The 288,358-nt window shown below is 44.5% G+C and overlaps 3 protein-coding genes across 3 annotated transcripts; 2 read left to right on the forward strand and 1 right to left on the reverse strand.

Annotated features, from left to right (window-relative positions):
* Nucleotides 1-41,955: 41,955 nt before the first annotated feature.
* Nucleotides 41,956-178,411, forward strand: TMEFF2 (transmembrane protein with EGF like and two follistatin like domains 2; the record flags this gene model as incomplete). The annotated part of the gene is made up of 11 exons (XM_082484203.1): nucleotides 41,956-42,139; nucleotides 43,568-43,677; nucleotides 49,817-49,946; nucleotides 52,862-52,888; nucleotides 123,239-123,335; nucleotides 143,395-143,543; nucleotides 145,133-145,192; nucleotides 170,311-170,434; nucleotides 171,975-172,133; nucleotides 177,822-177,908; nucleotides 178,315-178,411. The coding sequence occupies 11 exons, from the start codon at nucleotides 41,956-41,958 to the stop codon at nucleotides 178,409-178,411; spliced, it is 1,224 nt and encodes a 407-aa protein (XP_082340329.1).
* Nucleotides 178,412-210,031: 31,620 nt separating this feature from the next.
* Nucleotides 210,032-220,730, forward strand: CAVIN2 (caveolae associated protein 2). The gene is made up of 2 exons (XM_082483832.1): nucleotides 210,032-210,584; nucleotides 218,111-220,730. Exons 1-2 carry the CDS (start codon nucleotides 210,192-210,194, stop codon nucleotides 218,903-218,905), a joined length of 1,188 nt encoding a protein of 395 aa, XP_082339958.1. The 5' UTR covers nucleotides 210,032-210,191; the 3' UTR covers nucleotides 218,906-220,730.
* Nucleotides 220,731-270,010: 49,280 nt separating this feature from the next.
* NABP1 (nucleic acid binding protein 1) lies at nucleotides 270,011-277,294 on the reverse strand (the record flags this gene model as incomplete). The annotated part of the gene is made up of 6 exons (XM_082484144.1): nucleotides 270,011-270,389; nucleotides 271,927-271,993; nucleotides 272,266-272,338; nucleotides 273,764-273,835; nucleotides 276,916-277,054; nucleotides 277,204-277,294. The coding sequence occupies 6 exons, from the start codon at nucleotides 277,292-277,294 to the stop codon at nucleotides 270,205-270,207; spliced, it is 627 nt and encodes a 208-aa protein (XP_082340270.1). The 3' UTR covers nucleotides 270,011-270,204.
* Between the last annotated feature and the right edge of the window lie 11,064 nt (nucleotides 277,295-288,358).

Genomic DNA, 288,358 nt, shown 5'->3' on the forward strand with positions numbered 1-288,358 from the left:
ATCTTGCAGTTGGCTTACGTTTTAAAGCCGTGCAACATTTAATTGTAGGGTACCATTTAGAAGGGAAACTCTCTTCAAAGACCACACACGCATTACTGGAAAGGATATTGTGGTATGAGAGAGATCCAATGGTAGGCATCCAATGGTTTGCTTCTACCTGGACTTAATGGATGGTAATGCATCTTTTATGTCATGTATAATGATAAATTTACTACACTAATAGGTCCAAATGCCATAACAATAGACCACTGCTCCAGTAAGTTCCTCTTTTATATGAAAAATTGCTTGTGTATTGAGAAGAGGTTGACAAGTAAATTGCTGGATGCTACCATCTTTGGTACAGTGATGAACTATGACTCCAACAAAAACTATTAAATCAAAGTCTGTTAAGGAAAGCAAGAGGGGAAAACGAGAAATTAGGTAAGGCAGAGAATAATTTCAATTCTTTTTAAAGTAAACATACAGAGAATAGGGACCACTATAACGAATTGCTCTGTTGGACTGATGATCTGTAAAAGAACTTTTAATCTCTTTTGCAAAAGATAAATATTCAAATAATTATTTCAAATAATTTGTGTGCAGGTAATACACCTCCCGGGCATTCTGTTGGTAGTAGGCAGATGCTATTCCTTTAGTTTTCTTAATACCTCAGCAATCAAAATATATGTGCAACTACATATTCAAAATATATCGAGCTATAATCAAACAAGATATTCAAATAGTCTGGTTTTTTTTACAAATTCAGCATTAACTGGAAGAGATCTATCACAAACATAAGATTTTTGTCAGTCCCTCCTTTCTCAGCCCTTCCTGCCTTCCTCCCTCCTACTGCTATCCTTCCTCTTGTCTCCATCCCCAGTGTGCAGTTTGGTCTTAGGTTGGTGGTGGCAGGGAAATATGTTCCAGAAGCAGCTAAACAACCTCTTTAGACCCTAGATGCAGATGGTCTTCTGTCCTTTTTGAAAAGAAACTATTATTTTACAAAAAAAAAATGGTGTGATTCTGTTGTTTTACAGCATGTTAGAAATTCTTCTTATACATACAGGTTTAGAGGGAATTTATTTTTTTTAAGGATCATAAAGATTACCTGTCCTATACATGCAGAGCTGAAAGCAATCCAGTTTTCAGGGCTGCTGGAAAAATTAACTCACTGAATATTTCCGTTGCATTTTGTCCAGGTAATTCATCTGGCAAATTGTAGAGATGGTAGACAGAAAGTGGTGGTTGGATTTTTCAGTTGCATTAAACAATTGGTGGAAGAACCACCTTTACTAAAAAAAAAAAAATAAAAAAAAAAGGTTTTTTTCTCAGTGGGAATAGAAATTGGTTTTGATTCATTATGGCAAAGAGGGATCTAAAATTAATTGTCAAGTGCTTGCAATACCAGCCCAGTGCACTGGAGAAGACATTTCATGGCAGTAGTGACCAAAATGGATTTTAAGTCAGCTGGTGAGGTCTTGAGGTGTTACTCTTGTCTAACATTTAATCACACTAATATCTTTATTTGAAATGTAGATGTGACATCTACAGGACCATGTTGTTCAGAGGTAGTAGCATCTATTCATCTCAAAGAGGAAAAAAAAGAAAGAAAGAAAAAGTGTATATATTGATCATCACTGCACGCTGACTGTTTGAGAATGTATTGTGAGAGCAAATCTTATGACATCTTCTGTTAGTGTTAGTGAAGGTAAAGTGACCACAGGCAGGGCATAGTGAGGGTAGGGAAATGAGTGAAGTAATATGGAGTATTCTAAAATGCTCATTTCTGAATGTATATTTATTGTTTGCATTTCTCCTGTGCCTGTAAATTGTCTTTGAAACCTATACCTAGCTGCTGCAGTCTGTGTATAATACATACATACGTAGCTCTTCCAGAAACATTCTTTTTTTTTTTTTTTTTTTTTCTTTTGGTATTAAAATGGTGTAAAATTCCTAGAAGAATTTTGTGGATAGATGTCCAACCACTCAAAGAAGTGGTAAGAAAACCATCTCTTTAAACTGATTTGTTTTGTATCCTTGAGCACCAGGCACACACTTGCCAGGCATAAATAGTGGCCATCTGCACTTTGCAAGAAGTTTAAAAGAAAGGAATAATAATTTTAAAAACCCATTTCTCTCACTGCTAGATATTTTTTATTTTCTTCTGAGAAATTACTTACTGACAGATCATTTGGCACATTCCTAAGTAATTTTTCTAACCTACTTCATTGGTTACAATGAATTTCAGTGGAAAAAACTCCCGAAAATAGGTAGTTCACTGAATTTCTGTAGCAGGGCACTTGCATATAAGGTGTTGGCATACAAGAATCTCCAACCAGTTCTGGAGATCCCCTTTTCCTACCATACATTTACGCACGAGGTAGCTGCTGCCCTACACAACTCATGATCTGAACATTAAACACTTCTTGAGTGAACCAGAGGGATTAAGTAACATGATGGAAATTGATCATCAATTTCTTGAGCTTAAATCAGTGCCTGAGCCCTAGGGTTGTCTAACCAGTTCTTGATAATTCAACGGTCCAGTCTTGTTTCATGTTTGTCAAGAATAGACAATGGGTCACTATGAGTGACCATTTGGGCCATAAGGAGTTCACAAACCTAGACGTAACTTCCCACATAGGGTTAGTCATAGAAGAACAAAGCTTTCTGAAAGAGCATCACAAAGGCATGTTCACGTGTGCTGTTAAATTGCAAAATGCAAACCCTGAAAAGTTGCTATTTAAGCAAGAACATCTTCTAAACCCTCAACAATTAAAATAAAAAAAATATCTGATTACAGTCGCAAGAATTGCATGGGGCACTTCCTTAAAATGTGACGGTAGGGCAGATGGAGGAGGGAAAGGTGCTGGCAAACAAAGGTGTGTTTACTTTTTGAAGGTAATTCTCCATCAGGTAGGTGAAGGACCTCTGTAACAGACACGAGGTGATCCTGGGCAGCAGGGGGATCTTAAATGCATCATTAGCATCCATTATTTCAGCTTATCTTTAGCTGAAGTATTTTAACATAAATTAAAGGTAATGGTTCTTACAGGAGATCTATTCAGCAGTGAGAAAAGCATAGGAAAAAAATGCCACATTTCAGCAGATTTTTTGTGAATTTGGGCCAGGTGGAACTGTGCCGGCTGATCCTCATGGAGGCCATGGCTCAGGCCCACTGCACAAGGGGGCTGGATGGAGAATGGATGACATTTGCCCAGAAGCAAAAATAAACACAGTTATTATCATCATTTCAGTCTCATTGTTTGCTGCACTAAAGAATGAATGTCACAACTGTTTTTTTGTACGGGCTATTATTAGAAGTTGACCCTGGAAACATGTGCCAGAACTCTGCTAAAAAGACCATTTCATTTGAAAGAAATTGGTTGTCTTTAAGCAAAATAAAAGCATGAATTTAAAACTCAGCTATCATCTTTGAAAAGGCACTGTAGAATTTCTTCTCGGTGAATGACAACAGAGAAAATGGACAATTGCGAGCCAACTTCTGCTCTAGGGGCTTAAAATCATCTCTGCTAGTGTCATGGAAGAAAAGTCCGATTAACTTCAGTAAGCGCTGGGTCAGGCCCATATTTTGTAGGGTATCTGACTAGTAGAGACTATCCCAACACTTCTAAACACAAGCGGCAAAACAATTATCAGTGGCAGTCTGTAAGGGCTGCGTTATGCTTGCATCAAAGCTAAATATGATCCCTTCTATACCAGTGCAGAAACAGATGTCAGCCTTCATTGTGCTTCTTTCCTACACATTTCATTAAAGAATTACAGAAAGTGAAGCTGTTTGGAGAGGGGGAAAAAAAAAAAAAACCAAACAAAAACCCGCCAAACTAAAATAACGCGTATGGTACTTGAAATATTTCAAATCTTTAATTATTAGCTTGTCACACCTTATAACTAACAGAGGAAAAAGTTAAGGTCAGAGCTGTAAGTGTCTTGTTTTTCCTTTCTGATCAACTTCAGACGGTGCTATTGCACCGCCTTAGCATGGATTTATTCTCTTCTGGGGCCAATGAAGTGAAACCTTAAATTAGCTCAAGGACTGCGAGACCAGTAACCCACATGTCTTCATCGAGTGAAAACCTGTGTAAGCAGAGTGACTAGATTTATTCTTTTTACATTGCTATTGCTATTACGGTCATAGTAAGGCTACAACACATCGGATCCTGGGCAAACAGATGCTTGGAAGCAGACCCAGCTCGTAGCGACGATGAGTAAACGCTTTTTCTCTTGCAGAGTGCACTGCAGCGTTGAGGATCCTGAGTAAGCTCTAAGCTAGATAACCTGGGTACCGAAAAAAATGGTTTAGTGACCATAGTGTGAAGTCGCTTAGCATTTTCTCTTTGGGTTTGAAGCCTAGCTTATTAGCCTATTTTCCAGTGACTCTGACAGTAGAATAAACGTGTAAGGAAGAAAGCAAATAGAAAAATTAATATAAGACTTTTATGCTACACAGCTTGCACCCAGGTCATTATGAAGAGTAGAGTCCTGCTAGAGGCTGTTTAAGCACTGGACATCCTCTGGAGTCCACTTCTGATCTCGGTAGCCAATTCTTTTAGTGCTCAGGCTACACTACGTATTTATTCTTTGCTCTTCTGTCTATTTCCACAGCCTTTTGGTGACCAAAATGGCTGGAGCCCTACCCTTCACAATCCAGGCAAACTTAGCCATTTCACCTGTTATTGGGTTCTCATTCTGATATGCTATTTAACATTTGGAATAGTAGAAAAGCCAGGCATTCATTTCTTGTTTTTCAGCCACGTTCATGTAACGAGGCCACAGTTCCCAAACGTTACTACTGTTTTATGCTTATTGTGTCTATCCACCCCTACGGAGTGCTGGAACAGTAGCCAATGCACGTATTATTAAATGCACAGCCATTTTCCAAACATTTTTTGGCAAATCCCACTAAAATACTCTTGAGAATAAAAAGCTTAATTAATTACACTAAACGTTCAGGCACTGGATCCAAAATACCACAATAGAGAATTTAAGGGAGGAAAAATATTTGAAAAGAAATCTTGTCGTCTTCCCGTTTATGCCAAAAGCCACATAATTGTTCAGCTTTATTTGTGAATATAAAAATGGAAATTTTATCCCCATGATCATTTTTGCAAGGAAAATACAGATAATATTTGTCAACCATAAACAACTAATTCTAATGGGAAGTAAAGACTTTAAATTGATGAAGACATGAGCATGAGATAGGAGTTTATCGAGGAATTGTAGGGGATTCTGCCTTGGAGAACATAGAGAAATAATTAATTTCACAGTATCATTGCCAGCTAGAACAAAGTGATGATTTAAGGAAAGGAAAAAAAAAACAACAAACCCAACAAAAAATCCTCTTACATCAAAGTGTCTTAGTAGTATTTCCTTGGCTGTCTTGCTTTCATGAAAATACTGTCTTCCTTTTGCTTGCACTCAGTTTCAGGAATTTTCTCGTGGCGGTCTCTTTTAGTTGTCTGCCTGTGGCCTGATGTTTATGGAGCTGATGGTCACCAATATTCAGAATGCCCCGACAAGAGTTTTTTGGGTTCAGATAGCCATTGCCTCTAAAAAGATGCTTTTCATGTAATCAAAGAAATGCAGCTGAGGTACAGGGGATCCCATTTTATGCTGCCTTATTTATCTAGAAGTTTTACAAGCTGCTTGAGAAACTTAATAGCCATTTAGTAGTTGTTCATATTCTATTTGAAAATATTTAAATGTTACACCAGAATGGAAGCTTATGTATCTATTGGTTTGACTCTGGTGTGAATCAAGTCTCTACTGTTGCCCACTGATTTTCTTTGGAAAGAACGCAGATTGCATGTAGCTACTACACTGCAGCTAGAGCAGACCTGGGTGCTACGTCTATAGGTAGACGTAGCACCCATATGACTACCTATATGATCCAAGCATCCAAACTTGGAGATGTGGAGAGAAAAAAAAAAAAAAAAACAAACAGTGAAACTTCCTATTAAAAATAGACTGATTTTGTATTTCTTGGCCTTAGCTAGGGAACAAAGATGTCGTGGAACTGCAGAATTGCGAGATGCAATTTTTGTGTGAGTTAAAGTTCAATCCCATTCTTGAAAACAAACAGCTTCTAAATTTAGCATGCTTTATCTACTCTTTTTCAAGCTCCCTCGCCACCACTTTTCACCCATTAGGCTGTGACATCCATCATACCCTCAGCGCAAAGAAGTGAGCTATCTGATCGCTTCAGCTGGAGGTGGGGAGGGAGAGCCTGACATCATCAGTGAGCGCCCACCCAGGCAGAGCGCTCTGATCTCACTCAGCTTTGAAATATTCAATTAAAATAGGTGTAAAGGATTGACAAGACTCCCTGAAAGTGGCTGAATGTTTCAAAGAAAAGGACTTGTCATGCTGGGCTGCAGGGTGTGGGAATCTACATAGGAGGGCAACGAGAAAAAGATTTTTAGTTATGAAATATTCAGGACTATCTTGGCTCAGCTGGGGAAGGAGGGTAGGAATCTGCTGCTGCTGGAAGAGAAAGCTCACAAGAAGAATATTTCAAATTTAAACATATCTGTATTATTCATCCTAGCTTGAAAGAGATCAGACAGACCCTGTGCTTGGAGAAGTTGAATTTTGGGTTAGAAAATCCTGGGTTTAAATGATGGCTGCTGCGGCCAGCTTGCCACGGCTGGGTGGGGTGTTGTGAAGCGGGTGCAAATCATCTTCAGTTTAAAATGGTGAATTTGGAACCATGGGTACAGAAACCACAATCAGCCTTTGCACTGTTTATTTGGGCTAGTGGCTGGCTTCTGAACTGCATGGTTTTCCAAGTTGCTTTTGAAGGCTGGTCTACTAAGGCAAAAGGAGGAAAATTTTCCTCTTCCCTTCTCAGCAGACTGACTCCAGGCTGATGGTTGCTTTCATGCTCCCCTGACTCCTTCCACTAGGAGTTAAACTGGGATGAGAGCCGGCCTTTAGTTACTCTTGTCACAAAATTATAATTCATAATTCCCTCCATGCCCGCTAAGAAAGCATTTGAAGACTTTCAGCTTTTGAGTATGTGACGACATTTTCCCGAAATGACAAGATTTGTGAATTTACAATCAACTTGTTATTCAAATGAACAGCCATGAGCTGCACTTGCTCTTGTGAAATGTAAGCAACAGCGTTGCATGGATTCCCTTCGAATCTCAGTTCTCCTGGTGGTACTTGGTCATCCTTAAATAGTTATGTGTCAGTTACTTCCAGCAGGAGCTGCTCTTTTCTTACATACAGTAAGGGATGTGGAGCAATTTATTATGAGAGAAGAATGAGGAATAACTGGAGAATCCTCCTGGATCCATGAGTAAGGGGATCCAGGCACACAGCTCAGAAATATCTAGGGAGAGATCAGTGAGGACGTGCTGAGGCTCCTGTAGCTGCAGCATGTTCTTTCACCGCTGGCACGACTCAAATTTGACATAGACACAGACCCGGGCAGCTGCCTGGAGAGAAATCTCAGCAAATGCTAGCACCTCTTCCTCAAATTCCCAGTAAATGCACATGCAAGTCTTGTTTCCTCCATAATTCTCCTGTCTAGTTTTATCTGGCGAACTCTCCTATATTTGCAAGATGTTTGAGTTCCCTTTTCTCCACCTTACTGTATTTCAGGCCCCACCTCAAATGCCATCTCAGGGATGTGAGATGTTGTTTCCTGATTAATTGCTCACAGCCAGCATGTACGTGTCCTGCTGTATAAATGATTTGCGGGAATTTTTTTAAAATGACACGCACACATAAATCTTGAGATGATTCCTACTCGTGCTGGTTTGTGGGGGCTTGTCTTCACGAATTTACAGTTTACAGGAAACCAAATGTGCGCCCTACTAGAAATTACTGGAAGATGCTAGTCTTACTTAACTGGAATGAGGGAAGCAGTTTTTCTAGCACCTTTGCAGATCTCCTAAAAAAAGCAGTAGAAAAATTATTGATACTGCAGTTCTCTCTTCCTCTCTGTATGTGGAGCACACAGCCTGCAGCCTCTACGTGGTTGGAAGTCTGTGATTTCTGACTTCTCCTGTAAGCAGTACTGTTCATCTCCAGCTTGAGTATCTGTCTGTGGGCTTGCATTTTAGGGGCTCCAGTCTTCTACATTGGGGGATTCAGACACCCTCCTTGGTCCAGTGGTGGGAAGTGTCAGGAAATCCAATGCCTCTGGGTGTTCCTGTCACTTTTCAAGGTCTTTGTGGCTGTCCAGGAGCAGCTCTCAAAGGCATTGCCTCTTGAGACGCCCATCAGATGCTGTATGTGGGGCAGTGGGACAGACAAGCTCCTGGATAAGAGAACGTAGGTCTCTTCGTCGCACCTGGTCACATGCAAAGCATCCGTGGCCCTCAGGCTCGCCATTGCAACCTGAAAGAGCTAAGAGGTTTCTCTTACCCAGTGCCTGCTCTGGGTTGGAGCTTGTATCGTGGAGAAGAGAGGGGAGTCAGGGAGAAGTGCCACCCGTAAGCGTGACTGAGCCCTACCTGCAAGTGGACAGGAGCTCATCCAGCCCCGTGCTGTGCCAGAGACCTGGCAAGCAGGCAGGAGTCCCCGCTGGGAGGTTGCTTTGTAGCCCTGGTTGTAACTGCCAAAGCTTGGTATGATTCTTCTGAGATTTCTCAGTAAATTCTCATTAGCGGGGAAGCACGTGGTGATTCATTGTGTTACCGTATGCACCAAGAGCAGTTTGCCAAAACCACACTGGCTGCGAGCCACCACCTCCTCCAGGAGGGCTGCGCCCTTGTTGTTGGGCCCAGCAGTGCTCCCATATTTCCATCGACACCTCCAGCTTCAGAAGGTGCCTCTTAGGGTTGTGCAGTTCAAGTTTCAATGTGGGAACGTGGGGAGGGATCTGCTCGACGTGTTCACTCAAGAGGACTATTAGGGATGCGCTGGTCTGAACTTTCTCCCTAGCTACTTTTCTGGCTGTGCTCCACATCAGGCTTAGCTGAGCTCGACTGAGTCATTTGTGATAGCTCTCCAGTGCTCTCCTTCCTTTTATCCTGGCGTGACGGTCAAAGGTGGCTCTCTTCCTTGTGTTGGGAAGAACAGGCTAAGAGATCAGTTGGTAAAATGCTGCAGCCCCTTCAACTCTGGGAACAAGTAACAGTTCAAGAAAGGGTTGAGAGAAGACTCGAGGGGACTGTTTGGAGGGGAGAAGGTCAGACAAGTTCATGGATATTGTCTCCCTCTATGAGTCTGAGCCCGTGTTTGTATCCAGATCACAAACCATCAAGGAACGGCATCTTTCCTTTAAATAAATGCTTTTGTCCTTCAAAAACACGTACTGTTTTACAGTTGAAATACTCACTTGAAGAATGTGTTCCTGCTATTTCTTCAGCAGTCATTTTTGGCACCCCAATAGTCTATAGGATGTCACTGCCACTGTGCTGGGTGGGTCTGAGTGGTTTGGTGTTTATACGCAGATCGGTGCCTGGCTCCATCCCTCTGGTTCCTTCATATAGTAGATACAAAGCAGATCTAAAGCTCTTCTTTTCTACGAGACTTCAGAATAGCTTTATTCTTGACTATCCATTGGAATTTACAAATAAAGGAGTCTTACCCAGCTTTACAATCAAAACCTTCTGTATCTTCCAACATTAAGTAGAAGGCTTTGTTTTGTTTTGTTATTTCAAGAACAGATGGGGTCTGGCATTCTGTTAAGTGACAGCTGAAGTCATCCTGGACATGTTTCCTTGTGTTTCAGCACGGAAACCAAGCAGTGTGAATTGAACTGTGCGCTCGTCTTCTCTCTCTTGTGCGCACAACCCAAAATGAATGCAATGCCAGTATTGTCTCTCTCAGCTTGGCAGTAGGGTTGTGGCTACCACAGGGCTTCGGGTCTAGACCCTTTGTTGTTGTGAGGGAAAGCAGATCCTGGTATTCTGAAAACATTGGTAAAACCTGACATAGTGGGAAAAGCAATTGTGTCATGGCAACTTCTTTGTCCAATAATCAAGAGCAGGAGTTCACACTCCTCAGCTTGTCGCTGTCTCCCGGGAAGGGACGGGAGTAGATGAAAGCTGTTTGTGTTCTGAAGTTCAAGATGGAATTTATTGGAAACTACTGTTATTAGCTCTGGTATTTCTGTTGACAAACAGGCGTGAGAAAGTCTCTCTTGTCACTTCACTCTGTTGTAGGAGAGCATTAAGCATAATTAAGTCTTGGAGAAGATAATCATTAAATAGAGTTCTGCCATATCTCAGAAACTCCTGGTTACTCATCTGCCATGGAGCTGGTCTGTGCTCTGAACACGCTGCCTGATTGCCTGAGATGAATAAGGCTATATTCTGAGCTGATGTAGCTGGCTTAGCTCCACCAAAATGAGTAGAATACTGTGTTATACATCCACCAATGTTCTGACTTTTAGACAGGTCATTACCAGTCTGCTCCCGAATCCTCCAGCTTCGGTGGACTTCGGCTTAGGCTGTATGTCTACAAGAACGTGGTTCTGTAACACATAGTAATTTCCATAACAGCAGATTCCCGGGGAAGAAACAAGTTGTTCTATTTTCATTACATCCACCGTTGCGTTTCAGTTCTAACAGCAAACTAGAAAGGTCTCTGAAATATTCCAGTCAATCTCGTAACATCTTAAAATGTCTCTCCCTAATTAAAGAATATCCAATTTGCTCCTTGTGTAGAAACAGAGAGAAGCAATTCATCTGTGTCATGGTTTTGAGCCCACTTTGGACAGTGTTTTTTACTGTGTGGATTGAATAAAGTAATTTCAAATAAATTATTTCAAATTCTTCAACCTTAACCCTGGCTTGCCTCTCAAAATACAAAAGATGCTTTTGAATACAGTATTGACTACCAAACACTTGTTTAAACTGTTGTATTTGCTATCGGGCTGGTTTATTTTGATAGCTTTTGATATAATTCTGTGTAACTTTGTCAGAAATTTTTAATATTGTCACACATGTGATCTAATGTGACCCAGCTGATACATATTCAACAATATAAATTCCACCAGGAAGATCAGTATAATGGTACCAAATAGGGTTTGATCAGTGTATTGCTATCAAATCTGAGGACGTTCTCTAGAATTAAATGAAGTTGCCAACATGAAGTATTCAGCTGAAGCTACACGCAAATACACCAGAATGTATTACTGGTGTAACATTCTGTGTTGTAATATTAATTATTTAGCTTATTTTACAATTGTTGGAAAGAATCAAAAATCAGGAAATTGTGACCGGAAGTAGTGGAATTCCACATATCTGCCTTATCCTAACTTTTCTTCGAGGTCTTTCTCCATCCTACTTAGTTCTGCAAGCAGTGTCTTAAAATGAGTTTACGTTGCTACTAAACTCGCAGCGCTCCCCGGCTTTTATTGAAGCCGAATTTATAATCTTATTTTTTAAATGTGTTCCATAGTGTGCAATTACTTCAGGCAGGACAATGGTGTTAAATTAAGCAATACATAATATTTGGAAAGGCTTATTAGGCACGTACGACTGCTCGAAGAAATGCCAGGTGCAAGGATGCAGTCTGGAGAAATTGCCACCGACGTTCACCTGTGATGTGAGCAGCGAAGGTCATGAACAGAGCAGGGAAGAGGCACTGAAGTTAAAGTTACTCCGTAACTCTACCATCCTTCAAAACTTCAGCTCTCCAGCAACATTCAATTGAGCAGTTCTGTTAAATATAGCGCTCGGCTTTAGCCTTTCGTTTTGGCTGCGACTGAATTCTCTTCCAGCCTCCTCCACTCTGTCTGTCTTGGTAGTTTTCCTGCTTCCTTTTCCCTGCTCTTGGCTCTCTGCTCCCTGGCTCCTTTGCCAGCCTTCCCCCGTACCCGCTCTGCCACGGAGCGCGAGAAGGGACTGGATCACCGCAGCGGTCCTGTGAAATGGGATGCTTCCTCCTGCGAGGGGTCCGTCATGGCATAGGCGGCATCAGGCGCTTTCTCTTCAGATGGCTGAAGAGCAGCTATTTTGCAGCCCTGTTTCATAGCTTTGGGAAAGAGATCAGAGAATGATAAGGGCGTTTTGTTGGTTTTGTGGTTTTGTTGTTTTTTTTTTTTTCTTTCATTCTTCATCTCACAATGCACCCGCCTCCTATTTCTTTAAATCTGCTGCAGGAAGATAGGCAGGAGGCTGGAAAAAAAAGTTTTAAAACCGTAACAACAACAGGTCTCTAGGAAAAGGGCAAGTTTTACCTGCTTCAGCTGAGGCAGCCTGTGAATTGAATTCTGCCAAATTCTTTGTTCGTCTCACTTTCCAGCAATGCCCCTGTCTGCCCTGAGCACAATCCTCAACTTCTCTGTTCTTTGACTATCCCCACATGTTGGAGGAATTCGCATTCTCATTTAAAATGTGAGTATTGCTGGCTCCGACTTCTTGTATTTTCTTTTCTTCCAACACTTACAGTACTTGGATGGCTTTTTCTAGCCAAAGCTCAAGAATCCCAGGGTTATATGAAAAGCTGTTTTTATTGAAAGACAGTATTTTGCTGGACTTTTTGAATATGCAGAAAAGTTTGCAAAATAACTTAAATGATCTCTACAGGCTCAAGAGGCAGCAAGGGGACAATTCTCTGCTTATTAATATCTTGGGGTTTGATCAGCCTTGTGGTTTTAGGCAACGTGACGCATACCGTTTTACATCTGGAGCTCAGTAAAGCTGAGTGCAGGGGCCGTTCTCTACATCTACAAAGAGCAAAATCAAGACCTGGCATCCAAACACCCTGGAGTTAGATGTGGATTCCACTTTCCTGTGTGGAGTCACCTCCCACCTTGGTAGCCATGTGATCTGAGGTACCGCACTGGTGTCCCTTAGAAAATACTCATCTAGCTAAGGCTTCAGCGAAGTGATCCCCCGTGAAGCATCCTGGTCTGATGAACGGATCTGTGTGGCAAGGCTCACGCTTTCTCCCTTAATGCAGCTGGGGACTGACGATGAGGATGACCCTTGCAGGTGGAGGAGCGGCGCTCTCCTGTCTCACAAGGATCGTGGGAAGTGTAAGCAGCGCACCCCGCTGCCGTAGACAGACTCCCCGGTTGATGCTGTTGCTGATGAATGCGGAATAGCGGAGCTTTGCAAAGCCCGGGCTCTCCTGGGCATCAGCAGCTTTCACTGTGCTTGAACAGCTGAAGGAGGTGCCCGTGCCAGCGCCAGGAAAGGGAGACTGCTCCCTATGGGGAATAATCGCCCGCCTGGGGAGCAAGGGGCAGGAACTCCTTTCTCTAAGTCTCATCAGCCCCAGGTGGAATGAGGGACAGCACATGTTCACTTACCTGTGCCAACGCCCAGAAGAGGCCAAAAATAAAATATTCCCACTAGCGATATTCCCTTCCCCTAGCAACGCGTTAACTCTGTAGTAACACAGACTGAGAGAAGCTGACCGTCCTGATATAATAATTATCTTTCTCTGGTAGGAAACAAAAGCTTTGCTCACCTAGAAACAACCACCTTTCTGCTATTTGAGAGAAGCAGGCATATGATGGGTCATGACACTTGTGCTGGGGAGACTTTGGAAAGGGTAAAGACTGTATTCTTTTTTTTATTGCCCTGACAGTTCTCTGTCAGTGGACTACGTAAGTACGTATTAAGCAGTGTTATCATATACTCCAGCAGTTTCTCTCCAAAGAGAGCTCACTGATGGTGCTGTGTTTATGGATTCTAACCTGTATTTATTTCTTCAGAGGTCACGTAACTTCATCCTGAAGTCTTGTGTGTCTCTGCCCTGTTTGTAACAGGTGAGAAATGGAAACCTCTGGGCAAAGTCTGTTCCGTGCACCTAAGCTCAGGGGAAAAAAAAAAATAAAATCTGAATTTACTATCCCATTGCACCAGCGGAGAGACCGGAGTCACCACCGCTCTGCCTGAGCAATGACAGTCACAGTCACAGTCACAGAGTTTTCAGAGTTGGAAGGGACCTCTAGAGATCATCTAGTCCAACTCCCCTGCCAAAGCAGGATTGCCCAGAGCACATTACTCAGCACGGCATCCAGGCGGGTCTTGAAAATCTCCAGGGAAGGGGACTCCACAACCTCCCTGGGCAGCCTGTTCCAGTGCTCTGTCACCCTCACCGTAAAGAAGTGTTTTCGTGTATTTGAATGGAACTTCCTGTGTTCTAACTTGTGCCCATTGCCCCTCGTCCTGTCACTGGGAACCATTGAAAAGAGCCTGGCTCCATCCTCCTTCAACCCACCCTTTGGATACTTGTATGCATTAATAAGGTCTCCCCTCAGCCTTCTCTTCTCCAGGCTAAAGAGTCCCAGCTCTCTCAGCCTTTCCTCATAAGGGAGATGCTCCAATCCTGCAATCATCTTAGTTGCCCTTCGCTGGACTCGCTCCAGCAGTTCCCTGTCCCTCTTGAACTGGGGAGCCCAAAACTGGACACAGTATTCCAGTTGTGGCCTCACCAGTGCAGAGTAGAGGGGGAGAATGACCTCCTTCGACCTACTGGCCACACTCTTCCCTATGCTGCCCAGGATTCTATTGGCCTTTTTGGCAACAAGGGCACATTGCTGGGCCATGGATAATTTACTGTCTACTAGGACCCCCAGATCCTTCTCCTCAGAACTGCTTCCCAGCAGGTCCGCCCCTAACCTATACTGGTGCCTAGCATTCTTCCTCCCCAGGTGCAGGACCTTGCACTTGCTTTTGTTGAACCTCATTAGGTTCTTCTCTGCCCAGCTCTCCAGCCTGTCCAGGTCACGCTGGCAGCACGGCCCTCTGGGGTGTCAGCCACCCCACCCGGTTTGGTATCATCGGCAAACTTGTTGAGGATACACTCTGTCCCCTCATCCAGGTCATTAATGAATATATTAAACAAAATTGGACCAGTAGTCCATAGTCTCAGTCCACTTGTAGCTAAAATACAGTTTGTTCCCAAGTCATTCAGGTGGAGAGGGGACTGGATATTTTACCTTCATGTGCTCCAGCAGTTGCTCGCAGAATTACAAAAGCACAGTACAGCACTCTAGACCTGCACAGGTCCCTTCATGTCACCAGGATCTTCACCCTAGAAGTGAAGCTCAGCAACGTTTCAGCCAGCACCATGGAAAGGTTGAGGAGGGCAGCCTGTTTTGTTCTGGTTTATATGGTTTATGCTGTTCTTGGACCTATAATATTCAGCACTTTCCACCAACATATCAGGCAATCTGACTAATGATTGGTGTTGAAACAGTTACCCAATATTTTTGCCTGAAAGCAGAGGCTGTGTATTACTTTTTTATACCAGATTGGTGTAGTCCCTATAAAATGGAGCCCAGATCCTTACGTGCACTAATTCAGTGACTGATGTGAATAGTTTCTTTTAAATTATGAGTACTCATGTGGTGGTTTGTTGTACTAAGTCAGTCCTATGTTTATTAATAGCTTTCATTTTATATTTGCTTCCTTATCTTTTTAATAAAGTGAGCATATTACTGACTAAATGTGCTACAGTTTCTCTGATACCACCAAAAATGGATGTGATGACTGAATCATGGCCGCAATTAAAATAGAACAGATAAATCCGGAGACTCAACCGAGCAAATCACAAGATTAATATGGCAGATACCTTTTGCATAACCCTTGACAAGTTATTTGCTTTGTGGTGCTTTGGCATGAGGGAAAGTTGAAGGAGACTCTTTCATTTCAATCCAGGGCTCAGGCCTGTTTTAGGCAGCGTGGTGCGGTGACCCAGACAGCAAAGATAGACCAGTCCCTTCTGGTCTTAGACCCTTGCCAAGTGAGACCGCCCAAAACAGATGGCAGTCCATCCTGGTTGGTTTCATTTGCCCTCAGCAGCTCTATGTGAATGCTCTCTCGTTAAATCTCACTGTTGTTGCAAGTTCCTAATTTATTGTTGTTTTTTGTTACTTCCCCCTTCCGCATAGTAATACGGAATCTGTCAACACGAGGATGCTATTTAAATCCTACACATTAGCAGTTTTTAAATAACGTCCCTTGCTAACTGCAGACTATAGGCAGCTGATAGTGGCAGACGCAGAAAGCCGGGGGGGGGGGGGATGGAGGGGTGTTCTCTTTTGCGAAAAGAGAGTAGCTAACAAGTAACTAAATTCAAATTTCCCTAAAATCCTTGTGTTTGCCTTCACCACTGAAACATAAAGACTTTTTTTTTCATCATGATAAAAATAAAATGTCTTTGAATTTTCTCTGCTGCTTTTTTTTTTTTTTTTTTTTTTTTTTTTTTTGGCGTATTAATGTCCTGTGGTTCCCAGGATCCACGCGATGAGCGCCGAGCCGGAGGTGGCAGCACAGCAGCCTGTCGCTGCTGGAAGGTGTCTGTCAGGTTTTCGGGTGGTCTGACCAGGCAGGAGAGAAGAGGCGGTTACTCGGGAGACATTGATGCTGGCCAGAGAACTGGTGCTTTCCTTCCTTCTGGCCTGCAGTTTCAAACAGTCATTTCCCAATGCAGTGGCTTTGGGATCCTTAGTGTCCGAAGCAGTCTGGGTAGAAAGGAGGGGGACCCGCTCCCTTTTACCTTGCACTGGTCACCAGCGGACTCCAGGTGACGGTGGAAAATCCCACAGCCAAACAAGTGCGGTTGCCGTTTTCCTGCTTATTTTTTTCCTGGAATTGGCTCACTCTGCTGTCGCCAGGTGTTCTTACAGAAACGCAGATTACAGGGAGGCGGTGGGTCCGTGCCAGGAAGAAGGGTGTTAATGCCACCACTTAGGTTAATGGACATTAGTTCTGCTGACTGTGGGTCTAATGATCTAATCTGCACAGTCACTGCCTTTTCCTTACAGTTGTTATTCCTCGATCTAAATTAGGAAACTAATAGTTGTAAGATCATAACTTGCTCTAATGACTTTTAACCTAGAATCAGAAGCTGCTTTTGCATGTCTCAGAATAGATTGCTCTTCTAACTAAACAATTAAAATTTTCCCAGCTCAGCTGGAAGCTGAGCCTACGTCCCTCATGTGTAGTCTAAACTGTATGTAATTAGCTCTTTAATTTCTATTAGAATATGAAACGGCAGCCTAAGGTTCGTCAAAGACAAGACAAATCCCGTAACCTTTACAACAGCGGTAGTAGTTCAGTGTTTGTGCGGTATCAGGTTGTGGTCACAGTGGCAATTTATTCAAAAGCAGTTTTTCTGTTCTTTGCAAGGACTCCAGCTTCTGCTTTTCCCCTAAACTAAATCCCTGTTTAGGAGATTTGATCCTTGGTGATAATGTAGATTAAAAAAAAAAACAAAAACAGTACGTGTCAGAGAGTAGAAACCAATCTGAAAGAAGGCAGGAGCGGAGCGTGCACCGGTCTGCAATACGTGGGTTTCTGTCATTGGAAAAACCTTTTCCCCTTAAGAAAAAAACCTTCCTTCTGAGCAGCGCTTTAAAGTGCCACACCAGGGGAGGACGGAGGGACAGGCAGGCAGGTTGCAAGGACAGCCGGTCGCCAGCCCGTCTCTCGTTTGCGGAGGCTGAGCCCAGGAAAGGGCCAGACCTGTCCACGAGGCCACGTAAAACTTCTTGGAAATACTTTCCTGTTTAACATCTGTCGTCAAGAGTAGCTGACTTTCAGTGTCCTGGGAAAAGCGTCAATCTAGCTCTAGTACGTGTTGTTCTCGCCCTATGTTCTTCTAATATTTGTCCCTCTCCTTGAGAGAGGGGGATTGAGGAACGGTACATGTGTTGGCTTCTGTATGCAGCTTCTTACTGCAATTAAATGTTTAAAATGTCTTCTCATCCCTTGGTACTATAAATATTTAGAAAGCTTATTGTATGATTATATTTTTGCATGCCTCTTGTGGTACAAGCTGATGAGGATTTTGGAAAAAATCCATACTGCCAAGAAATTGGGGAAAACTGAAGAGGTCCATAGGGTTTTGTACTTTTCTAGGCATATTTGCTTGTGTTGCGTGTAGCACGCTGTGCCATTTACTATACAGCTAGAACATTTCACAGTTTTCCCTTCCTGCAACAATTACCCTACTAATCGTCATTTTTCGTTATTTAGACTGCAGCAGCCCAGGTGTGCTATCTACATTCCAGAGACAGAAGGTTATAGTCTCCGAGTCGGATAAAATCTAGAAAGGATGTAGACACAGAAACACAAAAGTGGGGCGGGGAGCATGTAGAATCAAATGATCACAGTAAAGGCTGGGACAAATCTCATCATTTTAGATGCATGCTTGGTTTTCTGTGTTAAATACGGTTATTTCCCTTTTCCCCATCATAGAAAATCAAATCAGATAAATATACTGCCATTGTATGCTGTGCGAATTCATGAAGATTTATTAAACAGGCCTTCAACTAATGTGAGCAAAGGTACCTCTTCATCTGTCATAGGAAAAAATCTTGGTAAAATTTTATTTTAAAAAATATTGATGGATTTTATTTTTTTTTTCCATTCACTATTGTAGGGCCAAGAACTCAAGTTATCCCTTCTACTTCACAGTAGGTCAGGAAAGGTAAATAGCATCCTTATTTTTCTCTAAAAATGTCCTTTATTAGTAAGCATTGATACTGTATGTCTTGTATATTTTGAAAGGATCCATCCTAATAGCCCATGGTATGCTATTTCAAGATGTTGGCCTTTGTTTTGTCCCATCCTTCAGGGTAAATCCAGAGTCATTTGACTGAGGTCAGGGGACTTACACTGCTACCAAGCCAGTCTAAATGACAGATGAATCAAACCACATAGCTAACTCAGACAAAGTTTATGCATTGCTTGAGTTGGGTATGGATTTTTTTCTGATCTCTCTGCACACAGATGAATTTTGTTTCCAACAGTCGTCTGCTGGGAAAATAGAGATGCCGTATTTAGCACAATCTAACTCAAAGTGCAATCAAGCGTGTAGAGACATTCCTGTTGATAACTGTGAGTTTTAGGTTGGACCCGTACAGTTGTGAACAAAATTCACATTATATTGATTAATCAAACTCTCAAAAGCAGGAACATTGTAACACCTTCCAAATCGCGTGACAGCTGCTTGCAGAGGTGGCCTTCCAGCATATGGGTAAAGCACTATCTGTCCAGCAATCTCCTGCAAATGAACCTGTCTCACAAAGCCAAAAACTGCCTCTAGTGAGTGCCCTCTGACCGAGGAGAAGGTAGCTAACTAACAGCTGTTTTCCAGCTGACTCAGAAAAAACAGCTGCTACCAAAACAGTTGCGTGGCACTCAGCATAACCGCAGCCAGGTTTTTTGAAGTGCCTTCTAGATGCAAAGCCAGAACTTAGCAACACAGCATCTGTAATTTGCAGGCATAGGTTTATGTGTAAGGAAATTGAGCCAGCAGGAAAGAAAAAAAGAAACAAAACCCACAAAACCCAACAAAACCAAAAAGTCAAACTCTGCTTGCACAGTAGATGCAAAGAAGTGACTTGATCTTCCAAGATGGGGGAGAAACAGAATGCCGCTTCTCGCTTTTGGGTGACCATCTATACAACAGCTGTTGTATCTGCATAACTTCGTGAAAGATGTGGCTACCTTTCAGAAAGCAACTTATACCAGATGTCCTCAAGGAATGAGCAATTCAGAGGTGTAATTGGAACCAAACTCTGTGAGCAGATGAACGGTAATTCAGTGGTCCATCTAGAGCTGGCAGATAGACCTTGTTTTGCTACCCAGAATTTTTTGCTGGTTTGGGCTTCATTAGTTTGGCAGTGCAATAGACAATGTTACCCAGGTATAACACCAGGACCATTCTGCTCTTTTTAAGATCCACTTAGCTATTTGCAAGCTGTGTAATCTGTTGGTCCGCTTAGATATGAAAAATCATGGATAATGATATGATTAAGTGTGCCTTTTAAGCGGAAGACAAGTGATCTGGCAATATGGGAGTGTCTTTGTTACTTTTCATTATCCTCTGCACAACAGTAAGATGATCTATGACAAGATATAAAGGGTTCTGTGGGGAGCCACTTCGTTTCCCTCTTTGTCCCGGACTGACTACTGTATATGAAATGGGTAATTCTTTAATTTCATCTAGATGAAATAAATAGAAGTCACCTTACTTAAGCATTTGACATTTCAGATTTATCCTTTTTTCAGCAAGGGAGACGGTTTGAGAATAGCAAAAGGTGAAGAGAAAATTAAAAAGATGATCCTAAACAGAGCAGAATTTCCATCAATTAACAAATACTGAACTTCAAAGAAAAATTAATTGGGGGGTGGGGGGGAAGCTATACACTATACATTTGAGGATATATTTGTAGTGTGTGTGCCTGATCAGAGAATCTACCTCTGTTCTGCTATTACATCTGATCCCTGTTGTACGTGAAAAGTGAGTGTCGCTATGAAAGGACACCGGGGCTTAGGAAGATCTGTGCTTGTCTACAAGTAATGACTTTTCTCTAGCTGTTGGGGATTACTGGATTAGATGTCATGCCCTACGTTTATAGCTCTTAATAGGTGATTGCCACATATATACTTTTTTCCTACTTGCGATGATTTTGTGTGGAGACCCGTTCAAATTTTTAAAATTTGCTAAATTAATGTGAAAAAGTCTCTTGACTCTTACTCGTTATACCCATCAACAGTGGATATAAATCAAACTGTAGGCAGAGTAGTGGTTCTCTGGAATACAGGTTGCCTCCGCAAGTATATCAGCCGTGTCGCCTCTTCAGATGCTTCAGACTGGTTTCCTAAAGTCTCATTCTGCAGCTACAAGCTGTTCCTCTAGTGCTTCCCAGGCCTAGTACATATATTGAATCACCCGGAAGGTAATAACTGGTGGCAGAGGATATCAGGTCAAAAAAAGATGAGAAATGAGATATATAAAAATAAGACAGCTAAAATATGGAAGACGAGTTATGCAAAAGTGGGAGAAGAGGTGGCCTGTATGATAATTCCCCAGTTTTCTCCAGGCGTAAGCATCTTATTTTTGTCTTTGAGATGCCCCCTTTATGTCCCCACACTGTGTGAGTACCTTACTATTTGTAACATGTTTCTTTATACAGGCAAATGCTGTCGTCCTTATTTTATGAATGAGGATTCGTACGATGATGCTAAGATCACCCAGAAGTGTGTGGTAGAGAGCTAATGTCTCTCCAAATCTTAGGACAGTGTCCTAACTTTGGACCACCCTTTCAACGTATCAAGCATTCATGCAAAACGCAAAGTCTATGCAACAGCTGATACAGATTCACCAGAGCAAATCTCTTCTGTGACTTCCTGATGCTTCAGGGCACTCATGAGGAACAGCGGAACTTGCATGGCTGGAGGACATTATGCCTTTACCATTTCTGTGCTGCTGACTGAATCCAGTTCAGAGCAGTTGGGTAGTATGTCTTGGACTCAGAAGATGCCAAATATAGCTCAACTTTCTGTGTACGAGAAGCTCTAAGTGCATCAGTACTAGATTTGTGTCTAGTGGTGTCGAATTTGTGTCTAATGACCTTTGACAAAGGTCAAAGTTTCACATGGATTTTACCTGTAGTTGGGATCGTTCAAGGATCTCCTCTTGAGGTATCTATTAAAAATGAGCTTAGCTCAGAGCATGTCTAGGGCCTCTGTCCTTTTCCTATTTGTCTACTTCAATAAAACTTGTAGGAATTTAATTACTTTTGAGAAATCTGTGATTCTCTAGTTTGGTTGAAAGCCGCCAGTGGAATAAATAATGGATGAGGGAGGAAAGAGTTGCATGCTCATAATCAATGTGATCATGTGTTTCCACTGCAAACAAGGCTGAGACCTGACCTCCTCACTGTACCGTGAAGCTGTTTGACATTTCTGATTTCAGCAGTGGGGGATGTGGCAGTAGTTATCTGTGCAAAAAATGAGCAATAACTGAAAATGATTAATGCCTCTACAGAGAACACACATAAGAACTTAATACCTGTTATTTCTTTGAAGTCCTGGATGAAGCTTTTTCCCCCTAAAGTTTTTACAGTGCACTTTTATGAAATTCTTTAGCCCAAACGGGCACAGACACTCAAAGCAGTCTAAAGTTGCAGATCTGTATGTGTGTTGTAACAAGGATAATAATTTCTCACGACAAGTTAGTTTTCTTGTGGTTATTCCTCAAGTTAGGGGCAAACCAACAGTGATTTCATTAATAGCTTGCAGTGTTCTAGTACTAGTGGAAGTCCCAATTTGAGTGACTTCGCTTTTCTAGCAATAGAGAAACGATCTCATTATCATTCAACGAGCCAAGCAACTTCTGCTGGTTTGAACTGCTCAAATTGATGGGACAATGATTGTCATCGTTTTGAGTGCTCCTGCGATTACTTCCTGAGGGTATTACCTGGGAAGACTCTCTTAACATCAAACACCGGTTACTATTTTGTCCGCTGTTGCATGATAAATAACAACAAAGAAAAGTCTGTAATCTTGCTAATCTGCTCTTTCTCAAGCTGCCCATTTTATAAATAGGGCAAGGGGAAGACAAACCACTCCCTCCCATTTCTCAGCATAGATCAAGTGACAAAGGGTGAAGTGATTTCCTCTGTATTCCTAAGGTTTCTTTACTTTTTATAAAATACAGCGTAGCCTGTTGAGAGGAATGATAAATTATTAAACCTAAATTACGATTCTCTGAATCAATAAACAATATATAAATTTTGGTCACCGTATTTTTTTCTCTCTTTCTTCACTTACTTAGTAATTAACAAAATTCTGTAATGTGCTATGGGTCTCCTAGGTATCACAAACAGAGAATGTGGTAATTGCAATTGAAAACCCCAAGCTAGCTATTTACTTAATGCTGATGTATCTTCATGCTTTGTCACCATCTACAGCAGTGCTGTAATTTTGCTTTCATTTTGTACGTTTTCCAGAAATCTCACTTCTAAGCTGTTTGATGGTCTTTAACAAAACAGAATGCAATACAGCGTCTGCCGCTGGAGCACCATCTCTCATGGGTAGGGGTTGTTTAGATAAGTAGTCTTGGCTCTGTCACTCCTCCACAGGCTCGTGCACGCCCTTGGTCGCTGCTGATCTGGGCTGGGAACCCAGCCAGACCTCACCACTAGCCTCCGTGGCCTTCACGCCATGCTTGCTGCAGAACCGCCTGGCACAGGGGAGGGACAGGCCACATGCTCAAGTCTTCCCCCGCTGTGAAGTCAGAAAGTACATTTGAACTCAGATTTGTGAAGCGTTCCTGAGTTTAGATCCATCCACAGCTTCCCACCTCTTTGGGTCAGCAGATAGGACTTGGGTGAGTGACAGCGGGCAGCTCGGTTCTGTCTTGTGCAGCTTTTCTAACGAGGCAGGGAGACATTGTCTTTTAAATCTGAACCGGGACTGCTTTCTAGCACAGAACAAATTTCTGCAATAAAGTGCTTGTATGGTGTCTTCAGGTACCATGTAGAAATGTAGTGGTGCAGACATTGCTGCTTTTAAAAAAAGTGTTTTCTTTTATTTGAAGGTGCCAAGTTGATTAAAAGTGCTCTTGAAGATCAAACGAGAAAATAGTTAATTTGGGTTCGGCAAAAGAACCCAAATGTGCTCATAACAGTACTAAAGAGGATCCAACCAGGCAGTCCAGACCTCACTCCTGACGTTTTTTGGGCCATTTTACCCTCTCTGAATGATACATGCAAAAGTAATGGATATATGTAGAACAGATGAATATGATAGGGAAGAAGGTTTGGACTGGATCGTCTTCATTACTATTACAAAACAGTACACTGTTATGGCAATGCAAACTCTTCACAATGGTTAAGCCTAAGAAAAAAGAAACTAGTATTTTATTATATTCAAATAATCTTTACTTGAGATAAGTATTATTGACACAAAAAAGGGCAACTTTCTTACTCTGAAAAAAGAAGTGAATAGTTCTAAATGAAAAAAGAAGTGAATAGTTCTAAATGAAAAAAAGAAGTGAATAGTTCTAAATAAAACTTGCTGCTTGAAGTGTGGAAGATCCCCAGCGCTGACAGAAGGTCTGTTGTACATCATCTAGTACAAGGGTCACCTGTCCCTGCACAGAGTCAGTGACCAGTACTGCAAGACTACAGAAAAGATATCCCATCTGGGTTCGTGAGCTTTTGAGGATTCATGTTATGACACTGCATTTAACGAGTGGTGTAAGAACAGTACTGCTGTTACCAACAGTTCTGCCTTTCGCACTCTTGAAAGCCTTGAATGTGATTATTTTGCTTCATTTGAAGCCAATGGCACTAACTTCAACTCTAAAGACGCGTGATGCTACAGAATTTTGTATGCAATGTTCATATCCCACCCGTATTGTTTTAGCTTTCTATTTGGATAGAGCTTAGAAGGTGCTAATCACCTTTCTCTCTCCCAAATACGGTTTGTGCCAGCACACAGCCTTAACAGGCCCCTTACATTTGATTGTGCACAGTTGGAAAGCGTTATGCCTCAGTATCAAAGAACATTTCAGGCGGTAAGCTATTAAGGCAGCCATCATTTAAATTAGAAAAAGACGCTTTGGCTTAAGTGTGGGTAATCGGCAGCGTTCTCAAAAGAAGGGCTGAAGCTTCCTGATGCCCCCCCTGCAACTGAGAGAGGGTCCATGTGCTCACACAGTGAGCGCTTCCTACCGTTTACATTTCCCTGGCGTAACCTTGGTGTCGGGTGTAACTGGGATGCACTGACTTTGAGAGGGTCAGCAGACTGAAGAGGGCGGGCACTGAACAGTGTCGGGGAGTTCAAACCACTTACATCCCTAAACATTGCTCGGACGATCTTTTTCAAGTAGTTTTGTGTGCAGAATTTCTCCTTTCTGGTCACTCAGACATACTTTTATTTTTTATTTTTTCCTTGTGGTCGGTCTCATATCTGTTCAGAGCTGGATTCGAGAAGTACCAAGATAAATGAAAGGGTTTTACTTGACTGCTAAGTAGGCTTTTCTAAATCTCCTATGCTGTACAGTTTGCATTAGTTTTAGATTAAGTTTATTTTTTAGATTATCCACACTGGTTCAGCAATCCCTTCTAAAGCCCAAATGATGCAATAAATAATAGCTGAGGATATCAGGAACCAGGCTTCTTGTGGAAGAATCTTCTTTTTAAGGCACACCAGATGTTCAGAATGGGAGACTGAATCAGGGCACGAATCCATAAAATGAAAAGCATAATAAGTGAAACCCTGTTTCCTTTTTATCAAATTTCTGTTCAAAAATTCCCATCATCCCTCACCGCTACCAGAACAGTTCTGTAAGGGAAGTCATGAATTCATTAGATAGCCCATATTTGCAGAACCACCACCTTGTCTTCTACACTTCAAGGTGAGCTTTTCTTTAATAGTTTGTAGTGCTGTAATAAAAAGAAATGAGCATGAGATTCTCCAAAGTTCATAGGGAGATAATAGTATGTAAATCAAGGAGTAACTGTATTAGTCATGAAACCCGATGGAAAAAAATCCTGGTTAACTAAAATAACTAACTCACATTGATTTCAGTGGGCTCAGAACACCATCCAACTTTCTACCGATGATAATACCAGTCTCTACCTCCTTATATGGGAGGCATTTTGGGAAAAAAAAAAAAAAAAAAAAAAGAGAAATTATGACCTTGTGGAAGAATGGAAGCTTTGTTACATGACTCCCAAAGCTTATGGTACCCCTATTAATATGTTAAAGGCTGCAGTTCAGGAATATAATTTCCATTTATGTAGTTTAAGTTCAACAGTTCTGTCTTAAACCTGGGAGCAGAGTTTCATGCAAGGTTTTGACGAGTATCATGGGTCGAGTGACATTCTTCTGTAAAAAGCACAAGTGCAGAAACCAAAATAAAGCAATTTGATCCTAACCCAACACAGCCCAACTTCTCAGCTCAAGTTCGTCCTTTTTTTAAAATAGGCTGAAATACGAGAAGTACCTTCATGCAAAACAGGCAGGACACCTAACTTAGCTAACATAACTAACCCAACTACTTTCTTTAAATTCCCTCTGTAGCCTGTGGTAGGAGAGGAGTAGGAGGGAGCAAGAGGAAAGATATACACACACACACACAGACTTAGGAGCAGGACCTGAAATTAGGAAGCGTTGTCCCTCTGGAGGACACAGAAGGGAAGGCAAGGTCGCTCAGGGAACTCCTAAGGTTGGACAGTTGCACAGTACATGCACTGTGCCTTCACACTTACATGGCTTGTGGCTGTGTACGTGGTTTTGGCACACTGTGTATGACAATAATAGCATCTTATTTTATTATATGATTCTACTATATTATATAATACTGTAATGTTCTGTGTGCTCCCACTATTGCTTGATGGGGGGGAAATACTACAAGCTTGCGCTTCTCCTTCCTATTATAATGGAAAGCAGTGGCTCTACACCTTCACTTCTATAGCTGCGGTTTATCAGGCAAGATTGAGAGGAAAAGGTATCATTAGTCTAATAACGAGTGTGCGAGCTTTTAGCAATTACATTTTCTCCCTACTTTGCTCGCAGAAAGTGCCAGGTACCTATAGGGAAAGGGATTATGAAAGTAAGTCACATTTTTCTCACTAGCCTAATCAGTACAGATACATACAGAGAAAGTGTTCCTTTGGCTAATTATTTAGCCAGCAGTCACTCCAGTTGTCCCTACCATGAAACCAAGAAACAGGAGGAGTATAATACAGACTGGGGTCGCTGACCAGGAAAATGCATCACAGTTGGGTGGTGCAGGCCTCAGGACATGCTATATGAAAAAACTGCATTTAAAGCATCGACAGAAACAAATTTAATTAAAATTTGAATAATTTTGCAAGCCGAATTTCTGGTTCATACACTCCATGGTCAGCTGTCTGAATAAAGTTACGTTGTACAAATCCTCTCCCTTGCTTTAGGAGTGATTAAATAGCTGGAAGAATTTGATTGGTTTTGCTTTTGTTGTCTATCTTTGCTCAATTCACAAAATTTTGGCTCGGAATATAAATCACTGCCTGGATTGAGAATGAGATCTTCTCTTCTCTTCTTTGCTCCTTTTAAAAGAAAGCAAGAATGGCAATTAAATGTTATCTACTTCACTCATACAGTACTAAAAATTAATTTCAGTCCTCTGTAGAATTGCTAACTGTGAGCTTCCCTCCTGGATCCCCTCCCCTTAGGGGTGTTAGTTCATATGGTTGAGAAAATCAACTCTAAATAGACATAGCTCAACTGTTTAGTTAAGAAAATCTAACTTATTAACTATATAACTCTGCTGGGACTGGCAATACCTCTTCTTGCACAGAAACAGGGGTACTGCAGAAGTATTCTCTCAGCTTTTTCCAGTCTGTTTAAACAGCCCTTAAATCTCACTTGAAGAATTAAAGGGGAATTTCAAGCATGCTTTACTGAAAGGGGGTTGCATTTTTGCTTCGAATTATCAAAAATAACTAAGCTAAGAACTTTGATATTTTGGGGCAGGTCTGGAGAGAAGATGCCTCAGTTTCATGCAATCTTTGTCCTCTGACCTTCCCAAAATACAGTTTGAGTGGTTATTTGCTTCCCGGCATGCAGCAAAAGCAACAATTACTCAATAACCGAGAAGTTGCTCAGTCCTGTGAAAGCCATAGGCCTCATATCTTGAGAGCCATCTACTGGCACCTTATCTATTATCCACATATTATATATCCACAAATGCTTCTCAGTTACAGAGCTGACATGTAGCACATTTTATGTCTTGCTGCCATGATATGAGTAAGAACTATTTACAGCAGTCTAAGCTCATAAATCATCTGCAGGGTATGTCTCGGAGACCTTATACCACCAGACTCCATGCCCTGTCCGCAGCCACACAGCGAGGCAGTGGCTAATGCAGGATATAGGACTGCAGAGAACTTTTTGTAACTGTCGTGTGTTTCTCCTGCGCAGCAATTAATAGTAAGAGTAGCTACCTTGTTCTGAAGTCATAGCATGTTTTATGAAGCAAAGGAAAAACAAGTGGCAAGGCTGTATTTTGGGCAGACAGCGTGCCATTTCCATAGGAAGCAAAAGCCTTTGCTGCTTCTTCCTAGCCCACCCAGTTGGGGTTGAGACTCTCTCCTAGGGCTGCAGCAGGAGGGTGGACGCTCAACCAAGCCAGCTTGTTGTGCCAGAAGATCCCAGTTCTTCCAGAAGCGCGGGGCCTTTGGATAACAGGGTGCATGCTGTGCCTCAAAACCTCATAGGACAGGGGCTGGGAGTGGAGTGGGGTCAGCAAAGACACAGATCATCAGCAGAGGGAAAAAAACAGTTGAGAGGTTATGGAGAGGGATGAGGAACTTTGCAGATCATAGAATAGTTTGGGTTGGAGGGGACCGTTAAAGGTCACCTAGTCCAATTCCCCTGCAATAAGCAGGGACATCTTCAACTAAATCAGATTGCTCAGAGCCCCATCCAACCTGACCTTGAATGTTTCCAAGGATGGGGCATCTACCAGCTCTCTGGGCAACCTGTTCCTGAGTGTTTCGCCACCCTCATTTTAAAAAATTTCTTCCTTATATCTAGTTTAAATCTACCCTCTTTTAGTTTAAAACCATGACCCCTTGTCCTATCGCAACAGGCCCTGCCAAAAAGTTTGTCCCTGTCTTTCTTATAAGCCCACTTTAAGTACTGAAATGCCAAAATAAGGTCTCCCCAGAGCCTTCTCTTCTCCATACTGAACAACCCCAACTCTCTCAGCCTGTCCTCACAGGAGACGTGTTCCATCCCTCTGATCATTTTTGTGGCCCTCCTCTGGACCTGCTCCAACAGGTCCGGGTCTTTCCTGTGCTGAGGACTTCAGAGCTGGAATCAGTACTCCAGGTGGGGTCTCACAAGAGCGGAGTAGAGGGGCAGAATCACCACCATCAACTTGCTGGCCACGCTTTTTTTGATGTAGCCCAGGATGCAGTTGGCCTTCTGGGCTGCGAGCACACATTGTCGGTTCATGTCTAGCTTTTCATCCACCAGTACCCCCAAGTCCTTCTCCTCGGGGCTGCTCTCAATCTCTTCATCCCCCAGCCTATATTGATACCAGGGGTTGCCCCGGTCCAGGTGCAGGACCCTGTGCTTGGCCTTGTTGAACCTCAGGAGGTTCACACAGGCCCACTTCTCAAGCTTGTCCAGGTCTCTCTAGATGGCATCCCATCCCTCATGCGTGTCAACCGCACCACACAGCTTGGTGTCATCTGCAAACTTGCTGAGGGCGCACTCAATCCCACTGTCTATGTCATTGATGAAGATATTAAACAGTACTGGTCCCAATACAGACCCCTGAGGGACATCACTTGTCACTGATCTCCATCTGGACATTGAGCTGTTGACCACTACCCTCTGGATGTGACCATCCAACCAATTCCTCATCCATCGAACAGTCCACCCATCAAATCCATGTCTCCAATTTAGAGAGAAGGATGTTGTGGGGAGACCATGTCAAAGGCCTTACAGAAGTCCAGATAGACAATGTCTGTAGTTCTTCCTTTGTCTGCTGATGTAGTCACTCCATCATAGAAGGCCACTAGGTTGGTCAGGCAGGACTTGCCCTTGGTGAAGCTATGCTGGCTGTCTCAAATCACCTCCCTGCCCTCCATGTGCCTTCTGGGAAGATCTGTTTCATGGTCTTCCCAGGCACAGAGTTGAGACTGATGGGTCAGTAGTTCCCAGGGTCCTCCTTTCTGCTCTTTTTAAAAATGGGTGCAATGTTTCCCTTTTTCCAGTCATTGGGGACTTCGCCTGACTGCCATGACTTTTCAAATATCACAGAGAGTGGCTTGGCAACTACATCAGCCAATTCCCACAGGACTCTGGTGCCCGAGTTATCTTTTCCTCCAGGGAAAAGGAGGAGCCAGAAATGGACAAACAATGCATATAAACTCCTGGCTATGTGGCTGGTGCCATTGTGAAGGTTTTCACAAATGGGACATTCTTTGATGAATATAACCTGTTAGAGAGGGATGGAATCCACCTGTCTAGAAGAGGCATGGGAATCTTTGGCAGCAGGCTGGCCAACTTGGTGAGGGGGGCTTTAAACCGAAGGGCTCAGGGGATGGGGTCCAAAATGGCAATGCTCATACCATCGCTTCCAACTGGGGAACAAGCCAGGCCAACCAGAGCAGTGACAAATGTTCCTTAGCTGACTTTCAAGATGAGAACCAGAAGGCCAACAACCTCAAGGGTGTGTATGGCTGTGGTGGGTCCTCTTGCACCCCTCCAGGGAAACCTGCATGCTCAATTACCTCTCTGAAATGCCTGTACACCAACACATGCAGCATGGGAAATAAGCAGGAAGATCTAGAGATCTGCGTGTGGTCACAGGGCCATGATCTCATTGCAGTTACAGAGTCATGGTGGGATAGCTTGCATGACTGGAATGCTGTCACGGATAGCTTTAGGAAAGACTGGCCAGCGGGGCAAGATGATGTAGTTGGTCTTTACATAATACACCAGCTGGAATGTATTGAGCTCTGCCTAGGGGTGAATGAAGAACATATTGAGAGCTTATGGATAAGAATTAAGTATGAGCTAATATGGGTGACACGGTTCTGGGTGTTTACTGCAGACCACCGGATGAGGAAGAAGAAGTCGATGAGGCCTTCTACAGACAGCTGAAAAAAGCCTCATGATCACAGGCCCTGGTTCTCACAGGCGACTTCAAACACCCTGATATTTGCTGGAAAGGCAACACAGCCAGGCACACACAGTCCAGGAGATTTCTGCAGAGCACTGATGTTAACTTTTTGGCACAGGTGGTGGAAGATCCAATGAGGAGAGGTGCACTGCTGCACCGTGTGCTGACAAAGGACTAGTTGAGGGTGTGTAGGTTGGGGGTAACCTTGGCTGCAGCGACCATGAGATGGTGGAGTTCAGGATCCTGTGTGGAAGAAGCAGGGCAAAAAGTAGAATTACAGCCCTGGACTTCAGGAGAGCTGATTTTGGCCTCTTCAAAGACCTACTTGGATGAATCCCATGAGTTAAAGCTCTAGAAGGTAGGGCGGTCCAAGAGAGCTGATTAATATTCAAGCACCACTTCCTCCAAGTTCAAGATCGGTACATCCCTATGAGTTAGAAATCAAGCAAAGAAGGCAAGAGACCTGCCTGAAGGAGGCTGGTCCTCAGGAGTCCCAGACCCTAGAGGTAAGAGAGAGAGAGTCTGGAGAAAGGAAGACTTTCCCTTAGTTGAGGATGATCAGGTTAGAAAACACTTAGGCAAACTTGACACCCACAAATCCATGGGCCCTGATGGGATGCACCCATGAGAGCTGAGGGAGGTGGCTGATGTTATTGTGAAGGCACTCTCCATCATCTTTGAAAGGTCATGGAGAACAGAAGAGGTGCCTGAGGACTGGAGGAAAGACAATGTCACTCCAATCTTCAAAAAGGGCTAGAAGTAGGACCCAGGAAACTACAGGCCAGTCAGCTTCATTTACATCCTTGGAAAGGTGATGGAACAGCTCGTTCTGGATGTCATCTCTAAGCACGTAGAGGAAACTAAGACCATCGGGAGGGGTAAACATGGATTCACCAAGGGGAAATCATGCTTGACCAATCTGATAGCCTTCTATGATGGTGTGACTGGCTGGGTAGATGAAGGGAGAGCAGTGGACATTGTCTACCTTGACTTCAGCAAGGCTTCTGACACTGTCTCCCATAACATCCTCATAGGTAAGCTTCGAAAGTGTGGGTTAGATGAGTGGACAGTGAGGTGGATTGAGAACTGACTGAATGGCAGAGCTCAGAGGGTTGAGATCAGCAGCGCAGAGTCTAATTGGAGGCCTGTAACTAGCAGTGTTCCCCAGGGGTCAGTACTGGGTGCAGTCTTGTTTGACGTATTCATTAACGATCTGGATGAGGGGACAGAGTGTCCGCTCAGCAAGTTTGCTGATGACACAAAACTGGGAAGAGTGGCTGACACACCAGAAGGCTGTGCTGCTATTCAGCAAGACCTGAACAGGCTAAATAGTTGGGCAGAGAGGAACCTAATGAAGTTCAACGAGGGCAAGTGTAGGGTCCTGCACCTGGGGAGGAATAACCCCATGCACCAGTACAGGTTAGGGTCTGAGCTGCTGGAAAGCAGCTCTGCAGAGAGGGACCTGGGAGTCCTGGTGGACAACAAGTTGACCATGAGGCAGCAATGTGCCCTGGTGGCCAAGAGGGCCAATGGTATCCCGGGGTGCATTAAAAAGAGTATGGCCAGCAGGTCGAGAGAGGTCATCCTCCCTCTCTACTCTGCTCTGGTGAGGCCACATCTGGACTACTGTGTTCAGTTCTGGGTTCCCCAGTTCAAGAAAGGCAAGGAACTACTGGAGAGAGTCCAGCGGAGGACTACGAAGATGATCAAGGGACTGGAGCACCTCTGTTATGAGGAAAGGCTGAGAAACCTGGGTCTGTGTAGCCTGGAGAAGGACTGAGAGGGGATCTCATCCATTTGTAAAATATCTAAAGGGTGGGTGTCAATAGGATGTGGCTAGGCTCTTTTCAGTGGTGCCCAGTGATAGGACAAGGGGCAACAGGCACAAACTGGAACACAAGAAATTCCATCTCAACATGAGGAAAAACTTCTTTACTTTGAGGGTGACAGAGCACTGGAACAGGTTGCCTGGAGAGGTTGTAGAGTCTCCTTCTTTGGAGATATTAAAAACCCACCTGGATGCATTCCTGTCCAATGTGCTATAGGTGAACCTGCTTTGGCAGAAGGGTTGGCCTAGATGATCTCCAGAGGTCTTTTCCAAACCCTACCATTCTGTGATTCTCTGTGATTCTGGGATGCATCTTGTCAGGTCCCATAGACCTTTGTATGTTCACAAGACACCACAAGCTCAAAGACATCTCGCTCACCTTCAGTTTGGGTCTTCCAATATTAGTAGATGCAAAAGCTAGTTTTATTTTCATGTGTTGGTCAGTGACTACCTGGGATACTTTCTTTATGCACGTCACAGACCTATGAAAAATTATTCTGTGCCACCATTTTCAGAGTAGATAGGAGCGGTATTTAGGACTGTGCTCTGACTTTAGTTCCTCTTTCTTTAAATTGAAGATATTAAACTTTCAATTTAAGGCAGAAAGGGTCTCTTTATTATTACAGAGCTTTCCTTGCTGTACTTTTCAAGTCCTTGATTTTGGTTTTGTGGTTTTGGTTTTGAGGTTGTTTTTGGTTTTTTTTTAGTTACCATTTATATGTATCATTTAACATCAACTTTTTATCTAGTGAAGCATCTTCATTTGTATTTTTTACTGTTTTGCATTGGTATGTTTTCAAATAATTTCTACATAATAGTAACTTTTGCCTTGACTGATCATAAAAATGTTTCTATCACACACAAGCAATGACAATTTGAATAAAAAATTAATTACATGATAGGGAGTGAAATGTTTTCAGGTTTCAACAGTGCTTCTCTGTATTGCTGTTTTGTGTCATTTAAGGTAAAGTTAAATATATGTATGATAGCTTGCAAATCAGATCGGAGATTATTGTGGCTTGATAAAACACTATACCTGGCTAAGTATTGGTGCTATATACGTTAAATGTGAAACAGTTTTGCTTAGAAGGTCATCTCTGTGCTAGCTGTTGGTAGTCTGTTGTGTACAATGTCAGTATTGACAAAACATGCCTTTCAGATCCTTAGATAGAAAATGCCAAATGATCTGGTTTTCAGAACTGTAGCTCTTCTGGGCCTCTCCCTTCTCAGATGTAGAATCTGACTTCATAACACCTAAATAGTGAATTTTTATGCACGTGTGTGTGTAAAAAAATTCTAAGGAAATTGACTTCTGATCTTTGTGAGAATCCGTCTTATGCAAATCCTTCAAGAGCCTTAGCACTTTTTCTGTTATACTTCATTTTCATTCATGCCCCATTCCCAAGAACAATCAGAAATGCTCCCATGACCCTTCGTTTTCTTACCTGAGACAGGTCAGATGAAGGCTCCCCATCAGCCCTTCACTGCTTCGTGCACGGGACCACACCACCACTCTGGCGCAATCACTTTGGCACGATACCACGACAGAGTAGCTGAACTGAAGTCCACATTCATGCATATCTTCATATTCACCTGGGGCACACAAGTGCCCTTTGTTCCCAAAAGCCTCATGTGTGACAGGTAACAATGTTTTTGGGTGCACACTCTGGTACCCGCACCATGTGCTCGGTTACTGCGGCAGGGATGCTCATACCAGCAGTGCACACAATGGTCAGACGTTGCCCGTTGATGCTTCTCTTAAGAAGGGACGCTGATGCTAGGTCTCCATCCATACGCCACAGGAAAGCATGGGCAGCCTGTTATCTGTTAGAATGATTTAGCAATATATCAGGAGACGTGTAGCAGGGCTTACAGATACGGGCTGGCACAAGGTGCTGAATACAAAATGATTGTTTATTGTTTCATAATGCATGAAGTAGGAGTATCAAATGATGTTAGCAGGTGCCAAGTTTAAGAAAGCTATCTTCTCACACAGTATGGGAAGCTCATGACCACAGGTCCTCCTGGCTGCCATATGGTTGTGTGGTTCATGGGAAATTCATGGAAAGAAAATCTATCAGGAGCTATTAACCACAGAGGCACTAGCTCTTGTCCCTGAGCAGTCCCAGCCTCCAGCTGCCTGTGAGAGTACAAGGAAAACACCGCTGTAACCTTGCTCTGATCTCCTACTCTTAGTTACGCATCAGAGGACCCGTATGAGGTACTTCAGCACAGTGTGTAGTGTCTTCTGTAGGCCTTCAGCTATGTTGCCTCTCTCGCACGAAACGGCACTCCTCCTTTACTGCATCTGTTAAACAGCTGAGTGGTACTATCTACCTGTCCTCAAGGATCTACTGAAAACAAGCAGAAATGGCTCATACATCTGTATGTTGAGCAGTACTGCATCTGTCTGCGGTTGGGCCCTCTTGCCTCTACAGATAGACACAGTTCAGGTGTTTCTGTTGACATCATTGGCACATGGAGACAGGAGTGGGTAAGCAAGCCAGACTGCTTGGGATATGTTCAGTTAAACCATTAGTTCCCCTTGGTGGTCTGCAGGAATCGCATCTAGGTAGAAGGATCCCATGTGGTCAGTTGGGGTGAGATGAATGTAACTTCTGCAAGATCCACCTTCATAGAAGGCGAACCTAAAAGTTGACTGAGAAATGCCATTTGAAAATGCTGGTTTATGTCTCCGGGTTGTTTTTCTTTTTCATTGAAACAGTTTTATTCCTTGCTAGGAAAAAAAAGCAACCACTACGATTCCAATGAGGTAAAGTAGCTAGAAAGAGTAGCTAGAAAGACCAATGGTATGCTTAGGCTGCACTTCCTCTTTCACATTATCACACTTTCATGCTCTTTGTCTTAAAAACAACTCTGGGCAAAAAAGCCCAAAGATAGAGAAGGAAAATAATGGGAAATAGGAGAGGGATGTTACGCTGTATCAGATAGAAGAAAGTTTGCATGGTCAAGAAACTGCTGTCACACAGAAATTATCAGGGAAGAGCTGCCATGGGTTTTCTCCTTGCAGGCCCCAGTTCCGCATCTCCATTCAGTACTCTGCTGGGAAGAGAGCTGCAAAAATAAAGCTCAAGTATCTCCACAACATGGAGGTCACCACCACCACCTCTTTCAGTACGTGACTCTGAAGAGCTGTCAAGCCAATTAATCCATTGTAGTGCTGTCTGTCCTGGGAGATGGAGGTGATTTCTACTGCCGGTAGCAAAATGTCCAGTCCTACAAAGGTGCTTGTAGGAGCAAAGCTCTATGTAAATCAGTCAAGAAATTAGACTGTTAAGTTGGCTAACCCTGGTAGGAAACCAGAGTTATGAATTTCTTCTTCTCCCTTGAAGACGTTTTGTTGCTCTTCAGGAATAAACACTGCTGAATAACCATGACTTTATATAAATAATACACTCCCTCCTACAAGCTGCATGAAATGTTAAAACTCCAGAATGGACTATAAACGGATGCATAAATCTTTAGGATCCGTACATTTCAATCCATCTATTTAAAACTGAAGGTAAAAGGATCACAGTATTTACTCGCATTTTCCATGCCCTTTGTGCAATATTTTCTGACATCAATTTCATGTGTGGAGCAGCACAAAACAGTGTTCCAGTATATATTATAATACTTTGTTCTGTTTCTTGGCATGTGCCAGCACATTCCGTTGAAAGTAAAGCGTAACATAAGACAGCTTTTTTGGCATAACAGGTCACCGAAGTAGTGGAATGTTTCAGTCAAAACTCAAAGTGTGAGACACTGCTGAAAGGCAAGTTGTCTTTCAGGAAAAGCTGAGACCTTTCTTCATCTTTATACATGAGGAGTCTTGCTCTGAAGCAGTTGATTACAATGAAAAATATGGCACGCTTTTTTCATAACTGGCCATGAATTGTACTTGGATTACACACTAGTTCAAGTGAAGAATAAGAGCCATTATTTGTCTCACAAGTAAGGGGAAAAAAAAGTCTGACAGTATGTAGACGAATGTAATCTACTTGTTGTTTATAGACCTAAAGGATCCCTCAGAGCATTAAAAATCCATGTGATATCCAAGAGTGGTATACTTTGCATTGAGATATGTGATTTAGCTGAAAGCTGTATAAAATCTGTAAAATTGCATGTAGGCAAAGAGTACCCTACTGCCTGTGTGTTTGAGTGAAGCCACATGTACTTTTCCTGTGCACATGAAAAATAGATGATCATAAAATCTGCTTGAGATTCACAAACTTCTGACAGGAACACGTGTGTAGGTTAAGTCTGCCAACTTTTGGTCAAACCAGGCCTGAAAATAGACAGACCTGAAATAAGCATTGTTCTTCCACTGGGGGAGAAACTCCAGCTTCATACACAGCAAGTCCACACAGGTCATGTGTCCTCTACTGGTTTTCCACTGGAATAGGCAACATCCTTTCCTTCTGGGTTGGGTCTTCTAACTGGCAACTGGGCTCCCAAGGCTTTTCTGGTGCGGTCTTTGGAATCAGACCTGTTTTTTTTGTCAAGAGGAGTTGATGTTGAAAATACGTGAGCCCTACATTCCATTCTTTTTAGTACTGGCTAGGACCAGTACTTATTTGGTCAACTCTCCTGTAGATTAAATAGATTTTTTCACTTTTTTTTTCCCTAGGAGATAACACGGCTGATGGTATCTTGCCATAGCTCACGCACATGGTGTGGCTCTCATTCTCTCAAGAATTGTGCAGAGTAGATTTTTTTTTAATTCTGTACACGTGTGTTACATCAACGTGGCAACATGGTGAAGAGGTTAACTCAAATGTTCCTTGTACATGTGGTGAGATTTGTTCTTAGCAGCTGTGGAACCTCATACCATGCTTTTGGTGCTGGCCGGAGGAAAATATTGTTGATGAATATTAGCTGGGCTGTAAGAAGCCTTTTTTTCATCGGTATTCTTGACCAAGGTCACCTTCCTAGGGCCTTTAGAGACACCAGACACAAGCCAGAAAGTGTTTTAAAGATAAGGATCCACAAACTCAGCTTTATAGTTTTTGAGTAGACAGAGCAGAAAGAGAAACGGGTGTTGTGTACCTGTGGCTTGTATTGCTGAGGAGGCTTTGCTACGCTCATCTGTACCAGTTGGCTTCTCCCAAGTTCTGGGAAACTTTTGGGAAACTGCAGGCTTCCAAGAGCAGCACAGCCAAGATATAATACAAGTGTGAATAACCGAGGTTGCATAATTCGTCGCTAGTACACCATCTCCTAGCCAAGCACAGTGACAGAAGGCATTACTCACAGACGTGGCTACGTGGGACTGGGATCAGGTGCAGCCTGGCCCCAGGGCTCAGCTGCTGGCTACTGCTGCCCAGTCCTAGCTAAAGAAGTGCAGAGCACAGCCAGGGCAGACCTGCCCTCGCTTTGAGATCGTCGGAGCACCTGTGAAACATCTCAACCAGCTGTTTTTCATCTGGGAGCTGATCTCCTCCGAGTGCTGGTACATGTGGCATGACCATGTGTATTGGATAAAGCTGTGTCAGTTATCCACTGCCCTTGAGACCGTTCATCTGCCTGTTTCTTGTACTATAAGCATCTAAAAGCTACACAGGTGTCAGAAAAGCTCCACAGGTAATGGCTTTAATGCTCAAGATGTAGTCTCCCCCCATCACGTACTGGAAGGGCCCTTCCGAGAAGGATTCAGATTGCTTTTGCTGCTTACGTGGCACTGGAGCCAAACACGTAACCACAAGGAACTGTACCAATGGCTCTTGGTCTTTGGTATTTGGTTTGGAAATGGAGAATGGGGAGCCAGGGCACACCTCTTGTGACCTCAAGATCTGATTAAGAAAACGCTGGTCGCCATTTGTACATCACACTAGCATAACGCTGCCTGCGTGGTTGTGAACCCGTCACATGGTTTACAAGTAGTAGTTTTTGTGTAGCGGTGAGATGGGATGGGAACATCAGGGAGTACAAGAACGCAGGTGTCAACTAGCCTAAGTGTTGAAGTATAGCTGGGAATAACGTGTTACTGAGAGATTGTGTGTGCAGGGTTGGATTAATAGGGCAGAAGAATGTATACTTTGGAGCTAGGAACTACATGAAAAAATCATTGCATCTCAGTCTCTAAAATTCAAAAGAAATTGCTAGAGAGAGTAATGGAGAAATGGGGCTCGTGGGTCTAGCTGTCCCTTTTGGAACACTGACAGATCTATTTTTATCATAAAAAAATGGTCTTATAAGTAAAATTTTCATATCAACAAGGAAAATATTTTTAAAGAAAATACCAGTGCTAGTCACAGCTAAAACCATAATACTGTTCCTTAAGCAGATTGCCCTTCAGACAGTTTCAGGTTCATAGTTCAAGCATCATGTTGTGACAATTATGGGACCTCTGGTGGAGCTTCCATATTCCAAAGTCAGAAAACAAGTACAAAAATAGAGGGGCTCCTTTGTCTCCCCAGGCAGTGCCTGTTGTCTGAGTGGCTGAAAATAAAGCAGGGTAAATGTAAATCAGAACCGTGTGCCTGAGACTCAGTCGCTGCAGTGTTATATGGCACTCTGGGGAGAACACGGGCCATAGCCGGGCTTCTGCTGCTGTATTTAATGATACTCTGTGAATGCCGGATACACTTGTGGTATCATCTTGGATGTGAGTTACAGTAACAGGAGAGACGGATCAGAGAGGACCTGGCTGAGCGACTGGGAAAGACTGGCCTAGCAGTTTCATTCCCTGTATGGTCTGGTTAAACTGGTCTCTAAATAAGGAAGCCAGTGGTGCCTTTATGATCTGTAGCTGTGTGGCAATGAAGGGGGTTTGGGGTGGAGGAAAGGAGGAGGGTGGAGGAAAAGAAGGAAAAGAGAATAAGAATAGAAACTGTGGGCTGTAGTAATTTCAACCAGGAGAAAACAGAGCAATGAGACCACATAGAAGAATCAGGGAAGTGGGAAGAAGAAACGAGGTGGGAGCAAGAAGAAAGGAAGAGAGAGCAGGACGTTGCCCTGGTGAGGCTTGTGTCACTGTGGTACCTGGCCAGCCAGGACATTCTTTGCTTTTAAGCACCTCAGTGATCAGCCAAGCAGAGAGCTGAGTTTCAGCAAGCAACAGATAACGAATATGAGAAAGAAGAAACAAGTTAAAAACAAAAAGGAAGAGGTGAGAGGGGAAATAGAAAGAATATGATAGTAAATGGAATAATGGAATGGCACAAAAAATGAAGAGCTAAAGGGAAAGAAAAAAATTGATCTGGCACCAGGTGCTCAGCTGGCAGATGCTTTGTAAGCCCATGAAAGATGAAGGATAAGATTCAGTGCAGCCACTAGCAGGCAGTAAAAATTACTATTTCCTTTCTGCTAGGTGCTGCTCAGGGCTCGATCAGTCAATAGGAAACAGTAGGCACAGGGTTTTGTGTGGAGCTTCCTCAAAGCTTTAGCACATATTGGAATGTGCAAATTGATACCCTTTTAATCATAGCAAAGGCTTTTGGACCACGGGTAGGTAGATGAGGTCAATGCAAGCAGCAGCAGGTGGGCAGAGCAGGGAGGAGACATAGATGTATGGGGGAGAAAGGAGGTAGAAGGAAACCTGTCTTATAGCTGATGGGGAAGCTAGATAGGAATTATATGAGCATAAAATATTCCTTGGGTCCCACGTACCAGGCCCTCACGTGAAGGGATACTAAGCAGTAGTACTGTTACATAGATTTCTATAGCCCCTTCAAAAGCGTGGTTTCATCAAATATGTCAGTGTTTTTAAAGAGCCACTCCTAAATCTTTAACTTAGGGGTCGAAAAGGAGGTCATACTTCCAGGAAAAGCAAACTTCCAGCAGAGCCTCTTCGCACTGATTCGGGGCTCTCCGGGCCCGCGGGGATAACGGTGCCTATTCCCGCCCGCAGCCGCTGCCCTCGGGGCTCCCCCCTACCCGCCCGGGGGGAGCTGCTGCCCCGCGGCGGCGCCGGAGCCCTCGGGGCTGCCGAGCTGCGCCCCGCGGGGAGAGGAGGGAGCAGAGGAGAGGACGGGCAGAGGCAACCTGCGTGATGACCGGCGGGCGCCCGCCCGACGGGACGGCACGGGGACGGGACGGGTCCGGCTGTTCCGCGGGCGGCTCCCGCCTCCCCCAGCAGCGGCCCGGACGCATGGGCATCCCGCGTCCGCGGGGACTGAAGGCCCGCGTCTAGTAAAGCGCTTCCCTGCTGCCGTCTGGACGAATCGATCTGATTTTTTTGTTGTTGTTGTTGCTGTTTTGTTTATTTATTTTCGGGTCTAACGCATCCTTGCCGCCACAACCGCCGGCCTCCCCATCCCGCCGCCAGCACGGCCGCACGTTAAGTACCGGGCGAGGGGTTGGGGGGGGTCCCGTTTACCTGGCAGGTGTCTGTGGGCTTGGCTACGCCCGGGCGCCGGCGGCGAGCGGCCGCGGGCCCGGAGACGCGCGGAGGAGAAGGGGGCGAAGCTGAGCCGCCCCCACCCCCGCGGCGGGGCCGGGGCCAGCGGCTCTGAGCATTGGCCGTAAAGCGGAAAGCACCGACCGGGGCAGAAGGGGAAACACACACACTGCTGCTATGCTCCCGCCACCCTGGGAGCGTGCGGGAGTCCTCACCGCCTCCTCCCAAAACTAAAGCCCCGGAGGGGGGGAGGATGCGCGGCGAAGGGCGCAGCGGGGAGAGGCGGCGCCCCCGCAGCCCCGTGGCACAGCGGCGGCGGGAGGCTGCTGCGGGGCTTCCTAGCTCCGCGGTCTCGGAGCGCGTTAGGCGTTGGGGGGCAGAGCAGCCCTCCGCGCCGCCGTGATGGTGCATTTTTCCTCCGGCTCCGTCGCGGGGGGTGGTGCTGCAGCCCCACAAGCCCTTGGCCGCTGCCTGCCGAGGCCGGGCAGGGTCTCCCCCTCTCCCTCTTCTGCTTCCCCCCCTGTGCCCGTTTCTTTCCCTCGCCACCTCGGCGGCCGTGTGCCCGCTCCAGACCCCACGGCCGTTGATGGTGTTTTATTTTCCTAACGTCGCATCCGCGCGTGATTCGATACGGGCACCCGGGTGCGCGGCCACCGGCAACTTCAGCATCGCCCGGGCGTGTGTGCGATGGGGGGAGATATGTGTGGGGGGCTGTCACGTACGTGCATACCAGCGCACCCAGGTGTGACTGCCACCCGCGGCTCTGCGCCGACCGGGGGGGGCGATGCGCGCACATGCGTGGGCGCGCACGGAGCGGCGCAGCGTAGCGCTGTCCGGCCCCCGCCCCGTCGGGGGTACCCGCATCCCTGCAGCCAGCGCCGCGGCGCGGGGGTCGCCCCGGGCCCGGGGGTGCCGAGCGCGGTCGCGGCGGTGGCGGACCCCTCTCCTACCACGCCCGGTGGCGGAGGCGGCGGCGACGGCCCGGCCCGGCCCCGGGCGCTGCCGCGGGGCGCAGCAGCACCGCCGGCCCCGCCCGCCGGGCCCCGCATCCCGCTCGGCCAATGGGGGCGGCGCGGCGGCGGCACGTGACGCGGCGGGCCGGGACCTGCTGCTTCCCCCGCGCAGAGGGATGCGGGCGGCAGAGCGGGGCAGGCGGCGGCGGCGGCGGCTGCGCGGCGGCGGCCCCTCCGCGCCCTCCCCCCGCTCCCCGCCGCCCGGCCCCTATGGCAGCCGCTCCCCGCCCCGCCGCCGCCCGCACCCCCGCGCCGCCCCGCCGGGCTCCGCCGCTCGCCCCAGCGTCGCGCTCGGCCGCCGCTCGCTGACCCGCTGCCGCCGCCGGCCGGGGCCCCGGGATGCCCAGCGGCCCCGCCGCCCGTCCTTGCCGCCCGCCGCGCCGCCCGGGGGGTACGCCGCCGCCGCCGGAGAGTTGAGTTAGGAAGTCATGGTGCCCTGGGAGCCCTCCCCGCCCCGGCAGTGCGGCGGCGGCGGCGGCTGGACGCTCTGCGACTGCTGCTGCTGGCTGCTGCTGCCCGCCGTGCTGCTCGTCCTCGCCCGCCCCGACAAGCTGGCGGCCTTCCCTACCTCCTTAAGCGACTGCCAGACGCCCACCGGCTGGAACTGCTCCGGTAAGCACCGGAGCACCCCGCGCCCGGCCCCGCCGTTGCCCCGCCGGGCGCTCAAAGTTGCGCGGGCGAGCTCGGGGAAGGCAACTTCAGAGGGCGACGCCGCGTCCCGGTGAAAACACGGGAACGGAGAAGGCGAAAAAGTCTCGGCCGTTGGGGATCGCCGCCGTTCCCGGCGCCCCCCCCTCACCCCCCCGGGCGCCCCCGCTGCCCTCCTTCGCTCCGCGGGGCCGGGCGCGACAGCCGCGCCCTCCGCCGGTGCGCAGCGCCGCGGCCGCGGGCGGCTCCCCGCGGCGGGGCTCGCCGGCCCCGCCGGAGCGCAACTCCGCACTTAAACGGGGCAACTCGGCGTGTGTCCGCGGGAGCGGGGAAGCCGGGCCGGGCGTGCGCATCCTGCGGGCGGCTGTTTCCCTGCGCACCGCATTGAGAGCAAATCGGGGTACGGAAACCGCGACACCGGGAACCCGGTGGCTGTCCCTTAAAGCCGGGCTGACCTTTGTAATGAGTTTTTTATGTAGGTCATCAGCCGGCCCTTCTCCGATCCGTAAAGTCTTTCTGAAATTAGACTGTAATAGCCTTCGAAGGGAAAGAGTGTTATTTGGGGTAATGCGTGCATCGCGCATAGTATGTTAGGTCGGGGTGAATTTCCACTGTAAGATCTTAATTTTAAACGTGCAGTGATATGCTTAAGAGCGCTGGGATGTTTTTTTTTTAAAAAAAAAAAAAACTGATGGATTTGGCTCTTAATGGGTTTGGAGTCTGATATAGCTGTTTTGCTTAATACCTTGCTGCACGCCGTTGGAGTGGGAAGTCAGCTAGCGAAATCTGAAATTCATGCTTGTATTCGTGAACTGAATCTTCAGTCAGATCTGTTGGTTCCTGGAGAAAATGAAGGCAAAGGGCTAGGTTCACTCAGCGGCTTGTGGGGAACCTGGCGCTTCTCCTGTTAACTTAGAGGCGATCAATCTTCATTGGGATCAGACAGACCATCGTAGAAAACACACAGCCTGTTTGTCTTTATTATTGGGGGCTTTGTTGCATCATGGGCTGGAGGAGTTCCAATTTGGACTTTTGTCCAACAGATTTGCGATCGGATGGGGATAAGTTGATGGTATTTCCAACCCGGAGCCATGAAATAGCGTAATTATCGGGTGACTTGTGAGGAAACAGTCTGTGAAATAGGGGGAAAAAGAAAGTGTGTGAGGTTGTGGGGAATAACGACTAATAGGAAGACTAAGGGAGAAACGAGAAAAAGTGGAAGACTGAGGACAGGGAAGGACAAAAGAAAATCTGGACTGTATCATTTCATCAACAAGGTTATTGTGCTGCGTGCATTAAAATGCAATCATCCCGTATTGTTCCTCCAGCTAGACCAAAGCTGACATCTTTTTTTTTTTTTTTTTTTTTTCTCTTCCCCTCTTTATATTTGAGGTTACGATGACAGAGAAAATGATCTCTTTCTCTGCGACACCAATACCTGTAAATTTGATGGGGAATGTTTGAGGATTGGAGACAGTGTGACTTGTGTCTGTCAGTTCAAGGTAAGAAGATTGATATTTCGTTCTCTAATTCACTAATAAGAATACAAATCAAGGATCTCCCTTTATAACCTATCACTTGGCAATTTATTTCTCTACGTGCAGAGAAGTTACAGGGAAAACCTGGTAGCATGTATGAAAGCTGGCAGGAGAACCAACTGGTGTCAAGAAGACATAAGTTTCTCTGGGAAAATGCAGATGCTGTGGCTTTAAATGTCCCTTCAGGTCTGCAGTTTCAGGTTGTGCGCTTCTGATTTTGCGTCTCTGCCCTTTTAACAAGGATTTAGAGTCCTTTCTAAATTCATTTCTGATACAGATCATGGCTTATTGTATTCGGAGTTCTGATCTAGTTAAAGAAATGGATCTGTAATGTGCTTATGCGATATTTTCAGGAAGGGCTGCATAGTGACAATGCTTCTGCCTGTTTATCTGCCCAGCTGATCAGATTAAAGAGCAATCCCTCTGTTCCAAAATCATGAACTTCCTTTAGGTTTTATATAGTTTTAGGGGGGGGCTATCACTCAGTAGTAGGGGGTTTTCCTTCTGTTTCTTCTCTCTCCCTCTTGCAGCTACATCTAAACCTCAGGCATTCTCAAAGTCAGACGATTTCATTATGAAGGATTCCATTTAATGTGTTTTAGGCAACTCGCGAAACAGCTGTGCTTTACATAATGACCGGAATAAAAACTGAACAAATTAAAGGAGTTTTAAGCATGTACCAGCACGTGTTGTATATACATTTATGCCCCTGTGGTTTCTTGCATTTTAATGTGGATCTGTGAAGTTGTGGAACTTGTGACGCTGATTTGAGTGTTTACAGTAGAGCAGGCCAAATAGTGCACAGTTCAAGATCGTGCACATCTGTAATGATTAATTTATTATTGAGCTTTGATAGACTATTCGCTTTGAAGCATGACAAGTATTGTTTATATTTCTAGAGCCAAACGTGTCTTTGGAGAAAAACCCCAAGTGATAAATCCCTTCATTTAAAACAAAGAAGGAATTTTCTGTAATAAGAACAAGACAGTTGTTTGCTGAAGTGCTTGCGTTTCCCATGTTGGGAGAGAATTCATATTGACCATGTTTGGTTTTTTTATTCCGTTTCTAGTTTGCATGCAATCAAAAATCCATGCGAGAAGGCTGTTTTGTGCATTTGCTTTGGCTCAGCACGTGCAGCGATTTAAGGGTTGGTCTGTTTTCTCTTTCTAAGGAAAAGGTTTCACTGCGTTACAGGTCTGTGACTTGTCCCATTGCTTGGTGGCAAGCTAGGACAGATGTTGTGCCGTGAGCACTGGGGACTTAGAGCAGCCACAGAGAGTGCTTGGGTCTTGTCTTTGGTCCCAGGTTAGTGTTGCCATTTGGCATAAAGCAGTGGACTCATAGCCTAGAAGGAGCAAACTCAGATGCTGCTTTCCACAGGGAAGAAGGCACTGGGAGCACTGTTTTCCCAAGACGGGATGCTGGTCCCCAGTGGTTCAGGGTAAATGAAGCTAAGTGAACCTCTCTGGGCTGTGTTGTCTCTTCTTTGAGAGGTGAACACTGTCTATTTGCTGAGTTGAGCGGTTCTCTAGGGGGCAGTTGAAACAGATTTAAGGAAATCGGGTAATTGGTGTATGAATATGTAAATGAGATCAAAAGAAGGAGTTGGGCAGTTAAGCACCTGATTGCTAGTAAATGGGTTGAAATCAGCAGTAGTCTTTGGTTTCGGTGGCCTCTGGATCAGGCCCTGTAAGCACTCAGAGCTCTTTGTCTTGATTTGAGCCCTCTGTGGAGCCGCAGGGCTGACTGTGACCTTGGAGGGCAAATTACCTGTGGCTGATCCTGTGCTGGCGCTGCGCAGGGCGGTGCGGTGCCGGGGGCTTCTGTTGTCAAACGTGTCGGCTTTGATACAGGCAGAGCTGGGGGGATGCTAGCTTCTCTCGTAACATCAGTGGACAATGTGACAAGCCAAAAAAGATGTGCCACCAGAGTAGAAAATTAATTTCTAGCGTGGCGTTTGAGACCGGCCAAGTAAGGCAGAGCCGGCCAGGTAATTTATGCCGTGAGTAAGGGGGTCCTCCATCAGAATTCAGGTTCCCCGTTTCAGTGACAGCTCTCTGGGGTGATAGTGAGCAAATCAATAGCAGACTCCTCATCGCTATAATTACTTTTTATGTTTTCTCCAGAATTTGCCAGGGGCTTTAACTGCAGCTTGAGAGAATAGACAAGGATGGAAAGCTAATTTTGCTTCCATGCTGTTGAAAAGTCCTGGGCTGGCCAGCCTGTGTCTTGAGGGGCTGAGGGAGGCAGAAGTGGGAAGCAGGGCTGCTGCGATTTGGGTTTGGGTTTTTTCAGAATCACAGATCCATCGTGTCTGTCCAAGTGGAGTTAAAATTAATTTACTGTTATTTGAAAGGGTGGATATGATCAGACTGCTCTGGAACACCTGAGGTAGGCTTCCATCCCTGGAGAGCTGGCAGGCATGTGCTAAGGAAAGGATTCATATTGGTTGGCTCTTCTCATACTCTGCTGCAAAAGGATAGCCCGTTCAGTGACTCCTCACGATGAGACATGTATTGCATTGGAAAACACCACGTCCCACTCCGATCAGTAAATGCAGACCCGTAAGGGCAAGCCCAGACCTTGGTGCTGGCAGGGAGGGAAGGCACTGGGGCTGAGCATGGGGGAAGCCACCACCCCTTCCCTCCCTACACGAAGCAAACTCAACAGGTTCACCAGAAGGTGCAGAGCTGTGCCAGGAGGTGTGTGGTTGGAGACATGGCTTGCTGGGGTCTGTACCTCAGTCTGCCCAAAGCCATAGGTCCGGCAGCCTGGGGTCTCTTCCCTCTTAGATTTCACGAACATATCCAAAAATATACCAGAGTATTTCTGTCACTGTGGCGTGTCTTTTCTCTTTAGTCATCACGACTGTGGACACTCACTGTTTTATGTGAGGAAGGAGTCCTGTTTTCATACGTGTTCAATCTCTCACATGCTCCAGTGTTTGTGGAGCTGGAACATCACCTGGCCAACTTGCAGCTTTAGATTATATTTCCAGAATATATTTTCACGCTACTTTGGTTCAAGACGTAAGTGGCCTTTTGGGAGTAGTTAATCCATGAGAGTAGGAGGAGGTCAAACTTCTAACAGTGTTAGTAGGATGAGAGGTTATACAAGTTATCCTTTTATTTGGCAAAGAAACCTTAACGCTTTCAGCGCACAGCGCTGACCCCAACACTTGCAAAGCTGGTTTGTCTCTGGCTGTGACAGTGGGCACTCGCTGCTGCTGGTGCTGAGGAAGGCAGCCTTTTGACACTGCTTGAATTGGGTATGTCCATTTCCCTTCTCTGCAGCCGTATTTTACAAACCTGCATGCATAACAAGTGGACGGTACGGCGCTATGCTGCTGGGTTTAGTGGGAGTTTTGACATGGATTTCCCCAAGTGCTCGTTCAGGCCTTATTTTAGGGAGGGCGAGTCATTCTCTCATCTAGGGCTGGGTCGATTGACCCCTAAAGCAATGCCAGAAATGTGTCAGTAGACTGAGGAAACTGACAGTCAAGGTTTAATACCCTCCAGTACTAGCCAGAAGGATGTTAAGACAGTGAAGAGCTGTGAGTACTGGATTCAGCGTGGTCAAGCACAAGAGTCCAGCTCTAGCGGGTTACGAGTAACCTGGGGTGACTAATGTCACAACCTTCTCATTGGTCATCTTGTTTTCTTTCCTGGGTGACTTCCGCTACGGTTTCCTGGTGGCTTTTAGGGCCATCCCAGCTCAAAGCCAAGGCAGGATCTATCTGGAAGCTCTCACTTCTTTTGTTCCGTGTGGCTCAGCAGCAGCTCCTAGGTTCCTGCCTTCTCCATCTGAATATCGTTTGTCTGAAGGCAGTGGTGGGAAGAATGGGCAGCAGATGAAGACATGCATCTTGGGTCCAGCACAGTTTGAGAAAGAAAAGGCTGCATCACGCGTGCTCATCGTGGAGTACCCTCCACCCTCCTTGGCTGAAGCCACGCTGGAGCATGGCAGGAGCCAGAGGAGAGAGAGATGGGCGAACTTCTTCCATGAGAGTTAATCCTTCCTGGAGCCACGGTGTCTTTCAAATGCGTTTTAAAATTGCCAAGCTTTGGGAGAAACTTCAGCCTAGCTCGTAGCAGCTCTGGCACTCGTTTCTGTGGGTCAGGAGTTCACTCTTGGTGCTGTATGCCGTTAGTGCGGGGCCGAGTGGCCTTCCACATTCCCAAAGGTCGCCTCTCGCTCTGGGCGAAACCAGCAGAGAGTTTGCCGCCGTGTTTCTTGGGAACAGGATCCAACATTGTTTCTACATGTAACAGAGCCTGTTGAGATACTTTGGGCCAAATTCTGCGCAGATTGCTCTGGCAGAAAGTCCAGTGGGTGACAAGCAGAGAGCATGTCGAAAGCAAGCGTGATTTGATCCTTCATGCTTTAGAAAATTCGCATGATTGTGTTCATTGTCCTGGTTGAGTATTCCAGATCAGCCTCCAGCAATTGCTGTTGAGCTTCTGGATGAAGTTGGCATTTTCTGCTCGAAACACTGCTCAGATTTGGAATGTAATGGTGAAAATAGCATAGAAACGCTATTTAATCAATCTTTGCACGGAGGAGCCCTTCGTTAGGAGCGGAAGGAGAGGATTTCTACTGTTGTGGCTGCTGGTATTCTTTCTTGTTCCAAGGGAAGAGAGTGCTGGGGGTGGGCAGCAGCTCGGGAAGATTTAAGAAAGTACAATGCATAAGGAAAATGTCATTTGATTTGGCCCAATCAAAATGTCACTCTGACCAACTATGAATAATTTCTTGGCAGCTGCTCTGCACGGAGGCCTGCAATTAATGCAATCTCTGCAATTGTTTGTGTTAATCACTTCTGTAGTCATTCATTTTGAAGCGTATCTGGTGTTTATATCCCTGGAATTTCAGTTCTGCGTTTTACGTTGTGCCTGACGAACACACCTCAGACACTTTGTGGCATAATACAGCTAAATAGGAAGTATGATTTCTTTTTAATTTTTACTTGGATTTAAGCAGAGGTGAGCATTCGTAAATAATAATTGTGATCATTCCATTTGTTATAATTAAACAATGAGGCATACCAGGAGTACAGTAATCATGAGATAATCATATCCCTGATATAATTACCACGTACAGGGTACATCCAAGTATTTCTAAGCCTCGGAGTGTGATTATCTTATGATAACTGCACCCGGTAGGTTGCCCAATTTTCAATATAAAATGGAATTATTTTTATTAAAACGAACAAGAGAGGGCAAAGCCGTCTTTCAGCGATGAAGGGAATAAAGCAGGTAGTTAGCAGAGCTGAGCAGGAGTTTGAGCCGCCGGGGGTGGGGGGGGGGGGTACGTGGTGCGAGCGAGTCCCACACTCTTCAGCGCGGTGGCTGAGCGGGCTGCGCTGCTGCTGCTGCGCTGCTGCTGCTCCCGCTCCTGCCCGCTGGCCGCTGCGGGGAGAGCTTGGACCTTCGCTGAGCATCCCAGCCCCGGCTCGCCGGGAGCAGAAATGTCCCTGCGGGAAGAGGGATGGGGTTTTGATCATAGGTCTCTCAGAAATAATTTCCCTCGGTCTGACCAGTTCTAATTGCGGCTCAGTACTTAAATAGAGAGTTATGCACACACGCGGGGACGCCTCTGCGTGTGCAAAGGACTTTCTCTGTAGCAGTGAGGGTGTGTATGTGCAGGAGGAGGAGGGGAGAAGTGAGCCTGTTCATGGCAATTTGTCTGTTGCCATCCAATGGAGACACACGAGCCGCTATTGCAGATGAGAGGAGATGTTTGCCTTGTCCATATTCCTTCCTGGGGAATGCTCCGCTCCCCCCCCCCCCCCCCCCCCCCCTCGTTCTCGCAGGGAGAGGCCCCTCTGGGGGCAGCAATTGAACACTTTGCCCATTCAGATAATCTTTTCCCTAACCCGTTCACATCTGGTTTACGCTCTTCTGCCTTTTGCCTTTTTAAAAATGTCCCCTCCCTCTCCCCTGGTAGCTGGAAATGTGAAGAGGAGGGGCAGCATCTCCCTCTCTGTTGTTTTCCCGGGGTTTTAATACTGGAAGGAGGCTGGGGGGCGGGGGGACACCCAAATGGATGCTGTGCCACCCCACTTGTGTGACTAACGCCGCTGCTCTCTGTCCGTTGCCGTCAGTGTAACAATGACTACGTGCCCGTGTGCGGCTCCAACGGCGACACCTACCAGAACGAATGCTACTTGAAACAGGCTGCCTGCAAGCAACAGAGCGAAATACTTCTGGTGTCCGAAGGATCATGTGCAACTGGTATGTATAACGCACTCCGGGCTGCCTGCAGACCTTGCCGTGCCCCTGAATAAAATAACCCGTGGATGCCAAAAGCCATTTGAATCCCTGCTTTGAATTTCTTATGGGTCAATTCTTTGCAGTCTTAGGCATGAGACATTGCTGCCGTCCTTCCCTTTTAAGTAAATAACTTGGTATAGGCTCACGATCTATGCTACAGTATACTCTCGATGCTGTTTTGAAGAGTGCAGCACAGAAGTTGATTTTCTTTTTTTAATACGTATCTTGTGCTCCTGATCATCCTGTGTGATGCGTACACTTCTAAGCTGTTAGGACAAGTAACTGGAAGCAGATTAAAGGAGCAGATGTCTGATAAATGGGCATCTGGATTACCACAAACCTCTCCATAATCTGGAGAGAGAGAACTGGAGCGTTATTGCCTGCAATCCAGTTTCTTAGGTTTTTCCTTAGGCCTGTAGGGCCAGATTCCTAGCTGGTATGATTCAACAGACCACTGGTTGTAATGAGCCCCGCCGATTTATACCAGCTGAAGATTTGGCCCAAAACACACTTAATGAACGAGTCTGTGCAACAGGTTGTTTTGTCTTCTGGATTTGTTGGAAGAGTTCATTAAAGACCACATGTGAAAACTGACTGGCATTTGCGCCGTCTTGGCTTAACTCTGAGCATCATGTGCTATTTGTATCTCTGCTTTTGTGAAACAGCCAGAAAGGTGAATGAGCCAAACCAGTCAGGAGAACCAAGTTGCTTACGTGCGGGAGTTCTTGATGTTTTTCTTTTGTGCGCGGTGTCTGTTAGAGGTGGGCAGTGAAGTTAACTTGAAAAGAGCAGGGGGAGTTAGTCTTTGTTCTTGAGAGAGTTCTTTAAACCTAAAGCAGAATCTTTTCTTTGCTGAGGATGGAGGAGTCAATAAAAAGTGCATTAGAGAAACTTTTTGCAGTGCCGTAATTTTGTGTTTCATACACCTGAGAGAAAATAAACTTCTTTCCCTGGAAATGTTGTTCTTCTCTGAAGCTGTTCCCTGGCAATTTTCAAGAGGGGGAAAAAAAAAAACATACACTGCAATTTTTTTGTCTATAAATTGGTATTAAACGGAGCTCAGGCTGACAAAGCCTATTGCGGCATAGGATTTGTTCAACTTAATAAATTCTCTCAGCACAGCAACTGGTCTTTTTTGGTTCAAGCTTTTTAATTAAAGGGATAACTTTAGTGCATTGCTACATCTTTTCTTGAACTTGCTTGCCTACTGGCAATGGCCGTGTTGGAAGCATTCTCTCTGAAACACATTGTGAATTTCAGAAACACAGAAGAAGGGAAAAAAACCAGAAAGGGCTTTCCTGGCTTCTTGATCATTTGGCCTCCGATTCCTTCTCCCAAGGAGAAGGCTCGGTGGAGAAGGGAATAGCTGTGTACCTCAGGTTCTCCCTGCAGGATGGGGCAGAGAGAGGGTGCGCGGGACCATCGGAGACGTGGGCTGCTGGGAGTATTCTGGCAGTGGGCATCCCTCCTGGCTGTGACCAGCGCGGGTCTGGGCATCGAAGGGTAGGGGCAGGAGGAAAGACGTGAGATGAGGTCCTTTTCTTCCAAAGAGGCAGAGAATATGGTAGTTCATTGCAGGAGGCAGGTGATAGCAGGCATCCATCTTCAAGGTCCTTTCCAACCTAAACCATTCTATGATTCTATGATTTCTTTTTGCTGGGGAGACCTGGTACCCCTGGAAAAGCAGTGCTTCTGAGGGCCATGAGGGCATTGTGATGAAGACACCTTCCTTTCCTCAGTAGCTCATTTGGGAAAGACCATCGGGACAGAAGATTGGATGAGGAAAATGCAGGAAATGGTCACTGGGGAGCACACTATTGTTTTCTGTTCTCTTTTACAGCCCCTTTTTGCACCTGTCCCATGCAGTCTTGCTGTGTTAATCTACTGTTTCAAGCCATTCTGGTGACAGGTTTATTTAAATAAAGGTTTTCTTTTTTTTTTTTTCTTTTTTAAACTTTGAGCAGTGATGGTATGTACAAGCCAGTTCAGATCCCCCAGAGCTTGCTGTCACTAAACTAGATCTAACAGTCCATAGAGTAATGGAATCCCAAAGCAGCCTTTCCACACTCCTCCTCCTAATCTTGATGCTTTGATAAATGGATAACCCCTCCACTGAGGGGGAGGATGGGATGACAAACTCCCTCCTTCCTTTCCCTTCAAAACGAACTCCTCTTATGGATTATTTTTGGTAACCCAAAATGTGTATGCATTTCTGCACTTTGCCTTACTTAAAAAGTTTCGTAATGAAGCTCTGGGCTTGGCAGTGTTGTGATGTTTCACTTTCTAAATTTGTGACTCTTGTCATTCCACCCAACAAAACACCAAGCAGAGGAAAATAATGGACTCAATTTTGAAACTCAGCAACAACCTTGAGAAAAATAGTATTTTAATCATTTATCTAAAGTCTTTTGAATAATACTAATTTCAATGGTTTATTCCAACTAGTTATGATCTGATGAGAAGTCACTGTTTTGTAAAGATAATGACATGAATTTCCAATTGGTCCGGCCTCGAACAAATGGGTTTAAAAAAATTATCTTTGCTGGGGAGGGTTTAGTAGTGGCCAAGTGAAGTAATTTTGCACAACTGTTGGGAACAAAGCTTTATCAGTCTCAGTACAACAAAACGAGGCAGAGGCTTATGAAGATGCTGCAGCACTCCGGGGCTTATGTTATTTTAGTCTGATACAGAGACTTTAAAGAACGAGAGTTGAGACTAAGATGGCTTGAGTCAACTGTATTCAGATTAGATCTCTATAATTTAGCCAGGGATGACATCAAACATAAGGTACACTGTAATACACTTAACTGAACAGTCTTGCTTTGCGTGCTCACAGGACATACGTGAATATAAATTTCTTTCTGTTCTTTTCTCAGATGCCGGCTCAGGATCTGGCGATGGAGGTAAGAGCCATCTTTTAATATCTCTGTGCCTATATGTACGCCCATTGTCTTTCACAATTTCAGAGTGTAAGTGGATATGCTTTTTGGTTTAGTTGTTGCACTACATATTGTCTTTTGTTTAGCTGCGTCTCTGAAAAAAGTGACATTTTGCATTTTAGTCAAGCTGGAACCTAATAATGACATGCTGTTTTCTAGGGAAACTCGGAAAGCTGTGTTACTTCTAATATAACTTGGAATTATTCATAGGTTGTGCTAGGAGCTCTATCTCCATCTACTGTTAAAGTTGCACTCATTTGTTTTATGTTTAGAGTAATACTGCTTTTGTTTTTAAAACATGAGCCAAACCCTTGGCTCCTCCTCACTGGAGGATTCAAGCCAAATATTTTGCAGTAAGGGAGAGCATTCTTTCAAATATATGAAGAAATGTCGCAGGGAAAGAACAGTGTGTTTTTTATAAGAACAGCAGCAGAAACGAACATGGAAATAGTCCAAACCCTTTGCTGCATACAGGGGATACTGTAAAACAAAGGCAAACTTGCATTGAAGTTGTTTGATTGTTGTTTTTTTTATTTCTTAGGCACAGGCATTTATGGGTTTGCTTGTTTAACACCGGTCCTAGGGTTTGTGACCGATCCTTCTTGGAAGTATTAAGTGATGGGTCTGGGTAGTGCCCTGCCTTGGGGCAGGGGACATGATTTTTGGGAGCTACTTGCACGGTGGGGCTGATGGATCAGGCTTCTCTGGGGGCTGGGAGGGCCAGGGCTAGTTTGGGTGGCTATGGAAGGTTGTCCTTAAGAGTTACCCTCATTTCTGCCCAAGTTCCCCGAGTAAGCACTCAGAGCCCCGTGGCAGGGGAAGGGCAAGGCCAGCATCAGGCTGGGATGCTGTTGGGCTCCTCTGGCTGTGGCAGCCACCAGGAGCTGAGCCAGATTGCTGCATAAGACACAGACAGCAGGTCTGGGCTCTTACACAGTTTTATGGCTGCTCCTGGCTGGATTCAGTTGTTTTTTTTCAAATACAGTCCCATTATTTGGCAAAGTATCACCTAGTCCTCCTGTAGTTTTGGTAAGCAGCATATTAGAGAGCGCAATGTGTAGGTAAAGTATTATTTTTACCTATAAAGTGGTCAACAACATGAGTATGAAGCAATTGCAAGGAACTTAATTTTCCAATATTAGACTCGGACTGTTTTCTGGAAATCAGGACACTTTAAGACGCTTCAAATCTGTCTCCCCAAAAAACCGCAACCTAAAATATTGCTACTCGTTTTCAAAAGTTTTGTCCAGCTATTCCTATTCTAGTCTGACGTCCTTTTAAATTGTCTTTTTAAACTGTTAGACCAAAGGCATTCCTTATTCAGTGCTTAACAGAAATCTAAAATTTGGTTTATATTTATGATAGGGGTTTTCACCCATGTGGTCATTAAATAAGTTTTCAAATTAAAAAAGTCATGCAAAATTCATCACGTATGTACCAAGGAAAACAGATAAGACTTCCAGTTTGTTTTATAACTGGGGGAGGTGGGAAAACAAACTTTGCTGCTTTCTAAAAGTAATGAATTCCATACTGGAAGAGCATAGGAATTTAAAAACATGATTTCCAAACGGTTTCACTTTAAAAGCTGAGGTTGACAAATGATGAGCAGAAGAGGACCTTGGGGACTGACTGGGCACATAGTAAGGAAGCAGATTTTTGAAGGAGACAGAACCAAGTTGGTGCGTGTGTTTAAAGGTCTACAAAGCTGCCTTGTATTATTCAAGATTTAGTAGGCAGCCACGGCTGTTCTTAAAGTACAAAAGTATATTTATGTGCCCTAAGAAGCTAAATCCAGCCAAGTGAATGTTGTCACTACATCACTCTTTACTAGACACGGTCTTGTTGTAAAAGCTGTAATAAATTTTGGATGTCATCACAGTAAGTCTTGTAAAATCCACTTCAACAATCGTGAGTGGGATGGTTTTCTATGAGAAGTCTGAGATCTTAGGCAATTTTGTGTGTTTTCTGTTTTCATGAAAATTTTCCTTTCTTGTGTTTCTTCAAGCAATTTTGGTTAACAAACGGCTAACCGATGCAGCGTGTTTGTTTTTTGTTGGTTTTTTTTTTTTTTTTTTTTCAAAACTACAGCCATAGGGACCCTCCCAGCTGGCTATACCTCTGCCTAAATCAGCAGAATGGTGCTGTGCTGGATGCTATAGGTGTCGGAGGCGCTGGGTATGTCTGTGGTGAGGTACGTGAGATATCTCGGATGCTGGGAGCCCTTAGGAACAGCCATTCCCGTGCTAATTTGCCCCGTTTCTTCTTGCCGTCGCGGTGCCGGTAGGATGCGGGCTAGTGCAACGCTTGGGCATCGCTGTTTACTCTGCGTTGAGTCTATCTGTGTTGTGTTTTTTCAGAGCTGTCAGGCTTTCGGGCAAGGTTCAGGTTTGTGTGACTGCTGCGGTGTCTTGGGGAGGTTTGTCGCAGCCAGGGAGACCCAGGCTGGAAGGCCTGGGGGACTGCTGGGGGCACAGACGGGCTGAGCCCCACCTTCTGGGCAGGGTGGATTAGGAAGCTCTGGTTTGAAAAGACTTCAAAAAGGGAAAGGATGGATGGGCTTCTATTTGAAGGCACCTCTAAGGGCTGATCCTTTAGCCTGAGTTGCTGAGGAGTGTCCTTAGCAGCAGGAATCTCTGCCTCTCACCACTTGCAGCTTCTTACCAGAGCCCCTCCGTATTATTCCCGGGGGTTCCCTTAGGTTTTTTTGTGTGTCGCTCCACAAGCTGTGAGACGAGGAAACTGGCTTTTCAACAGAGTTTTATCTTGTTGGATTGCTGGTCTGGACTGGATTTCTTTGGTCTGATAAGGTACACGCATCCAATAGGGAATGAACTCAAATTGCGAAGTAGTGGAGGACGTGGTGCTTCTCCAGTTCTTGGAACATAGCAAGTTTCTTGCTCTGCGGTGGTTTCCCCCATGACTGAGAGCTGACCTGCTATCAGTACTGCTTCTCCCTCAACGGAGCTGTGGTCAAGTGAAATTATAACTGGTTGAGGCTTCAGAATTTGCTGCAAAGGGGGTGGCACAACGGACAGAGGTACACAAACACACAGTGTGGTCACACAGGCCGCCTTTTCTCAGGAAATTGGGCAGAGCCAAAACACTAGTGGCTGGCAAAACACAGCTTCCGGCTAGTTTCCCTTTTGCGCGTTGCTACCCATGTGTGCAGAGAAGTCTTCTCAATTTATTATTTAGGATTTGGGGTTTTCTGCTTTACTGTCAAGGATGCTGGGATCGGAGGGGTCCCAGCTTCTTAGCACTTTAATGATCTTGAGGGCTTTCCAGAGGTGATTTAATCCTGCTTTACACAGGACTAGCATACAGAAGTCCCCTTATTTGTAAAGTAATGGGGGAATCTTAATCTCATTTGATTACTGAGCCTTCAGCATGCACTTTTGAGGATATCCAGTAAATGGGTAAGAACAGTAGGTGTTCAGGTTTTTTACTGCAGAAGACATTTTTCCCTGTAAATGAAGACTAAAAATGCAGAATTGAGAGCCGTTTCTGTTTTGATTGCAGAAGCTGTGACTATGGATTGGAATTATTTAAAAACCCATATCCATACTAATCAATGGCAGAAAGAATGAATGTGAAAGAGTTTATACAGAGAGTAATTTAAAGAGATTCCATTCATTTTCATCTACGCTGTTCTCTAGACAACTGGGTTTTTTTAGAACCCAATGATTCATGTTTTAGTCTTGAGCAGCTTCATAATGAATTCTTGCTCGTTTCTTAGCTTCCTTCAAACAGCAACAAACTCAAGATGCGCTATTTCATTACAGCTCTTAATGCGCGAAGAACACTTGGTTTCTTTTTTTACTTTGAAACTCCCTGGTTTCTCTTTTACATTGAGCGCTTCTTTCCTCTCCCCGCATTATCTCTATTCTTCGCTCTGTTGATTGGCTCGCATTCGTAGTCCGATGGATTTACTGTGGGTGACTGTCGCACGAGGTGTTGCTGTGATCCCCAGCACAGTGGCGCATAAGCATCTATGTTGAATTAGTTGGAGGCCCATTCAATTTCCGTTCAAGTCCTCCTGACTTCAGTGGGGATTGTATGGGGCCCCTGGGTACACAGATCTTCTCCTAGTTTGATTTTTTACATTAATTCTTTATGATGTAGGCTAAAGCAGAATGAAAATATACTTTCCTTGATATATGTAAATATATTTTATGATGATATGAATTATTTTGTGATATAATATGATATATAAAAAAATATTTTCCTGTTCACTATATTCATCAATGACCTGGATGAAGGGATAGAGTGTTCACTCGGCAAGTTTGCTGGTGACATAAAACTGGGAGGAGTGGCTGACACACCAGAAGGCTGTGCTGCCATACCGCGTGACCTGGACAGGCTAAATAGTTGGGAAGAGAGGAACCTTATGAAATTCAATAAGGGCAAGTGTAAGGTCCTGCACCTGGGGAAGAATAACCCCATGCACAAGTACAGGTTAGGGGTTGACCTGCTGGAAAGCAGCTCTGCAGAGAGGGACCTGGGAGTCCTGGTGGACAACAGGATGACCATGAGGCAGCAATGTGCCCTGGTGGCCAAGAGGGCCAATGGTATCCTGAGGTGCATTAAAAAGAGTATGGCCAGCAGGTCGAGGGAGGTCATCCTTCCCCTCTACTTTGCCCTGGTGAGGCCACACCTGGAGTGTACTGTGTCCAGTTCTGGGCACCCCAGTTCAAGAAGGACAGGGAACTGTTGGAGAGGGTCCAGAAAAGGGCTACTAAGATGATTAGGGGACTAGACCATCTTGCTTATGAGGAAACACTGTGGCACTTGGGTCTTTTTAGTCTAGAGAAAAGAAGACTGAGGGGGGATCTTATCAATACTTATAAATACTTAAAGGGAGGGTGCCGGGCAGATGGGAACAGCCTTTTTTTTGGTGGTGCACAGTGATAGGACAAGAGGTAACAGACACAAACCTGAGCATAGGAAGTTCTATCTAAACATGAGGAGGAACTTCTTTACTTTGAGGGTGGCAGAGCACTGGAACAGGCTGCCCAGAGATACTGTGGAGTCTCCCACACTGGAGACATTCAAAACCTGTCTGGAGACTGTCCTGTGCGACCTGCTGTAGGTGACCCTGCTCTGGCAGGGGGGTTGGCCTAGATGATCTCCATTGGTCCCTTCCAACCCTGACTATTTTGTGATTCTGTGAAAAAAAAAGTCATAATTTGTCGATATCATCGTCACCATTTATTTTACAGTAGCATCTAGAGGTGCTAATTATAAAATTAGGACTCCACTGTGGTACACCCTGATACTGTGAGGCGCTTCTTCACAGTGAGGGAGAGAATACAATCTGTGAAGCAGAGTCTGGACATCCAAGATGGGCAAAGGCTGGAAGTAGCATCCCATTTCAGCGGCTGAATTGGGAATAACACATGCCCCTTCAGAGCCAAACCAGTGCTGTGTCTTTGGAACCATGTTGTTTATCAGCAGACCGTATGTAATCAAAAAAGAATGGCAGATTATACTGTTCTTAAAATTATTCCTAATTTGTTAGACAAATCTGGAAATTAACAACCTTATAAGCCATCTTCTTTTCCCCCCTCTGTCTGTGTGTCTCATTTTGTGCATGTATTTTAAGAATGAGAATGGCTTGCTTGTTTGTTCATTCTTTCAATTTATCCCTTCAATCTTATCCAGAAAATTTAAAGTCCTGCAGCTCTTTGTAGGTGCCAACATGGAGATTTAATGATAGATTTGGAATTCTGGTCTGCCTTTCCTGTTTGCTTAGAGACGTGTGAGTAAACACATACGTATTATAAATCTGCATGGAGCAGCAGTCATCTTCAAACACTAACCCAGAGAAAATAGGGAGGAAAAAATTAACGCTTTGAAACCCATATTACTTTTTAAGGCAAACTGCGATGCAGCACGTGTATCTTTTTTTTTTCTTTCATCAACAGGCGAGTGGCTACTTTGACCCAATTGCGTTTGTACTTGTCTCCATGCTGGTTTTGTAGGACTAACTTGAATTCAACAGCTCTGCTGCGTTTCCACCGATTTCCCTTTCTGCTTTATTGCAAGGTTGATTGGTGGGCAGGGCTATGCGGAACACAATGACTATTGCTGTAAACGCTATCCTAGCAGTAACGCTTGAGCCAAAATACGCCATAAAACCTGGAGTGTATATGGCTTGAATGAAGCAGCGCATAAAATGCAATGCTGACAGTCACACACATACACACATGTCATCAATATATGGGAAAATACTGGGAGTGTTCTTGTTTAACCTCTGAAAGAAAGGGAAATCGTATCTTGAACTGCAGATCCTGTCCCTTCTTTCCCTGGCTGTAGCGGGTGGTACAGACTTCTCTTGTGAATTTAGAATATCTGCTGACCCCACGTGCTATCATCAACTGCAGTGAGGCAATAGGAAAGCTTCTTCTACTGTAATTTCATTTGGGATATATAATTTAAAGCAGCGTCAGAAGGTACAGCATCAACTATAAGCAATGTGCACTGACTGGGTAAATACCTCTGGAGGGAATGTTTAAATCTTAAATGATTGACCTGACTGTGGATGGTCAAATATACGTCTCTTTTGTTAAACAGGTTTTTACCTCGTTAACCTCAGCATGGCACCGAGCCCAAACCAATAAGCTCTTTGAAAGGCTGGGTTTATTAGCTCAGGCTCTTCACTGTCCTAACGTGATTACGCGACTTCCAGTTCAGGGCTGGTGCACATCTGACCTATATAAGAGTTAGGTCGGGAAAAGGCAGTAAATGTCTCGTCGTGGCCTTTAAAAATTAGGAAAGGATGAAGTTCCTATGTTTTTGTTGACTGTATGAGAAGCACTCGGGCATTCAGAAGTGCTGAATTTTTAGGTGCCCGCCGCAGATGTTTTGTGCTGGGCGGGAGGCATTAGCAGTTTTGGAAATCCTAGGAAGGTATGGGAACAACAGGAATACCAGCTTTTTGATTCCTCTCTCAGGCTCTCGTTTGAGCTCAGCGCTGAGCTAATTGACCCTGCCTGACAGATGTTCCAGCAAATCCCCACAGCTCCTATGGACTTGAAGCACTCCGGGGCTATATATAAAGTACCAGTCTGGGAGGCACTGGTTTTGGATTTAGTTGCCTGGGTTCTGCCTGTGTTTTGCTTGCTGCTTCTGAAGTTAGAATAGAAAAGTCCCATGAAAAGTCATGCGTTTTATCCCTGCGCTTGCTTTGTTATTAATGGGCCAAAGTCCTTTCTGCGTTCTTGGTGTGAACGCGCAGCTCCCCTCAAGCGGTCTGTCAACACGGAGAAATACCATGGGAATGATCTGTGGCCCACTTTCAGCCATTCATGCAAAACCCAACAAAATGAATAGAAGATGCCATAAAGTTCCCCAGGCTTTTGTAGGCGAGAGGTAGTAATGACGTCCGTTCGTAGCCTCTTTCCTAAATTATGCAGTCCTTTATGGTTTTTAGCACTTCTTTTAAGTAGTTCAGAGCTACACAAGGAAAGTGTGAATGGAAGATGCTCACCTACATAAAAAAATACTGAGGATGCTCTGGTTTTGCTTTAAAAGTCAAAATTGCCTGTTCACATCAAAACAGAAAAAAAAATCCCAAATATGCTGCCTAATCATGTGCAATCTGTAAATCCACAAATGACTAAGTCATCAAATCAGTAAACAAATCTTATGATACTCCAGCAAACAGATTAAAAGGGGGTCATCTGATCACAAATACTTATTTATTGGTCTGCTATTGTAAACACAGCAAAAGAGACGTAGTGGGCTATATTTGTCTGCTCCTTCTCCGTAAACCTGGATTAATTTTCCCTGTGACAACTGTGGAGTCACTGGAGATTAGCCATGACGACAGCGAGAGGCGAATTTAGCCCACCATTCCACTTCCCTGTGCAGGGAGTCCTTCCATAGGGAAGAAAAATGCTTCTCAAGCTTTCAAATGGCTCTATCACGCGTACTATGAACACGTTACTTCATGGCGTAAGAGCATGTGTTCAAGCACATGCTTAATGCTTATCACATGCTTAAATGCCATTGACTTTAAAGTTTTCTTCTGACTGTAGATGTCTTGCACAAGTGGGGCCTGAGGCGGCCTTGGAGTGGCCACAACTTCTTCAGATCTTCGTGCATCTCTTGGTTGTGTATTCTGTGGTTTACTGATTGAAGAAACTGATTCGCTATGTGCTTGCTTTGAACTGGTTTTGGCGTGACATAGGATTTTATTAGATGCTCTCATGAGATCTTAAAAAGAACAAATGGGATGAAAACTGCCAAGTCTCTCTCAGGGTTCATGTGCTCGCTTTTCTTTAACTCCTGCGTTTCAGACCTCAGCTGCATCTGGCAAATTTAATATATTCTGCATTGGATGTTTAAATTCCCTTTTGTCTAAGAGGCTTTCTTTCCTTTTGGAGATTGGGAAACAAAACGAGAAATTTTGTCTGCTGTCTTTGAAATCAGTGGGAGTTTATCTTCAGGAAGGGCATCACTGATTCCCAGATGTTTAGCAAACTGGAGATTGCCGCTGACTTTATGTAAGTGCACGTATAAGACAAATTTAATGAGTGTGGTGCAAGCCCAAGAATCAATCCAGAACAATTCATAATCAAATCCAGACAAGTTAAAATTTTATGGTACAGCGCTACCAGTTCTTAAGATGTTGTCACAAGTCTTTAAGCCCAGGTTTTTGTAATAGTCTTATAGAAGATGATTAGTTTTTTTGTGTGAAACATACACGTAAAATGTTTTTAGCCCTCTGCTCAGGAGACTACTTGAATAGAAGCCCAAAATGCTCAACAATAGTTAAACTCCAAATTGCATTTTGAAAATGCCATGATTCGGGGAAGAAGAGGTCAAAAATCTGCCATGATATTTCATGTGATTTTTTTTTTTTTTAATACCTTGGACTTCTTGATCTCGTTTGTTCTAGCTGCATGTGAGTTAGATAACAATGGTGCCTATTTAAACCCATTAAAAAAGCAGCTACTGAAGCAGGACCCTTTTTACCTCAGCAGCTCCAAATACCTTGCAGGCAGGAGTTTAAAGAGAGCTAGTTAACGGTCTTTAATGTTGGTTTTCGATAAGTCTGTGAACATGGGAAGGTTCCAAAGGTCTGAGAGAATGTAGGTGTGTGGGTATTAAAAAGGGTAGGGGGAAGAAAAATCCACATATTTATAGGCCTGTCAATCTGACGTTGATTGAGGTAAAGCAGGACGTGCAGACACGGGCCTGCTTAATAAAGAAATAAATGAGAACTAATGCTGAGCAATATGGGCTGATGTAATAGATTTTGTCAACTAATTGAAATGTTATTTATGAAGCTACAAGTTTGCTTGATAAAGACGACAATATTGATGTAGTGTACGTGGATGTCAGTGAAGTATTTGGCATGCCACTACATGACACTATGATTAAGGAACAAGAATCATGCAAAATTAACGTGGTACACAATTAGTGGAGTAAAAACTGCCTTTCACAATGTAATTATAAGTGGATTTATCATTATTAGACGGACAGCACAGGGATCAGCCTCGTGCTGTTTATTTGGTTGTTTGCTTTAGCAGTGACCCAGGTGGGCACATTCTTTCCTGCTTTGATCGAGTTCTCAGCAGATATAACTGGGGAGGTAAGAAATGAACGGTTCAGTGACGCAACCCAAACTGGTTTATTAGGTACGGTGGTGCACGAGCGGGCCTTCTGATGGGGCCAAACGTAAAAGCCACAACCGCAGAACAAAGACGGGAAACCAGAGGAGCGAGGGAGGGAAAGCCCCGTGGAAACAGTGATGCTACAAAGAAAGTTGGAGCCTTGGTAGGTAGCGGGCTCGTCGTGAGAGTCCTCTGCGAACACAGCGGGCCAAAGGGCCACCGTTATCCCGGTATATTTAAGAAGCAGACCCTTGAGCAGGGGTAAGGATGTCAAAGTACCTTTAGCGGAGGTGGTGCCTGCAGCTCCAAAGGTCCTGAGGAGCAGGGGAGAAGGCTCTGCGTGGCCAAGGGCGGTGGCTGGCAAACAAGCTTTGCCATGAAAGCTTGGATGCCCTTAGCTTTGTCCAGGCAAAGGAAAGGGGTACGTTGGTCATGATCATAAGTACCAGCGTGGGGAATGCAAATGAGCAGCGGGGCTCTTTATGTGCCGACAGGCAAAGGTCTAATGAGATTCCAGGCTGGCAATTAAAGCTAGACAAACTCAGAGTAAACTTCAGATGCATGTTTGTAAACGAAGGCAATAGCGCGTAGAGGTGAGTGATTGAAAGTTACGTAGGATTCTGTGTCACTCGAGGTTTTGGCACTTTGGCACTAGGTTGCTCTGCTCAAACAAGGATGAATTTGAAAGTCTAGGGCTGCCGACACATGGGAGGTCATAACAGATGCTCGGTGGACCCTTAATTCTAGGTACCATAAATTAGTTGTCACGTGAAATAGGCTGAGATTAGCTGATTTTGTTCAGCAAGATTTCTGTGTTAAGCAGTCTGGAAAGGGATTGATTATGTGGATATGTTTGCTCATTTCAAAATCCACACAAGTGTTTTTCTCTCTGCCCTCTCCCATCTCGTTGGGTTCATTTACATATACAGGTAATGGAAGAGATGTGGGCTTTAGTAGCAAGTGGCAAACCTCATGCATAATGCTCTGCTAATTGCTCTGTATTTAAAAATAGGCCACACTGCACTGCTTTTCATCCTGACTTCTTTATGTTCTCTGGCACTGGGTAACTTCAGCAGCTCCCAATCTCGTCTGGGTCATGACAGGCTCCTTTGGGCTTCTCTGTGTCCTGCAGTGCTGCTCTGATTCCCAGTGTAATTAGTGGCCTACCCCCAGCTGGTGCTTGGAGGGAGTCCTGAGGAGGAGAATCACCAGCTATCTCTGGAGGATCTGTCCGGGATCCTTTTCCTTTCTATTTCTCCTGACGCAAGGGGGTGAGAGCGAAGGGGAGGTTCATTCCCAAAAAGCTCTAAAGGTGGAACCTGTATTGATTATGATTAGATCTAATTTGTTTTTTATCTGTTATTACAAAGCCTTCCCGGCTTTGATGTATTAATATATGTGATGGGTTTGGGAGGTGAGCGAGAAGGTACCAGAGCAGGCTGTAATTGCTTTGGCTCATGTACGTCGTCCACTAGACTCAGACAGAGTCACAGCTTCATCTTTGTTATAATAGAGCCTTTATAAACAACTTATTTTTTTTTGTACGTTGCCTATGATTTTCATCAAAAGAGGAGGGAGCCAGTTACATGAATCACAAGGCCAGTGCAGGACAAGTCTATGCTGTAATTCATTTAGACAAATGTTGAAGTAAATTGATGAACTCAGGTTTGTTTAGATTAGTGGCCTTTTGAAAAATGAGTTGTCCTGTGTGTACAATTTTTCAATCTGTTTACATCTAATTAGCTGTTCAGATTGGCTAAAATTAAGCGATGTCACTTGTAATGCATTCAGAGGTGAAGATATGAGAAAATAGGCTCTTTTATAATCTCTTCAGTGAGTGGCTTGGAGCACTGGCATTGTGTGAACTGAGGGCGTATGGAAGATCAATCTGTAACGTGGAATCAAATAAAATCAAGCTGCAATCTCACAACTGTAGTGAATAGTCCATAGCATCTCTCTCGTACCGATTCAAAGAGGGGGCAAGTTTTTCCGTCATCCTCTCCCACCACTCCTTTTCAGCAGATTTGTTTGGCTGGCTGGGGCATGGCGTTGGGGTGGCTGCCCCTGTACATGAGCATCTTTACCTGTTTTGATATTGATTCCTGCACGCTGGATACTCCTCCCTGGAGACAAGTCATTTGAACAGCTTGAAGTCTAAAAACTGACTGCTGCAATGTCAGGTTTCTAATTCTGCAGCTCAGCTGACAGCTCTGGAAAGTCCCTATCAAAGGCAGAAAATACAACACTCTTCAGCAGACTTTGTTCTGCCACCATACGGCTCCAATTCTATTTTACTGCTCTAAAGCCTACAGGCTTTTGCATGTTTCTGACTGAAAATTCTGCTATTAATATGTAAGCTTCTCAGCAATTAAGCTGCCCTTACTGCTGCATCAGTGCTTTTAGACCGTGACCAGCAAAGCAGCACCCTCGGTGCAGCAGCAGCAATTTAGTTCTCATGCTTAGTCACAGATACGCATCTAAGGAGATTTTTGGCACAGGTTTCCTCAAATGTGTTTAAAAGTTTTTGTTAGTCTTTCCTTTTTTCCTTGGCTCTCGGAAGGCTTTTGCTAGCAATGTGCAGAGGGCTCGCCTGCCCTTGTGTGACAATCCCTGAGACTTACAGGATTTGAGTATTTGCCAAACCGTGAGCTTTTCCCCTGGTGAGTATAAGGTGCTGTCACCTGGGTCCTGCCTCCAGTTCCCTACTGCATGGCACAGCAGTGCTGTCCCCTCTCAGCTGGCCATTCGACCCCGCAGCACGTGGCATCGTGGAGTATGGGCAGGTTCCCCTGCCCCGTTTGTGCAAGGAGCTTCAGTGAGGGCTTCAGTGGAGCCGTGGCCCTCCTCCTTGGTGTCCCATCTCTCCTCCAGTGACCTGATGTGCCAGGATCAGTGGTGATGCCCCTGAGTATACGTGCTGGAAATGAAAGTACAGCTCAATGGCTCAGGATTTCAGGGGCAGGGTCCTGCCGTTTACTCAGGTGCCACAGAGGCAGCAGAAGGGGAGCTTTAAAAGCTGGGAGGACCTTCAAAAGCTGGCAGGAGGATTGCCCTGTGAAGCCTTTGCAGGCGTCACTGGAGAGGCTCAGCAGGTGACTTGGTGACAGCGCAGCTCATGGCGAAGATGGCCTGGCCGAGCTGTCCACGTGCGGGAATCAGGCTGGGAGCTTCCACCTAGAGAACAGCAGCGAAAAGGCCAGGTGACACCTGCCCTGTCTCCTTTGTCACCGTAACCCCTTCTCACCCAGCTCCCTCAGATACTGCCCGTAGCTGGTTTCTGGCTCGTTACATTTCCCAAAAAGAACTGAGGGTGCCCAGTGAGTTACGAGGTCAAACGGTGAGATCTCAGGTGCTGGACCCGCGCCAGGCTTGGCTCCATCCTCGCTGTCGGAGCTCCTTCTTGGCTTCATCTCGGGCTTTCTCCCCTCCTGCCCCAGTGGTGGTGACTGTCCCCTTGCTGTGGCCGTGGTGGCTGGGCCAGGCAGGGTTCCCTGGTGTCAGCAGGGGGAGCTCGCATCTTGCCTGTGCTGTGGGTCCCGGAAAAATATGCTTGGGTATTTTCCTTTGATTTTTTTTTTTTTTTTTTTTTTTTTTTTTCCCCCCTCTCTCCCCACTTACCGTTCACATGGTGTACTCTGTCAGGCTGTGCCCTGTGGAGTGGATCAAATCTGAGGCCCTCGATCTCAACACTTCAGCGTTCTCCTAAAGACGAGGGATGCCAAATGCCTGAGCGGTTTCTACAGGCAGCAGCAGCAATAACGTTTGTTTCCCAAAGCAAGCATTTTACATGGAGGGGAACTCTTCTTACCGGTAGAGTAAATGCATATCTGAACCCATCAGTGTTCCTTACGGATTCGGGTTGGAAAGCCGCAGCGCGCTGTAGCTCCTCTGCTGTAAGGTACTCTTTCCTGGATGTCTTTAGCTGGATGACAGGTGCTTTGCAGCTGAAACTTCCCTTATATTGTTCAGGGGGATTTTCTTGGATTCTTTTTTTTTTTTTATTTGAAGACGATACCGTGAGCCATTTTTGAATTGACAATAGTATGTATGAAGTGAAAGGTTTTGTTTTCAAGACATCCGTTCTTACTACTTGAAAACAGCAGTTATCAGGCACGAGCTAGTGCTGGGCAGTCTTCAAAAGGTTTTTTCTATGTTTTCTTTGCGCCTATCCATCTATCCTCTACTTGAGGTTTAAGTACCTCCTTTCCCTCTCAGCTCCTGTGCTACGACATTTTTTTGGTTAAAATTGATGCTCTTGATTTCACTGGGCAGTCGGGCAGCTGTGTTAAACTAAGCCTGTTTTTACAGGGGTCAGCTAGATTAAGAATAATCTAAGTTTTGTTACGGTCTCAAGCCAGTGCCAGGGCAGACAAAAAAGTACCATTAATTTGGAAGTAATGTGAGAAAATCTTTTCAGTAATTTATGTTTTGGAAGGAATATTTGAAGTCATTTTCTAGGTCATTGTAGTTATTTGAAAACAATTATAAAGGTATAACACGAGAAAGTTCAAAGTTGATAAACTAATGGGAAGAAGCCTCTACACATAGTAACCTGGAAATTCACCGGGCTACTTCACCGTATTTTCCCGTCTTCATCTTTAGGTCTTCCTGCTTCATTCCTTTTCAACTTAATTCATAGGAAGAAGAGATTTTGCTTTGTCTTAACTAAAGAATTGAACAGCTACTAGGGGCAGGAAAGATGGTGGCACAATCAATCTTTCATCTCATTTCATGAGGCATTCCAGAATTCTCTTCTTTTTTGAAGAGACTGCTTGTGCAATCTATGTAATTAGGAATGCACCCCCCCATTTGTTTTAGGTGGTACATGGTGGTGAGGATATAATCTGCATTTTCCCCCATCCCATACACTATTAATTTTTAAAGGGATGTAGAAGGAAGGTAAGATCCTGAGCAGACTCTAATCTGACAGCAGGTGAACAGCATCGGGAGCTGTCAGATTGCACAAGTTGCTAAAGTTAGGTTAAAATAGCGCCCGCCTACTTGTATAGTGGTAGTAGGTGCTAGCATGTATGATACAGGTGTCACTGCAAATCCCTGCAAATTCCAGTCTCTTAAATTAATGGCCCCGAGAAGTCATTTAGCCATGCCACTTGTCAAATGGCAGTGTCTCGGAATGGGGCCAGCAATGAAAATGCTTCGTGTTTTTTTTGGACTTGGTGTCACTTTTAGTGTAATTTGTAAGGGGTTAGACTGGTTCAGCTTGATGTCTCAGCTGGGTTTATAAACATGCTGAAAGATCCAGTAACCCTCAGCTTCGTTACCTCTCATGAGGATAAATTGTGAGTAAGGTGCCATCACCTCATGGAGACGCAAGTAAGCGTACTCTCATGATTGCAAGTGTATGTAAAGAAGAGAGGGAGAAGACATCACAGGGCACCCTGGCCTGGTGATCAGCTTTTGGGAACACTGCTCAGCGATGCATGTTGGCTGTGTCCAAGAGAGGCAGTGAAGGAATACGCTGAAGCAGAGGAGACAGAACCAGTAGAGAGAAGGGAAAACTCTTCCCCCTTACTATGGTTGCAGTGTTATTGTCTGGAAAGCTCTAGTGCCAGAGGGCTTCATAAAAGACAGCAATCCTGAAAATGTAGTGGAGAAGGTTGTGTTACAGAACTTCTCTTCCTTTAAGGTGAGCTGTCGCACAAGGCTGCTGTAACACAGCTCTTAGCAGCGGCAGCCAGTTATGCCATAAACACAGTCGAGGCAAATGTAGTGTTTTACCAGAGGCAGCCAGCAGATGCTCTGTGTAGGCCGTAGTCTGCTGCTGGCCAGATTAATTTTTTTGGTATATCTTACATTGCATCGTCTTCAAACAAATACGTTTAGGATAATAATCCTGTGCTAGCTTGGGTTTCTTCAAAGCGCACAACAAAGACTCCCCTCTGTTGATGGAAGGGTGAAATGTGTGCTTTTTAAGAGCTCCTGTTGTAATCACCGATTCGCCATATAGTTTACAGGCATTGTAGAGGATTAGCTACAGAGTACTCCAGAGGTGCTCTTCACATGTCATCCTACAGCTGCCAATGTCAATTGAGGGAGAAGAGTGTGGGTAAGAAATGCAAATAAGCCAAAGAGAGTGAAAATGTTGCTTTCTCCTTTGCCTTGTCTTTCAAAAACACAAAGACGCGATTTCTGATCTTTTAAAGCTACCCGTGAATGAAAGCATGTCAGTGAGTGCTGCAAAACATTTGGCTACTAGTGTCTCCAACGCAGAACCCATTCTGCTTATTAAAAGCTGCGCCTCTGCTTTTACGCTCAGAATGGTAATACTGTAAAAAAATTCAAGCTTTCAAGCCAACCACAGTATCCTTGTGATGAAAAGAAGAGAAAGGTCAGTGAGGCTTGTCCTTGATGAGAAACTATCCCAACTGATGCTCAGAAAACTGAAATGGTAAACTTAGCTGTGCTCACGTGTGGCAAACACGATCAAGCTTTTCACTCGTTTCAACTGCTTCTGGACAATTCTTTTCAACTAGATCTAGTCTTCAGCTGGTCTTAATTGAGAAGCTGGTCTTGCTGATGAATTTGTATGAGTTTACTGGCCCTGGCAGTTTTCACTGTAATGCGCTCAGTATATTGTATTAAAAATGTATATCACAGCTGAAGCAGTTTTGTTAAACAAGCTTTAATGCAGCATCTGCTTATTTGTGCCTTGGGGATGCGAGACAAGAGGAAACTGCTTACTGCTTGAGAAATCAGCGCACCACCACAGGCGTTGCTCTGGTGTTAGAAGTCAGGGCATTGCCTTAATCTGGATGCGGATCAAATTGTTGTGTTGATAATTAGAAGACAATAAGCCTGCATGAAATTGAACCAAGATGTATTAAAATCAGGCAGTAATTTTCCTTAATGCTGACTGGAAGTAAGCCATGTCAGAAGGTAACTGGAATGCATTATTGTTTGCCATTATAAAAGGTCCATTTAAATAGCTCTCTGTCACCTAGGGCTAGTTAACCTTTTGTAGGCATGAGCGTTACAAGGGACCCTAATGCATATTTTGTGAGCGTTATTGTGCATAAATGCATGCCCGCAATCTTTATCTTCCTATGTGCATATTCATCGTGAATCAGACCGGGGTCAACGTATTTCCAAATCATGTCACTGGTGATAGCCAGGAGCAGCTGTTTCCGAAGAAGGTGAAAGAAGTTTCATCCTTGAGCTACCCTAGTGGGAAATCGCTTGCTAAAACCTGCCAGCAAATGCTTGGCTTCTGCGTCGAGGTGGGAGCGTAAATGTGAACATGAATGGTCTCATATAAGAAAATGTGTTTGTGAGAATCAGCTGTGAGTACGCCTAAATGCTGGGGTCTGGTCATATGATAACGAGCTTAATAGCGACCCCTTTGCCGGAATGAAACCCGGATGTCCTCTTTTCCTGGGATTCTGAAAGCTGAACGCAAGACCCTTCAGGACGCAGAGGACCCTTCTGTGTGCTGGTCTGTATTTTGTTTGCCTCTGTCTGCTCCTTTCAGCTTCAACTCCCTTGTAAAAGATAACGTGTCATTTTGGGGAAGCGCTTCCGCCCATGAGAACATTTTCTTTCTCAGCATTTCAACTTCTCCATTTCTTCCCTGTGCTTTTTGTACACTATTTTCTATGCTAACTGGACATTATTAGTTTTATTTATAAGGAGTACTAACTGTTAGGTGATTGACTGTGGTGCGTCCCCTTAACCTGACATAACTGGCTGCAGTTTGCTGGGTTTTTTTAATAATGCTTCCTTCAAAACAGATGACCTCACATGCTTGTGTTGGTCAGTAACTAAAAGGGAGAAACTAAGGCAGCGTTTGAAAGCTAATAGATACAGCATGCCTCTGAGCTCTCTTTTGGTCTCATCGGCAGCCTTATGGTGGGTTTAATTTGGAAATCGTTATTTGGACTAAACTGGGGCAGAGATGAATCTCAGCTGGTCCTGAATAACTTCACAAACATCAGCCTTTCGGTGTCTGGGCAGCTCTGACAGCAGATGTGCTGTTAATTTACAGACAGGTGTAACTGCAATATCAGACCTACCCCTAATTTTGCACAACTACAATGAACAGTTTAAAAAAACAAACAAACAAACAAAAAAAAAACAACAAAACCAAAACCCAAACAGCCTGTGTGAGCACCTTAGCATCACTCAGGCAGCAAGACAGGAGACGCGTCCTGCGGCACTTGGCCTCCCTTGGCCCGTGGTGCCAAAGTAATGGAAAGAAAAGAAGAAACTTGTAGACAGTAAATTATCCATGAGCCAGCAATGTGCCCTTGTTGCCAAAAAGGCCAATGGAATCCTGGGCTGCATAGGGAAGAGTGTGGCCAGTAGGTCGAAGGAGGTCATTCTTCCCCTCTACTCTGCACTGGTGAGGCCGCAACTGGAATACTGTGTCCAGTTTTGGGCTCCCCGGTTCAAGAGGGACAGGGAACTGCTGGAGCAAGGCCAGTGAAGGGCAACTAAGATGATTAAGGGCTTGGAGCATCTGCCTTATGAGGAAAGGCTGAGAGAGCTGGGACTCTTTAGCCTGGAGAAGAGAAGGCTGAGGGGAGACCTTATTATGGCGTACAAGTATCTAAAGGGTGGGTTGAAGGAGGATGGAGCCAGGCTCTTTTCAATGGTTCCCAGTGACAGGACGAGGGGCAATGGGCACAAGTTAGAACACAGGAAGTTCCGTTCAAATACATGGAAACACTTCTTTACAGTGAGGGTGACAGAGCACTGGCACAGGCTGCCCAGGGAGGTTGTGGAGTCCCCTTCCCTGGAGATTTTCAAGACGCGCCTGGATGCAGTCCTGAGTAATGTGCTCTGGGCAATCCTGCTTTGGCAGGGGAGTTGGACTAGATGATCTCTAGAGGTCCCTTCCAACTCTGAAAACTCCGTGATTCCGTGAACTTCCCATTGACCTCTCTCCTGTTCTCAGCTCCATACCACCACTTGAAGTGGTGGCAGCAATATGGGGCAGAGTATTAAGAGAAAGTGTCGTTTCTGTTTGCCTTTATGCTGTTTATTCGGCTATCAAAAACATCAGTAGAAGCCCTTGCTGAAACTAAAGGTGTTACTGTGCTGTTCACCTTAGCGGAAGAATAGGGAATCTTCTCAATAATCTTCACCCACTCCATACCGGAGTGTTTTGGGTGCAGGCTAATAAATAGGCACGGTGACACTGGTTGGAGATTTATAACTTCCAAGGCTGCAGCCGAATCCAGTCGTGCAGCTCTGCCTGATACCCGAGACCCTAAATTAATCCAGCCGCAGGGGTGTGTAGGCATTTAATGCTTCCCCTAAGCATGTAGTAGTGCAAAAGGCAGTACATGCAGTCTGAAACTTGGATCCCTGAAGTCCGATGGTGCCTCAGGAAATGCCTTTGTTTCCGAGTTGTGTGCCTCTGAGCACTTATTCAGGTGATTACAGACCATTTGGTCAAGTGTTCAGTTGTTGTGTGAATTCCTGAATATATGCTGAATGGTTTTTCATCCATAATGTCTTGGAAAAAAAATTGCGAGATAGCCTCATCAGATACAACGGCTCGTGCCATTCCTCAGCAGGTTCTGGATTCAAAGGCGATGAGCGCTCAGTGCCTTCTCTGTAAGGGCATTTAAATGGTTGATCCTTTTCCCGCTCTGTTCTTCCAGAAGCTCTCGTTCTTTAAATTTAAGGGTAAAGATTTGAGGCACTTTGTGGCTATTGCTTAGGTCAGTAACAGGAGGAAAGAAGAGCTGTGTGAGAGTGTTTGTATACGTAGCACATAATGTATGGACATGCAATATACAAGATTGGGTTACTTATATTTTAAAAAAAAATAATCAAAATAATTGGTTAATTTATTTTAAAGCCATGGAAAGAAGGATTGTTCGTTCATTCTTTCTTTTTTTTTTTATTTTAAGGCTTGCAGTGTGCACTGTCTATGAAAACCCGCATTATTAAAATTGACAATCACAATAATGCTCTAAAATCCATGGAAGAGGCTCTGATGATTGAAAAGCCAAGGAAATCATCAGTAGTCAAGGGCAGACAGGGATCCTAAAGGGATTCCAGCTTGTAGAGAAGAAATAATACACCAGGAAGTAACAAATGGAATTAATTGGGTCTTCAAGTAGAACAGTTACAGGAGGAAGGAGGATTATACATATGTATTATTATTTAAATAATGCGAATGAATAGAGGACTTCAGACCTGCGGGTAGCACACAAACACTACCAAGAGACCTTGGGCTGCTGAAATAAATCTGCATTACAGCTGGGCAAGGAAGGAGGAGAATAAGGTACAGCAGCTCCACTTGAACTTATTTTGGCTGCTGATGAATTTGTTAAAACGTTAAACCTTCAGGTTTTAAAATCACATTTCTTAACACCGAAAAGTTCCATTTGTTTTTCATTTGTTTGTTTATTCAGGGGTCCTTGGTTGCTCTGAAATCAGCAGCTTCAGAGTTGGAATCCTGCAAGCCTGACATTTAAATGGCAGTTCCAGTTGTATGCAATTTTCTTCTTCAGTTCTTTTGGGAGTAGTTTAGTGTCCTATTATATGCAGTGACTGTACTACAAACGAAAGTTGTCTGCGTACCGTGGATTGCGTTTCGTCCCTGGCTCTTGGCAGGAATTCTGCGTGGGAAGCTTGTAAGATTTGTGAGATGTTGTCATTTGTAGTTTGGCTGTGTGCTCTTTAAGTACGAAGGTATTGGATAAACATAAAATGCTGTTCTAATTGTGAAGTGGAAAATCTTCAGAAAAATTTAAGTCAGAAAGTTGTCATAGCAGCTATACTATTTCCATTAGAGGAAATCCCTCTAGCATCTTCCAAATAGACTCCATGTGTTTCTCCTAAAAGGCATAAACCGACTTTTTGCTTTTCTCAGCTCTTATAATTAGCAGGCATAAAAATGTTCAAGATTTCAAGGAGCCATTCTGCTGGAGTACAGATGTGGTTCTTGGTGACTCAAACGTTTCCCAGAACTTAGTTAGCCTCTATGTAATTATTCCAAAGAATTATCCTTCCAAAATTAGAAGAAAAAAAACATGTAATTACGACTGCAATATTAACATACTTAATGTCTGCCTAATGTCTGAGCATCAAGTCAGAGGCTGTATTTTCAAGCAATATACACACTGTAAGCAAAATGAATTGATCCACGCAATTCCTTGAACAAAGATGCTAAATATGTGAGCTCCGCATCATTTGTGCCATGATTGGCCATGGAACTTGAAGAGAAACTGGGGAAAGTAGCATTTCTTTCTAATTACTCTTTCTCTCCCCTCTTTCTCCTTTACATATTGATCCGGCTGTTTTGTCAAGCGCAGCAATCTCGGCTCCTCTCACCCTGGGCTGCCGAGGTTCTGCCCTGCGTTTTGCTGGCCTTGCTGTTTTCCCGGCCCCTCGCCGCGCGGTTTCAGTACACCACCCGGCCGAAAAACACCTTCTGCGTCCGTAGCTTCGTCCTCTGCTGACTGTTGCAGTGAAGCGGGTCGGCACGGGGCTGGGCACGGGCCAAAAGCGCCTCAGGGAAGGGGCTGAGGAAGGGCAGCTGCCCACTTTTCCCAGAAGGGTGCCAGCAGAGCTGGAGAAGATAGGGGAACCTGTGTCTGATGCTACGCTGCATGGTTGAAGAGTGGTCTGCAGCCATTGTGGATGTCGGTCCCGCTTCTCTCTTCTTTACAGAGGAATCTGCTTTTTAGCCGGAGCAAGTGTTGCACCCACCAGCCCTGAACTGGTGTGGAAAATGGGGAGCAGGAGACGGATCAGGCCCAGGGTGTATGTATTAGCAACAGCGTTGTGGAAGACTGTTGAAAGCCCTAGAGACAAATTTTGTTTAAGGGGTTAGTTAAACATAATCACTAGAGCCTTAGATAAAGTCAGGTTGCATAAAATGTGCATCGTTTGAGAGTTTTGTTTTGGGTTTTGTTTTTTGTGTTTTTTTGTTGTTGTTTTTTGTTTTTGGTGGTTTTTTTTGTTTGTTTGTTTGTTGTTTTTTTTTTTAAATATAGCACCTGGTTCAACTCCTCCTTTTCTCCAGAGAACTTTTTGTGCTTTATACTTTGTAGTATGTAATTTGACTTCACCTATTTAAAAAATGGGTTTTCAGATTGTTCAGCCTGATTAAATCTTGCTGTATTTTTTTTTTTTTTTTTTTTTTTTTTTTTTTTTGCAAGGGGCCGTGAGAGCTGGAGTGAGTGGAAAGGAAGGCAGGACGTTCATATACCTGGTAGAAAATGTAACTTGCAGCGTGGTGTTACATTTATGTGCTATGACATGCTCACGTGAATCAAATGCGCTATTTTTACGGCACGTATTAAATGTGAAATTGTGACTGGTGTTAGTCAGAGCAGTGCCAGAACTCCTGCCAACGTTCCATGTAATTTTATTTTAAGAATGAAAGGTCTTGAATGAGAACCCTGTATTTCCAGCAAATTTATTCCATTTGTCTAGGGTCAGCTATGCCCATAGGTCGTTGCCCCCTTTCTGTTTGATTTCTTCCTTACATGACATTTGATTTCATCTCACAATATGAGCAGAGAAACCTAGATGGCTTCTGCAGCTGTAAAATCATGTGCAGCACAAGGGAATGTCCCATAGCGTGCTCCGCATCTTCAGCCAATGTTGACAAGTTGCTGGAGCTGTGTTGATGTACATAAGCCGAGGAAGAGTCTAACCCAAGAAGCGCAGTTGGTCGGTGGCACCCTTGGCTGTGAAATAATCCCTCCCTAAAGCAAAGTGTGAGTTGGGTTGGAATTCGTGCCCAAAATCATGGTACTATCTACATTGTAGATGTGGGCCATAGGTGCGTTATTAATATGGGGATTAGTCCCAGAGTGTGGTAAGTAGTTTGTGGCCGCCTAACTTGAGCCATTGTGAAGGGACTTGTTTTGCCAGAAAAACTTGAGATTTCAGGGGAATCTGTTCCTTAAAGTCATGTTATGCTGTGCCAGGGAAAATGCCTGTCCGCTTTTAAAACATAGGCATGGCTTTGATCCTCCTTGGTCAGAAGAAGGTGATTAACACCAGGGACAGACTGACACTTGAGGAAAGGAGAGTCATGATGGCCATCAAAGTGCTGCGGGCCCCCACCAGCTGCCACCGCACGCTGCAGCATGGGCCAGGTCAAGGCGGCAGAGGAGCAGCAATGAATCACCCTTTCGGCTAATTGGGGTCTGTCAAGTCCGAGCACAAGATGGGATCACTGGGGACAAAAGGAGGCAATACACAGACGAGCTCAGTGAAAATAAAAGAGAGGGGGTTTTAATATTTACCTCTGAAGTGTTTCTCACCTTTCGTATGTTCACCTCACGTTTATATCTCTCTAAAAATCAGAAAGAAAAAAAAAACAACCCAGAAATAAAACTTATGATTTCAGGGAATTATTTTACTGTAATTATAACTAATCCAATTAAAGGTGATTTGTAATGACTGCAAATTAATTACAGAAATACTGGATTTAATGAGTGGATTACTATTTGTTTTGATAAAAGAGAAAATGCAAATACTAAGGTAGAATATTTAGTTCACTTAGATCATGTTGAGCTCGATACTGCTGGATTTACAGAGCTATTTGTTTCCAAAACGAGGGAGGGCATAGTCCCAGCTGAACACATCAAGACAAATATCAAGCTCTCTTCCTTTCAAAAAGTGTATCTGTACGACAGGGTCAGACTTTCTTGATTTTCTTATAATGGAAATCAGACGTGAGGTCTGAGGTCGGAACTTGGTGTGATACATTGGGAAGTAGAGAATTCTCTCTTTTTTTTTTTTTTTTTTTTATCGTTTTTCATCTAATTCTCAGTAAAAGCTTGCTAGCTTGTGCATAGGGCTCTGCTCGACGAGAAGCTTGTCTGCACACCATGTGTCTTTTCTCCCGTTTAATAAGAAGCTGAATCATTCCAGCTCTGGAGCCACCCACACAGGAAAGACATGGACCTGTTGGAGTGGGTCCAGAGGAGGGCCATGAGAATGATCCGAGGGCTGGAGCACCTCTCCTATGAGGACAGGGGTCCTCAGAGTTGGGGTTGTTCAGCCTGGAGAAGAGAAGGCCCCGGGGAGACCTTATTGTGGTCTTCCAGTACCTAAAGGGAGCCTACAAGAGAGCTGGGGAAGGACTTTTTACAAGGGCATGTAGTGATAGGTTGAGGGGGAATGGCTTCAAACTGGAAGATGGTAGATTTAGATTAGGTATTAGGAAGAAATTTTTCACTCTGAGGGTGGTAAGGCACTGGAACATGTTGCCCAGAGAAGTTGTGGAAGCTCCATCCCTGGAAGTGTTCAAGGCCAGGCTGGACATGGCCTTGAGCAACCTGGTCTAGTGGGAGGTGTCCCTGCCCATGGCAGGGGGGTTGGAACTCGATGATCTTTAAGGTCCCTTCCAACCTAAACCATTCTATAATTGCTGGCTTGACTGATCCAGTTGTGGCCTGATCCTGCAGATGGTAGGATTCATGGAGAAATGAAGAAGTCTGTGTACGTGATCAGGCCGGACAGCTGACAATCCAGCAAAACCAAGGCTCGAGGCAGCGGTCACTGGCTCTGCAGCAGGCGTGGTGGTGAGCAGTCAGGGGTAAAGGCCTTATGCTGACATAGCAAGATGGTAAAATACATGGGTGCACCGCATCCCTCAGCCCTGAAGCAAAGGTGAGTGCAGGACTAAGCTGTCCAGGGCTTTGCTGGATAGTGTTTTGTGGAAAGGTGTTGGCTGGGGGGCACAAAGCAGACACCACAACTCTGCTTCTGCTCCTTCCTTATCAGAGGTAGCATGAAGCTATCCTGCTTCCTACGGGATGGAAACATGGGAGAATCAAAAGGCTAACACTGACCACTGAATGTGCGTAGTGAAGGTGGGAGAAGCTCTTCTTGATAAGGTTCAAGTCTTGGGAAGTCAACAGGTTTATAAAGCCAAGAGGACATTAGAAAATACAGGGGTCTTGCACAAGAAGAAATGGAGAGTCTGGTTCCAGAGACGTGCACAGATGTTGGCCAGATGGTTTCCGTAGCGGGCATGGCATCTTCATTGCTTTACATAACTCTTCCCCTGCCTTTTTCTCCTGTCATCAAACCTGTCGCTTCATTTTGACTGTCCATCTGCTTCTCACGTCAGTGCCACCACCTCACCATCCATATGCTCCCCTGCCCGTGACTCAGCCTCCCTTTGTCCTCAAAGTGTTTGCAGGTCTAAGTCGGTCTCTAAGTCTGGGTCGTGCTATTGTATTAGTAGCTTTTTTTTTTATTATTATTCAAGCAGCTAACTGTTTTGGTTATGTTATCACAGGTGATTGACTAAGTAAATGGAAATGAGCTTCCTTCCCAGCACCTCCTGCAGCAAATTAGGTATGGAACAAACTCTGGTTCCTAAGGAAGTCAGAAACTACTGAGCAACCTGTAATCAAGGTTCTCCTAATGTTGTGTTTTAAGTAGACCCATTATCATAGCAATGTCTTCCTGAAAGCATTTAGACTTCATTACCCCATTAGAGAAATTAACATATTTTAGCTGATAAGCTTCTGGCACATTCAAAGACGTGCAATAATGCTGGGTGTTGAAGCTACTCTAAAACGTGCTTTCATTAAAGGGGTCTTGTGCCACATAGGAAATATATAAATAGAAAAACCGTAATTAAAATGCCACATTATCTTGTTCTAATCTTAGTGTGTCTTGAAATTTAAATATATGGTGCTATCATCAGAACTTTCCAGGAGGATTTTTCCAATTTTATTAGCATAGCAGAAAAGAAACTAGGTTTGGTTTGGGTTTTTTTTTTGTGTTTTTTTTTTGTTTTTTTTTTTTTTTTAAAAAGACTGAATTTCAAATGTGGCTGTAATAACTGTCTTTAATTAAAGTTGGGATAAATCTTTTTCAACCAGTCACTGATTCTAAGAGGTAGCTGACCATCGTTGCCGTATTCAGAGCAGAGATTGTACAGGAGCAAGTCAGGAAGAAATAACAAGGCTCAATGTGGAGCCGGTGTAAGCGTTGTGTGTAGTTGCAAGGTCAACAGAGAAGAGCCGGTTTATGCCAGGACTTGATCCTGAACAAAAATCAGAAGTAATGAAGTCCATAAATACAGATGTAAGGAGGTCTTCTTTGTTGCTTTTTGCAAAAATAGCCAAAATTCGGATTTCCAAATGCTTTCATGGCCGGAAGAATGTATAAAGCTGGTTCCTGGGGTTTGGATTCACAGCATCTCTCTCTTCCAAAGCTCCTTAATGTTGTAAGTACAGCACAATTTCTAGTACAGCCGTTCCATCAGTGGGAGCTCCAGTTGGGGTATCTCACCTGAATGAAGCCGCTTATTCTTATGAGGCTTGTAGGGAATTAGTATTCTTTCAAAATCTGATCCAAAAGTTGTGGGAGTCATGCAGAGACTGAGGGGAAAGAGAAAAATCAAAAAGTTATTGTGCTTCTCTAACAGTGATAGAAATGGCATGTGATCTCTTGAGGGCAAATTTAACTATTGAACAGCTAAAACATTTTTGTATTTGTAGGTATCTGTGCTATTTGTGGTGCAGGGCTGCCTCACTGTGTCCCAAATCGAATTCAGTGCCTTGCTGTAATGGAGTTGTGAAAGCTCAAGCTACAACCCGTACGGAGGGCACCACGCGGGCCCCGGGGTAAAAGGGAAAGCATCCAAGGAGAGGTGATCAATACAGCGACTTGATTAGCAAAAGGGTGATGCAGAGCGTGAGGCTGCATCGTTGGACAACTCGGATTGTAATTACTGTCGCCTCTTCAGGTCGTTTCACGCAAAGAGAGAGATTTTACAAGTTTTGCCCTTTGAAATATTCTGCAAGTGTTGAAAATTTAAACAAACAAACAAACAAGCCACCCACCTTCATTCCTGGTTCATGCACAGAAATCTTTGACTCGTTATTCTCTGTGCATTTGCATAAGTTAAATGCCATTCTGCTTTTTAAGAGGGACTGCAAAAGGCGGGGGGGGGGAGGGTGTGTGTGCACACACTCCTGTTGGCGTGGGGCACTGAGAAACCTTACGGGTGCGGGTGGAGGGGTGAGGGCTCATACTACTTAATGGACCCTAGCTAATTGGCTGCCTTATTAGTCAACAAATGACCTTCTGTATGCTTCTGGAAAATTACACCTTGATGGATTGTAGGCACGTTGTGTATTTTTGTGTGTGCGTTTGTGCTGGTAGGGACCACCCCAGAAGCGTGGTCAGAGGCAATCTATATGCCGTTCCCTGGGCACAGCTTTCTGATGTATTGGCCGAGCTGAGCACAAAAGGAGCAAGTTCCCATTCATCAGACGGAGCTTCAAAAGCATGGCAGGGAGAGAGGGTTGTCTCCGTACTAATGATCTAATACACACTGTTTGTACCAAAACTGTCATAGCAAGGACACTGGTGGGAGTAAGAATGCAGTCAACTCAAAGCTGCGCTTCTGGCGTTATCTGGCATGTTTGCAAAATACATTCTCAAAAACGTAATTATACTGAATTCACAGAGGTCTCGTGAAAAATGTGTCGAGCTGGATGTTTATTCTGATGGTAACTGAACTCTGACATTCCTCTTTATGTTGAAATGTGATCGTGTGTGGGTGTGTAATGATATGTATGCATATGCGCATAGGTATCTCTGCATATTATACACAGACAGAATGTGTATGTCAGTGTCTGGGTGCGTATTTATATATTTGCTTTCACACAGATGCAGCAAAGTGGTGATTAGATGCCCAGGATGGTAAATTTTCACAGTAACTTTGGTAAGGCCAATCTGTAGTTAACTGATACTGTAACCTTATATAAAAGTTACCGTGTGGCTTAGGCCTAAATCCTTCCTCCCTCCTCTGCTCTAAAAAGTTGGTGAATTCTGTATTTCAATTGGGGTTTTGATGTCGTGGGAAGTGCCTCGCCAATGCGCCGCCACTGGGTTATCTGCAGTGGGCATCAGGGTGTCATCTCCCATCTCTGCAGGCGGCGCTGCCCCTTCCAGCTCTGTGCTGGGCACAGGGCAGCCTGGGGACCTGGTGCCAGCCTGGACCAAAGACCCAGGTACAGGTAGCGCGAGAACCAGGGAGTGGCTTCCGAAGGCTGTCTTTGGCCTCTCCGTGCTTGACTTGTAGCACAGCGCTTGACCTACGTGGCCTCTGCTAAATTTATAGATGTGGTTATGCCAGGAAGCTCTCTGCTCCGAAAACGCTTACGGGCTCCGTAGAGAAGGCAGGCAAGTGAGCAAGGGAAAAAGTAGTAGCTCTCCTTCTGTTTTACTGCTAAAGAACTGAGATGCAAGAGATTAATGGGTGTGCCCAAGGTCATATTGGAAATCTGCAGCAGAGCCAGGCACTGAATCCAGATACTCCGCATCCCAGCGCAGTGCTGTAGCCATATTTTTCTTTCCTGCTAGTATTTAAAAGAAATACTGTTCCTGGAGAGTGAAACAAATCAGAAAAATAAGCTGGGAGTGTGCAAATGAGAAAAGGTCATTCATCCCGTTTCAGCACTTTGTTGTCCAAAGATCTAATTACTTCTAGAATTACCTCAATGGCTTTCAATCAGTGCCTATCTGTCTTAGGTCACTCCACACACCTCACCTTGTCAGCTTAAGATGCTTTCTAAAGATTTTTTTTTTTTCCCCCCTCTTAATTAAAAAATAATGCTCCTGGCCAAATCTTCTGCACATGTTTTTCAAACCTGCGCATGAGGCTGAATACCGGTAGAACCAAGCACTTGTACTCCTGACATCTGATGATCGCTGACTAAGAAGCGAGGCACTTTTACCTGTAATATACCAGAGTTTTCCACAGATGGGAGATGACTTATAAATTACACCGTGGAACTTCTTCACCTGCAATTGAAATGTAATCGCCACACTGTTAGAGGTGCCAGGCCATTTAAAAACACAGGATTTCTGCACCTCACCTTCCCTCATGGCACGTTTCAAAATCAGGAATGACTCTAAATCAGCTTGCTTTAAAATAATGTGTTTCTGTTATTCCCTTTCGGTTTCAGGATCTTTAAGGGTGCGTTTATATTTTTGAGTTTTTTCTCTGCAGTCATAGAGTTGGGCAGGACTCCTCCTCGCTCCTTCCCCACTCGCTCCATGAAATCACTTACGTGTTTTTCTGGTTCCAGCACTTGAGGTCCACACAAAGCCATCAGGTATCATAGGTGTCGCAACAGAACCACGACAATAAACGGCTCTCTGTGTATGGCAGGTTAGGCAGACAGCTGACCTGGAAGAAATAAAAAATCAAAAGGAACATGCTCATTCTTGGTAAATAGCACTTTCAGCCTGAAAGATAGTTGGGATCATTCCCCAAGAGGTCCACTCCCCCTCAACTTTGTAACTCTTCCAATTTTTTTTTTTTTTTTTTTTTTTTTACACTGACCCAGATTCCGGATGACTGATTTTGGGTGGGATCATATGTATACTAAGGAGTTCTGGGGAAAAGCTTTTCCTGGCCTGGCTCTTGACTCATGCTGATCTCTGCAGAGAGAGGATGGTTACCTGTTCTAACGCCAGAGATACCGGGATTTCATGGAAGGACCGATTATTAAGCTAAGCAGTTTAATTCTTGCCATTATACCTCATAAATCACAAACCATGTTCTGCCTTGCCAACTGTTAATGCCAGATGAGAGCTTCAGAGGTCATCCAGCAGTAGGGACAGCTGCTGACACGTGGCTAGCCCAGGCTTGGACCTTGGTGGTGTGGTGCGTTAATATACCAGGGCCCATGAACTCTAATGAGGGACACGGACCGCATTTTGCAAGACGTGCAAGTACAGAGAAGAACAAGTCTATGCCCCCAGAAGTTTACAATCTAAGTAGGCCAAATCTCAGTTAATGGCTTGAAAATAATTTTTACAAAGCCATAATTAGGTTAGATTGTACCTTACCCTCCTTTCTTTCCCCCTTCTATGAATGGAGTCAGTGACCTAAAAGCTCTGTTAGACTCCATCCCTTTGTTTCTATTATTAACACTGTTTACTTAGTATTTTCCTTACTGCTGAGAGGGACAAAAGATTTTTTTGTTCCTCTTAGATGCAATTTGTATGATACTGCATTTATTTAGAATTAAATGACAATAACCGTGTTCATTCTAGGCCTTTTTGCAATTAATCAATCTCCCTCGAATTCTGCATGCAATAATGAGCTCACTTGGGCGGCAAAGAGAACTGCCTCGTTTCACAGCTTCCCCCAAAACGTACCCTCATTTTCTCTTCTCTGCTTCCTCCTCTCCCTGCCTTCGCTGGTTTGCGGAGCAGCTTCCCTTGCTCTTTGTCTCTGCAGTCTGCTGAACCTGATTAGTCTGCTGAACTCATCTGTACCTAAGAGTGTAATTGCAAGTTTAACCGAGAATAAGCTTGAAGAGGCTTCTAGAAGAAAAGTGGAGAGTAAGGCACTTTCAGCTATACCTTACAGCATTTGTACAGTCAGGGGCATAGAGGAATAGACTTCTCAAAGGAAAAAGTTTGGCTGTTTTCTCAGACTTTTTGCTTAGTTAGTGTTAGGACATCAGCTTTCATCAAAGACCTTAAAAACAATGGACAAGCCAGTTCAGTGGGGACTGAGTAGAAAGAGGCAGCAGGTGAAGTCCAGCAATTCTGTACCGGTCTCTGTTGGTGTGAGAGATGGCAGACTTTTATTGCTGTTATTGTAGAGGAAAGCACCATGGGCTGGGTTTTATATGACGGCACCCAGCTTACCTGAGCAAAGCAAACACTGAAAAAACATCAGCCAGTGAAACAAAAGAGATCCACTCTTTGGCAGAGCTCTGCAAAGAGTGCCAAACACCGGTTGGCAACCCAATGGGAGTGACAGGGAAATGCTAAAAATGTTGAGGATGAAAGGTGTAAGCCAAGGATTACGGTAGTGCTCTGCTGAGGTGCTCTTATTTTATGGGCAATTCTGTATCAGATTTACATCAAGTCTTAAACTAGCAAGTCCCAAATTGAATAAAGCTGTGTTATTCTGCATTTCTTTATTCATGTCAGCAGCTAATTCAAGTTGCTGTTGACCAAAGGTCCTTTCACAGTCACCTGGCAACTTCTACTGTATCACTCTAATAATCCTCATAAAAATATGCAGAGGTGAAGGAGCTTTTACCGGTTTCAGGCTGAAAGTGTATTTTGAAAGAATAAATGGAATGATTTTGTGGCATTTACAATACCACAGTACCACACTTCAGCCTGCACATCCTTGGGTGAGTTTGGAATTGTCCTTGCATTAAGCACAGTTAATGGGTCTCTTTAATGTGCCTGTAACGGTCTGCTGCAATACATACAAAGGATCGCTTTCGCCCCCCCCCCAATGGGACAAGAGCAGCAATATCAGTTTTGGAACTTTTGGACTGATCTGTCAGCTTAGTCCTTTACTCAGCATGACCTTTATCAACCCATATCTCATTAAAGCCAGAGATTAGTGATTTGTCTCTTGAAAGATCAAAATCATCATTTTTAGATGCTGTTTCATATCTGTATATTTATATCATACTCTTTTCCTTGGCATTTCAGTACATGGTATGAAGCATTGGTTTTTAGCTCTACCAATTCTGAGAGGGGAAGAGCGAAACACTAGTAAAATGTCAGCTTTATTATGGCTTGAAGAAGAATATTGCAGTGTTAGTAGTCAGAGTGTACGTTGTCTTGCGATGAAGTTAAGTTCCTCTATCAGAAGAGTACAGTTATTTTCATTTTACAAATAAGCAATTGAGATATAGGTAACTATAATAGATTGAACGAGATCATCTTTTTGGTCCCTTCCAACCTAATCCATTCTGTGGTTTCCTGAGATCATAGAAGGAGCCCTGAGAGACTCGGTTCAACCCTCATAAATCTGACCCTGACTAAATGAGCTAATGCAGGAAAAGGATTTATGCAAGAATAGAGAAAATGGAAATCATTGGATATGTGTAAGAACACATCTATAACTTTGTCCCGGGTTGGTGCTTTCAGAAGCATAATTTTTTGTACCTGGAATTTGGTTTCTAAGCGTTTCCTACAGTGGAGTAGAAAGTGTTTGCGTTTATTGATACTATTACTTGATCAGAATTCTGTAGTAAGAAGTATTATTGGTTTGTGATCACCATAAGCGCTGGTACGTATGTATAGGCATAGTGGAAGAAATATATTTTGCCTTCTGAAAGGATGGTGTACTGTTAAATGGATGGTGTACTGTTAACCAAAAAGCACACAGAACCACAGCTCCTTACCTTGCTTCTCCCTTCGTAATGTATTACTTTTGATATAATTACTCGTGCAAAGGAGACGATTAGCAAGGCTTTTGACACTGTTTCCCATAACATCCTCATTAGGAAGCTGAGGAAGTATGGGCTAGACGAGGTGACAGTGAGGTGGATTGAGAGTTGGCTGTGGGACAGAACTCAGAGAGTTGTGATCAGCGGCACAGAGTCTCGTTGGAGGCCTGTAACCAGTGGTGTCCCCCAGGGGTCAATACTCGGTCCAATTTTGTTTAATATATTCATTAATGACCTGGATGAGGGGACAGAGTGTATCCTCAGCAAGTTTGCTGATGATACCAAACTGGGTGGGGTGGCTGACACCCCAGAGGGCCGTGCTGCCAGCGTGACCTGGACAGACTGGAGAGCTGGGCAGAGAAGAACCTAATGAGGTTCAACAAAAGCAAGTGCAAGGTCCTGCACCTGGGGAGGAAGAATGCTAGGCACCAGTATAGGTTAGGGGCGGACCTGCTGGGAGATAGCTTGGAGGAGAAGGATCTGGGGGTTGTGGTAGACAGTAAATTATCCATGGCCCAGCAATGTGCCCTTGTTGCCAAAAAGGCCAATGGAATCTTGGGCTGCATAGGGAAGAGTGTGGCCAGTGGGTCGAGGGAGGTCATTCTCCCCCTCTACCTGCACTGGTGAGGCCACAACTGGAATACTGTGTCCAGTTTTGGGCTCCCCAGTTCAAGAGGGACAGGGAACTGCTGGAGCGAGTCCAGCGAAGGGCAACTAAGATGATGAAGGGCTTGGAGCATCTGCCTTATGAGGAAAGGCTGAGAGAGCTCGGACTCTTTAGCCTGGAGAAGAGAAGGCTGAGGGGAGACCTTATTATGGCATACAAGTATCTAAAGGGTGGGTTGAAGGAGGACGGAGCCAGGCTCTTTTCAGTGGTTCCCAGTGACAGGACGAGGGGCAATGGGCACAAGTTAGAACACAGGAAGTTCCGTTCAAATACACGGAAACACTTCTTTACAGTGAGGGTGACAGAGCACTGGCACAGGCTGCCCAGGGAGGTTGTGGAGTCCCCTTCTCTGGAGATTTTCAAGACGCGCCTGGATGCAGTGCTGAGTAATGTGCTCTGGGCAATCCTGCTTTGGCAGGGGAGTTGGACTAGATGATCTCTAGAGGTCCCTTCCAACTCTGAAAATTCCGTGATTCCGTGATTTGTTGGGATCCCTACCTCCTTTGCTTATGGCATGGCAAAGGGAGGCAGTCGCATTGTCCACTTGCCTTTGAACGTAGGTGCCTGTGGGGGAGGCTCAGTCTCTGCGGTTACCCCTGTGCACAACGAACGGCAAGTGGGGCATGCTGGGCCAGAGGACGTTTAGAGCACTCAAATTAAGCTATTCCTCTGAATTGTTATATGCCTTCCAGGGTCTCTTTCTCTGCTTGTTGGTGTATATATGGACCTTAAAGACAACAGGCTCCAAAGCTAGGATGCCTGGAGGAGAGAAGTGTTTGTGAGCACCTAGTGCTTCATCTCTGCTGGCAGCCCCATGGGGAGATGGCGCCAAGGCCTGGCCCCTCTCTGCCATGCTGGACTTACCTGCCCAGAAGAAGCATTGCCCTCTCCTCCCCTGTGCAGAAAGCCATAATCTGGGATGGGCAGAAGGGGTGGTTTGTCCTACATTGGTCTACCGTGTGATGGTGTGGGGAAAGTTGCAACCTTCTCGCTGCTGTTATCAGAAGGTCCATGTGGAAACGATGCGTAAGGACTTTGTGATGTGTCAGGGGTTACCCATGGGATATGATGGGCGGGCAAATATGCACTATATGTGGATTAAAGTCAATTTACCATATCCTGTAAGAATTACTGCATATCAGTAGTACCCATGGAAATTGAATATAACTGCAATAGTTAGAGTATATTTGTACGGTGCCTCGCACAACCAAGCTGTGGACCATCCTCAAAGCACAACAACCTTCCACATCACCGATGCCTCTCTTATGCCTGTGGAGGTCATGTTTCAGGCTTATTTAGTGGTGAAGTATCAGCCCGTAAATCAGATTCACCAATATTGGGTTGTGTATGTAGCAGTCCCTTTTTCTTGCAACTGATCGTAACTAACATTGGACAGAAAATAACGCAGTTCATGTATTAAGTATGGTATTTTATGAATGTTCAACAGAGTAGTTCTCATAGTATAGAGGGGCAATATTTAGGCCAAGTGATAAACCTAAAGACTGATATGAAAGATCTTTTTCTTTTCCTTTTAGAAGTTCCATTTTTTTAAACAAGAACCAAACTTTGTATTTTTTTGTTGAACAAAAAGCATGAGAATTTATTAATCAAAATAAATAAAGGAAAATCAAAAGAATTAATCACACAATTATGAAAGGAGGAATGAAACAGCTTGGCAAATCGCATTTGCAGCACAGTAAAATGTGTACTGCATCTGCATAAATAGTAAATCAGTATTTTTATAGCAATACTCTGTGAAGCCACAAACTAGATATAAGTAAATATTACGAAATTTGTATATATTTGAATATAAGAAGGTAAATACACCAAACCAAAGTCCAAAATTGGGCAATCAACTCCTAATAATTATTTGTAAACATTCTGTTAATCTTAGAACTCTTTATTTGATGGTTTAATACTCTGTTCAGTGATGATACATTACCTGTAAGGCTGCATTCAAATAATCATTAGTTTGGAAGTTTCCGTTGTTAGCAGGATACCGAGAAGATAAATGATGAATTGTGGCTTCCTGATTCCATCTTTTCTTTGCTCCCCTTAGGTCTCATACTGTCGCCTCTTGATTTATGCCAGAATCAGAGCTTGCTTTCGGTCTCGCTGGTCTAGTCTGAGTACAGGTTCACTTTTGGGTCCGTGTCAGGGAAATCAAGCCTTTTGGGAGCTGCCACACATACTGCCTCTGGTGTGTGAGAAAACCTCCATCTCAACACCGCTGGTTTTCTCTTCCGTGGCTCAGAGACTGGCTGTCTCCAGGGGCCCGCTCCGGAGATCATTAAAAGCATTGGGAATGCTGATATTGGCTTAATGGGTTCAGGTGTAGGTATATATTGTCAAGAGAGCTGTAAATAAGTGCTTTGGGAGGATGGCTTCTTTCCCAAATGTGCGTAGCAAGGGGTGGCGCTTGCTGCCAAGTTTTGTGGTTTCACCATGGGCTCCATGGTACTTTGAATTTATTCACAAGCTTAGGATCCTCTACATGTGATTCACTGAAGTGTTCTTTAATTTTATCTGAGCTTACTTTAATTGTTTTTAAGGGATTCTCTTGCCCCTCTGTGGTAGAAATCAAGCTGGCAATGCAATCTAGAGACCCAGGGGGAAAAGGTGGGCCTCAGATTTATTATTTCTGATAAAAGACTTTTTTTAAGCCGGTCTCACGGTTCCCGGGTCTTCCCTCATCAGTCTTGAATTCTTGTCCTTGTTTGCTGAATCATTGCTCTGCAGCCACGCTGCTTTGCTTTCTCACTGCTCTTAGCAGTGCTGGATATTAGCGTATTTTATCCTGTGTTAACCCAGTTTGCGGTCATCCAAGGTAACTACAAAGAGTGGAAACACAGAAAGGCCTACACAACTCCTGCGTTTAAAATGCAGAAAGGTAGCTGTGGAAGGGCAGCTTCAGGGATTCAGTCCAAATGTCCGGCTCGACAGAAGTCTTTTAACTGCGGATCAGACCCTGAGTGCAGATGTCCTGTTCTCTTTCGTTGAGTCTGAACCTTGATCAAGTACTTTGACATGAATGCATTTCGGGAAATAAACAGCAAGTTCCCAGTACAAAGCAGTTGTTACAGCTCTGCCCGGGTAGTGGAGGAGCTGCTTATCGCTCGTGGCCTCTGCCAGTGCTTCGACTGCAAGAGTACAAAGAAGATGAAGAGCCAGAGGAGGGTGGAACCTGAACAGGAACTTGCTCCAATTAGCAGAAGGCATCTCGTCAGGCTGAGCTGAGCGCGCACGGGGTTAGCTCCAGTCTCGCCTTTCCCGTCGAACACTTACATAATAAGTATTTGGAAACATAACTTTGCTTGGCAGAACACGGTGTATGGAAAATGAACTCGTTTCTCATGATGATTTAGATGCCACGGAGATTATGATGCTAAGGCTCTTGTTCTAAAGGGTTGCAGACTTTTAACAGAGATCACAAGGAACATCTTGCTTTGGGAGTTAACATTTATTCATTCAGTTCATCAAGTACTGATGTGCACGTAGTACTTTGTTGCAGGCATCACAGCGCTGATAGTAGCCCGAGGTTATGAACAAGGGATCTCTAGACAGTATAGAAAAGGTTGGCCTTGCATAGTTCCAACCCAGTCGTCATGTAATACTTCCTTAGATCTGACTTGCACATTTTGTACTTTGAACAAATACACGTAGTGCTTTTGCTCACCTCCCCTGCGTTCTGTTTATAAAGGGCTTTACCAATTGATTCTCAAAGCCGCTGTGAAATGGGTGTTTTTTTTTCTTTCCAGTGAGTTTCAGGCATACTGGGACTGTGATAAAATCACCGGAACCCATCTGTTCTGAACACCGAAGCAATCAAAATAAATATACTACTAATTTTAGCAGCCGTCTTTGAGTTGAAATTATTAAACACCTTCCATTCCTTTGAAAACATGCACCCAGCTTGGATCTCATTATTGCTGAGATCGTACAGTAACCAGAGCAGGGTTTCAGCTGAGTTCATAATATCAGAATTTCACTGGCCCCATTCAGGGTGGGGAAGGGGACGTGGCAAATACAGTGTAATGTTATCAGAACCAATATCCATTGATTTCACCAAGGAATAACATTTCCATGTGCATTTCCTTCTCTCGTGCCCTCTTTTTTTCCCACTTTCGAAAATTCTGTAGCAGGTTTTAAAACCTTACAGAAATGCTGTAAATTTTTCCAGAGGGTTGAAAAGTTTAATGTAAAAAGTTGAATCTCGTTGGAATTCCTGGGTGTGGATCTTCTATCAGGAAAGAAGTTGGCCAAGGTCACCCTCCAGATCTCCTCTGATAAGAGCCAGCTGAGTAGCTACATCCAGAGATGGGCAGATGCCAAATGGCTCATTGATCCCAGTTCTTTCCACTTCCTGACGCATCTCTCTCCACTCCCACAATATCCCATGATAGCCATCATACTTCTCAACCTCTGTCTTAGGTCAAACAGCCCACAGTCTCCTGGAATTTCTCCATTTCCCCTTATCCATAATCAGTTAGATTCAGAAATTGGGATTCCTTGAGCATGGCTAACTAGGGCTTAGCACAGCACTCCAACAGTAGTATTAATACCTCTCTGTTTCTCCTGATGGTGAAAATACATCTTCTCAGAAATCCTAAGATTCTGTTGCCTTTCTCACAGTGGCAGCACTGCCAGATGGCTCATGGTCTGTCCATCACTGCCTCGTTACTGCTGTGGTGTTGCTATGTCCGCAGTGTTTCTCATGACGAGGGGAGTTGTGGTCATTACTGCCACCATTTAAATTTGACTCGATTCTGGATGCTTGGGTATCACTGGAGGTTACTTGATGCTGGAAGTAACTTTCCTGTTGACTTCATGGGGAGGTTTTGTGCCCAGACGATGTGTAGCAAATTTGTTACTGTCTGTCTACCACGGTGGCTGGTGGCAAGATGTTTTCCTGTGTCACACATCTCCAAGGGCAGAAGGTATACAGGTCAGGCATAGGATCACACATGGAGGTGTCTTAATTTTTTCGTAATACTTCCTGATTGATAATGTGAACAGTGGGCCGTGATTTGATACACACTGTGGCTGTTGCTTATAGAAGCTTTCTCGGCATTTTGCTGAGTTGGGGGAGCAGGATCAAGATGATGCTGGTTTTTCTAGTCAAGAAATTGATGATAGTTAATGAGCTGGGTGGCATCAGGCTTGTTCTCCATTAATGCTCTTTGTAACTGTACTGCACAGTGTCAGGATCTGCTGTTTGCAATGTGTTTTCATTTGTGCTAAGCGGTTTGGTTTGGGTTTTTTTCGCAGAACTCAGCTCTCTATATATTCACAGTAACTATTACCCTAAAAATCTTCGTGAAAGGTTATTGCAGTTGTAAGTTAATTTGATGAAACAACACTCTTAATGCAATTATTCATGATAACAATGATCACAGACATGAAGAACGTACATGTTGAAAAAATTTATTTTATAACTCGTAAAAGCAATATTGCTCGCATTGTTGCTTAACAGCATTCAATTGCTTTGCGTTGCTTGTTACATTGAAATCAATGGCCTTGTTCACTATTGTCTTTTTTTCTGTTTGTGTAAATACAAGCTATGTTAATGAATATGCTATTTGAGCACACCCAAACTGGTTTGTCTTGGAGACCACGAGTAACAGTCTATTTATAACCTCACCAGAAGCAGATCAACATCCAGACCAAGCTTTTTTTCTCTCCCTTTATTAAGAGAATGGAATAACTTTCTTGCAGTAATATTTATGTTGGTAGAATAGAAATCACGTAGTGCTGGGACGCTCATAGCACTGGATTATTTGCCGTGTCACTAATGTTTTCAGCGGTGCTGCAAGCTAGCCCTTTAGAAATCAGTCAAAGCTTTTACTAAATGGTAACATTTAATTTTTGAGTGCTTTTACAAAATCCACACAGTTGATGAAAGCAGATTAAAGGAGCATGAAATTAGTGGGGCTTACATATCTTTATGGTTTGTGAGCTGAACTATTATTGGTCTCCAGACCTGATTCTGAATCCCAATAAAGGAAGGCCAAAGTTTCTTATATTTAGATTTTCTAAATAAAAGAGCTTTTAAATTACCTTCTTCACACCAGATGAACACCAAATCTCTTGTAAATTTGTGTATGAAATTACCCTCTGTCCTTTTCTTTAAGCTGTAACAAAAAAGAGCAAAATGTTGAATGAATTAACACTTTGGCATGAAATTTAAGGGCCAATAGTGATTACTAGGGCCTAGGGGGAAGCGTTCCCTGAGGCCATATTATTGCCTTGATGTCTAATGATGGGCTGGCGCTGACTGCTTTTGGAAATCAAATAATGCATCAGACTGTTAAACTCCCATTAAAACCGCGGTGTCTGATAGGTCTGTGGATCGGAGCTTGTGTTACTACATAAATCCCAGGTCAGGGTTAAAGAAGAAATGCTCTGTAGGAGCACCTAGAAAAGATCCGTGCTTGTCTACTGATCCAGATGACCGTATTACACAACTATTTTATTATTTATTACGATAATATCCATACTGCGTTAAGCTCCTTCTGGCTGAAAAAGAAGACCCAGAGAGTTCAAACCGTTAAAACAGAAAGGTGAGTAAGTGGAGACTGTCGCTGCAGAAAGGCTGTAGGACGTAAGCAAAGCTGTAAAAATGCTTTGTGGTCACACCTCAGTGTAGTAACTTCCCTCTTACTCCATTGCTGATCTTGTTTCTCTTTTCAAGTACGAATCACACCAGAAAATGGTGTTCACGAGAGGTGTGTATTGACTTTATAGGTCTTCAAGGAAAGGAACAAAGCAATGGATGTATGGGTTTATGATGTTTGAAAGAGTCAGAGAGATGAGAAGGGAATGGGACAGACACGAGAGGACCAGGAAGGTGCTGGGGATTCAAACACATGGGGAGAGCAGGGTTTCATGCTGCTGAAGGAGTTGTGACTGAGCACCCTGGAAAAGAGCTGGACAAAACACTGGTTCGAGGGTGTTTTCACTGGCAAGGAATCTTGTTTGTGTTTTTAGTGTTTGAGAGCTAGGCTGTAAGACTATGTGGAAAATAATGAGGTTCCAAATCAGGTAGACTTCTAGTAGGACGAAATGGCAGAAAATGGTGGAAAATCCCCTGTTGAGTGATGCAAGACAGGAGGAGCTCCAAAAAGTTCTTATCAGTGGTGGATTTGGGCAGGTGGTTTCTCTCCTCCTGAGGAAGTGAGAGGTCTCTGGGGTTTGTTCCATTCTCTTCTTTTCCTGAAGTTGATGTCTGAAGGGCTGTTTAAGAGTCTAACAGCTCTTTTTTGCATGGTCCTTATGTATATGGAAGCTCTGTTGACATTTTAGCATGTTGCTCTCACTTTATACACAAGAATATATGGTGCACAGACTTCACCCTCTTCAAATGACTGTTCAGAGATGTGAGGGGAAGGACCACATCAATTCCAGCCACATGTCAAAAAGGAGGTACAGCGACAAAAATGTTTTGTTTGCTATAAGGTTTAAAACTCGTGCTGCCAAAACCACCTCAGTGTTTAGATCATCTGCTTTCATGCCAAAATTAAAAAAAAAAAAAATGTCTTCAATGCAATCAGAAGCAGAACAATCTGTGATTCCTAGAAAGCTCAGCTAAGCAAGGTTTCCACAAACATGAGAGGCTATTGCTTAGAAAAAAAGAGAGAAAAGGAATGACATTTTCCAGATGTGAAGTTACACTTACACTTTGACTTCTGTTATTGTTTTCATTTTTTAAAAATTCTTCCAGTGGCTTGATCACAAAAAATCTGGTTTTAAGTTTGAGGCTCTTAATGAATGTGGATTCTCAGTCACCTCCAGATAGTTTTAGGTTTTGAATATGAAGACCTTTGTTCTTCTGCCCTGCTCTAGTTACAGTTCTGTAATTATTGTCTTTTAAGAGAATCAATACTTTTTCATCTTTGTTGTCTGAGATACACAAGTGCAAGGCCTACTGGCATCACCACACTAAGAAAATATGTAGCACAGATTTGGATCCCCAGATATTTCTAATATAAGAAAAACGCCAACTGAATTGCTGCTTATGCCTTTTCACTTACCCTTAGCACAGGGGTAGAATTAATATGTTGTAATGGGTGGGGATTTCAGGGGGTGTTGTCATTAAGAAGAAACCCTGAAACCGTCAGTTATTTGCAATGAGCCTGACACCATTTTAAAAATATACGGTTAGAGCCACATAAATAAGAAAATAAGTTTGAGTTCTTGCATAAAAAAAATCTAAATGTTTTCATTTAAAGCAGAAACTTTTGCATTGAAAGCCCCATTTTGGTTAAAAGGGACATTTTTTTTATTGAAGAAACATGTTAAATTTTCAGTCAAATTTAGTTTCTTATGCTTTCATTTTTCATCCATCCATCCATCCATCTATTCATCAAGCACATTGTCTGCGTCTATGCTGCCTTAGGTTGCTGTGTTCAAGTTTGGGTTTGAGTATAGAGACCCAAATGTCTGAAGACAGCTGTCAGTGCTGCTTTTAATGGGCAGAGCCTGAGTGTGATCCGTTCCATCTCCCGGGCCTAAAACAGCCTTTGCAGAGAGCTGGAGGGTGAACCAGCAAAGCAGACAAGCAATCCGCACAGCAGAGTGTTTCACCTGAAGCCTTTTCTGTGTTCCTTTTTTTATGTGCTGGGTTATTGCTGAGTTACTGCACTCATAACAAGGTACATAAACTTTGTGGGGTTTTCTTTCCTTCTCCAAATGCGCAGCTGTGAAACCCTCCTTTGCTGTGAGAAAAGGCAGTCCTCACAACTACGTTTTATTCAATCTCCTTTTGTTTCTGTTTGGTCCCGTTTAGCTGAAAAATATTTCAGTCATCAGAGGTCTGATCCAAACTAAGAGAATATGCACATCCCTCCGTTTTCAGTGGGAACGTACATTCGTGAACCGTTTTTGATTAATATTAACATCAGGTTTTAGATTCTCAGTTCAGATGACAGAAGAAACCTTTGAATATAGCTTGGCTGCACTGCCTGCATACTTAAACATCTTCACATATTTCAAGACCGTGAGCAAAATCGGTTGTGTGCCCACAGTGGTACTTTTGAGGTGGGGGACTCGGAGGAGGGCCCCAGAAGTGACCTCTGAAGAGATCTCACAGAACAGACGGGGCACTGTGATATTATGCAATATCACAAGGAAATAAATCTGAGTGAATCCTTTTAATCAAATAAAGATCAGAGTATTAGGACCAGAAGATAGCTTTTTCATCTGCAGGAAATGAATTGCGAGATGAAAAATTCTTGACAGATGCTCACAAATGTGTGCTCACTTCCAGCTAACATAAGAGCAAAGATCAGATTTACCATTTCACCTGTAAACAATTAAACAAGTGAAAACTCAAAGAACCATCTACCGGTGACCTTAAAATCTGTCAAAACCTGAATTTTCTGGCAAACTTGATGTCAATCTCACTCCCATTAAGTTCTCATTAGGGCTGCAAGTTTAATGTTGGCACCAAGAAAAAGTAATTGTTGGCAAATGATGGTATAATGTGCTAAGTGTTAAAAGTAACAGTGAACCTATTGTACGGTTTGCTTAGGATTTAATGAATTAACACAAGATAGATCCTGTAGGCTAGGTGCTCGGTTCATTGATGGCAGTCAAGATCTTCATGGCTGACAGAGGACCTCTCTGATTTATTCCACCTGAGATATTGCCCCAACTTCTCTGAGCCCGATTTATTTTGCCTTTGTTTGTTTTAGAATACTAGATTTTCTGAGCTGAGGCTACCACAGGCTGTTGTGATTTCTTTATCTTAATATCCTGCACAAGAAAAGCGTAAAACGAAACTTTCTAAAAGGTCAGTCATAATATCTCATTTACCTAATCAGATCAACACTCATCAAAGGGATATGAGACAATGAACTGTGCAAATGCCGTGCCGTGGATGGTAAACCGTTATAATCTGGTACGTGAGGGTCAAAGCACACAGAGAGCAACATAAAAACCTGTGTTGATTTTGGTAGATCATTCCCTTGCTTTCCAAGGCTTACTGACACATTCAGGTTTTGTATCTGGTAGCAAAGAATGTTATATATGTTCACCAGCAAGTAATACCTGATGGTTTGGTCTATGTGAGTAATACTCAAGATCTGAATGGAAGGATTATAAAGGTCTCTGGGATTTCCAGTTTTTCTATTCCTCTTTCTATAAAAGTACCATTTGTTACAAAAATTAAAGTCGGCATTGTATTTGTAGTGATTTGTCTAGCAAACAATTGAAAACACAAGTCACCACTTGTCTGAGTGAATGACCTGGAAGTTCCTTTAAAAGAAACGGATTGGCCAAGATAAATGCAAAGGCATGCATGGCAAACTAAAAATTGTACGTCAGTTATTTGTCATCTTTTCAGCTGAAGATTCGTACCCCAGTATTTATATCTGAAGATAGGAAAACAGGTGCAAAGAACATACAGTATCTGTTTTGTTAATGACTGTATTAAAGTTGGCTCGCCAGGCATGATTTTCCAATAGTCCTGTTTCACTTAGAAGAGACTTTTTTCATTGTGTCACACAGGGGTATATTCTTACTAATTATAATTATTAATAGTATCTCTGATTTGATGGATTAATAAAGAATAGGTTGCCAGAGTCCCTTTATTACTTAAGTAATGCATGTAGCAATTCCCACTATAGTCCATAGCGGTCTGATGTGGTAATTGTGTATTTAGTTTTAGATCCTTCTATTGCACAGTCCAAGAATATATTGCAAGTTACCACAAAATGTATGATACGTGCTATACTTTAAAGTATTCAGCTCCTAAGCTGAATTTATCACAGGTCTGTGTAGCTCATTTTGTGAAAGGTACTAAGTTTATGGTGTTCATAACTTTGAAGTCAGTCTCGAAGAAGGTGTATCGAGCTTTCTAGACTCGATATCAGTGATGTGATTATACGTGTGATCTTTCTTGTGATTCTAGAGAACTGGACCTAGCGATTCACCTGGTCCCTTCCATACTCGTTTTTGTAAGAGAAGCAAATTTCTGAGGTGGTGGGAATGGTGATTTGGGATTTTCTCATTGGATCTAGTATGGGGCCGTTGCTATCAAATGATTGTAAAGGCCACTGTAAGGGGAGAGGTGCTGACTTTCAGACACAACATCATTAACTTGTGGTCATTAGAAAAATCCCATGATACTTTTTGAAAAAGTAGAGTAGTTAACCTTGGTGGCTTGGCCAGACTCCAGCTTTTGTAATTGCATCCTGCCTAACTAAAATTGCATTGCACGCATTCACTTGGATGGCGTATTCTTCACCTTTTACCCTGAGCTGCTGAGTAGTTCCGTTCAATATTTTCTGTATTTCAACCCAGAAATGTCTGCATTCAGTGTTGTTTTGAATGATAGTTCATAAAATGCTTTGAAATCCTCCTTGCTGAAAGTTGCTGTCTACTATAAATGTAAATTTTCTTTGTTGCCAGCTGTAAAATCATACGGGATTTGACATTGAAAGATCTATGCCTTGCACCATGATGATCTGGTGCAAAGAGCTCCCGAAAACCTAGGCAGAGCATGCATTAAACACAGCCGTTTTCTGCAAGGATGCTGGAGAGAGACCGTGTATCTCCCAAAGCCAAGCAACTAACATAATCTACCTATGGATCAATAGTATGCCCTTCAGGGAAACTGATACTCTGAGGCAGTTGGGGAATTAGCTATGTGGTGTGCAAATAGGATGCCGGCGATGGTGGTGTTAGCTTTGAGAGACCGTGGCCATGCTCGAAATAGCGCAAGAGGTTAAAATTCATCACCCTGGTAGACTACTGGCTTGTCTTAAATACAACTCTTGCAGTCAGCCAAGGGAAGCCTTTGCTTGTTTGCGCTGAAACCTGTCAGGGGAGTTTGGAGTGGACTGTGGTCTAAATATAGCGGCGATTGTTTTCTAAGCAAATCTTACATTTTTTTGACAGAAGTCTTCCATCCATGCATCAAAGCAAGTGCACTTCAAGGGGCTTTATCTGTGTAGATAAGGCTATGTGATACAGGAATTAGGAAAGGAATAAAGCTGGAATTAGTGCTAAATCCACAGTAATATTCTGCCGTGAGATACTTCAACCCGCAGTTCTTTTCAAGTTGCACTGTGTGTGCTGCGAGCCAGCTGTATGTGCTTGTAATGAAACATTAAGGAAAGTTTCAGGCACCTGAAGGAGAAAATCACCTGTTTAATGTTCTCTGAGTAACATCTACCGTGAGAGTCAAAACCTGCCCGCATCCCCAGAAAACAAACAGAGGATTCGAGGGCGAGTGTGAAAGAGGAAAGATCTGCCTGGGGAGAGGAGTAGTAAAGACAAAGCTTTGTGCTTTGCCCGAGTGTAAATTCAGGATTATTTTCCCTTCAGATAATGCTCTGTACTTCTCCTTGATTTTTTCCGTGTGAGCAGACTGCACCAGCACAGGCAATGCTGTTCTTGGGATGGCTTTTGCTGGCGTCTGTGGCTTGATCCAAAGCTGACCAAAAGCAGTGTGGTGCTCCCTGTGGACCTTGGGGAGTTTGAGAGTAGAAAGCCGAAGTGCTCCTACAGTGTCTTTATTCTGCCAGTCTCTTCAGAGGGAAGACGCTTAAAAAGGCCTTTCATCCAAAAAGTCTGAAAGTTTTCAGACTTTCGTGTGCGCAGACTGGGGAAGTTTTCTTACCTTTTTCTACCATGAGCCTGTGGCCCCTCTTCATAGGCACATAACTCGTTCGGTATTTGATGTGTCCAAGCGGTGTACCTTTCTGTAGGGCTCACGTGGAGCCCGGCAGATCTGCTGCCTGCAGAAGGGGTACAGACATTTTCCAGGCAGTGCTGTCACCTGTCTTGCAGAGCATTGCCACTCAACAGGCTCTATTATGTTATCTGAGACACAGCTTATAAACGCCTTTAGAGGACCGTCGGGTGTGACAATCATGGCCCAAGGAGCAAGGATAACGATGGCTTTGTGGTGAATGCTGGGCTAATTAGGGACCCTTGGCACAGAGGGTATTTTGGAGTGCCTTGCCCTGGCAGGAGCGACAGGCAGAGGTGACAGCCTGCCTCTGTTCTCCATCGCAGGGGGAGCAGGGAGACCTTCTCCCATCCATCATGCTGCTTTCTGGTGAGACTGGAGCAGGCAGGGAGAGGGGAAAACATCGGAGGTTTATAAAACAAAGAGCCGACCTCTTTGGTCTCCTGGCAGCACGACTGCAAATCTGATTTCAGATCATGTTCCAATATATGCAGTGGCAGCCGGGTTTTATTCACACACAGCCAAACCCCCTTCCTTAATGCGATGACTTTCCTTCCCTGCCCAAGGAAATATGGTACCAACCTTTCGTCATTTCTACAAATGGTTCAAATTTAGCCCACAAGGCTTACTTACTCAACTACGTGCCTAGCGTCATGAAATGCTGAAGTCTGTGAAAAGAAGTATAGGCAGAGGTGGGGTTTTTTTAAATACCATAATTAACTCTGGCTCTTGGCTCTCTTAATAGCCGCTTGTATTAAGAGCATGCAAAACTGCTACCCAGACAATGTTGCTACACTAGGCCTGGATGTATGTGCTATAAATTTATTAAATTGCTGGAAGTATCCTGGGTTACCTTAGAAATGCAAAATTCGTAGAAATATGAACTTTATAGTTGAACTTAGTGTGTTGGTAGTTGTAACAGGTGAAGATACATGGTCTTATTAACAGGTGAAGATACATGGCCTTATTTAGGTGGGCAAGGCACAAATCTTGGTGTAGCTAGCATTGTTCCTCCAAAACCTGATGATGGAGGCTGTAATATTCTTTGTCCTTTTATACTGTGCTTTCGGTGTGCTCTGGCAGTATACGCCAATTTTCTAGTTATCTATATACACCCACCTATTTTTCTCAGACATTCTCCCAACTGTAGCCGTGAAGATAAGTTTGCATTAGGCCTTATAGAACATGCCGCTCTCCTGAAAAGAGCTCTTCCACCACTAACAAAGTTGCGTGGCGTTGCCGTAGTAATTTCTTCTTACCTGTCTGTGAAACGTCTACCCTGTTTCATCACCGCAAGCCATGTCTTCTACAAAGCCTTCTGCTCCACGCTGGGATACTAATCTTCAAGAGGAATGCTGGCCAGTGGTGAGAGCATTAGCATAGACTTTTGCAAAGTTGAGTTCAGAGTCTTGCTCCCAAAGACTGTGCTGAAAGTGGCTGTGTCCTGTCCCTATGTAAGGATGTCAAATGGTGCATAATCTGAGCCCCTACCCTTGGTATGTGCAAAGTGAGAAAATCCAGGTTTGTGGCCCCAGGAAGAAGCTAAGTCTGTCAGGCCACAGCTGGGCAGTGGGAACACACAGCTTGGCAGTGCCCACACAGCGGGCAGCCTCAGCATAGCCTCCCTGCTTAGGTCTCATCATGTGAAATGTGGACAATGATACTCTTCTCTCCGGGGGATGTTCCATGTAGATAGATACAAATATTTAAGATGCTCGGTGGGACCATACAGCTACAAGATATGTTGCAATAGAAGGCGAGAAACCAAGAAGGCAACTAAGAGCCAGAGAGACACTGTGAATGGCCATCAAAACCATCCTCTGTCCCTTTCCATTGCCTTCAGCATCCAGCAACTGCTTTTCTCCTGTGCAAACCCCTTTCCTCTAGCTCAGGAGTCACCTGGTTGGCCCTGGTGGTAAACCCGTGCATGGGAGTAGGTGTTTCCATGATGCTATTGCTGAGTTCTCCTCTGGCGTTCAACGGCTTTGAGAGTAGATGACAGGTAAATGAGAATGTGGTAGCTATGTTTTGGTTACCATAGTCATCCTGCCGGAATAAATGTCCTTGGGCTCAAGGAACACCTCTAGTGTCACCCCTTCAGTGGATAAGCTCTTTGATGTGGGTCCATGGCACTTAGTCCTTGTGTGATAATGGGGGGATCTGCTACCACGTATCGACAGATGGCATCATTATTTTTCTTTTGAGATTTTCTAGAAGATTCTTCATCTGGTAGTAGAAGGGTTACCTTTAAAGCTTACCAATGGCTGCCTAGTCCTAGGAACAATAATCTCTGCACCAAAGATCCCAAACCCAATTAAGGCGTGGGGATGGGTACTAGAATACACAGAGAGAAGAAAAATATATTAGCAATAGCATGAAAGCATTATCTGCACCTCTTAGCCTGTTCTGTGCAGGCAGGGTACAAAATTGCCATGAATTACAAGTGTACTTAAGAGGTCTGAAAAAAATAGATCTGCTACAAATACTGTGTTCTGAGTAGTCGGTGGAGGTTGTGGTTCACTCCTTCCCATCTAACTCAAAAGTAAGAGGCAATAGCGATGTTTAAAATTTGTGGAAGCAATTAAGGAAGAAGCCATGGTGTCACGAGGCCTATTCAGGGTTGTGGGACTGGTTTATGGGCTTGCTGGAGAGTGCAAGCAGACAGGGAGGCTGGCGGCTGCTCAGCCAGGGCGGCACGGAAAGGGGGAACATCAATAAGGTTTGGCCTCTCGCACAGTGCGCAGCAGTGAGCGGTGTGCTGAATCGTTATATAGGTGCTGGGGAGTGTTTGCTGGTGTAAGGCCAGTTGCAAAAGATAAATTAAAAAAATGGAACAGTGTGGCCACAGACTCTCTGGGAATAAATCACTGAACTCTGGTCAAGTCTCTGGGCTCTCAAGCCAAAATACTGCAAAGAAAGAGTGTGGATAGGCTACAGGAAATTGAATGTCTCCTAGAAGGACCTGTATCATTTTTTTCCATTTGTTAATGATACCTTAGGTGTGATTTAGAGCTCAGCTGGTTGGACTATTTAGATCCATCCATTTGGATACTGGTAGCAAGAGGGAAGAGTAGCTCACAAAGACATGGTGTTTATGGCCTGGCAAGGATGTTTGCAGCTGATGATAACATTTTTCAACTGCTTAATGTCCTTGTTGGCTTTGATAGGTTTCTGAACCAAATATTAGACAAGCAAGTGTAAAGCAGGTGCACTGTTTTACTTTGGCAATGGTGAAAGAGCAGAAATTATTTGGGATGTCATTTACTCAGATACTTAGGTTTTCCACTGTTTTAGAAGGATCAGAAATAATGCGATTCAAAGCAAAAGTTAAAGTAATAGTACTACTGGGTAAGCAGTGATAGATTTCAGCATCAGATCCTGTATTTGAATATGGATCAGTTCAGAGCAAGAATAACCTATTCTGGACCTGTCAGAGAGGCGGTAATGATCCATAGGTATAGATGGTGCTGTATGAAATGGGGAAAAGATAGGTACCTATCCCGCAAGCACACGTGACCCAAAGCTGAGATGAAGTTTTGTGATACTGCATAACTTCTGTTAATCTATTTACATTGTAAATAAAAAATAACCATTAAAAAACTTTAGGCTTCCAGAGGGAAAATAGGTACTCTGTAAAGGTTAATATCAGAAATCAAGTCTAAATATGGACCTTTGTTTGCAAATAAATTGTGTAAAGGGCAAGAATAAAATAAGTAAGAAAAAGAAATGTAGAAGCCAATAGAAAACATAATGCTGGATTTTTTAAATTTTTTTTTTTTACTTGTTCTAAGTAATGGTAGTGTGGTAGAATAACTTTATGGATGTTTTTCCTTTGATCAGATGCAAATCCAACAGCAAAATGGAATGCACTTAAGTAGGATATGCATATATGTCTTATAGGACACATAATGAAGGGGGTATTTTAGCAAACCTGACCACAAGACCCTATACACTATTTCCGATAGCAGAGAGTGTCTAATGCACACTCTTCTTGAGGATAATTACCAGGAAATGCAGAGGGATCAATCATGCTTGATGCACTGAGCAATTATATTTTTATCCCCTGAAAAGTCTTTTACTGTTCAGGGGTTGCAAAGTGTGTGAATTTCATTTTAGCACAGAAATATTGTTGGGAAAACAGCAGCATTAACAAAGCAGACAGGCACAGTGTAAGACCATGAAGGCGCTCAGATGTTAGGGAGACGGTCCTCATAAAATAATCTTGTTTTAGAAATATGAACAAAGAAAGAAATACCTCTGTGGGAATTTGCAAGTTAGGTGGAGGTCTTTGAGAAGAACCATCCCCTGCCTTCCCTTGCTACATGCAGAGCCAGCCCCTGCAGGGGCAGGTGTTGTGCCTCTGTCAGCACAGACCCCGAGATGGGAACAGTGAAGAAAGTGAACTCAGATCCAGGCAAGAAGGTGGGATGTGGCGAAAACAGGATGTGGCTAATTTAAGAGTGGTAAATACTAGGTTCTTTGAGAGAAGAGAGAACCACATTTTGTGGTCTGCTATGGGGTTTTGAATGCACTAGTGGGGACTTGGAGCTCCTTGCGGGCTTAGGACCTGGAACCAGCCCCTGGCGTTGGCAGAGTCGGGTCAGCCATTTTGCAGCCAGCTCAACCACCAACTGTTGAGGCGCTGGAGATTTCTATTCCTCTAAAGCATCTTTCTTGGAACCAGCACAACGCATGGCTGTGTTTTCACTGCTTTGTTAGCTCTTTGATTAAACTACCTTGTGATAGTAAGGCTGGAAGAGACGATTTCTGTTTTCATTAATAAAGCGGTAACGCGGAGCTTGGCAGAGCATCTGGTAGATGCTGGTTGTGTGGTGCAGCTGGGATCCTCTCAGATGGCCTCCTGCTGCCCACCAGTCCTCTCCTGACTTCTGCAGCCATCCATGGCATGTTATTGATGCTCTCACCAAAACACTGGAGGGTAGAGGAAGAGTTCTGCGCTACCGAAATCAAGGCCATCTGCAAACTTCATACATCTGCGGTTATCTTAGAGATGGGCTGTCAGCTCTGGTTTGGGTGGCTGAAATTTTGTGGCCTGTCCAGATCTCAAGCAGCAATGCAAAAAAAAAAAACTGTGCCGTCCTCCTTGAACAGGTCCCCCATGGGCGTTCAGGCTGAAAAGAAACATGAAAAATCAAAAACTAGTAATTGTTTCTGGTTTGTTTGTCCAACGTGGTCAGAGAGGTGACACTACCTGGAGCCGAGACCGCAGCCCGAGCCGCTGGCGGGCGGTCGAGGTGTGCTGCTGCCTTCCTGTGGTGCTGCCGCCGCAAAACAGAAAGGCAGGAGGAGCCCGCACCGAGGGGTTTTTATTTGAAATCCATGAACGAGAGGTGTGACACAAGATGCCGAGTTCTGTAAAGCTGGAAAGAAGCCTTTTCAGGTGGTGGGTCGGAGATTCAGGGGGGTTTGATTAATCGCCTCTGTCTGGAAGTGATTAACTCCTTCCAGGGACGGGCCCACCCCTCAGGAAGGGACTGACGCGGTCCCTGCCTCTCCAAACAAAGCTTGAACGAACCGTGTCTGTTCAGTGTCACCCTCTCGTCATTTTTTATTATCCGCATCTGAAGTTGGTGGTATTTAACCAACATTTCTTATCCCTTTTTTTCTTCCTTTTGTTTTTCTCCCATTTTTGCTCTTTGAAGTTTGTCTTTCTGAGGTTTGCAATGGGGCCTCCTGAAAGTTCCTCCTCCCACGCAGCCCAGCGATGCTGGGGGGGCTCATGTGGCCCTTCCTGCTTCAAAATGATCAAAAAGGATCCGCAACTCACACAGCAAGAATTCATTGCAAGTATATCTGCAAAGATGCAGGTGCTAAGAAATTGGGCGGGCACAGAGCCCGTGTGAGTACTATTAAGCAAACAGCCATGCCTCAGGGCGGGGAGGGTGAGGGGGGGGTGTATAAACCAGGTAACATACTCCACACAAAGTCTGAGCCTGCACTGAACATAGGAAGTTCCATCTTAACATGAGGAGGAACTTCTTTACTTTGAGGGTGGCAGAGCACTGGAACAGGCTGCCCAGGGATGTTGTGGAGTCTCCCACTCTGGAGACATTCAAAACCTGCCTGGACGCCGTCCTGTGCAACTTGCTGTAGGTGACCCTGCTCTGGCGAGGGGGTTGGACTAGATGATCTCCAGAGGTCCCCTCCAACCCTGACCATTCTGTGATTTACTCTTCACGCCATCAGTCCGTTAATGTGATTCTACTTGCACTCAAAATGGAAAAGCGATGTAAAAGAATTTTGGAACATAAAGCAGGTGAAAAAGCAGGTGAATAATCAGACTATAAAGAAGATGCGTCTGGTTTGTTTTGTTTTGTTTTTTTTTTTAAAGTGTATTCGCAAGTTAATTCAGGTAGGAAATTATTCTGACAGGTGGAGAGAAAAGTTGACTCCCGTGAGCTATTTGTGCTTTATTTGGGGCTTAAATGAAGCGCAAAAGCTCATGAAAGACAGAAAATCCTTCAACGTGGAAGGCAATCCTCTGGAGGTGAAATACGGCTAATCTGACACCACCACCACCCCACCACCCCCCAAAACGTTTGCAATTTTTGCCTGACAGCAGCGTGAGGGGTCGGCAGCCCCCGTTCATCCCAGCCCATGGCACGCCGGGGGACTGCAGTCAGAAACGCGGTTTCTTTCGTCCCTCTCTCTGCACGTAAACGGTCTCTTTTAAGCTCACCAGGGCAAGCTTCGGCGTTGCCAGGCTCCCAGGGAGGATAAACACCCTTTGGAGACACGGGCAGTTGTTTTTAAAATCACGCATTGCTGTCAGCAGAGTTACAAGCAGTGGCAGGCCCCCAGCCTAAATTGCGACAGCCCCGGACCCCTGGTAGCTGGCAGAGAGCTTTTTAATGTGTGGGTTTCCCCTCAAATGAGTAGTCTTCTGTTCTTCCTATGGTTAAAACATGGACACGAGCTACGCACCTTGCACTTACATTTTAATGTGGAAATGTTATTGCGGAGTCTGAGGTAATTACCCGGTTGTTCTTTTACTGCATGTAATTACAACAAAATACTACGGGGATAGTTTATAGCAACTCAGTGTAAAATAAGGTACATGAAAGCAGTGGTTAGATTAGGTGGTGTTTACACCTCTTCCATTCTGAACAGGCTTTTGCAAAGAAACGCACCCACATGTATCATATGCTAATTAATGCTTCCTGAGAAATTTTCGTGGTGAACACCCGGGGCTTGGTCCCACTTTGTTAGGAGTCAGCTCTGCTTCACTGAAGTCCAAGTGGGCACCCACCGGAGAGGAGCTGAAAGCTGACCTTCCCTCCCTGAGCTAGGAGGCATCTCCTCCCCCCTCACCATGCTGTACATCTAAGGCCGCAACACTTCTTGCGTTTTAGACCGGCACATGCCAGATGGAATTTATCCGGGGGGGGGGAGGGGTCCTGAAGTCAAATTTACACAGTGTTTTGAGCAAAAACAACTGTGTAGTTCTATTCTATTGCAAATACTTAATATGTGATAATGTTAAGACTTTTCCCCACTGCACTGGGCCACGTCCTTTGTTTCTATCTCTGTGCATGTAGATACGGGATTACCCTGCTTAACTATGTTTATAGTGCTTGGTTACACTTACAGGGTCTGGCCGCCTTCTGTGGGGGGTTTTTGTTTTGTTTTGGGTGTCTTTTTTTTTCCCACATCCCCTCTTAACATGTTTGGGGGGAAGACACAAGGGGTTTGCTCTCTGCTGAAATAGCATCCATACCATCTGTATGCATTCTATATGTATTCATGCATACAGATCTACTGCATCAGGCAGGATGAGATCAGGTGGCTTACCTGATGCTTAGCTGCCGTTTCAGGGACGAGGCTTTCTTGCTTCTTATCTCTCTGCTCTATCTACTCAACCAAACATAAAGGGTTTAATGTGATTGTTAGCAGAGGTAACGGAGAGAGTTCCGTTGATGAGAACAGGGCCTGAATCAGACTCTTCATTTTTCCCGGCTGTCACATGGGACACATTTATTATTATGGCCTGCCTTTCTTTTTTTCATCAGAATTCACTGCAGACAATTTTTCCATCATTTTCTAAGAGATTTTGGAAGGAAAAGTTGCATTTTTAAAAAGAGCCTGCCTTGCTGCGATTTATTCAGCTCACCATTTCCAGCCTCCAGCTGTGCCCTCTTGCTCTAATAGGGTTAAAGAGGTTGAGTTCCCCCAATGCTAAGTAGAGAGAAAACCTCAAGGTGATCAGGAACTGTGCATGTAATAGTATTAATTGTTCTGTACATCATTAAAACGTTCATGCATTTCATGCACTTCTGGCTGAAAATTGCCCATTCAGCTTTAACGGCTGATTACAAGAGTGACCAGGCATTCACATGGCACACGCGTGCTTATTAGATGTGACAGATGGGTATGTCCGGACCTCTGATTCATCGTTTCAGATTTCTTTTCTGAAAGGCTCTGTTATCACTATGCAAATAAACTGTAATTCTGCCCCGAGCCCGACTGCTCACAAAGGAAAAAGGAGGAGAGAAAAAGCACCTCCCGTGTGCACCTAGGCAGCTACATCGCATGGGCGCTAGCTGCAGACACCGGAGGCTGAGGAACCTCTGAAGAGTGGCTTTGCTGTAAAAGGGCTGCTCGCTCCTTGGAAACGGCAACAGAGGGGACAGATTTTGCGCTGCGCCTCCGGCAGATGCGACGCAGAAAGCGCAGCTCCAGGGGATGCAGAACAAAGGTGGCTGCAAGCCCTCTGCGCCGTGTGGCTCACTGTCACTGTTGCACGGGCCACTGAGACTTCTGACACATATTTGGGCAATCGCAGTATGCTGTGGCTGAAATTAGGGCTCCTTGAGATGCCCAGCTTTGCTGGCCACAGATTTGGAGCTGGCACGAGGAGCTTTGTTCCCTCAGCCACCTTCTGCCCTTCGCATCAGGGGTGCAGCCGCCGCAGGGTCTGTGATGGGTAGCATGGGTTTGGCATGAAGGTGGCAGGCGGCTGGGCATTACCTCCATTCCGAGCAGGACTGGTCTCCCTGGGTTTCACCTATGTAGAGACGAGCTGAGTGATAACACTGGAAACTCATTGCTAACTGCTCTGGGAAATGCAACGCATTGCTGGTATTCCTGTATTAACGTGGATTTTGCAACCCATTTAACAAATTTTTTTTAAAATGTTTTCCCTTTAAAGAAACATATGCCTTTTCTCTAAAAGGTATTTTATTGTAATGGAACAAAAACTTGGTCAACTGGAACAAATATTTTCAAACCACCGTGTCTAAAAGAAGAAACTTCTCTCCTGAAGGAGGAAGAAGATGCAGTTGGTTCCTCTACCTCTTCAGGATCAGAAGAAGAGCTGAAGTCTTGTCCACAAGGTCCTAGGTGTAACCAAATCCTCTAAATGGAACTTTTGAAGATTATGTAAAAACGTATACTGGCCCCATACATGGGCAGACATCACACACCTACCCAACATAAAGACATTTTAATTACGTTACCAAAAAACGCCCCTTGATTTCAATGGGAATTTGTACAAGAGATCTTATTATTGCTCATAAATGTCTAAAGGGTGGGTTGAAGGAGGATGGAGCCAGGCTCTTTTCAGTGGTTCCCAGTGACAGGACGAGGGGCAGCGGGCACAAGTTGGAACATAGGAAGTTCCATTCAAATACAAGAAAAAACTTCTTTACAGTGAGGGTGACAAAGCACTGGCACAGGCTGCCCAGGGAGGTTGTGGAGTCCCCTTCTCTGGAGATTTTCAAGACCCACCTGGATGCAGTCCTAAGTAATGTGCTCTGGGCAATCCTGCTTTGGCAGGGGAGTTGGACTAGATGATCTCTAGAGGTCCCTTCCAACTCTGAAGATTCCGTGATTCCCTGAAGTAAAGACCAAATCATTTGTAAGTATGGAGGCCCAGCCATTGCCTAACCTGCAGAAAAGGGATGATACAGTCATAGGAACATTGTTCTGGAAGTAGCTTCAACTGATTATCTCATCCATCCTTCTCAAGTCTGATGGGAACAACTATAGTTAGACTGTCCCTTGCTGAGATTTGCATGGACCAGTCTCAGAAGCCACTTCTGAGCACGAGCTTCATTCTGGTGCAGCCTGTTCCAGCATATGGTAATTCTTAGAAGTTGGGGAAAAAAAAATGCCTAATATCTAACTTAAATCTCCTTTGCTGTAAATTATATCAATTATTTCTTGTCTCTGAAATAGTGGATGTGGAGAACAATTGATTATCCTTCTTTTTATAGCAGCCTTTTTAACATTCCTTTTTATATCAGACGACTAGTCTCTTTTCAATCTTCTCTTTTCCAAAGTAAAAAATTTCCATTCCCCTAAGCTCACCACGGAAGTCATGTTTTCTGAATCATGTCACACTTGCAGCTTTCCCTTGGACTCTGCGAAGGTGGCTGCCCTTTCTTAAATGCTCTGCTGGAGCATTTCTCTACATGAAACCAGAGAAACATCAAGCAGAGTGGGATAAGAATGTCTTACAAATATACCAAAATGGGGGGGGGGGGGATAAATAGGCATCGGAATAGCCAAAATAGTGATTTATTTTTTTAAGCCCAGAATAAAATTGGGAGTGAAATTTCTTCTGCATTACACATTTTTTTTCTGCCAGTTGTCCTGGTTTGACCTTTCCTGTACCCAGGAGGTATGTAGTGACAACTTCTATTGTATTAAAACAATCTGGTCCTAGTTAATCAATGCACAAGGCTCTCGGTCTCTACTAGCCTGTGTTTCCTCCTCTAAATCATTGATGCTTTTTCTGTTTTGATATTCAGCCACTCTATTAGTAAAACTTCTGAGAAAATTGTTTACCCTCTCTGTCAAAGAAGTATCTGGCATGTTCCAGTATCTTGTAGGTCTGAGTTTCTCCTAAATAATTGTTCTTATTCTGGATTGGATTTCAATTTAAAAAAGCATTAACCCGATATTTACTCAGCGTTGGTAGCAATATACCATTCATAGGTTTTTATGTCCTGAGGGTAAATGGCTCGTTCCCTTCATTGTTCATTAAAAACGAATACAGTTTGCGCCCTTAAAAAAAAAACAAAACCCAAAAAAAAACCTTTACTATATTGCCCACCAGCGAACATTTCATTATTTATTGTTTAATTGCTGTTTCATACTTGGCGTAAAAGATGTAAAATAGGATGTGACTACTAGAGGAATAATTATTAGTGCTGAACAGGAGAAAAAGACCCAAACCATCAGTGGTTGTGGAAACGCTATTTCTCACTCGGCGGCGTCTGGTATCATTAGCTGTGATAGCGAACCCTCTCAGCCGGCATGGTGAACCCTCGCACCATGAAGCACTTGTAATCGTTCCTCTGTGGCGCTGCGCCACGGAGAGATACCATTTTCTAACTCGTTTCTATTGTTTTGAAATGAGATCTACAGTCTGCGGACGCGACCTCTTGAAAGGAGCTCCGTGCTTGATCATCCTTGTCGTATTTAACTGGGGTTTATAGTGTCCACTTGAGTCTACTGACACAGTGGGTGAGGAAATAGAGAATTAATCTTCTATCACATTCCCTTCTGTAGAGAAACTTCCTAATTAAACACAGCAGAAAATTACTTTAAAAGTAGCAGAAGGAGGGGAAAATAAAGTCTTTCCTTTATTGTGGGCATGGGCAATATTAATTGAAAAATTGTAACTTATTCATGCAAAGCTTCTAAATGCACTTCATGTCTGCAGTGATTTTCCTGACATGGAACTAACTTTGCCCCTAACAAGGACTTGTGTTAGGAAAATAGAAGAACATCCTATAATTACTGTTTTGCTTCTCGTTGGTTTGCTTCAGCTTTTCTGTTCATATTTATCTGTGTTTCCAAATTTGAGAAAAATCCTTTGATAATTGCCTCTTCTCTAAGATCTTCTCACTGTGGCAGTTGTCACACACAGTGAGAATTTTCCATTTTAATATTCTAGTCTATTAGCCGCTAAGAGCACAGATAAGATAACGAGCAATGAAAGTCCCCTTTTTAAGCATTTTTGTTTTAAAATGACAACTTTAAATGTATTACTCTATTTAGAAAGAAAAATCTGAGCGGATGGCATGACGGGTAATGATATGTAAATGACCATTCATGCATGAAAATCAGGGCCACAGTTGAATGTATTAAGCAATGACTGATATAATCATTATTTTGGATTTTGCATCTGAAGAGGGGGGATTGCAGATATCAAGTGAATTGCATATTTAAAGAAAACATTCGTGTGTGTTTGGAATAAAGAATGTTTTTGACATTTTTGCGTTAAGTATCCTAGTGTTATGCTGTTTGGACTTAAATAAGGTCAATGTGTTGGGTTCGTGCTTTTCGTATTATCTCTGGCTCTCACTCCGGCAGATCCTCCCTTTCCCTGTTTGTGCAGCATGCCATCGGAGTGCCAAGTTTGTAATGTCAACTCTTTTCAGCTCCCCGTAATGCTTTTATCTACAGAAAGCTGCCTACTGCTCACATGGCGGGGGAGAGCTCAGGGAAAGCCAGTCGCTGGCATTTAAAAAAAAAAAAAAAAGAAAAACATGTAAGAATTCATCATCGCTGCGATCCCTTTGTCGCTCTCGCGCTTACACGTGCTTCCCGCGCCAGCAGGGTGGTGCGGGAAAGTTAATGCTGTGGGTCCTGTGGAGCTGTGAGGTCGAGCTGGCAACCCCCAGCATGGGTTGACACCGGTCCCTGTCTCCACACGTCACAGCCGTGACCGGGGTGGTGGCTTAACTGGAGGTTTCTCTTTCACGGGTCAGGGCGGCTGCTGGGGAGTTTGGGGCCGTGGCACTGGGGTCGCAGGTCGGGAAGGTGATGGGCAGCGTGCACCAACGCCTCGTGTGGCTGTTCCTTCATCCCCCAGCCCGCACGTTGGTGGTGCTTCTGCTGTTGGTGTTACAAACAGAGACGCTGGATGTTAAGATGGGCTCAGAGTGCAGCGGCTATTCCGTCATCTCTGGAAATTCATAGAATTTGTAAATATAAGTATATCTATATTCTGAGTAGTGCTGTCCAAGTGTAAACTACAGGTTCTTTGTTCTGGTGGCAGATGGGGGGGGGGGGGGTAGGCTGTCTGAAGCTGACCCCAAAAAAATGAGGAAAGTGTTCCTAGGGATTATTGTCCGGGAGGTGACAGTATAACTCACTTATTTGCTTCCGAGCCAGAGCTCTGTGGCTGCTCTGTTTTTAAAGCACCGCTTTCATCAGAAGGCTGGTAGTCAAGACTGAAATAGGAAAAGGACGTGGTATCGGTAGATACTTGAGACCTGATGTTTTCTTTTCTCATTTTGTTTATTATTATGAATTTAAAAAAAAATAATAAAGTTCCATTTTGGAATAGGAGGAAAATAAACTTCTGTTCTACAATATCTACATTAATGGATTCCTTCCATCAAAGGCAGAAAATAGCTGTGTTACTAAATATAATTAATGCATCTCGGGTTTGGAGAACATTATGCTAAATGTCCATGATACATTCTCTGTCCCCTTCGGCAGTAGCATATGATCAATTTTGCTACTCTGTCCTTACCTAATTATTGCTGTCGCTAATGAAGGGAAGTAGAGAAAAACATGTCTTAGTAGGTTAATAAGCCATCCAGAAAATTATATTAGCATGATCAATCCTTAATGATTATGGTTTCTCATAATATTAGATCACCTGAAAGGTGTTATTCATAGGAGATGGGAGGGGAAGTAGATACCATTTTGCAGCCATTCTTCCAGGTGGGCTGAGTTGGTTTTTGGAGAGAAAAGCAGTCAAAGTTTGGCTCGGGAGTTTTGAACGCTCTTGCAAACATTGGTTTACTTAGTGGACCTGGTTTATTTTATCATACAAGCATCGGGAAGGGCAGCAAGTATGGGAGATTTTCTGCCTTACCTCCTTCCACAAATGTTTGTGGCATTGACTTTCTCCTGGGCTGATGGTGTGTGTGTTCTCTGTTGCTTTTCATAAGTTTTTATGAACAAGCTGGCACGCTTAGATCAGTCTGAGCAGCTTCCAACTGGCATTTTCCCCCCTTCCTCGCCCCATGATGATACACCTTCATTTGCAATCTAGTATCTTGTTTAGCATCTGTCAGGATTTCTTTCATTTGTTTTTTTTTTTTTCCTCGTTGACGCTTCTGCGGGTACCTGTGTATGCCAGTACTGCAGCATCCTCAGGACATGTTTATTTTGATGAAAGCATTTCTCTTAGAGCATGTCCAAGGAAGGCATTAAAATGAATAGCAGAGGGGAATGATCCTCAAACATCAGACTTTTTTTTTTTTTTTTTTATTTAAAGATTTTCCCCAAATTAAACTGAATCACAATCCTCCCTTTTAATTTGTTAATTACACTTCTGCAATGGTAATGCAATCAGTGAATATAGCTAAAGTGTTTGTGTGTGGGAATCAATATTAATGAGAAAGAGCATATTTGCAAAGCGAGATATGTATCAGCTATTTGCTTTGCATTTGTCTGCCAGTGTGCGGCTGCTCTAAACTTGACCCACCTGAGTTGTGCAAAGAAGCACAGTTGGAGGAGGAGAAGGGGGAGGGTCCCTCCGGGTCATTCACTTCCCGTACGCGGGGGAAAGTATGAAATAGGGTGCGCTGACATTCAGCTGGGAGAGACCCACATTTCGGGCAGCGTAATCCTCGGAGAGCTCGAGCTCAGGGACTGCGGTGCCTTGGCCAGAGCAGAAAGTCAGGGCTTTCACAGCCTGCCTGCCCTGGCTGCCTGCGCAGGTGACAAAACTCTGAGCGAGCTCATAAAGGTTAATCACGACTAAGTGAGAATGAAATCTGGCATTTTCCTGCTGGGCTTCCAATTTTCTGTATATGCAGTGTATTGAAGCTAAGTGAGATTAAATGTTTAAACCTTTGGTGCCATATGGCTCCCCCTATATCATAAACACATCTGTAAAATTATGCTCAGAAGGGCAACATTGTTCTGGTGTAAACGGATTCAAATCCATGCTTCTCCGCCACTCGTATCAAGGCTGAGTTTGACGTGTGGCGCTCAACCTGTTTGTCCCATTAGTGGAGGTCTGGGAGGTTTTTCCTTACACAGTCACATAAATTCCGAGTGACAGCACAAAAATAGATCTCCAGTTTATCCTCAGACGTGGAGGCTGCTTCTCCTAAATCTTTGCCACCCTTCCAGGAGCGGCTGTGCTGCTCGGGAACTCCCTTGCCTTTCTGCTCAGGCTGTCAGCAGCGCTTCCAGTATTTGTCATGGATTTCGGGCTGTGGACACGACTATTCCACCGCATAAGCCATAAGCCAAGGGGTACAATAAGCCTGTAATGGTGCTACTCACGCAATGCCTCAACCTGCCCACTAATAATGGAAAGAAAAAGGAAAAACACGGTTCGACTGCTTTTTTCCCGTTTGTCCAGAAAGGTCATCTTACTGCTGAATGTTTTCATGCCATTAACTGACACTGCATGTTTTCATGCTTGTAAAAGAATGGGGTTCTGTAAAAGACAGAATCTATGTTGCGTAAATACTGTATCTCCTCCTGCAGGATTTAGAAACTTTGTGGTTGCCCTTATCGTAGCTTCTAGCAAGTTCCTTAGGTGTCCACAGTCCTGTGCACCCTGAGCTCCAGCAGAGGCCCACGGGCTGGCTAACTACAGGCTTGGGAAGGCAGAAATACCTTTACACATGTCAGGAGGGATATTTTTACAACTAGCTCTGAGACAGCTTTTCTTTTTTCTTTAAATGGAAATTCTCACTTACGAGAGAAAGAAGCAAACACAGCGGTGAGCCCGGGGTTCTGCAAGTTTTAAGCATCAGCTCAGCTGTGAAAATTTGCAGATCAGGGAGTGCTACTGTGGAAATTTTAAATTCTTCTTGAGCGGGAGCTGTGAAGGGGGATTGGGGATCCCTTTGCATACAGGCTGACCCCTGAGCTGGTGGAGGAAGAAGCAGATAAGGAGCCATCTATCGTGGCTCCCAACCACAAGGGTACAGCCTGGCTGGACATGGGGTTTGACTGCCCATTTTGGCACCTGACTGAGCTGCCTCTTTCTGAGACCCCATTCCAGAGCATGAGCTTGGCACATGTCTTCTCGACTTCTGAGCTGTGGGGCTGCCCCTCCTCTCCGATACCTGTGTGTAACCTGCGTTAGCACCACAGAAATATACAGAAAGGAGTATAACATGGGAAAAAAGCGGAGTGGGAGAAGAAAACTGCGCTTCTTTTGTTGAATTCGGTGAAAGGTAGACCCAAGTCATTTTTACAGTAGAGCCACTTTACACCAACCTGATTATGTAAATGGGACATAAAGTAAATTGGACTTTCACTCGCTCTGACAGTCCCTTCCCTTGCCAGAGTGATTTACAGAAGCCTTAGTGTAAATTAGAACCAGGACCAGTGTCTGCGGTCCGTGTTCTAGGATTTAAACCCAGTCATTTCCCAAGATAATTGTGGTGAAGTCAAGACTAGGAGCAGCTTCCTAAAATTGGTTAATACCCAGATTTGAGTTTCTTCAGTGGCTTAAATGGAGTGGCATATTATCTCCTCTATAGTCTGCCGAAAAGATAGATTTGATGTCTGCGAGTAAAGACATGAAATTGCTATAGGCTTCCACTCTTATAGCCTGCCACCTATTTGATTTATGTGATAAGTGATCTCAGATGACCCTCCAAGGCACTGAACCATTAGAGAGTTATGTTGCACAGCGATAAGAAATCTTCAGAGATACCTAAATCTTCTTTTACCACTGGGAGTTTCATCTGTTCTGGAATAAAGAACATTTTTATGTATGATGTTGCTATCTTGCTAGCCATACTAATATTCAAAAGGATACACAGACTTAAATCAATAGCAAAAGTGACAAAGACCTTAAAACTGAAGTAGTCACCAAGTGGATGCTAGACAGCTCTTTTAGGTTTTATCTTTGTTCCTTTCATTCTGTTTCTTGAAAGATGAGTAGCTGTAAGGGCTCACATTCAAGTCTTCTTTTAATCTTTCCACCAGGTAGGAAGCTGGCAAATGTGCTCTTTCAGTGCAGAAAGTATCTGGAAAGTCACATCACCCATTTGGGACTTGCTTATTGTAGGCTTTGTGAAACAATGGGTTGGATCCTTTCTTATTTTTTTCTCTGAATTTTGCTAAATGCGATGATCCAGGTTCCTCTCTGCCTAGAAAGAATAAAACCTCAGGTGGCATGTGAATTCTTGACAGAGGTCAGGGAAAGCACAGACGGGTCATTTCTGTGGTTTACGTCCAACTGTAGCATCTTCCCCTGCAGAGGAAGGCACTGCCGACTCATATTCCTACAACTGAACCTGTATCTAATGCAGTATTTGCTCAATGGAGTTTGCTGGAGTGCAACGTTACGGCATGTATATAGTCCATATGTTCCGTCTGCCAGATTATCGTTGCATCATGTGTGTTTAGTGCATCAAGAATAAGGTATCAAGCAGTAAGCTCCTGTTTCAGGCCGTATGGGATGCAGCTTCTGCCCAGGCATACAAGAGGAAGAGGAAGGGCCAGAACCAGTCCCAGCTTTTCAGCAGAGCCTGAAGATGCCGGGGTTCTTTGCAGGTCCTCAGGGAGAGGGTGTTTGGCAGTCCACAGAAGGGGGGACGAGGGTTTCAAGCCTGGACTGATCCCCTCCCTTCTGCCACATAGGGCCAGCCGGCCACAAGCGGCTCACACTTGAGTCTCCGAGTAACCTTTGATGGCCATTTTTCTGACAAATAAGAAAAGCTTTATGATATTGGGTACTTTCCTGGATTGCAGCTTCCCATCTCCCCTGACGCAGCGCTGAGGTTTAATGATGTGCGTGGCCAGGCAAGTCAACCTGAGGGAAGAATCAGACATCATCTTTTTCTGTTTCTCCTTGATCCTAAAAAATCTTCTGGTCCTTGCAATTAGGACTACAGTAACCTCCTTCCAGGCTCTGTAATAATGGCCTTAATTGGTGACCCGTCGCATTGCATCCATCCAGCTGTGGGCATGTCCACTTGGTTGTTTTGTTCATGCTGTTGGGCATATTTGAAATACATGAGAGCAGGGACTGATGCCACAAAAGCTTTGGCAGCATCGCAGACGTGTTTTTACAACAAGCTGTATCTATTCCTCGAAAATTCTCCTGCAAGGAAGTGATTTCTCTTTAAAATTAAATTAATGCAAGGCAGAGATGAATAGTCCCCACGTGCTATTTGGCTTTTTACTCAAAGCTGTTTATGAGGGGAAGCTCTTGGCAAAATTAAATGAGCCTCCTCTTCCTCAAGCTGGCAAATATTGTCGATGCTGGTCATCATACGCCTTCATAAATCTGCGATGTTGGCATCCCACACACACCAGGCAAACATCAAATTTTGTAGGGGGACTGCACAAGGGTGCAGTAATCACAGCTGTTTCATGTCAGCATTCAGAAAGCTTACAATAGGGTTTTATTCAATGAGCCATCCCTTTTGAAATGCCATTAGAGATATTTGCTAGGAGAAACTGGCCTCGACTAATCGCATTTAATTTTTTATCAAATGCACTGTGGGAGCGGGAGGGATATGCATGAGACAGAAACAAGCAAATGGTGTTTATTTAGAATAAATAAACTTTGAGTAAGAATTTAATCCCTTCCCTCCTGGCCACAGTTGTACAAATACAGGCAAGTCCCCACAGAGGTCTGTAGTGGGTCATGTCCTGACTTCAGACCTGGGTGCTCTTGGGTCTTCCCAAGACTTCCAGGTGCACCCGCTGGAAAGAGGGAACTGCAATCGGATAGAAGCAGAAGAGCAATGCTGTTACTGTGAAACCATTCCCATCCCATCCACTTTCAGCCTCCATAAATGAGGTGCAGAGGGTGTGAAGCTTACCCATCTCGCCAGGGGAGGCCTCCACGCGCCCGGACGGGATGACAGCTGGAGAAGGCTGGTTTTGGAGACGTTGAGCTGTGCAGAGTGAGCGGCACGGGGCTCTGCATGGGCACACTCCTGTCCTCGCAGCAGTAGCACCTCATCTGCAGGGCTGCCAGAGCTGCTCCATGCGGGGCCCTGCGTTAGGGTAATTGCGGCTGAATAATTGGGGGTGGTGAGGAAAGGAAAGAAGCCAAAAGAAGACGGGAAGGAAGGCACGACAGGAAGCAAGACGGGAGGTAAAAACCAAAGATGGAACTAGAGGGAGCAGCAGCACTTAGTAATAATGTGAAACGGGTTTTAAACTAGTTATTTACTGAACTCAGGGCACTTCCCAGACAGTTTCCTTGCGCTAATGAGACTGTATGCAGGGCAGGATCGAGGCCTTCGGCTCAGCACAGGGCCTTGCACAAGAGTGAGCTGTTTCAGAAGTGCTTCTTTCCTGTCCAAGGTAAACTCAGCATTGCACAGGACTGAAAAATCATGAATCAGCCCTACAAAAATAGTTTTTGAAAACTACAAACTTGATAGCTTCTGGTACTTATTATATTCACGAGCTTTTCTCCACATTCCTAAATCTTAGACATCCCGTTCAGAACAAATATACGTAGAAACCGAGATCCTTATACCGTCGGGTAATCCACCTGAGATTCCTTAAATGTGATTTTAAGGTAAAATATAACCTGAGAGTCACAGTAGAAGTAAGAGAGCTGGAAAACACTGCAAATTGAGTCTGTCTGCCATCAAAGCAGTGCCAGGTTGTATCTACGTGGTCTTTAGCGAGAAGATAAGAGCACATTTTATCATCAATCTGAGTTGGCTGGATACATCTAGTTCCTCCCCAAAAACCCTGTTAGGTATTTGCATCATTCTGAACGTCTCCCTTTGACCTTTTCCAGCATTTGGCTGACTATGGCAATGTGGAGGTACCCAAGACAGGGCCTGAAGCAATATGAACACTGGGAAAGGTGGTCTGGTTCCCAGACCAGCAGCCAGCTCAGGTATCGCACAGCTCTGGCGCTGTTTAAGTAACCTGCCCATCGACAGCAGAGAGGTGGTTTCAAGGACCGACCCCTTGGTGGTATGGAGAAACCAATCAAAGGCCCCTTGGCATGAAGGAGAATATTTCAGGTCTCCTTGCAAAGTTCTGAGTTGCGTCCTGAGCTGGGTAGAGACACCGTTTTCTTGGGCAGTAAGTAATTTCCCCAGCGTGTTTGTGTGTGTGAGAGAGAGCAAATTTGTATTTATTGAGATGGTGCCAGATGGCAGGAGTAAAGCAGAACAAGGCATGTCAGAGTTTGGATTTATTACCGATACAGTAGGGCATTTTCTTTTCATTTTGACCATAGTGCCGTTCTGAGCCTCTGCCAGACTTCGAGACCGGAGTCATTCGTGAGTCGATCCCCTGTTTCACACCCTTCATTTTTCTCACTTTGCAGGTTTTGACTGAGCTAATGCTTTCAGGAAAAAAAGACTTATTGATTAGAGTGAAGTCACTTGCAGTATGTGGGCTTTTATTGGTCAAGTTTGTGAGGTGTTTTTAGCCATTTGGTAGAGCTGCAGGTAGTGTTTGTTCTAACATATTTAGTAAATTCGTCTGGCTTCTCTGCCCCAGTTTCTCAGAGCTTTCTCACTTCATCCACTCGCCTTGTCGCCTGCCCAGAGCAGTCCTGTTAGAACTGAAGCATGTGGCGAGATCACCTCAGCTGCTCTGAAGAGCATTCTTCTCCTCCTCCTCCACATTTTAATTTGCCCATTGTCTTTCATTCCAAAATACAAAAATGGCCATCGACCCTCATCTCCACGCGATTTTTGTTGTTACCTAGATTTTATAGCTAAAAACTAGTGGATATCCTGTTAGGATAAGCTAGAGCAAGCTTTGTTTGAAGTTCTTCTTTCAACAATAGCAAAAGTGTCCTACCATCAGGAGTCAAGTCAGAATCAGGGATTGTGATGAGCATGCATCTAATCACGTCAGTCAAAGGAAGACTGCATAATACAAAAAACAATCATAATAATTCATAATCGTCTTATTTCTGTATATTCAAGTTTGTGGTGGTGATGTTTGATGCTGTTTTTCTGTTGTGTTCTCCAGGATAGTTAAAATATACTGAATAAGGATTATTATAATGGTGTTAGTAGTCCTACAAAGCTCCATGAAAACTGAACTGAGACTTTCCTGAGTCTGCCCTGTTGCCTTCAGAGGCGTGTTAGCAAAGAGAGATGGAAAGATTTGCATTTAGCCTGTGTTGCCACCTAATTGTCTCTCACCCTCATGGCTCACCAGCTACTCTTTACACTTCCATTTACTCCTCTCACTATGGTCCATCAGGCAAGTTATGTGCATGTCCCTTGTGTCACTTAGGAAATAGACGACGCTTTGTATCTCAGATCAAGACTGTGAGCTGCTGTGCATGTTCCTAACCATCCCACTGGAGCTGCTTTTCTGGAAATTGAAGAGAGTTTATTTCCATCCTGCCTTTGACACTTGTGGAATATCTTGGGAAGGCTGAGCAAGGGTTATCCAGAAGCTCAAGCACAGAGATTTTGGTGTCCGTTTGTTAGAACAGCTAAACCACCAGTCCTCAACTCTTAGAGCATGAGTCTGGGAAGCTGTGCGTATAAAGTCGTAGCATGATTTGTTGGGGTTGTAGCACCTACAGAAGACTCTTGACTCAAAGAGACTGAAGTGTAAAGAGAAAGTAGAGGTGTCTACAGCAGGGGGACAGTTTGAGGCTTTGAGTTTACTCCTGATATTACATGAGATAAGCACAGAGTCAGATTGATCTACTGATGACACTTTCAGTCTAGTTCTTCAGCTATGAAACAAAGTAAAATGTCTCAAAACCAGTTTCTTTCTGGTAGGGCTTGCAAGCAATACAGGTATTCTTGAAATCACGACTGTCTGATCTGAGTGTAGTGAGAATGCCAGAAAAGGACCAAGTGATTAAAACAGGAGCTGTTGTGGTTACCACAGTCCATTGACTCTGTAAATTGTGTGTAGTGCCTTCCCAGCTAAAGAATTTATATTGCTTAGGAGATTGAGATAGTCTCTGAAGTGACTTTCAGATAATGGTAGTGAACTTCTAACTCACGTTAGTGCATTTCCTTGACCTCTTGAAGTTGCTAATCTCGCTAATACAAATAGAAACTTGCAGCTTAACATTTCTCAGTTGTATGAGTAATAAGCGGTGGGCTTCAGCGGTTAGCCTCCCTGGAGCCCTGCTATGTTCCTACATGTTCTTGGTGTTAAACCTCAACCGTTGCTAATATGAGAGCTACGTAGCATGCGTGAGAAAAAGACACTCATACTCCTTTTGTTTTTAGAAGAGGAATCCAGAAACTAATTATTTTTGCTATTTTTTTTTTTTAATTGGGATGTGAAAGCAAGTGCAAATCAGCAAGTGCAGTGAGGAAAAAAAAAAGGAAAAAGAGTCACCTTAGCAAATGAGCATCCACTTGTCCTCAAGCTAAAAAGCAGCAGGAAATATTGGGAAAATAACTCTTTCTAAGATGTCCAGCTTTATCAAAGCACTTATCTGCACAGCGTGGAGAAAGCAAACCCCTGTGTGTGTCAGCCCTGGGTGTGGGTTCACATCCCACTGTGTATGTTTGCGTAGGGAGACAAAACACACCTTAACAAAATGTAAAGAATAATATTATCTGTGGTTACTGAAAACAGGAAAAAAAAAGAGAGAGATAAATAGCTGTCTTTTTTTAATCAGGACTGCTGCATGCTTGGACATTTAATGACAACATGCACATTGACTGTGAAATGCTGGATGCAGAGCTTCTTCAGAAAAATATGAAGGACTGACCTATTATTTTCTAGTAGAAATTAAGAACTGCATTGTGCTTTAGTGGATGATCCTCTCTAAATCAGTTACTTCTCTTCAGTGTGCTCAATCTTTCAAATGCCTTCCTTTAATAACTGAAGTAGCTATTTTACTCAGCTTGTGATGTGGAACCACGTGAAGTGCCTGATCAAACCACACCTGCTGGACAGTTATAAATGGAAACATTACAGGGAGGGGGGGAATAGGACATATCGGCATATGTTTTTAATTAAAATGAAATATAAGGGAAATGATTTGCAGAATAACAAAATAAAGCAGTTTTAGCTCTTTGCCATAAAGAATGTATTCTCAGCCTCCTGAACCGGAGCAATTGTCAGATTCCTGCGTAGTGAGGAGTGCTTGGCTGTCATAAGAAGTCTTCTGCCCATGGGTCCCCTTGTCCTTTGCATGCAGTCATTCGTTATGTGTCCCGTCTAATATCTTAACCACGGGAAATACCCTGCCAAGACTGGCTGTCAAAGTTATCTCCTCAGTAAAAGAGTTTTCAATATTTAAAATGTAAATAAAACTTAGTTAAAAAATGCAGGCCTGGATGCGGGTGCAGAGGAGTGGGGAGGAGCTGTACAGCAGCATGAGCCTCCTGGTGACATTGGGTCAGGATCGCACACACGGCACACGGAGATGCTAATGGTGTTCAGACATGCTGCTTGGACACCTTGTCCACCCTCATACCTTGGCTGTTATAAAATGTGAGCCTAAAAAGTTCCTCAGTCATTTAAGGAAACCGAAAAACCACAGCTCAGACCCTCCCTGCAAAGCCTGACAATGCAGTAGAACAAAAATCCAGTGTATGTTTTCTGAGTTTCCCCTTTGTTTTTTTGTACGTGAATTTTATGGATATAAAGGTGAGACAACTACAAGTAGGGCAAAACCCTCTTTTTTTCCTTGTAGGATAATCAGAATGCTCATCATAGGAGAATTTTTTCAATTTACTATCCTGTAAATTCAAGCACGACTGATAAGAAATTGCTGCAGCTTAGCTCATACCCAAACATACCAACCCTTCCTTTGACTATATTAAGCCTCAGGAAAAAGCTTCTTGAGACAAACTGTCTACCTCAGGTACTTCTGTGGTCTATATCACTGTAGTACCTAAGCATATAATGATCTTTTAATATACTTTTTTCCATATTCTCTGATGGTAGAAAGTGGTATCATTCCCATTTTACACAGTGGGAAACATGACAGAGGTTAAATAACTTGTCCAGGGTAAGAAAGCGAGTTTGAAAAACAGACATTGGGGTCACACTTGCTCTTCTAGGGGCAAAAGCCCTTTCTCCTCCAACAGCTTTGTAGCTTGGGACTTTTGTCCTGTCTTGAGTAAATGGCAAAAGCAGCCTGTTCAAAGTTGGAGCACTCTGACATAAAAACCTCTGGTAATAACCTGGTTAAAAGGCAACACCTGGGTTAACAGTCTCGTGCCGTGGATACACAACATCAGACAAGTCATTTGTTCCATCAGCATCAGTGGGGGGTACACACACACTTCAGAGTGTCCACCAGCTTTGGTAGGTTGGACCCAAGTGTGCAGTAAGCCTGCACCACGGTGCTCATTTCAAACGAAACAGAGAAATGAAAGGATGACGCTGCAGAGGCTGTTTACGCAGATAACAACATCAGTCAAAGCTGATTGATACCGAACGTCTGGGTGGGTTTAATTATTCTGTAACTGACAGAAGGATATCGCTAGGTACAGTGTCTTGCTAGAAAGCAGCATCTTTCGAAAGATATCAAAAGGTGCTCATATACTTTAATACAAATGTAGATAATGTTTCTTTTGGATCTTTTAACAAACCCTCTTCTTGGTGTATACCTTTGTGGTCTCTTTCTGTCTTTCAGTACTCAGGCGTCAGTATTTTTCCGCAGTCCTCCTACACCCCTTTTTTTTTTCCCCCTTAGTCCCTTCATCTTTGGGTCTTAAGGGCCAGGTACAAACCTTACACAATTGCGTTGACTTTCCTGGGTTTCAAATTTAACCTATGCTGCAGATTGTCCCCTCCTCTGGACAGCCCTAAATCTTTCCTGCCAGAGATAACTAGTCCTTGGGGCTCATAGCTGTACTTGTGACGAGAAAAATGTTTTGCCTTTGGAATGGGCTAGGCAGCATGTGATGCTATCGATATTCCTCCGTTATTTTCCCAGGGAACAAAGCAGCAAGGCTCGGGGGTGATGCGACCTTCCCAGGCTGCACCTTGAAGGGGTCATTGTTTAAGTGGAAAAGGAAGAGGAAGGGTCTTTCTTCAGTTTCCCTTTTAACTCCATAATTCAGGGAATTTATCGCAGACCAACATGGAAATCTCTGTGTTGGCTCCATTGAAAAACGCTGTCTGTTGGCCAGGCATTGGCTCTGTGAGCAACGCGTTAAGCTGACGCAGTGAATAGATTTTTCTAGAGAGAGAGAGACGTGCTTTGCTACAGTGCTGTCTTTACTAATGTATATTCTTCTGCTTTCCATCAAACAGTCAATGAAGGCTCAGGTGAAACCAATCAAAAAGAGACATCGACCTGTGACATTTGCCAGTTTGGGGCAGAGTGTGACGAAGATGCAGAGGATGTTTGGTACAGTAATTTGCTCTACTCTTCTATTTTAATGAATGTTGTATTATTTAAAGGTACTATGGTTTAGAAAGGCATTACGAATATTAGATATTCAATTTTCGGCACCCAGAGATTCATCGCACAGTGATTGAGGTGGTTATTACAGAAAAAAATGTATAAAAAAGTCTGGTTTATAATTTTGGAACGCACACAATTTAGACAAAGTCTAGAAAAGCAGTTATCCATTTTGTTGCTGTTATAACTTATGTTATTCCATCTGGGGTTTTACGGCTTTATACTTTGGTAAAAATAGAATTGGGAAAAATAATTGACCTAAAGCTTTTCTGGTTAAAAAGTATCATTAGTATTATCATCATGTTAATTCATGTGTGGCATTAGAAACGCTGGGAAATCTGTCTCACTTTTTCCTACGTGCTGAAGACCTAACGCACAAATGTTTGAAATAATTAGAGTGTAAGTTTAGACATTTTCTCAATGGAATTTTTTTTATTTTATTTTTTAAAAGAGGTTTCAAAATTATGCAGGTGGTTTTATTCTTTTAAACCTTAACTACATAAACTAAAGGGAAATAATTCTGTCTATTCAGAATTTTTTTTTCTTTTTGCCTAGAAACTATGCAAACATATATTAAGCCAACTTTAAACTAATCATTTCATTGTGATTTTTGAAACAGCTAATAGATAAAAAAAGTCGCTGTTCACAGAGCTGTGCTTGTAACGCTGTCTTTATGCCAAGCCTCATATTTCTATCAAAGTAACTAATACAAATTTAGAGAAAGACAACAAAATAATCATGCAGATAGAGCTGTTGTCTGGATGATGCTTCTGAAGCTGTGGAGTGGTGGTAGCTAAAGGATGGATACAGAGACTGGGCAGTGGAATGTCAACAAAGCAATATTGCCCAAACTCTTAACTTGGATGGTAGGAATGGAGCCAGAGAAGAGTCAATGAATGAATGAATGGTCAACATGATAATTGGGCCCAGTGTCGGGGAGCTGACCTCATCCAGGCAAGGCATCCATGCGCTGTTGGTCAGGCATGAAATTAGGTACATTTCTGCTATTCAGCGAAGAAGCTTAGGAATATGGTCATGGTCATCCATTTGTGCTCATTTTGATTTTGTTTTGCCAGGCTTTTAATAATCTCCAGTTCTAGTCTTTTAAAAACAGCAAGTAAACAAACCACAGAGGCATTGTCCTGGCTTCAGTCATCAAAAGAAATTGTGGTGTTGAAAAACAGGAGCAAAATGCATCACGGTTATAGGTTTGCAGTAATGTAATGAGATTTGTGTGGAAGAAATTGCTTAATTTTGACTTTGCGTAAGAAAATTACGCCAGGTGTCAGGATTTTCATTGTCTCCTTGCCCGGTTGTCCTTGAGAGTTTTGGTAGTGCAGTGTAGAAACAAAACCATGGCAAAATTAATATATCAAAATTCACAGTCTAGTGCTCATGTTTTCATAATTAAGTGCACTTCCAAATTGGAAGGCAGGCTAAAAGAGGGGCGAGGAATAAAATTAGCTGCAAGATAACATTATTAATCATAAGCACTGAGTAGCAGTGTTTATTTTTTTCCAGAAATAGCTTGGTAAAATAGCCTGATCCAACTTACCCCAGTAATGTTCCCACTGCAGCTTTTGCACTATCTAATTCCTCCCCTTTGAAACAACTTGGCTTATACAGAGCAGCGTAATGACTGCCGGAGCTGAAGTTCTCAATCTTTATTGACAGGCGGTCTTTCTGCAGGGGAAGATGCTTCTCAGGGCGGGAAGCAGGGAAGGGCATTTCCTGGGAAGATGCTAGCAGACAAACTGTTAAAAGGCAGGAAAGCAGATTTCCAACCAGAAGTACAAAGACCGTGTAAAGCCCGTTAAAGGTCTGCTTTGAAGTAAACAACTTCATATGCCGTAACAGAGCCCTGTTTTCCTGTCCCTGCCCCCTGATTAGTCTTGGATAAACGTCTTTCTAAAAAATGAGCCTTCTGGGTGTTAGCTCTTTGTTATTCTTATTTCTAGAATAAAAGCGGGCTATGTATGGGGGACCTAGATCCCTCTTTCAAATGTACGTTAATTGAATTTCCATGTTTGGCACCAGATAGACATATTCCCCCCACTCCCCCTGCCAAGATTCGGTGTGCAGAAAATATTCTTAGATTAAGTGGGAAAAGAAATTTCAGTTTATTATTTGATCACTGGTTTTATGTGGATCAAATTTCAGATGTAAGCAGGGCTCCTTCAGCTATCTCATCTGACTGATGAGGTTTGTAAAATCCAAATGGGGTCAGTGGGTCCCAGCAGCCCCGGGACCTGTTGTTACAGGGTGACGAGCCCAGCGCTGGCAGTGTCCTCTATCAATCAGAAACAGTTTGAGAGTGCAGGGTCAGTGCTTGATCCATTCCAGGTAAGAAGGATGCAAGCTGGCAGAAGAGCCAGACCGCAGAGTGCTGGAGATGCGAGGCTGGCTATTCGCCTAATATTTCTAGGGTGCCACAGTAGATCAGAGAAGAGAGCACAGGTGTGATAGCAGATGTGGTTGGGCTGCTGCTGATTTAAAGCGACAATTAACATTATTCTGCATTGCCACAGTCTGTTATTTTGCAGTCCCTTGTCTGTGGTTTAACTCTTTCTTTCTTTTTCTTTTTCTTTTTTTTTTTTTGGTTATTCATTGCCAGTTGTCACTCAGCTAAATTGTGCAATTGTACTGTGTCACCATTATTTTTAAATCTTCTTATTTGCGTAAAACCAATCTGTTAATGGCTAGACTCCTGGGATTCTGCTAGAGGGTTTGTCACATAGAAGACTACTTGAAGCGGTAAGATATGTGTGTGAACATTTTCTGGAAAGTACAAAGAAAAGGCAGAAAAGAACCCACTGTAATAACAGGTTTTCAGTGGCATGGTAAAGCACACATGTATTATTATCCTATTCTCCGGTCTAATATCATGAGAGTGAATGCAATTTGGCATTCCATTAGTGAATCTCTTTCTCTAGGTTAAAAACAAAGACTCTTCAGTTGAAAGTCTTTAACATCTTGCTACTTTAATATGTGAAAGCTTCTTGTCACTAAGAGGATCGTGTATTACTGGCATTATTCCCACCTTTAATGCATTTTGCACCAGTGGGCTTCATGAATATTTAAAGCGGGGCAGTGGCTACGCTCTTTAGCACTGGATTGCAATCTATTGGTAAATCAGACATTTGGTGTTGCTTACTTTGGGTTTTATTTCTGAGCTGGCTAAGGAATAATTGATTTTGTAAGACAGGGCTACTCAACATAACACCCCGAGAGATATACTTAAAAGGAAATGAAGAATGAAGCGTAACATTCTGAACCGTGGTGTATTTCTAAGATCTTCCAAAAAGCATCTATGAAATACTCACTCGCTGTGTATAAATAGTACTCACCAAATGGAGTGCCTGCTCATCTGCTGAAGTGGCTTAGTGTCAGTGCATAACCACGTCAGAAACCTGGTTTCCAGTATTAATCTCCTCCTTATGGCCCACTAAGGAAATAAGAGCACTCTCTACACTGGACACGCCATGGTTTGAATAGGTACTGGGCAGCTATTTCAGAGGTCCGCGATGTGTCCAAGTAAGTGGAAGGAGATAAATAATAGGAAAAACCCTTCTGTTGTATTTCCCGTTGGAAAATGCCGAGAAGAGAGGACAGGAGTATTTTCTTAAAACAAGATTAAAGCCTGCAAACCTCTGACTTGTAGAGTTAATCAAAATCAAAATGATGAATTGGGGTTAAATATGCATGCTTTTCCTTTGCATTTTAATACCAGCGGGTCAGCCAGCAGCAGTCTCAAAGTGCAGCATTGCCCAGAATAAGATTGCCATTTGCTAGCTCTGAGACAGACATGCGGAGATGTATAATGTGCTCGGGAGAGGGTGCTTTCCCTGCAGCGTGGCAGTGTCCAAGGAGGTGAGGAGGCCATCTCTGCAGATTGCTCCTCTGCCTTCTCCTTCCTCCCTCCTGGAGGTTGCAGATGGAGGAGAGAAGCAGCAGTATCCCCGGCAGGAGGCGCCCGACCTTGAAATGGGCCACTCAGGGGTTTGCACCAGTGATAAAAAGGGGCGTAAATACTCCTGCTGCTTCCCACAACTTGGTCCCACATACCCCAGTGACTCCTCCTTGGCTGAGCGAAGGGTTTTGTGCTCTGCCACAGGCACCGTGCTTGTGGTAGGGAAGTTTCCTCCCTCCGCACAGGCCTGGCCCACGCTGGAGGGGCCTTTTCCATTTCTCACAAGCGGACAAGGATCCCAGCAGGCAGGTTCAGCTCAGGAGTAGATGCTGAAGCCTTTCTGTGGGGACACTTTGTACGTGACGACCCAAAGCTGAGAGCCTGGAGGAAGGCATGCAGGCCTGAATGAAGGGGCTTGGCATGTTCGGTGTCTAGGTCAGTGGGTGAAGGAAGGAGCATCGGTCTCAGGCGTGCTCTGCAGCTGGGTGGTATTCCCAAGCGAGGTGTTGACGTTGCAGCATAATTACAGCAGGTCCCTTGTGTCCTGCGCTTCTTTCCGCATGGCTGGGGCAATAAACTCTGCTTGCCCCCAGCAAAGAGACAGACAGACACACACACGCGCAAAATGTATTAAGAATATGAACTGTTCCAGTCCCTTGTTTCATATTTTACTGCTAATCACTGTTTGGGTAAATGCGCTTATAAGGCAAGTGGACAGTCTGCAACATATGAGGATGGTGAAACTGCATTCTCATGCAAATAAGCGGCGCTGTACATGGGAGATATTTGTGCAAATCATGCAGCTGCCATCTGCAGTGACCCCTACAATCAATATTGCTCTAGCAATCAATATTTATCTTTATTATAGTATGGCAAGAAAACATATAAAAGAAACTAATGATTTTGCCAGCTTCTCAATCCACACAGCAATTGGGTCAGTCAGCTTTGGATCCCTTCCCCCTTCCATCAGTTGCTCTCAACCAGAGCATCTGCAAACAAGATGCTGTACTACTATAAAGTACTAAAAGGTAGTTTGAAAGCTCACATACATTACACGGGTATTGGCTGCTTCATGTTCAGCAGTGTGTGTAATAACTATGTGTGACCTACTTGTTCCAGATGCAGAAACAACGAGCTTCTTTAATGTCTGCAATGTCCCGTGCATTATATAGTAGATATGTTGCTGTTTTCTGCTGCTTTCCTTTCTCTTTTAGAGAAAAAGTAGATCTTCGTTCTTGGCTACATATAACACCTAAACATACTCATTGGACTTGTGGTTCGAATAAACAGAGAAATGGAATAAAATCATTTTAAAAACCCACAATCCTGCAAAGACATAAATTTCTGCTTAACTTGAGATCATACCTAAGGCATGAAGTGGAGCTGCTGCTGCATAAATCTTCACGTGGAGCTTAGCAGTCATGTCTAATAACAGTCCAGGCAAGGGCTTACAGGGGGAAGTAAAGGCACTGCAGCACGCAATCTCTGCATTGCACAGCAGGAGATGACCAAGCAGCTTACACCCTCTTACACCTGTGTCACTTATCTTAGCCCCCGCCTAATAACACAGCTGCCTCCAGTGCCTGCCCAGAAATTAGCCCAATTCTGGCTCTGTTGACTGTTAATGTTTCATTTGGGGTGTGTTCTGTGCTTAAAAGATTTTTGAAATATAAAGAAAGCAGCTGATTTCCAGTGTAAAATGTTGAGACACCACATTGAGATAACTGTAGAGGTACTGTGCACTGGGCTGAATCTGCAATATTATAAAAAAGTAGCCTAAGCAACTGGGAATTGGTCAATGAAGGATTTGCAACAAAAGACAAAACATCAGGAACATTAAAAAAAAGCAAGATGATGCTTACCTGTCTATATGTTATATTTTAATTATTAAGCCTGCACTGAGAAAAGGGCCAGGTCGGTGGATTTTATAGGAGACTGGTCAGCCAGATCTGCGGCGTGGGGCGTGAGAGCTGAATAGAGAACCCGGCCATTTGGGCTGTGGAAAGAAATGCCATGTGAACGGGCAAAAAAGTGGGGAAACTAGCAAAATGCAAAATTGTAGCTTGAATTGCCATCCACAGCACAAACCAGAACAAAGTTGCAGCAGTTCCATCTTAGGTGAAAGCTTCAGGCTTATTAGCAACCAGTGTCTAGGCATCATGTAAGAGTCAGAAAATAAGGTCCCCAGGTAAGCATTGCATAAATGCCACGGTTCCTGTCAGGTTTCTCACTGGCAAGCTAGTGAGGTATTGTAGGACCCGTTTAGTGGGCGGTTTCAACTTTAAACTACCCCAGGTGAAAAAGTGACTTTGTGCCCAACCATAGCCAGAAGATCCCCACTGACTTCTAAAAGACCTTAAACCAAGCTAAAAATATGTGGGTTTCCTCTTTCTCAGCAATGAATCCGCAGAAAGAGCAAGGGAAGACAGGAGAACAAGAACTTCTTCAGAGGGTGTTTCTCTAAGAGCAGCTTATGGTCCAGTCTTTTTGAGGAGTGGGCTGCAGGAATGAGCACATTGTATTTGTAAACTGAATGCCCTGCTAAGGTGCTTAGCTAGAACGTTAATGTCTGGAAAAATGATGGCTTGTTTGGCCATCTGGTGAAATTGTTTTACTCTACATCCATTTTATTTGGTTTTAGTTAAAAACAGCCATTTTTCCCGGTCAGGTAAGTTTCGCAAAATCACCTTACCATCTTTGCATCCTTCATCCTGTGCCAAAATAGCCTATTCAATTTTGAAGTGAGACTGATTCCAAACTCCCTTATGGTGGTGGTTTGGAGAATTTGACCTTTCCATCCATTGAGTCAACACAATCCTTTTGAGGCTTAGGTTCATTTGACAAACTTCTGCCTTTCCAGATTCTCAGGATTTATTTCCTTAATAACATTCTTTAAAAAAAAAAAAATGATTTTAACATAAGCCAAGGTTGTCTGGAGTTACTTATACTTCGTAGTGTTTTATTACCAATACACTTTGGAACACTCTGGTAAATAATTCAGCCTACACAAAGAAATAGGCTATATTTTCTCTATACATCGAGGAAGTCTGTTATGTAGACTATATATCATGGCTCTAAATGTTCTCAGATAAATGCAAACCCACATTGTGTTCCATCTGTACTACTCACCCAAGTAGGTCTTTTAGGGACCCTATACGACACATACATCTCTTATCCAAAAACTAGAATCCCTAACGTTTGGGTTTGTAATAAAAAAGACATTTTTTATCTTTTGCAATTACAGCAAAACTTGCTCTGTGCCCAGGGGATAATACCCTGCACAGTCATAAAGCTTATAGATTTTTTTTTTTTTCCTTGTGCTCCTCTTTTCAGATGCTGATCCAAACTTGGTTTTCAGTTTCAGAAAGTGAACTTCCAGCTTATGGAAGTCAATGAAAGTTATTCCAATGACTTCAGTGAAACAAAAGTTCTCTCCCAGTATAACTATGGAGTAACTTCTCAGTAGCCAGTGGAGCCTTTCGCTGGCAGGAAGGAAAGTAGACTATCGGAGTGTAAATGTACAGTTGTTCACAGAGTGCAAAGGAATAACTTGGAAATGGTGATGATGAGAGCAGAAATTGGCGTACTGAGTACTTCAGTTGCTTCAGAGGAAATATTGATTTGTGAAAAGCCAAAAATAACTTCTGAGATTTTTGGAGGATTTCTTGTCTTATCATGGTGCCATGTTCCTGTAGGAGCAAGACACACATCCTTCTGAAATTTAAGGGGAGGAAGGCTTGTAAGACATGTAGAGCTGTCATTTGTCTTCACAATTATTAGTCTGTCAGCATTAGAGTTGACAAACTATGCTGCAATAATTTTAAAAGTGTGGCTCAAAATAGCCAAATTTTCCTGTTAGATTTCTGTGGCCAAGATGCCCACCCCTACGTTCAGCATGTGGAGTGTGGACAGGAGGCATGGAGGCATACAGGGATGGGTGGTCATGGCAGAAAAGGCTGGAGGGATGGACCGGGAAAGGACAGAGGACTGGAAGCAGGGAGAAAACCTAAAGCTGACTTGCAGCTAGTCCATTTTGCTGTTTGCTGGGGAGCGGGGAGGAGCCGCAGTGGCTGCCCACACATGGGGACTCGGGGAGGGTTTTCGGGGCACTACCTGAAGGTGGCAGGGAGGTCCTCCTCCCCTGCCTTCCGTCTGCCTGGCTTGGAGGCTGAAATGGCACACCCAGCGTGGTGCAGGTGAATTAAACATATATATGGCAGGAACAGCTGGAGGTTGCGTGGTGTGGAAGCTCGGGTGCGTGGCTGGGCATTGTGTGAGACAGCAACAGCATCCCTCTCTCTTTTCAGGAATTTTCCATGCACGGATCAACATATACATGTGACAGCATGGCAGAGAGCAACCATTTTATGCGCCCACTTTAATGGGGGTGCAAATGAACCCGGACTTTTGTTTTTTCACTCCTGCCACCAGCTGTGACTACGGTTTTCAGTCCTAGGTGGGAAAATGTAGCAGCATTCCGAACGCACACCCTTATTTGCATTTGAAGCAATGGTTTTTGCAGTCTTTTTTGTACTGTTGCGGTAAGACGGGGTGTTGTACAGATCGTGCCCGGCTCCTGCTGCTTTGTGGGAGGTACACAAAAGGAACCCTTTTGGCTCTGCAAGGGCAGAGCTGCGCGCAGGTGCTCCAAGGCGAAGCCACCATTTAGTTGTGTAACCCCGTGGCAGGGAGAGCCTGGGCTCACCAGGTTGTGAAAGTGCACGTAAGGGATAATATGATAATGCACATCAAATATTAATGTGCATTGACACATCATCGTCGGCGTACATGAGGGCATTACAGCATGAAGGAGCGAGCGCAGAGACCTTGGAGAGCAACGCGCTTTTGCAACCTCTTTTTCTCCTGTTTTCTTTTCCCCTCTTGTTATTTAAAAATAAGCTTTCCTCCCTCCCTGGCCCCCCATTTAGCCAAAGTCATACCCTAGTAGTAACTGAGCGGTGCCTTCATGACGGCCTATTTAGTTGCAATAAAAAGCCAATTGGCCTAATGCGCAATCAAGAAAGGAGTGACATTTATTGCTTCGGTTTTATGATGCTGTGAACTGAGCAAGATTTGGAGCCTTACAGTGCCTTCAGGGGGCAGGAGATCACCAGCAATGAATTGTATTTATACCTTTTCCAATTTCCTACTAGCATTTTAGCAATAAATAGACTGTGTTGTTATTGAGTTTTATGTAAGTATGTTTACGAAAGCAGGAATACAACTTTGTAGCTCAGAATTACATGTGTTGGCTAAATAGATCAGCAGAGAGAATAACTATGTAAAGCACTGGGAAAGCACTTTCCAATTTATTATAAAATGTCTTAATAGAATGCTTCATCTCTTCCATCTCACTTTATGTTAACTATTAAATTAAACCTGCATCCGTTGCGGAAGGTCGGAGGCTCCTTCACACATCCATGTTGGAACATCAAGGCCACGATTTGTTCACACATCTAAGCCATTAAAAATACATCCCATGTATTAAATATGAGCCAGAGAAAAACTCAATAGGAGCTGACGCGCAGGGCTGACCTCGGCTCCCACAGCCCCTGCGGGGTGGCAGGGGTTCCTTCCCCACAGCATCCATCTCCTGCCCCAGTCCTTTCCCACGTGCAGGTCACAGCTAAAAGCCTGCGTGAGATGTGCCCAGAGGTACAGACTTAATTGCCGTGTCTCAGCCTGCCCGTTTTGTAACGAAGCTCTCCCAAGCGGAGGAGCAGGGGTGCTCCAGGGACAGCCATCCTGGCCAGGGTGCAGTGCGTGCAGTGCATCCCTTTTGGGAGCTGCAGGTGGATTCCACTGATCTGTGTCCCAGACACGAAAAGGGTTACTCTCATTTCGTTAGTTTGCTGGCAAGGACGTGTTCTTGAGATGGCACATTTCATTCATTCATTCATTCATCTTCCTTTTGCTGGCAGCAGTACTTTCCCCTGGGGCTTGCTCCCACCGGCAGCCGCTGTGGTCATTCTGAGACAGCAAGAGGTGAGGCAGCGTCCCCAGCCAGGAAAGTACAGTGACTTTCACCTACAGACCTGAAAGCTCTGAGGAAAAAGAGGGTTGCTGCTGCTGTCTCCTTCTTGCACGTGCAGCGATTTGCTTGGGGTTGCGTTGGTCCCAGTCTCATACCTACGGCCGAGATCTCATTTCATCACTGTGTGGGATGACATGAGGTTATCTTGCCTTATTTCTGTCTGTGCAGGAGGTGCAAACAAAGCCTGAAGGAAAGCCTAGCGTATCCTCCTAAAATTTCATTAAATAGCTAGACTGGATTTTGTTTCGTAATTTAAGTCATCCCACCAAGCAGGGTAGCCTGGAGGATGCAGCCAATTTAGGTGGCGCTGCCTCAGGCAGGTGTGTCTTCTCGGAAGCAGCAGCAGTTTATGGTGAGAGTTGGTCTGATTTTGCATGCGTGGAGGGAGTCTTTACGTGGGGGAATTATTTTACCAGGGTTATCTTCTTAATAGTTTTAGGAAGTTCGCTCCTAAGCCTTACTGTTCCACCGGCAGTGAATGGCTCACGTGCTGCACGGGACGGGGTTTGCAATGCACTGGTCTCTGCTAGGAGGAAGGCATTCATCTCTTTAATCTCGCTGGTAAATCAGAGTCCGCTTTCAGAAGTAACTTCTGGTGTTGTTAACAAAGCTGTTACCGGCAATTTGCCGTTGGTCCCGTCCCAGCTGGTCCTCAGTTCCAGCAGACCGAGCCTTGCTGCACAGCAAGGCCCACGCCAGGACCTGCAGCTAGATGGTGTCCCGTGCTTCAAACCAGACCTTGGAACATTCCCTCTGGCTGTTGCAGGCTGAGGTGAAACGCTGGGATTCTTGGGAATAATTCTCGTTATTCTGCTGGCTTCAAGATAGGAGCGAACAATATCAGCAGTCTGAGGCACACGGCGATAAGACGTTTGTGAAGGACGGCCTCAAATGTTTACAGAGGGAGAGAAACAGTCAGCAAAGCTTTGTTTTGACACAGACTATAGAGACGTGAAGGACACGGAGTGTAGGCAAACCATAAAAAGGCATTTATTTTATTCTATGTGCTTTAAATAAACTTCACACGTTAGATACCTGCAGACACTTGAATTGACATGTGAACAGAATTAGAATTTTCTTCTCTAGTCACACAGCTACCGTGAGGATTTTTCCATCACTCTTTAAACCCAGTTATCACCCTTGTAATTCTTTAGTTTCTCCATTTGTGTTTATAACATCTGGTCTAGCAAAGACTGCTTTACACAACTTAGTTCCTTTTAAATAGGAATGATATTTAAGAAAAAAAAAAAATAAAACGAGACATACATTTTGCCCTAAAGGTGTTAGCATACGATTCAGTGTACTGTTGAGGGCACTAGAGGCATCAGGAAGCAAGATGAAGGTCGTATAATAATTGGTGCTTTGAAATGTAAGAGGGAAGCAAAGGTGAAGTTTGTGATGTTTTTTGTCGAAAACTTAGTAAAGAAAGTTATGGGGAACGAAACGAAAGGAGAATTGGGAATCTAGCTGCAGTGTCTTGCACAGCAGATTAAAGCAGTTTTCACGAACTGCAGTCTCCGGGATGAAGCCATGAAGACTGGTGGAGCACGGGACCTCACCAAACTGGTCCAGCTCCAGAAGGGCAGCTCTCCTCACCGCTGTAAGGTGAGGTGCCTCTGGAAGCGGTCCGTTAAAACCGTTTTGAAACGACCTCCGTGAGCTGTCATAACAAATGTGCTCTGAAAAATCCATACAGATTTTTAAGCATTGCCAGTCACTCTCCGCTATTAAGCAGCAGCAGCAGCAGCAGCAGCGTGGCAGCTGTACGGCAATTGCCCTAGCTCCTGGCTCTGCGCTCCAGCTAAGCTCAGGGCCTGTGTTGCATTTGGTATGCAAGGAAGGGCAGCAATAAATATATTCACCACTTTAGTGCATTTTAGCTTGACATATGTCCAGTAAACAATATTTTGGTCTCTTGCAGTCCAAAAAACCCAATAACAAACACCTGATTATTCTGCGCTTCCTTCTGTTATGATGCTTTGGGGTCCTTCAAATCATTTTCATTATGCACTGCATAATAATAAAAATCTCTATGCAGTATGCTGATAATTCTGTGCATGGTCTCTGTGATTTCTAATTGTTTGAATAACAGGATGCTATTGAAATGCCATGCAGAAACATTGTGTCACCCTGAGGGAATCAAGCTTTTCTCCTTTTACTCCTGGTGAAGATAAACATTTGAACAGTCGAAATAGGTAAAATATCCCAGGGAAGCCTTTGTGAAAAGTAGACTTGCTAAAGCCCTTAGTGCAGAAGCTGGGCTGCAAAGGACAAAAAGGAAAAATAAATTAGATAAATGAATAAATAACATTGAATGGAAGGCACTCAAAATAAGCCGTGCTTTTTCTTCTCTTGTGATCTTAAAGCAGAAGAGAAGCACTAGCAGACCCAGGAAAGAAATATCGCATGCTATTTTTGTGCTGCCATTATAAAATATGTATTGTTTATTGTTCTGCAGTGCAGCTGAAGTTTTGCATCAGCCTCAAAAATAAGGCAAAGTTTGTTTTGAAGGAGACACGCAGCATCTCTATTCTTTAAGCCTCTTAATGGTGTTCTTACGATTGCGGTGATAGGTTTTCAATCTCCTGGCAAGCACAGGCAGGTTGTAGGGTATGATTCATAGGAAGTGTAAAAAATTGGGTGGCTGTGTGCATTATGAACATATTTTTTATATACTATTTTATATATTTGTATGTCTGTGCACCTGATGTTCAGCCATATGCAAAACCAGGCAATGATGCCAGGCAGTCTTGTCTTCTTGCTGGAGAGACCATTGAGTGCCATCATCTTGGGCTGTGCTCCAGATGCTGCAGAGACCACTGTAGCGTACCTGAGCTTGGCCAAGCTGCCTAAAGTCCCTGTTGACTCTGTATTGAGCATGCCTGGACTTTACGTTGAAGTTTACCTCTCTGTAAAATGGGTATAATAGTACTAAGTCATTGCTGCTATAGGGCTGTATGAGATTACTGTAAAGCTTTGTGGCGTACTTATAAATGGGCTGAGGGTCAGAGAAAGAAGCTGGTATTTATGTGGTCCTTTTGAGACTGATGTCGAAACGGAGGTGCATGCAAGCCCTCCCGGAGCAATCCAGTTTAGCTGCGTGTGTGTGGGGGCAGCTTTGAGGATGACTGATGTGGTGCCAGGGTGGGTAGCAGAGGTGACCTGTCGCTGCTGCCCAGTAAATGGGTATCGCAGGCAGTGTGTTTTAACAAGGCGTGATGCAGCAGTCCACAGCTGATCTGAACGGGCTAGCCGAGCTCCCGGAGTCGGTGGATGTGTGTGAGCGCAGGTCTGCCCAGCCCGGTTAACCTTGCCAGTCCCTGCTTAGAGCTAGTTCAAGTATCTCTCCGTGACGTTGTGTTGAGACATATTAAATATACCCAAAGGTGCCTGGGTAAATGAGTGCTCCCCACCAGCCTCCTGACACACGGCTGAACAGCGGTACAATGCGTGTTTGAACGTTGAGGCGTAATGTTAAGCCTGGCTTCATTTCAACTTGCCTGCTGGTAATGTCAACAAAGATGCCCCGTATACCAGAAAGAAAAACCTTGCAGGAATCCAAATGATGGAGAAGGCATTTGGGACTGATTGCCAGGCTCTTTATGCAGGCGTATACTGCCAGGTTTGCTTTAAAAGGGCATTTAGTGCCCTACTCGGAGGGGCAGGGGGCTTGGAGAGGACCACACTGACATACAACCAGAAATCTGAGTTTCTGATCATTGTTTTCTAGTCAGAAGAGAGGAAGATAAGAAACGTCTCTGGTGGAAATACCATAAATGTACAACAACCTTGTTTTTATTTATACACTGTTTTATAGCAAAGGCAAGGCTTTGGGCTTTTTTATGCTGCAAAATGTTGTTGGTTTTTTTCCTTGCTTTTTTATTTTTGCCTGGAGAAAATATACGACATGTTTAAAATGATTGCAGAATGGAACATCACTTTCCCTGTAAAATAGTGCTCACTGAGACATGGTGGGATCTCACACTTGACCAAATTAGCATATGCGCTCAAATATCAGAGCTCTGACTAGTAAAAATAACACTAGATTTGCATTTTCACATTTTTAGCTCTCGCTTCCCTGTCTGTTTGGTTTTATGCCTTTTTTCTTGACTGACAATTCTCTTTGTGGCAGATTTATTGCTGTTCTGCTGTTTGGACCCTGTAATCAACTAGACACTTGGCTGAAGACGTTAGTCATTTCATTAAGTACTTTTTTGCAGATATCTCAGACACAATTTTCTGTTGCTCTGGTTCCAAAAAGCAAATGACCCACGGCCAGCAAAGTCTGCATATGAATCTTTAATAAACAGAGGTAGTACCAACAGTGCTCTCTGGTTTCCAAACTGCAGAGGGCTAATTAAAAGATGTTGAATAGGGAAGAACTGCCGTTGCCATCTCGCTCTGACAAAAATGTGCCTGCATCTGTTCCCAGTAAAACCGCTCTTTTAGAAGCATTGTCTCATTTAGCCTCCTTCCTTCCCATCAGAGCTACATACGAAACCTTCCTCATGCTACGTGCAGATATCGCGTAGTAATTTTTTTAAAATTATTTTTCAGGAATACATTGCTGAAAACAAAGACTGAATAGTTGTCTTAGGAGTAAAGATAAAGCATGGAGTGGGGTTCTTTTTATCATCACTGTGTCACTAATGATTATACTTTATTCATGAATGAAGGAAATATAATTCTAGCATTCCCCTACACTTTATGGGCAAAGAGCCATTCTCTCCTTTTATTGAGACGCCTCCTTAAAACGCAGTTCCTCCCTTCAGGGACGGTCCTTCATAGCAGTGAATCCTCTCTTCAGTGGCAGGCTCTCTGCAGGCACAGATACTCTCTGTGCTGAGAAAATAATCCCATATGTTATTTGCAGAAGAGTGGGGGGTTAGGAGCCTGTGTGCTCACCGGTGTATTCACCCAGGCCTGGTTTATTGACCCCATTAATTTTTACAGAGACTAATTCAACAGGAAGCCAAGTTGGCTGCTTCAGCTTGGCCAAGCAGCCTGGTACAGCACATTGCCGTCGCTGCTGGGACACAGACCTCTCCGAGCAGATTTTTTTTTTTTTTCATGGCCAAGATCTGTACAGGAAAAAACGAGTCGTCTTCTGCGCTCTTCTCTCGCTTCCCCGGGAAGGGGAGGAAGCACGTTACGCAGGTGAAATAGTGACAACCGCTCCCAAAATGCGCATGGGTTCCCCTGTGCCGTTTAGTACATTAATTGAAGTGACTGCCTCAACAGAAGCTCAGAGACAGAAGCGCAGTGGCTTGCACCCCACAAGTGAGGCACAAGGAGGTGCCCTTCAGCATCTTACCTGTCACAGGCTTAGTTCAGCTGTTGCCAGCCCTCCCATCGGCAGCCTCGTGGGCTTCTCCATCGCATTGGTTAATACTGCCTCTGTCTCTGCGGAGACCTCCCAGTTCTGCCTTGACGTGATATTTTCATCAGTGGGTCCAGCAATGTCGCCAAGCTGTGCTGTAGGATGCGCTTGGGGGAGTTAGGCCAAAATCCCCCGAGGAAAGTGCCGGGGTTTGCCCATTGGTCAGGTTTTTTTAGTTTGGTTTAATTTTTTTTTTTGCTTTCGTGATCACCAGAATAACAAAGTGGGTTGCTGGATGTTCAGCTCCTCCAAGATTTTTATCATATGAAATGAAATGGAATAAAATAAAGCATATAAAAGAAGTGGAATTCATCAGAGACTATCATAATGACCTGGAAGAATAGACATAAGAAAGTGAGCCTTGTTTAATGATTGTTTACAGTGACAGCCCAAATTTTAATCGATTAGCATATGAGCCCATTACTTGAAAGATGCGATGGGCCTGTGGGACAGTGTTCAGTATTTCTGCCTTTCTCAGGGGGGCTGCAGGGTATCGGCTGACATCTTGGAAGCACTCTTTCCTCACAGATGCTTTTAAAGCTGCTTTTCTGACTGCAGAAGGCATAGTTAAGCCTTACACGTGTATTTTGTGTATGCTCTTGGGTACAGTTTCATCCTGTGACCCCCTAGGAGACCTCATTGACCTTCTCACAGCTTCTTGAGCACGAGGAAAGCTCAGTCAGCCTTTATATTGCCAAGCTTTCTTCAGCGCTACACTTAGGAACACAGAAACCAAATAGATTTATTGATATAACTATAATCATAAGTCATAGCTAGGATGATAAAATGGTCAAATGATCAAATTACTTAAAATTAGAGGCATACTGAAGTGCCTCAGGGACCGGGAAGCTGCAGGCAGGCAGCCGGCCTGATGGTCAGCCCCGTAGCAGCGGGATGTGAGTTTCCAACCCCACACAGGCAGAGGGATCTGGGGGAACCCCAGGACTAGTATGGCCAAGCACCAAAAGAGATGAGGCCACTCCGATTTTGTCGCTTGTGAAAGAACGAGAAGGTGACGGGGCAGAGCTGGCACGTGGCCAGATTGCAGGTTGAGTGTGAGAGGGGACGCACCAGCACTGGGTGCTAGCTGGGAGCAGGGCAGGATTTCTGGGCATGACAAGTTTTGGGGTGAGGCTCTCTTTGGGGTAGGGGATTCCTGTGTCCCACAGGATCTGAAATTGGGAACGCCATTAGGGCTTTCACCAAATGTACGCCCTGGGGGCCAAGCGGGGATGTCACAGTTTGATTCTGCTTGTTTCATAGGAGACAGTCCCACTTCTGCATGCTATAATGCTTCAAGAAGTGAAGGCACCTTTACCTATGGCTGTAAGATTTCATTCAATCAAATATGTTCAGTGCCATTCATTTTGTATTTATTACATCGCCCGTGGATCCCGCTTAAGGATGATGTGCACTCTGTGGCCACAGGTGCCTGGGCATGTACATTTGGAGTAAATGCCCCACCTTTTTCTCTGTAATTTACTCCCCTGGACTTACAGGGGCACGGTTGAAATGACAGCCTGCTTGTTCCTCTAGTTTAAAAAAATGCGTTTGAATATACTGTCATTTTCCCTGATAAGATGAGCACTATAAATTAAACAGAGTCGGTAACCCAGGCACATTAATCTTCCTGATGCAATCCTACCTTTATTTCCAGACATATATTTGATATTGACTTAATTGTACAGCCTTAAAGTAGGATTTGAGTATATAAGCGCAAAAGCAGTAAAAAACTGCAGATGCAAGCGAGAAGCTGTCCGCTGAAAACTGTGCAAGGGGTGGATGATGCACAGATCCTTGCAGCAAGGAAATTGGGGTGACAAGTTTATTGTAGTAGGGTTTTACTGCCTATCTAGCCAACCTTGAAAATCAGGCTTCACACAGGAGATCCTGTAAGATTTGAGCATATAGTGTTATCCAGAGGTTGTCCGTTTCTGCTCTCCTCTCACACGAGCAATCTGACATCAACACAAGTAGCGCGTGGTTCGTGGTGCTCATCTGGTGTGTCCTCTTAATGCAGCGTGTGGCTGCAGAGATCTTGCTTGGAAAGAAAGGCTGGTCTCACAGTTAAGATTTTAAGAACGGAGTTGAGAAAAACCTTGGCTCTCTTCTTACTTTTACTGAAGGAGGTCAGAAAAGTCATTTTGGAACTTTGTTTTTTGGAAGGTATCAAAAGATGCAAATAAATGCCTAATGGGCTCTGAAACGGTCTTTGAAATCAGTGGGAGATAAGTCTCTGAGATTTCAGAAATCCCACACAAAGTGTTTGCATGCATCTTTAAGCATCTAAACACCTTTAAAAATATGTCTCTTAAGTGCCTGACTCTGAGCATGGGTTTGTACGTCCCCTAGGCATTATTGAAATTGCATCCAAAGTTGCTTAGATTTCCCCTAAAGAGCATCCTTTTGTTTTAATTTTCTCATTGACTTAATTTTCTCTTGACTTCAGACATAATATATATTAACCTATGCTCATTTTTTGTAGCAAAATGTAGAGAAGTGAAGCTGTTTCTGAGCTGGTTTATTACAAAAAAAAAAAGGAGCATATGGCTGATTGTGTCCCATCTGAAATGCAAATGGTGGAGCTACGTGGAAAGAATTACTATTACTTGAGCAGTAAATGTTTCTTAGTGAAGTGAGTTTGACTAAGGTGGGAAGCTGAAAACGGCTGCGGGAAGAAATGACGATGGATAATATTTCGGTGGAGCAAAACATTCTTATTCCTCTGATAAGGAGGTTCTTAGGAAATGAGCTGGATTTTTTTCTTATATTCTATATGTTCATCAGTGTGGGGAACCTGCTGCACAGGGAGACAGACTCTTTTATTCCACTAGTTATGAAATCATGTAATTTAATTTATAACCACAGCTTTTCACCTTTGGCTTCTTTTTGAGCTGAAGTTTTCTGCATTTTGTGAACATTTGGGGAAAATAGACCTACCCAATGTAAAGAAAGTCTAAAAGAAGACAAGTACTGGTTCCGCTGATTTTCATCACCCCGTCCACGTTTGCAGAGGCCAGAGGCCAAACGGGGTGACGGAGAAATCTGACCCATGCTGTCTAATTTCCTATGCTTCATCTTTCCGCCCAAGTTTTTCTCTTGCGTATATCCCTCTACACTTTCAGTGGTTGAAGGTGTCCAGATGTCTGCTGCAAATGGGAGGTGAACTGACTTTTAAACACTTTCTCAAACCAAGCAGCAAGGCTAGAGGCTGACATTTCCATTACTTAACTTTCCAAAGGGAGAGCTGCGGAGTCAGTGCTGTGAGGTTCCGCGCAACCAGTGGGCTGGAGATAGAACATCGGTCGCATTTCTTTGCCTTAAATGTCAGAAGGAGCTGGGAAGAGTTTAGATAGCAGCATGGGCACAATTACGTGCTCAGAAGAGGCGAAGCAGCTGCCAGGTTAGACCTCTGGCTTTGTCCCCAAGCAGGATTACAGCGGTGTTAACGCAGGCGTTGCTGAGGCTGAGCTGTCTGTTACATGGCACGGTCGGGGGGATGGAAGATTAGCATGCCTTTCCCTTGAGGACGCCCAAGGGTGTACAACATCGCTAATGATAATGAAGTAGGAGAAACCTAAAGAAAAAAGGCTGCAGCCTGCTCTTGGTGAAAGTAATTGGGTTTCTCCACCTTATAAGCAATGGCAAGGCTTGCTGGGGTCAGGATGTGTCCACGCTGGTGTGTTAGTTCAGATCCAGAACTGGTTTTCGAAGCGAATCCAGCGCTGTGCTTTCAGTTCATGTCTCAGGGCAGCCCAGGAACTCATGAGCTGGGTCGCTGTGGCTCTGGAGATGCACCTAATGCAAGCCAGGCCCTGAAGGAATTAGCTCCATGAGGGATGGGGCCACCACTGCCCGTCCCGTGCTTGCCCACGCTCTGCTCTTGCCCTCAGGATCTTTTGCCCCGCACAGAGCACATCGCCGGGTTGGGAGCGGACACTGACCTTCCCGGGTGACACCTGGGTAAAGCTTTTTGCTCGCTGAGTTATTCAAATGCTTCAGAAAGTGCTTGTACACAAAGTCTCTCCTAAAACCAGCTTTTCCTGGGTTTTAATACACATAGGCCCACCGCGTCCGGGAGCCAGGAGAGATCCTACCAGCCCTAGGCACAGAGTACAGTCACTTTGCTAGTGTCAGTCTCAGTCTTGGCAGGTGGTTTTGTCCCAGTAGGATGAGTTGAGGCTTCAGTATCACATCTTTTATTATGATCAGAGTGCCTATAGCTGCTGTAATTATTATAAAATTAAATCTTAAATCAATATAAAACCACATTTATACAGTGTTACATACAATGGGCAGCACCTCGACAGAGGTGAATTTTGTGGCTTCCTTAAGTGCAAGAGGGCACAGCAGGATGAATTATCTGCATATCTGCTCAGGTGTTCTTTGATTTACAAGAAATTACAAGTGGTAATGCTGTGGCATAGTTTTCCGTATACAACACTCTCTTATCTTTCCTTTTGCTTGCTTTTCTTTTCTATGTCTCTTCCCTCTCCTCACATTTCATTTCCATTCAGAAATACAAATGACCTCTTGACAGAACGTTCCACTTTCACTGTGTTGATTTGCATTGTGCAGTCAAGAAAACACAAACAGTTTTATTTCTGAGATGTATTTATAATATCATGAAAAAACTTTCTCATATTAGCCTCTTCTTTTTTCTCTTTCTATATCTTTTCAGGTGTGTGTGCAACATTGACTGTTCTCAAACCAACTTCAATCCTCTTTGTGCTTCCGATGGGAAATCTTATGATAATGCATGTCAAATCAAAGAGGCATCATGCCAGAAACAGGAGAAAATTGAAGTCATGTCTTTGGGTCGATGTCAAGGTAACTCTCATAACAAAACTCATTTCAAAGAATGTTTTCAATTTTTGTTCGGGCAAAAAAAGAACCAGGGCTGCCTTCTTATTTGGCACTTCTTACATTTCCATTAGACTCTTGCAATTTATATTGTAGAGCGCAGGCTGCGGGAGGGGGCAGAGCCCACCGCGGTACAGATGCCAAGTGAGGCACGAGGAGTGGTGTGCGTAACCCTTCCCACACCCTGCCCACGGTGGCCGGGGGCTGTCCACCCCTCATAAGAACAAGTCTTATGAGGAGCGGCTGAGGGAACTGGGGTTGTTTAGCCTGGAGAAAAGGAGGCTTAGGGGAGACCTTATCACTCTCTACAGCTACCTGAAAGAAGGTTGTAGCAAGGTGTGGGCTGACCTCTTCTCACTATTAACAAGCAATAGGACAAGCAGAAATGGCCTTAAGTTACACCAGGGTAGGTTTAGGATGGACATTAGAAAAAAGTTCTTTGCAGAAAGGGTTGTTAAGCATTGGAACAGGCTGCCCAGAAAAGTGATTGAGTCGCTATCCCGGGAAATATTTAAAAGACAGGTATACGTGGTGCTTAGGGGCATAGTTTAGTGGTGGTTTTGGCAGTGTTAAGTTGATGGTTGCACTTGATGATCTTCAAGGTCCCTTCCAACCTAGACAGTTCTATGATTCTATGACTGGTTTCAAAATCAGGCATCTGGATTTTGCCCATAGCAGCTCTGCCCTCCAGGTAGGAGTCGGAGCAGGACAGCAGGAGAACCCCTCAGATACATTTTGCCACCCACTCTGTTGCTCCCTTAACTGGACAAGCACAAAGCAATCTCAGGAGGCCACAGATGTGCTCCCAGATGTGGTGCTGGTGCTTGTTTCTCATGTGACCTGCAGGGGACCCACAAGATGCCGAACATGCCTGAAAGGAAATTTTGCCAATAGCAGTTTCAAGACTCGTGATGTTTCTCCATAAACGCCATGCTTCTCTGTGCCCACCTTATGGGCTACTACATCACCTGTTACACTTGAAATGACTTTAAATACTCTATTTTGCTCTAAAATAAAAATGAAGAAAATTTGCCTTTAAATAGCTCCTGTAAATAAAGTGTCTGCGGAGACTCAGACTCTTAATAGCTTTTTTCCCCTTACCTTCTGACCTATAAATCCTTAGTACACCTACTTACAAGGCTGTACTATACAGGTGTATTAAACACATTCTAGTTTATTCCTATCTCTTTAAATTTAACCGCCCTATGTGGCAGTTCATTTCAGGGTATATATTAAAACTCCCCAATTACTTCAAATAGAGCAGAAATGACAATCAGTATATCATACTGATATATTTATCCCAGCTGCAATCTGTTATCACATATTGTTAGAGAAAAAAAAAAAAAAAAAGTGTGTTCTTAATGGAAGATGTTTCATGTTTCGTTCCAAAAAGCCCGATCCTGCTGTTTTCACCTGGCAGGCGCGGGGGTGCCTCGCAGGCAGCACCAATGCTGTACGCGCAAGCAGAGCTACATTGCCTGGGCACTGGCGGCTGGGGCATAGCCTGTATCAAGTACAGGCTCCCCAACCAACTCACCATATTTCTTTTCACGCAGATAATACCACAACAACTACAAAATCGGAAGATGGGCATTACGCAAGAACAGATTATGCAGGTACGGTTCCTATTCTGTGAGAATCACAATTCACGGGAACTGTGTAAGTCTCTTTTCTCCTCTGTTTGCTAAGGTGGGGTGTCCTCATCTTCTAGTATGGTTTTGTTGGTTTACTTTAAGAAAACACTGTCTTTGCGTTACTTTCTTTTGCTAGAAACTGTGTTCCTTCTTGACAAATGGGCTTCTTCCATTTTATCAATGTGCGGATATTCTGACCATAAAACACCTGTTCTGACAGGGGAAATAAATGTTATAAATTATTTGCCAGGAATAGCAGACATTATTGAAAGTTACTGAATCTGTGCACTAGTTTACACACATTTTTGTCGTGATCTAAAGGTTTAAGAAAGTGAAAATCCAGAGCATAGCACAGCTTTGATACCACGAAACATTGCCGTAATAGATAATATTACCTGCCTGTGTTTGACTATGAAGTTAATAAGGTTCTTAAGATATTTTTTTAAGTGATAAATGGTTTTAATTTATTTAGAAGCTACAGTAAAATATAATGGCTGAATAGCCTTATATGGCATTTGAAATTAAAAACGTGTAAATGCTAGCAAGGTTTGGGAGACATTTTTGACACCCTTTGCCTGGGAGGATTGATTTAGAAATTGAATGTGTGTGTGCGCGCACACGTGCATGCAGCTATTCACAGCTCGCGCTAAGGATTCAAGCCTTCGGGGAGGTAGTGTGAAAATAGGTCAGGTGATGCATTCGTTGCTTCGGTTTGTGATATTTTTGTGTTTTGAAAGTAGGTATTTAGAGAGAGTAGGTGCTGATCGCTGGGTTCACCCGAGCAGCTGGCTGCATGGCTTAGGTGAAATCCAGCTGATGGTTTCGCAGGTCTTAACTTTTCTTAGCAGGAGAGTCCCCTGGCGTTAGTTGATTTGGCTGGTCATCTCTTGTGAGGGTGCTTTGTGCACGATGTCCCTGTGTTAATAAGGTACCCAGCCGTTCAAAGTGATTGTTCTGTTCCTACTTAAAAATGGTGCCTGATGATTAAAACATAGAGCTATGAATAAGTGATGGCTCGGTGAGGCAGAGGAGTGCTAGGTGTCGGGGGTGGCTGCAGCACGAAGCAGTGAGGGTAGAAATACTTTTCTATGGAAGCGGAAGTGGAAAAGCATTGCACTTTTCTATGGAAGGTGAATGCTGGGATTTATTTCCAAAAGATCAAAGGTGAACCACGGTCCGGGTAATTCCTACTGCCAAGGAGCCCTTCCATGAGTGAGGAGTCATGCAAAGAGAGAAAAGTCTTCAGTCTCATTCCCCCAAACACTTGATTACTCTCGCCTTTTTCCTGGGAGGCAGCTGTCAGTTTTCTTAAAAGGCTGGAAGGGCTGAGGTTGTATCCTATGATGGGCAGGAGATACAGCCAAGTAGGCCAAAAGGATTTATTTTAAATTAAGCATAAGGGCAAGTAATATTGTTGTGTTAAATCCTTTATCTTTCTTGCTGGAGAACCGAGGAGAGCACTGGCATCCCCAAGTCAAGATGAAGGCCTGCAGCCCCTTTTAAAAGGTGTGCTGCCTGTCCTACTCTGCTACTGGTTTAGCTTTAGGATGGCAGTGACCCACATCACCTAGAGAGGATACAGCACATTTAAGCATGAAGCAATTGTGTTGGAACAAAAAGAGAGGAAACGTAGCTTGAGGATTTAGGGAAGAGGAGGAGACCACAGCAATGACAAGAGAAAGCCAAGTCACAGGGCTTTCTCCAAGTCACGGAGAAAGAAGGACACAGAAGGCACCTTCAGCTCAAGTGGGCAGGAGGAAGAGAACAGCTTTTGCTTAGGAGAGAGATGATATTTCAGCCCACACTTGAGAGGAGAGATGGTGGGTAGAAGAAAATTGATTGCAACAAAGCATTGTCAGGGGCTGGGAGTCGAGCAAGGAACACAGGAGGAAACTGGGTTACTGGGCAGGGAGGAGGGCAGAGCTACGGCACGGAGGAGTGGGTCTGTAGTGGAGATGGTCTCTGAGAGCCAAGAGGTCAGAAGGAGTGTGGGAATAGATGGTCCAGCAAGAGGTGATGGGGGCCTGTGGAGGGGCATCTCACTCCCTCAGAGCCACGGGAGGGACGGAGACATTCCGAATCAGCAGTTGGGTCCAGCAAATACCTGTTTTGCACTGAGAGGCACCATCATTGCACCTTAGCAAGCAGCTCCTCTGGGCTTCTGGTATGGCTCAGGCCCAATGGGCTTCTCGAGGGCAGCGACTCTGTAACCTGGGTGGGTGTCAGCAGGTACCATCCATTGATTTAACCTGAACCACAGCTGCTTACACCAGCTGATGATACGTCTTCTCTTAATGCACCTAAGTACTATTCTTGCTTCATTTTTCCGTTTTTATATATGGTGACAGTTTGTAGGTTGAAAGTTACAAGTTCATGCAGGACAATCCACATGCCTCCAGTGTCCCCAAATGTTTGTGGCATAACCCTGCTGGGAGACCCTAGGGGAAAGGGTCAGCTGTATCAAAAAGCTGTAACAACTCCAGCCTTTCGGAAATAGGCGGTGAAAAGAAAGACAGCAGCATAAAGTTGAGGCTCAGTGGACATTCAGGCTTCAGCGTTTGCCAGGCAGGAAGCTCCATGTCGTCCTCGTGTTCTTTCAAGTGCAGAAGTGTTTGATTCTGGCTATTATAGGATTGTGGTATGTGCTACTTTTTTCCCACCTTCATATTTCCTCAGAAGGGAAATGCTGCCCTGACTATGGGGCGCTTTGTGTAAAAAAGCAGCAGTTCCTCAGCCGTTGTGCCTCTGAAGCAATATCCCCAAGCCTGTGCCTTTCCAGAGAATACCTTTGTTCTCTACTATTTAATGGCACTAAAAATCGCCGAGACCGTGAGCACTACACGCTTTTAAAACCACTGACTCGTATGGACTGACTTTCCCAGGGGAGAAAATAGCAGTGGGCATAATTGATGTTGTCAATTATGCTAATGCAGCAGTGCCAAATGCTCTTTGCAGAGATTGCGGTAGCTGAGTGGTGCGGGTTTTTCCATGAACACCCCCGCACGCTCAACGTGGGGTCCCAGGAAGGCAGCAGCTTTGCAAACAACCACAAGTCCCAACACCCAGCTGATTTTTTTCATATTGAGCTATTCAAACCGTCTGTTCAATCAGTGTCTTTGCTCCCTCCTGTTCTTTCAAGCCCACTGATCCTTGCAAATAATGCACAAATCTTTCAGTTTGCGAAACCAAGAGTACTTGTTCCTTTGAAGCCTAATTCGTTGCATTAAGTTTGCGTTGCCTCGGTTTTTTAAGGGCTCTTACTTTACACAGGCAAGATTTACTCTGCTATTGCAAATGCCCGACTAATGTCAGAGACGCCCAAAAAGCAGCGTCCCCTTTTTCAGCACGGCAAACAGGTTCACCAGTCCACTCTTGCCATGGCTGTGTGTGCAATACATGTCAGCAAAGCTTCTGTGCATGCGTGTGTTTATGTCTGTCTATGCAATTCTGGCCTCTCATTTTTCTGAAACCCCAGCCAAAGTGTTTATCAGACTTGGGGGCATTTTCACTCTTTTCAACAAATGGCAGATTGTTGACGTTGATTAAGTTTGTGAAATAAGATTTGGTTTTAGTCAATAAATGAATGGGTGGGATTTTACCCTCAAATCCAATAGAAATACACTTTATCTTGCAATTTCCATGAAAGAGCATTTTTAAACATTTTAAGTGTAATGTATGTTTTGGAATGTAGTGTCTGAGCTGGAAGTCCTGTGATTGATGTTTTCTTGAATTGCCCCATTATATGTGTAAAGAAGTTGGCTGCTGGTTTGGTGGCATTTTTGCACTCAGACACTAGGCAATCAAGGAATTTTCATCTTGTTTATTCATTTGCCTATTTATTTTTATTCTTCAATATTTATATATCCTACTTAAGATCTGGCTATTAGCAGTTATCCCTCTAACTGATTTTACCCTTTCTCATTATCAAATTAGAGATTTTTATCAAGTAATTTTGAGCATTATGAAGAATAAGTCAGTATGGATGAGCCATATTTCAATGTTATATATTCATGAAGATTGTCAGCGAAGACACTGACAAATTTGATAGACCTATTCAAGAATATCATCTTCCAGGCCAGACAAACCTCCCTATATGAGCATTGATTAGATCAATCGCAGCAGCCAAAGACCAGCAGCACAGCAAAGCTGATGGAAAGGGGAAGAAGGCATTTTCAGCCCCAATAGTCTCCTGTGGTGAAAAATGTGAATCCACTTATGGTCAGTTTGAGCCATAGTTTTGGGTTGCAGCAGTAAACTCTCCCTTGGCAGCAGCCTCAGATGGTGCCTTCAGGTGGTCTTGGCTTGTCCGGGACTCTCTTGCAGGTGGTGCTGTGGCTGCTTTTCCTGATGCTGTTGCTGTGCCCGGGAAATGCTAACGAGCACAAAATGCTGCGCGTCTGCTCATGGCTGCTCTGTTCCCTGCTCTCCCCCCTAGTTTCCCATGGGATTTCAAATCTACACGACAGTCTTGGATCTTGTTCAGACCGCTTTCTGGCACTGGGACCTTCCTGGCACTGCCGGAGGCGCTCAGGCAAGTAATCTGGCAGATGTCTGTGTTGCCCAAGCAAACTGAATGCTCCACCAAAAAGGGCAAAATTCATCTGTGTCAACACATCGTCTTCCCTTGGCTGGGCCAGGGCTGTGGGATGAAGGCCACGGAAGCCACCGCAGATGCAGATTCCCCACTCAAAGGATAAAGAAGAGTCTTGGACTCTTGAAAGAGTCTCTTTGAAAGTCCAAGAGTCTTGGATTCCAAAATAAATACAACGTAATATTTATGTTTGAGAAAACTATCCTAAAGCTTTACCAAAACCCGCCACTCTGCATCATTAATTTCTAATCCCTTTGAACAGGAGAGCAAGCCATGCCTGTCAAACAAAATGTGGAGAACTGGCAGCAGTGCACTGGCCCAGCCCATGTGAGAAGCACTGGGGTGTGATGCATCCCTTTCTTCACAGGCTCGATCCAGAGCCCGCCAAATTCAGTCACAGTCATCTTCATTGTCTGTAATAGGCCTGGAGAGCAGCCAGGAATCAGAACAGCAGCACTGGATTTCTATAGAGTGAATGTTTCCCCCCCCCCAAAGAATAAAATATGAGAACTCAGACTAGATTCCGTCTCCAGATTATAACGTTTTCAAAGTAGGTTAACTTTTGAGTGTAAACCATTTGACATTGTCCCTTAAAATTAAATTTTGTGTTTACTGCCATGTCAGCCATTTCCTAAACTGTTGAAGAATAATAAAACCCCAGAGCTTAGCTATGGGATATAAACTATCATGCAGTTTTGCTCTGCCTTTGTGAACCAGGCTTTCCTTTCTTCTTAATGGAATTAGCAAGTGAGACGTAGAGCTGAGCACCGCGTATCCATGACAGCTAGAGAGAAACCATTCCTCACCTGCAGCTTTGTAAAAATGCTGGGGAAATTGCATCCTTGCATATGCAGATGTGCTTGGCTTTCGATTCCGCAGAAACGTTGATGTCTACAAATAGCTGAAGTCTGGGGCACATAAACTCAAGATGATATAAGAAGAGAGCCAGTCTCCACTTATAAAGTAATTCAAAGGTAATTTACTAATAAAGCAGGTGGAGAAGGCATTTTGGTCTTGTTTTGGCTACCGAATCCAGGTACTTCTGATAGAAAAGTTTTCAAAAAGTAGAAGAGAGGAAGCGTCTCGGCTCATTGCATGGAACTTGGATGTTTCCAAAATCAAGCTCAAATTTATCATCATGGAAAGTAGTATAGCATTTACTCGGAAATAACAACTGTGTGTAACTTAGTTTAATTTATGCAGTACTATAAAACACAGATAAGAAAATATTCCTTTTCTGAGGTTCTTCTGAGTCATTTTCAAAGGCGAGAGAGAGATCACCATATTCTGATAGCACGGTGGTCTCCAGCCCTTCTGCTGCCTTGCAGCTCCTCCCCTGCTGCTGAGGAAGAAGAAGAAACATTTTCCAGAAGAAAATTTAAAAAGTAGCGATAGAGGCCAGCTGGTAGGTTAATAAATCTTACTGTCAGCTACTTCTGAACTAAAGTCTGAGTAGCCAGTGCTCTCAGCCCCAGCCATGCACTTGGCCCCCAAACCTTCACTTGTCTTGGGTGCTTTTATAAATGAAAAATTGCAGCTGCTGCTTTTTGTAATATAACTCCTGGTATTCAAAAGGCGGAGTGCGGAAAGTCCCACGCCAGCATTTTTCTGTCTCACCAGGAGGACCGGATGCTTTGTTTCTAAAATGCGAAAAACCAGGGCATTAATGCAATTGTCTAGCGGTGGGCGCTGCAGCGTAAGCTACCCTAGATATTTTTCTTCTTTAGGACGTTCTCAAATGTATCTTTAGATCCTGCTAGGCTCCATCTTACTAAAATCTACATAGATTCTGGGGGGACATGAGACAGGCACACTGAGGTGGAGGTCACGTAGGAGCCTCACAAACAAGTCCCATGTCAGGAAGGAAGCTGCAGCACTCCGGAGTGCCGCGCCGTGTGATTTAACAGCACTTACTCCTAACAGTCTTTTCCTGAGGAGTATGCAAAATGAAAACAGGCTTATGGAGATTTTGAAAACAAGCATTAGGGAGAGAGAAATATTGCTCATTTAATCTGCTCGCCTCAAGAGAATACCTCACTTTTTATGAGAGTTCTCCTTTAACTTTGAATTGCATATGCTAGGCTTGGTAAAATGTGCCTTGGTTTTTTGGGGTTTCTGGGTTTTTTTTGTGGTTTTATAATGAGAGAAATTGTGCCTTTTCATTACTTACGATTTCCCAGTGTCATGCTCATGGAACCTGTAATTGTTAGCATTAAAACTTAAATTAGGTCTCAGGTGAACTGCTAGACATCTCTTTACCTAGACTGATGTAGCTCAAGGAAAAAGAGCATTTCCATTTGTGCCTTTAAAGCTTAGCCCTTAATTTAGTCACTAATGAATGTGAATCAAAAGTTGCAGAATTCATTTGTGCTTTCGTCCCATAATAGACAAATTCAGTAATGTTGTGAGTGAACATTATAAAGAAAGCTACCTGATTTGCGTAGAAGCTCAGTAGCCTGAAAGTTGAGCGTGTCCAGGCTAAGAATTTGATCTGTAGGAAATAAACAGGGAAAGCAAGTACCAACTTGTAACACCAGTATTGGCATGGGCAGCCTAAAAAATACAAAATCAGACCAGGCTATTTTACTGTTGTCAGCATCCCTGAAGTATTTAAGTCCTGGAAATTAATTCAGGCGTAAAGCTTCATCAAGATTTGGGGTGAGGGTGGAGTTTGTAATGCGAGTATATATTTCCATCTGGGCTTTCCATCAGAACTGTGCAAAATTCATAAGCTTGCTCCAAATGCTGGCTTCTTCTGCTTTCCCAAGACTATGTACCTTACTGGTTGTTTTTTTCCTTATACTAGCATGTAAGCGGTCTTATGTAACATTTTGTTCTGTTAAAGGTGATGGATAAAACCAGAAATTGTATGTACAGTAGAGATGAGCAGACCTGAGTTCACGCAGGCATTCCTACAGATTCTTCTGTTTGCATCCCAGTCCTTAAACACATCATGTATCGTTTACATATGTTTTGTCTTATTTGGAGCATGGGAACCCACCTTCCTGAGGAAATCTAAGCCTTTCAGTACCCACTGATCTTTTTGTCCTCTGCTCAGTATCTGTGTTTTGATCAGAAAAATGAATAAGCTGAAAGGGAGGTAGAGCTTGCAGAGAAAAAAAAAAAAAAAAAGACACTTTTCTGCTTACACATAAAAATGTGATCCCTAAAACTCAACACAACTTGAAATGTGCCTGATTTCTCAAGTTGTCTTTAACCAGATACCTTCTTTCTAAATAGGACCTCTAATGGCAAGGGATAGCCAGCAGAAACGAATGTGGGAAGGGATCCTCAGAAAAACACTTTCATGGTTTGCAGTCATGCTAGTTGTTATGCTGTAGTTAAAACCACTCCTAGAATTTGTTTTCAGAGGTTTCTGGAAATGAAGATCCAGCAACATGGTCTACAGCTGCTGTCCAGCACCTTGAACATACAGAATATGCACCATAATACTTGGCCCTGCAGAGCATGCGGGCTCCGCTGTTGTGAAAGGATTTAACAGTTATCAAAAAAAGGTCATTTTATATCTGACTAAATCACATCGTGGCATCTATTTAATTCTGTATCTTTGCCACTTCTTAGATGAGATACCCACCACTTGTAGGCCCCTCCTTTAAATTATACCAGGATTAAATAACAGGGCTCTATATTAACTCCGTCTAACGATGCAGAAAGAGCCCGGCCACAAAGTGGCTTTCACAGATTTGTACTTAAATTTACTGCAGACATCTCCAAACCCATTTCATATCAGGGTAGCTTAGATTCTTCTCCCCTTGGGGTCTACAGATCCATGCAGCCTGATTGTCCCTTAGGACCAGCGAAAGTGTGTAGGTACTGTCTGAGATTTACTGTGACGCAGGGTGGTGGCTCGTGTGACTCTTCCAATACTCTGCTACGATGGCTGGGTTTCAACCTTTGTCAGCTGTGGTGCTGTTTTAGGTATTGGTCTGTAACTCCTCACACTTTATCCACATGCCAGGAAGGTGGTAGATCCCAACTGTCTTTAGCTTTTTGATATCTTAATGAAGGCATTTCCCTCTTGATAGCATCTTATTTCCCTTCTCAACTCCCTTGCTTCCCCTACAAGAAAGGAAAGTAAAAAAAAGTATTTGAGACAAGACTGTCAATCTTCCCCAAGGAATAGGCTGGGAAAATTAATCCTGTTGTATGGATTTGGGGAGGAATTTCCACCCTTCCTCTGGGTTCCAGGCGCTTTGATTAACTCGGGTGTCATCCTTGAAGGATGCTGTTTGAGATGGTGCACAGCAGCTGTTTGCCATCCACGACACTAGTTTGGTTTGGTTAATGGATATTAAGGAGTACCACAGTGTATTTTTATGCCTAGCAGCTCTATTTTAGGTCTAATTTCTGTAAATCTGCTGTTAGGAATTACAGAGCCTTCACAAGGATTTGAGAGTTAAAGTTATAATGAGATGCTTGAATATCCATTTTCAGGAAACATCAACATTTAAATATTTGTGTTTGATCTAGTCTGAAATGTAAAAAAAAAATATTTTGAAATATTCATAGAACTGAATTTCTTCAGAATTTTGTTTCATGGGATGTTTTGGCATTCTTTATGAAATGTTAGATATCAAAATATCATGAGATGAAAGCATATGACAGTTGTAATAAATAAGTTGTATGGTAAGGAAAGTTGCTACTTAGAACTGACTGAAATATCATCTTTTCTAGAAGGAGTATCATCATGTCAAATTACAATACAAACACAAGATAATTTGATCATTTAGACACGTGAAATGGTAACCTGAGCCTTAAGATAACAAAAGCTTTCACCTATACTCAGGAAGTATAAATGCATCTGGTAGAATGAAAAGAAGTATGGTTGGGGAAGAAAAAAAGGAGCTGGTTTATTTATTTTTAATAGACCTTCAGAATTAGACTACATGGAGACAAGTAGCAATTTTTGCCTAGTTGAATGGATTTGAGTAAAGAAAGTAGAGACAGACAAATGTCTTGCTGCATCATTTTCACTTCACTGATGGTTCCACTTCTTTTCATCAAAGGCATCAGCTAGAGCCCAGATCTTGCACTGATTGTTGGAGCGATGCGATGTACCTATTCTTTTTGTATTTCTTAACATTTAGTGTATGAGACAGTGAAACCACTAGTGACAGAAAATTGTTACTTAAGAAAAATGGAAATGGTTTATAGGCAGTAGGAAATGCTGTGGGAGATGCAGCATTTTGAATATCAGCTGTACCATCTCCACTGCTTCTTTCCATAGAAGCGTTTCTCTGCATTTGGGAGAAACCCAGCCTCGGCAGTTTGAGGCACACGGCTGTACGACTGAGCAAGTGGAAGCCCTCTTAAAAAGCTCAGATTTGAAACACAGCATTTACCTGCTTAGCAAGGTGACTTCTTACACACGTGGACTGTCATTTTACCATGTACCTATGAGCATTAAGTTAGCATGAAACTCTCTTCCCGTAAATACAACAGCTGTAAACGAAATGTGCTATTTCAGAACCAGTGGCAGCGCATTTCAGAATGTTATCAGCACTGAATCGAAATGCACTTCTTTGCCCACTGCTGCTATCGCCTCTCTTAGCCGTTTTAGACAGCATTACATAATGGCGAAATATTTTTCAGGAGGGAAAAAAAAAAATTTAAACCCTCCCTATGGTTTTAATCTCCCTCTTTTATTTTGTCTATGGTTTAAAGCTGCGTCAGGTATACATCAAAAGCACCCCCTCCCCAGGGTATTTCATTTACAATTTCATTTGATAATGGAAGTGTACTTCCATCTAGCTAGGATGGGAAAGAATTAAATAAAAAACACTGTTCTAAAATCAAGTAGCATAAGTCTAGCCTCTCTGTGCTCTGCAAATGAAGTAGCCATGGAAGGGCTTGTTATTAGTCTATAATATCAAAACTGATGAACTATTAGTATTTTGTCAGACATAATGTGTGCTTAACATTTTCCCCCGCAGATTGCCTCAACAAGAACCGTGACTGTTTTTAGACACATCTGGCACTGCGGATTTTTTTCCATCCTGCATTTCAGTGATTTAAAGGGCCGTGGCTGGTCAGAAGGATGTCAGCTGTTTGGTTTAAAATACTGTGATAAGAGTGAATAAGATTTAAAGAGGCAGTAGGTAAAATTCTGGCCTCGCTGAAGCTAGTGGGAGAATGGCCATTGAGTTTAATGGTTTTGTGATTTCTCTGTACAGCTTTCTCATCCGTTTTTATTCTTAGTAAATTTTCCATTTCCTGAAATTGCCCTTTCTTTTCCATTCAGCTTCTCCCACTTTGAATATTAGCTCTAGGAGTGCACGCTGAGATAAAATACCAAACCCTTTATTTACACAAATGCCATCTCTACAGCTCACTTCTGTGGCACTTCTGTAAGACAATAATAATGTGTGCGGGTGTCTAAAAATAGTAAATGTGGGTATTCATTTGTAGAAAAGATGTTCTTAATAGACTTTTCTGGCTGTGCGTCAAAATGGGCTGCGTGACTGTTGACGAATCTCAGGACCTCTTTGGTGTAGAGAAACTATTCTGCTCTTAATGGAAAGAAATAGCAGGGCAAGCTCTGCGCTCGCGTTGTGTCCTGTCACACCAAAATACATCAACGTGCTGAGGCCGGGGGGAGCCGGGGGGTCTGAAGAGGAGCATTTGATGGGAGATGGACATCACAAGGCAACCAGACCCCATCTGCAGCTGGCTTATTTCAGGAGTCAGAGTCTGAGCTGGGTCCATGGAGAAGTCACTTCAAGGACATTGTGCTTCTGGAAGAGTTTGCAGTCATCAGACAAGGAGAGGTGATGGCTCTGTAACAGTGTCTTCAGTTTGATGTGTGCCCTGGAGCGGTCTCTTTCATCTCCTGAGGCTGCTGATAACCACAAAGTATGTTCTGCAGCATTGGGTGGTCTCCTCTCTGCATCTCAGAGACCAGTTATTGCCTGATAGACATTTGGCATTTGAGTAATAGAGAAAAAGCTTAAATTTGTATGGCAGGATTGGTCCCTTTTGTTGTAAAATCAAGAACATGCAGAGGTTTCGGCTTTGTCCTGCTATTGCACAATTTCATGACAGATGGGAAACAAAGTGTGTCTTTGGTAAATTAGGTAAAAGGATACAGCAGGTTTTGCTGCAGTGGCATTTTATATCATTTCACGTTTTTCTCCTACACTTAAATTTGGGAATAATAAGGGATGTCTTTCCAGCTTTAGGCATGGAAACTCCTGATTACCGAGTAGGAGTTTCTAATGTACAGTCTTAATTTCTAACATGTAGTCTGCTAAAAAGTGATCCTCAGAGCAGCCACAAAAGATTTTAACAATAGAACAGATACAGAAGGCAAAGTTGTAGACTGTGTGGACCGATTACCATCACAGTTTTACAGTGCAGGACTCAGGGGAGACAGGTGAGTAAAAATAGAGGCAAACTGAGCAGGATCCATCCCTCAGCAAGTGTAGTGCTTTGCTTTGTACAGAGGGGTGATCACAGTTTTGCAACATGCCAATAAAATGTATTTACTTTTCTGAATAGCCTGAACAAAAGCAGTGAAAAGCATGGCTCAAACTATGCTTTTAGCCAACAACAGACATATCTCTGAGTAGTCACAGGCCATTCGGGGTCATCTTCTGGCAACTAAAATAACCCAGATATGCGCAAGGGATTTGCCAGGCATGGGATTCAGGAAGCATTCAAAAATACGATATATAGGAGTTACATATTTTTATTTCAATCTCCTATTTTCTCATACACACATCCCCCGAATTCTGCAGCTCTTTCTTCAGTTTCCTGGATGAATTCTCTTGGGCAGCATGTTTTTACAAGCACAGATGCTACCTTGGAAAAAAAGAAAGGAGGGAAGGGAGCCAAATGGGTGTCACACTCCAGCTTGGCAGAACCTTACTGACATGAGCCCCCCCCCCCAAAAAAGGAAAAAAAAAAAAAAGACTGCTTTTAGTAATCAAAACTGAATATAAAATTAGTGCAAAACTAGGGCTGTAAAACCTTCGGGTTGTCATAAGGACTGCCTTGTGGCAGAAATGGCAGAAATGCCTTGTGGCCAAAATTCTGTCCCTGACCTACTTATCTGCGCTGTCACGTACCTGAGTAACCTTTCCATCTCTGTGCCTTCCATCAAACCTCTCTGACAGTTTTGCCATTCATACTTGCTTTCAGTTGTAATTTTTTGAGTTTGTTTGAAGCACGCAACCAAAAGGTAAATTCTCATAACGTCATGCTGGCAGTCCTAAAAATAAATCAGAGACCTTTTCCAATACTGCTTTTTGCCATCCATTGATCTCCGCAGAAAACAATCCGTTCAGACCCGGAGTTCCTATTGGAAATTAGGGGACAGCCTGGTAATTAGATTAGGGTGGGCTTTTATTTGCAGCAGTTTCTCAAAACGAAGCTCCTGTTTTGTTTCATTGATCGCCTGCCCAATCTTTCTGCCACTAAAAGCCACTCACATAGCTGAAGAGACAGGGCGAGGATTGATGGAGAAGGCAGCTTCGCGTTACGTAAGATGTGCATGTTCCTCTTTATATAGTCAGTTAGATACAGGTGATAAGTGCATCTCCATACAAACATGAAAATGTGCTTTCTTAATCCACAGTTAAATTGCTTCAAAGCAGTTTTTATCGATGTAGTCCTTAAAAGCTGGAAGAGCCACCATCAATACTAAAATTCCTGCCAACCACCTGCGCAGGTGCCAAAGAGGGAGTAACTTCAGGACACTGGGATTGTGTGTGTGAATTTGAGACCTTTGGAGCCTACATTATTGTAGGGATTGGAGGGGAGAGGAAAAATTGGAGAGGAGAGGAAAAATCTGGGTTTGACTTCCACATTTCCAGAGATGGTTCAGAAATCCTAAATTAAATTTGCAGGGTGTACCCCCAGAAACCCACCAGGCTTGATCACGTACGGAGCACAAGTTAGCCTGGCAGCAATTGCGAGGCCATAACTTAGGGCACTGTGATGCCCTGTTTTACTAGTCCTCCAGAACAAATCTGCACCAAAATTATTGTTTATAACTCTTACCCAATCTAGCATTTTCTTCCACCGGAACCATGCCATATGTTTTATCCCATTATGTTTATGAAATAAGCCCTTAGGCAGTTTAACTCCTATATAGTCCTTCAGAGCCATACAGCGGTCACAGCCTGCCCTAGTGGGACCCTTGTGCCGGCCAGACGTGCAGAGTTCTACCAGACACCGAGAGCACTTGCACCCTGTTTCTCCCATTTCATCATCATTCCCACAGAGGAAGAGGCACGTCCTAGGTGGGCAGACCTGAATCCTTTTTTTTCTGGATGGGCACCAAAGGCACAGCCCTCCCCGAGCTGCCTCCCCGCGCACCCGCAGCTGGGAGACGGGAAACATCGTTAGTCATGCCACCGTCCCCCGGGGCGGTGCCAGTGAAACGATCTTGCTCCCTCCACACATCAATATTCTTGACACCCGTCTTAAAACTTAGGTCATGCATATCCATCTACTCTTGGAGAAGTGTCAGAAGGGTACAGATATCCCTTGACTATTTTTAGGGCGCTATCAAAAGTATTTATCAGCTTTCTGGCACCTCATCCCATTTGTCATGTTTGATGCTATCTACCAGTCGGTGGGTGGAGGAGGATGAAGTCCTTTAGAAATGCAGTGGCAGATGGGTGAAACTCTATAAGCTAAGACCGCAGTGATGGTTAAAGGTGACTCCCGAGGGTTGTTGTGCCTGTTGTCACAGTCGGGAAGCGCCTGTCGCAGTCCCCTAACAGCAGGCGGAGCAGGGGCTCGAGGGAGCGTCTCGTCTTCACCTCCGTGTCTGCCCACCCACGGGATAGGCAGGGATGTGGAGGAGGTCTGCTCACAGCCATGGCACAGGGCTGAGCTATGAGAGAAGGGGACAGCTGATTCCTGGTGACTCCACCATCCATCCGCTCTGCATGCCATCAGCACTCCCACGCCGCCCGGTGATGCCGAAGGACCGCTTCCTTCAGCTTACACCCTTGGCTGCGCATCCCAGTGCAAATGTGTACGAGGACGGGGCTCAATCTGTGTATCATACATAATTCACACTACTCTCGCTAGGTGGTACATGAGAGGTGTTGAGACACTGTTTTCCATACACCCGTTGCCAACGGGAAGCTCTTCCAGCTCCTCCGTATCACGTACCTCGAGGCGCTGCATCAGGCGGCTCTTTAATGTGCAGGTAACGTGTTCGTCCACCTCGTGCCACAAAATTGGGATGTTTTCCTAGCGCTGTTGGTTTTTAGAAGGCAATGTATTCAGGTTGAAACTTTGCCCACATACCATCTGCTTCAGCCTTATCTTTCTTTGACAAGAAAGCTGAATATATAATGTCCACTTGGCTTTCCTGACGTTACATAAGGTTATGGTTTCGTGTTCGCTTTGCAGTTTCGGAGCTCCCCAGCAGCTCTTGCAACAAGCTCCTGCTCTTGTTTTCAAGTGAAAGAGCAGTGACAAAAATCAATACCGTCTTCATAGCTATAATGAACGTGACCCACAGCCTTTCTTAGGATGACCACAAGCTTCCATCATATGTCTGAGGCCTATTTGCAAATATTGATTTGTATTGCAGATTATCTGTAGCCATTTCACATGAAATCTTAAGGTCTCGCAGTTTTGTTCTCTGCGCTCAGTTTGCTTTCAAAAGTACAGCTATAAATCAAAAGACCTGCCTATAGACACTATTGATAGCCAAGGTTGCCAAGTTATGAAAATGAGACGTTTGAGGGTTTTTTAAGCTTCTTAAGGAGGATGGAGAAAGCTCCAATTGAGTGAAAGCACTGCTTTGGAGTCACAGCAGACTCTGTTTACTCGAAGGGGGGGAAAAAAGTAGAACCTTCATATGCAAATGTATGGCATTTGGAAATGTCATATAGCTGCATCTACATATAAATAAGCCGCTCTCGAAATGCTGCACTAGCAAGGATGCTTTGATATAGAAATTGCATAGTAGCACACAAAGCAGAAACAGCAGGACACCACTCGGTCAAGTTCAGGGAGTATTGTTCCTTAATCACCACTTAACTAAGTTAACTAATACTGCTGTGTCGCTGTGTGTTAGGCTGGGAGTGGTTGTGAATAGCTGCTGTTTGGTTTTGGTGCTAGGGAGAAGCGTGCGTTTGTATGTGCTGCGCGGTAGGGATGATGCTCTGGCTCCTGTGCCCCACAAGATAGTGCTTGAACGTAGCAAGGCTTCCTATGTCGGCATCCATCCTAGCCACTCTCTGCCTCGTTCTGTAGATCCATGCCTGCCTGCTCTGCAGGAGACACGATTTGGTCATATAAAGAAGCATCTGCTGCTGCTAAGATCCATATATTGGAATGGTATCTCCATCTCTGTTTAATGTGGTATTAAAGAATACATTGAAACTTTCAGGCGTACTTTTTCAGAGGAGAGGTCACAGAGAGGAGCCTGATTCCCAGTGTCTGTTTTTGACCACCTGGCACGAGCGAGGAGCTCAAGGAGAGGCAGATGGGTGGGAAAGTGAGCCATCGGCCGAGTCGTTGGGAGGAATTTCTCACAGAGGGGTGACACTCGCTCCGCTCGTGCCATGTCACCTGTGACGGATACAGCATTCGCCCCTCTGCCTTCGGGCATGGAGGGAACCTCACAAATCTCTAAATTGACACCAACTTCTTTTCAACACAGAGCTGAAATAATAATAAGGTTAACTCATTCTCTAAGGGCTCTGTCATGAGCTGCCTAAGGAGATCACACACGAGGAGAAAAACTACAACTTTATTCCTTTACATGGCTGGTTTCCAAAGGAGGGGGAAGCCACTCCTACGGGGCCGGCAGCGTCTCTCTTAGATGGGGGGATCTGAGTGAAGGGAACGTCAGCGACCTGCCAAAAACAAAGACTAGCTGAGTTAGCACAAAGAAGTGTTTAATCTATTCTAGGAATGGGGTTAACGCAGATTTATTCAGTCCTGGAACAAAAGAAGGAGGCACAAACTGTAAGGGCCCCTTTACCCAGGGCTTTGATAAATCCACAGTATGGCCCCACACCATTAAATCACGTCTGTAGCAATGATCGCAGGCCTCCGGACCTGCCCCTGCAGCGGCAGTCGTAAAGAGCTCCGTCTGTGTAGTTTATCCACAAAAGTATTGAGAGGTGAACTGGTGACAGCTACCACAGAGATGATACAGGGAGCTGAAGACCTTTCCAGTCTACCGGACTGGGAAGCAGACAGGTACCCATCGCAGGCAGCGATGAACCACTCCATGAAGCTGCTGAAGGAAGAGGTCAGGGCCTCTCCTCTTGATGTCTTCAAATCAAGTGTGCGGCGTCTGCTTTAAACAACAGCAGTGACCGCTGCTTTTACCGACGGCCTCGGTAGGGGTCAGTGGATGAAATGTGGTGGTGAGGAAGAAGAGGTCAGACAAGGCGAGACAACAGCCTGCACTGGGCTTTACCTCCCTGAATGAAACGGGCACTCCAGGTAGGACTTGTGCCTAATGTGGTCACCTGAACGCTCAGAAAATGTCGGTTTGAAGTAACACGTTAGCCCACATGGCGGTTTTTTCTTCTCTCTTTCAGCCCAGCTAATATTGCAGGGTGTTCCTGTTGAGACACGCAAGCAATGGTTGCTAGTGTGTACTTGTATCGCTGTCCTATTTTTGGAGGAGCTTTGGCTGCTCGGGGTCTGCCAGTCCATAGGGTAAGGCATCTGTGCCTAGCCAATGAGTAGAGGTGGACTATGGCCACTGAAAAAAACAATAGAGGGCAAAAAAAAAACCCCAAGGTTACATTTAGTTTTGAGTAGACAAATGGTCTTGTTATATGCAGGAAAATGATTAACAAGTTGCCTAGTTTCTCAAATGAGGAAGATGTATTCACAGATGTTGTAAATAAAAGCGCTTCTCGATTTCAAAAGTTCAGAGATAGCTTTAACATATATAGCATAGCCCACATATATATGCTGACAAGCTGAAAGTATTTTGTTCTCCATTTGAACATCTGGGGATTATTAGTGTCTTAATTCATTGGTTTCTATTATTAATTATGGCAGCAGGCTGAATAATTACAATACATTGCTGCAAAAGACAGAGCACAGTATTTTTTTTTCCAAGTGCACTAGGACATCTTGCCATCATTTCAAACATAAAAAGCATTAGATTATTTTTAAAAAAGGAAAGTGGATGTTATCTTATTCCAGGGAACTCATTTGCATAGGGGCATTTAAAATTAATAAATTACCATGTTGAGCAAGCCTATTTTGTGCTTGAGAAAAGAAGTGAATGTAATTTAATTCACAAAGTTCCATTTCTTTTTTTCTCCTCTTGGTAAAGTAGCTGATATGGGGATGGTATTTTTTTTTTTTTTTGTGCAGTTTATGTAGAAAGACTGGCTTGAAGTTTGTACTCGGAGCGGCTGCAAGACGAATTTAGGCTAGGGCTGCGGCATAGCGGTGCCAGACGTTTTCAGCTGACATTTGGTGTCTCACTTTCCACGGGCTCTCAGGGAGAGTGGGCTGTTGAGCTCCCCCTGGAGCGGCAGCAAGCGCTTCCTTCTGAAGCTTCACTCCGACACCCACCCAAACAGGGATTTTCAGGCGAGTTGCTTGCGCACGTATTCTTCATTGGGAAGAGACACACTGTGAGATCAGGAGCGAGATATGAAAGGTTTTAAAAGGAGGGAACATACTGTGTCATGATAATTAATAGGTCAGATCTGAGCAGCTGATGGTATGCTGTGGTGGTGGATGGCAGCGTGGCTGCTGGCAGCTTTGTCAAGGGCAAGGTGTCTGGAGCTGTGGGGCAGAGACTCGGGAGAAATCTCTTTTCTCTCATCAGAGCCAGGTCTGAGCTGGGATTTATCAGCACAGTTCTTCATTGGTAGGAAGCTTGCTTAAGGACTTCATCCTCCTAAGTTGCTGTGAGACCTTAATTCTCGATAGATGCTATTAGAGAGGGGAAAGTACCAGAAAACCTGCTCAAGCAATTCTGTACTTTCAGAGGGAGTAACACCATTACTGCCCATTCCTCCTGACTTTGCAGAGGGACCTTCGAACCTCTGAAGATGCTGCAAACGTTGCTGGGCTGAGGAGGCTTTCTCTTCCCCCACTATGAGGAATGGTGTGGTGAGCAGGACCAGGGGAGTGATCATCCCCCTGTACTCGGCACTGGTGAGGCCTCACCTCGAGTACGGTGTTCAGTTTTAGGTCCCTCGCTACAGGAAGGACATTGAGGTGTTGGAGCATGTCCAGAGAAGGGCAACGAAGCTGGTGAGGAGTCTGGAGGACAAGTCTTATGAGGAGCGACTGAGGGAACTGGGGTTGTTTAGCCTGGAGAAGAGGAGGCTGAGGGGAGACCTTATCACTCTCTACAACTACCTGAAAGGAGGTTGTAGAGAGGTGGGGGCTGACCTCTTCTCCCCGGTGACAAGTGATAGGACGAGAGGAAATGAGTTCAAGTTATGCCAGGCAAGGTTCAGATTGGATATTAGGAAAAGTTTTTTCACTGAAAGGGTTATCAAACATTGGAATAGGCTGCCCAGGGAGGTGGTGGATTCGCCATCCCTGGAGGTGTTTAAAAAAAGGGCAGACGTGGTACTTGGGGACATGGTTTAGAAGTGGTTTTGTCAGGTTAGGTTAATGGTTGGACTTGATGATCTTAAAGGTCCCTTCCAACCTCAGCAATTCTATGATTCTATGAAAAGACTAGCAGTTGCTGACTCTGTGAAGACTGCAGATGAGTAACGTAGACTGTCCCTAGGCTCACCCACAGGATTTAGATTCCCACTCCTAAACAATCACTGAAGTTCTTCCACAGAACTCAGAGCATCCTCTGCCTTTGTTCCACAGCTTGATACTCTCTGAACCTTTATTTTGATTTCAAGTACGAATTGCCGCACCAGGTCTCTGTCATGCAGAGCAGAAGAGCTTTGTTAAGTTCCCAATGCTATGTGCTCTGCAGCGTAGCTTTGGGAGAGCTGCCAAGGAGGTAAAAGGAGGGGGGGGAACACACTTCCAAAAGGGGTTGAGAAGGTTAAGGATATACATTTGACCAAAGAATCCCTTTCCCTCTTCATAAATCCTCTGAAAATGTGATGTGTAAGGAGTCGCTGCCTCAATATCAGTGAGAGCTTTCGGCTGCAAAGTTGACTGACTTCAGCAGTATTAAAAGATTAAATTATTATGTAAGTCAATTCTCTTTAACCACTGTTTCCAATGAGATAGGTGTCAAAATAGCTTTTGCTGCACGTGATTCGGCATCCCATCCCTTACTTGATGAGATATATGTGTATATATATATATATGTATTTGCAGGACCTCCCTCAGTCCACTGGTGACTGTACACAAGGTTTTAACACTGTAGGTGAGCCAATATTTTCTCCTATGGGCAGTTATTATTTACATAAGCTCCAACATTACGCACTGTGCAACAGTGAAAATGCTACCATGCAAATTTACAGGCTGTGGCCCTCGACTTTGCTTGCCTGAAATCACCTAGAATGTCTCACTGCTTCAAATGTAAAGAATGACAGAATTATCGGCCCTGCAGAACTGATTGTTAAGTGCCTGGCAGTCAATTTTTGGACATAAGAATCCTATTTTTGCCTGGATTTTTATTGAATTTCTCCAAAGTGGATTGCAGGAACTTATGTCTGCAAAGAATTTTCTGGGCACTCCAGGCAGTACTTCATGTAATCCTCATCAAGGGCACTAATGGGTTTATTTGTTCGTCAGTGGCGCTACTCCACATGTTCAGTTGTGTAACAGAAGCTCCACGCTGGCTCAGATGGGAGCTGGGAAGCGGCGAGGGCTGCCGGGAGAAGAATCTGGCTGCCTTGTTCTCATCCCTTGCAGAGTCGGGTCCTGCAACCAGGCAGGCTGTTTCGGCTTTTGAATTTCAGTCTTCACTGAGATATTTACCTGAGTATCCTAAAGGTGCACATTCAGCTTCCAAAAACTTAGAAGTAAAGGCATAGCTGGTCCAAAAATGAAAATAAAAAGAATACAACGTATATTTGAAATAATTCTTCCACTGCTTCTTAACGGAGGACAGAAACAGCCATAGATATTAAGGAATTTAGACAAGACAGCTTTAAATAATTTATTTATCATTTCAGAAGATAATCCATCAGGAAGAGCGAGATCACTGAGTGGGTGGGTAGTCACACAGGATAACTTTTCAGGATCCAACCTCTTACCCCAGTGAAAGAGCTCATCGCCTCGGCGTCTCCCAGCCATCCACAGAAAGACTAGAGAGCAAGTGTTCAACTGGGAGACTCTCCCAGTAAGCAAGACGATAAACTGTTTCAGTCTACACAAAGTAGCATCTGGCCTCAATGCATTTAAAAATAATCTGTTTTGACTAGTGTATCTTACATGATAGGCTATCATGTCATGTTCTGGCACCAACAAAAGATGTGAACAATATGAAATGTCATGTTAGGCTAAAGATGCAAAAAATGTTGCAGAAATGCAAACAATGTTGGCTTCATCAAAGTGATGTTTTCTATCAGGAAAAATGCTTCAAGAAAAAGGTTTCTGAATACAGTTGATCTGGAGGGTGAAGGTATATTTCTTTTTAAAATGAAAAGGGGAAGCATTTTGAGAAATGTGGCAGGAATTACATTTATCCAGAGATAGGAGAGACTGACCCGGTCATTCCGGTTTTTATCTTTAGGCTTTACAGCTTCTGTCTCAAATTCTAGACATCACAAAAAGGTACAAATCTGTCTTTTTGGTGCAAATAAAACTTTCACACATAGTTGCCAAGAACAGTGCAGCAAGTCTTGTGTCTGAAGAGGGGCTACTGAATTTAACTTTACTGAAACCTGACTAACTTTGAATTTAGTCTGTATTGTTGCTCTATGAATACTTATTTGCTGTGCTTGGAAAAAAAGCAGGTAACTTTGTATTTAAGCTTTGCTCTCTGTAGGTGCAAGGTTGGTGTGGTAGAGGGGCTCCCTAGTTTGGTGATGCTATAATCTGATGAGTGAGGATTGCCTCCAGTACTGAACTGATAAATAATCCAAAGTTATAATAAGAGAGGAAGTCTTGATTTATTTCATTTAGCTTTACTTTTTTTTGAACTTTGTACAGTTCTTACTTGATTCATGATTTAAACATGGTTTTTATTCATATCCTCTCTTTTTAGAAATTATTTATAGTTCTCGTTTTATACTGATGTAAACCCTGTGATGCATTCATGATAGTATCTCACTGATGGCTGGATTACTGAAAAGTGCTCAGATCCTTCAGGAATGAGAGCAGTCAGTTTTAACATGAAGGAACTTTCAAAGCATATCTTGGTGTTTGGGTCTCTATTTTGAATCTGAAAAGATGTTTTGTGTAATGAGAAAAATAACCTGTTTTTTTTTAGGCAGGGCAATTTGGGGGGTAAATTCAAAATGTGCCAGAAGAGGAGGGGGACTTCTTTGTCTGAAGTAAATGATGCTTTCATTGTGGTCTTTCAAACGACCAAAATGGCACATCAAAACAAATAAAAGTTTTTTCCACGTTTCTGCCTTTTTTTTCAATCCGTAACTCTTTCAGAGGAGTCATCAGTCAAAATGAGGGACTACAGACAATTCGTGTCTAAGTTACGTGTTTTCTTCCAAACCAGATGACAAGTGTTCCCGTATGAAGTGTTTATCCTATGAAGTGCTAGCAAAACTTGGGCCATCTCATTTTTGATTCAGTAAAGTATTTTCCATCATAACATTACATTTAGAGGTGTAATTGCAAGTTCTGCGGGATCCTGGATTCACTGTAAAGTATGCTAGAGACCTTTTTAAAGCAAACACGGTTTCTACCCACATGATTGCAGGAAGAGGAAAAATCATTCCTCTTTTTACCAGCCCTACAGCCTACACACAGTTGAGAGCATCTGCAAGTCTGGGAGAGGTCCTGGTCCTCCTTTCAAGTCTTAGCGGATTAGTCTGTCCTGAAAGTAACAATTTCCCTCACCATCTTGAAGCACGCCTTTTTTTTTTAAAAAAAAAAAAAAGAAACCAAATGGTATCCTACCGTTTTAGCAACACTGGTGGCTCATCTGAAAGAAGAGGGATTCTCACGCTGGTTGTTGGTGGCGCACGGACATCGCAGAGATGTCTGGGTACCTGAGAAGGAAGGATCAGAGATAGACACACAGACATGCAGAGCAGTCTACTGTTCTTCAGAAAGGAAGCAAACTTCCGCTTGATAATGGAAAATTTGAAGGAAATGGCATAATATTTTCCACAGTATAAAAAACGTGTATTAATAAGGATCCCATATTTCTTGCTGCAGTTTCCTGCACAGAAATATATTTGAATATGGACCATAGCAGAGGTCCAGCACACCCAGAAGCCATCAGGCATGGTGCACAGATGATAACCACATGTGTATGGAGTCCAACGAGTCCTGAGCACATCAGGATCTACCTGTGTGCATGGGGCAAGTCCATTGGTAGCTGGCATATGTCACACACAATTTTTCTGTTCCGGGAAGATTTCCAGGTAGATAAAAGGAACGTACATGAAGTCCTGATGGGATAATAACTCTCTGTGTAATATTTCATGTGCTGGTAGCCAGTGTCTTCCCTAGAGGGTGATAAGTCACCAAAAATGTTTAGTGTCAGACCAAATGGATCTTCCGCTATCATCTCTTTCCAGTAGCAGGAATTCCTGGGGAAGGTCTTGAAGGAGGTTACACCATGCCTACCACATGCCTCCTGTGAACCTGTCCTATCTGTGCCATCCCAGAAACAGCTGGCAACCCCAAGCCCAGCAATTGTCACTGCACCGTGACACCCGCTCCTGTGCTCTGCGTTGTCATTAACAGCCTTCATGGCAGCCTCGCAGAAGTGTCCCAATGTAAGCAGGGAACCAGGAGAGGCAGACAAATTTGTGTTCAACATAGACGCATTTAAAAACACGCAATAGCAGTCCATAGTGCAGAGGTAGCCTCGCAGAAAACTGACTACATGGCAAGTAGTCCAGGCGGCCAGTGCCACTTGTACCTCTCTGGGGACCTACAGGCTGGAGTATCTCATGGAAGCACATGAATGAAATTTCCTCTCTTTAATAAAAAACACGAACCTTAAGTACTGTTCATTAGGTTTATGACTTCACGGGCTGTGCTTTCACGTTTGCTGCAATTTTTTTCCTGAGTTAAAGGCAAACCAGAGCTGGGGCTGTGTCATAAGTCTAGCATGGCTGCTTCCCATCTCTTCATCCCTGTTCTCTTCATCTTTCCCAAAAAGAGAATTCAGCGCTCATGCTGAAGTATCCTGAAAGTCGTAACGACGGAAGAGAAGTTAGTGCTGTCTAAAGGGATGTAGAGGTTGCCTTGACATTCTTATTTGCTGGGAGCTTGTCCTCGCCTGTTTTAACATAAGGACAATATAACCAACTTTATTAGTGCAAGTTGTCAGAGACTCTTAAAACTCTCCCTGGACAGCAGCGGCAGGAAAGAAATTCATTATGAAAATCTGAATCTTGGATCTGCCGCACACGCTTTTCCCAAAGGTGGGATAATACCTAAGCATACCTACTGCCGGCATGACTGGCTTGGAGGCAGAACACAAATTGCAATTGTTTCATAACACTCCGGGACTCCCTTTGGAGGATACAAATGCTTCAACTTATTTGTGTGCAAACTACATTTCCTCAGACATCTATCATGAGATTTTATTCTTCTGTTTTTAATTAATGGTGGCGAGATGATACTGTCAAAGAAAAAGGATTTTTACCATTTGAGATATCGTACGTATTGTTAAAATGGAGGAATTTGCCGAAATTACCCAGATTCATTAACAATTTGGTGGCCTACAAAATTTATGTGAGTCTATCGCAAGTAAGACTCTGCATTTCAGCCCATGGTTTAAACGTTGAGCACATACCTGTTTCAAAACTAAATGAAGCCTCCCATTTTCCTGGCTACAGGGAGGGAAGTATTTTCCAGGATTTGCAGTCTCAGTGGCTATTTAACAGCTGCAGAAGTAAGCACAAGAAAAGTCAAATTAGTTTAAAGGTACCCATGCTGTGAGGCGGGGAGGAGGCCGGCGGACTCTGGGGCACGGGCGTGCAGAACTGATGATCGCTTCTGGACTCCTGTTCCTCTACTTCAGCCATAAAGCTATCTTTCTGAATACGTTGTATTGAATGATCAAATACACTGTAATGTTATATTACATGCAAATGTTCCGAGTCTTCCTCCTAGCCTTGCCTGGGTGTGAGGAGACAGTCCATAGAGGATAACAGAAATGATCAGGCATTTTTCCTGTGCTGTTCTGTAATAAGTTTTTGAATAGTAAATTATTTTTTCTGGTGTTTCATTTGTTGTAACTTGACAGGAGTTAGATATGCAAAAGAACAACAGAAAACTTTGCCAAGCATTGCATCTACATCGGCCTGCCTGTTTCAGGCTGCAAACCCTTGCTCTTGCTTGCCATAAACAACATCTTTCACATCTTGTTCTTCTGATTTTCCGTTCTTTTATACGTTGAGTTCTTTCCATCGTTTCACCTTTTCCTGCATTGTCAGGTTAACGTTCCCTTCCCCTGTGTTCACAGAGAATGCAAATAAACTGGAAGAAAGTGCGAGAGGGATCTACATCCCTTGTCCAGAGCATTACAATGGCTTCTGCATGCACGGCAAGTGTGAGCACTCCACTAACATGCTGGAACCGTCTTGCAGGTAACCCTTCTGCTACCGAGAAGGAAAGGCTGCACACATGAAAATACTGACTTAAAAAAACTCTTAATGTAGGTAAACTATGGCAAATAATGGTATCTGTGGCCCTTTGTGCTACAAAACCCATTAGACCTAAATTATTCAACAAAGTCCCCATTTTCTGTGACAAAAGTGTATTTGGTTATGCACAATGTTAATTGATTGTAAAAACATTCAGTAACCTTCAGCTATATTTAGCTATATTTTAAAAAGCACTTCACAAAGTGCTTAGACAGCCGCTAGGTAGCCTCCTCAGCCTGAAGAGGAGGAGTGCCACCAGGGACATTGCCCTGCTGTGGCAGAAGTGATGCTCATGGGGCAGCGAGCTGGGGTGAAGGTGGCTCCTTCGTGCGGGAGGTGGCTTTGGAGGAGATTAGGGCAGGGAGGAGGAGTAATAGCAAAAGCATGTGTTTCTGCAGTGAATGCCTCCCTCCAGAAATGGGGGTTTTAATTCCATAGTCCAACCAGCAGCCTGATGGCAAAGAAAAGGACTATTACATGTGAAGCACCATTTTGCTGGGACATGGGACTGGGAGAGCAAAGATATGGACTAGACTTACTCCCGGGCCCAATCCTCAAGCCAGCTTCTCCCAGCTCCTGCAAACAGCCAGGGCACGTTTTGCTCTTTGCAGCTGCTGCATTCTCCATTCCACTGGAAAATGTCCTTTCCTCAAGCTGCTGGCTGCTGTGGGAATGCGAGAGAAGAAGAGGGTGGAAGCTCAAGGCTTTACCCATCAGGGTTAGTGCCCCACTAATATTTCTGAGAGGAGCCCAGGCAATCTGGCTCCGTCTGGTATGGTTGCTGCCACCACTGACCTGGATTTTCCCATCTTCTTGCTTGGGCGTTTTAGGGGAAAGAGGGCAAGAGCTAAAATGGGGAAACCACTGTTTGTTCCCCAAAATCACAGAAGGGAGATGTCAGGCTGCAGGATGGGAACTGGTGAGCAGCGCAGCAGGCGGCATTGGGGTGGATGGTTGCAGCATCAACAGAGGGTTTTTTATAGCAACCAGACAAAATGTAAATGATGTATCCACTTGCAGGAACATCTAATCACATTTCATATGGAGCTTGGGTGATTGCTTATCACCTCCTTAGGGGTAATCTGCATAAGGAGCCACAACTACGTGGCTTTTCACCCTCCCCCACCTCCCCGAAGAAAGGTAGAAATCTAAAATATGTTGTGCAAGGAACTAAATGGATTCTCATCACAACGTGGAAGTAGTTCCACTTGATGTTAGACAAGTCCCAGACCCTGGGCACCTTGTGTCACTGTTGCAGTGTTGTTCAATCTCGCAGACCTTGATGATGCTGAGGACCCCAGGTCTTCCCTCTGAGGGGTCGAGGAGGTACCAGTGCTCTCTTGGGGGGGAGCCATCCTGAAAAAAAACACATAAGCTTAAGTTAGGCCACTGATATATATTTTTTTTTTTTTCAGATTTAATTTTTTTTTTTGCATTCTGTGGAAGCAGAAGGTGTAACTGGAAAAAATATTTTTTGTTTCAGATGTGATGCCGGCTATACTGGACAACACTGTGAAAAAAAGGACTACAGCGTTTTATATGTGGTTCCAGGTCCAGTACGATTTCAGTACGTCTTAATAGCAGCTGTGATTGGAACCATCCAGATCGCTATCATCTGTGTTGTAGTCCTCTGTATTACAAGGTCAGTATCTCTGGTACTTCGCAATAGAAGAAGAAAAGACTTTTGTTTTTCCTACTTTGTGCTCTGATTATACAGATTTCTGCAGTGACAGTGCTGATAACAAATGTTGTTTAATTCACCGACAAACAGAAGATATTGTCTGGTCCAGCCAGCCAGTGCTGCTTCATTATTATCACTGAGTTTTTACTTCTATCTTAATCAAACTTAGGTAGCAACAGTGCCTACAGCAAATGAAGTTTCCTGGTTTGTATTCAGATGCTTGGACAAATATCGTTCATATAAATAAGAGGAATGTAAATACAGCAGCTGGATCAACACTTAATAAAACTAATCATATCTCCATCTGGTTTCCTCAAGGGCCCATTCCCTTAGTCCTAATCAGGCAAAGCATACAAACTTTTAAGCCTGTTTGCAATCCCATTGATTAAATGATTTCATTAGGCTTGTATACATGTTCAAAGGTACCGCACATGTTTAAGGCCTTCAATAGGTAGTGGCACACCAAGCCGTATATGATTTTTTTTTTCTTTAACGAGGAGGAAAGTGTTTTTTGAATGGAAATGACAGCTCTGGGGTAGTTGAGAACAAGAGGGGTGAATGCAATGCTTCCCCTCATACACGTGCTGCTTTGCTTCCCAACCGAACTGTGTTCTGCATCTGGGAGGGCTTGGGGTAAGCTCTGCACTCCAGGAGTCTTTAGGCTTCTTTCGGAAATTATGAGGTCAGATTTGCTCAGCTAGCAACACTGATAAATCACTCTTCTAGAAATAAATGTCTTTTTAAAAGACAAAAAAAAATAAAAGTCGGGTAGTATACCTCTGTAGAAAATAAAATCTTTAATATATCTCAGTCCCTGTGTTGCACTACCTGGCTGGAAGACAACTGTAACATTTGTTCTAGAAAAGACACCCCCAAAAAAAATCGTGAGTCCTTCTCTGGCCTAAACGCATAAAACAAAATCATCTGATGAAACGTAGCTACTTTTTTGACCAAACTGAGTCCGTCAGCTCCCTGGTAAATGCTGAATGAGGCAATAGATTATATTGTGGTGATATTCACAGAAGTAATTCAAACAACCAAAAATGTAGTGTGTAGTAACAAAAAAAAAAGGTGGTGTAGTAACTGTTAATGGAAGAAATGCTGTGTATCATTTTGTGGAGTGACTCTAGTTTTGTCACCTTGACGCAGTAACGCAGAATACTTTCTATTGAAGAATGAAGACAGTGTGCGCTGGGTGATCTGGTACTGTAATGCAAATTACCCGTCGCACTGCTTTATACATAGATGGTACCTTTTCCCCGCACACTTTGTAACCAAGTTAATTCATGATCTTTTGACTTCTTTCTGTAATGCATGTAATTACTGCAGAGCATCCTCCATCCCAGCATAATGATTCGAGATACATTTGCAAAAGTGCACTCTTAAGTGGCCTAAGAGAAATCCACATGACAAGAGAGCGTTGTGGCAGCATATGCATAAGTAATTGAGTTTTTGAAGTCATCTGCTTTGGAGAACCTGACTGTACTGGTTTGAGCTCCACACCTTGAACTCTTGAAAGCGCTAAAAGCACCCTACCAGATTCCTGGGAGAAAGGAAGGGAAGCTTCACTCACTCAGAGGCTGCTGCGGCCAAATTCTTTGCCCCTCATTTCGGTGCAGCTTCACCTAATTAATTTATCAAATGAGTTTGGTACGCTGTGTCTAAACCCTACATGTGAGCCGCATAAGACTACCGTTGTAAATCTTTTAGCTGCCGTTAGTCTTGTTGCTTTTGAAATCATACCTATGCAGTGGTGCAAATCTACGGGGTGTCCTTAATTGCTGGAAGGCTCTGAGCAGTTCCCGACATACTTTTCGGGCCATTGTTGCACAGACACTTTAATCTGGATAAATGAGCTGTGCTGCCGACAGGGGCGGTCTGCCCTTGCCCCTTCCCCTGGCTCTTGGGCACTTAGTCCTACCAATGCTCTTGTGCCACCATTAGCGTTTAGAGTCATCTGGGTTGGAATGGACCTTCAAAATCATCGAGTCCACCATTTGTGTGGCCACACAACGAAACGGGTCTGGGGACAGATGCAGCTGAAAACTCAACCAACAAAACCAATGATTTGTTTTTAAGCGGCTCGATTCCTTGATGAGGTTGGCCTCCTGGCTACTTGTCGCTAGTGCCAGCAATGGGAATAAGCGGCTGGGGTGGAGGAGTAGGGGACAGGAGGCCAAGGGGTAAAGAGGGAAGGAGATGCAGCAGTGAGGCACAGTCCCTACGCCCGAGGACTTTTAGCTCAGAGGTAAGGCAAAAGAGAAGCAATGATAAAAGTGAAGGAGGATGGTAAATAATATAGGTATGGCCTGGTGTCATAATGATTCTCAGCAGTTTTCTTTACAGCTTTGCATTTTTAGTGCTTCCCTAATGTTTAGTCACAGCAGCTTATTTATGTGAAGAAATAACTTGATTAAAAATGAATGCATAATGTGTTTTACCTGCTATGAATCACATTGTATGTAACTCAAGCTTGCAAGCAAGCTTCAATGGAGGGAGGGCAGGCAGCCTGTGCTCCAGTACCTAGTTTACATTGATATAACTGCTGTGTTCATAAATGAAAGCATCCCCCACACAGAGCACTACAAAGAAGTTTTGATTAAAGAGTTAAGGACCAAGGAAAAGCTGTCACTCAATTTTAGCAGATGATTAAGTATAAAAAGCTGGTTAAATGCCAACACCCCTTTTAGGAAACCCAGATGTGCTTCAGACACCACGTACCTGTAAATGCAATAGCATTGCATTTAAGCAGTTGTGGTGTCCGTACGTGGCCCTGGGGCCTTCCCGGGCTTCCATCAGTCAGTGGCGTAGTGTATTATGCAATTAAAACATGGGCATTTTTGTTTAGGAGCTGCTTTTTCATAGTCTTAATTGGAGTAATCTCTAAGTTTGAATCGATTTCTCTTGACCTTGGACTAAGTGACCGTATAGACACTGTCAGTGTCGGTTTGGGGAAAGCACCTGTGAGATGCACGTCTCCTTGCTTCCAGCTGGAGCAGTCAGTATCCACCGTTCTCTGGGAATGCACGGCTGCATCCCCTGGATTGCTGGCCATCCTGGTCATCCCCCAGCCAGCTGGTACCTCCACGTTTCTTACTAAACCAGTCCAGTTGTGCCCACTGTGGCTTCCCACCCCTGGTTCCCCAACCCTGCTTCGCACGGATGGGCTCTGGGGCAAAGCAGGGCTGCGCCTTCTGGTGTAAGTCCTCATCACTGTCTACAGCTATTTGAAAGGACACTGTAGAGAGGTTGGTGCTGGTCTCTTCTCACAGGTAATTAATGACAGAACAAGAGGGAATGGCTTCAAGCTCCAACAGGGTAGATTTAGACTGAACATGAGGAAAGAATTTTTCACAGAAAGAGTGGTTGGACATTGGAATAGACTGCCCAGGGAGGTGGTTGAGTCATCATCCCTGGATGTGTTTAAGAGATGTTTAGATGTGGTGTTGGGGGATATGGTGTAGGGGAGAACTTTGTAGAGTAGGGTAGATGGTTGGGCCCGATGATCCCAAGGGTCTCTTCCAACCTAGACAATTCTATGATTCTATGATTCTATCCTCTGGGACTCAGAGGGGACACCCCAGCATCTTGGTCAACCTGTGTGGCTGCCGGCCACTGCGGCAGGATTTAGCAGTGCTGCCTCGCAGCGCATCGAGGTGGTGTCGGTGCTGTCTCCCGTGGAGCACCGCTAGGTTCTGCTGCTGCGCAGTCTCCGGCTGAATGGGCAGGAGAGGCCGCCTGGGGACAGTCGGGGCTGGGAGGCTGTCAGCGGGCACATGACACGCGGCTCAGTGAATCAGCCCTGTGTTTGCTAACAACGGCTCCCTGACTCACTCAGAAAGTTTGATCGCCTTTTGAGGAACACGCAGTGAATAATGAGTTTGTCATGAAATCGCAAACCAGCTAAAGTCTGCATTAGTTTCATAATGAAAGCTCTGCCGCGACCTCCGAGAGCGCTGGAGACGCAGGCTTATTTTTCCTGGAGTAATGATAGCAGCCTACTTTACTGCTTCCAAGAAAGGAACGAGGCAAAATATAGCGCACAGCCATACAGTTTCTCATGAGGGGGTGGTCCCGTTGGCTTAAAAGTGAGGCAAGTCAGGACAATCTGACCCATATTTTGTTCGACACTTACGTAATTGTATTTCTACATTTTGAAATGCTTCATAAGTCCTTGTGGTCCTGTTTAACCTTTCGGTTGGCATCACTAAAGTATAGCATCGCTCCCATTCAACAGGGGCAAGAAAATGGCCTTTTTGATTTTAAGGGGTCAGTAAAAATCTATTTCACTCCATTTTGCTGTTAGTTATTTGACACAGAGCTGAAGGCAAATGCTATGAGCTCTCACTGCCCTGAGAGCGTGGGCTCTCCCCGGTGCATAACCCATAGGGTTTCACAAGGTGCCGCTGAAAGCCTCCCTATAACAGAAAAACAAGTTAGCCCAATACAAAGGGATTTATTTTTTTTTTTCCGTGTCAGTATGGTCTGGGGTGTTGTGGGGCTTTCTGTCATGCCACTCCCAAGCGGGTGTTTCAGTCTTTCTTGTGCAGCTGCCCACGCGGAGGGCAGAATGAGGCACACACAGGCTAAAAACTCATACCGAGCTTCAGCTGAAGAAAGAGGACAAACACGTGGCCAAGTTAGGAATAGGTTCTTCCTCCTTCTGGGCAAAAAAGTTAACTAGGCCACCCTGGCTAAAGGACCGTTTTTATTGCTGGTTGGTTTTCTGTAGCTCATCATTTTCCTGCCGGTACCACAAATGCAAATAGTACGAGCATCTTTAGAGGGTGTTGGTCGCCCTCCTGCCGTTCTGCTTGCCTTAACCCCCTGGGGCTAAACTTCTCCGTGCTTTCTGTCTAAGGGTGCCTTTCCATGGGAGGAAACCAGAAACGCGCTATTATCTTTCCCCTGGGGGGAGACGCTTCGTAGCAGCCCCCATAGCCGACGCTGCTGCAGGTAAAAGGTTGAAACGTGCCCTTCCTTGCCGAGGAGCGCTGTGAGGTCCTGAGGCAGAAGAGATTTGCTTTTGCAGCCATCCGAAGGAAAATCAGATTTTGTCTTTGCGGTGCGATTGCTTTCCGTGCTAAGCCAAGCAGCCATGTGAGGAGCATAGTGCGGTGCAGGCACCCGTAAGTAAAGTAGCTGCTCGCTAATGACCTGAGCATGGAGCATTTCCATGGAGACTAATAGGGATTGCGGACGCTTAGGTCCTCAGAAAGGCAGCCCCCGCATCCACTTTGTAAATACTTCACAGACCTGGGACATGCCGAGCAGGTGAGCGTGAGACTGTCCTAAACCTTCCGCCTGCGCCTCGCTGAAAATAATTCTGTTCCTTAAAGATGAGCCAAACGGCGACTGAGAGATTGGGCGCGGTGGGATCTGTTGCAACACAGCAGAGTCGCCAGTGCTGCCCAGTAAGGACCAGGAATCTTAAAATTTCCCTTGCCGTACTTTTGTTTACAGTATGTTTTGGGGTTTGTTGTGGGTTTTTTCGTGGTACCGTTGCCATTAGCCAGCCCTTTTCATTTCACTGAAGAGGAGATGCGCTGAGGACCAGCGCATCCCTCTCGCGCCCTCACATCCCCTGAGGGAGACCTTTGAGCAGACGCGATGTTAAGAGCCCTGTATTCTCACAACTCTCTTTTGCAGGAAATGTCCCAGGAGCAACAGAATCCACAGACAGAAGCAAAACACAGGGCACTACAGTTCAGACAACACAACAAGAGCATCGACAAGGTTAATTTAAAGAGCGCATGTTTCCACAATGGCAAAACTAACTGCAGAGAGCTTGGACTACAAAATACAGTATTATAGACAAAAGATTAAGACAAGATCTACACATGTTGCCTTGCATTTGTGGTAATCTACACCAATGAGAACATGTACTACAGCTATATTTGATTATGTATGGATATATTTGAAATAGTATACATTGTCTTGATGTTTTTCTGTAATGTAAATAAACTATTTATATCACACAATATAGTTTTTTCTTTTTCATGTATTTGTTATATATAATAAATACTCAGTGATGAGAAAAAAATTGCCTTTCTTAAATTTGCTGTATCTCATAGCTGTGTATAGTCTTGGGATATTGTATATGGACACTAACAAATCTCTTCTTTTTTTCTTCTTTTTCCAGTTCTAGTGGCAATTTTGAGTCTACTGAACTCAGTAGTAGGGTTTTGAGTTGGTCCAAGATCAGCGACAATTATGGATGTGGGAAAGGTGAAGAATAATTTAACCTACATTGAGGAGGGATAAAATATTTCAGATCCGGAGTCAACTACATTTCATCAGCCTTCTTCTCCCATACCATCTATCTTTACTCTCCCATAGCTTAGGAAGTCTTTGCCTTCTAAATTAAATCCTAACCGAAGGGGAAATGGAAATTCTCGGTAACCACAATGGGAGTGTCAGGGGTAATGTTTCGATTTGGGAGGGAATTAGGAGTCTGTCAAGGTGAACCCTACGAGAACGCTTTGCAGCATCTCCAACTCTGGTCACTGGAGTGAGTGAAAATTGCTTCTTACTGTTGATTGAAAATTATTAGGTTAAAAAAGTTAATAACATAATAACAGCTGAAATGCCAGCACCATTTGTACTTCGCGAACATGCTGATATAATTTATTTTTTCAAAGAGAAGGTGAAAACCACTCAGAAAATACCTTATGGATAACTTTATGGGTGACCCTACTCCATTAAGTGTAATGAACTCAAATGTTGGCTATACCTCAGGAAAATAAGGGCATGTGTTTTGTCACATCCGCATGATGGACAAGATGCAAAGTTATTTCCATGGTAGCTGAAACTCCAAAACACATTCTTTCTAGAAGCTAATGTTACTCTAGTTTGTGCTATGAATTTTGAAGACAACAGAGTAAGACTGAAGGGCAGAGTGCGGTAACTTCACTCCTGCTGGATAACATCCACTCCACTAATTGACTGCCAGAGTACTAGTCACACTAAATAACATAATTGGACTAAAAAACCCTCGTAACAGTATTCGTTGTGCTGCTCCTTTCCAAAGAGACTTTGCCTAGGCAGAAAATACCCGTGGTGAGAGTTAGGAGTACTTCTCGCTGTCATCACTATGTAAGAAACCGCATTTGAGCCAGAATCAGATCTGGGGTCACTCGGGATGATGGCTCATGAGTGTGTTTCCATTTCCTGCTTCAGCATCGGTCCGATCACTCACAACAGTCGCCACCACCCCCAGCAGTGACAGCCCACCCGATTTGGCCTTCAGACATGGGTGAAGCGATACTTTAACACGGCTTTTGGTTGTCCCCTCCCCGCAGCCTGCTTTAAAGTGAATCCATTGCATGATGTTCACACGGTCTCAGTTTTTGTCTTGTTCTGGGTTTCTTGGCTTTTTAAAGGTAATAAAAGGTGATTGGCAAGAGATGCTTCCAGGGACCTGGTCTGTGCTGATTGATGGGAGTGGGAGTGCGGTGGTGCTTCTGCAGGCAGTGGGGCAGGCGGCGGCGCGTGGCAGCTCTCCGGCGCTGGGCTGCCGGCCCCGCGGGGACCATCTGCTTCCCAGAGCCGTGGGCTGGGGCGAGGCGGAGGGAGAGGGGGGGCTGTACAGCCCTGCTCCTCATCCCTCACCCCCAGCTCTCCGATCATCCAGGCTTCTTTTTAATTGCGAAGAAGAGTGATGGTGTGGGGTAGGAGTGACGGCAGAGAGGCAGCAAGCAGGCGTGATCCTGACTAGCTGGACCACAGGGACGCTTCCGTGCAATGCTCCTCGTTGTCCCAGTCCTTACTGGTTTTGTCTCCCACAGACAGGCTCAGCAGGGCTGGTACGGCATGGAAGGGGAACACGGGCACAGCAGCGTGGGGCTGTCCAGGTTTGGTGGCACAATATTTCTTCTTAGGGAGACTTTGCAAGCTCTGCTAATTAAATTGATACCTAAGTGGCATTGTAACGCCCCTCTTCAGATCCCTCCATCAACTAAACCCGAGGTAGCGATGGCAGCGATCACCTCGGAGGAGCACTTCAGCGTGAGGTTGAGGATTAGGTTGCAGGTGGCACACGCAGCTCTGCCCCGCAGCCTCCCCCCACTCAGGCGCTTTGTGCTTTCTAAGTGGGGTGTTGGAGTCTAACAAGCATCAAAAGCACAGATTTTGAGCCGAATCCAAATGTCAGTCCCCCCACTGGGGCTATCAGATCTGGATTGTTTATTTCAGTCACTTACATTCAATACAAAAAAAAAAAAAAATCAAAATGTTAACACATACACACAGCCTTGTAGCTGTAGCAATAAACCTGATTAAAAAAAAAAAAAAAAAGAAAAAAGGCAAGGCTTGGCCTGGCCTGAAATAGCGTAGCGTCGCTTAGACGTGAAAATAGGAGTCTGACAGACTACCTCGAAACTTCCCAAAGTTATTTCCCTTGCTTTTTTGCCGTGCAATGCCACGTTTAATCCCTAAGCATCCTGCGTCGGCGAGCTGTTATTAGCTGCATCTGCAGCCGCAGTGCCTGTCACGGAGCCTTCCCACCGCCGAGAACACGGCCCGTTTTTAAGTACTTGCAGCAGAGCAGAGGGCAGAAAGGGGAAAGTGATTTCGGTTTTAACGCACAGAGGACAGGTCCCAGCGAACAGCAGACCTCTTTGGGCCATTCAAACTTAACCTTCAACGTGCTGGTGTGGGCACGCAGCCTGAAAATAACAGCGTCTCGGGGTTGTGCATACAGGAGTGGAGATCTCTACTGAAGACATTTGCCAGACTTGTACCAAACACAGCAGCAAATTTGGAGACGTGGATTTTGGGTTGCTTTTTCCTTTTCTGAAGGGACTGGAAACTGCATTTGTTAGAGCCGTATGGCGGCCAGAACTCGAGATGCGAAAACCTTTGTGCCGTTTAACGTCACAACACGGAGGAGGACTGGGCACATAAGGATGTGGCCGGGTGAAGCCGTGCGTGGGGACAGTCCACAGGCAGAGGCACAGCCCAACTCCTCGGCCCGGAGCGGCGTGGAGGGGTGCCGGTGTGTTGCCGTTTGTCCGCTTCACAGTGCCCTCTCACACCAGCCAGAACAAAGCCCCTCCAATGCCAATGGGTGTCATCTCACTCCTTATCCGGGGGAAGGGGGCAGTAATTAATTCATTTCGGGTGTTTCATAGGCTTTTTTTTTTTTTTTTTTTTTGTCATGGTGTTGTGGCATCTGTAAATAACCTCCAATACCAGGACACGCTTTGCAGACCACACGAGAGAAGACCTAGATGTACAAAACCACTGACAAGACCAGTAGCACCACGCTCAGCAGGACAGCTTAGGGGCAACGCGTGCTGCCGACATCCCAGCAGCCGGCAGTCACTTGCCAGCCTGGCTGTTGTTTTACTGAGGCCAAACCACTTAGTAAAAACAGGTAAAAATGGGGCTGCTGGCACACCTTCCCCAAGGCGTTTCCTCTCAGCCGGTGACACTTTTGGAGCAAGAAGCCGTGTGCTTATTTTGTACATGATGCACTTAACAACTCCCTGACCTCGGTCCTCAAAATAAAGCCAGGGGCGCTCTCGGCACGCGCCGAGTGCTGGCGAGCAGAGCCTGGGATGTTCAGATGATGTTCAGATGATGTTCAGATGATGTTCAATCCCTCCGTGCCGTCAGATGCAGGCCAACAAGCCCGCTGTGCCGGATCCCAGCTCGTAAAGAAGCCGCCTGTGTAGGTACCACACAGCCTGACTGCAGCGGGTGGGTGACACACCGCTCGCACCTTCTCCCGCCCAAAATGCTGCACGCCAGGACGGGCACGATTTCCACGCCTCTCCATCATGATGCTTTTCCTTAAAATAAAGTCTGATCGGGCGTTCGTTATCGTTCCCTTTCATCCGATGGTAGTAAGACACCATTTGCAGAACATTATCATTACAAAAATACTACTATTATTAAAAGGAGGAGGAGGGACATCCTATTCTAGCCGCTGGTCCCTTTACCTGACTGCCTCTGCACGCTGAGGACCGGCGAGTGCCTCAAATGAAAAGACACGGAGTCAGTTTTTCCTCGCTGGTGTAGCCATCAGGGTCTCACCTCTCCGGGCAGCGGGAGACCGGCTCAGCTTTGCCAAATTTTGCCAGGTGCCAGCCTGGAGGGCCGTGTGCCGAAAGGCAAGGAAGCCTGCGTGGGTGATGCACATCCCGCGCACAGGTTAACGGAGGGGGCGGGCGGGTGGACGTGGGCAGAAGGTGGGCGCCGGGTACCGCTGCCTCCTGTTTTCCAGAAGCGGCTCTCAAAAAAAGCCTCGTCTTCAAAGCGCTCTCTAAAGCTTCTTTGAAAACAAAATGATTAAAGGCTATCTTCCCTCTCATCCAACATCAGACACATCTCGCGCCGCATCCTTGCTTTCACCCCTTATTACGCATGCAGCTTTTCCGCAGCTCCCAGTTTTGCGTCGGGGATGGAAGTTACAACCCCGAATTAAAAGCGAAGTTCATTACCGCACATCAAAGCAGGCGCCGGGCCTCGGCCAGGCCTGCCCCTTTCTTTTATTTATAGGTATGTGGCTGGGCCGGGCTGGGGGGGAGGGGGCAGCTGGGGGGGTGGGTTGGAAGGTATTTACAGACATCAGCCCCCACAGGTCCGTAAGGCAAACCGGGGGTGGGAATGCCCACCTCTGGTGGGACTGGTGGGTGGTTTTCCCTCCAGAATAACCAGTAACCTCAGCCGGGCTTAAAGGTAGATGGAGATGCGTGGCCATTACGATTAGGTCTTTAGAGCCATTTTATTAATGATAATGATATTTTGTCTATAGTTGTGGTCTGGACGGGCCACAGCTTGGCTGACTGAGGGTGTTAAATTGTGCTCTGTTTGACACGGAAGCCAAAAAATCTCGTTTTTCGCCCCGGGATGCTGCGACCTGCCAGTGCCACCAAAGCAGCTTCTGCTGGCACCCGTGGGCAGAAGCGGGCAGGAGTGGGCAGGAGAGGCAGGAGCGGGCAGGAGCGGGCAGGAGAGGCAGGAGTGGGCAGGAGGAGCAGGACAGGAGAGGCAGACACAGCCGGCTTTTAGGCTTTTTAGGCTGACGCTTTGCCTTCAAACGCTCTTCATTTCAGGTGGGCTTCATTTATTTTAGTTTCAGTTTAATTAACGGTTTTGTCGCAGACGGAGGGCTGTTGAAAACAAAGACATATTTTTTAAAAAAAAAAAAAAAAACAACAAAAAAGAGCAGGATTTTTGTCAACTTTTCCTTTTTTTTTTTTTTTCTGCCGTATTGAATGCGAGCCCACAAAAGCAGTAAAATATTCCGCAGTCTCCCACAGCAGCCGCCAAGCTGCATAATCAAAATGCATGTGAGGAATCTGCTCTATAACGGTAACTAGGTGGCATCAGGCATGGCTTTGTAAATAAAAACGTGAGGCCCCTTTCGCTCAGCTTAGGAGGAGCAGACCCCCAGGTAGGAGCCTTGATGTCAGGGCTCTCTCCCATCCCAGTTTCTCCGGGCCGTGGGAGCCATCAGCCCCGCGTGGCTGGTCCTCGTGGGGGCGAGGGGGACAGGGCTGCAGCCCACCAGTGACCAAACCCCACAGACACAGACATGACCCCGGACACCGCCGTCCTCCAGCTCGCTTTTCTGGGGTCACAGCACCTTCGCCTGTCACCACCCCAACATGAAATAAAAACGATTGGAGGGTGAAAAGTGTTAAGACAATGTAGTAACAGCTTATAAAATTGCCATGAGAGAGGCTTTAAAATGGGCCTGCTTTACACCGGGTCGCTCAGAAATGAAGCGTAATTATTCAGGATGAAATCCGGCTTCTAAATGCAAATGGGCGCCACAGCCCGTCACCCCCCGACGGGGAAGAGGGGCAGCGGCGGGTTTGACGGCCAGGAGCTTTCAGCAGAACAGGGACGAGCTGAGAGGTGAGGAAGAGCCGTTTAATGTGACCTGAATTAGCGGCTATAGATAGTGCTTCCTGCATGTTTCACATTTTCAAATAAAAAGGATCTTCTTGTTTAATGGTTAATAAAAATGATTAGTGCTCCCAGGGCAGGGATCCTGACAGATGCGGGCTGTGCTGGAGGGACCGGCTACAAGACACAAGAGAAGATGAAACCGATTTTTTTCTATTTTTTTTTTTTTTTTTCCTCCTGTGGAGCACATCTCTACCAGCATTTGCAAGTTAATTTGTAATATAATTATATGTTGCTTCTGTCACAGAAGCGCAGCACGTGTGATGGGCCGGCGGCCCGCCACTGCCACCGGCAGCCTGCGACAGCCCCAGCAAACACTCCTGCAGCGAAGAAAAGCCGACAGCTAAGAGGTGGGGTGCATGTATACATATATACACACGCACATTTATAGGTACATATATACATACATACGTATTATACATACACATACTTATATATACACATGTATGCACATATATACACACCCCTACAGATGATGCACATACATATAAAAATATTTTATATATGTATATATACACATATATGTATTGTATATACACATTCTTATATATACACATGTATGTACATATATACACACCCCTACATATAATAGTTACACACATATATAAAAATATGATTTTATATATGTGTATATATACACATATATGCATTGTATATACACATACTTATATATACACATGTATGCACATATATACACACCCCTACATATGATACACACACATATAAAAATATCATTTTATATATGTATATATACACATATATGTATTGTATATACACACATGTATGCACATATATACACACCCCTACATATAATCGATACACACATATATAAAAATATCATTTTATATATGTGTGTATATACAGATAGATGTATTGTATATACACATACTTATATATACACATGTATATACATATATACACACACCTGTGTATAATAGATACACACATATATAAAAATATCATTTTATATATGTATATATACACATACTTATATATACACGTATATACATATATACACACCTGCATATAATAGATACACACATATATAAAAATATCATTTTATATATGTATATATACACTTATATGTATTATATATACACATACTTACGTATATATACACACCTCTACATAAAATAGGTACACACATAGATAAAAATATCATTTTTTATACATATATAGGTATCTGTATATATATTTGTGTGACACATACTGTACGGAAGAGCAAGCTGATTGCCTTGGAGCACGCACTGCTTTAAAGCCACCCGGGCTTACTGGGCGGGAAGGCTCTGCCCTGCCTGGCTCCCCAGTGCAGCACCAGCATCACCACCCTCCCAACAAAACCAAAACCCTCCGTGCCCGCCTTTTGGCAGCTCTACAACCTCGCGCTGAAAGCTGGGGTGGGTTTTCCTTTGTGATTTTTTTTTTTTTTTAATTTTTTTTTATTGTCAGGGCCTGCCATGCGGAGGATTATGGTCAGTAATAGTTTTCTAAGAAATAAAGTCTGTGAAAGTAATTGTTAGAAGCGAGCAGCGATAGCAAATGCTCACTGAGCGGTTGCCATAGCGCAGGAGCACAATTTGAGATTTAATATCATTACTAATGATATTTACTCGGCCTGCGGGAGGGAGGGAGACTTGTGCTCCCTAAATGTCATTTGACTGCTAATATGTCAGCGAGCGCACCCAGCCCGGCCCCGGGAAGGGACCTGGCGTCACCCGGGGCACCGCTGCCCCCGGGAAGGCGCTGCTGCTGCTGCTCCTCCTGGTGTCCCCCTCCACAGCCCGTGCCTACCTGCCACCCCAAGGAGCCCACATTTGGCAGGAGAACGAGCCCCCCACACGTGTAGCCGCAGCGCTGGGGCTCAGCTCCTCCCTGGCAGCCACGGGGCATCGCTGCCCCGGGCCTCCCGGTGACACATCTTTTTCGGCTGAGCTTTACACAGGCCGCAAGTCGAGGCTTCCTCTCCTGTTGGGCTTCTCCGTGGGAGGGGGAGACATATTGCGTTGCTGTAAAGTGAGCCATTTAGTTTATTAAACGCCGTTAAGGGTGCCCCGAGGTCTCTGCACATGTGGGACCATCAAGGCGGAATCGTTATTATTATGGTTCTTATTAGTCATCGTCATTTTCCCAGCGATACGTCCAGATGTCTTCCCATCTATCTCTTAAATTTTGCGATGCCGACACAAAACTGTCGTGCATACGGACTGGTCCAAGTCCCGCTTCACACGGTACAGGAGCAGAACGTTCGTGCAAAAATAAATATATATTTTTTTTAAATTAAAAGACAAACGAAAGACAGGGTCATAGTTGGCTAAAAATGAATTGCGCAGTGCATAAAAGAGACATCAGATTAGAGAAGATAACATTTTAGTTTAAGTGTTCCATCATTATTAATTCATTTGGTGCTCTTTATGATAATACCAATCATTTGGAATTCATTTGGTGTTTATGTGGATGTCATCTCGACTCCTGCAGAAATTCCAAAGTAATTCAGCATTAATGTGCTATTAAAAATTGTTACCAACCACTACCTTCATTACTTCACCAGCACAGACTAATCTTTCTTCCCTCATTCTCTAAATTCAAATTTCAGTGTTTATTTTGCTTTTATCTTTATTAGGGTTTTAAAATGTAATGCCGCTATTTAAAAATTCTCCTTACGCTACATGAGTGTTGTCTTTTTTTTGACAGCATCAAAACGATGCAAATAAAGGAGGGGGTTAATGGTGATTTTTCATTTTGTTACTGGCATCTGACTGAAAAACAACCAAAGAGCTTTCAGCTTATCGTTGACAACAGTGAAGTTACCGAGCTGGTATTTATGTTTGCAGCAGATGACACTGAACCAAATCTGTATGAAATACCATCTGTACTGTGTGGAGTTCGTTCTTTTTGGGCACAGTAGCTGCCCCCGCTCTCCCCAGCCAGGTGGGGAAGGGATGCGGCTGCCTCAGCCCTCCTAGGGCCGTGGGGTGCCTAGGAGGTATCATGGGGACCGAAAGGACCAAAATGCCGCTGACCGCCCTTTTCTGGACTCACCCCATCGCTGGAGCATCCTTCTGCTTCCAACTGGGGAGCGCTGGGCTGGTGGCTGCCGTAATGGCTATCCTGGGTCCAAACCCCGGCAATAGAGGAAAAAAGGCTGCACTGGCACGTAACAATAAAAAAATAAAATAAAATAAAATAAAATAAAAATAAAAAAATAAAATAAAAAGCCCTGGGAGATTAAATGCAAAAACCTTGCATTAAAAGAGCATTAATTAGGTTTTATAGTCAAGGACTCAAAGATTAGAAAATGCCAGATTGCTGGGAGGCTGAAAAAAAAAATTTTTAAAAAAGAAAGAAAATAGAAAAGCTGGGTTCAGTCCCTAGCTGTGCGTGCCTTGTCACGCAGCCCCCTAATTACATGATCACATACTATTTTTCCCCTGGACACCTGCTTCTTTTGGACCACAGGACAACGGCAGAGAGGGGCAGAGTGAAGTTTGCGCTTGGCAACTCTCGGTCTGGCATCTGCAACTGGAGCGCTTCACCACGCCACCAAATAACACTCTCGGTGCTGCTTCATAGCAAATATTATTAGTTTAAAATTACAGACCGCCACAGACACATGTGTATCAGGAATAGTGTAGCCAGTAGGACCAGGGAGGTGATTTTACCCCTGTACTGGGCACTGGTGAGGCCGCATCTTGAGTACTGTGTTCAGTTTTGGGCTCCTCCCTATCAGAAAGACATTGTGGTGCTGAAGCATGTCCAGAGAAGGGCAACGAAGCTGGTGAGGGGTCCGGAGAACAAGTCTTATGAGGAGCAGCTGAGGGAACTGGGGTTGTTTAGCCTGGAGAAGAAGAGGCTGATGGGAGACCTCATCCCTCTCTGCAACTATCTGAAAGGAGATTGCAGAGAGATGGAAGTCAACCTGTTCTGTCAAGTAACAGGTGATAGAACAAGAGGACATGGCTTCAAGTTGCACCAAGGGAAGTTTAGATTGGATATTAGGAACAATTTCTTTACCGAGAGGGTCACCAGGCATTGGAACACATTACCCAGGGCAGTGATGGAGTCCCCATCCCTGGAGGTATTTGAGAGTCGTGTAGATATAGTGCTCAGGGACATGGTTTAGTTGTGGGCTTGTCAGTGTTTGGTTAATGGACTGGATGATCTTACAGGTCTTTTCCAATCAAGGAGATTCTGGGATTCTGAGATTCTCTATGTGAGGAATTTATGGCGTGTCCTAACGAGACCAAGCAACGGACCACGCATCTCCCTTCTCCTGGGTCCTCTGGGACTGCAGATGCTCGCTGCTCCTTGAAGACTGTGTCAGCATCCTGGTGAGCTCCTGCTGACGCACTCCTCCGCAGGCCCAGTCTGCAGCGGGGGGTCAGGGGCGGCTCATGGCCCCCACCAGCTGCGCAGGAGTGGGGCAGGAGGTGAGAAACTCACCCCTGCGATGTGTTAGGCTGAGGGGGCAGAGGGGAGGAGGCACAGTGCCGGGGTCTGGCTCATCACAATGGCTGTGTTCATCCCCATCCACACATCCCCCTTGGCCAAACGCTCGCCCACCATCAGAGAAAGCAAAACCCCATGAAAAATAGGGGTGGGGGAGCTATAATTCAGTGCTCTTTATCCCGGAGAAAGCAGAGAATACACCGTAAAGTTCATCATCGATCACTTTAAACACACTTTTCACAGAAAGGATGGATGAGGTCCCCCAGGTGACTGACCATCAGCAGGTCCAGGTTGGCACCTGGGCAGCACGGGTGGGACAAGGGAAATGGTGCAGGTTGGTCACACCAGGGCTGACACCAGCTGGTGGTGGGGAAGGACCCACCTGGATCCCGGCCATGGAGGAGGGAGATGCCACCACCATCCCCTGGCACCGCCGGGTCCCAGCCAGGGCTGAGCATCCTCCACCACTCACACTGGCTGAGGAGCAGAGCTTTACACAGAGAATAAAGCCTGTCGCAGAGGAATTTTCCACTTAATCAAAATCCTGGGAAGAATATGAATGCTTATAGGTTAAAGGAACCTGGCAGCTCTTACTTGTCTGTCATGTCTTTAAAGATTGCCATTAAGTCATAAACGTGACAAAGATTAAAGAGTTTATTAATGTTATTAGAGAGTTGAGATAAAATGCTATGCCTTGCAGGGTCTCTATCCCTCTCTCACTATTTAATGAAAACATTTTCATCACTCTCTGAATCTATTATACCAAATATTCATTTCAGGAGTCCTAAGATGATTTTATTTTAATTAGAAAATATGTAGCAACCACCTGAAAGTAATACCGTTAAAATACCTTGCCACTGTTCCCCTTCTCCCGGCTGCTGGCAGAGGAGCGTTTCTCCAGCCGTGCCTCAGTGGCACAGCGAGCCCAGGGTGACCGAGGACGCACAGGGAAGTTCTGCCATTCCTGGAGACTCTGAGAGCCAGCGGCACTGCCAACGGCTCCATGTATCTCCAAAAGCCACCGTGTTGGGCGAGATTAATGGGCGATGAGAGCTGCTGCATCCGCAGGTCGGACCCGGGGTACATCACTGGGGAGCAAGCGAGGGGTGGGAGCACCTTCTGCAGGCACAGGAGACAACGTGAAGTCCCTGCCAGTGGAGAAAAGCAAGAGAAGGAAAAGAAGCTTAAAAAAAACTGAAAAAAAAAAAGAGAGGTTTGTGACGGTCTGCGAAAGGAGCATTATCTTCGGCAAATCTATGGCAACTATTCATGAAAACACAAGGAAATAAGCAGCCGAAGTCCTCTCTTGGTGTGGCTGCTTTGACTTCGTTGGGCAGTACACCACAGCCGAATTTTAATCCATGTTTAGAGCAGGTCCAGACTTTGATGATAAAGACTGAAAATCAGCCACTTTCAAGCGGCACCCAGACAGTTACATTTCTCTGTGTGAGCCTTCCCTTCCAGCGCGCGACTTTTTAACTGTACTTGCAATGCAGGCAGCTCACAGACGCTCTTTCTTTTAAACTTTCCAACTAACCCAATTTAATTTGTTAATTTATTCTGTAACCTGATTTGCTGTTAATTTATTTTGGTGAGTAAGATATCCCAGCTTTAAGTTCCAATTAATTAAAGGGGAGGGCTTAATGTTTTTGCTACGCAATATCTTCATGCCACATTTTATTCCATTTTAACACCGCACTGAAGCATTTCCAAAGTTTATTGCCATTAACTAATATAAAGCCATACATCTGCAAATTAATTTCATGCACACAAAAGATTACTCTTTGCAAATGTACCTTTAAGAGGGGAATATTGGCTATAGCAATCATCACTAGTTGCTTAGCAACAGCCATAGCATCACTTACAGCAGGTTTATCCTAAACAGCAATGTAAAACCCAGGGATGTGGCTATCCACCCCATGTCATCCATCCCTGCAAGTTTGCTCATTTTCTTTTTTTTTTTTTTTTTTTAAGGGGTGTCTGGTTTCAGGGAGCTTAAAACCAATAAAATAATCCTCAGCCGTTACGCTGATTTTAAGCAGCAATCCGAAGCTCGGTGCCCCATTCTGACCGTGATGGTAATGCCAACGCAAGTCAACATGAGCACAAACGCCAGTTCAGGCTGTGGCTACGCTACTGCCAGCTCAGCATTTTGCACCGAAGACTTCTAAAAACTTTACACATAGTTTGCTGCAATCAACTCAAGATTAGAAGAGGGAAATCAGATTACATTAAGACCATCCAGAGGGTATCCCGAGGCTGTTCTAGTCTTCCTGGAGCCCGGGGAAGCCCCTACAGCCAAAAGCTGTCAGCTCTCATCTCTACTCGTGCAACCAGCCGGCACTGTGACAAATGACTTCTGCAATGGTGCATACATCCCTACACCCACCCCGTCCGTCCATCCATCCGCCTGTCCATCCGCATCCCTGTGCCTCCTCCTCCTGCCAAGCAGCTCTGCGACGTGACGCTCCCGCCTGCCCTTTGCCAGCCCTGGGCGCCAGCCAGCTGCTCCCCTCGGCCAAAAAAGTGGCAAGTAAATATCCTAACAGCATCCATTAGCCCTGCCTTTGGAGGCCCGCGGAGAGGGGCCCGCGAGCTCGGGCCTGGGTTTTAAAGCCATTCTGCCATATCTGTAGGCACAGCTAATTCACAAAAGATGAATGCAGGGTTTTGCAATCAAGGAAAAATTAGCATCGCAGCCAGCAGAGAGGGTGAACATGCGAGCCAGCCAGCACTGCCAGCAACCTTGATTCCCTTTTTGGCAAAGCCGGCTGGCTTGGCAAACACAATGGTAATGAGATAAACTGAAATACCAGGCACCGGGGCTGCTCTTTGAAGTAATTATCCTCCAGGGCAACGAGGAACAAGATGAAAAGGTTTTTAGAGACCTGGTGTGGATGCACAAGGAACATTATTTGCATTCCTGAAGTCGGCCCTCCGTTTGCAAGGCTCAGGTGTGCCACGGCCAAGCAGGCGGGGAGAGGGCAGGGAAGCCCCAGCAGCGGGAAGAGCAACAAGGCAACACGGCAAGAAGAGGGGAACCATGCGAGGAGCAGCACCACCCAGCAATGCCGGTGTTAAACCTTTATCGCTGCTGAGAAGCGCCCGCCCGGGCAGCCCCACTGTACCCAGTGTGCTGACCCACGGGCAGAGGCTTCATTACAAATATCTGATTTTCAAAAATACGCATCGGTTTATGGGGCAGAGCCGGGGACTCGAGACAAGGCGAAGGATTAAACAGTGCACTGTCAAATCTTGTTGGGAACTACAGGCGAGCACCGAGCGGGATTTCATCTGACAGGCTCTGCGATGCCATGCACACATGAGAAGAAAGAAAAGGCAAGGAAGCGCTAATACATGGCACAAGGTGCTCCCTTGGGTCACTAACCAGATAGGCTGCTGGCATTTTCCATGACTTAAGTTTCCAGACTTAAGTCTAAATTTGAGGTTTTAAACCAAATTATTTTCAAAGTCACATAATGGGTTGGCATCACCAATCCCCCATGCACAACGTGCCATGACGAGCAGGTTTCATTTAGAAGACGCCCGGGGTTGAAGCTGGACCAGCAGCAGACCACCTCTCACTCCCTGAGCGGACTGACAGGCGGGTGAGCATCTCCCTGGGCTGACGGAGGGGACGGGTTGGGCGGGATGCAGGACACAGCCCACCGCTCCCAGCTTCCACCGCAGGCAGCAGGGCTTGTATGATGCTCTTCCGATATTTATGAGTTAAAATCTTCTACAAAAAAAAAAAAAAACAAACAAAACAGGCTAAACAGATGAAAGCTATATTTTCTTTTATTATTTTTTGAATTAAAAGTAACGCTTTTGAGCAGAGCAATGAAGGTGGCAGAAGTCTAACTCTATAGGCTTGGGCCAAGGGTCAGACGTGCAGGCAGAGCACCTTACGCACCTTTTACTCTGCAGCAATTCCTCCGACTTCAGAGGCTTGCTTGATCCACTGCTTGGTCACCCTGTCCCTGCCCGTGGTCCAGAGGAGTTGGGGAGACAACTGCCTGATTCCCGCTGAACCTTAGAAGCTTTTCATTCTCTCACCCACAGCAGATTTTACTTTTTCTTATTTTATTTTATTTTTGACAGAAAGGCCATGAAAAGCAAGAACACACGTGGGGACTGGGAGGTGATGAAAGACACAGCAGCGGGGACACAGGGGGAGGCGGCAGGACTGGGAGCAGCATGGTGGGATGGGGGAGAGGGGACATGCCGCCCTGGCCACGGGATGCTGCAGCTTTCCCAGCGGCAGCCCTTCCCTCTGCCCCCGCCACCACCGGACCTTTGGCGAAGGAGCTGGAGGCGGAGAACCACAGTGTGAAGCCCACATGGACTTCTTTGAGTCCCTAAGGAAAAAAAAAAAAAAAGAAAAAAATAAGAAAGATGGTGCAGGAACGCCTCCTGGGGTGAGCACACAGTGCCCGGGCTGGATTCTGCGAATAGTGGTTTTGGAAAGAAAAGGTCTATTCTAGGCAAAAGCCCCATGTTTCCTTCTGCACAGTAAATAGTCCCCGTTAGCGCAGAGCCAACCAAGGCGAAAATGTTTATTACAAAGGAGAATTATATGAGAGGAGTGCCTGAATCCAGAACAAAATGTAAAACAGGGGAAACAAATGTAAAAAGCTCTATAAAAGTTTTAATGGATCCTTTCAGATGTGGAGTGGCATTTTAATGTGATGTTTTAAATGATTTCTTTCTTTTTTTTTTTTTTTCCTTTCTTTTCAGCTTTTAGGCAGACCATTAATCTGAGGGGGCTCTTTCTGCCCACAGAGGAGTAACGCTTCAAAGCAGTCACCTACCAGATGACTGCTGGTGGGCAAAGCGCAGATTGGGTTGAAAAAGTCAGGGCCCCAGGCGTCGCAGCAAGGGGAGCTCCAGCCTGGGAGGAGGGTTTCCCGCACACCACGCACCCAACCAGACCCAGCAGCACCCCAGCCCGCGGGAGTTTTGCCGCTGGTTTGAAAGGGAGCAGCACACGGGGCGGGTTTGGTGTGGAAGAAGGACCAGCGGGCACAAAATGCAGCGCGTGCATCTCCTGCTGCTTACAAACGCACCTACATCCAGTGAGGCAGTCCTAGCTAGCAGCTTCTCCCATACTTACTTTTCTGATGCCAAAGACCTACTTTCAGGCTTTAGCTCCAGCCTATGCATTTCCGACACGTTAAAAGTCTCAAAATGTGCGCTTGAAAAAAAAAAAAATCTTTGGCCTGTTGCTGCCCTTTCCAAACCCCAGGAACAGCCGTTTCTTCTGGCTGATGATGCAGATGCAGGAAATTCTTAACTAAATCCTAACTGAAAGCCAGCAAAGCAGATAAGCAGGCTAATCCTCCAGCCCGTCACACCCCGGGCTCCCTCAGACTGCAGGTCGAATCCTTCCTCTGCAGACCAGCTCAGCAGTTTGCTTGTCCCTATCTTGACTGTGCCGGCGTGTGCTTCTCCGGGGCTGCGGAGGAAAGCGGCCCCACCTTCCAAAGAGGGAAGTATTTTCCTGCTGTTCATTCACATTTGCGGTGCGCGGAGCCGGTCTCTGCTGCTCCCTTAACAGAAGACATTGCAGAAGTCTTTGGGAAATGCATTCAATGAAACACACGTGGTTCAGGTGATGGCGTTTGTGTGTGTTTGTCTGGTTTTTTTGGTAACATAAAGCCCTTTCCTCCTCAAAATCCTATTTCTCCCTGGCAGTATGTGACACTACTCAGCCAGGAACAGCAACGTCTTCTAGGGAAACCTCTATGTTAGTTAATAAGGGCAAATAGTTTCAAATGTAGTAGCACTGTATATGCAAAAAGTATCGATTTTGATGCCTTCAGAGACTCTGCTCTGGTTAAAAGGAAATTAAAGAGAAAAAAAAATAGAAGCAATTTTATCTAGAATAGCGTAGGTATTGGTTTCAACTGAATTTGGTCTGCTTTCTCGAGAAGGGGTCTGGAAAACCAGTACAGGGGGAAAACGAAATCCCAGCCACTCCTTCATTAACGAATCAGCAACAAACTCATTAAAAGCAGCGATCGCTGCCGAGGGTGCCCCGGTTGCACCAGCTGCTCCGCGCAGCAGAGCCCTGCCGGGAGCCCCAATTTCGCTGATGGAGCTTGCCGGGCTGGCGGGGGGCCAGCCTGCCCCGGCAATTTAGACGAGCTGGGCCCACGCGGGACTGCCACAATGACAGAGACCTCATCTATATTAAAAACAACACGAGCGGTCATCACAAAAGCTGCTGCAGAAGAAACCCACACAGAAGAACGGCAAGGTCAGAAAGGCAACCGTGCACAACGCTTACCTGTGGTGGTTCTTCATAACTCATGTACACTGACCCCCGTCCCCTCCACCACCAAAGGCTGGAGGTCTCAAATCACCCCTTTTTTCCTTATTTCCCATCCCCTCTCCTGGGTGATTGTCCCCACACCTGCAGGCAACATTAGAACCAGAGGTAGCATGAAGGAAGGGAGAAAACAATGAAGTCGGGTGAAAATAAACTCAATAAACAAACCCCCTTGAAGGTTAATTTTGTCCCCCTGTCTTTCAGGCTTCTGTAGGACTGATCTTGCTGCCTGGCTATCACCACCCGTGCTCTCTACAAACACTAGCATTCACCTGGTTTTCCCGTGCTGCACTTGCCAGAGCCCAGCCCTAACCTAAAGGACACCCTGCCACAAGCTCCAAAGACAAATGGGCAACCTTTCAGTTTGGAGTCACCTACAGCCCCTGTCCGAGACCCTGAGAAGTCATCTTGTGCTGGAGGTGGAAGCCCAAAGGTCAAAAACCAACCCCACGCCCAAGAGTGAAGAAGTCATTTCAGAAGAGGGTGAGTGGCTTTTAGGATGTGCTGCTCAGAGAGGTGCGTGGGGTTGGGGTCGTGACTGCAGGACAGGCTGACGAGTTGGCCCTGCTCTCCTCAAAGGCGATCCTCAGAGGACAAGAATACAACATATACAGCTCTGTTGTTTCAACAGTATTATTTTCTAAATGCATTTGGTCTACCAAATGGCACTTAAAAGCCTGGCTACAAATCACCATTGTCATTTCTCCCCCGGGGAACTGAACTGCTTCATCCCAACACACGTCACCTGCTGAGGCAGTCACAGCTGCTATGCCAGAGGCTACACGGAGAACATAGGACACCCCCTACCAGGGCATACCAAAGGTCCAGCCAGCGGAGTGCCTTGCCTCTGACTTTGGTCAATAGCAGAGGGTAAGAATGTTGGGTCCCTCACCAGGGCGCCCCTGGCGCACACTGATTGCTGCTGGCTTTTAGCAGTCACTTACAGGCCCTCTCCCATCAACGCTACTGGGTAGACACTGGGGAAAGGCAGCCTGGGGACTTCAGGGACGATAGATGCTGTGGCAAATGATCCACTGCTCCTTTGAGCAGTAACAGCAAGCGCAGGGACCTTGTCTTCCCCATCTCTCTCCTGACTTCTGCTCACCTGTAACCAGGGATTCACTAGAGTAGAAACTTCTCCCTTCTGTTCCTGCTGCTCCTGCCAACAGTTCTCTTGCTTCTCCCTGTCTAATTAGTTCAAATTTCAGATGCAAGGGTTTACCTAAAGCCCTTCCCAATGCTCTCAGTTCTTCTCCTTGGACACCTCCACCCTGTCCTCCATCAAGGACGGCTGTAAAGTCACTTGGCAGTATGTCTTCACAAACGTTGATGCATGCTTGTTCAGTATTAAAATTGGTCTATATTAATGTTGCCATAATTAGTACTTGAATAAAGTAAGCAAAAAACAGAATACTAAGAAATACTAAGAGGTCTCAAAAACAGGAGTTCAGCAGCACAGCTGAAGTACTTCCAACCCTCTCCTGTCAAAAATAGAAAGACACTGAAAGAACCTCTTGACCATGTCCTTATCTCACCCTTATGAGAACTCCAGGGACTAGAAGGTTGGTGGAGCTGTCTGTGCTTTACACACCAGATTGTGAGAATTTTACAGGTCGGTTCAATGGATGCAGGATGTATTTGTGTACTGCCTATTGCATAGGTGCCCTACAATAACTTAACAGCATTTCCCAAATATTCATCCACATCAGTGAAAACAGCATTGCCTCCCTGTGAGGTACTAGAACCTGTAAAGCCCCCACCAGTGCTAGTTATGGTCCTCTCGCTGGCAGGACCTGCCCTTCAGCATCTCTGTACATCTGGCTGCTCTATGTACTTATTCAGGGAGTGTTTCTAGATGTGATTTTTTTTTTCTTGTGCATAATGACGTTCTCCAATGACAAAACATGTTAATCACAGCATGGTGGAGCAGCAATAATAACATCACACAACACTATCCTTCACCAAACTAATACCATCCTGTACTAAATCTCCCATCCCATCAGAAGAGTCTCAAACATGGATTATCCCTGCCCCTCTACCTCTTTTTGTAGTCATTCCCTGAAGGAAACAGCAGAAAGGCGCCGGCTCGCTGAGCAGCTGTCACAAAGAGCAAATACGCCACACCAGAAGACCTTTCCTGAGAGCAAGCTGCGGTGATGTGCCGGCCGTCAGCCAGGCTTTGGTGGCTTGCCCCTAACTGAGCACCACTTACTGGCTGTGCCACACACATCTCCCCAGCGCTCCCGGGACACAAAAAATTAAACTAGTGTGGGGCAAAGATCTGCAAAAGAAGAACACACCGTGGCCCCTGGTTTTGCTGGACATACCCAGCAGAATTTGGGGATGCCAAATAAGCTTTGATGACAATGAAGACTGACCCGGTCGACTGGTGAAGCCGTGCTGAATTTGGTTAATACTTTTGATGAGAAAACAAAACCCCGAATCCATAAATAAAGAAATGCTTTGAAAAAGGTTTTGACATTTTCTAAAACTTTACTTTCTTACCTTGAATTTTCCTAGAAGGGCACACACAATAGATTTGAGATATCCATCCTTACCTGGGTAGTCTCTTTGTAACCAAAGGAGAGATTTCTTTAAAATGCTCTTAAAATTAGGCTCTGAAAAGCCTCTGCAGATGACCGTCATCCTCCACAAAGCAAGGGTCAAGGGACACCAGCTAGCTTTTCTAGACACTCCCCACTGCTGCTGGTGAAACCTCTCCTCCCGCTGCATTTGGAAATTCCCACGTGTTTTAATGCACCTGGAAAGACAGCAGAAAGGTGTCGCTTGCCCTTTAAAAGCAAAAACCTTTCAAACCGAAAGAATAATTACATGGATTTCACATGAAGTGACACTGGTAATATGCTTTTAAATAGAGACGTGCAAGGCAACAGACAAAAATACCGAGATCAGAAACCAACTAATCCTGAAAAGCCTTTTTTACAGGAGAACCAGAGGAAAGAGGGAGACAGGGAAAGATAACCATGGTCTGAATAATATCAGACAGAAGGTACTGGAAGGTGCAGAATTAACCTTTTCCTAATTAATTACGAGTTGCAAGGCGAAGGAGATCAGCCAGTCGAGAGCAATTTTCGTGAGACAGGGATTTCAACACTTGAAACACTTTGGCTGTCCTTTAAAAGCAGGAGAGGAAGGGAAGTGGCTGGTGTCAGGAAAAGGGGGTGAGATGGAGCTGCGATGCCGCCCCAACGCGCCAGCCACGGCCACGGCTGAGCCCGCCAGCTCCGGAAGGACCGAGCTCAGAATGACAGCAGGGAAGATTTCATTACAGGATGTAAGGCAGCGAGATAACGATCAGTAAATGCATCCTAAACAGGGTTATTCGAAAGGCAATCAAATTTTCGCAAGAGGAAAATTATTGGGGAAGCTGGACTTCAAAAGACTTCTTTAACCTCCTACACCCTGACATTTCATATGCTCCTACATTCAGCTCTTAATTCTTTAAATATTACCATATTTAGTAACTAGAGAAGATGTGGAAACATGTGCTGAAGGTATTTGGTACAGAAAATTTGATTATTTTCTTTTTAGTCTGGGTCTTAACTTCTCACATCACCCAGCAACTCACCGCAAACCCCCTGCACCATCCCTACGGCAAATACCTTGAGTGCAACTTGGCCAGAAGCGTTTTTTTAAATAAAAGGAAAACACCAAACACTTCTTTTTTATTAACATCCACACTCTTACATCTCAAGATGGAGAGCTCTCATGGATGCAGGCTTCTCTCAAATGCAGATGTGGCAAATGATGTAGAGAGGATTCAGGTGGAGAACGGACACTGCTCTGTCTGGCTGGTCCTCTTGAACCTCATTAAAGCCGCAGAAGGTGCAGACCTGCTGTCTGGCCCAATGACGGTGAATTTGGGAAAACACGCAGCTTTAAAGCACGCTGCTTTTTTAGACTGCGCTTCCTTGACTTGCGTGCCGCTGCACTACACAAAACTGTGGACCAATGTGATGATAAACAGGGGGAAAATGTTTATCAGTGTTTAAAAAAAAAAAAAAGGAGGAAGAGAGAGGATGGAAAGAGTGCTATGTTTTATTCTATTATGCAGAATTCAGCTTGCTTTTTTCCCCTTACACTTTCCGTTCAGCTGGATGCTGTCCAAGAGCAGAAGAGATTTTTTCTGAGTCCCTTGAATGATATTTTTCATCACGAGTCAGCTAAAGAAGCCAGTATTTCCATTCGTATCGGCTCTTGGAGTTACGTGTAGCTAATGTACAACAGCCAGCTTTTTTGCTTTCCGTGCATGAGGGTTAAAAGCTAAGCAGCATCGAGAATAGCACTGTAGCACTACAGCATCTTGCTTGCCTTAACCCACTGAGGTATCCTCAGATGCCTAGAGATCATTCAGAAACAAACAAACAAATAAACGCGCCGTAGCACTGTAAAGCAATACACCGCAACACAGTTGCTATGATGCCGAGTGCTGGGAAACATAGTAGAATTCTTACTGAAGGTCTGAGGTTGCGTAAACATGTTTAGCAGTTTTTTTGGTCTTCTAAATGTACTATTTTTTAGGATGCACTTTACTAAAGCACAACACCAATTGACTTTTTTTTTCTTCTAGCCCCATAGGTCTTACAAAAGGGAGTTTATCTGGAGAAAAAAACCAACCAAACAAACAAACAAAATCCTGGTGCTCCGTTTCTTCAATCCCAGCTTTCTCCTTCCATGGTCTTACCTGCTCCCATTCAGTACTGGATTTGTGACTGCTGCTCCTGGCAAGCAATGAAGAAGGTGGAAAACAAGATTCTGTGGAGAAAGCAAGCGAGGAGAAAAAGCCCTCCCCAGACGAAGATTAATTTTCTCAACCCTTCTTTCAGCAACCTGCAATGCTGTCAGAAGGTTCAGAGGGGAAAATGCTTTGGTTTTAGTTCTTTTGGAGGTATGACGTCCCTTCAACAATAGGTTGGCAGTACCAAAAAATTCTACGCTGAGGAAAACTCTAAGCTAGAGGAGATGCCTGCGAACTCCTCCTGCACCTCAAATCCCCGAGCTCACCCTGTCCTCCCCTTCTAACCAATGAAGAGCAGAAGAGATGGATCTTCATTCATGGCAGAAGCCGTGGGACCTGGGCACCTGCCTACAGCTGGCGTTGTGCAGATGGGGACAGGTACAGTTGCCACTGATTAGTATTCCACTTCTGAGAAATTTTTCCGAAATTATTCGAGCAGCACCATGTGGGTACGCAATCAGGGTGAGAGCCAGTTGAAAAGCAATGGCACAGCAGCTGGTTGGTTTGGAGAACTAATTATGGGATGGAGTCTTACACATCTGGGTCATCGCTTCACATCCATCTCAGTTGCATACCAGCAACAAGGTCATTACTCTTTGGTAGTTCCTTGGTGACAGATGCGAAATGGCTCTACAGGTCCAGACCAGTTTGTAGTGCACTGGTCTCCTCCTTAGAGTACCCCGCATGACAGGGACTAATTGATCTTTGTGTTGGCAGCTTGAGCCGAGATCTCAGGGCTGATCTGCTTGGGAACGGCATCCAGATTTGATGCATAGCAAGAGGCCAGCACGGAAGAAAGCTGTCCCAGCCAGAGAACAGAAAATTATTCCAAGATCTTGTTCAGACACATTCAACACGGCAAAACAAAACGGGCTTCGGCGAAGGATCATTAGTGGCAGAGTGCACCCAGTGCAACCGCTTCACCATCTTTTCTCACAGAGGGAGAAACCTCCACGTTGCTGCAACCCTAAATTGTGGTTACTGTCCCAGAGATCTCCAGAAAGCCTGGCAACACCACCTGGAGCCTGTGGACAGAGTCAGGCCTCTGCAGTTAAAGATCCATGACCTGAAATAAAAATAAAATCTTTGCAGGGAAAGACGTGCTCCCGCTTCACAGCTGCAGCAGCCCCTCAGTGCACCTGGAGTGGGCAATGGGAAGCTCTCTCAGATGACAACCGGAGGAGGTAGGCAGCACTGGGGGGAGTTACAGGCTGCTGCAAGGCACAAGCAAGCGGTCATCTGAAACACTGAACAGCACCACGGGTTCAGTTCTGCAGCCAATGCATGTAAATAACTCCTGGTGAACTGTGCTTGGGTGAAAAAAAAAACAAGTTGATCCCATTCGTGGCTTTGATTTGAATGTGGCTTCACCGCCTGTAACCTAGAGCATGACAGCACGCAAGGGAACGGGTCTAAAATCCTCAGTGCTCGCTGTGTAAACAAAATAATTTGCAGCCTGACATTTTAGCCGTGTCCTATGTAGATGACTTTCTGCTTATTCAATACTTCTGAATAAAAACACTTAATGGCTGTGCAATAATAAATAAGGTATTAATACTATGCACCGCAGATTCTCAGTACCCGATTTAACCTTCTTTTTTTCTTCTAACCTCAACGCGGGCTCTGAAAAATATGCAACTTTTTTTATACCTAAGATAATAAGTGTATTCAGTCGCTGAAAAAAATTACTGTCACGAACAGACAGCAGCATGCACAGGGCATATATAAGACAGCAAGGGGAGAGTGCAGGAAAGAGAGAGAATGAGAGAAAGAGAGAAAATGCTGTCAAATACCCAAGATCCTTCCAGCCTAGATTTCTGTTTTTCATGTACAAGAATAAACAGTTTTCAAAATATTCCTCCGGGAAGAGGCAGAGGCAGTAACTCTGAAGGCCCGGGATACACCCCTACTTTTTGGAGGCTCTCCAACCCTGGCTCTCCTGGGGGGCCGAGAGACTGCCTTTTCCCTGGAGCTCTGCCAGGCCACACCCGCTGCAGTTTTCACGACAAACTGACTGGTTTAGGTTCAAATCCCGATTCGTTTTTTAATCACATGATTTCAACAGTTCCTCGTTTACCCAATTCACACAACTTATCATGTGTTTGGGGTTTTGTTTGGGTTTGGGTTTTTTTTTCCTTTTTATTCTACTGCCTTAACACAGGCGTGCTAGTGGTGACCTGAGGACAAAAAGGACAGAGAAAAATCAAGAGTGCTGCAGTGGGCAAATGCTAGCAGGGAGGTCAGCTGGCCTGTGACAGATCCCGTTTGACCATTCTGCCCGTCGTTATCATGCTCAGCCCCACAAACCTCGCCTTGACCAGGTACTCAGGAAAGAGCTCTGGGAGGCACACCCAGAGTCTGCTGTTCTTTCCTCCTTTTCATGCCATCTTGTCCCATCATCGCTGTTCATCAGAAACAGTAACTCAGGTTGACATCATTCCTACCAGAGACAGGAGCTATTGAATTATCTAAGGACAAACCTAAATACTAGCTTTTAAAGGATAACTGATCTACTAAAAGCAAGTATTGTTTTGGACATGCCATGTCATATTTATCACGCTTGGCTTTGCATTGCACTGTTATCTCCTGCGATGTCATCTGAACAACATGAAGTTGTATGGCACAACATGACAGATGCCTCAGCAATAAGGGAAAGACACTCTCTAGATTCCAGGTCCATTATACCTCGTGCCAAATCAAAGATTCAAGGGATATGAATGGCGGTGTGTCTACAGACCTAAAGTGACTCAAGTCTCCCCAGTTATCTGCAGAAAACAGATCTCCTCAGTTCACCTGCTTTTCACATAATTAATGTTCTATTTGCTTCCATTAAATGTGATTTCATTATCATCTTCTTCCAAACAACCTGATTACAAAGTAGGAAAGGCTCTTCTTTCAGCTTTTTACCAATAATGACAATCCCGAGGGATGTGCCAGATAGAGGGAGACTCCTTTTTAGCACAATACTGATTATAAACCCTGATTTACTGCTAGAAAATCTCCCCTCCATTAGGAAGAGGCATCACCTCGAACAATCGCCATAGAGCAACATGAGAACACTCTGCCAGTCTTCACAGGAGCAGACCATCCTTGTCCTTTCCAAGAAGGTTGCTCTCTTAAATGTTCCCTGAGAAATTTCAAAAGACAATAAATCATTGAGAATGTATTGTAATAAAAAGTATCCTAAAAGAAAAGGCATCCATGTATATTCAGCTTCCAATTCTTAAAAGCATTCTAATTTTCACTCTTTTAGTGGAGAAGGGAAGAGAAAGCAGACGGGTTATCTCTGCCTTTCTCTGGAAAATACCTCTCTTTCTTCCAGAAATATCAAAAAAATGAAAGGGAAAAGTAGCTCTGTTTCCATAGAATCACAGAATCATTTAGGTTGGAAAAGACCTTTAAGATCATCAAGTCCAACCATTAATCTAGCACTGCCAAGTCCACCACTAAACCATGTTCCTAAGTACCACATCTACACGCCTTTTAAATACCTCCAGGGATGATGACTGAACCACTTCCCTGGGCAGCCTGTGCCAATGCCTGGCAACCCTTTCAGTGAAGAATTTTTTTCTAATATCCAATCTAAACCTCACCTGGCACAACTTGAGGCTGTTTCCTCTTGTCCTATCGCTTGTTACTTGGGAGAAGAGACTGACTCCCACCTTGCTACAACCTCTATTCAGGTAGTTCTGGAAAGCAATAAGGTCTCCCCTCAGCCTCCTTTTCTCCAGGCTAAAAAAAAAACAACAGTTCCCTCAGTTGCTCCTCGTAAGATTTGTGCTCTAGACCCTTCACCAGCTTCGTTGCCCTTCTCTGGACACACTCCAGCACCACAATGTCTTTCTCATAGTGAGGGACGCAAAACTGAACACAGTAATTGAGGTGCGGCCTCACCAGTGCCAAGTACAGCGGGACAATCACTTCCCTAGGCCTACTGGCCACACGATTTCTGATACAAGTCAGGATGCTATTGACCTTCTTGGCCACCTGGGCACACTGCTGGTTCATATTCAGCCGCCTGTCGACCAATACCCCCAGGACCTTTTCCGCCAGGCACCTTTCCATCCACTCTTCCCCACACCTGTAGCGCTGAATGGGGTTGTCGTGACCCAAGTGCAGGACCCGGCACTTGGACTTCTTGAACCTCATACCATTGGCCTTGGCCCATCGGTCCAGCCCGTCCAGATCCCTCTGTAGAGCCCTCCTACCCTCAAGCAGATGAACACTCCTGCCCAACTTGCTGTCATCTGCAAACTTACTGAGGGTGCACTCAATCCCCTCGTCCAGGTCGTTGACAAAGATATTAAAGAGAACCAGCCCCAATATTGAGCCCTGGGGAACACCATATATAGTTTCTGATCTGAAATCAGGAAAAAAAAAAAAAACAAACCAGTATTTTCTTCAAAAGAACCTGGCACCTTTGGAGGAAACTAAGAAGATTGGTGAGCATTTTAATCACACTTCCAAACAGCCCATCTTCCAATTGGAAAAGGCTTTCCCCCAAAACAACAGCAAAAACCCCTCCCTCAAGCTCTGGTTCCCTGGTCCCTGTGACCTTGTAGATCCTCACACCCACCACAAAGGCTTGGCCGCAGGAGGAGCTTTCGAGGATGAAGCTGATTCTCTGCTCCAAAAGCAGAGCTACTTCCCTGTAGGTAATCATGGCCCACCCTGCAGATCCTGCCGTTTTTCACGTCCCTTTAATATCACCACCGTATCTTTTTTTTTGTTCTGATATTAATGGACTTGCTCATCCTGCTCTGTGCCCCACATATTCGGTAGATGAATATAATAAATTGGCAAGTCCAGTCTGACTGGCCATATGCTGTTCAATTTGTATCTGCTGGTGTCCTGACCTCGCTTTTGTCCAAGCTGCTAAAGCGTCCAACTGAGCGGCTGAAATATTCTCCTTTATCTGAAGGTAAGGAAACTATTCTTTCCCCTTTCACATAAACTTAATTTGCTTTCCAAAGGAAAAAAAGAAAAAAAAATTAGTTTATTATTGTGGTCCTCAAATGTCTGAGGAAATACACAGAAAATGCCTGGCACATATGGTATTTTTATGTGGCTTATTTTTTTTCCTTGTCTACAAGTCTGCACAGAATTATTACTATTTGGCACACAGCAAAAGGAAGTCTCCTGTGCATAACATGATTTAGTCTGGCCGATAAAGTGGAAGTGGATTTCTTCGTTGCATATTAAGTTCTGCTGGATACCATTTGCACAAGAGAGCAAAATTGCAGTTTCATGTTCTTTTATGATGATACATTTCCCGTCAGACAGCCTCATCTCTCTCTCTCTCCCCAAATATTAAAATTTCTCCCAGCAGTGACTCTCCAAATTTCCCATTCTCACATATTCGCTCTCCGAAGACCGTTACTCTTGTTTGCACGGAGTCACCAGCCAGGATCCAGGCCCTGGGGGTTCCCGCCTTCAGGAGGGAGCTGGATGGCCGTCGGGACAAGCCGAGCCCTTGCAGGGAGGGTATGATGCCCTGCTCCCCTGCACACCCCAGGGATGAGGCAGCAGGAGGGAGTGGTGTCTGCCTGGACCTTCTTCCAGCCAGTGCTTCACCCACTGCTTGTCAAAAGCTCATGCTGCCAGTGCACTGAGGAGGAGGAGGATGCTGCAGCATCCTCCTTCTACAGCACTCTTTTCACCAACTCCCTCACCCCCAGCAGAAGCCCCAGGGCCCCCTAAGCTGCCCAGATCCCCATCCACCTTGTACACAGGTGGTGGGTTTCCACTTGCTCGCCTCATGCTAAATATTCTGCATACCCACCATGGTGTGTGCAGCCTCCGGGGTTGTCTCTCTCGCCCCAGGAGCTGTGAAGTGATAAGCGACTTCTCCCTGACCCAGCACTTGCTCCTATATGCAAAACACTACATCATGTCTAAGATACTGATACCTTCTCAAAATCAAAGCATGAAAGGAGAGGCTGTCCATAATCCACTGCACTTACTGGCATCTATCAGCAGGGTTGGATTAGTTGTACTGGTCCAAACTGGTTGCTCAGTGCCAAGGGCAATGTAGTGAAGCAGCCACTGTTTCTCTAACCCATTATGGTTCTTCTCTAATGCTTTTACAGCAAAACACAGACTGGGTGCTGCCCGTGAAACTGGCTCATAACAGATATACAGTTTTATTTTAAAAAACATCAAAAGGCAATGTTAAGGATTGATGGACTAATTTCTCTGCTCGGTGCCATGGGAAGAAGCAGCCTGTGGCCAAGGGCAAGAAATGCCTTCTGCTGCTGGGACAAATCCCATCAGCATTTTTAGCCTCACTGCCTAATAACACAAGGTTCCCTCCATCACCATGCGTGTTTAACAAATCAGCCGGACTGGCCTCCATTTCCTCAGAAGCTTTTGACCAGTTTCAACCAACCCTGGTGGAAAAGCAGAGGCTCCAAGGGTATGACAAATGCCACTGCAACAGAAGGAGAAGACCTATGGGAGGGAAATGTTGCTGTGACCCAGGAGCAGCCCTCAGAGAAACCCTCCAGCAAGAGGCAACCAAGTTTTATGTCTTGAGCTGCTCGCTGGCTGCAGATGGAGCATCACTTCTCCCTGTCCTGTTTGTACTCTCTTTTCTCCCCTGGGCCCCTGGGAGAAGATATCAGCCCCCTCGGGTCACCCACCCTCCTTTCCTGGGCTCTCCTCCCATGCTCCCCACAGCTCCTCTCATTAACCATCTCCTCACCTACCTGCGTTCGCATGGTTAGACAGCCTCACGCCATACCTTTAAAGTCAGGGAGAGTTTGGACATGAAATTCAATAAGCTGAGGATGACCTGTACGGTCCCTGCCATTCTTCCTTCCCCTATTAATTCCTCTCTCCACCCTTTCCTGTCATATTGGTTTGGAGTAATACTCCACGCCTAATAAATTATCAGTAATGGTCCAGCATCAAACATCATGTGACTAATGAGTGAGTTAGCCTCCAATTTCTGTCCATATAATTCACGCACATTGATTTTACATGAAAAGAACTCTTGACTTACATTGGATGACCCTGATAAATTTAATCTCTTTAATACTTCTTCTTTCTAAATAAACGTAAAATGTTTTCCTCTATAAAGTTTCTCAGCGGTAAAACCTGCATTGCAACTTGGCAAAAAACCTTCTCTACTATCCTGCCGAATTAATCAATAAAACTAAAAAAAAAAACACCAAACCAGCATAAAAAGTCTCTGATTCCCCCAAGCGCTGGCAGCTCAGCCATCCTGACAGCGTTGTTACAAACGCAACAGGTAATCAGAGCTGACAGATGGTGTCAAAAGCCACAGCTGGAATTTAGCACCTGGCTGGAAGAGGTACCATTTGGGGGCCATCTTATTCCTGGTCTCATCACCCCTCCTATCCCCACGGCATCGCCTCAGGGCCGGTGACCCAAGTGGAAGGCTGGGCAGGGAGCACAGGGGCAACACAGCACCTTCTGAGCCACGGGGACCTTGAGGAATCCCCAGCGGTGGGTGCTGAGGGGCCTTGTAGCTACATCAACGCTGCTGTCTCTGGCTTTGCTTTACCGGGGCAGAGGACTAACCAAGAAACCATACTTTGGATTTTGTGCCGACTACCACAGGGCATTGCAGTTTTTCCCTAGGATGCACATGGGGCTGGGAATTTTAAATGTTCAAAAACTTGCAGACCCTTTGCAGGAGGATCATAACAGGAGTCAGGAGAGTGTTTAGTTAGATTGCAAAGACAGCACATCTATCCTTCCCATCACGTAAATGTGCTATGTACAGTAGAAGGTTGATGCAGAAAGGCTCAGGGAGACAGGCTCCAAAGTGCAAACCAGAGACAGGCTGGAAAGCCAGCATGTCCAGCAGCCAGGACCACAGCCAGGGCCATCAAAACTCATCAAAACTTCAGCTCATCAAAACTGAAGAAAAAATTAATTTGGTGGCGGGGGGGGGGGGGGGCGGGGGGGGCGGGGAAGAGTGGTTTTGCCACAGGAAACATATGTAGCTAGGCGTGGACAGAGCTGGGTTGCTCCTTCCATGGGAAGAAGGGACAAGAAGACGGACTGGTGCTGAGACAGAGATGGAGAGCTGGGCTTGCAAGGGAGAAGGCTGCTGGGAGAGCAAAAGCCACAAGTGGTACTGCTGGAGGCAGTGGCCTCTCTCCATCCCCTCCCCTCCGCCACCCGGCCGAAGTCCGGCTGCTCATGCCACAGCTGCAGGCAGGGACAGCAGCAGCACACACTGTCTCTGCTATAAACTGCGACCACTTTGAACTCCTTCCCTTTTCCCACCCACTGACAGCGCATTAGACCCCACCAGAGCAACGTGAGATGCTGCTCTCTGCAAAAATGCCTCCTTCCTGCCCAGGCTCCAAGGTCCCAGCCAAAAAAAAGGGAGGGAATAAAGAAACAAGCTGGGCAGGATCCTGCACCAAGAGGGAGAGACACCAGCAGACCTTTGGAAACACAGATGTCTAAGGAAGGGCGTATCAGGTAGTGCTGCCAGGGAGAGCCAGAGGAAACAGAAGGGGTTTGTTTAGGTTGCTGCCTTTAAAACACGTCCACTCCCTTCTGAGCCTGCATATTTTACAGTCTTGGCATACTTTCCTTGTTGACAACTCTGGCAGACTCGGCGATTTTTTTTCCTAAGTGAACTCACTCACCAAATGCATTTTTCAAGCTCCCACAACTTGAGGAATAGAAGTTGTAGCCTGAAAAAAAGCAAGGACCAAAAAAATCAGACACTAACGGTAACGTTGCAGAACATTCAGGGGCTCGAACATGCTGTGATTGAAACGGCTAACTCATTTGCATTACTCTTAAGTCATTAATTTTTATTCCTTTTCATGGCAAAATGATTAAAATATTTTGTTTTCTGTGTACAAAAAAAAGGGTGAGGATCACGGCAATTTGGACTCCAAATAGATTTTTTAATCTACAGGATGCAGGAAAATCACAGAGGAATAATATATACTGAAGTCTTAGAAAATATTATGTTTCAGCTACCCAAGTATTAGAATTCTATATACCCAAGTATTAGAAACATCTATGTTGCAGCAAGAAGTCCCGTTACCAGGCAAATGTCAAAAACAGAAGATAAAAAGAAATTGACTGTGCTTGAGAACGTCAGTGTATGGATGAGCAACCCAAGTCCGTGCAACTTTGCAATATTTTCCCTGACGATAACAGCTTTGGATCAGACCTGGGAACCGTTATGTGTCATTCTAAAGAAACAGCTTGGTTTTCTTCATGCCAAGTAGCTCCTTTTGGTGCTTCGCAAAAGCTTGAAAACACCGGCCCTCTGCCACTGCACCCAGTTTATTGCAAATCCCCCAAAACAGCCATTCTAACCCTATGATTTTTTACTGAAGAAACACTGGAGAATCCAGTTAGGGCAACGAGAGTGCCCCATTATTCTCACGTCACAGGCGGTGAATCAAGTCTCCCAGCACTCCTTCCACTGTGCAAGCACCCCATGCAACACCAGACTGGTGGGGGGAGTGGTTTAAATAATAACAGTAATAACAATAATGGAATAGAATAGAACGGAATAGAATACAATGGAATAATCACAATCTACATTACTATTAAAAACCATAATAATAATAATAATAATCATAGAATCATAGAATTGTCTATGTTGGAAGGGACCTTTAAGATTGTCAAGTCCAATCATCAACCTAGCACTGCCAAAACCACCCCTAAACCATGTCCCCAAGCACCACGTCTACCCGTCTTTTAAGGAGGAGGAGGATTTAAACTATTATTAAAAAAAAAACCAGTCTGGTGTTGCACGGGGTGCTTGCACAGTGGAAGGAGTGCCGGGAGATTTGATTCACCGTGTGTGAGTATATTTTAAGTACGTAAATTATTATGACAATTATTATACATAGTTGTCAAGATACTAATATTATAGAAGAATACCAACTAATATGATACTGTTATACATAATTATCCTATATTTCTATAGCATAGATAATATTAATAGATTAATATAATTGTCATGATTATTATAATACTGATTTTAATATCATTATTGTTATTATTGTTGTTGTTTTGGTGGTATTATTATTATTATTATTATTATTATTATTATTATTATTATTATTATTATTATTATTATTATTGTTGTTGTTGTTGTTGTTGTTGTTGTTGTTGTTATTGTTATTGTTATTATTATTCCTTCCGATACAACGGCAGGCTTTAACTCCAATCTACACCCACAAACTCTCCCGGACCATCACCACCACCATCACCACCCTCTTCCCATTTTCCAACCCCTTTTTCTCCAGCAGCCGCTTTTCTTCCTCCCATCCCCAGCCGCATTCCGCGGTATCTCCTGCCATCTACTGATGCTTGCGAGGAGGAGGCTCCTGCATTTCCCTAAGTGTGGGGCCAAAATCCACCCCTTGTTTTTTTTTAAAAAAGGGAGGTGATATGGGATAGGAGGGAGGCACCGGGGGCCCGGCCACGGTCCCTGGCCGCCCGGGGCGGGCCGGGGCCGGGGCCGGGCTCTGCCCAAAACCTCCCCGGGGGAGGAGGAAGGCTCAGCCCTTAAGAGCGGTGCCGGCATCCACCGTCCCATCCCGGCGCGGCCATGGGGGAGGCGGCGGGAGGCAGCGCGGTCCCTCCGCTACCGCCGTCGGAGGCGGTCGGGGGGCAGGTGAACGCCCTGACCGTCTTGGCTTTACTGGAGAAACTGGTATCGATGTTGGAAACGGTGGAAGGGCAGCAGCGGCAGATGGAGCAGAGGCAGCGGAGTTTGGAGGGGGCGGTGCAGGGTATTCAGGGTGACCTGGTGAAATTGTGCCGCAGCCACGGGGCGACGGGGGAAGCGGTGGAGAAGCTGCTGGAGAAATCGCGGAAGGTGTGCGCCCATACCCGCGCCGTGCGGGAGCGGCTGGAGAGGCAATGCGACCAAGTGCGACGCCTGGAGCAGCATCACGCCCAGCTGCTCCGGCGGGACCGCTTCAAGGTGCTCATCTTCCAGGTGAGAGGCCCCACGACCAGCCCTTGAGCCCCCACATCCCCTCGCCCAGGCTCCCGGCCCCACCAAGCTTGCTGCCAAACTTGAGGGAGCAAACTTGAGCCCATTTCCACTAACTCCTACCAAACCTGGGGAAAGAGCCACTTTTCATTCCTAGCGAACCTGGGGAAAGAGCTGACTTTTTGACTAACTCTTCGTAAACTTGAGAAATGAGATGTCTTTTTGCTAACTTTGCAAACTTGGGAGAAAAAAGCCTTCTTTTAATCTTAGCAAAAATGGGGAAAGAGCAGTCTTTTGCTAACTCTTAGCAAACTTGGGGAAAGAGACCTCTTTGATTCTTAGCAAATTTAGGCGAAACGCCCACTTTTACTCTTAGCAAACTTGGGGGGGGGGGGGGGGGAAGCCTGTTTTGCTAACTCCTAGCAAACCTGGGGAAAGAGCTGCCTTTTTTTGCTAACTCTTGGCAAACATGAAGAATCCTTTATTTGCTAACTTTTAGCAAACTTTGGGAAAGGCCCTTTAACTCTCAGCAAACTTGGAGAAAGAACTGTCTTTTACTAACTCTTAGTGAACCTGAGGAAAAAGACCTTCTTTTACTAACTCTTAGCTAACTTGGGAAAAGAGGCACCTTTTATTCTCAGCAAACTTGGGGAAAGAGCCATCTTTTACTAAGCCTTAGCGTATGTGGGGAAAGAGTTGTTTTGCTGGGGGGAGCAGTGTGTCTAAGTAAAGTTGAAGGAAGGGTCTTTTTTTAGCAAACTTGAGAAAAGAGCGCATTTTGCTAACTTGTAGCACTGCCCCCAAAAACTGTCATTGAATCTGCTCTCGGGAGCAGGGGAGGGGCAGCGCTGCAGCTCCCTGTCACACTCAGCCTCACAGTCTGCTGTGCTCCTCAGGCTGTTCCGGCCCATTCGGGGATGAGCTTAAAAATTCAGCTAAATACTCAGCTTCCTGGGAGCCCATCCAGTGATAGCGGCAGTTCGCATATTTTCCCCTTTTTAAGCAATGGTCTGGATAGAATACGGTGTGAGCTTTAACTAAACACAGGACATGACTTTCACATCTTTGGAAAAAAAAAATAAAATAAAGACAGACCTCCACAATACACTGGGGGAAGGAAGTGGGGCTGGAGTAGCCACAGCACCAGCTCCTCACACTAAACTTGTCAGCTGGGTGTTACATCTGTCGGTTGCTAAGTCTGCTCCTTGGGTTGTTGTTATTGTTTTTTTTTTCCTATTTAAACAAACACAAAACAACAGAGCAATACTTGATTTTTAAAAGCTGGCAGGCCTGGTGAGCGCACAGGCGCTTCCCCCAGAAAGGAAGCCCCCACCTCCCTGCTTATTGTTCTCCCAAATTACAGTCCAGGCTTGTCAAGCCAGAAGAGGAGGAGCTGCAGTGCGTACTGAGTGATGGTTTCCACCCCAGAAGGAATGTGGAAATTATTCCAGGGACTGGGTAAATTAAAAGACACATGTTCTTTGCACTTCTGCAAGTAATTTAAGATCCATTACTGTAAAGCAAAACAGTGCCATATTCCAGGCCCTGTTAGCTAATGACTGGCTCCCGCCTCCAGGTTCAGACCTAGACCTTGAATGTCTCCCATGGAGAAGGCGCACCAGCATGGCCTGGGGGAAGGTAATTTTGTGGTATTTCTGCTACCTCCAAGCAAGAGAATTAAGGCTTTGCTATTACAACTACAGCATCTTCCTCCCCGGAAGTCAAATTTTAGCATTTTAAGATGACATAATGCGGAGAGGAAAGACAAAAACAGCTGTGTGTGCGCAGGGCAGTTAATGTTACCTCAGCTAGGGATCTCTGCTGCTTCTGCCCAGTGGCAGTGATCACAGACACTGGGTGAAAGTAACGGTGAAACTCACCAAGAAAGGTTTGAAGGATGTCCCCACAGGGGAGGGTTGGCTTTGCTTGTTTCTCTACACTAAACGGTATTGCAAAGCTAAAGTCTGTTTAAACCTGTGAGCCTTTCCTTAATACTGGATCCTAAACTGCACAAACCCAAAGCAAACAACACAGGGCCCACATCCCAGAACAGCAGTTAAAGAAAATCCACTGCTTCTCCACCGCCTGTCACCAGGCTGGTACCTTTGGACAGCAGGTCTGCTCTTCATTGCTTTTACAAGGATTTAGTTGACTCTGTTCCCATCTCTCACTGGAAAATATCTTGCCACAGCAGGGGGAGATGAATTTCACCAATCCCAAGCTGACACAGATTGGGAACACAAGCCTTAGAAAAGAAACACTGCAGTTAAATTCAGTAAAAAAAAAGCTCAGCTGTCAACTGGGAATTGCTCCTGGCACTGGCCTGCTGCTAAAGGGCAGCGTGGCTGTCTGGAAAACCAGGGCGGACAGCAGAGCTTCCCGGGGTGTGGGAGGGTGGCTGGGGCGGGTAGCATCAGGGGCTTTCTCCAGCAGAGCCTAGGAGGAGCTGGGATTTTCCACTGGGGAAGTGGCTGCACCCGGAGGGACGGTGGATGCTCGCAAGGCCGTGCCCATACACCTGCTGCCGGCATGGGCAGGTGCCTTACCTGCATGCCTACCTCCTTGAAATCTCCCCACAGGGTCTCCTTACAAGCTGGAGGTGGGACGACCTGGTAGTCAGCAGGGCCACCGCCTCGCTAGAATAATGGTAGAGAGGGAAAAGCAGAAGGCTGGCTGGGTTTGTGCCCTGCCCCAAACAGGAATCCATGGAAAAACAATTGCAGGAAGGAGAAATCACAGCAACAAAGCCATATTGACGCCAGATTTCTGGAAAAAAAAAAAAAAAAGAAAAAAAAAAAACCAAAAGGGAAATCTGGATGTATGAGACTGCTCTTCAGCTGGTGGATTTTTCTTTTCCACTGAAAAAAAAACCAATCCCAAACTTCACACAGCACGTTTCTCATTAGGACTGGCTTTTCCAGCTTAGGAAGACAGCTTGGTGTGAAAATAAAAATACACATTTGTGATTCCATTCTGCATTGACCATATACCTCAAACTCCCTGATACTTGGTGGGAGCACTGAGCATAGCCAGAACACATGACTGAGCTCCAGCGCCACATTTTATGAAATCGTGCTGCCACACGCCAGCATCAGCTTTCCCTCAGTGTACATGCTGAGAATGAACTGCATTTAGAAAAGTTCAGCTATTTACATATTTTCCATTAAAATGCTCCTAGTTTCCTCTCCCTAGACTGTCTTCGCTGTTCCTAGTTTGCATATATTTCTTTAATTGGTGACATATTTTAATGGAGCTCCATTCCAAGCATTTGAGGATGCAAAAGTTATTACAAATGCCACAAGTGACACAGCAATTTAGCAAAACACTGAAGTGACTGTTTTAAAAATCCTTGTTAAGCTCTGGCATTGTTCCCCTCTATTTTGTTCTCGCCACATGACCAGCTTTTTGGTTCTGGTTTGGTGGGGTTTTTGTTTGCTTTTTTAGCTGCAAAAGCAAAATGCAAGAGAAAAAAAGGCTCATGTTTAATTTTTCAATTAAATGTCATGTTTACTAGTGAATAGGACAGATAAAATAAGTCAAAATTACAACTTGGAGTCAAGCACTCTGATATTCAAGCCCCTTTCAGCTGCTGCTTTTGGTAAATGCTTCATCCTGAAATGAAGCAAGAGGAAGGCACAGGAAATTAGCCGTTTGGTTGTATCCTGTTGTTTGGGTCACTGTAATAATCTTTTTGAAAAAGCAACTTCAAACTCAAACAAGTGAGGGAAACAGAAGAATTACAAACTGATAATGCTATTATCTAACTACTAAATTTCCCTCTGGAGCCTTGCAGGGAGAATATTCTTTATATTGATTAATGACAAAAATATCTCACATGGCTCTTAGGACTTGATCCAGTTGTGCTGTGGGAGGTCAGGGGGACGGTGCAGCCAAACCCACAACGCACTCCCAAAACACCCCACCCTGCACAAGACGTGCAAATAGGCAGCCAGCAATTTCCTCCTGTTTGCCTGCGGTCCCAGTCTGCTCCCTGCCCTCCTCCCTCCCCGCGCTGACATCCAGGTCTGAAGAGCATCTATTTGTCCAAAGGAAAGTAGGTGGAGCTATAGCTGTTTTTAGATGTATTTGTCATCTTTTGACCTATTTTGTGCAGGAAAACAAGTTTTAGATTAGTAATCATTTAGGCATATAACAATATCTACAAAGTACAGAGGCAGCTTGGACTGCTGTAAGCATGGGAAAATGGCATTTCTCCTTCTTGAAGGCCGTGGCCTCGTACCACAAATCTAACACAAATCCCAACCAAAGCACACTGATATCCCTTATGCAGCATCAGAAATTCAGGACTCCTGAGTAAATTAACTACCTGTTCACTCAGGCTGTCTGGTTTCGTAATGCGCCATTATGGATCTTATCCTCCTTTCTGGTGAAACATAGGGTTGAGATTATGACCTATAGAAAATTCCTGAGAATGGCTGATCAAAGCCACGGAGAAGGCACTGATTTTAACTTTGCAAGTATTACTAGTATTAGTAAGAGTCGCTTTACACAGAGAACTTGCACAGGTCTATTTTGCTCCTATATGGATAAATAAAATTCAGAGGAGTTAGCTACCTACAGTCAAGCTTGTCTGAGAAAATGCAAGTGCTGTTTTTACACTTGGATGTGGAATATAAAAAGATGTATTGCTTTCTCTGAATTTTAGATTAGATCAAGAAGAAAAGATCAAAGTTCTACCTTTTTTGGCATGGAAAATAGTTACGCAGTTTGTAACAGCTGGCATTTTTCAGTGTATTGTTCTAGTCTTCCTAAATGAAATACCAGACTGCCTGAAAAATGTATCAAAACAAAATATAGGTGTCGTATAAACTTGTTAGACCAAAAAGTTACCAATAGTCCACTTAGACCGTGTTATTAAGTAACTGTATTTGAAACAGAAACATCTGTTCCACCACAGAGCATTCCTACTACACCACCTTTGTATTTCCAAAGCATTTTACTTAATTTATTTTCATTTGCATTTTAATAGTTCCTGTGATCCTAAGGTCTTTTAGAAACAGGAGATAGGAAAGCATGTCATTCCCATTTTACAAGCAGAGTAATAGATGCCCAGAGGCTGATGTTTTCCAGGGCCATGCAGGAATCTCGGACAGAGAAGTAATTTCTTGAATGCCAGGACTGTCTGATAGCCAAAGACCACCTAGGATCTGATTTTAATTGAATCATTAGCTCATTATTGTGCAGTATATTTTGTTTGCTTTTTTTCTTTATAAATACTGATAGTCTGACCATCTCCCTTCTACTCAGTCACAAATTTGATTAAAATTGAATCAAAATCCATGCCCATATTCTTCTAGAGACTGCATGCAGTACTTCAGTTTAACGTGAATACTGTAGACACAGAGCTAAACTGACCTTGAGATGAGCCACATGGGCCCATCTCTGGCTCAGACTGCACTGTGATCCATCTCATACGACACCACTTTCCTAGATTAAATACTTTAAAAGTTACAACCCATCTTTACTCATTAAAATCAGAGTTTTCTATGCCATTCAGGCACTTACACCTGAATGTTAAGATGCTTAAAACTGTATGTGATTACCTAGGTTTGGAAAGAATGCACAAGACACATAAATTATGCTTTATACTGAGTTCTCATGCTCTGGGGAACAATTTAACACTGCATCCACTCATGTAATCCACATTTCATTAACCGCAGTGGAGAGAAAAATATAAATATTTGTACTGCAGTTACAGCTGTTCTCACTTAAAGCTGGTGCAGGTTTTCTTTGTTTTGCTATCTTGGTCACTGTTGCTGATAGTTGCAACAATATTATAGGTGTCGGGAGAAAAACACTGGCTTTATTAGATGTTCCATTGCAGGCAAAGGGCTTGGAAAGCTTCATCTGTGCCAGTGTATCTGCTTGAGGCCACTGGTCCGGGAAGGTGTGTGGAAACCATAAAAGCAAAGCACATACAAACTGTCAAACAGCCATTAGTTTTTTTAATACTTTTCATTTTCATATCCCCAAGGGATATTCATCAACACACTTGAATCACAGTATATATGATTATAGACTGTGTATATATGTATGAAATGATTCTGCCTGTCCCTGTGCATATTCTTGAGTTCCAGAAGCACTACAAGTTACTTGGGAGTATTCTGTTTTTAAAAACAACCACGTATAAAGTACTGTGGTATATTCATAAAGACATCCTTATACAGTCTTGACAGCAAATTTAACTCGAGACACTATTCTCTCCAGTGGTCACAACTGTATGCTCAGTCCTGCAATAATGAGCATGAACTTCGAAGCGTATGTGGCCTTTTTTTCCCTTAACTGTATACTCAGGCCCACTAGGGACAGATCTGATCCTACTACAACCATTTCACTCAGCACTTACTGCTTCTCATATCTAAAGACAAATTGGGGGTGTGGCGGGGGGGGGAGAAAAGATCCTGCCAATCCATAACACTAGGTGACATTGCATGCATTCTCTCTGAAGGTGATAAATAGAGAATATGCAGATCTGAGGCGTAACGATTCTGAAAAGAAAAGGGAGTATGCGAGGAGCCTCATTTTCTTTGCATGGGCAGGTGCCTGCAAAACCTACTGCAGAACAGAGCATTTATGGTGCTGCCCCTGAACTGCGTGGGGTTGCAGAGCTGCTGCACTCAGTAGTCACAGAAGTCCTTCGCTATCAGTTGCAGCTTCTGCCCTTGTTCAGCCCTTTTTGTTTTCAGATACCTTCTTTCTCTCCATGCCCTTTCTTGGTTTTGTTTCTGAAAAGCAGTCATTTTCCTCTTAGCTAGAAGTGACTACTAGTGTTTTCTATGTCATATAATGTCTATTTTTTATGCCATAAACTTTTTTTTTATTATTTTTCAAGGAGTTGTTCTGTCTGTATTTTTAATAACTACCAAGTTACCAACCAAATTTACTATTTTTTTCTGTAAATAGCTGCAAAATAGGGCATACTCTAAACATCATGGACTGCATGGCTTCTCAGCATCAACAATCCATTTTTAACAGCAACATACATTTTTCTGAAATACAGTGAGAGTGCTAGCTGCATTTGCCATCTAAGGTACCTATCAGATGCAATATCTCTGCAGAGATATTTCCAGTCTTTGGCCAGAAAACCTGAAAGCTCTGAAGGGTTACATGGTTTCTGTAGGTCTACGCAGGGGTCTGCACTATGACCTCCTTAGTCACCATACCATCCCTTCTCCCCAGCAACAGGTGTACAACTTTACAGCTAAACTGTTATTAAAGAGTATCTAATTTAAATGACAAAGAATGGGATTTCCATTCTGTATGCATTCCAAGTCACTCTGAAAGAGAAATCTTACAGCTGACAGCTCATTAGTCTTAAACTGTACCAGATAATGGTTCAGTGGGCTTTGAGTGGCTTGTTACTGGTTAAATATACTGAAACAACAAGAAATGTTCAGCATCCTTCATGTCTTCATGGGGAAAAAAAAAGTAATTGTTCAGGACTGTGCTTTGTTTATTAAATTTGTGTCCTGTGAACTATGAAACTCAAATATTGTCAATTCTTTCAGGAGGAAAATGAGATCCCTGCCAGTGTTTTTGCAAAAGAGCCTATTCCCAGCATTACAGAAGGAAAAGAGGAGCCTGTGGATGAGAACAAAACACTGGAAGAAACCTTGCACACAGTGGAATTGTGTTCAGATGATGATATGTTTCATGAGGAAGATGATGTGGATGACAGCGCAGAGGAGAAAACAGAAGAATCGAGAGCTGAGAAAATTAAAAGATCCAGCCTCAAGAAGGTAGACAGCCTCAAGAAAGCATTTTCCCGCCAAAACATCGAGAAGAAGATGAACAAGATCGGCACGAAGATTGTCTCACCCGAACGGAGAGAAAAGATCAAGAAATCGCTTACTGTACATCATCAGAAATCCTCTTCTTCAAAGAGTTCGCCTTTCAAAGTATCTCCCCTCACATTCAATGTGAAGAAAGTCCGTGAAGGAGAAAGCCCTGCTGAAGCTGAGGACAGACCAACAGAAACTACAAGCAACAACCAAGCCGAGAATGAGGATGAAATGTCATTCGCCGACATGCACTCAGATATGACACCTACCACCTCGCTGACAGAGGAGGGCAAAGCAGCAGCCGATTCTCTAGAGAAAGAAGGCAGAATGGAAGGGAACGCCATGATGAACAACAACATCGAGCTGTCCATTGTCGAAGATGATGAAGAGTATGGGATGCCTCTAGAAGTTTCTAGCCAGAAACTGTACGATGAAAGAAACAACCCAGTCGGCGGGGAAATGGAACAATCTGACGAAGAAACGACCCAAGCAGCTGTCCTGCAAATAGACCAAACAGCGTAATCAACTCAAGCCTTCCTTCGCCTTCCAGATACGCATGGTTTCACTTAGGCGAGTAACTGGTTTCTGCTACACAGGCAGTAGTAACAATTCAGTTTCTTCCATCCTTTTCTCTGCAGTGGTAATTTATTGCATCTTGTTGGAATGCAGAGTGAACACGGTCAATGACACAGGCTGCAACATGCTCCATTTTAGGCCGAGTCACTGCTGTTTATTAATTTAGAGATGCTGTCAGCTGGGGTAAGAGACTAGCAGGAAAAGAGTACATCCAGTAGGAGCAAGCTGGCCAGCTGGCTTTCTTATAGTTGTTAGGTCAGAGGAATGCATGGAGAGTAGTCAAAACCCAAACATTTCTGTTCTGTTTTCTTTTCTCTCAGTATTTCAGAGCACTGTGAGTAGTTTTGTATGTAAATGTAGAAATACCAATGAGAACATTTGATTTCGGTTTCCTTGCTATGCTCTGTGAATACTAACAGCCTCAGTAACTGTGCATACACGTATAGTTTATTTGGGGCTTTGCTCCACGACACTGTAAGACTAAAAGAGCAGAGTACTTAGAGGATAAAGCTGAAAAGTTGGTTCCATCCATTTCAGTGGGGGGAAAGATTTTTGACAGTAGTCTCTCACTAGTCACTTAGAAGAAATGACTGTGTTTAGGTGGAAACGAAAGGATGTTTTTCAATCTACCAGGGTTATGGAAGTACAGTAGTGACAAGCGTGAATGTGTGATCAGTTACTGCACCTTTAAAGGATAAGAAATTGAAAAGAAAAAAAAAAAATAGAAGGAATTTGATAGAAACATGGAGATAGTCTGAAAAAAATATGAAATGCTATGAAATGTAAAAAAAGCAAAAATAAACTCCCGCAATATTAAATCTATACTCCCAGCTTAAAGAACGTATACTCAGATAACACTAATTAATTAATTCTTAGTCTTTATAGCAATACACTATCAAACTTTGCACCTGCACAACTTTGTATCTCAGAGTATTTTGAAAATAGCATAATTTATCTTTTTACAAATTATTTCATATATAGAGCTATATCTACACAGAAGAGTTAGATAACTACAGGGATGTAAGGACAATTTTTTCAAAAAGATGAAAATACTCTTTCAGGCATTTCTAAAGGGAACAATGTGTTATGGATTGAACTTCATGGCAGGGATGAGTTTACGTAAGAATGAGTTTGCAAAGCCACAGGATTTGATTTTCTGCTAATAACTTTCATCAAAGCTGCCTACCTGTTCTCAAAATTACAAGTCTGTAATTTTTCAAAATTAATTGAAAATGAGAGGTTACAGGGTAGTTTGTTCACTATGAATGTTCATTCCTGTCACTTAACAAAGGTAAGAGGGAAGGAAGGAAAGGGAAGCACAATACCCACAACAGTTACCTTACATCCTTGTTTGTTTATGCAGTGGGTTATTTTTATTTTACATTTATATATAAAATTCTACTGATACTTAACATTGCACTAGAAGGTTTCTTCCTTCAACTTGTATTTAGAATCACAAATTACAGAGGAAATAAAAACTACAGCAAAAATACCTTTATGAAATGATTAACAGATACTACTCCATGGGGGTAATATTTGTAACCAGTAAATCACACTGGAAGTTAGTCAATAAGAGCTTAGTGTAGGCGAGTCCTGTTAAGAGTTAAGCTCTTAAGTGTATGGTATCATATAGGAGATACTGTTTGTAAGAAAAATCATGGCATAACTCGTGCAGCTATATTTTTATTTTGTATTAACTGCAATGGATTTCAGTCATTTTTACTTGTAACTAACTACAAATATGACAAATAAAAGCATAACATAAAACACAGCCATGTCAGTCTTTGGGAGAAGCAGTCTGAGAAGCTGGCAAAGATTAAATTTAAAGGTCAAGCATTTATTACTTCAGTTCATGTCCCCACTGTACCTATACCATTTTCTTTCTCACCCTCTGCTGTTATTTAGCAACACAAACACCAGTGCTTTGCTTTCCAGACACTTGTCAGATCTCTGGCCCATCTGAATGTAGTCAGGTACTTTCCAAAATCTGCTAGCTCCATCTGCATTTTTTATTGGACTGCAGCATACTTCTAATACTTTATATACTACTGAAAGCATATTTATATTGAAGTGTATATTCTGTTTATACACACAGTTAAACTCCTGTCTTCTAAAGTGCCACATAGTCTTTAGCAGGCTTAATTTTACTGACAGACCAAAGAATGCACATTTAACCTTTATGTAACAGCTGTCAGCTTCCCGCAGCCACGAAGCACTAACCAGGAACCCCAGCATCATGTTTACATTTCGCTTTCAGATATGCCTGGTTTGTTTGTACTACTAAGCTTTAATTCAAACAATACCCCTGGCCATGCTTTATCCAGTTTTAGAGATGCTGAAACGAATCCCATGCGCAGTGTTTTAAGAGCATTACAATGCTATCCAGTAAAACCATTGGAAATGCAGATAATGAGCATCTGTGAGAATTAATTCAAATATCCACTTCAGGATACGCTACACACAAGGCCATCAGTTGCAGGACTAGAATTAAACGTTTTCTCCATCACAATCACACATTTACAAGGATGAGCAGGCCTGTAATCCTAACAAGCTAAGAAAGCATGTTTTCCAAGAGAGAAAAATGTTTACTGAACTCATGAATGTCTGCTTTTGTGCTATCTTATCAACCCGAGGAAGAAGCAAGCTCAGGATCCCAAGATGTCCCACAAACTGTTTCTTCCCCTCTCCTTCATTTCTCGAGTCCTGACTAAAAACATTAGTCTGCAAAACTTACTGTTTCAGGGAGGAGACAGACTGCAGCACCAGCAGCACTGTATTCTTTCAAGTATCTGAAGTATGTGCCTGGATCTTGTCAAGCTGGCAGATGTCAAGCATATGCACGGGTATTCCATGCTTGTGCTGACAGGTTTGTCTACGTAATTACTTTTTTTAAAAACCGCTTGTTTACCCTTCTTGACATGATAACCCAGGTACAGCACCTGCCTATGAGCTCCACTCATACCATTATTCCTTGGAAGACTTGACCTGTCAGCTGCCGCACAGATCCAGAGTTTGACCTCCACTGAAATCAGCGGGAGCTTTGCACAAAGAAAGAGGGTGTGATAAAGTCCTTATGGTATAAATATTTAAACTAGCAGCACTCCGCGGCTGCTGATACTTCCATTTTCAATGCCAGAAAACCAGCTGACGTTTCTGTCCCCTTTTAGGGGAAAGGGCAAAGAGCATCCTGTTGACCCCCACGTGCTAATCCATGATCTGGCTCCTCTGTGAAAAGGCACAGATACGGGATTTCTGGACCATTTCACTGTCAAATAAGAGAGTGCAGTGAAAGCTCTCATATGGGCCTGACTGAAGCATGTTTGATGATTAAAGAGACAGAAGAAAGGGAAGAAGAAAAGGAACAGAATGTAAAATATACCTGTATGCCCTTCACACTGATGCAATGAAAACCATTTGCTGTTATAGGCTGTAATGCCAAATAGTTATGTGACTGATGACTGATAGTCACACACTTAAAAAAGAGGTAAACTCAGAAGAATTACTGAAGTAATGGCAATTTGCTAGAGGGCAAACTGTTCCCCAAGGGACCAGTCCATCCCTGAAAGTCAGTGAAATGCCTTCAGCTGGCTCAAAGGATTCTGAGCCATACAATAATTTTGGGCCAAACGTACAACTCCTGTGACCATCAGTAAGAGCTGTATGCATGCATGCAGGACATGAGATCCTTGTATCTCCCCAACCCAGTCTGCTTAGCTCATCAACAGAATAAAAGTTTTACTGCCATCAGCACAGCAGATACAACAGTGTGGCAGAAAGGAAGGCTATAGCCTGCTTTGCAGGGTGCACTGTGAGCAAAATTTCAAGCTAAGTTCTGACTGCACGGTCTCTGCTGCTGGTAACTGCATACAACGGAGCAAGTGTAGCTCCAACTCTGGAAAACAAAATTGAGTGTTCAGGTAGAAAAGTTTTACTGTGACCCACTAAGACACGCCGCGGTCACTCTGAGTGTCACAAGGAAGGTATCAGGTAGTCTTCCTGCACGCAAAGAAAAAGATTCACCACCTGAGCAAAGCAAGCACACAGCTGTTTGGCCCCAGTCCTGGTTAGGGTTTTGCCTAGGCAACTAAACAACTGGTAGGAAACAAATGCCAGAACAGCCTGGAGGGTGCTGACTCAGTACGTAAGTATCCACCGCTCTCTGACTTAAGGCCCTCACTTTCCCAAATAAATGGAAAAAGGCTGATAGCCACTTTCCACCACTTTAAACTGCCCGTTGCCAGGGTTTTGTTTCAGGATCTGCATTTGAACCAGCACCAACCCCAGGCTGAGTCTAACTGCAGGCATAAAGAAATTTTAATCAGCATACTTGCAGCTGTTGGTGGTGGCTGATCTTTCCTGCCCTCTTTTTAATCAAAATGCTTTTTTTCCCTTCCTCTCACTCTGCTGAGTCGAATGCAGGAGTCTGAAGTGCACACTAATTCAAATAAAGAACTCTCTCTAACTGCACGTTGAGAACTGATAATCAATGTCATCTTTAATTTTTCTTACATGGTTATCCCCTTTAGTGGAGTGTGCTGCAGTAACTGAGAATAAATCTGCTTTGGGTTAAGCTAGAGATTGTTATTTATTTTTCTTTCAGATCAGAGATTAATATTGCTGTATGACCATTGGCACTAACCTCTTTTTCCATAGCAACACTAAAGAGAACGTAAACTATGAGTCATAATTTCTCTCTGGAGGACTTTTTTGTAATTATGATCATTCCACAGTTCCTAAAATATATTAGCTGATATATAGCTCTGGTATAACAGCTTTGATTTTCCTTCGTTTGAACACACAGGCAGAACGAAGAGACTTCCATTATTTTCTCTTTCTCAGGCTGAGCTAAACACTACACAAAGTACCATACATTCGTTATTCATTATAACTGTGTGTTCCTAAAAACTCCACAGCAATGTTTGCCTTATAAAGGTGGAACAGATTTCCTTGCTTTCAATAACCTTAAATGATATTGACCTTCTAAAAGAAAACTCATGTCCTTCCCAACATGGTTCGTAAATTGGGGTCTGACAGCTGGAACTGATCCAAACTAGAAACCATATTATACTGGGTTGCGGCAAGGGTACAAACTTCCATTGCTCCTCTGCCAGTCAATAGTTTTAAAATCTCCAACATTTCCTCTCCCAATACAGCCCAAATTCAGTAATAATCGTGATTGTCTTTACTCCCTTCAGTGAAAACCTGCTCTTGGAACAACTTACTCACACAGCTCCTTGGAATATCTCAGCAGATGATCACACCAGATCATCACAAGAGATTTTAAGACTTTTTTTGCATGCGTGTGGCCGTCTCCTACATTTCCCTTACAACACAGTCTGCTGCATGCTGGTGCAAAGCGCTCAGAAAACCTATAGTGTCTGTTGCAGGAGAGGAATTAGGAAAGACAATTAGCAAACCCAAGGACACACACATTCAGTCAACACACAATCTAAAATGGAGACATAGAACAAGCTTGCATCTCTCGCTGCTCTGCTCTGCAGCGTGATCCCCAACTGCTAAACCAAGCCCAGACAGCACCAACGCAAAGGATATGTGGTTTACTCTGCCCAGTATGAAGCAGCACACACAGGCTCAGGCTTGCACAGGCACACAGTTAAAGACCAGAACACCAACTAACATAATATCAATCACTCTACAGACTTATGTACTCCTCCCTAAAGGTTTGGGGAAACAAAAACCAAACCTTCAAATTCCTGAACACAGGGAGCAGAAGGTCATTGTAACACCCTGTGCAATTAACTCCAGTGAGGAAAGTCTGGCTCTGTCTTCTTTACTCCCTCCCACCACGCTTACGTTGTGTAGAAGTGCGGGTGATGTGAACTGTGCTGGATACTGAAAATATGCAAGACAGTGTTAGGTACAAATAGCACACAGGGGATGTCTACACTGCACACCATGTACACATACCTCATTTAGATCAAGTACGAGGCACAGCCTAACTACAGAAACACAACGCTCCATTCAAGCAAATTTATCTTATTTCCCAGCTACTTAGCTCCTGATGTCCTATGCTATTCATTTAAAGCGAGCTTCAGCATCTTTTCAGTACACTGCCAACTACAGTTATATATGCCCTTATATTACTTGTTCCTTCTGACATGCCTGTAGGCAAATGAGCCCCGTGAGGGTGACAACATGAGCTGCATTAACCAGCTGCCTGGTCCCTGAATCATTACAACTCAACACAGCACTGAGAGACACATGGAAAAAGGGACACTGAGAACGTCTGACTAGCAGTAAACAAATTATGAACACACAGAAGTTGTCTGCATCTGCAGAGTCAATTGTCACATCCACACCATCACAGCGAAAGCTATATGCACTGTGACTTCTTTTAAATAGCCTTCATTTTCCTACAAGGTTTACCATTTTACTGTTGACAATTGCTGGAGATTGAGAATCAGTGAGCAGGTTATGGCTGGAAACATTTAGAGGTGATATGTTGTGTAAGACCTGTGTAAATAGGTCCTCCATAAATTTGAAAAGAAGGGGTTTTCTGTTTGCATGTCCAGGCGTAAGCTCTTTAGAAGAATGACTGCATCCTCTGCATGCCACTGCACACCTCTTCAAATAAAAGACAAACCTGCAGTACATGGAAGTATGCAGTTCTGGTTTAGGTTTAACAGCATGGAGATCTCAATTAAAACAAGCTTGTTTTGCAGTAGCTCTAAAACACTGTGTATGACATCATACATATGAAATATACATGACATCCAGTTTCAAATAAGGTGAGAACCTGAAAAGTTTTTATGGATTTTGGAATTGTTTTAAATTCTTTCACTAAGAAGGAAATAGACTGACAGGATCCTATAAATCCAATCCTTAAAACTAATCCATCAGATATTGTTTTTTTAATCAGTTCCCATTGCTTCTTAATGATACAATAGCTGGCATTGAGCTGGGAGTGGAGGGAGGAATGAAGACAGGGAGAAGTGTGTGGGAAGAGAAAACAAATAGGAAAATACGGGTAAGAAATGGAACAGTGGGTTGTGCACGAGAGAGGGAGCGTGTGAGGGAAGGAGTTGATGGGAAGGGCGGTGAATGGGGAGGAAGGAGCTGAAAGGTTACTGAGAAAGAAACACTGTCAGAGCACCCAGAATGGTGACAAAGACCTCAAAGCAAAGGATGGGACAGAACCAAGAGGCAGCAACAAAACAGGGAAAACAAAGAAAAACAAGAGCCAGTGAGGTCTAGGTTTCAAAAGGATGGAAAGGAGAGTAGAGTCAGAAAAGACTGTGAGATATCTGCCATGTAAGAGACAGCAACAACGAGGAAAGGGCGCAATATTTATTTTATCATCTCCCTACCTGCCAATTTGCATTGCAGAGGCAGTGCCCAGGATTTAGGACTAGAAATTATTTTTATTGTGCAATGTTGTCAATGTTTTTTGTTTTGCTTGAAATATTTTGTTTTGCTTGGATTTTTTGTTTGTTTTGAGAGAGAGAAGTTAGTCAGGAATAAGTAAAAGCAACATCTTATTCACACACATCAAAACAGCTCAGCCTGAGCCTGCAGAAGCCCATGCTGGAAACAGCCCCTTCCCAGGTCTGCAGTGCTTATGAAGAAAATAATTCTAGGCTGACTCCCGTTTGTCAGCGTATGCTCACGCAACACCACATATTTGCCATGCCTACTTGCTTCCAAATAAGGCTCAGGGGGAGGAGGGTTAGGCAGGAAGAGGATAGCCACAGCTCACAGCAGGACGGGGTCTCCTCTTGTCCAAACATTTAGCTAATCCCTCACTGAGTACAGACCACCTGCGGACAAGGGGCAGGCAGGATCTACCAGAAGCACTGAGGAACGCACCTCCAACAGCTAGATTTCACTGCCAGATCACTGAATCCTAACGGTTTGCTGGAACAGAGCCAGCAGAATTTCTTTGGTATTGTAAACAGGTTTTTGGGAGAGCAAACCCAGCTCTCCTCCTCCACCGGGCCTCACCCCCTTCCTTTGCCAAGAAGTCTGCTATATTAAGATACGAGGCAGCCATGCTGGCTAGGCCACTTTTTCTTCGTGCTCACCCTCCCGTGGGAGTTACTCCATTCTCACATATCTGCTGAGAAACAGCTTGTTCTTTCTGGCTTTCCTCAGTTTCTTTTTTTAGTGGTGCCTTTCTGCTACTTTGCACAGCAGAGGCCAGGTTCTGCTCTGACGTTGGCACGAACCTACCCAAGTCCCATTCTTACCATGCACCCCTCAGATCAGGAGCAGCTTTCTCCTGCTCCACTTCTGACATCTCCTAGGCTGTTTCCTGGCATTTTCTTGTACTTTTCCAGAAGCATCCCAGTTTGCTATATAACTCTCTTATAAAATGAAAGGCTCTACTCTTAATTCCTGTTAATGTCTCACAGGATGCAGGTTAATGGATACAGGGTTTTTCATATCTTCCATACTTGGATCATTTTCTATGCAGAAAAGGGAAACAGGGACAAAATGCTGAAGAGCTTTGGAGCCAACGGAAGGAAAACCTGGATTAGGACTCTCCAAAAGGGAAACATCACCTCGCCTACTTGTCTCCTGCTATCAAATTTCAGTGCGTCTACAGAAGAGAGGAAGGGAGAGATGTATTGAGAGATGAAAATGACAGTGGAAACTCAGTTGTATCACTGCTTTGCCACACAACTCTACAGTGACATATATATGTATCTCATACATGTGGATATATATATGCATTCACATATATACATGTGTGAAACAAGTATCTCTGTATGCACGCTTGTATATCCATCCTTACTATTTAGTACAAGGATTAATGGGGTAAAACCTAAAAAAAATTATTCGGTATCCAAGTCCCATTAATTTCAAAGACATCTGCACACCTATAACTCATTCTATAAGCTAATAAAGACAAAGTTCCTCAAAAGTTTTCCTCCTGACATTTCTTATAGTGCCTACACTATCACGATATTCAGCATCCATCCTGAAAAACTAAACAAATTCAGGCAGTCCCCTTTTGCATGATGCAACAGTAGCCAAAATCTGTGACAGCAGTGGGAGACTAACAAAATCCAAATGTGTTTAGAGAAAATTAGGGACAAGAGAACCTGAATTGGTGGTTCTTGATCATGTATGAGAGTTACTCAAGCTGCAGCTCTAATAGGAGTAATTTCATATTACAAAGAGTGTTTCACTTTATAAGGATTTCACAAGATCACTTTGCCTCTGCCTGAAAAAAATTGTGCAAAACTGTGTGTGAAAGACTTGCAATGTTCACGCTGAGAGACGCAAGCTCGCTTCAAGCCAACTGGAAGACATGTTAAATGTCAGATGTTGCCTCAAGCTAATATGCCACGTCTCTTACTAGCTCAAATGGGGCACTGCACTAACTGCATCCATATGACGCCTGGGCAGCTCAAAACACAGACAGGGTGAGATCATCTCTTCCCGTACAATACTGTTAGGCAATGCAGCCAGAGAGTTTTGCCTGCGTGAACAATGCAGTTGCAAGGGGCATTACTGCACTGTTGCTCTGTTAATGCCTAATCTACCCCAAGTAATAGAATAAAGTAGATCTTCAGACTATAATTTTAAAAAAAAAATACATCTGGTAAATGTTTTACCTGTAGTAAGCACTAAAGTTGGAGAAAAAACTGTCTACTCGGAACTCATCTGATTTGTTTGTTATAGCAGAAAGTGTGGCAAAAATTCCTCTTTGATGCCATCCAACTGGAGCAACCTGAAAGAGTATTTTGGCTCTGTAAATCTTAATCATCACACTACAATGCAGCACTTGGTCTCTGCTCTCATTTTCTTTGTACAAGGCTCCAACATGAGAGGAACAAAGGGATCAGCTAAACTCTGCAGTGGTTTTCTTCTGGGCTAAATCCTCTGGGGAAAGGGGCATGAAACACTGCCTGTGGACTCAGCAGCAAGGCATGTGCCTGCCCCTCCGTGATAGGGGGGCCCATCCACTGGGGCCCTGAGCAAAGCTCACAGTCAGATTTGTCGCCAGCAGCAGTTCTTCTGCCATGGATCTGCTGTCCAGATTACCACAGGGACTTGAGGTGGAAGAAATGGCAAGATGCTTTTCTGACATTCATGAGATCCACAGAATTCAAGAAGCTTACACCAAATAATTACTTTATGTAGGTAAGGATGAGACTTTAGCCTACTTCCATAGACCCCTGTGATGGAGACATTTTATTCTTCAAGGTTATACATTATTCAGTGAGCTGTGCCATCTTTCTCCAACTATTATTTTCACTCAACATTGCAGCTCGCCAAATACTACAAAAAAGCATTAGGTGAAAAAATTATTTGTCAGGAAACAGGGTTTCCTCTTCTCCACCTAATGCATTCCAGCAAGTTCCAGCTACGTTGCTTTCTCCCAGAATTTAACTTGACAAAGCTTGTGGTGAGCCTGGCAAGAACCTGAAGATGTCAAATATTCATGATTATCAGCATTAACAGTTGCTATTGTTCTTATATCAATAGTTAAAGCTTGCCCTTAGTGAGAATTTTTTTTTTTTCCTGACTACCAGAAATATTTTTTGTACAATAATCCTCTTTACATGGCATCGAGATATTTTCAGATTTTCATGTTCAGCTCTGAATGCTACATGACTACTGCCTGGTGAGGAAAAGTCTGCTACATTTCATATATTTTATAGTTTCACTCTTAACTACATTTAGTTCAGCACTCTGTTGTTGTTGTTCCTTTCCCAAGTTGCACTGCTGTGGCTACAGCCTTCTAAGTTTCTTGCTTGTTTTCCATCCGTTATTTCACTACCATTGCCACCCTGACTTGCATTATCAGATCATTTTCAACCAGGCTTCTTCTAACCCATCTTAAACTCTGCAGCAACTTAACTATACTTTTCTTTTTTTTGGGTGGTGGTTATGGGGGAGGTGGGGTCCTGACACCCATCAGCAGTAGCATCCTGGAATCATTTGTTGCACCATCCATTCACTTACATTTATCCTGACCATATAGTAAGAGTCCTTATGTTGCTGCTTGCCTTCAAATCTGACTGAGTTTGTAAATATGGTACTCAAAAGTGCCATTTTCAGAAACAAAATCATCAATGTTTAAACTGAGTGTCCTGGTTTCAGGAGTTAATTTCTTTCTTAGACTTAATGTTCTTTCTCCTGGCTGCTATGTTTCAGATTTGGTATGAAAGGAATGTCAATAATGCATATTGTTTTAGTTGTTGCTAGGTGATGTTTATACTACTCAAGGACTTTTTTCAGCTTCCCATAGAAGCTGAGAAGGAGCATAGACAGAACAATAGAATGGCCAATGGAATATTCTGTACCACAGATGTCATGCTTGGTATAGAACTGGGGGTTGGCTGGGGGGCAGGAATTCAGAATCACTGCTCTGGACAGGCTGGGCAACCAATTCACCAGGTGGTGAGAGTGACTTGTGTCATTATTACTTTATTTTGTATATTCTTTTACTATTATAATTATAATCATTGTTATTTTCCTTTTCTGTTACTGTCCTATTAAACTGTCTTTATCTCAGCCCATGAGTTTTTTTCCCTTTCCTTTTCCCTCGTTTCCTCCCTCTTCTCCCTACCCTTCTGGAAGGGAAGGAGGAAAACTGCGTGAGTGGCTGCATGGTCGTAGCTGCCTGCTGGGGTTAAATCATGGCACTGACTGAGAGGGAAGTATGGGGAGCTTAATTCTACTGTTGTATATGTGGATGCAGTTTTGGAATGAATGCACTGAAGCCAGTGGAGCTGTGTAAGCTCCATCTATGCTGTGTAGCAGAAAAGATGATCATGGACTGGGCTCCCTTGCACAGCTAGGTTAGGATTGCAGAATTCTTGTTTGTAGGAATACAGAAGCCCTATTTGAGCTTCTTCAAAAGACAGATAGTCTCTTTACTACCTTCAGGACTAAAAGACTGACCTGAGAATTCATTGATGGATTCAAACCAACTTCAGCATGCTTTGCATTTGATTAAAATCATGGTCCCCCTCTTTGCTGTAAGTTCCTTAAATAATTCCACTACATAAACTAGCTTTTGAAAGAACTTTCTCTGAATGCAGACTGAATACACATCCGCAAGACATTTCTTTGGATTCAAGGTAAAGTACCTAGATACTGTTCTGAGGAGTATGATACACAATATCTTAATTCTCACTCAAACAGTTCCTGTTTATCTTCATGGAGGACTAACTCAAATATTAGCTTTTGGATTTGATAAGGGACACATTAAACAAACACTGACGCCTGTATCATAAAAAAAGGTGGCTCTCAGCCAGATAAGTGGAGCACTGCCTACAAGTTAAGTATTACTATATTCAGGCTTTGCTTGCAGTGGTATTTTCTACAGCCTGCATTTTTTTCAGTAGTGCATAAGCATATCTAATAGAGTAGCTTACAGGGAGATTTCAATCACCCACTAGCACATGACAAATGAAACATTTCTTATGCCAGCTCAGCTGCACGAAGTACTCCTCTCCCTCCCGAGAACTCTGGTAAGAACTTCAGGTCTGAGACACCATTTCGTTACTCCATTATCATGCAGTGATGAAAGAAACAACACTTTAATTGTTTTCTATCCAAGAGATAATGAATTGCTCCTCTCTCTAAAACAGAGAGGAAGCAAAAGAGGGAACGCGAATACTCATTTCCTTTTCCAGTCAACAATTAAAATACTTGTCAAAAAATCTGACAATTGGTAAAAATCAATATAAAATTTGGTAATAGCTTGACACTTTCGATATTGCAAAACCTCTCACCTAATACTGTCAACTAATCAGCCTTACTAAAGCTGAATGGTTCCTTGAAATTAATAGTGCTTCTTGTGGACTACACTGCTTCTCAGCATGAATTAGACAAGCAAAAAATCCCAGTGCTTTACAAAGAGATTTTGAAGTAGATCTACAGTAATTCCCAAGGGGCCTCTTCTGATTTAAAAAAAAACAAAAAACAAAAACAAAAAAAAGCCAAAAAACAAACAAACAAACAAACAAAAAAAACCACCCCAAATCAGCCAACAAAATAAAACAGAAAAAAGAGGGGTAAGAAAAGGTCACACTTAGCAGAAAACAATGAAAGTTTCCACAGGCATTTATCAGCTTCCTTAGACTGCATCACGCAAATGTTTAAACACACTCTTACTAGATCTTCCAACAGATGGTGAATATTTTGCCCCTTGACTTCCACATCTTCTCAAACCTGTGTTTTACCTCAACATTTTCTGAAACCATAGGCGCAGGCTAAAAATGCCAGAATATACCACTGAAATGTGCCACCTGAATGCAGTAACATTTTCAGAGCTTGGCTTATGAGCTCCTCTTCCCCGGACTCAGCCTTCTCACATCCTCAAGTAAAACGCTGAAAGGAGTTATATTGCTCACATTGGCCGTAAATACTGACAGCTCTGTCACTCATTTAGAAACTAATGTATTTTTCCATAAAACTTGAGAAAAATACCAAACTTCAGCCCATCCCTGAGGAATCATCCCCTTTCATCCCAGTCCTGTTCATAATCAATTCCCTGCACAAGGGGGCTCTGAACCATGACTGCGGCTCTCAGATACTACCACAATAAAGAGTAAATAGTGGAAAAAACAACAGGTTTCCCCTGAGAGGATTGCATCCAGGCACTTGCCTCACAGTGATAAGCGAGCATCCAAACAATCAGAGGCACAGATGGCATTGCTCTCAGAGTAGTTCCCATGTTCCCAAGTCTTGTGAGAGGTGAAGATTTCCCTCTCAAGGGCCACTGCTACGCATGCACGCACGCACGCTTTCCTGCACCCTGGCTCACCTCTGGCCCTTGTTGCTCAGCCTGCCCTGCTCTCCAAACAATTCAAATGAGAAAATGCCAGAATCAGGAGCAGCACAACTCACTTGTGCGCTATTTTCCATAGATATAGTGTGCTCTCTAACCAGCACCCAGGTTCAACTGCTTTGGTTGTACCTGTGCACTACCATTGATGCAGGTAGCACTGCTGAAATGAGTCATTGCTGATGAGGGTCACCTCTCGGGGAAAAGCAGCACTCTATTTCAGAAAAAATAGTGCTAGCTTAGAGCCTAAAGTAGCGACGAAGAAGAAAGGATAAGTACTGTGTTTTCCTCAGGCAAGCAAGTATCCATTAGAAACCTATTTCAAAATGTTTAGGATAGGCTGTGATACCTGCCAGGTGAAATAAAGCCCTGAGCATCCTCAGCAGATCTTGTTCCACAAGCAGGTAAATAAGCTTCCTGCAGTCAAAGCAGCACGACACCCAGCTTTTGGCTCCCGCCTAGTAGAATCACCCAGGAAGGAAGATTTATTTTGCTTAAGAGTAAAGAAGGTCTGTTCCCACCGGAGAGCTTCGCTTACTGCTTTGGGAAAACTAAATAGGTTGATTATGTCTGCTACAGCCTCATAAATCCACGTCAGCTACTGCCTCAGGGAGAGCCATTGCTCCTCTGGGTGATTTTCTTCCCTACTTAGAGAAGATGAACAGCTGGTTACGTATATCACAGCTCCAGCAAAACACTTACCCGTAGCCTTATGCCACTGAAGGAGCAGGTTTCTGTCATTGAGACCACAGGAAAGCAGGAGGCAAAGCAGAAGCAGCTTGTTCTCTTTTGCACCAGCTTTTTCAGGGCAGAAGACAAAATACTAGTGCAACAAGCTTTGGTAGTTGGCTTTCTGAATGGAGCTAGAAGCAAACCAAAGAAGCCAAGTCTTAAGCCTGCTTATGCACATCAAAGTAACTATAATTTGCATGCACAAAAAAAATAAACTTATATACTAAAAAGCTGCATGAGCCTAGATAAAACAGAGTCTGTGCTGAAGATGGAGGGCTGCTGCAGAGGAGAGACTGTGCCTCATGATAGATGAGCTTCCCATGCAGTTACATGTGGCTCCAGTGCCAGGGCCACAACATGCAGCCAGCATTGTTGCTCAGGATGAACAGCACCAACGGCTATGGTGCTGTTTTTTAGACTACCCACGGCATGGGACACCCTGTAACCCACCCCAATTCAGCTGCAGGGGCAGCCTGTATACAGCTTGCAGGCAGGCAGCTGCAACCCAGGCAGTGCGGTAAGTTGCTGGCTGTGGTCAGGCATGTGGATCCCACATCGTCCAATGCAGCTTCTGACTCCAGGGTTTTGTCTCCAGGGTCAGCCTGAGCCTTAGGGAATCTGGGCTCAGCCCTCGCGATACAGACATATAGGCAAAAATATTAGTCATCACGAGTAGGTTCAGTAAAACCAGGTCATTGCAAAGCTCCACGAGCTACACAGCTCTGAGGTTTTCTGCGACAATACATATAGCTCCATCGATACTAGCAGAGATACATCAGCTCATACCCACTGAAAATCAAGTGCAAAATACATTAGGGTAACACTGGCATTTAGTAATTCAGTGCTTATAAGAATTTTTTAAGACACGCAGTTTTGCACGCTTATGGCAAGTTTCCAAGGGACATAAAGCACCTTTATACTGGGACAGAAGTACTATCGCACGAGTTCTCAACAGTCTGTTTTTCCTTTCATAGCTGTGAAACAGACCACAACAAGCAGATAAGAAATGCCTACAAAATCAAAGCACAGATTAGAGAGGCAGCAACAGCAGCTGAGAGAACCATATACCGCAGCTGCAAGACAGATCAAGGGAGCTGAGAAAAGCTAAGTGCAGTTTCAAACTGTACATGACATTCAATCTATTACATAAATAAATAGGGCATTACAAGGCTGTGAAAACACTTATTTTCTTTGCTGCTTGTTAGCCATGGACTCAGTGACATCAGTTGTGGCTAGTGCTGCCGCTCATGACGCTGAAAGGCATGAACCTAGGAGCAAAAAATAAATTAGCCTCTTCCCTGAGCTTAGAGGGAAATTTTGATGTATTGGTGTTTGTGAGTATGTATACATCTCTTTTTCAGCAAACTGTCACAGCAATATTAAAACCTCGAATTATTAATATGGGAGTGCTCTGTGATTCAAAGACATGCCTGACATGTAAATCTTCCCCTCCAATATATGCATTCCCTAGAACTAAAACAAGTACAACTACAGCAGAGTTTGCATATCCAGGAATGAATTTATGTCATGCAGTGTCAATGTAAGGAATGCAATAAACAATGCACAGACAAGGCCTGCAGTATTTTCCAATGCTTTAGTGTTACAAGTCAGCTTTCAGCCAGTATCCAGTGGCCAAACACTTTGTGTAAATGAAGCTATGCAGTACGGAAGTGGTCCCTAGCAGAGAGACCCCAAAAAGGTCATGACATCATTAATTTCCACAACTCGGACAACACAGGGCTCTGGTCAGGCAGCCCTTGACCACATCGGTGAACACCTGAAGTGGCAGGATCTCCCAGCGGATGACGATCAGCATTTATGGGTACTCTATGGCCTTCAGGCAAGCAAAACCACTACATCTATGGGAAGACTAAAGCCAAACATCTCCTCTCTGGGATCATGTGGGCAGATGAAAGCAGTACCAACTAGAACAACTTCATTGCCTTTAATAAAGTATTGCTTGTTAAACCAATTGCTTTGTACTTGCAAGGGAGGAAAATTAGCATGTTAGGCACCAGGTAGTTCGGTTAATTTTCCCAAATTTCCAGGTGGGAGCTCCAACCAGCATTTAACTAACAATCCCTCTCAATTTGAGCTGGGTCCATGCAGGTGCATGCCAGCCAAATTCTGGCAGAGGCTTATCACATCTATAACAATGAGAATATTACCTGACAACCAACGCCCTGTAACACCAACTAATATTGAAGAATCTTATAACATAACAGCCATTGAGATTTCTTAGCTGCTCCCCAGAAGGCAGGCCACAGAGCCTAGCTATTTTATCTTAGCTTTGTCCTAGTTAGAGGCAAGAGTACCCTGAATACACATGGCAGAAATCAGACTGCAATTTCTGATTTTAGTGTCAAAATGGACATGTAAATTAAAAAAAAGACACCCAAACTTAAAGACCATCTTCCTTTTCTTCACCACTGTAGTCCTTTGAGCTGTAACAAACCTACCATCTGAAACTCAGTTTCCAAAACGCATCTTTCTCCTTGCAACAGCAACTCAAAGTGAAAATATCAAGTGAATGCAACTATGTCCCTGATGTCAAAACAGGAACAGAATCTAAGAGGAAACAAATAAAATTTACATGTCATTTGTCCTTCCCTGCAAAAGAGTGGTGTGATGCACTGAAGACCATAACACTCCTTTACAGCACAGCTCCTTTTTGTATAGTTTGAAACACTGCACTTCCTAGGACTGTATTTTTCCCCACTCACAATAAACCGAATAAAATGGGTTGGAATGAAATTGCCAGATGTAACAAAAACTTGCAGAGCCATTGTTGCAGCTTCAAACATCCACCCCATTTCCTGCTCCATCTCAATGCAGCTGAAGACACATTTATGCTGCAATGATGGAACTACTACAATGCACACACGGTACAAGAGCTAAGAAAAACATCCAGGGTGTTATTAAGTGTCAGTAGAAAATCTTACAGCACTTAAAGTATCCAGTTATTTTTACCTGGGGTTCTGGTGATTAACAAGCTGTGAATGTCAGATCCATCTAACTCACCCTGAAAATACAGGAGAGGGAACCGAGGAACAGGTCCTTAGCACCACTTACTGAAACAATACAAAAGTAAGAATTATTATTATTGCTAGTTCCACTATTGCACTTCAATTCAACTGAAAATCTGCCCTCTGATAGCACAAAGGTGAGTCAAGTGCCTCAGGAGATGAAGCAACCAGCATTACTCTCCAGCTTAGCTTATACCTTGTAAGATGAAACTATTAGAAATCAACATTCTTTGTATTCCTGACATACACAGGTGCTTTTAATTCATAGCTCTGCCTTCTCCTCCCTTCCCCATGAAAGAGTTGGAGGGTTATGAATATCAATTAAGATAAGAATATGGTGTAAAATGCTTAACATGCCTCACTATGTACTATCGATGGACTGCATGCCTGCGCAGTGAAGCATCAGGCCAAGCGGGAGACAGCGTCTGCTTCAGGAAAAAGCGTGTAGTCGGGAATTACCTTTCAGTGGAAAATATTTAACCAGATGGGAATGTTATTTATATGTGATGCTTCCCGTTAGCAGCGACTAACATTTATGGTATGAAGCCTCTTCTTTTTACAGCACTAGAATTATCCCACACTTTTAATAATTAGAAGCACTATTCTTTTTTTTTTTCTTTCCCAGCCCATACTTTCAAGTTGTCTGTGTGAGAACCGCTTAACTATTATGGTCTGGTGACCTGCTTAGCACGAAGCAAGGCGGCAGCCAGCAGATAAGCAAGGGAAGAGGGGCAGTCGTGGGGACTGGAATTTGCCGCCGTGTTATGATTCACCACTAATTTATGTGGGATGCTGCCTCGCGCAGGCAAAATCCAAGGGACGCATTGACGTTCACCCTCTGCGTTTTCCTTTCTGCTTATAGGTGGGGCTCAGTTCACAGGATTTCCTCTTCCTCCACCATTACAGATCCTCAAGGTTGCTTATCTGACAGGGCCCACAGGTTGGAAACCCTTCGAGAAAACTCAAGCTTCACCCCAGCTAAGGGCAGGTCGGCGCCATGCCCTCGGGGCACCTCAGGCTGCTAAACACCTCAGGGGAGCAATTCTCTGGACCTGCAGAATTTAGCATGAGTCCGTTCACGTTCATGTAAAAGCTGTACTTTTCCGTACGGGCAACAGGCGCCCCCAGCCTGCTTTTTCCACGGAGGAAACTGGGGCCTGAGGGCCCGCTGGGCGGAAGCCTCCACCCTCCGCACCACCCACCAGCGGCCTGGCCGACTGAGAGGCCCCAGCGGGCCTCCAGCTGGCAGCTGGCCCTGAGAAGACCCGCAACGCACTGCCCCGCCTCGGGCCCGGGAAGAGGGGGACGGGGGGAACGGCGGTAACGCTGAAGGCGGCGGAAGCCCCGCGGCCCCAACCCCACCCGCCTGCCCCCGCGGGGCAGCGCCTGCCGCCGCGGCACTGCGGCGCCCCCTGGCGCCTCACCGGCAGCTTGCGGGAGGCCGCGCCCGCCCCGTCCCTGGGGCCTTCGTCCCTCAGGGTCGCCTTCGAGCGAGCGGTGTTCAACCCACGGCTCCTGCGGTCGGCCACTCTCTGTCCGTGAGGGTGCCCTAACACCTCTTCCTGCAAGCGGCGAGGTGTTTCCTCCGGCCCCAGGGTGCTCCCTCCGCCCCCCCGCAGCAACGGGAGCCCAAACGTGGCCCTTCCACATCGCCGGGCTGTGCGCTCTCATCGCCCAAGCCCTCTCTGAGGAAGGCCGCCCTGCAGGCTGGAGCGACCCCAGAGAGGGGACAGGGCAGATAACCTGGCTCCCCTTGGCTCCAGGTTGCCTTCCTCAGACCTCTCTGTGTCTCACAGACTGCAGGCTGCGGGGCAAAGGGCCGTCCATCTTACCCTGGTGGAGGGCACTGGCGACAAAAAGGGCTAGAAACTACCAGCGCTCTGGCAGTGGTTCTCCGGCAGCTTTCCATCCGTGTTCCCCTCATTAAATCTCCTTTTAATGCAGCCTTGCTGAGACAGCAGCTTTCAGGGGTGGTGCGTTTTCTGGCTGCGTTTCAAGTCCTAGTTGGAAGCAATTAAAACCGCTAGCATGGCGCTGAGCTCCCAAGGTCCCGGGCCTTGTTTAGTAGGTCGAAGCTGTTAGGGTAAGGCAAGAGCGTGTCCAGTCAACGCAACAGTGCCTTGGGTAAAGGCAGCATGGTCAGGACACGGTACAGGGAACCCAAGGAACAAGGAACCAAGGAACCAAGAGAAAGAGACTCACCTACGCATTGGCTAACACGCAAATATATTCTTCTGTCTTAGCCTTGGTCATCTAAATCCCATAGGACTCTGAGGAAAAGAAATGTGGAAAGGAAAATCGCCTGGGCCTATTCCTTCCGCCTTGGCCTGGTCATCAAGTTTGTCCCTGCCGTCGTGGGATCAGGTAGTAGGAGAGGACAGCACTTGCATGACCATCCATGATCATCTGGTGCTTCCCTTCTTATTAAAAAAGGAGTGATGATGCATATTTTGCCTTCAGCAAGGCTTTCTTTGCAGATATAATCATAAAAAAAAGAAGGAAACATGACGTAGAGTGAAGAAGATACTCTGTCCTCAGAGAGCATTGTCAGTGGTTCACTGTCAAATTGAAAGGATATTTTCTATGATGATTTGTCTTGGGTGACTTGAACACTTTCATAAATAATTTGGATGATGGAAAAGAACATGCTTACCAATTCTGCAGATGACAAAAGCTTTAAGGAAGTTTGAAGACAGAGCTAGAATGAACATGATCTTGGCTAATCAGAAGAACAAACAGTCTTAAAACTGTAACCCAGCTTGTAATCGAGTGAAGAAAAAGTGCAGTGAACTACTTAGTCAGGATAAGCGCCTGAATGAAACAGGGAAGAGCAAGGCACTGGTGCGGGAGTGCTTCTGGGATGTTTGTAAGGACTCATAAAATGCAATGAGTCAAAGTGATGCTGCTGCAAAAAGACTTAGACCATAAAATGCAGTATCTATAAGAAATTCCCAAGGAGTAACAATAACAGCAAACCCAGCAATCCTTAGACCTCAGCTGAAATACTGCATGTAGAAAGTTACCAGCCAACTGGAGAGAACCAAGAGTGTCAAAGGAACAGAAAACACACGATATATTTATCATAATTCTTTCGACCTTCCTGCACGAAGGTCGGAGGAAAACTTACTAGCAGTCAGTTATGAGAAGGACTTTACAAAACTAGGAAGGGATCATTGAGTTATTATCTTACTAAAGGAAGGGAGAAAAGTAAGGATTTATGATGTCAGCAAAGACAGAGTGAACACCGGAAGGGGTGAGGGGAGGCTTTTTAACAGTAGCCACCATGAAGCACTAGTGAGATTGCTTGGGGAGGCTGAGGAGTCTCCATCATCAGATGCTGGTACGAGCAGGTTGGACAGATCCCTGCCAGGAATGACATACCTGTAGCTGGACGAGGTGGTGAGATTAGACCTTCTGAAGACACTTTGCAGCACTGAGCCTCCAGTTCTGTTCACTGGCAAGGGTGGGAGCCAGAATGCTGCCAAGTCAGCCCATCCCCAAGTCATCACCAAACATCCACTCAGCTTTGTGCTACCTTCAGCCTGCAGGGGCAGAAATACCCAGTGAGTTTTAAGAGGCTGACCAGTCCTCAGAACAACACTGCTTAAAATACCTCCTTCCTCCCAGGGCAATAAAAAATCCCTGCATATGAAATGCAAAACTGGAGTTAAGTCTATGACTGGCCACAGGAAATAAAAAACTATATACTCTGACTTGAAGGGTTTATGTGAATCCAGTCAAAACTTTCTGAAGTGGATGCCTCAGATCAGGCCATTAAGTCCCTACACAGAAGTCTAAATCAGTGGCCTCATTTTCAAACACACACTGAGCACTCAGCAGCTCCTGTAGAGTCTAAGAGGAGCCGGTGATTGCTTGTCACATCTGAGAACTCGTGCCACTTTGGCTCTGAAATGTGGACCTAAAAGCAATTTTCTATGCAATTTTTCACAGTTCTAATCCTGGTGTTTTGTGAACATTTTCCCTGCGTTTTTTTTTCCTAGGCCATTATTTTCTTTGTAATGTAAAAATAAATATTTCACATTAAAGAGGCTCCAAAGCTCCAACTTTGGAAATCTTCAATGGGTGCAGAACTTCAGGCTGAGAACTACAGCACGCCGAAGATTTTACCATATCAAACGCAGTTTGCACTCCCACATCTCCTCCTGCATTCATAATTACATTCTGACTCGTATTATAATCACATTCAGGTCCCAGTCCTGCTCTGGAAATTTCATGGCTGCAGGCAGGGACTGTCTTCCAATGCACAGCACCCATATGCAATTGGTTTAGCCATGTGCAATCATTATTGCCAGAGCCAAGAAACTGGTTCTTCACCATTTGAATGTACCGGTTACCGCATCTGGACTTTTGGCTGCAAAAGCCATACGGTGCAGAATCCTCAACACCCTCTTCTTTCAAGAGATGGAAAAAAAGGAATATGGCTCCAGCATTAAATGGAGAGATTTTGTTACTCTCAAAGAAGTTATAATGCTGGGGTTTTTTGGAGCTTAGGAATAGAACAAGTATGTTGTATCTGTAGGAGGAACAAGAAGTTGTGCTTAGGTACAATTATAGTAGAACAGGAAAAAATCAATTTTACTCCCAAACTGAGTATTTTATGCAAAATGCATCAAACACATGATTTTGGGTAAGCTTTGAACAGAAATTCCCACTTTTCCCAGAATTCATCCTCAACAAACTGTAAGAACATGTTTCAGGAATTTTGCCAGGAGGTTGCACAGCCAATAGCAGATGCTTGCAACAGTAATTAAAGCTCAGAAATAGGAGAAAAGGATCCACTAAAAATCTTATCCTGTTACTATGGAGCATATGACGTGTGGAGGGATTACTCTCACCTAACTTCAGGTACCTACAAGGCAGACTTCTGTATGGGACATAGTGACCCTTGGCTGGCAATGTAGCCAGAGAAACAAGCATATGGTCTCAAATGAAATCAGCTTACCCAGGGTAGCAGCGTTTGCACAGTGGGGGAAAGAAGAACTCCTACTTGCTTTAATAACTGCTTTTCCTTCCATTATCAGTTGACTTTCTTTAGTCTATTGTATTTATCTTAAGTGATTGCTTGTATTTATTTTAGTGTGATGCAATTCATACATCTCAAAGTTTGCTCTCCTTTACCCTTCCCTTTTTCCTCTTCACAATCCTTACAAACAGTTAAGAGATTTATAGGGAACTACACACGTACCAGAGAATAAGAACTCTTACCTGACCTAAGCTGCCTAGATTTCAGCTATCCTAAATGAAGTACCAGTTAATTACTAATCCATATACAGTATTTTAAAGACACATTTCTTAAGAAAGCTTTATTTTAGTGTGTTCATGCTGTCCTGTCATTTCCCCACCTAGAAATCAAAATATCTCAATGATATCCTTGAACCATGCTGAAACTGGAAACAAAGCCAACGAGCACCTGCTGAGCCCAGTTGGGTCAAATGCAAAGATCATCAGCTTCCCTTATTTCAGTAATTTTCTCTTCATCTTTATTAAAACATGAAATGTTTCTTATCTTCACATTAAAAATCCTACCTGCCAATGAAAAAAAACCCTTCTGCTTTCACTGAGTAAGTCAACCTGACATGCAGCAGCTATAAATTTGGAAGCCATTTCCCACTCCCACACGTGACACCTCCAGTTTCTCAGAATAAAGTCAATCTAACATCACCCTGCAGTCCCAGCTGCTTAATCAGAGTGACTAGGAGACGGCGTCCCCACGCCTGCATGAGACAGATGGAGAAAGCCACGTGCCACCATCACGGGGGCCATGCGAGGTGGTGCGTTTCCATGCATCTGCTCAAGCCATCCTGCGCAATGCCGACACAATTCGCCTCTGCAGCATCTGAGAAGGCAATAACCTGCTGAGCCAGTGAGCAATTCCCCAGTCTTATCCCTCTCAGTATATTTTATTACCTTCTGAAAACAAATTGCCATTGAAAACAAACCAACAACGGAATCATCAACAACAGGCATCTGAAGTAGCTACAGATCTGAAGAGCTGAGGATGCAACAGTTCTGCGGGAGGTTAACAATATTAACATTATTTCGGGGTAGAATTACAAATATTTGAAGAAGTGAATTTGAATGCTTCATCTCTTACCAAGGAAGCTTTTGTTATTGAGAACTCTTTTGTCTGAAGTTATAATTATTTGGGTTCAGAGAAAGAACTGACAGTGGGTTTCTTTTCATAAGAATTCAGTTGTATTTCAAGGTGAGGAAATAAATCCTAAAGCAATTATATCTATTAGCTACTCCAGTTAGTGATGTTAAAAACAATATAGGCAATACTAATCATAAGTTTGCAACTCTTCATTAAATGATAAGAAAAGACATTTGTGTTTACCCTTAAAAGCAAGTACTAAATACTGAGCGCAACCATCAAGGAGTTGTTTTGAGCAGAAGAGTTGGGCTTGTGGGGAACTCCAGCCCTGGAGGACACATGGGAAAGTCAGTGCGGGGCAGCCACCGTACAGACCTCTTGAATCTCCGCTGTCAGCCACAGGAGGGCAAAGCGAGCTTAGCCAAACTAAAGAAACCAAAGCAAAGCAGCCAAACCAAGGCAGGATCACACGTGGTAAAAGGGAGAAGGTGTCAGGACCAAATAAAGGAAATGCAGAATGTTTCTAGACATCCTCCAGACCAAAGGTTTTTTCCACTACTCATTAGCAGCAGGAGCCACCTCAGAAAGAAGCGGCAGATGGGGCAGAGAGGAGCAGCCTGGCAGGGCTGCCGGCTACGCAGACACCGGCAAAGGGTCTCCCTGGGCCAGACCCCCTTTGCGCAAGCCAAGTCCCAACCAGCAGCACTCCGCACACCAGAAAATCAGGCCCAAAGTCCTCAGTAGCGGTCGAGCAGTTTGCCAATCATAGTGCCAAGCACTGATTTCAGAGTAAACTTATTTGGCCATCGCAGACACTGCAGCTATTCATAATTCCCCCTCAATCACAAACAATTTTGTGATTTGAAAGAATACTCGTTTTTCATAAATGCTGGCATCTCCCCAGCAATCAGTGAACTCCCTGGCAGCCGGCCAGACACATCCACTGGTGGCAGCAGTAATTCCTTCTCATTATAATGTTTATATGTGCATAAATCTGAGCCAGGTGAATTCACAATATGCAATAGAATGGCAAATGTATCACATGCAGCAAAAGGTCGAGAAGATGACTCTGGAGATTTTTCATCACCAGATGACAGTATGATCCAAATACACAGTCCTCAAGGTTTTTGAGTTCCTAAACTCATTGCCAAGTTTCTGCTAAACCTTAACCTTTTATTTTGTCCACAGATTTGATTTAGTTTTCATTAAACACATGATAAAGGTAACCCGTATATGATTTTTTGTAACTCAGTTCAAATGTTTACCTTAAACACTCAAGAACATGTTTTAAAAAGTAAATCCTGGGTTTTTTCCTTAGAAAGGTAAGGCAGATCTTTCCCAGCTTTGCTGCAGGACCTGTGGGAAATAAAGGGTGCTTGTTTTATGAATTTTTCATCCTAGTTTAGAGCTGTTGTATGCAGGGTTGGTTTGTTTTCTTCCCCCCTTGGACACATTCTCTTTTCTCACTATCAAAAAATCAAGTCTGGAGGGGGACCCAACAGAGCACGAAGGATGCTCAAGATTTTAATGTGTGCATTGTGTGTTCACATCATCCAAAGGGAAAATTACTTCAACACATACGTGTTAGAGACATGACCAGAAAAAGAGAAAAGGCTGCCTCCACCTTCACTGGTAGTGAGGGATCTGTAACCACGGTGCACTCTCCTCAAAGTGCACGTCAACAGCCATGTTCAAAAGAGCTCAGCTGTGAATCCGTGTTTTCCAGTCTAAGAAAAAACATTTCAAATGTAAAAGTCATACAAAACAAAAAGACTTTTGAAAACCATGCTTTCCACCATGAGATATATCCCAAAGAAGCAAAACCAGGGGAAAACATTCTTTTAGGTGCCACTGTAAAAATAAAAGCCAGCTGCAAATAGCAGCTGCAAATAGCACACCAAAATTATCACACCCTGGTTTCCTCCAAAGAAATCATGACCTCTAAAGCCAAAAAGCTTTAAAATGAGGGGTTACGTATCTTTGTCTTGTGGTTTTCAAACCAGTTGCGTCACCCTGTTGTGCACCCTCATGCTTTCAGGCCAATTTTGTTTAACGAAAGCAGTCTGATCACAAGACTGGAAGCTTGAGCCCTAAGGAAAATACTGGCTATCATGAGACTCCCTAGTAAAAGAACAGGAACGAATTGTGAAGTGCACAGGTCTTTAAACATAGAGGCTGTGTTTCATATCTGTGCCATTTGCCTGTTTGTGCAGGAAGCTCGTGCCTGGTTTCTTCCCTCAGGTGGCAGGCAGCTGAGCTTTCCATCTGAGAACTGAATTTGCAATTTCCAGGTGTATTTCAAAAGGAATTTGAAAGATATTCCGTTTGTCTGCAGGTATTTCAATCCCATCACTCGGGCAGGAACTGAACAGCTGCTACATTAAAGGGAAAAAGCCCACGCGTCAGAAGCAGAAAAGAGGAAGATGTTACAAGCAGACCTGAGCAAAAGGCAGCTTATGATTAAGTCATGAGAATGTAATTAGGGGTGTAAGAGCACTGGAATACCTTGGCAGATACTTTCTTTGAGGCCTCCACCTAGCGTAAGAAAGAGGCTCCGCTGTAAATGTGTGCAGGATCTATGTCAGCTCTTCTTTGTCACAGTTCCCTGCTAAGTTCCAGGACTTCTACAGGTGACAGGCTAAAGTAGGACCTCGTGAAGGAAATTGGTGCCACCGTGCTTGTGTCAAATTAAATCTGAAGAACAGTTAAGTAATAGGGAAGACCAACTTTTACAGCACTTGGGAAAAGGTATTGAGCATGCAGTAGCCTGTCCTGATGCATTCAGGTCTGCTATTAAATTGCTCCAGTTGCATCTTCCCAGGTGAGGACTTCTAGCTCACAGTTGCAGTGGGGCTGCAAACAGGCAGGAGAAATGGGATGCATCCTTTCTTGCACCCAGGCAGGCAAGAAAGAAAAAAAGGGGAAAAGGCAGCAACTGAAGAACCAGGGAAGTTCTTCTGGACTGTGGGATGCAAGAACGTGCATGCAGGCAGAACAAAAGAGCATTATTTCAAAAAGAAGGGAGGGACCAGAATGTCAGAGCCAGAGATACCAGGAGTCAGCAGGGGAAGGAGCTCAGGGCAGACAGAAGCAGGGGGACACTGCCATTGAAAAGGTTAAGTGACAAAGAGTGATACTGGGTGTTAGCAAATACAGGAAAAGAGAGGGAAGTCAGAGTCTCCATATGAGGCTGTTCTGAGGAAGGTCAGGGTTTGTTTCTTGCATTTGGTAGGGGTGGGGGTGGGATAAGAAACATTTTGAGGTCTTTTGAGTTAGCTCTGGTTGAGTTAATTCACTATTTGCATATAATTAGTTTTTGCTGCTAGGCAGCCATACTTGCCATTTTGAGTCTAATTAATCATTAAGGCACCTGAGGTCTTTGTACCAACATTTGAGAAATTCCATATATGAAAGCGGGTTTTTTTTTGGTTTATGTCTTTGTTGAAAACAGGCTTGCTAGCCAGGGACAGAGCTGACACCACCCTAACGCTGCATGCTTATAATTTTCAAACTTTGACCATAGAATTAGAGAATCATAGAATGGTTAGAGTTGGAAGAGACCTTAAAGATCAACTAGTTCCAACCCCCCTGTCATGGATAGGGACACCTTCCACTAGACCAGGTTGCGCAAAGCCCCATCCAGCTTGACCGCGAACACTTTGAGGGATGGAGCATCCACAATTTCTCTGGGCAACCCGTTTCAGTGTCTCACCACCCTCACAGTAAAAAATTTCTTCCTAATATCTAGTCTGAATCTACTCTCTTCCAGTTTAAAACCATTACCTCTCATACTGCCGCTACACTCCCTGATAGACTCCCTCTCCATCTTTCGTGTAGGCCCCCCTTTAGGTACTGGAAGGCCGCTATACAGTCTCCCGGAAGCCACCTTTTCTCCAGACTGAACAACCCCAACTCTCTCAGCCTGTCTTCATAGGAGAGGTGCTTCAGCCCTCTGATCATCTTCATGGCCTTCCTCTGGACCCATTCCAACAGGTCCATGTCCTTATGTTGGGGCCCCCAGAGCTGCACACAGTACTCCAGGTGGGGTCTCAAAAGAGTGGAGTAGAGGGGCAGAATCACCTCCCTTGACCTACTGGCCATGCTTCTTTTGATGCAGCCCAGCACATGATTGGCTTTCTAGGCTGCAAGTGCACATTGCCAGCTCATGTTGAGCACCCCCAAGTCCTTCTCCTCAGGACTGCTCTCAATCCATTCTCCACCCAGCCTGTATTTGTGCTTGGGAATGCCCCGACCCATGTGCAGTATTGCACTTGGCCTTGTTGAACTTCATGAGGTTCACACGGGCCCACCTTTCAAGCCTGTCCAGGTCCCTCTGGATGGCATCCCTCCCCTCCAGCATGTCGACTGCGCCACACAGCTTGGTGTCATCAGCAAACTTGCTGAGGGTGCACTTAGTCCCACTGTCCATGTCACTAACAAAGACGTTAAACAGCAACGGTCCCAGTACTGACCCCTGAGAAACAACCACTCATGTCTCCACTTGGACATCAAGCCATTGATGGCAACTCTTTGAGTGTGGCCATCCGGCCAATTCCTTATCCACCGAGTGATCCATCCATCAAATCCATGTCTCCAATTTAGAGACAAGGATGTCGTGTGGGACAGTGTCAAATGCTTTGCACAAGTCCAGATAGATGACATCAGTTGCTCTTCCCTCATCCACCAACGCTGTAACTGTCATAGAAGGCCACCAAATTTGTCAGGCACAATTTGCCCTTAGTGAAGCTGTGCTGGCTGTCACCAGTCGCATCCTTATTTTCCAGGTGCCTTAGCGTGGTTTCCAGGAAGAATTTTTTTTATTTTTTTTTTTTTTTACTATCAGGTATCTTTATGAGCATTTCTCGTGTGCACTTCTAAGTAAAACTCTACACTCAGAATACCTTTCACTGCAACAACTGATCTATCTGGTGCAGAAATAGATTTTTAAAAGCCAAATACACACAAAGGGTGTAAGGGAGGGAGTAAAAATACTTCTCTGTCTGTATATGCTTAACTAGGGAGCCCACGTTAGGTGCCTTCTCAGCCAATCATAGCCAGCAAGGTGGCCCTTTCCGGAGAAGGATTCAGCATCATCAGGGTTAGCTGTCTGAACATTTAGGACAGCAAACAGCCCCTGGGGAATGGCACAGCTCAGGGGGCTGACAGCAGGGTAGAAAACCCGGGGTTACAGGTTCGGTTCTGCCCATTTTTACAGGGAGCAAAATGTAGCATCTGCTAAAACCAGGTGTTCCCCAGGGGCCAGGATGCAGACTATGAGGTGGAGGAGGAGGAGGAAGTGTCTCGAGCCCACCTGGACTCAGCTCAGCAGAGATCTCAAGGAGAGATCTCACAATGCCCTTCCCAAACTTTGGGCAAGTAATGAAGTATTTTGGATAAACTTGTATTGATCATCTGGGCAGCCAACAGAAATTAAAAGGGTAAAATTCATGACAGAAAATTCTGCAAATATCAAAATTCACAATAAAAACCTAAATTCTTCCCGAGTGAATCAGACGGAGGAAATGAGGCACATTTCTCCCTAACACTGATTTACTAGAGTTGCACTTTGCATTTTTGCCTTTACCATTAAAGTAATGGTTTTGATTGACAGGAGCTCATTTTTAATTAGCCAGATCAATGAAGGCACAATATCAGCATTTCTGAAAGCATCTGAAAAAGCAGCCTACTTCTGCAAGAAAAGCTTATTTCCATTTGAAGATTAAAGGTTCCAGACAGCAGCAATATGTTTCTATCTGCCATTTCAAAAGGAAGACTTGAAAACATCAGGCTGTACCACATGAGAGATTAAAAGATAGATAACTCACAACCAATCCTGCTTCTCATAGGTCTTTCTTCCTTAATCCTGTCCAGCAACAGCCTTTAACAACAGTACAACCGCATTAATCAAAGATTATTAGCAAGCAATCTTAATGCAGCATTTTCACCCATCCATCTCAGATGCGCTCCACATTTTGCTGGAGAGGGCCGTCATCCCCGAATTCATCGACCGGAGAATCACATGCTATTAAGTGAGGTGACCCATCCCACTTGGCAGAGCGGGTCGCGCGTTGGTCCGGAGCAGGACCTGCCCACCCGGCAGGGAAGCTGGGGATGATGGCAAGGTCTGCTCCTTGGCTGCAGTGACCAGCAAACACTGCAGCTTTTTCCTGCAGCTTGACTTCAACAGCAGCATGAGAAAGCTGTCACTCCGTCCAAAACGGTGCTGCGCAAGGAGAGGCAGTTGGGAAAGGGAGGAAAAACAAATGACAGAGATACCAGATACTGATTTGCCTTAACTTTGCTCTTCCATCCTATCTGGCAAAGGCCTTGATTAATCCACAAGCGTAGCAAAGCGGCAACCTAGTAGAAAAGCCGTCTAAAGCCTGTTATCTCCACTATTCCTATCTCCAGGCACGTTCTTGCTGTTTGAGACATTTTTAACCAAGCAACATTTTTCTGAAGCGTACTGCTTGTCCAGAAAACATTTCAGCATGGAGATACGCTGCTTTCAATTAAAGCAGCTTGGAAAAACGGGCAGGGATGCTGGACAGGATGCAGGCAGGCGCACGCACACACCACACCATAGGTTTTGCAGGTCAGTGCCACAGTGACCGGGGGGACCCGAATCTCCAATAGTGGCCCCTTACACACCAGGACAAGCAGAAGCAAAACGCGCAATGCATTGAGAACTCACCCGCTCTTTTTGCGCCCAAACCAGATGTTTCCATTTTGATGAAGACGGTACAAAGGAATTTTTTTTTGGTTTCCATATGAAACAGGCACAGTTAAAAACCTGGAAAGCCGCAGCAAAGAGAAATCGTCATTCCCTGGACAGCTGTGAGCAGTACGACTGCCAGCTACCGGGCATGGAAACAAACCCTTTTAGAAAATACTCCTACAGACAGACTGCCTCACTTATGTTTCTCTCTCTTTGACTTCATAGTCTCTTTATATTAAACACTGTAAGGCCTGAGCATTAATTTCTTCTGCTGTTGGGTGGACCTTCAAACAGCTGTCCATAGGGATCTATTTCGAAGAAAAAGCTGAACCAAATATTTCCATATAATAAATTTAGACTCCACAACCCCACAGTTAACCACTGGAAACACTAGGACAGAGCTCCTTTGGCAGTAGAAGTTCTAATGGCCTCATCCTCCTGCAAACCACTAACTCTGCCTCTCTGATTTATACCATATTTCCCAGACCTGCAACACAACCCATTTGCAAACCTTACAGGACACGTTTACAGTCCGATCAGCAAGCTATACAATTGCACATTCAGTGTGCAAGGACTTGTTAGATACCTGGCTTTGGTTTAGATCCCCTTTTTTCTTTTTTTTTTTTTTTTTTTTTTTTAGCAGTTGTAGCTGCTTTAGCTGACACCAGGGGCTTTGTCACTTCTGCTCAGCATCAGCAAGGTTTTCACTTTCCGTCATAACCACTTAGTGCTACGCAGAACATGGAGCCTGTCCAATTGCTTCACCATCCTCCCTCCTGCAGCCTTTTTTCTCCAAGAGCTGGTTTGGAGCGAGCACAGCTCACCCCTCTCGGCTGCCACAGCCGGGCTGTGCTGAGAGGCTGGGGGAGCCCCCAGCAGCACACCCGGGGCTCCCACCGACCTGCCTGTTACCCTTGGGTGTTCGCCGCCGTCTGCCCTGTCCCTCTGCTGCAAGACCTGTCTAAATGCCGCCTACCAGGCACAGCCCTGAGCACCTATGGAAGTAACACGCACGACATGACACTGCCTCTGCTGTTTTGCTCAGACTATTGAGAGTGGTTATGTTCAAGATTCAGCTTTACTTACAACTGGCACAGCGTTTAGCTTTTCCTTCTCCAATCCCACTATTAGCCTAACACGCGTACTGCAATCTTTGAAAAAACGCTCCAGCTTTCCAGAAACTGTAGCAAACTTGCACCACCTATCGACACGACAGAGCCAGTGGTTTAGGGCCAGAAACCCGACACAGCAATTCAGCGGTGCTCCTTAGTGCGGAACCTCATCATTGTACTTCCAGCATCTTACATTATAATATGCCTCAAAAAAGCGGCGCTCGATCTTACCAGCTGTTTGGCAAACACCGGGGTGCACCTGACCTGACTGTGTCTCCTACACATCCACCCACCCCAGCACGGTGGATGAGCCTGGAGGCCCCAGGGTGGCCAAGGTGTGCTGCTGCCCCTCAGTGAGCGACTGTGCTTTGCAGGGGAGGTCCTGTGTTTCCTTACCTCTGGCTCAAGCATTTCTGGATTCCTTGTCACAAAGAGCCCTGGCCACAGACAACTGTCTTCACTTGACATTAACTTTTTTTTCCTTCCCGTGTATTTCAAGAACTCAAAGACAACCTCTTCTCCAATTTAATTTATTCTCATCACATCAGAAACTCTGATACCCAGCTTTCCCCTACCCCACTGGCCTTGCAGCAAAGGGATACCCATCCCTCTCACAGGTCGCAGACATCCCCTGGCACCTCCACACTGCTGAGCCTTTTCTGCACACTTCACAGCAGGCACTCAGCAGTATCATCAGAAATATATATCAGAATATGAAAATTTTCCCCAGCATCATCTGACCTCTGCGTGCAGCAGAGAGTTACGGATACATTGGGAGGCTGTCCCAGGTGGTGACTTCTGTGGTGACTTCTTTGAATACCAGTTGCAGCTATGAGCACAGCACACAATGGAGAGTCAGCACAATGCCTGCCAACAAACAAAGGATGCTATTTCTTCCTCACCTTTGACCACCACTCACTGCCCTCAGGCCATGGTCTCTGTGGAGGAGGCATCTTGGTGACCCTGAGGACACAGCAGCCTCTCAAAGTACAAGGAGCTGGTGTGACTGAGATGGATATCAGTCCTGCCTCGCACATGAGTGCTGGCAAGCTTTTCTTTTGCTTTTCCCCCAGAGTGGTGAAGGAGATGTCAAATGCTCTCAGAACAAGAGCTCAAAAGAAATACAGGGTTTCTGGCTAGGCTCTTCCCAGACAATTTAGCTGCTATTCAGCATGCCTCACGTTTTGACCACAGAAATAGTGTATTAATTCCACTGTAATGCGCTGAGCTTCCTGCTGTGGGTATTGTGGATTTGCTTCATATTATAACAATTTTAACTTGCAGCCTTCAGCATTACCAGCACACATTACACTTCTACTCCTTCAAAGCCGTGTGCTCGCTGGGGAATGCTGGTTTTATTCCCACTTTCCCCATTCTACCTGGACCGTGCTCCACTTTCTATCTGCTCAGAATTTTTTCCAAGAATCAAATCAAAGCAATGGCATCAGCATTTTCAGACTAGGTCCAGGTGTCTACGACCCGCAGGGATTCATTTCCTTTTCTTCATAAAAGGGACACAGGGGAAAGTGCTACAGCACGAACACCCAGGATTTATACAGCACCTCCCCCTTCCTCATAACGAATCTGTTCCTCAGACACATACATTAGGTCACATCCCCATCAAGTTTTAGGTCAGATCAGTTCTACTGAAGATATAAAGAAATAGAGCCAATATCCACCAGATGAGAATTTGCCCAACAACTATAAAACACGCAGTGCAGAGTGGAAAGACAAGCTGCTGTTTTCATCTTTTGGTGGTGACCACCACTGTCCACCTTCTGCAGTAACAGGGTTTTCCTTTAGCCCTCACCAGGACTCATCTTTCTCTCCCACCCATGCAGCATGGGTCTACTTTGATCTCCTTGCCTAGAAACCTTTTGGCTCCCAAGTCTTTTCTGACCTCATTAACAATATACTGAAACAGAGGTAGCTGACAGAGGCTAAATATATATGTGGGTACCACTGCCGTCAGCTCAGCCCACGGGCTTGCAGCAGGCGGGATCCAGCTCAAAACCTCTGGCTCAGAAGAAGAAAGCTCTGGCCATGAGTACCACATCTGGAGCCAGCCCAGGAGTGATGGGGAAGGGGAAAGGCTGGACAATTCTTTTGTCCGAGCACTGTAACAGAGTCTTCACATCTCTGAGTGCCACAAGGCATGCACAGCAAACCTCGGAGACAACCAGAGAGGGGCCCTAGGGTGGGTTCAGTGGTGGGATGTGATGATGCAGTTTCAGAAATGCTTCAGTGGCTTCAGCTGAGTTGCCTCAAGCTCAGAAATTCTACTTTTTTAGGTCATTAGGGCTTAGCAATTAGGTGGAGCTTCCTTCCCTAATTGAAATAACACAGAAATCCTTCCAGGGCAATCAGCAACTGGGAAAAAAGCATTGTTTTGGGAAAATTTGGGAGCTTGGGATTTTGGAGTTTGGCTTTGAATTTTATTAAGGTGTAAAACTGCTTCAAACCTGTACCAATTAGGAAGCAGTTTGCTGGAAAAAGCCAAAAGTAGAGTTTGGTCCTACCCAGTGCAACATCCAGTTGCCCCTAATGAGCTTTAATATAACAGAGATGTTTTCAGCGTTTATGTTATATTGATGCACCACATGCAACTACAATGCTAGAGATTCAAAATTTAGAAACGACTTTTTCTGGAAGGTTTCAAAGACAGAGGGAGAAGCCCACTTTCAAAACAGAGCTTGTTCAAATATATGAATAAATAAATGAATGAATAAAAAGCTATATTTCAACCTTACTGGCCTGATCTACTATGACAGGAATCCATCAAATCTTTGAGAAAGCCCAAGCAGCCTACTTTTACATTATATGCTTACACCCAGGGTACATTATTCACCACTTGGAAGAGAAATTGGCGGCATCCAGAGGCCAATTTATTTCTTTTTGCAAAGGATTCAGCTTCATACCAGCTTTGATGCTCACTTTTACAGAGCACAGCATCTGCCAAGTGACAGCAATCTCCAACCACAGGTAAGAATCCCATGCCAAGGAAATAACTGCTGTATTTCTTCAACAGTTTTTAACAAACATGTCCTAGCTTTTCAACATATCTATTAATATTACCCAGTCCATTACTCTGCCTGAGCTCTGCAACTTGAAAGGTCTGTCAGATTTAAGGTATTTTAATTCATTTTCTTCCAACTCTCTTTTTGATTTTTGGAAAAAAAATACACTAATGTCTTTCTTCATATATTATATATCAGTAGTTAACTGCAGAATAACCTACTGTAGCCTAGAAAACAATATTATTATTGTTGACTGTTTCTTGAATGTTCCTTGCCCAGGACACTCCCTTGACTGTGATAAAGCAAGCACCAAAGAACTGCAGCGATCCAGAAAGTGCTTGCTGACTCACATGAGGGCCAGATTCTCATCTTTATTATAATATTATTTATTTCCAGAAATTATGTATGAGACAAGTCTTTTGATATTCAGTAACCTGTTTACGGGAAATGACTTTACACAAAACATCAAATGAGTTGACAGCAAATTGAATTTAAAATATGATTTTTTAAAATGCTCATGAAATTCATATTGCTTTAAATATAAATTAGGAACAGTGCCAGAAGGGATGAATGTATTTCACTACTTGTCTGCAGCTAATTTAAATGTACGGTTTTACCTACGTTCCCTGTATTCATTGTACTTCCCTATGAAAGGGTGAAGAAGCCTTCTTAGCTGCCCTGCTGCCTGGTCACACACATTGCCTGGGAATGTCCAGAAGCAAAGGGGTGAAAGGAGAAGCCTTTGGACAGGCACATTGCCATTGCAGTGCCAAGCCAAACCTTGGCTATGCTGGATTCACAGGATCCCAAAAGAAAAGCAACAACTTCATGAGATGAGGAATATCATTTTGCTTTCCCAGCCAACCTGTCACCTTGGTACCAAGAATATTAACTGCCCTACTGAACATCCATGTATCCAAATTAAAAGTGAAACTACATCCTTATAGCCTTTTGAGGATTTTCACTCAGTTAAAGCAGTATCATGCATCCTGGTCAAATTCCAAATCTAATAATTACATTCTTCTGGCATAAACACTTCCCACAGCTTTAAACAGAGTCAATATTCTTTATTTTCTACCTGTAAGTAGTCTGTGCTTTTAAAGATTTGCTGCCTACTACCCCGAAGTGAAGCTGAAGCGATACACATATTTTGAAAGGTGTCCTGCTTTGAGGTAAAACAGAACCAATTTTGTTCAGTAACTTCACTTCTTAGCTGGGCGTCTTCTAACTACTGAAATTAACTGCATATTGTGCAGACAGTGTTCACTCTCTCAGAGTGATAAGACCAAATGTTTATAGCTGATGCCCAGGCATGGTATGCAGAGAGGCTCTTGCTTCTACTTACTGCTATAACACCCAAGGCCAACCAACTTTGATATTTGCCCCGTTGGAGGGTCAGAAGCGGAAAAGCATAGTGGGGTCCCACCTGCAGGGAGGAGCAGACAGGACAGGTGACCCAAAACTGACCAACAGGGTATTCCATCCCATCTGCCTCATGTTCAGTATAAAAGCTGAGGGATCAAAGGGTCAGCCCTCTTCCTTCAGTGGCCAACATCTGAGGAGGACTCTCTTCGTCTGCCTGTGATCCCAATCCTGAATCCACACCCGGATTCCAGTTCCTGTCCGTCACTGAGTCCAGCCTGGGACTGCCCCAGTGCCAGCCGGTGTCGTGATTGTCATCTCGGGAGCCTGATATGGTTTTGTATATATTTCATTATTTCTTTTTATTTTATTATTAATATTTCATTAAAGCAGTTTAGTTCCTTCTAAACTCATAAGTCTCTTTTTCCTCCTCTGCCTCTCTCTTTGAAGAGGGGTAGAGGGGAGCATCTGCCGGTCCCATCTGGGGTCCCTCAGGTCCCCAGTAGTGGATTTTGGCCTAAACCACGACAAAAGGTCTCTGTGCTTCTAAGATGAAATATGCTCAACTTCAGGATCTTACCATCGTTAGTAAATTCATACAGGAAATAATAATAATACACATTTGATGGTTTATACTACTCTGATAGTCGCTTGAATAATCACACTCCCACAGATGAACAGGCTTGCATAAAATTATATCCAAACTTCCACTTAATGTTTGAATTCAACCTCTTAAACAAAAGATAACTTTCCCTTTGCTTCCTTACTTCACACGCACACAAACACCTCTGGATTTCCTGGTTTTGCATTGGAAGCAAACTGTGAGGCAGTCAACATGAAGAACCAAGAAGCAGCCTAGCTGATCTCCGCAGCCAGGACCCGCGTACTTGAGATAGATCCAATACCTGCAAAGCCCTGTGCTATCTACGCATCAGCTCTTGTTTCACCCAAACGACAAAATATTTAAAGACACGGTAAAATGCCACAGATGTGCAAAGTTTAAGAGTGCTTCAGCAGCGAGCGACAACTAAAATAGACCTCTCTGCATAAAATCAGCTCTGTGTATTTTTCCACCCTCTATCAAATTACAGGATCACCAAATTATGTTAAAAGAAGCCCTGTCTAAAATGTGAGTTGCTGTATTTCATCAGCTATCAGAGATGACTCAGGATTACAAGTACTGAAATAAAATGAACATCCTGTTACAGTTTCTTTAACTAAATTCTCTCCCTCAAATAACTTCAACAAGTGACTCAGTACAATGTCATAACAAACAGTACTTTTGCTACAGCAATGTACTTGGCAAACAGCAATTCTCACAAATAAATCAGTCACATTTTACTGTAGCTGCTAATCAAAAGATCTTCATTTTATCTTGGGCGTGGGGGAAGAAAAAGGAAATAATGCATAATAACCAGATGGCAAGTAAACAATATTATTTCCATAATGAGGGAAAACTATTTATCTGCATTTGGATGAACCAAATTATATTATTTAGGGCTATATTTGCCTTCAAGTTGTGACACCAATGTTGTAGTGAGAGTGTATCGCTCTTTGATCTCACTGAGGCCAGCAAAAGGGACATCCTTTTCTCTTTCAGATTTTGGTTAAAATATCCCAATTACTAATGCCAGCTAGGCGAGGGAGAAAATGGTTTATGGCACAGTAGCACAAGCCTGCTCTAGATCAGAATCACCTGTGCAGTGATTTAACATCATTTAGGGGTAACATCATTTAGGGGCTGGTCACAAGCTGTACCCATACACTATTCTAGGGTTTTTTTAATGCACTACATCTCTTCCAGATGCCCAGTTTGAAGCAGTGACTTTATTGCCACCCTCGGTCACATCACTGCTACCAAAGCACAAATATCTCTGCATTATTGTCCGCACTCCCAGTTTCTTACATTTGGGAATCTTGGTAAAACACAAGTCACCAATCAAAGCCTCTCCTCAAACAGCACCCTTTGCTCCTGAGCAGTCAACCAAGTTACCACACATTACATTTTGCATTATATTTGGGAAAAACAAAACAAAACAAAACAAAAAAGAACCTATGTCACTATGATATCCAATTCTTGGTAAATAATTCTGGATGAAAGAACATGCCATTTGGAGAATCCATTCATTTCCATCAAACAAAAATCTCATTAAAAGTAAGCTCCTTCTCACCTGTAGCTAACTGAATAATTAGGTGTAGCTACATTAATTAGTTATAATCCAGAGATTACATGGGATAATAACATGCTCTAATAAGGGAAAATTATGTTCAGCTTCTGAACATTTGGGTTTGTGGTAATTTCCTAAGAGGGGAGCATGCTTTACAGAAGCTATGGATTCAAACAAAATAGCAATTTTAATTCTTTACTATGAGAAGTGAATATGAAAACAGTTCTCAGAAGGTCAGGAAACCGACCGTGCTGTTCCTTTGGCCGCCCTCTTCCAAACATTGTGTAGTTATTTTGAAGCTTGGATTTTCACCGAGTAGTGGAAGCCCTGGGAGCCCCACACCACCCCAGTCCAGCGAGGAGAGCGGCTACGGCCCTTTGAGAGAGACGAGAGCACCTGCCAAGGCAGGGCTTTGCTAGCCCACAGGTGAGACCCAGGCAGCCGGCACTGTATGGCACATTACGGTCAGAGGGTTCATTCTCTCACCAGGAGCGCTGCAAGCAAGGTGGCAGGGCTGTGACTGGATCAGCAGAGGGGAGGATTTCCTTTCTTGCTGCAGACCAGGAAAATCAAAATGATTAGCTTGTGTTCCCCTTCTCTACAGGCCTTAATAACCTCCCTGTGAAGCCCTCCCACCGATCACCTTCAGCCACCCACTTGCCTATCAGTCCATCTTCCTGATCTGCACCGTGTGGTTACGCCTGGTTATATGTACAAAATTCAAGCAATACACAAAACCTCCCATTATTTAGCACCTTGTTTCACCCTGACGAACAAAAGCAACATCTGTACCGCTTCCCCATTTGACCTGCCAGTTTTCTGTTAGACTTTTCCACATCGCGGTCTCACCACACGAGACAGACTGCACAGCGGTCTCCCTCAAAAATTAGACAGGCAGCAGGGCATTGGATTTCACCACAATACAAACATAAAAGTACAAGCAATGAAAAGTGAGCACAGATTTTGGGGAGGGTGATGCCAGGTTTGAAGGTGCCAGTGGAAAGCAGATTCCCCCCTTAGCCCCACAGATTTGCAAGACTTTTTTTTTTGACATCTAAAATCATGTGGTGGTGCTTCAGGCATTCCCACGGATAAGCATTTAGCTTTCAACCCTCTCTTTTCAACTTAAGAAACAAAGTAGTCTTCCAAATAGTTTGGCAGTGACTTCATATTTAACTCACAGCCCAGCAGGTCAGAATACTTTTGGTCATCTTTAATACGCTTACTCATGCGGTGCAGCTATGACCATATCAAAGCACAGGCAGTATTTGCAGAATGCCTTCTTTAAATCACATAAAAGTTAGTTGTTTTGTCTCAAAAGAATTTTTTGTTCAAACCCTAACTGTGGAACTATCCACATAACGAACATAAATCATGAGATTTTAAAAGACTTATTCTGCAATGATGCTACCAAAGCTAGGTGTTTTCTTAAGCAATTGTAGAAAGGCAGATGCATGGAAACAAATGTATTTTTGTCTCGTTAAACTAAAGATTTTTCTGCTGAAGAGAAAGACATACTGGTTTTAATGTAGATCAGTTTTGAAAAGAACACAACTGTTGTTCATTCACTTGACCCATTGCTGCTGTAGTCTCCAACAGCCTCTTACTGCAAATTCAGGCTCAGTCATGGGGTGTTCAGATTTTGTTTGGGACCCTTGAATGGGAACGCGCATGAAGTCGGCTTCTTGCCACCAGTTAGCACACTGGGATGCCACTCTCTTGCCCAAGACTTCCACATGAAATACACAGTCCAACTTTTTGATAGCTCGAAGGTTTCAAGCTGGCCTAGAGTGGTATTTGAAGTCCTAAATGCTGCCGTCAGCCCAGTCCGCTATTTCTGAGCCCTCGCCCAACTGCCCACCCCTGGGAGAGCCCTGCTCTGCTGAAGAGTCCTGCTTTTAATGGGTTTCTTCAGCAGTTCCTTCTGTCACTGCTGAGTAGATTAAAAAAAAAAAAAAAAAAAAAAGAGATAAACCTGGGATTAATTACAGGAATAATTAAAAGCTGACCTTCCGGCAGTTAAACCGGACATCTTGCCTTCAGAAAGAGCCCGTCCTGCAGGCACAAGGGACAGGTTTGATGCTGTAGTTCTTCCTGCTGAGTTACTCTTCACCCATTTGCTGATACGCAATTTGAATTATTTTATAAATCACTGCCTCAAAACAAAACCAAAACAACCCAAATCACTCTCATTTTCCATTTGCAAGACTCAGTGCTTTTTCAGCAAGCAGAAAGCAGAAAAACATTTGTTTTGGTGGTAGAGGGAGAGCAGACTTCGTTTTCTCCAGTACTAATCAGCCCTGTCCTTGCATACAGAGATCTAAATCTAGATGCTAGAGATAACCAGGAGAGACAAAACTTACCCACTCTATATTTAATTTAATTACTGTATAGCGCAGATTAGTAAAAGATCCCTTTAAAATACCATGAGCTAGCCTGGAGTTAAAAACAAGAGACTGATGTCCCCACTTCCCAGCAGAGAGTCCCGATTCCCTGGACACGGTGGGGAGGAAGGACAGCAGGTGACCTGACCCACTGCCTCCTCCGCTGTAGCCACAAGATGCCTTTGTTCCATGGGATCTCAGCCACAGTACATACCTTGCGAATATCCAGAACCCTCTGGTTCCAGCAGAGCACTACACGGTTTTCTGGATGGCAAAGAGCCACTAGTGAGAGCCACAAGCCCAGCAGCCGCTCCTCCTCCCTGCCTCCCTCCTCCCCCTCCCCCTCCCTGACCTACCTCAAAACTTAGTGTAGGAATAGGTATTTCCAAACCCAGCCAGCCTGGTGAGACAGACTCTGGGCTTTTGTATTTGGAAACACCGCAGCCTTGGTTTAAGCAGGTATTTTGTCATTTGTTCAGCTCTTTCCCTCCACAGCTTGCCATCTTGTTGAAATGGGCTTTGCTAGGCACTTACATAGTAGAGCTGTAAAGAAACCAGCTGGTTAATTCAAAAGAGTGCAGTCCTTACAGTATTCCCCTCTGGGATTTTCTTGAAGCACGCAAAAAAAAAATTAATGTGTATCACTTTTTCCTACCACATTATTAGTTTTATTTCCAAATCTGTAGTCTGAGGGAGAAAAAAGTCTCAATATCCCTTCTGCCTTAGGCTACAAACATTGCAGCACAGGAGGGGCAAAAAGATCTACTATGTGATGAAAAGAAACATAACAGCAGGATTACAATCCCACTTGCAATCCAAAGCCACAAAGACATTACCATCCCTGCCAAGAGTACATTTTGTCACTAAAACGGTTGCTACTGAAGGTCAACGTTAGCCCAGATCAACCACGTTATCAATAGAGAACACATATCATATACCTATACAGGTCTTAGCTGCAGACCCTGGGAAGGGACAGCATCAAGCAGTGCCGAGAAGCTCCGATGGGGCTGACAAGGGGGTGCTGAGCCAGTGAAGCTGATACAGGACAGAAGGAACAAAGAGGCTCGAGATCTTGAAAGCCCTTGAAGGTGGCAGGGGAACAAACAGCTGAACCGCCGGAGCCACAGGAGCTCAGACAAGCCACAAAGAAAGGCTGGAGGCAAAGGAAGGCAAAAATCATCTATAAGCCTATTGCAGCTAAGACACGAAAACAAGAGGAATTTGAAGAAAGAAATGGAGGTATTGCCCTGTGGGAATGATGCATGTGTAGACATACAGCTATTTTAGTGACCCCCTTTTAGTAGGGTCAGGTATTGTTGTCTGGACAGCCTAAAGACCAAGTCCTTCCGAGGCCAGAAACCCTTATCCCACCATTGTCCCCTATTAATAGGGCACTCCACAGTTCTCACTCGGTGTCCTACACCCCATCTCCTGGTGCAAGGCATGACGGTGACATTCAAAAGACATCCAGTTCCACACAAGGCCGACCCGCCAGATGTCAGAGACGCAGAGCTACCCCAGCAAGTCTGCAGAGTATTTACAAAGCAGTTTGCTAAATTATACAAAGGGAATAATTTGCAATGTAATGGTGTGTTTGCATTCTGAATATCTGATTTCCTGTTCAACAAATAACCTAAACACTCCCAACCAAATGAAATGTAGACAAGACTTAAAACGTTTGAAGAAAAGCACTCATCCAGAAAATTAAGGTCAACACGGAACAGATGGTGCCTCTGAAAAATGTGGCTTCAACATTTATCTTTATGTAAAATAAAAATCTTTTAAAAACCTCCGGCTGTTTGGTGACAATCCTACTTGAAATATTGAATCTCCCACTCCATGGATAATAAAGAAGCACTAAAAAATTACTTCAAAATACTAAATCTAAATAAAGTTCTCTCAGCTACTGTGCAGTAAGATTTTTGTGGGCATGTAAATACATATCAATAAAAGATAGATTCAATCGCTTCTGTAACCGCTATAAATATTGCAAGTGCTCTCCCCATTTCCATAAATATGACCCACGACTCCCAAGTGAAAAGCTTTTTCATTTGCAGCAGTCAGGAAAAAAATGATCCTTTCTTCTTTATCAAAGTCTTTTGAAAGGCTGAATTTGAAACCCAGCGCACAGGGAGTTGTGAACAACTTGTTACGATGATGCATGAAATGCTTTCTCCAGCCTCGGAGGATTCGATCAATGGGACTGCAGGAGGATCGCTGTTATCCTGGAGGGCAGGCAATGTCATACCTACCTGGGGAGGGAAACGGGGGCTCTAATTGGGCAGGCCTGCAAATTGCTTTGGTAATACAGAAATGAGCCGGAACAAGCAGAAATAATAAGAGACAGACCTGTCAAACACCCAATGAGTAATAACGTTAGAGACAAATCAGAACTGCATTGAAGAAGCTGAGTATTGGCAGCAGTGCGAGGAATCAAACGGCAAGGTGAGCAGCGGACAAGGGAAGGCTCGGCAGGACAGCGGGTGATCCCCCTCCTCGGCTGCTAGCGAAGACTTTCTCAGAACAGGTAAAAGAGAGGGCAGTCAGAGAAAACAAAACTGCACAGCAGGGACCTTTCAAGTTTACCTGAATCAAGAAAAAAAAACAACCCAAAGTCCACACATCCTGGGCTGGAGTGAACCAAACATTTCTGGAGGAAGAGGAAACACCTGCAGTACCTAAACATGCAGTCCCAGGGAGACCACCTCACATGGATCACCTACAGAGCACCCTGCTGACAGCCAGGGCTCTCTGACAGGCTGTTACTTCTGATCACAGGCTATGCACATCACCCAAATCGCTGCACACATTACCCTTAAGTCAATTCCTAAGTGGCCACCTTCACTTCTGGACTGAAGAAGTAGCCTGTGATAACAACTGCAGCTCACCAGATTTGGACATCAAAATAGCCACAGACACAGAAGGATCTATTTGCTCATAGTACCCCAAAAAATTCAGAATTAGCCCAGTGAGAATAGACTGCTGAAACACATCCCCAAAACCACAAGGTAATTACAGATCTGCTACCGGGTTTTTTCTGATGGTCACCAGATATCCAACAGAGTGACCACTATCAATGCCCCTTTTTTCCAACGTGGCTTCCAGCAATTTGCATTGACTATAAAGACCTGGATTTTTGTAACTCGTGCCTTCAGCTACAACACTGATGAAGTTGCACAGAAGGCTTCTGCAAATTCACTTTGCTAAAAAAGCTTCGGGAAGCTTATTGCAGCAGTTTTCCCAAGCTGACACATCCTTCTTATTGGCTTCATGGTACTGACTTACTGATGTTTTGGGTCTCACTTCCTCTAGAAATTACCTCTGATTCCCAGCACTGCTGGGGAAAATAAGCTCAGCAAGAATGTTTAGACTCACTGTCCCTAGCAATGGGCCCTGCCAGCAGTAAAGCATAACCAAAATGAAACTAGATTGCGCATACCAGCGAAAGGCTTTCAAGAGTGGCTTTTGCACAGGAGTTTCTTGCTTCAAGGTCACACCAAACCACATCACACACAGCCCTGATAAGCAACAGCACGAGAACAGCTCACTGGAGTCTTACAAACAGTAGAGAGTAGATCAAGTTCTCTTCCCCCTCCTACCTAGGGCTTTTTTAGACTAAATTAGATCTTTTATTTTTCTTTTAAGAGAAGGTTGTGTTGATTTTTTCAGACTTATTGCATAGCCAAACACTGCAGCTGCACATAGAAATGTCTATCTGCATCAGGCCTCGACTCACTATTGCTAAAAATAATATAAGTCATATTAATTTGTTCCTCTAGCACCTGGTGTTTAAAGTTATTTCTTGGCAACTTCTGTTCTTGGCATTTAAACATTTTTCATATTCAGCCGAAGTCTGACAGCACTATTGGTTATCCTTCTCTGCCCGCTAATAATTTGGTTGATGGCATGCAGGTGGGTTTCTCATAATTAAAAAACCCATTTACAAAGTTTGCATTAGGTGATCTGAAAAAATAGAGCACTCCATTCAAAGGTTAAATATAAGTAGGCTGCAGAGCTCCATGAAAATATTGCATAATTTAGAGCTAAAAATAGTTTTGCTTTATTCAAGCTAGACAGGATAGGCAGATTTTTTACCGCAATCAGCCTAAACCTCATCTCTCCAAGTTACATGCTCAAGTTGATTACAGAAAATTAAATTTAGTATTAATCAAGCTAGGAAGGAGGAAATTACAAAAATTAAGCTAATGCATAAATCATAGAAAATAATGGTGGAAAAGGCTACAGGCGATCATTTAATGCATCTTCACGCTTGTCCCACACCAGAATCAACTCCCCACTCCCCAAGCCACTCCTGACATGTATTTGTCCAACCATTTTAAAAATTTACCCATGACACAGGTACCAGAAGCCACCAACCAGAGCCTCTCAGGGCCCCACCGGCCCTTCTGCTACAGACCTTGCCCTGGCATCCTCCAGCTATCCTGATTTGGAGTATTCCCCCCGCACCTGCCCTAGTGGGAACACACAGCAGGACCCAATGGGAGCAGAAGCACCAGCTCTAACAGATCAGTTCCTAATGGCTGCACTTCCACCTGCCAGGATGTGTGTTTTTTCCTTTTCTTCAAGAAAAAAAAAAAAAAAAGCAAGCTTCACCTCTAGATGCTGCACAAGCAGTTTCTATGGCGCTGGACTGCTGTGCCCAGTGTGCAGCTGGTGTTGCTGTGTCCAAAGCCACAGCTTTCCACCCGTGCCCTCAGAGGCACCAGTAACTGGTGCTGGAGTGGAAGGGACAGCCTTGCCCACCTGCTAGGGTGCCACACAGCTACCCACGCACTGGGACCCGGCACCATGAGAGCTGGAGTTGTGCCACCACAGCACAAAAGCACTTCTCAAAGCAGCACCGTCGGGCAGGGTCGGGGAAGCAACAGCCTCTCCTGGTCACAGCCATGAGCTCTCCACGACTGGCGGATCTCTTGCAGTTTTGGGCACAGAACTGCAGCACTTGGCACCTCTGGAAAAAGAGCAAACCCAAATACATAACTGTAAAGAATGTGAGTTTAGGCACATATATTCTTAAATGCCTCCTGATTTAGTAAAATCTACGCATTGGCCATAGCTTTCAGCTTTTCCACAGCATTCAGTGTCTTCATAAATTATGAATTTAGCATCTAATAGATCTGCCCTACCACCTTGTCCTGGTTTTACCAATGAGAACCTACTGCCTGCCCGGCACCTGATCCAAATCATGCTTGAAGACGGTGGGATCTCCCTGCCATTCCCACGGGGCACACGGCAGTGGGCAAGTGAGGTTCCAAATTTCCCAATTAGTTGTTCAGTACTTTGCAGGACCATTTCACTCTCTGGCCATGAACCTGAAGAAAGCTTGGTAGAGGGCTCTGCTGATACCCTGCAACATACAACTACACTCCTGTGGAGTCTCAGTTAATGACGTAGTAAGCCAATTTTGTCCTTTATATGCCAATTTATCTAACGTTGCAGCTAGTCAACCTTGCAGCGACTGCACTGCTTACAGTTCTCTACTCTGCAGAGCAGATACCATCCCATTTAAACTTGTATAGTAAGGAAGCATTTAGCTCTAAAAGTACATCTACGGCACAAGAATTGTCTTTTCTGAGATAAATCCTGATGTTTTACGTTTTCCCTGATCTTGTTCCCTAGGAAATGTAAAAATCTGGACAGTCTTTATCAGCTGGGGGGGGCAGTTTTAGATGAAGCTCTTATAACTGCATTGCTTTCTTCCTGAGAAAAAAAATCATCATTTTAGAGAAATTTAAAAGCTAAATGAAGTCCTTAAGCGTTCCCCCTTAGTCACTTCCAAACTTTTTTCTAATCCCTTTGAACTCCATCCTCTGTGCTTTAGTCAACAGCTTGTTTAGGGGCTTTTTTCCATCCAAATTCAAGATGCTGTGTATGCTTATACATGTTATATACACACACATACACACACAAATGTCCATCACAGAACAGATTAAAAAGCATAATCCTTATAAAAAGCCATAACAATTTCAAATTCCGTGGAATCAGGAATAAAGGAATGAGTAGCGTGATTAAGGCTGAAATCAGAAAGTGCATTTCTGAATGAATTCCTGAATTCAGCTTTGCTGAAAATATCTATCTCAGTTTTCAGGCAACTGCCCCGGCTTTGTATGTGTCTTCCAGTGGGCACACGACAGCTTTTTTTTTCTTTTTTTGTTTAAATTCAAGCCATGTCCCCATGAGTGGTTCCCTCCTTCAGCCAGCTCCAATCTCCCTAATGATGCAGAAGCAAACAAAATCACGACAGCAAAGGGGCTGTTAATCAGCCAGGCATGCAGCCCTGTAAGGTCTGGGTGTTTCCATGGTCCTAAGCAACCATCTCCCCCCTATGCAAAATGGAGAAGGCACTGGGGACGCTGAGCATCACCAGCAGTGGCTGAAGTACCACCCAAGCCACTGAGGCAGGCAGAGCCCCTTTGAACTCCCCAAACACAACACCTGCTCCTGCTCTGGTAGGGGCCATAGGCCCCTGCAAATGGCCAAGCGAGGGCAGCAGCCCAGAGCAGGTGCCTTGCGGGGCCTGGCACCTCCAGAACCCACGCACAGCCCCGGACCACCATGCTCCTCACCCCACATGCAGCGTGGAGGGACTGGGGTTACTGGAGAACCCACCTTTGGGGGATGCTCCAGGCCATCCCAAGCAGCCCACCCAACCCAGGCTGGCCAGGGCTCCCCACGCTCCCCAGCAGCGAGGACCAGGCTCACCCTGCAGCATTGCACAGCTGGGGGAGCATCTGGCCCAGGCACAGCCATCATTAGTTCTGCTGCAGTCATTAACAGAGCCTCATGAGAGCCGGGACAGGGAGTCACAGCCCTGCGACCTTCTCAGTGATGTGTGCTGGTGCCGGACTAGGGGGAAACTCCCCAAATCAACCAATTCCAGCTCAAGAGCTAGCCACCAGCGAGAGTGGTGGGGGGAAAGCAAGGCACCTCCCTGGATCCCCCTTGAAAGCACTGCTAGGGACCACACTCGGCAGGGCAAATAATTGCTTGGCTCAAGGGTTAAGAATAAACACCACATCTGAAAGGGCAAATCTACGGACATCTGAGAGAAGCAGGGGAACAACCTGGCAGCTGAGCAGACACAGGCCACGAATCAGCCCAGGAAACTTCCCCAGAAACACTCAAAACCCCATTGCTTTTACTAATTCCCAGGTCCAAACAAAGCACTTGGGGACCTGCTGATGAAAACTGCCTTATCAAACAGAAAAGGATCCTTTGTTTTTGGGGGTATGGACACGAGGTGCAGAGGATGACCATAGCACAGCCAGGTCATTAGCAAAACACAAGCATTAACATCTTTGAAAAACATAAGGCCCCAGTAGGTTACAGGGAAGAGCATTTGTCTACTAAACGAGCCCCTGTGCCCAAATGCACACACTAACAGAACCTGCAATGCTGCTAAGGGTGTCGTCCATGCAGAGACTGCACTGATGTAGAAAAGATGTTTCACAGCACCTGTAGGAGCTCCACAGAAGCAGCACTAGCTGCAGATACCCTTACTGGAGTTTGTGTGATGCTGAGGAGCAGCACTATTGCCCTGCACAGGACTGCAACCTGCCAGTTTTAAGTTAAGGCTAATTAAGTTAAGGCTAATTAAATGAGTTGTGAAAGTAGATCATGCATGACATGCCTTGGTCCAGCCTTTGGATTTGTTCTTGCAGCACTTTCCTATTTTCACTGTGGACATGGGAGTGCATAACCCTACCAGGGATCCAAAGTTCAAACAGTATTTCACAGTACAGGACTGCTATTCCACTTTTGGAATCAAGGTGAAAGATTCCTGCTGAGGATAGAGAAGGAACACATGGAGGACTGCAGCAGACACAGAGAAACACTCTCTGCTTCTACATTGCTGCAGCCTGTCACCAGTCCTTTTGTTAGGGCGGGCAAGAGGAGACCAGCTGTTGTGGGGTGATGAAAGCTGGGCATCTTGTGACTCAAGTGCACGAGGACTACCCAGATGCACTTCAGCACTGTGCACTTTGTGTCTGGACACGTGAACACCTTCCAGATTTTTTTTTTCCCCCCTTTGGCAATCTGTATTATCTAGAGTGTGACTACCCTAACTGCAGCCTTACCTTTAATATCTTGGGAAGACATCTGTAAAGAGACTCCCTAATGACCTAACCACTGGGCACCCAGGAACTGCCTTATAGTGTCAGAGTAATTTGTGACAACTGCTTGTTTACACAGAGAAATGCGTATCTCTGTCTCTCCGTACACCAAGGTAGTATGATCCAAACAGATGTAAGACAGGCTCCCAGATTCCTCTGCAAGCTGAGAACTCGCTATCTTGACACTGATACAGCTTTTTCTTAAATTCACTGGAAGATCAGAAGATCTTGAAAAATTACTATGATTATTTACGTTAAGTCCATGTGACTTTTCAGGGCACAGATTTCCCCTGCAAAGAAGTAAAAATTTATTAATAAACTGAAATACTTTCACATAAGAAACAGGGAGGCAGGAATGCTACTAACCTTGAGAACATGAAGACCAGCCTCTTGCTTTTTTCCTCCCAACTGCAAATCAATCATCCACTTGACAGCAAGCCTTTAATCTTATGCCACTTATCAGCAGTAATCATCTTACTTTTTATTTGGAATTTGTGAACAAGTATTTTGTTTATTAGCTTAATAAAAGCTCAAATGCATAGAGCTACACACATCAGGCACCTCAGCACACACTAACACACAGTTCCCCCCCCTATTTCAACCTCCTTTATGCTGTAGAGAAGCCAAGACCACCAGGATTTGAGCTCCGTGGTGGACATACCCCAATGAGTATGAAGTCTCCACCATGCTGTCACTTGCACTGTTCACTTGCCACCTTTACAGCTACTAGTGGAAAGCACAACTCTCACACCATACTTACATCTCATTTACCTCTGGAACATGTCATATATACTTCACAGGTTTAGAATTCCTCTTGGCTTCCTTCTCACAAGCATATCAAATGTTGTAATGCAACAGTGTGTAAGAGGTTGTCCATGCATCTAGACTACACATGACTTATTTAAATAAGCAATATTTAAATAAGCAATTTAAAGTCCCTGAGTTACACATCACCTCCTTACACCACTTCCCCAGAAGTCATTGCGTGCTTTCTGGTTCATCAATTAGCGCTGTTCTTCCGTAACAGCGCCTGTGGGTGATCTCATGAGGCATGCCACCCTCTTGTGCCCAAGACAAGTTTCACTAGTTCTACCTGGAAGCAGGTATCAGGATAGCACTTTACCAGACCAGAGGCAAACAGCCCTCAGGTGTCTGGGCACACAGGTCTCCCCAAACCTCCCTTCAGAAGTTTGCTGTTGGTGCTGCTTGCATTTAAAAAGAGAGTTCAGTATTTCAGACTAAGCAAAGAACTTTTGCCAGTTAGAAGCAAAGTTCAACAAACCATCATGACAGAGTACCAAAGCAAAAGAATCAAATGTAAATAACTTGTAAACATTAGTGACACAGTAGTAGCTTCAGTTAACATGAACAACCACAGAGACAACTCACAATTCAGAAATAGCCTTTTGTCATGAAGTCTTTATGGCTTGACAGAAAGAAAGTTAGGATTTGTTTTTGAAATGGTTAGTGCAATTTTTTATTCGAGGTCAGCTATAAGAAGAGTTAAGCAGATGAATCCAGTATGACACCTCAGTTTCCAAGTTGTTTTTGAACCTGATCTGAAATATGGCACTGGACTCTTATCTAGAGTCAAGGCATTTGTGATCTCAGAAATAAAACCACAGCTATTTTCCCCAGGAGATGGTGGTGGGGGGGGTTAAGTTCTTTAAGGGATAATTTGTATTTCGTATAAAAGAGAGGAAGGAACACTTAGCAGCATCAGAAGTGCAGCTGTGTGCTTGGCCAGTACCTCCACAATCCACACATACAGCTTCATCTAATACATAATTCATTTGGAAAAGTGAATGAGGGAAGGAGAAGTAGGCGGCCTCATTGAAGAGATCGTTAATGCAGCATTTGACAACAGTTCTTTCCTGGAAATTCAGAGTCCTGCAAAGTAACCTTGGCCATTTACACCAGGAGTGGCTACAAACAGCATATTCTCCAATGCTATCTGAATTTAGATCCTCCTCTCCTGCTATTTCATGCAAAACAAGTATCTGAGCTTCTATCCAAAGCAAAAAAAAAATAAAAAAAATCAGTGGCACTTTCCATGATAATGATGTTTATGGAGAATTTTTCTTTTAAGTAGTGTACACCATTTTGGAATCCAAAGTCAAGCTTCAGGACACTCACCATATTTTTAACTTTCATCAGTTATCCATTCTCAGATTTAGGAGACACCACTAGGTGCTGGCACCACCATTTCCTTATACTTATTGCTTTTACAAGCTATATTCATTCCAAGGACACCTAGTTCACTAGAGCATCTTTGCTCTTCCCCCTCATGTCTCTTCCAATACGAAAAACTCCCATTAACCCTAATGGAAGTCAACGTATGCACGCACAGGACATACTAGACCTTTTAAGGCTATACGGCTGACCAAAAGAAACAGAAAAATACATACATGTAACTGAAGTTTTCTTCCATTTAGCAAAGGGTACTGAGTTTTGAGACTCTTCAACCCCTTACTCTTACTTTCTTATATGCACCTTCTCCCCTTACCCCCTTAATTTATGGGGAAGACTCACTGTGCTTCCCTAAGCAAAACAAGAAATAGATCACATCGAGTTTGCTTCATAGACCAAAAGGTAAAAAACCAACAGTAAAGGACAAACTGGTTCACAGTTAACTATAAATAAAAGTGCAATAAGTGTTCAAGTAGAGTGTAGAGTTTAAGCAAGCTGTACAACCACATTTGGCATAGTCATCTTTTAAAGGCTCTGCGTGGGTCCCTCCCATTACTGACAGCAGGAAGAGGCTGAACGCTATTAGCTGGTGCTGGATTTACAGGTCCTCGTCCATTGCCTCTCCCACTACCTGCATAAGTGTGGCTGTGATTATATGTAAATGGAAATCCACTTGATTCAGCTCCAGTTTGTAAGCCATTTCCTAAAAAGACAGAAAAAAAGGTTATCACAAGTTCCATGGACTGAAATCACTGCTCCGTTACAGAAGTTTAGCAACGGGGAATGCATGGAGTTTGCAGCAACCAGCAAACCGCAGGCACCAGAAGGAAAAGACCCTCTCACACTGCAAGACCTCAAACCACAGCATACCTTTTTCCTCCTTTCATACCCCCCACTCAACTAAAGCAAGAAGGGTCTGATTCTTTGCCCAGGAGAGACTGGAGTCTCATGAAACTAGACTGGTGCTTTCAGAAATGTGCACTGGCTTGTAGGTCACACACCAAGATGTTCCAGAGAGACAGCAGGGCAACAGAAGTCAAGGAGAAACCGGCAAAAGAAAAGCAGGCTACACAAAGCTCCTTGCACCATTCCCTGCTACCAGACACAGAAATAAAAAGCTGCCTTGAAGTCCAGCCATGGAAGCAACTCAGCTAGCACCAAGTTCTCATGAACTTGAGCCTCATAAGTATCACTGCTTATGTTTTGCTGGTAGGAAGAGGAACAGTGCTGAAAAGGCAGAATGATGACAAGAATCATGGAGAGAGAAGGAAGAGACAAAAGGAAATCATTGCATTTAAAGACCACACAAGAAGCAGGAAGAGAAAAAAAAGAAGTTTCAGAACATATTTGCAAGCTCAGTGAAAACAGCTGTCTACCACCCAAAAGCGGGAACACCAAGGAAGTACCTATACACTAACTGGGCTAAAAGTCTACTTGCCTCACCCTGGCACTGAGGAAAGACTGGCCTGAAAGCGCTGCCCTTCTTTGCTCAGAACCATTTATTTTCAAAAGAACACAAAGGGCTCATAAGAGAAGTAAAATAAGATAAATGAAAATCGTGTCGCTAAAAAGGAGGCAGACAGTCACTGAATTGAAGTGACACAGAGGTTCTTAACAGCAAGTTATGGATCAGTTTGCCATCACCGACCAGCAGAGCTTAGCTCTTTAACACCAGGTGCCGACTCTGGGCATCATGTAGGCAGACCATAACTAAGGTTCCCTCTAAGCTTACACCCACTAAAGTCTTTGGAGCATTTTCTAATTTAAGATTCCACATTTTAATACATCACAAAATGATCCAGCAAGGTCAACTATTGGAATTCAGATTACTACCGCTTCTGTTTTGGGGAGCTAACCTGGCAGGAAAGCCAAGGTGACTGGCAAGATTAAAGTCATTCATTTTTAAAGCTAAGGTCTCAGGTGGGTTAAAAAAAACAGAATTTCAAGTGCTGCAAAAACTCTTTGAAAGCATCAAAACAATTTAGGATTAGTCACGTTTTTACATGATACAGGCACCTTGAATGTTGTGATCTCTTCCTCTTTTAGGGAAGAAATCCTGAAACCATTATTCAGGAAATGTTCATGCTTGTGCGCTTGGAGGTTCAGGCCTCAGTCTAAGAGACTTTTTAGAGCACAGTACACTTTTGCTCCAGAGTGGAGAACCCTTAGCAAGATAAATTACTTTTTATTCCCATTAAACGTTTCTCTTTCTTTCACTTTCACAAAATGAAAAAACTTACCCAGTGGCCCGAAAGTACAAGAACCCATATTACTTGAAGCAGAACTATTATTCTGTTCACCCTGTGCCTTCGGAGAAATGTGAGAAAAAAAAAAAGAGAGACGAGACATGGATCAGAGAGAGAAATCTCACATTTTTACAGAAAAGGGCTGGTTTTTTTCCTGTGTTCTTATAGTGGCTCCATGTGGAATTTATTTGCTACTCTAATTATTGACTCATTTTTGTCTATACATTACTTCAAGTCCATTTTTCCAGAGAATCACTTCTGATCACAGCCTAGTGTGATGTTTTCAGAACAAAGAGCACTTCATGCCAGAAGCCTCAGACAAGTTTAACATACCAGTTTGTTCTGCCCGACGTGTTCCGAGTTGGGCTCACTGAAGTTTGGCACTTCTGAGTATACCATGCAGAACCTGGGGAGAAATTAGGATGATGAGGAAGTTCTAAAGCCATTTTTTTTTTTTAAACAGAGTTCTCAACTCCGCAAGTTAAAGAGCATATGTTCTTGACATATCCCATCACCTAGAAGTAACTAATCCAGACCCCACTGTTCAGAGAGTATCCATAGCTATTAAAAGGCTCTTTGATTCCTTTATAGGCTTGTGGCGAAGCTGTCACATCTCCCTGGTGAGGGTGTTTCAGTCAAGCAGAGGCAAGTACAGGTTTACTCTAGGAGGTAAATTGGCCTGAAGAAAATAAAAGGTGATGAAAGGGCTCCCTTCATTCCAGCTGCACAATCTTGTCCAGCGCCCACTCACAAGGTCACCCGAGGCACAAAGTCACCCAGCCTGCTCCCAGACTGTGACTGCATTAGATCTCTAAGGAAACCTTAAACACTCCCACACACTCCCATGCTATGGAGTGTGCCATTAACATAATAGCACAGAGCAGCCCAGAACAGGGAGAGAAATTCAAAGCATTGTTTTCCACTCAAGGGGACCATGGTGGAATAGGCCCACCAACTCACATGGATATTATGGCAGAGGGGAAGAAAGATTTGGGTCATCACGCAGCTTGGACTGGTTAAGCAGAAGTGGAGCTCCCACCTACTGTAGGGAGGCACAACCCAGATGAGAGCTCACCTCACCGCAGCCTGCTGGTGAGTAAGCCCACTGGATCACACTTTGGAGGCAATGGCTTTGCACCAAAGAAAATCTGCTATCATCCCTCCCAAAATCTAACTGGGCATTTTTGAAGCAAAGACAAGAGGTGGCCACCCCACAAGCCCCACTTCCCAGATGGCTACAAGGCCTACCACGACACTTTGTGCCACAATGGAAATGCTCTTCTCATTAGAAAATGTTGCCTTTTTTTTTTTTCTTGTTGCTTGTCAAGTATGTTACTCATGTTTGTTCTTAGTCAGGAGGAGTCACTGTCTCAGTTTGTGGGCAGTTTAAAGAAGGTTTAATGAGGCTTGCTTCTGTTTAGGTATGATTCACTGGAGTTACCTTTGTCTTCCTTGTCTCTAAAGCACGATACACACATAGAAGGCTTCCACCCAAATAAAGTGGTTATTCAAGCTCAGGCCTAGGTAAGCAATGCAGATTAAGTCCCTTGTCATTTATACAGTTCCCCCCTCTAGGTAAAACCCAGATCTGTGCATGATGGAGGATAATTTTCCTCAATATACCTAGAATCCAGAGAGGGCCAGAGCTCGTTACCACAACAGCATGTAAAAACTCACATCACAGATGCCTGTGCTGTACCTACCCATGAGCAATCAACAGGCTTTTGCTGTCCTAGCTTCCATTTACTAGGAGACGCCACATTTTCTACTTACCATGACGCTCTGCTGAGAACAGTACGCAACACTGCAAGTATAAACGCGCAATACTTACTCCCCAATTTTATGCAGCTCGCCCCCTCGCCCTGTGTAAAGTGTCAGGCATCCTTTCCACAGAGATGCGTACCTGGCCAAAGAAAGAAGCAGCAAAGTGATGTCTCTTAGTGAATGAGAAATACCACCGTTGAAAAAGAAAGAAGCATGCTACGTTAGTAAGTATTACATATCAACATGAATGGACTAAAGAAATTCCCAGGGACCCCAACTTTACCACGTTAAAACTTCATAAATCCTCATGTTTTACTTCTAGCAAAAGGTACTGGAAGCTCAGCTCACTTCTTTGGCAATTCCAGGAAAGCAGCCAATTATTTTGAGACTGGGTGCTCGCTCCTTGGCTGGAGCGGCCCTTATGACTGTTCCTGCAGAGGAATGGCATCTTGCCCAAAAGCAGTATCTGTGTTACCGTTCACTGACAACTCTCAGTTCTGCTTTCAGTAGGAGCCAAGGAAGAATTACCTTTGTTCACTGGAGAACATAAATACTGCTAGTGAATACGTATAATAGGAAGTGCCTACTTTTTTAGTATAGGTCCTTACCAGATGACTTTTTTTTAAGGGCACAAGTTTGGCCATCATGTTCCAAGTGACATATCAAAAAGCAATGAAATAATTCCTTGATTGCAGAAACATTCACTTACAAGACAGCATGAGTGCACTCTAGTCTTTTGACTTCAAGCACTGGAATTTGAGCTATGCAAAGCTTTCTGTGTAATTGTTTCTTTCGGTGAGGGGCATCAAGTATGTGAAGAAAATAATGAAAACGCAGACCAGAAAGCTAGGTGCAGCCCAAGGGAGTTATGGTGGGAACATGGGTGTCTTCTAGCAAAGGAATAGGGAGCCCCAGGAATTGCACTCTCACGAGTCACAGATAATACTGGACAAGTCACCACTTCCTTACGCTCCAGGTTTATCTCTGGAACACAGATAAACCTTCCTCTTGCCCTTTGCCTTGTCTGCTGAGACTAGGAGCCATCTAGCTGCACACAGGGCCTTGAACAGAGGCAGCAGGGAGGAGCCAGGTTGGCAGAACAGGAACACAATGCCAACGCAACGATAACCTTCTCTGTACTTCAGCGCAAGCAGTAAAGCATTGTATCGACAGTTACAGTGCCTGTCTTGGGAGTTTTCCCACCCAGAAGCAGGATTAATGCTCTTCACTCCATAATGCTACCTTTCACTTTAAAGATTCCCTCTATGCTTAACCTTTAATAACCAGCTAGTTGGACAGTCTTGTGGCAGAGCACAAAGGAAAAGAGCTACCAAATAATAAACGGACAAGACCCAGAAAATCATGGGACTGATAAGCTCCAGCACAGTTATTCCATGTATGCAAGCATTTGTTTTTTGTCTCAGAAAGAGCTTGCCATAAAGCACTAAACTCCAGAACTAACTTCAAATTTAGAAATATTAACTGCAGCAGCTTCCTGTAAATTAGTTAATCAGCTGATGACAAAAATCATCAACATGTCTGCTTTTGCAGAAGAATGCATCTACAGCTTGAAATTCAGCAGGGGCGGGGGGAGGGGGGACGGGGACAACATGTTTACATGTGGGACCTAGCTAAGCTTTTCTGCTCATAACAGTGAGCATCCTGCACTGACAAGTCAGATTAGCCTATACAGCTGAAATTTACCTGCCTTGCAACGGCAACATTGCACTCAAACTAGTCCTATTTGAATTAACTGAAAAGCTGTGTTTGGAGAACCACATATGAGGGTATTTTCCTTAATATGAGAGCCAAACTAGAATGTATTTAGTTTTTGTTATTTCCCTTGCTATGCAGTCCTAAGCGAACATGCAATTCATGTAAATGAAGGCATGACTTACCCATCCACCAGGAATAATGATGTCAGTTCATGAATTTAATTCACACAAGCCAAACTCACTTTTTGACATGAAGGGATGCAATGACCCTCCCATTTGTTGCACTGAAACAGCAGAGCAGCTACAGTAAGCCAGTCACACAGCAGAGTACAGTGACAGTGCCGAACTGTATCACTATTTGTTTCAATGTCATCTGCGCACATTGGTGGCCCAGAGCTGTGGTTTAGTCCCACCCATCTCAGCGCCCCGGCACTCCACGTGCTCTCCACGCAAGCAGGCTTCCCCAGAACCACCTCTGCTGAGAAGTCAGCTTATTTTGTGTAAAAGGACATTAGCATAGGAGGAAGCAGCTGTAGCTTTGGTGGCAAGGGTCATCCAATTTCACTCCAAAACCAAGAATTGCACTCAAATGAACAACTTCAGAGCAGCTCACTTAGCAGCTCCACTGAGTAACCTTCTACATACTTAAAAGACTTACACGCACTGTAGTTCCGCTATGTCCTAGAGTGCTGTAGGCCAAAGGAACGGTGTAATGGATTTCTAAGTATAACCCACCTGGCATGAAGAACTCAAATGAAAGTGACTATCACTTTGCTCCTGACAATTTAAGTGACATGGTAAAGGATTTTTAAATTGAAACTAGTACTGTTTCTCACAGATAATAAACACAAGTTGGTTTTTTTTTTAACAATTAAACCAGTTCTCTGAGACAAATGAACTACACCTAACTAAACTAACACGCTCTACAGTGTAGCTCTAGTATGAATTTTTATAGTGAGTTTGAACAGTATCTCCTTTTCTGCCTGTCATTTCTGTTAAATCCACTGCAATGAAAAGCAAATCTTCTGCATGAGAGTCATTAATCATTTCCTCCTTTCATTAGGAGCTGACTGCTAGAGTAAAGGATTGACTGTAAAAATAAGAACATGCTTTTGACTTCCCTGCTTGATTTACAGACCGGGACTGACTGTTGCATTTCCCCTCCCTTCAAAAAAAAAAAAAAAAAAAAAGTATTTTCCTAAGGAGCTTTTTCTGAAGCCAAACCGAGTCTCTTAAACGCCACCTCCTCATGAAAAATACAAGCCCTTCCTAGCCACCTACTAGGTTGTACGCTCACGCTAGGCATGTTCTGGGGTGGAGGGGAAGGTTTTAATTTGGCAAGTGATCTCAGGGCGCTGCCTCGGTAACGGGGAGCCAGTCCAAGGGGGGCGAAGCCGTGTCACCCGTGACTCTCCAAGGGCGGCCGGAGCCCGCTCACAACCCCGCACCTTCAGCCCGGGTGACACAAGGGGCTCCCCCCCACCACCCCCGGCCCCATACGCACCCTTTGGTCAGGCGGATGATGTCCCCCGGCTGGATGAGGCCGCCGATCTCGTCCCACACGGAGATGGTGATGCTGCCCGTCTTGTCCGCCACTTTGCAGGACCTCACCTCGTGCCCGTCCTTCGTCTTGGTGACTCGCCCTGCGGGGACAAGCGCTGCTCAGGGGAGGGGGGGAGGCACGGGGGGGGGGAAAGAAGGGGCATGGCACCACCAGCCCCCCCAAGCCCCCCCGCTCAACGCAGGACACGCGTGGGCGGCCCGGGGGTGGGGCGTGCCGGGCGCCACTTACCGATCTCCAGCACAATAAAGATGACATTTAAGTTTTTCAGTCCGGGTTTTATGTCTTTTATGAGGATGTACGTATCGCTCGCCACGCTCATGCTGCGGCCGGCGCGGGGGGCAGGGCCGGAGGGGGACAGGGCCGAGCCCGCATCCCGCGGGGGAGCGGCGGCGGCAGCGCACGGCCGGGCAGGGGGGCACCGGCAGCCCTCACAGGGGACGGGGACACGAGCACCGAGGGGCTGCGCGGTGACTGTGCGGCACGCCCGACCCCCACCGTTCCCTCTCCCACCGACATACACCCACCGCCCCCTCCCGCTCCCGCCGGCACTGAGGAACACATGTGCGCTGCGCTCCTTTTTATATCAACCGGGCGGGCCCACCCCTGGCGCCGGGCGAGGGGGGGCACAGTGCCGAATGGAACCGTCCGGGGTACGCGGAGCACCGGGACTGGGCGTACAAGGCGGGCGCGAGCTGGCGCCGCTCGCTGATTGGGCCGCGCCGCGGCCATCTTCCCCTTCTCGCGGCGCCGCCCGGCCAGACGCCACCGGTGCCGAGGTGGCAGGGGCTGCGCCGAGCCCCGGCCGGGACCGCCTCATCAGGTAACCTGGCTCGGCTCGGCTCGGCTCGGCTCGGCTCGGCTCGGCTCGGCTCACTCGCTTCTCCGCCCGGAAACAGCCCTGCAGCGCCTGGATGCGGGGCCGGTGGGGCAGAAGGGAGTTAGGAAGCGATTCGCTCCCTGCCCGCGCCATTTTAAGGCCCAAGAGGGGTCTTGTCATAGAGATCTCTTGGAGGGTGATGCCCCAGACGTTCTGGCCTCCTTCTTTGAGGAGAAAATAACCATTTAGGAGAAGTATGCGTTCATTGCGACATCGGCTAGGGGCGATTTTGTTTTTACTCAGGGGAAGGCTGATCTTGGTTTCCACCGAGTAGAAATGGCTGATGTAGGGGCTGAAGGGAGGAGCAGGAGGGCGGTGGTGCTGCGTTCCCCCCCGTGATTTTGCAGGGGCTGCAGCGCATTGTAGGGAACCAGAATCTGTGCAGTGCCATGCTTTGAACCTTTGTGTTCCAAAAACGTAAGCCTGAATCCTGTTGAGCACTAAAAAGGCCATGAAAGCACCCTGAACTCTGCCAGGAGCTGTTGGTGGAGACACTTTACTCTCCAGGCTTGGCTACAGGCTGGGTCAAACATGAGACAAGGGCAGCTTCCCCAGGAGGAAAGCCGTCAGGGTGGTGGACCAACAACAAGCCCCCTCAGCCTTGTGGCATGTTTGGCTGGAAGGTTCTGAGGAAATAACTCCCTGCCACCAAACAGCCCAAAGATGAGCAGGATGGTTCTGTAATTCAGCTGTCCCCCTTAGGAAAGATAGCAGAGCAGTTTATGTGTGCTGTGCTTCTCCTTTTCAGAGCCAGGCTTAGCTAGCTGGGCTCTCCTCTTCTATTTCTGTAAGCAGAAATCCATAGATGACAGCAGTTGTGAAATGCTTGGACATGCATTCTGCCACACAGGAGCTCTGGTCCAACAAACATTGTGCAATGCTTATCTGTAGGCAGTGGAGCAGCCCTGCTGGGTGCAACTCTGCTCAGAATAACATGTGCTGCTTGCAAGAATCTGAGAGGAAGGCAACATGAGCTACAGGAGAATTTGCTTAAAGCCCACAAGAGCTTAATCCACTTCTGTCCCAAATCCTTCAGTCAGGTGCAGATGGGGGGGATGACAGACTTGCTTGGTGGCCTCTCTCCTGACTGGCTCTATAATCTAAACCTTTAGAGTTGTCCTGGTTTGAAGTAAAACAGAACGAAATTTCAGTAATTTTACTTTTCAGTTGAGCGTCTTCTAACGCTGAAATTAATGGCATATTTTTCAGACAGTGTCCGCTTCTGGCAGATAAAGTCTGCTGTTTATCGTGAATACCAAGGAATGGTATTCAGAGTGGCTCCTGCTTATACTTACTGCTCTAACAACCAAGGTCAGCTAACTTTGTTATGCTCCAGGTTGGATGGTCAGAAGCAGAAAAGTGTAGAGGGGTCATACCTGTGGAGAGGAGTGGGCAGGACAGGTGATGCAAAACTGACCAACAGAGTATTCCATCCCATGCGCCTCATGCTCAGTATAAAAGCTGAGGGATCAAACGGGTCAGCCTCTTTGTTCAGTGGCCGGTGTCCGGGGAGGACTCTGTCTGTTTGTTTGCCTTTGATCCCGGTCTGTGCATTCCTGAATCCAGATCCGGAATTCAGTTTCCATCCATCACTGAGTCCAGTCTGGGATGTTCCCAGTGCCTGATATGATCGTCATTCTGGGAGCTTGATACAGTTTTGTATATATTGTATATATACAAATATATATGTGTATATATATTGTTCATTATTTTCTTATTAATACTATTATTCTTTTTATTATCAATAATATTTTATTAAAGGAGTTTAGTTTCTTTTTCAACCTGTAAGTTCTCTCTTCCTCTCATTCTCTCTCCTCTCCTCTGAAGGGAGATAGGTCAAAGAGAGCATCTGTTGTTCATTCAGTGGCTGGTCCAGCCCAAACCACAAGAGTGATCAACTGTGTGTCAGTACAACATGAATTGCTTTAATTTAGTCACTTGGGAAAGAGTTCAAACCAAACTCTAGGAATGACAGTGTCCCTGGCAAAGGTTGGACAAGAAATCCATAGAACTGGTAAAATTTTTCCATACAGATGGGGTTTTTCTGCCTTCCTTTCCACCTTTTGTCTGCCCCATCTATTTAGAGCCCTTGGGAACGAATCATTTTGTATCCTCTGTTTTCAGCCCCGAGTACAGTAGGACCCTATTCTGGATTACTCACTGAGCCCTACTAAAGGAGAGCATGACTCTTGGTACTAAAACATCTGGGACAGGACAGCCAAAGGCCGTGTGCTGCTCTGTTCCATGCAGAGCAACCCTATGGAAAACCTCCGCAATCAGCCCCAGCTCTTGCGTTCTGTCTTATTAGGAGAGAAAAAAGAGAAGGTGGATCATACAGCAAATCTCATTGGGAGGTTTGAGGAGACCCCTTCATTTTGCAAGAAAAAAAACAGTTAAAAGAATACTCACCTTAAGACAAGTCCCATGCAGAGAGGAAGTCATGAGGGTGGTTAGCTCAAAAGCAGAAAACATTAAAAAAAACACTTCACCATGGACACACTTCTAGTTATGTGTCACTGGTAAGATAGTTTCTAGTGAACATCTGTCCAGGAAGGCAAGCGTCACTGTAACACAGCAGCTGGGAGAAGTGCAAAGGACGCCAGATCTGGGCTACCAAGCCACCTTGCTGTTGTAGTCAATATACTTGCAAATAGGCAGGCAGGCTACCTTTGCGTCAGTGACTGCGACTGGTTCTCTCCAACACATCATGCATCGGCCAGCACAGAGCCACCAGGCCCGCAGCAGGGAGCATGGTGAGCAACAGTGAGCCCAGAAGGAGGTGGATTTATTTTATACCAAGGTTAAGTTTAAAGCTGGGAGGAAGAGGTTTAAACTAGAAATGACGACACAGCAGGGCCAAAGCAATCTAGGAGAGTTCCAGAGCACACTGCTGACAACTCCCTGGCACTGGTGATCGAGGAGCTAACAAGGACGGGTGCTCTCATGCTTACAAACAAGTAAGAAGTGGGTGGGGACATGAAGGCGTTGGGTGTAGTGACCGTGAGATGGTGGAGTTCAGGATCCTAAGAGGGTAAGTGGGGCAAAGGCAGGACCACAACTCTGATTTCGAAGAGCAGACTTTGGCCTCTTTGTAGATCTGCTTGAGATATGGTCCTGGAGAGCATAGGGGTCCAAGAAGAGCTGACTGGCTTTCAAAGATCACCTCTTCCAAGCTCAGGGAAGGTCCATCCCAACAAGTAGGAAACCAAGCACAGGCAACTGGAGAGGCAGACTCTTTTCACTAGTACTCACTGACAGGACAAGAGGCACAAATGGAAACACATCAGATTCCACCTGAACACAAGAAATTTTTTTTTTTTTTTTTTTTATTGTGAGGGTGCTCAAAAACTGGAGCACGTTGCCCAGGGAGGTTGTGGAGTCTCCATCCATGGAGATATTCAAAACCCAGCTGGACACCATGCTTGGCAACCTGGTCTAGCTCACCTGGCTTGATGAAGGTTGGACTAAATGATCACAAGAGGTCCCAGCCAACTTCATTGATTCTGTGAAATACTTCCTATATGTCTTCTCAAGTGCAAAAAGAGGCACAGAGCTCCAGAAAACTTGATGCATGGAGTAGGAAGGCAAGGACACAAACTCCCTCTGTGTCCGTAAGGGGCTGGGACTGTGCTGGGAAGAGAGAGCTGAACATCTTCTCTGTTATCATCAGGGACATACACCTTCCTTCCAGATTCATTTTAAGGCAGCATTTACAGTGTCTGTTCCACCACTGATGAACAATTTTGGTCTGTTTGTTTCACAAAGAGACACTTAAAATCTCGCTCATATTTTTTTAATCTTCATTCCAATTGCCAACGCCTGAGAGTGCCCTTGGTATTATCCAGCAGTGATTGAACGAGTCCTATTTGCTGTGAAGGTGACCTGCAAAGCAAAACAGTTTCTTCTCCCCTCCTCCTTTATAATGTATAAAGAAACTATAATTATTATTACTTTCTTTTGTTTTTCTAGCATCTTCTTTCCTGCTTACTTTTAAACTCAGAACTGTAAGGTTACCAAGACGCAGCTGCGGATGATGGAAGCACCAGCTTTCTGACCTCCTCACTGGAGGTGTAGTCAGTCTTCCGCAAACAGGAGGAGCACAGAGGGCTTTGATGCAGGTGTATCTTCAGCCACAAGAGCTTCCAGAAGACTCACAAATACGGTATAACAACGGGTAGGCCTAAAAAGAAGTCCGGAAGCCATGACAGCAATATGCAATGGGAAGAGAGAAGAGAAAGATGCATTGTCAGTATCTAGAGTTCCTGCAATAACCTGGTCTTAAAAAAATGTTAATGAGCACTGGCTGCACAAGTGGGTCACACAGAGAGACAGCACCAAAACTTTGCTCATGCAGGTCACAGGAGCAACAGGGAGCATGTCGAATAAACTGTGTGACTGCAGCCAGAGTGGAAGCCTTTCCATCACTGAGGGAGCTGAATGTCTGTGTGCGATTCAGTCAGTGTCTTACCACACAAGCCAAATTTAGCCCTCAATGAATGTCTGCAGCAGGGATCCCACTGGTGAAGTTAAATCCGTTTCCAAGTTCATTTGCCTTCTGCAGAGCATTTTTCTTCTGTATGCAAGACAGAAGTGTTTGTAGGCTAAGATTCATGGGGAGGTTGCAGTCCAAAGCAAAATCAAGGTTGTGTTGTTAAAAGGGTTCTCAGCAGTCACAAGTCTGGCAAAAATCCCATGCATCTCAGCAGGGCTGGAATTTCACCCTCTGGCTTTAATGGAGGTATGCCAGCAGAGTCGTTGGTCCAAACTCCCCCTTTTCTTTCAGTTGCTCAGTATTCAGTGCTACTGGAGTCCCAGAGCAGATCTTCCTGCAAGAAATCTGCCAGCCAGAACAAGAGCTGGTGTTTAATATTTTATTGTACACAGAGATTAAAAATGGATGGAAGCCCCCAAATGCCACCTTTAACCAAGCCTTACCAGGCCATTACCGTACGTCTGACAAGCTTCTAAATTAGGCTACAGGTTCAGTCAGCTGTTTTTTTAACATTGATGACACTTCAGCTCCCTGATGACACTTCAACACTCATTTAACAAGCTGGCAGCCAGTCTGCCATTGTGGAGACCCCAGAAAATGGTGTTTTGGGGCCTTCAGCATTTCTTGAGCACACCATATTCAGCCATCGGGGTCAGAATTTCCCCAAGGAAATACGAAGCCACACAGGTTTGGGAGCAACTTCAGTGGGACAGACACGGTGGGCAATCCCCGCTTTGTTGTGGTCGAAGGTAATTTCATGCATCTAGTCCTGCTCCTGGCTCAGGAACACACATCCGAACAGCCTTCTGTGTCCCACCGCCTCAGAGCAGTGTACCTGCGTGATGCCAGAAGCAGACCGGACTGCCAGGTGTCTGACACTGGGATTTCAGACAGCTTTGTCTGCTGACCTAGCTGTTAGCTGAGAAAGCTGACTGCAAGACTGAGTACTGGGGCACCGTAACGTACCACAGAAAAAAAAAAAAAAATTGCAAAGTAAACATTCTGAATTTGCAGCATTCTTTCCAAAGGAGCCACGTACGTGTCCTGCAGCCTTTTCTTCCCAGGCTCCACACACTTTAGCAGATGTTTTCATCAGAGGAGCCAGTCCTGCAAGGCATTTATGGATGTTCTTTACTTCCCTCTTTTGATTAATCCCACACATGTCAGTAGGATGACTTAGATGAAATCCCTGATGTGGGGCAATTCCGGGGCAACTTTCCTGCTCAGCTGTGAATCTGGGCTCGGACCAGAGGAATTTGGGTCTAAATTTGCCGCATGCAGATGGACAGCGTAGGAGCTAGTGCTTCCTCATCATTTCCACTGGAGCTCCAAAAGACTGCGCAGAACAAGTCTCCAAGATTTGTGGGCTTACAGCCCACTAACACTCACAATTGCTGTTTCTTTGGTCTCTAGCAAGTGCTGTAGCAAAACCCAGACCTCACAGCCTTGCTCCTTCATCAGACTGATCTTTACTTAAAGGGTTTAACAAGTGCAGATGGGGGGATTAGCACTTTCCCACTGTAGCTGTGCCAGAAAAACCTTCACTGTTCATGAGGACACCAGTCACAGTCGCCTAAACCAGTTCAGTAACTCCTGTTTATGTGGGGAAAATAGACACCAGCTTTACACCAACAAAAACATGGAGCGATCCCTTAAACTAGTTCTGCTGCCATGGTTGGTCGGCTGATACAAGAGACAAACACCAAAGTCAGAGACAAAAGTCAGAGGATGAAGGCAGTTCCAGTGGGGCACAGAGCTCTGCAGGGATCTCTCCCTTTCACCCCAGTGAGCTGAGCCACTTGTTTCACGTGGGTGGCTCAGGGCAGGGCAGTCAGCACTAGGGAGTTGTCTGAAGTGGCTCAGAAACCCTCAAAATACCAGCAAGGCGAGCCCTTTTTGCCATCAGTTTCAGCCAGGGGAGGAAACATTTCAAAAGGCTTTGCAAGTGCCTTCTTTCGCCAGCCCTGTCTCTGCCAGGGGTGATTCCCGCTGGCTAGCCCACGAGTTTGTCCCGTGACACCCCCATGGCAGCAACAGATGCCCTTAGAGATGAGGAGGATCTCTTAACACTCTCCAACCCGGGAAGGGTTTTGCTTCTCACCTCTTCTCCAGTGCCTGGAGGAGGTATGCAGACATACCACATCACCCTGTCTGCCGGCTGGCTCCGTAGAGGCTAATGGGCTGGAAGTTCAGTGTTGGTCTTGCATCATCTAATGCTGACCTTCAAAAGAAAAAGAAGGGATTTATGTCCAGGAAGGAGGCTTTGAAGATTTAATTTGGTTTGGATTTATTTTTCGTAATGGGGATTTGTTTTTTTTTTTTTTCCTCTTTTTTTTTTTCTGTAGCAGTGTCTGCTTTTTTCCTGAAAGTTTGGTGGTGGTCTTAATATGGACTTCTTCCTTTCTCAAATCGTAATAAGCTATAGGGTGTCTTAAAGATGGAAAAAAACACAAACATCTTCCCACAGGTCTGTTCCCCAGGCAGAGGAACCGCGTTTTGTTCGCACTGCCACCGAGTTGGATGAAGATGTGCCGACCCCCATCCTTGCCCAAGGTAGTCACCACCCCTCCTCCCTGACCTCCCGGCACTGCTCCATGCATGACCATCACATTCCTGTTCGGCAGACAGCGTGCCTGCCGTTTCCCTGGCAAGTCAGAGGCGGCTGCAACACCTGGTGGAGAAAGGTGGTGGTGGGGGTGCAGTGCTGGGATGAGTAACTGTGGGAATATTAGCCCTACCCTCCGTGCTGTGCAAACAACGCGGCCGTGCTGCTGGTGATGCGGCTTGTAGCTGGCAGGCGCAGGGCACGGAGCAAGCTCGTATCTGCAGAAGAGCGTGTAGACACAGTCTCAGTTGTGTAGCTCTGTGTTAACAGCGAAAAACAAATCCTAAGCGGGCTAAACAAATCTCATCGTGGCAAAGTGCTTCATAAATTACTAATTCAGCCTCCTGCAGACTAATAGGGAATCAAGCTGTTTACCTCAGAGTATGACACATTTTTCTTTCTTGCCTTCTCCCTGTGGCACCTGTAGATAGATTCTGATGTGCAAAGCTTTGTGTCAGTGACTAATGAGTACCTAACAGTTGTTGCAGATTTCCATAGGCTGTGCACTATCACTGCTATTTGCAACATCAGGAAAGAACCTAAGAATCATCGGCCTGTGCCAAAAGGGTCAGCAGATAAAAAAATGTTCTTTCGGAACATCAAACCTGGCGATGCAGCACCTGTCAGGTGCCACTGGCAATGCGAAGAGTTTTTGTACCACAGCTTTTGCATTTCCTCTTCCATTTTCTGACCATATATAACATCAACATTCCTGTCGAGATAGGATAACAGAGGAAATTGTACCTTCTGAAAGTCACTAATGTATGTGAAATCAAGTGGGTACTCCAGCTGGTGCTTTGTGGTGAGCACCTCTGGGAAGGTACTGTTTGAAACCAAGTTGGAGTTTGGGATATTTTAAAACAGAGGGAAAAAAAAAAAAAAAAGCCTAACTTTTATACTGATAACATGCTTGTAGGAGCCATTTTACTGCAGCCTGTGTTGTTGCCCCGTGTTACGTTAGGGTGTGGGAGGGAATGGAAAGATAAACGGAGTACGGTGGAGGCTTCCCAGGGCTTCCCAGCTCTTGGGTTTTCTGATGACTGACAGTTTGAGAACACGTCCCTGGATATTCCTGAATAATCCAGGCAGGGCAGCTCAGAATAGGACCATCCACACTGCGAGTTACTCAGCGATAGCTGTAGCGTTTTGAATTCAGATGCAAGTGAGAGGCGCTTGCTCAGGAGGGCAGTGAGGCCGAGCTGCTCCGGCATTGCACAAACAGGCACAGAGCCTGTCCAGCTCCTCAGGATCCCACGGCAACTCCCAGCACAAAAGCTGTGCGACAGGCTCTCGGGTTACCATCCTCACGTCATCAGCCGCAAACCAGCTGGGTGATCATTCCCTCCTGGCATCTTACACCTACCAGTGGGTTAACCTTTAGAGGTCTGATTTAGTTCTCCCTGGGAGCTCCTCCGAGAAGGCACTGCCAGTGGAGTAGGCACCGTGAAGTCAAAGGGGATTTTACCCTTGCTTCAAAAAAACCCCAAAACAACCCCATATCAGATGTCTCGGTGAATTCAGCTTCACTTTAGGAAAGAGGAGCGTGATTCCTCACTGGCACTGCTGGGGTAATGGTTATCCCAAGGCATCAGATGCCATCACTGCTTTTATACAAAGGTCCTTGCCAATTGGGCGCGTTTCTGCTATTGTAAAACTTGCACCGCCATGAAATAACTATTGTTTCTGTTCTGCTGGGTCTCCTTGACCACCAATAAAAGGCTTTAATAATAGTAAAATACCACATACTGTTTTCATGTTGTATAGCAAGTCACTCCGTTCCCTTCCTGTTTCCTTCAGATATATATAAAGGAAAGCTAAAAATTCTATTCTTGCGTGGACTAATTTTTTCTGTGTTTTTAACCATGAAGACACTGGTGCTGCCAAGTATACTTCTTCCTGTTGAGGTTATATTTAAAGCATTTCTAAGAGTCTCATTTTTGCTGCAGGGTGGTATTAGATAATACTTAATAAAATACACTTTCTGCAAAAGGTTAATTATTATTGGAACTGAGCTTAACAAGCAAACATAAGTAAAAAGTCTTATGTAGTCAGAAGACCAAAAATTCCTCCAGGTTGTTCAGTTTGCAGCTGTGTTATCTATTGATGCCGTCGTTTCATTGAGTTCTCCAGTCAAGCTAGACAATACTGAAATCTTGGCATACAAGGAAATTATCTTGTATTACAGATATTTCAAGCTTCTTTTGTAACTTATAAAGAAATAGAAAAGCATCAGTTCAACTGCTTTATGTAAGTCATCTTTACTGTTTGTGGATGTTGACCTCCACCTGATGCAATTCGAGGGTTGCGTCTGGCATCTTGAACTCCAGGAGGAGCCGATCCTTAAAAATTCCACCCAGCCATTGCAGAAAAATACCCTATAGCCTCTGCTCCAAAGGCTGAATACGATGGAAAGAAAAGTCTGAATGACCCTACTTCAAATTTGAAACTCGGTCCTCTTTCTCTCATCTCTGGAACGATTAGACTAACTCTGGAGCAAGCAGTGTCAATGACAACAGTGAAAAAAAGGGGATTTTTCTAAAGTGGCAACCACCTGGAGGCAACTAGAAAAAGACTCCTTGTGATGGGTAACTAGCAGAGCTTTTGCTGGGCAGATAACCGTGAGCCTGGAGCGTAGTTCCTGCTGTGTTGATTTCCTTCATAGGATGAAGGCTTTAGTGTAATCAAAGTCTTTGATCTATTGGGCTTGTCTGTACCCTGGACTTCAGTGTGAAAGATTAAAGCCAATACACGTTTATTAACCAGAGTTTTGTCTTACTCCATCTACAGCAGTATTTTAGTTTCTGCTGAGTTCTCTGATTTTTCCTGGACCGAGGGGGAGTTTTTCCAGTAAGTTACACTACAGGTTTGTTAGACTACTGTTTCATACACTGTTAAAATATTGTTACATAAACTAAAACAAAATCCTAGAAGAATAACCCGCTTATCTTGCAATGCTGACGAAACAAGTAATATTTTATACCCATCTAGCATGTTCCATTGGATAGAATCCAGGCATGTTATCAATGGCAGATTAATTTAACCTCTTGAAATGATTGTAAATTAATGGAGATTATTGTTTAACGGATGAGGAGATATTGAGGAAAGTGGGTACCTTCTCAGTTTGGCTCTTGCTAGATTTGGGAGTAAAATCTGTACTTCCCCAGTTGTATTGCAGTATCTGCTATTTCTTGCCAAAGGAAGCAAACAGCAAACTATCAACATGATCTCACCACTGACATAAGTAGGAGTCATCCTTCATTCCCAAATGCAAAGTATTTTCCTGTGATATCCTCAGCATATATTACAAGTCTGGGTAAAGTCAGTCTGCTTCTCCCTCCCACGTGGGCTCACACATGGAGAGTCTGACTGAGAAGGTACTTACTGGGACGTACGTATGTCCACGGAAAGT

This window comes from Vanellus vanellus, assembly GCF_965231255.1.
Source record: "Vanellus vanellus genome assembly, chromosome: 5".
Taxonomy (NCBI): domain Eukaryota; kingdom Metazoa; phylum Chordata; class Aves; order Charadriiformes; family Charadriidae; genus Vanellus; species Vanellus vanellus.

What these genes read in the sequence shown, in the direction of transcription:
- CAVIN2 (XM_082483832.1), top strand. Translation starts at nt 210,192, where the DNA reads ATGGGGGAGGCGGCGGGAGGCAGCGCGGTCCCTCCGCTACCGCCGTCG. An exon ending in TCAAGGTGCTCATCTTCCAG is followed by an intron (nt 210,585 to 218,110) that starts GTGAGAGGCCCC and finishes CAATTCTTTCAG; the next exon opens with GAGGAAAATGAGATCCCTGC.